The 234,345-nt window shown below is 41.2% G+C and overlaps 2 protein-coding genes and 2 long non-coding RNA genes across 8 annotated transcripts; 2 read left to right on the forward strand and 2 right to left on the reverse strand.

Annotated features, from left to right (window-relative positions):
- Positions 1 to 27,524: 27,524 nt before the first annotated feature.
- myt1lb (myelin transcription factor 1-like, b) lies at positions 27,525 to 171,269 on the forward strand. Of its 2 annotated transcripts, XM_044375586.1 has the most exons (25): positions 27,525 to 28,007; positions 29,545 to 29,679; positions 58,730 to 58,799; positions 90,837 to 90,950; positions 104,013 to 104,058; positions 106,551 to 106,584; positions 138,749 to 139,230; positions 142,214 to 143,401; positions 146,857 to 146,991; positions 149,765 to 149,855; positions 151,230 to 151,337; positions 152,423 to 152,649; positions 153,166 to 153,452; positions 157,361 to 157,591; positions 159,514 to 159,635; positions 160,179 to 160,241; positions 161,079 to 161,147; positions 162,281 to 162,343; positions 162,540 to 162,623; positions 164,867 to 165,088; positions 165,733 to 165,827; positions 166,402 to 166,505; positions 166,637 to 166,780; positions 167,854 to 167,916; positions 169,736 to 171,269. In XM_044375586.1, the coding sequence occupies exons 5-25, from the start codon at positions 104,013 to 104,015 to the stop codon at positions 169,874 to 169,876; spliced, it is 3,999 nt and encodes a 1,332-aa protein (XP_044231521.1). In that variant the 5' UTR covers positions 27,525 to 28,007; positions 29,545 to 29,679; positions 58,730 to 58,799; positions 90,837 to 90,950; the 3' UTR covers positions 169,877 to 171,269. The 2 variants fall into 2 exon arrangements, with proteins under 2 accessions (XP_044231521.1, XP_044231522.1); XM_044375587.1 differs by lacking the exons at positions 27,525 to 28,007; positions 29,545 to 29,679; positions 58,730 to 58,799 and adding an exon at positions 60,489 to 60,678.
- On the reverse strand, positions 106,461 to 121,685 carry LOC122998630. Its single transcript, XR_006407456.1, has 3 exons — positions 121,599 to 121,685; positions 120,548 to 120,551; positions 106,461 to 106,473 (listed from the first exon to the last, which is right to left on the reverse strand). It is a non-coding gene; the product is annotated as an uncharacterized LOC122998630 (long non-coding RNA).
- Positions 171,270 to 176,091: 4,822 nt separating the features above from the next.
- On the forward strand, positions 176,092 to 232,532 carry LOC122998001 (peroxidasin). 4 transcript variants are annotated; one of them, XM_044374463.1, is made up of 23 exons: positions 176,092 to 176,103; positions 189,259 to 189,330; positions 190,704 to 190,775; positions 193,639 to 193,710; positions 195,999 to 196,070; positions 197,910 to 197,981; positions 199,052 to 199,221; positions 201,605 to 201,722; positions 202,022 to 202,191; positions 203,504 to 203,776; positions 204,842 to 205,117; positions 207,129 to 207,241; positions 207,586 to 207,742; positions 210,216 to 210,324; positions 217,802 to 217,959; positions 221,511 to 222,517; positions 222,679 to 223,175; positions 223,316 to 223,450; positions 223,689 to 223,897; positions 227,060 to 227,171; positions 227,387 to 227,516; positions 228,487 to 228,600; positions 229,738 to 232,532. In XM_044374463.1, the coding sequence occupies exons 4-23, from the start codon at positions 193,685 to 193,687 to the stop codon at positions 229,879 to 229,881; spliced, it is 4,062 nt and encodes a 1,353-aa protein (XP_044230398.1). In that variant the 5' UTR covers positions 176,092 to 176,103; positions 189,259 to 189,330; positions 190,704 to 190,775; positions 193,639 to 193,684; the 3' UTR covers positions 229,882 to 232,532. The 4 variants fall into 4 exon arrangements, with proteins under 4 accessions (XP_044230398.1, XP_044230395.1, XP_044230396.1 ...); XM_044374460.1 differs by lacking the exon at positions 176,092 to 176,103 and adding an exon at positions 177,734 to 178,013; XM_044374461.1 differs by lacking the exons at positions 176,092 to 176,103; positions 193,639 to 193,710 and adding an exon at positions 177,735 to 178,013.
- LOC122998002 lies at positions 189,767 to 214,425 on the reverse strand. The gene is made up of 4 exons (XR_006407296.1): positions 214,310 to 214,425; positions 213,752 to 213,757; positions 206,524 to 206,535; positions 189,767 to 189,779 (listed from the first exon to the last, which is right to left on the reverse strand). It is a non-coding gene; the product is annotated as an uncharacterized LOC122998002 (long non-coding RNA).
- Positions 232,533 to 234,345: the final 1,813 nt, after the last annotated feature.

The raw sequence follows: 234,345 nt of genomic DNA on the forward strand, positions 1-234,345 counted from the left end.
AAAGCCTTATTGATTGCCCTTTCACACCCTTTAACAATCAATGGCGGACCTGGTTTCAGGAGGAGAGCCTCTGGGAGCAAGGAGGGAGGGTTCGAAAGGGAGTGAGCAGAGGAGAGAACGAGCATGGTTGGTGAGGAAAAACAACAGTGAGTCCTTTGTTTTTTCCTTGAGAGGTGGTAAAAGGACTGAGAAGGGGCTTACTTAAGGCCACAACCTCCAGGTCTCTGGATCTTGGGAGCAAGGCCAGTCTCTCTGTAAAAAGTGCCCAGAGGCAGTGCATGTTTTGTGGGGAGAAAGATAGGAAGAGATGGGGTGGGGGGGGATGCATGTTGTAGTGGGTTTGGAAATGCTCTGTATGTTCACTGACCCTGGCAGATAGCAGACGAAAGAAGGAGGGGGGTATTCAATCATACTAATGAGCAAGGGAGGAAGAGGAGAAGAGAGGGATGAAAGGGGAGGCAGCAAGGCAGAAAAGGGTGATGTTTTGTTGGGGAGGGGGGTGCTTTGGCAGTGCCAGGCAAACACTCTGCTTCCTCCCCACCCCCACCCTCACAGCATCCATACACACACGTTCTGCACACACACACACACACACACACACACACACACACACACACTCCCGAGAGCAGCCACACTCATTAGTGCCAGTGAGACCCGCTGTTGGATGGAGCTAAAACACCAGCTCAAAGCACCCCCTCCCTCTCTCTCTCTCTCTTTCTTTCATTTCTTCCCGGTGTCCCTCGCTCGGTCTCCCCCTCTCATCTGTCTCTGCTCTCTCTCTATTGCTGTCTTCCTTCCATCCTTCTCAGCCAATTTGGCCCTCTGTTGTTTTCCCTTCCCTCTCTTTATTCCTCTCGCGTTTGCTCCCCTTGCCTCTCCTTTATCATCTGTCCACTTGATTCTGTACACAGTGCTCAGCTCTCATCCATCCATCCTTTATCTCTCTTTCATTTCTTTACATCTTTTCTTCCTTATCTGTCAAATCCATCCATTTGTTCTTTCCACTTTTCACCCTTGTTTCCTTTCCTCCCCTCTCCCTTCCTCACCCGTCCATTTGATTCCTCGCACAATCCTCCCCTCCAGTCCTTGCTTGTCTCTGCTCCCGTGGTGGAGGGGTGATTTGGAGGATTAGGCTGGTGGCAGGGTGGTTGCTGTGTCAGTCTAACAGGCAGGGATCTGGACCAGAGCTCAGTCCAAATCCCTTCCTCCACGCCTGCCTGCCTGGCCACCGAATTAGCGGCTTCCCCTCTCTTCCATCTTTCATCTCGCTCATCCTTTTCTCTTTCGATGCCTGTCGTTCCCTCCTCGTGTATATTCTCTTTCAACGTGTTTCTTACTCCAGCACCTTCTGGTGTCCCCCGAAATATCACAATGCCACTTTTGTGAATCTTTTCCTCATTATTTATGTCTCTCTTCTGTCCTGCATACTCAGAAAAAAAAGTACAACAAGCTTTCTTGCTGAGAGAATTACATTCTGATGCCTCTACCAAGAAACATGATCACATCACCCCACAGTGTTAGGTTTTTTACACTGACTACCACTGGGATATTTTTTTTTTATTTTACTGATTTTTAGTCCATGTCTTTACTGCATTGTTGACCTTTTAACCCCAAATGAGCCAAAAGCACAACCTGAAATCCTTGAAAAATGTGTTTTTAATCCATTTTAAAGTTCAAGAGCTCACAGTCTTTGGAGTGAGATAATGGAAATATATGTGAGTTCAATACTCTTCCAAACCCTTCATTTGGTGATAGCCCTCTTTGTACGCCAAGAAAACACCTTTTCATATAAAAAAAATCCTTAGCTGGCTTAAAATTGTCACTCTTCCTCATAACCCAATCCTTCTTAAAATATCAGGGGGGCAAATGCTCTTTTTTAATTGCAGCTCTAGGCAAGTATACAGTCAATCCTCTTGGATAAGTGAGTTCTTCCTTTAGCAGCCTTAGGGGAGCTAAGGGAAGCAGGTTAGCGCCGCTTTAGTGAGGCTTTTTCAACATGCAATGGGTCACAAAATAGGGATGTTTGGCAGGCATCCATTTGGACATTTTTTTAAAAGGGTTATTTAGAATTCAAATGTTACCAACAAAATCAGCTGAGACCCTCTAAAAACAATGTGGTTAAAGGATCATTCCAGTCTATTACATCTTGGATCTTATTTCTATAGGTCTGGCAATTGTTTCTATTACAATGACAGTGTACTCACCAAAGTAATTGCTGAGATTTGGGAACATGGGGACATCACTACAACAAAGTCTGACAGGTCAAGAAACACTAGCAGTCACACGACAGGTTGTGAACATTTTAGCCAGATTTGGAGGTAAAACCAAAATGCACTCCAGAAATGTTGCGCACAATTACAATAAATAGCTAGTGGAATGTTCATTCATTCATCTTCATTCGTCTGTTTCAAGCTAATTTTAAAGCCATCATCAGGAGCAGGTAGAGGTGTCAGGAAACAACAGCTGATAACATTAAGTTGTACCAGCTGATTGCTCACTTGCATCACTGCAACCAATCTCTAGGCAAAGACATTAGATTAAGTTCAGTGCCAACATTTTTTTTTATTTATGTCTTGAGCAGTACTACCATGTATGTGAAAAGTTATATAAAGCCTTTTGTGACTCCAGAAGGAGCTGTGTGAAATCTGATAAATTCCCTCAAGTGATATCATTTGACTACAAGTTTGAAAATGCAAAACATCTGGGGATGTGGAGTTAGAAAGAAGTGAGGTCACCAGACCTCTGTAATCAGCTCCTCATCTCTGCTGGAGGCTAGCAGCTCAGGCTACATTAGCTGCTACTAGCATGGAAAGGAGAAGGGAAACAACAGGTTATGGAGAGTCCCTTGGGGGCACTTCACGTGTGTCAGTAGCTCAGCTTTATCTCTGGGGAACACCCCCAACTCCGGGAGTGATGTCCAAATAAAGAAATGTGCATTATGTAGCAGGTGGATGTGACTCCCCTCAACGAGACCTGCTGATAGACAACACAGTGGAGCAGAGGAGAGAGACTGAGATAGTGATGTAACTGACCTGCACGCTGGTATTTAACATCTTTTTTTTTCTTCCTGAAAACAAATGTTTTTTAAAATATTTGTACAAAATAAATGTTTGTAAAAAAAACCCCACTATGGATTTGGGTATACCCCTAGTAGGAAGAAGAATGTGTGGAAGTATTGGTTTTGTTGCATCAGTTTTGATCCTTAAAAAAAAACGCCAAAACTGTCCATAACAACAATGTTATAGAAGTGCAATGCTAAATGGGTTGAGTACTCTTTTAATGTTAGGGAAAGTTATGGCAAGTAAACCATAATTAAAGTATGGTTAAAGTTAGGTAATTAAACACTTCAAGATCATTGGATTGTGGTTACAGTTTACAGTAAAAGCCAACTTTAATAGCAGTTGCAAAGTCTGACAGGCTACATACCCACCTACCATCCTGACCTCCACACACTTCTGCTTGGCTACATAAGGTACACTTCCTTCTTTAGCACTGAAAGTTGGCAATGGACATAAACCATGAGGTTAACAATTGTCCAGTTTGTTTCTAGCTTTGCTCCAGACAGGTCAGGTCAGGACAGGTCCAATTCAATAGGATATTTCATAAGATGTTTGAATTCATTACATGACATTAAAAGTTCTTACACAGCACAGCTGGGACCTCTTAAGTGTTCACTGATATTATGAAACTTCCTGTTGGATTGGACATGACATCTGGAACAAAGCTGGAGACAAATAGTGAAAAACACATTACTTTATGGACAATACACAAAAACACAGACACAGTTGATCAAAGTAAATAATGACTAACCTGTCTGATTGTCTGGCTGCTAGTGTTTCTTGCCCTGGGGGATTTCTTTTTAGTGATGTCTGTGCATTCTGAGATCTCAGCAATTATTGTGGTGAGCACGTTATCATAACTGATGGACTCAATGGCCAAATTTATCCATTAATTTACTGTGCAGTTAAGATTTTGTTTTCATTTTCCATTTGATTAGACTGACCAGTAAAACTGCGCCAGAGGAAAACTGACAATTTTGAGAGCAAGTGGGTAGGACCATATGCATCATGAATCTAGTCAGTTAATGTCCAGTGTTAGTAGATTTTGCTGCTCTATGATTGAGCTGAGTGTCTAACTGTGGCCCAGCAGTGGAGGTAGTTACACAGTCATTTCATGGTGCTCTGTTACTGTCTCTGCCTTTCTGTGTGTACCAGCCTCACTGGGCCGGGCCCAGGGGAGGGAAGCAGGTTACACTGATGCTGTCTGAAGGACACTGGGACACTGTGGAAAAGTGTGTGTATGTGTGTGTGAAAGACACAGAGTGAGAGAAAGAGAAGGAGAATGAATTGTATAAGTTGCTTTTCTGTATGCATCCCTTCACGTGTATGTGCATGTGTGACACCCTGCCTGTATTGCTATGCGTACACTGCACACCTGCATACCGCATGCTACGTAGTACCCAGAGCTGAACAGACACCACAATAGCTTTAGGTTAAGAGTGACAATGGGTGAGACTAGAGACCACAGCCTCTGATTCCCTGGCACAGCAGAACAGTGGGATAAGTAGAAGACAGTAGCAGTCATGTGATCAAGGCCAGCACCACAACACAAAGAGACAAGTCTTGACAAGAATGTTAAACAGGTGTGTTCTCACTTACACAGCACCATGTGTGTGTGAAATTATATTTCAGATCATTTTTTTATGTTATATGTGCTTTCTGTGGCAGCGCACAAATGACAGAGAAGAACAGAGAGGAAAAAATGTGATGGCATAAGACATACTGTAGGTCATGTTTTATTCAAGCTTTTTTTTCATCATACCTTGTGTTCCAAGATATTTCATAAAATCTCATTTCGCTGAACTCTAAAAAATGGTTTTACACACTGCATAATGGTCATAATGCACCTTAAGTGCTAGATTTATAAATATGCATATAAACATACATTACATATAAAAAACATCAGTACAGAATCAGTGATTCTGAGCAGCATCTACATGTATTTTGAAAATGAACTTTGTTGAATACAGAATCGAGAGAGCAGGAACATGATTCTGTACTGCATTCTGTTGATGAAACCTTCGAGTATGTTGCACTTGATGTCACAACAGGTGTTTTGCCTTTGACTGATCTATTGGCATACACCTATATGAATATGATTGGATGTTACTGGTCAGCTGGTTGCCAAACAGCTGATGAATGAGCCATGATGAAGCATGAATGAAAGAGATGATGCCAATCAGCTAATGCGGGTGCAACTTCAGTGCTCTGAATTAACACTATGCTCCATTCAGTAGTTGTCAAGAAAACTAACTGGTTAGTTATATACATGTAGAAAAATGAACAAACCAACGTTTAAATATAGGCCTAATCAAAATGAAACTCAAGCAATTTATTATCAGAGACAGAAAATTGAATTAAAAGAATTGTGTTTATGGCTTTTGCTGCTGACATTGTCATTTCCATCACAATAAAAAAAGAGTTAAAAACCAAAAAGAAAAAAAGAAAAACCATAATATGTTGGCATGACATAGGGTTATCATTAACTAGGCTATACGTGAGCACACAGTATAAAATAATATTTTTAGCCACAACTGTGGCATGGCTCTAGAGATGGCAGTGTCAGTCTGGTGGTCGGTTCACCAATTTGGTCCAAACTGAAATATCCCAACAACTATCAGTCAGACCTGAATTTTTCCAGAGAATGAATCCTACTGACTTTTCCTATAGCGCCAGCATTAGGTTGAATTAGCAGTTTTCAGTGATACATTTCAACAACTACTGGATGGATTGACATTAAATTTGGAGGCAAAATTTATAGACATTCATGCCCCCCTCAGGATGAATTATAATATCTAGATGAAAATATATAACTTTTCATCTAGTGCCATCATCAGGTCATTTATCCAATACTTTGCTTTATGTCCAAATATCTGCAGACTAATTCCCATTCCCATCATCCTCAGCTGTACTTAATGTTCAGTAAACATTAACAAATGTTTGCATGCTAACACTAACTAAAATGTTTAACATTACACTGATGAACATCAGCATGTTAATCTTGTCATTATCAGCTTTTTAGCAAGCATGTAGCATGGGAATTGCGTCACACTCATGTTAGTGTTTAGCTCAAAGCACTGCTGTCCCTCAGTTGACTCTGATAGCATGGCTGATGACTGTTAGTCAAAATTAAACACGGTCAAATGTTCATAGACAGAGGTAATGTGGCATCATGCATGCCAAACATTTAATTCAATTGTTTATTATTGTTAATTCAATTTATTTTATTGTTATTGTTTAGTAAGTGTGACTACAATAAAAATAAGAATTGGGGTGTTTTTAATAGTCCAGCAACTAAAAAGTGATGCATATTGAAGAGTCACCCATATGTGTCACAGGCCTCCACACTGCAGCCCCAACAGGGGTTTGTTAAAGGGCATAGGCAATGTGAGCCTGGCATTTACTCACATGGCCAGCGGCCTTGCAAGATATACAGGAAGAGTCCGTAGATCAGAGAGAGAGAGAGAGCACGAAGCAGCGTCAAACAGACTTGAAAGATGATGTTGACTTTTCTCACACCACACATGCCAGTGCAGTGGGGGAACACACACACACACACAGGCCTGCACACAGTCAGAAAGCATGCATACAGATACAGACATGACATGCATACGCACTAGCGGAGGGAGCAGGTACACACACACACACACACATATACACTCACATGCACACTTCCCCACAGGCACAGGCTCGCTAGCAAACATACAAAACACACAGTCATCCACATGCATACACATATGTGATAGGAAACTAAGCTGCTAAACGGGGGGCAGGCACATGCACACACACACACACACAGAGTCCTTTCACCTGCGTGCTAACAGTTGTTTGATCAGAGCTGTTTCAGTGCTTGCCGGCGATGGAATGTGCTCTCCGTGCATGTGTGCTCCAGCGGAAAGCCCAAAGACGAACACAGGAACGTCTCAAAGCCCAGAGGCTGGAAGAAAGAGAGTGCTGACAGTGACAGAAAAACACCCAGATGGTAGCTTCAGTCTACCATGGGATCACATGTGCAGAATTAGATCTGGAAGTTGCTGGAGGTAACAAGAAATGATGTCACTATTGCTGATAATAAGACATGTGTATGAGAATGTGTGTGTGTGTGTTTCAGTATTTGCATGTGAGTATGTGAGTCTTTCCACATATATACAGTATGTGCTTAAGTGTGTGTGGCGCATAAGTCTAAATCCCAAAGTGGGGCAGAAATGGAAGAGAGCATCTTATCACGACTTATAGTGTCACGAAATAGGAAGAACTGCTGGTTCCGGAAATATTTTTCTCCAATGTAAATTTCCATTTCAAAGTTTTCCTCTTAAAGGATAAAACTGACGATTTTCTATATTTTCTTATCGTCAACAAATCTCATGTGCCGAGCCAAACCAACGATGAATTGATCTACTTACAATAATTGTGTGTGTATCCAAAGCCTGATATATCTTATTCTTCTGTGCCGTAGACCTCCATGCCAAAAACTATTAATACGATATATCAGAGTTTGGATACACACAATACTTGTAAGTAGGATGAGTTCATTGTTGGTTTGACTCTGCATGTGAGATTTGTTGACAATAAGAAAAAGAATTTCAGGGGCAGCAGAACAACATTATCATTTCATTTCAATTCATTTGGAGTTGTGTTTATGTCCACCAGATGAATATCAGTCCAATATTCACTGTCTTTTTAAGCTGTGTTTAGGTCTTTATGTCTGTTGTGTGGTGCTGGGCAGGTAGTGTACAGTGAATTTATCAGAGCGTTTTTGCTGATAATGGCTGCTGCTGAGAGTGAATCAAAAAAAGTTTCAAAACCAAAACAATGAGCTGAAAGAACCTAAAATGCTCTCTAGCCCTGAAGGGAACTGCAGACTCAGGTAATGATTCTCTGCAGGTTCATCATTAGAAGACATTACACACAGTCATTTGATCCATTTGTTAATATTAAAATATTGACTAGTGCAGCTTTAAAGCTTTTAAATTTTCCAGTAAGTTGCTAACTCTTGTACTGCTGATTCAACCAGGAGAGTTTCATGTTCATCCAAGCCTTAGAAGTGCTCCAGCTGCTGGTCACCACACATCCAGAGAATCAGTCAGTCATGTTACTATATCACTATCTCTCACTATCTGTACAGCAGCAACTGAGGCCTCCAACCAAAGAAAGCTGGATTCCTTTGCCTTGGCCCTTTCTTACTCTTGAGCCTATTGTAGCCGTTATTTACACTAGGATTTCTTGAATTGAAGCTTTTAATGACTTCCAACATACTGTTGCTCAGTGAAGGTCTACTGGGCAAACCACTTATTTTTACACTTAAATCACCTGTCAATCAGAACACTGAAAATAATACAATACAATACTGTTATGCACCACAGTGGAAATTTTGGGTCTATAAGGAGCATAATTACAGACAGAAAAAATGTAGCATTGATTTGTGCACATCAATTCACAACACAATAGGAAACAACATTTAAATAAAAAGATTTTAAAAGATGGTGAAATGTTTTTGTGAGGCAAGGACATACATACATACAAAAAAAGATTTTTCTTGGTAGCTTCTTTTTATATATCTATTAAAATGTTATTGCTTTACATAGTTTCTAGTCACTTCATCTGTGTTTTGAAGCATTTTGTCAGTAGCACCAGTAGATACAAGGCTTTGGCGATGGAACAAATGGAGCAGGCCTTGTGTTGTATTCACACAAGATGAATTGATGTTGCCATTTTGACCATGTGTGGTTCCCCAGTCCGGGCCTACTCTTGATCTATGGGTTAATGCTATCACTTATCTCTCCCCTCAGATCACAGGCATGGAGGGAAATAATCCCTGGTGGTGTTCAAACCCTGACAAGCACACACTCACACAGATGCACATGCACTTGCAGCAAACACATGGACACTCTCTGGCTTCCCCCAGACAGTCACACACACACACACACACACACACACACACACACACACACACACACACACACACACACACACCGATTGAGTAGATACACATAGAAAATGATAACAGCCACATAGACAGACAGTTGCATGTGTCAGGCACAGATGTTTACGTGCATTTCAGACACATTGAGAACAGATGTGTTGGCTGCTCATGTGCTCCATGGGCAAGCACATATAAATATTTTGGAAATTAATTACTTGCTATGTTTTAATGTGTTTAGGCTAAATGGCCCAATTTCATTATTTTTTTTCTAAAATATGACATTTATTCTTCAATGAACACTCTGTGTCTCCCAAGTTACACTGCCCATTTAGGGTATAAATTTAACATATTCCATTAAAAAAAAAACAGTTTATGTGTCAACTTTTAAAACATTTTATAGAGAATAAGTTAGCTACTTTCTATCATATTTTGCATACAAAATTTTAAAAAAGTGAAAAAACTGAACAATGCATAATTATTCAGATATGTTTTATATTTGGAGGAGTAGTCATTGGAGTGGAGAGCTTGTCTGGTGCAGTGAAGCAGCTTGGTGTAGCAGCAGACTGGTGCTCAAACTCTGAACTACTGAAAAGGGTAAAAATGTATGTAATATTACACAAACTCCTGTGTGTGTGTGTGAGAGAGAGTGAGAAAGAGAGAGAGAGACATCACCATCACCACACTACACATCATGTATTATCACAGACAGACACACACAATACAATATGTACAGCAAAACCACCACATCTTTTACACAACAATTCACAGTACTCCTCCAATTATTACCTAAACATCTTCCTTCATTTATCCTGGTTTGCTCCCTCCATCACTAGAGCTACCAGTCAAACTGTCACTTGCTGCTGTTGCCATCCTCACACTGACCCAGTCCCAGCATAATGGGCGGGCCCCGGGGGGCCAGGCCCGCCCATCTAGGAGTTTGGCCCTCCCAGGAGAAATTCCCATCAACGCCATTTTAATCCATTTTAATTACACACACACACACACACACACACACACACACACACACACACACACACACACACACACACAACTCCAGCATGATTCCTTTTTAATTTAACATTTTAATTTACTGTTGTGATCATTAACAGGTATTTTGGTTTAACTGGTGACCGTGTTAACTGGCGACTCTCAGCTGAATGCGTCCTGGTTTCTTATAGTGACGGCAGCTGGCTCCTAAAAGCATTATCAATTTTATGTTAATCAATACATACTCATCTGTGTTTATCATCTACAATAACCATTTACCTAAATTAAACTGTGCTCAGCAAGAAGCTTTCGCCTCGTAATGTTTCTTATAATGTGGAAAACAAAACGCAGCCTATAAGTTGGCAGTGCAGCTGTAGTCTATCTTGTGATTTTATACTGTTATCTTCAATATGAAAGTGGCTCAACCAGTTAACCTGCTTTGTCATTGTGTACGCACTAAATATTGTGTTAACTGTGTGGTCATCCGGTTTGACCAGCCTACCGTCTGTTTAACTTGTGACTATCAGTGTGATACTGCAATGAGATTCTGCATTTCCTCTTAAGCAAGCTATTTAAGAAGACTGATTTCAGAAAAATTAGTGAAAAAATGTGAAAGCTTCTTGTTGGCAACACCATTTAATTTACATAATGTAATACTAAGAGGACCAGCTGTATATATACTGTGTTGAATGTATGGTAATTTAAGACTTTTAGGAAGACACCTACATGTTCTGTTCGTGTTTTCAATAGCTGCCGTCACCACGACAACCACGACACATTCAGCTGACAGTTAACCCTTAAATGGTTTCTGTATCCTGAGATGAAGAGTTAACTCTTCATGAAAAATTTGATTCACACACAATGCACGTCATACCCTTCCCCTTACACACACACACACACACACACACACACACACACACACACACACACACACACACACACACACATACACACACACGCACAAGCACGCGTGCAACATAAATGTATGCATGCATATTTGGACACATGTTTCTGCATGGATGAACATAAGCCAACACACTTATACAACACAAAAGCCGTGTTTACATGTTGGTACATGTCGATGCACTTGAACTTCATTATACAGGAGGCTTTGGTTGATAACAGAACCATCGTTCCTGTCCATTGATCTTTAAAGGGCCTGTGCATTCAGCATACAAATCCTCCTGTACTGATTGAAAAGGTTGTTAAAGGACAACATCAGTAACTTTTTTAATTTGAAGAGAGGTTCAGTCTCCAGGTTTATTATAATTATATATTTAGAGGGTAGATTCATCCAAATGAGAGGACACGTATTTTCTCACTTACCTTTGTTTTTGCCAGATTTTGAGATATCTGTCTCTAATATTTCTACCTCCAGCACAAGAAAATGGAATTTGTGGTGCTCACAGCATTAAATCATAGACTGTATATAAAGATGTATGTAGTGAAGTGTGACATCACTCATTGGTTTGCATGTGAGGCAGTTTGAAGCCCAAAGTTGCAGCTTATGATCTTTTCCATTTTGAGCCAGGACCTTCCAAATAAGGAGTGCAGGGTTTTGCCTTTCATGCTCTGGAAACATGCTCTGCTACCTCGCACCAAAGCTAACGCTAGCTTACTGGGAACACTGAGTGCTGCACCCTTAGGCTGATGTTAGCTACTTTAGCTAAATTATGCTAACAAGGCAAGGTATCTCAATCAAGTAACATTAAAGTCCGTCTAAAGAAATAATAAATATGTGTTCTGAGTTTGTCACACAACAGAAATATGTGTAATTAACCAACCAGCAAAATTTAAATGATAAAAAAGTCGCCAAGTATATAAAATTAGGTTGCAAAATCATAGAAAAATAAGCAGTATTCTCTGCTCTGAAACACTGGGGGCCGCTGAAGACGCTGATAGCACGGCCCAACTGAACAGCCTCTGAGTTAACAACGCTCATACCAAGTTCCCATATAAGAATACACAATTTAAAATAGGCCTTGTTTATAGGTGTAAGGCAAATAACACGGATGATATTTTAAAAATAAAGTAACATTAGCAGCCACTAGTTAACAAGCAAACCATCACCAATCATCATTATGTTACATTGTCATTTTTTTCAATGGAGTTTGGTGCACTTAACACTACTTACTTCTTTACTGAAAAGCAGCTTCATTGCGGCTATCACCCTTGGAGCAAAAGCCTCTCGTGCTGTGCCTTCTGGTGAACTTCTGCCTGGTAAATGCTCTGCCTCTGGCCGAGGACCTCCCAGCCGCACAACCGGTACTGAAGCCAAAGCTGCTGGTGGCTCCACCCATCAACAGACACTTCAGCTGAGTTTAAAATAACTCCTTGAGCACTAACATTTACTGGAAATGGCCCATTCACCAGTAACAGTGGATTATCCGAAGTGAATCCCAGTTGTCTCCAATGAAAGTTTGTAAAACTACCCGCTGAAAAAAATATAATCATGAGTATGTGCACTCTAGAGTTTATATAGTGGAGGGGTCTTCATACTAGTCGCCGCTTTAAGTCCATAATTCAGTACCACATAGTACACAGTCTTTTCACGTTTTCAACAATTATTTTCTAACATTTATAATGTGTTTAAAAAGAAATATCTCATTTTCCCTTACACGGACTTTAAACTTAGTGAAATATTGTGACAATAGTCTGACTCAGTGTGAGACCCAGAGCCGGGGAGAGCAGCAGGTGAGCCAACTGTCAATCACAGCTGTCAATCAACACCCACTCAGCAGACATCAAAGCTACTATAAGTCTTCAAGTCTTATTAACGGAGCAATAATTTCCATTATGACCATAAGCACACTTATTAGAGGGCCTGAACTTAATGATTGAGACCAGAATGACTTGTTGAAAAAAAATGATTGAGATTTTTGAATGGGAGTCAGTTGGAGCATCTAGTGGTCATCGGTGCCACTTTAAGGTACTTCAGCATTAGCTTCAGCCTCAAGCCTCTTGGTTAAAACATCATGGCTCTATTCGCAATCACTCCCTTGTTCCCTCATTCACTATTCCCTATATAACAGAACCCAATAGTGAGCAGCAAATCGAGTTGTTGGACACTTACTAATCACCATCATTTTGAGTCATCACTATTACAGCTGTGGAGTCACAAAACGTCTCGTTTCAAGGGCACTGTATAGTGGAAACCTTTACACGCTCAGAAATCAGACACAAACAAAATGGTGAAGGGTAAATATAGTGCACTATGTAGTAAATAGGGAGTGATTTTAAAGAAGAAAAAAGAAAAAAAAGAAAACCACCAACAGCAACATCTTATTCCAGAGACATTGTACAAATTACTATGGATGATCCACAGACCTAGGATATAGAGACTATAGAGAACGACTTGAATTTTCAGGTCCTGTTCCAGAAGTAAGAAAACCTCTTTCAAAAATCACAGTCATTGTAATAAAACACATGAGTAAAAGTCCAGCCCTACAACGTACTGTAATCTCACCAAGTTGTTCAGTTCTGGCACAAAAACTGTGTATCATTGCTGTTTATTTTATATTTCTGTTGCAGCCTTTAATGAACATCATTTCCCACAAGCCCATTGCCATTGTGGGATAAATGTCACCAGCTTGACAGACTGAAGCCAGTCAAGTGGGTTATGTAGATGAACAGGTGGGGACTGAGGGTTTTTTTTTTACACAGTTTAGTTTACAGCTGAAATGTTGGTCATTAGAGGAGAGTGTGGCTGGATATCATGGATGTGGAAGAAAAAAGCTATGATATAAAAAATACATCTGTACTCAAGGTCCACTTACTAGCTTTCCTCTAGAGATTCTAACCACATCGTCTTCCTCAGCAAATTCAAGCAGAAATCTCAGTATTCTTGGGCCATTTTGAAAAGATCCCATGATCTGTCGAGAGCAGGTTTTCTTTCAACGTTGTTTATTTCAAGCTGTTGCCAATGACTTTTCGTGTTTCTGACGGCGAAACACAAAGCCTGCAACCAAAACGGTTTCAATTTTGCATCACACACAAATCAAGCAGCAGCATGTCTCTTCTAAGCAGCATGTTTGATTCTGGAGGAAGAACCTTGACCATCTGTAGCATTCTGTTTGATGCTCGGTGCTTCAAGTCCTGCAGCCTGCATGGCAGATCAAAACAGTGGACCACACAAGACTCACAAGTCTGGTATGCATGCGATCTCTCCCTCTCAGAGTGCTGGAGAGAACAGTAACCACTGTGCTGACTCCACACATCAAACCAACAGCACAAGACAAGAATACGGGTAATGTACAAAGTTGGATTGAAGATGAAATAATCTTCAGAACTTTTTGTTACGTACATTGTTGTTTTTTCCAGCACACTTTCTGCATTTCTCCTTCTCTTTGCCTTGGGTGGCTATTGACTGTTACTGCCTCTTTGTTTTCCCCATTGCCATGCATTTTAATAACAAAGCCAACTGAAAGAACTTCAAAGGTAACAAGCATCCCCGCGATTAACAATGTCTTTATGACTGGCCTTTAATGAAGTGCTGACATTAGTTTTATATTCAGACCAAAACAATTAGTTGCTTCTGGTCTATTTACAACTGTTACAAGTGATGAGATAAATTGGACTATTTTCGCTATGTGTGTGTGTGTTTGTGTGTTTGTGCAATTCACATTGTACTTGACCCAAGATGTACTCTTGTTTTCTTCTTCCACACACACTCACACAAACTTGTTTACATGCAAAGAAAAATATCACACATAGAAATACACAGAATTCATTCAGATACAGAAACACAAATGCACATAAACATACACACACACACTGAGCCACACACACACACACTGAGCGGGGCATACTGCAGGCTGCAGAGCTCTGCCAAATGATGGGGTCCTAAGAGGCAGTGGCTGTGACCTTGGCTGCCCTTGTGTGTGCCTGACTCCAGCTGGGCGTCCATTAGAGGGCTCCACAACAGACGCTGGCCTCTGCTGAGAGCCAAGGGTCGGATGCGATACACACACACACACACACACTTGCACATGTGCCACATGAACGCACACACAGAGACCCACAAAGCATTGCACACATACACCCACACGGTTAGGTATAGATAGCATGTGTGTATCTGAGCATGTGTACGTGAGGGCATTTCAAAAACACAATCCATTGTAGCGTGCATGCTGTGCACACACACACATACACGGCGTTACCACGTGTGTGTGTGTGTGTGTATTTACCAGTGCGTGTATGACAAAGAGTGACAGCTAGCAGGGAGCGAGGGACGGGATGTGTTACCAGTGATTTGGAACCTGAGTTTTTATCAGCGGAACAGGTGTTTGGATGTGATCTTAAAATGTGTCATTTATTTTACATTGCTCTCTTCCATTAAAGGAACATATGTTTCTTGTGAGATTTTGTTGGTCAGTTTACCAAATAATTTACTTAGTAATCTATCAGAACTGATTGCTCAGTGCCACGTTGTAACTCTTTAGCCTAAACTATGTCATAGTGTAGTAGGCTGCATGCTAGTGCACAGTATGAAAAAAAACAGTCTTAGTCATTTCAGTTGGACCACTGCAAAAAAAGGGCCATTCATGCTGCAACGCAATGCAGCACCATCTTGCTACTCACTGTATTAGCCAAGCATGTGCAAATCGTGTATCAGTGTATTTCTACTGTTTGAGACGGAGGCTGAGACAATCGTGTTGCCGTGATAACTTCCCAGAGTTGTAAAATCAATATGGAAATTGTAGTAACCAGATAATTTAGAGAAACCAGTTCCGCAGATAATCGAAGAACATTTACATGCACTGCAGTAACCTTATGTTGGAAGCATGGTGGACTGATTTTAACTGTCTTAGTGCTAGAAGATGCTGCTTTCTGACATTTTGTTTCTGTGTGTGTTGGAGCAGATGGTACAGAGAGGACAGACAGTCAGACAGATAAAGCAGAACTCCTCCTCACAGCATAAAGGTGGGTGAATTTAACAAATACTCAAATGTTCATGAGTCTAAAACTAACTTATTTAGACTTCTACGAGCTCATTTGTGTTAGTTTCAGTTTTTGTTTATTATAAAAACGAGGTGTAAGGATCTCTCCTAATGTCCACCTGCTCCCCTGTTAGTTTCCCCATCTGAAGTCTTTTGTCATTCACATGCATACTTGTTAAAAGCCGATTAGAAATCTGGTTACATGTATATGGAGAAAATGGATGAAATCTACCTGTGGAAACTATATTCCAGGGTACTCCTTACCCTGTTTACAGTAACTAGGTTTTCATGGCAGTGTTATCTGGTTACTGTAGTGCATGTAAATGCACTGTATGAATGAATCCACTTAGACTATCTTAAGGATTAAACACAGTGGCCATATGTGACAGAGTAATAAGTAATTTCTTATACATTTGCTCCTTGTATTTGACATATTTTGGCTGCTGTTCCTTGATTGCAATTTACTTGAAAAATGTCATCACTTACTTACAGCTCCTGTATCAACCTAACACATCACACTCAGGCATCAAACTGCTACCAACCATCAAACTCCTGTTGAGACAGCAAACAAAGCCACCCTCCAAAAAGTTGAAGTAACACAGTGTTTTTGGATTAATGCTCAATTTCAACTAATGATTCCCCATTACTCATTACTGCTGGCTATTGGCTTCAAATTCTATTATATGACTACTGCTATGCACTGTGGTTGGTTTTGAGCTTTATTGATGCCCATTACACATAGCACTGTTTGACATAATTTGTTGGTTTCAGATTGTGGATGTTTGGAATGAATGAACAGATAGACAGATAGATATACTGTTGTTAACTGGGCTAGCTTTGTACAGTGAACGTTCACTTACCTCAAGAGCAATAATAAAAGGAAGTCACCCAGAAACAGAGATCTTAGCTTTGAACGGTAACAATAGCCTTCAGGCAGCTCCAACAGCCAGCTGGCCTTTCCCTTCCTCCTGACAAAAGGAGAGGAAGGCTAATTTTACCCTGTCTGCTGTCTGCAGTGGAGCCACTGAGCCACAACACTGGTATGCTGCAGACACCACCTCACAGCATGCCATCCCTCTCTCCCTCCCTGTCTCTCTGTGTAAGCCGGTCAACTCCAGCACCACAACCATCATTAAAGCGTTCTGGCTGATCACACGCTTTAATTGGACCGTACCAGCGGCCCGGGCAAAATGGCGCCTTGTTAGCTCAGCTGCAGAGCAGAGAGAACGCACAAACAAACAAGCAAACAAATGAGGATATAAACAAACCTCATGGAAGCTCACTTGGAACATGTAGCAGGGTAAGAAGCAAGGCAAAGGCTGACCTGCAAACACACAAACTGATAAGGAGACATGTAGCAGTATAGTGGAGAAGGCTCAGGGGCTTATTTTTGACTGATTTATGATGGTTTTGTGAGAAAGCTACTTTTCTGAGGCAATTTAAATTTCACAGGCATACTAAAAACCTAATACATTACATTCGGTAGCCACTTAGAGGCAAATTAGAGTCAAATGAGTACCAAGCATTCATTAGTAGCATGGGTGGCCCCAGTGGGGCTTCTGATGTAAGCAGTAATGTCATGGTTTATCTGAGGAAATATATAGAATATTTTCTCACTTAGAGCATTTAAGCTTCAGTACGGATACACACCTCTCTAGCTAAGTGCAAGGCTTCCAAAAAATATCAAAACAATAGTTTGCTCTCCAACAATAGTGGTGTTTAATTTGGAGGCAGGAGTGTGTGCATTGTAATATTTTCCATGTGGTGCTGAGGGACTTGGAGAATTCAGTGGGTCGTTTCACTTTCACGCTTTGCTGAAGAAAAAGCGAGAACCATCTGACAATAGTCGCTACAAGTCACCTTGGCGCTGCTTTTATCCTAACAGGGTGGCAGATAATTCAAGGTTGTTAAAGCCACACAGTCACCACTAAATCAAGAGCTTTAGGTACAATGCAGCTCCTCTGATCCACTGACAGCGGTAGGCTGTTGTTTCTTCACTGATGAAAAAGATAACAGTTATGATACTGCACATTACTGCTGCTAGCTGGGGGAATTCTTTTTCTTCTCATCCCTGACAGGAACATGGTGCTCAAGGGCACTTCAGCAGGTGAATAATCATTGCAATTTGAGCAAAAGTCATCAGTGATGTGTTGATGGGTGATGTTTACTGCCCAAATCTCTCATTTGAAAATAAAAATATCAGAAACTGATTTGCTGAGTTGATGGTGTCAGTGCAAGTCATAAACGGGGAAACTATTAATGCCATTGCTCCACTGTAATTAAAATTGTCAGTCACAACAAAGTAAGACAATGCATTTTATGAGTAGATGAGCTGAGCTGAAGCAGTGGAAATCTGTTGTTGTGATTCCCCTAATAAGACATAAACGAATCAGAAGACTAGCAGCTAACAAAGTAAAAACAGGGAAATGTGTTAGCTGTGTAGCTATCAAAATGTCTGATAATTGTTCAGTCAAAGTTATTTAAAGATGTATAACTGCAGTGGTTGACATGTTTAATCCTTTCTTGGATTCAGCTGTTACAGACTGTATTGGAGTGTGCATTCACCAATAGCCCCACTTATGATCTGAAGCTATGAAAAGCTCTACAGCGAGGTAAGTGATGAAATTTTGAACACCATCGATTGTCATGTCGGCAACAACTAGGAAAGTAAGGCCTAGGTTAGAAATAACTGGAATCATCCTTTAAGCACACTCAGTGGTTGGGTGGTGTATTGTATGGTTGAGAAAGGTTGCGTTCAGGGATCTGCTGTAGTGCTCTCTGTGTAGTGCACTAAACAGGACACCTTATTCAGGACAAAGTAAGAGAGGAGAGGAGCGCTCCCTCCCTCTGTATCACTCACTGACCTTCTCAAAATGGGTATAGCAAGAGAGAGAAAGCAGAGGGAGAGGCCATTTATCTAGCTATCCCTCCACCCTCTCCCTCACCACCACCACCACCACCACCACCACCACCCAAGTGGGGCAGTGAAGCTGAAGGTGAGAGTGGCACAGCCCTGCAGCCGACAGGCACAGCTTCAGGTTCAAACCTGTCGCTTTTTAAAACAGTCATTCTCTCATTCTATCCAACAAGCCACCCCGCGTACACCTGAATGTACACTTACACACATCCAATGGTGCAACCACATTAACACAATATCAGATTAATCCTCGCATAGAAGCACATTTAACACATGCACCCATCCATCACAGCCACCATGAGCTGATCCTCCTACTTGCAGCTAAAAGTGTGTGTGTGTATGTGTGTGTATGTGTGTGTGTGTACGCTGAGAGGGGGGCGGTGCACGGAGCAGACATGCCTGGCTGATCGCACTGCGCCAGGGCCTCCCAGACGAACTGTCATCACCAATTAGCACAAATACGAGGGGTCGGCAACCTATGGCACGCGTGCTCAAAGTGGCACGTGAGGCCATCAACACAGGCACGTGGAGCAATTCAATAAAAAATATTGGTAACACTCTCTGTGACGCCCATGTCTATAATGCATTATAAACATACTTATGATGTGTTCTAATCTGCTTATAGCACTATAAGTATAATTATAGTTATTAACACTCATAAATATTCACAATGCATCATAACAATAATCATAACACATTATAAAGCATTTTATAATGACTTATAAGGTCAAGTATTATAAGTATCATAATTGCTGGTCACTCACTAACATTTTTTGCAAGAATCAAGGTGTATTATAATTCTCATAGTTGTAATAATTATAATAATTTTATAATGCATTATAATCACTGTTATAATGCATTGTTATAATGTGATTATACGTTACTCTAAGTGGTCATTGGATGCTTTAAGTGAAGTAATGAAATTCCTGAGATAGAGGAAGATATAATAAAATGAAAAAATATCATGAAATATATGCAAGATATGTTGAATGGGGTCATAACAGAAATTGTCTGCTACAATTTGACACAACTTTTTAATGATGAACAACTGAATGATGGACATTTATATTTCACTAATGTAATGTTTTCCCAAAAAAACTCTAAAGACTCGATTGACTGAAATTATAGATAATACCTGAAACAATTTCTGCTTTACCTGTAGCTGTATATTTTACTTTTATGAAAACGTTTGATCAATTAAAGCAACTCCTTGTTAACATTTGGTAAGTCTCAACCTTTAAAGGGATATTTCACTTTAGTAGAACTCGTGAAAAATCAGCTGTCTTACCTCTATCTAACATCAACTACAAATAAGCTAGTGACCACTACTGTCCCTGTCATCCACTGTCAACACCACTATTCCTCCCAGGTGTCAGGCTCCTCATTCACTTCCATTCATTTTGAGGACCAAGTCTATATATATATCACTTATGAATTATAAACAAACAATACAGCAATCTTATTCTTTGTAATATAGTTTTCTGAGTCAAAGGTACTTGCTTCTTTTAGCTAATGCAACAGGTAACCATGGTAACCACACCCCAATACACAGCACACTCAAACCCACAACAAATTGACGGGATCTGCTTTTATTTATCAAAGGTCATAAATCTGTAAAGAAAATATCAAATGCCAAAACAAACACATACGTTTGACTCAGAATTGTCTGCTTTATTAAAATCTTCACAGCAATAGTTTGAGACCAGTTGCCGCTCGTTGTTGTTCTGAATTCAAAGACCGCTCCAACAGCTTTTTTTTGGGTCAATGGAGGGCAGGGCATCAAAAACCTCCTTAACAGAGAAGTGTCTAAGCGAAAACCTTTCCCTAAAATGGTATTGCTATTACAACTGAGCCCGTCTTCGACTGAGGCAAGTGTAGATAGATTTGGATTTTCAAACAGGTGACCAGAAGAACTGAAATTAAAAATATCACAGATTTGTCCTTTTTTTTTTTTTTTTTTTTAGACTTTTTTTGTCTGGAATCTCCAATGCAGAAAATTGGACAATGATCACTTAAGTCTAGTGCAAACACACCACTGGCTGTGAGTTTCTGTGGCTTGTTTGTTAGGATTATATCCATCAGGGTCGACTTTTCTGGGTTTCTGGTGTCTGGCTGAGCAGGTGAAGAAATGAGCTGAGGTAAATCTAATTCAATACAGTGATTTTTTTAGCCCCTAAGAGATAGAAGATAACCAGTCAAGGTTAAGGTCACCCATGAGCAAAACTTCTGAACCCTCATACTCTGATATAAGATTTACCAATTTGTCTAAAGCACTTTGATGAGCAGACAGGGGCGATAGGCACCGATTACTACCATATTATTATTAGGATTTAAAGATCAGCAATTCAAATTCTTTTGGCAGAGACACAGAGGTAACACAGACAGCAAAAGAGTTTCTCACAAAAATAACAACCTCCTCCCTCCTTGTGGTTCGGTCCATCTGATATGTACTGTAACTGTCAAGTGCAATGACATCATCCTTAATTTTATCAGTCAACCAGGTTTCTGTTAGTATTAAAACATCTGGATTGCTTTCACTTATTGGTAATAAAGTGTGTGTGTGTGTGTGTGTGTGTGTAGAGCGCAGATCTTTTGGCAGAATCTAGAAAGGGAAACAAGCAGCAGTAAATAAATAGATAAATGTTCATTATTAAATGGCACTCAGGTGTGTGATTTTTTTTTTTTTAAATTGTGAAGTGGCACAGGACATCCAAAAGGTTGCCGACCGCTAACAGCTGACATCCCATAATGTAAACTGTGGCAGAAAAGATTTTACCAGATCATATGGTTAGTGGTACAGAAATACCAACTGACAGTATTACCTGTGGTGGAAAGTAATGAAGTACACTTACTCGTACTGTGCTACTGCACAATTATTAAGTATTTGTACTTTATTTGATATTTCCATTTTATTCTGCCTCATATTTCTATCATAGTAGTTTCTTTCTGCACTACATTTCAGATGGAAACATTTTTACTCCAGAATACAATGTCAGCCTATCAAATAAATATGCATACAGTATATATAGTAATTAAAATTAGCTCCATCCCAGCCAGCTGCAACATTAAAATGATACTTACATGTTAATGATTCAGTAATGATCTCTTATATATGTAACACATTGCAATTGTGTACTTTTACTTCAATGTAATTAAGAATGCAGGCCTGTACTTGTAATAGAGTATTTTTCAAATGTTGTATTGCTACTTTTTAGCCACGCTAGCGAATCTCTCAACAGCTATCGGATGGATCGACATGAAATTTTGTACGGACATTACTTGTCCCCGCAGCATGAATCCTTGTTGCTTTGCAATGGGAGATTTGGACTGGCATGTTAAAAGTTGATATATTTCATTTAACTACGTGTTCATGAACGCATCATGAGTACCATGTGTATCCTGCATTCCTTCAGAGTGGAATCATGCACAGAAATTAACGCCATGTGTCTGCAAGATGTGAAGTAAGGTCAGCAGCAGCAACGATGGCAGCATGTTATGAAATGAACAGAACTTGCTGCCGCTGACGTATTTTCTGTGGTGGTTTCATTAGCAATATATTAACTCCCCTTGGGCGTCGCTGCCAACAAGTTCTTCAAATTACATGACAAAATTCGTAATGTGTCATTGCCCTCCAGAATGAAACATATAAGCAATTTCTAATCTGACACCCACTGGTAGGGTTTGGGTCAAAATATCTACTTTGGTACAGTTAGAGAAGTATTGTCATTGTTGTAAAAAAAAAAAAAAAAAAAGGAAAAAAAAGCAATGAAACAGGAAGTGAACAATGGTCTAACATGTCAAAGTCTGACGTTTTGTTGCCCTGACCTCCTCCCTTTGCTTCCCACAGACATAAGTCCTATGGCCACTAGAGGGTTTTGTCACTTGAACATAAAAATAGGTTGTTTTTCTTGGAAGGGCAGTTATGTTGGTGAAGGAAGGACAATCTGGTGTTGGATGGCAATAATTCAGCCCATATGTTCCCCCAAGCAGATATACATTTTAATGCAAGTAGATGTTGCTTGTCTACGTGTATCTACTGTTAAGACCAGTTACATCACAAGCCTTAGACAGCACTCTCCACCACCATCATCAAAATCCCAAATGAGGGAACATCTTTAGAAAGAATGGTGTTCATCCCTGCAGTAGAGTTCACACACACATGGAGAATGTAAGCCAAGAAAAACTGAATCTGTCGTGAAGGCTAATGCTGGAACGACACCTTACTAACACATATTATGTTGATTTTCCCTTTAATTTGTCATCTGTATCTATCTCATTTCATTTCATCAAGCCATAAATAGAACTTTACCATCATCAGTGTAACTTCTTCTGTGTTGTTGACATCCAGAGGTGTTACTGAAAAAGGTGAAAGTGAAGCAAATAGGCGTAACTCATCATCCCCACCTGCCATCAGCTGCAGCACTCTCTGCACCAGAGCTATCAAACTGTGCAGCTTGCTTAATTAGCAAACAGTTAACTGTTACAATCCGCCTTGAGTGTACCTCGCCAGAAGCTCACATCTTTCCCATTTTAATGCTTGGACGTTGCCCAAACTTGCTGACGTGGAAAATGATAACAATACTGGCAGACTTGGATGTGAAATCCTCACGTGGTGCACTGATGACTGTGTGGTAAGGGGGGATCTTGTGTTGTTAATGTGTGGCAGCAGCGCAGTGTGTGTGTGTGTGTGTGTGAGGGGGCTTGAGGCCATCGGTGCTGGATAAGACTCCATCAGCACCACAATGTATAAATAGCTTTGCCCTGGTTTGGTTGCTGGCACCCTCCAAAAACCGCCCAACCACCAACCCATTCACCCACACCCACACACACACGCACACACACACACACACACACACACGCACACACACACACAGCGTAACCCTGATAAGTTGCCACAGTGCAGCCTTTCTGTGTGGTTTGGCTGCCCTTCAAGAAGTGTGTGTGTGTGCGTATTTGGGAAGGGGTGTTTGTCGAGCTGTCTCTATCTGACCCCCGTGTGTGTGTGTGTGTGTGTGTGTGTGTGTGTGTGTCAGTGAGGGTCCATGTGTACACTTTAATACCCTGTTTGGCTCACTCTGCAAACAGATGGAAAAAAATTTGGTTAACTGCTGTAAATTACGAGTATGCGTATGTTTACACCTGTATTTCTGCAGCAATGGGCTCGTAAACACGCGAATAACACACACACATACTGGTGCGCCTCCACAAAACACACACACACACACGCATGTGTGCAAATTCCAATAAAGAAAAGCACATCTCCCCAAATTTCAGAGGTAGAAATGTTCAAATTTTATTTCTTCGTCATCCAAACTTTTTCACCTGGTTTTGGAAGGGGATGTGAAATTCTCCAAAATCTCCTCTAATCCCTGACAGGTTTTCTGTTTTCGTCTGCATCTCATGCATATTGTCCTAATCTTAAAGCCTCTCACTGGATGGCCAGAGTCTCTGTTTCACGTGTTGAAGGGCCAGAAAACCACCGAGCGCTTGATAGGATGAAGGTTTGAGAGAGTTGGAGAGGAAATAAAATGTTATGAGATATCACTTCAGTGTCCTGAGAGACGGGAACTGTGCAGCTGTGAAGGGCGCAAACTAAACCAAGTCATAATCCTGACCTAACAGATGTGTTTTTGACTGCAGTCGAATGTGAGGGGGAGATGATGGAAGATTGGGTGATTGGGTAAATTTAGCTTTTGCTGCACACAGATAATAATGACAGACTTTTCAAAACCCAACTTAAAAAGTTCTTCACATAAGGCAGCAAATTAAAATCAACAGTTATAAATCAAATGAAATAGAGAATAAAATGTATAAAAACTATCCCTATTATGCTTCATCTTGTTTTCTCATGAAGGGACCAGGAAAGAAAATCAATGTAAATTTCCAATGTCATAATAATATTTTTATTTATCTTCTTTTCTGATATTTACCCTTTTATATGAATTAATTTAAATCAGTTCGGTCATGTAAGTCATAGGTGTTCATGCAAGTTTTATTAGTGTGAATGTAGAGGTGGGTCCAAAACCACTTCTTATCCAGTGTAATACTGTAATACCCATATTGTGATGTCTAACAGTGTTTTCCTTTTGTTTGTTTATTTGTAGAGCTGCAACGATTAATCGATCAATCAATTAGTCAATAAGTCAATCGACAGAAAATTACTCTGCAACTATTTCAGTAATCAAATAACAGGTTTTTTTTTTTTTTTTTTTTTTTTTACTGTTTTTATTTTTAAAGCAGTAATGTCAAATACTTGCTTGTTGTATCTTCTCATATATAAGGATTTAAAGCTTTTCTGTGTCATACATGATAGTAAACTGAAAACAGCCATTTTTCACAATTTTATACACAAAACAATTACTGAAGAATTAATCGATAATGAAAATAATCATTAGTCGCTGCCCTATCTGTTTGTTTGTTTTAGTCTTTTTATTCTTATTCTTATTATTTAGCACTTTTTCATCTTTTAATAGCCTTACAGTAAAGATACACACAGTTCCTGGCCAGAATTAAACTGAGGACACTGCTGACAGACACAGTTTTAGTAGTTGTTTTTTTTTTTAACAAGCCCCTGTTCACTTCCCCTCAAAGAATAATCCCATGTTAGATGATGTTCCAATCCTCTGAAAACTCAAATGGATTATTGTGTATTTACAAGAACCAGACTCAGTTGATTTACAAAATGTATTTTTATCATTATTGAAAACACTGATGAACTCACCTAAACCACTAGGCTGCCAGGACACTCAGCATGTGTTTTAATACACTTTGCTGCAGATGCTTACCTGTTCCTTTGTACCAGTTAAGAAGATGTTGGAAAATATGATTATAGGTTGTTTGTATAATAGGATTTAGTTCTTGCTCTATCTTTATCCTCATGCAACCCTCCTCACCCACCATCCCCCTATTCATAAATGTATACTGTACTCATTACACACACACACACACACACACACACACACACACATGCACTTCCTGGTGTGCGCTCTCTAACCCAAGTGAGTAGAGTAAGTGCCAATTGTGTGTGTGTTTACATGCGTGTGTGTGACTGACTCGTCTGTCCCTGCAGCCGTCTGGCACCCCTGCCAATGACCTGACCACTGCTGTTGCCAAGATACTGACTCTCGAGTGTGTGTGTGTGTATGTATATATGTGTGTGTGTGGGTGCATGTGTGTGCGTGGATGCATACATTTTTTTCCACACTCACATACAACCTATTTCTGCTCTACGTTCTGTATGTTTGTATGAACTTCCACACACACGTTGTCAATCAAAACTACACACCTACGCAGTCAATAAAGTGCTTAAACACTGCTGATAGACGGTATCGTCGTGATTCCCAGTGTGTCCTGGTGTAGTGAGTCATAGATTGTGGGGGTGGAACAATTACATAGGGAGTCCAATGGTCATCACCCAGAAAAAAAGAAGAGAGATTTAAAAACAGTTTCTTGCAGTTCTTTTCTCTCTGCCATGGCTGTTTTGCTGCTTAGACTAAACTGGAAAATAAATAATTCACACAAGTCAAAAGAAATGCAAAATGCCACCTGACCTGTGGGGGAGCAGCTTACTGTTCAAGGAGACAATGATCTAAAACTCACTGCATGCATAATATCATATCATACTGAAAATATTACAGGAGTTTATCACATTATATTTTTATAGGTTATTATGGGAATTCATTTTAAACAAAAGAGACGTATTGGAAACAAAAAGGACTGAAAGGGGCACTCCACCAATTTTACAAGCCAAATTCATTGTACTAGTCATGGAGAGCAGTACTCTGTGAAAACATTTGTAGAATGTCACTTTCTAAATGAGAAAATAAGCCTGATGATGTCATCATGGGCCTGTATTACAAACTGGGGCATGGGGTTTCAAAGACATTTACCAGGCAGGGAGAACCAAATGAAAGATGTAACTGAGTTGCATTATGGGAAGTGTAGGATCCCATGTTCTTGGAGCTTGACTCATAGTTATCTCTGCCTCAATTTTGGCTATTCCTTTTTGAATTTATCCCCCAACAAAATGCTGCCTACTGGATTGAAGTCCAATGTGAATCCTCAGTAATGTAAGTAAAGTTGTAAAAAAAAATTTATGAAATGCCCTTTAAACCTCTGAATGGTTATTTCATACAGTTGTTAAAGAAGACACCTGCACTGAATACTGACTGTGTTTTTCCCATTTTTACATTGAATCAATTGTTCTCGTGGTAATCTCACTTATGAAAGACACAATAATTAGTTCAGGGCTACAAGATGTGAAAAAAGTAACCTTCAAGACAAATTATTTTACTGTATTTTACTGTTATTTTGTTTATATATATATATATTAAATGAAAACCCCAAATTGACATTTTACTCAATATGGAGTCCACTGTTCTATTCTAAATGTGTGTACACTTAAATTAGAGCTCTTGTCCGGCTTGCTAGACTAGCTCATTGTCAAAGCTCCTGCACACACTCGGTGCAAAGCTTTGACTGGTTAGATGTCCTCTCAGGACTGTGTGGCTCTGTACAGACTGATGAGTCAAAGTTATGATTATAAAGATTTTCAAGAAAGGATATGTACTAACTGTTTTTACACCATATCAGAGGTGTGATAAGTTACTGCTAATGCAAACTGAACATCCTTGTCAGGGACCAAGCAGTAAAACTCAAGAACACAAGGTGTATAAAGCAAAAATTAGTAATTTATTTACAACTTAATTTCAACTTGACCAATTATTTTTTTTAATATACAAAAATAGAAAAAAACTAGAAGAAAGTAATCTCAGGGCCCTTTAACTCAACTAAACAAACAGCAACCTAAAGTGAACTCAACATAACAAACCTGACAAATGACACATAAGGGGGGTTTATATACACACAGGCTAGCCTACACAGACACACAAGGGGGGCAGGAATAAACAATTAACTCTATAACACAAATTACCCTTAATCTCACCAAAGATTTAAATAAAGAAACAATTTACAACCCAAATAACTATCAAAAGCAAGAAAAATAAACTTTAAGTCCTAAAGTAACTGAAGTTAACTGGATCCCGAAAGGCAGACTCCCCTCTGGCATGCCCGGTTGGCCTCTTCCACTTCCTGCCTGCCACAGTATAAGAGGCCATCTTTACCAGTGCAGACTCTTTTGGCCAGAGGGAGGACTCACCGGATCCATGAAACAAAAGACAAAGGTAAATCAGAATTTAACACAAGCAAGAGATATTGAAGACAGAATGTTAACCAAAATGCGTGCACTCAAATTAGCAAACAAACTGTCAATAATAAAGTGTGTGCTGTATGAAAACAAAAGACTGTGTACTGTGATTATTTGAAATGTTTGTATGTTAAGTGTTACAAAAGAAAACTACTAACACTTGCTCACATGTGGTGTGGCCACCACAATCCTACTGCTTCACATGAAAAGTATGAAGCACCCATATGAGGTGGCTTTTCTAGTGAAGGAGACACAGGAAACATTATATTTATCACTGTAGTTAATGCTGACCTCAATCAGTCATTAAAAATGTGTCATTTTTGTGTCAGCGAATCTGTTTAAATTTTTGCAAGGGAGTAATTGAACAAGAAGGAGCACTTGTTACAATGAAGAGCATCTCCAGCTCTTTAGCAGGAGAACCAGCTCCTTTTACTGTGGAAAACTACTCGTGTCATGTGCAACATGAAATGAGATTGTGGTTGTAATTATTTTTTTGCGGTTGTTTGTTTGGCTGCGCAGTAAACAGACACATCAGCTGCTCTTCTGCTGTATATCTGTCAAAGTAGCTGCTCGAGGAGTGTTTGTTCCTGTATTAAACTGCACTTGCTGTTCCCACAGTAACCACGGATGTTGCTAAATCAACCAGGACTGAAGTCTTAAGGATTACAACTTGTTAACAACCTGGTAGAACAGAAAAACATACAACTTTGGTCCTGTTGGATATATAATTAGGTTTGGTGAAAACTTCTCAGGTTCAGCTAGAGAAGAAGTCGGATGAAATCTGGTATCCAAAACTGGGGAGCATATGGAACAACTGATGTTATACTAAATGATCTGTATGGCTGAGTCAGTCTGACTCACACTGTCTGCAGCCAGTCTGAACGAAACACGAACACTAACACACACTGCATTCGTCGTTAGAGCAGGCACTGTCAGCTGCTGGCTTATCATCAGACTTTGGTCACCACACAGTTCCATACAATCGCTAGTTTTCTTCACATTGCACTATTTAATTCCAACAGAAGAGACATATAAACAACACGACCAATGCAAATTTTCAAAATGTGCGACAGGATTTTGAGCCTTACTTCCTGCTCTCGTTAAGATCGGCCCGTGGAAGATAATTTAACAGATATATCACTGTCATGATACTGTATGGGTATCAATAGATACAGTACTGCACATATTTGTAAGGTAAACAAAGAAAACATGGATTCATAGAAAATACTGGAAGAGACTTGGCAAGCATGGTGTGAATTACAGCTACAGCAGCATCAATGTATCAATCATGATCATCATGTATCAGTGCATTAACGTGGACAGATTTGCTTCCTGTTAACAATAAAACATTCACTGTCCCCGCTGGTATGCTGCTGTGTTATGTGTTCAAACTATTTCAATCAGGAGATACTGAATGAAAGATGAATAATGAGAATATTATCATGTTGACTGGCTGCATTGTACACATTAGTGCGGAGACATACAACTGTTATTTATCTTTTTATCTTTATTAGGTGGAAATGTTCATCGATGATGTTGGTGTTCATCTGAAGGGCTGGATGGATTTGACCTGCTGCAGGACATCCTGAAGAGTTCATTGAGCTGGACTTGGAGCTGTATTCCACTTTAAGGGCTGACTCATGATGGAGGTCAGTGAACAATAGTGGCACAGAAATGACAACTGTGAAAGGAATATTTTTAAAATATGTCAGCAACAGGGGGATTGGTTGACAGCAAGCATGGTGAGCCCTGATTGGTTGAAGACCAAGAGACAGGTGACAGATTTAAGTGGTAGTGTGGGATACTGGATGCATAAAAATAAAGTAAGCATGCACAAGACAAGCTGTCCTCTGTACTTAACTTTTGCCAAACCTCATATGTACACACAAATACACACACATGCAAGCATAGGTGCCTGCTCACAGAGATATACTGTTAGCTTCAGGGTTCATAACTGAAACTAGAAAGACAAAAAAACCCAAACTATAAAAACTAAAAGAGATTTTTTGCAAAAGATCTTTTTTGAGATGTGTGCACATACACACCTCAGTAATAACTCCAAAAAACAACACAAGCACTCTTGACATGTGTCTTCAACCACACATAATGTATTTTGCTGCCCCAACTTTCATAAACATGACAAAATCATTTCTGAGAAAAGATGTGAGTATATTCATCCTGAGACAAAGTGCAAATGTCTAGACTGTCAAGATTGTTCCAACAGAAAGCTTCATAACAGCTCTTCTTCTTTGATATACAATACATAGAAGCAGAACCAGGATGAAGCTCCCCCCACCAGCTTTCAATTGTCTTGAGCAGGAATGATTCTAGTTTCCCTAAATAATTCATGAGACACTTTCACTAAATCCTCACTTTTTCCACCATAGGAACCTTCCAAGGAACACAGGAAACTTTTTAGGAACTCATTAACTTAATCAGAAAAATAACCAGAAAACACTCAGTAGATCATCACTACTTTGAAGACATCTATTCTTCTATTCAAACATCACAGTTACACAGCAGAAAATTAGAAAGAACAACATGATGACGATTTATTGTTGTGTGCAAAAGGCTGCACTTCACATGAAGCTGTAGTTTTTGTCTAATTTACTTCATCTTCACAGTACTTTGGAAATGTAAAAAGAATTGCACAAAAAGGACTTCATTTTGTAGTTTTGGCCATATTTCTTACTAGTAATACCATCTGTGATAATTTTTATTTACTTTTATAGAACCTGTCTGATCATGTGACTGGACATGGTTTTTGCAATGTTGCTGCATTCCCAGATCTCAGCAATTGACTTGATTATAACTATGCTAATGTACCTGATAGAAATGATGGTCAAAGCAAAGAAAATATGACTCACATTGTACTTAACTGGAATTATCCTTTTAAAATACCTATTTGTTGTGCCAACCCAGGAGCTTCTGCAAAAAGCAGGTTGAGTCATTTTCTCATTTATTTGATGTCTGTACTCATTCAAGTAACTTTTGAACTTAAATATCCTCATTAATCTGGTAGACTCATAAGGTCTTGGTTCCTATTACAGAGAGTATGGTCTCTATTTGAATGTAGAGTCTAATAACATGGAAGTTGATAACTTGATAAAATTGCTGTGTCTTTTGGGCAAACATCACATTCACAAAGCCAGATTTCTTCCAAACAAAAATTTGTTTTATGTTGAACTTCAGATATTTTATGATTCTGTCTGCATGGTATCTGAAAACAAAAAAAAGCTTTAAAGACATCTCATCTCTTGAGAAATATTGTGGACAATATTGTTAGATGATTTAAGATGGTTTGCAATATTTCTTATTAATTTTTAAAGTTATATTTGTTTATTTTTCTCTCTTAATTTCTGTATTATGTATCTTTTTACATCGTACAATTTTATGTCTGCTTGTGTTTTTATGATTATTTATATTTTTTTCTCCACTATACTCCCTGAACAATTACAGCATTTTTATTGTAATAAAAATGCTTCCAATTCCTAGAATTGGAAGTTGTAAATACTGAATTGAGAGTACACTTGGGAGTTTAAGGTGATGGTAAACACATTTCTATTATCAAATTTGAATATCTAATTGTTAAATGGGTGAAAATTAATTTCAACCATGTATTACCCATGACAGCGCCACCAGTTGTTGACTATACTCACATGATAGCTGAGGTCAAGAGCTCTTTATAACAGTTGATCCCATGTCTGCAGCTCCTTTTGTTGATGAATTATAAACCTTCAAACATGTGCCCAAGTCAAGGTTCAAAGGTCAGTATTCAAAGTTAGAGCCATGTAGAATCTTCATACTGACATATGTTACTCTCCAGGTTGAGTCCTTTCCAATGATGTCTTTGGTTTAGCTCTATGACAAATTTTTAATTTTCTCAATTCATGTACACACAAGCCATCCCAGGCCTAGTTTCAGAGAGCACTTTGAAGGCCCAACATATAAAATGAAGCTTTTTGTTTGTTTGATTGTTTCTCTTTTCTTTTTTTAGTGGGAATAATGAGCAAAATGAGTCACTTTTAGAGATTACAATACTGCTGACAAGCTAAACATACTTCCCAGCAGCGGGTCCTCCGGTCCGCTCACCAGACTGAAGCTGACCATTGACTGTAGGCTACTGATAAAATTAAAATAAAGAAATAAAAACAAAATCTTGTGATTAAATGTTGAGTAATGTAGCAGTTATAGTTGAAAAAATGACAAAAAAGAAAAGAAAGAAAAAACAATACAGCTTCTGTGCTCCCAAGTCCTGACTGACAGAAAAAAAACATGCAGGCACGAAAGACATTCCAATTGAAATACATTAGTTTGTCGTGCTGAGTGTCATGAAAAAGTGGAAAATTCGTGTCCATGTACATGATTCTATAGATTAAATTTTGTGACTGTTTCACGAACTGCCTTCAGACTAGCCTGACTGTGCATAAGGTTGAGAGTTACTTTCCCTGCAGCTTAAGCAGGAGCTGCTGTGTTTGGTAGGGAAGTAGGACTGTTATACTTTGTTGCACAATGATATGCATTGTGGACATGTGTAGTGCATAAAATCAACTACTGTGCTCTGTGCTGATGTGAGTTGTATGAGGAGTTTTGCGAAGGGGGGCATACTTGTTAGTTGTAAATCTAACATCTGTTTTGTCTTTTTGCTTTTATTTTCTCAGTGTCTGTGGCCTTTATATGCTTTGGTAAACAGATGTACTCATAAGTTATTCCGCTGGAGCAAGTTGGATTGAACTGAAGTGAATTGAGGAAGAGGATAGTTTTTGCATGTGGATATTGTAAAATTGACGCAAATAAGTCAGCACTGAGCTTCTGAGTCTTGTTGGAAGGTAAACAAGCAGTGAAGTGTAAATAACAAGCTTTCGTTTGGTGTGCCATTTACTACTAAGAAACCAGCTGCTGAATAATGCTAACTCTGACAATGATTTATGTTTTCACTGTGTGTGTGTGTGTGTGTGTGTTTGTATTTGACCATTTGTGTGTCCTCCTTTTTGTGCGAGCGTGTGAATGTGTTGCTGCGTGTGTCGGAGGAAATGAGGTGACCTGCTGCGTGTGAACGCGCTCTGACAGAATGCCTCGTCAGATGTCTGGGGAGAGCCGGCCAATCAGCTCTCCTGTCTGTCTGCTAGCCGAGCTACATGCATGCACACACATACACACACACACATGCGTGCACACACATACAAGGACGAAACATGCATGTATGAACGCACATGTTAAAGATGAAATACAACATACAAGGAAAGACACACATCAAGGCTGTGGGAAAATGCAACATGAAACACACTGACTGATTAATATGCAGCTCATACATGTTACCACACATACACACATACACATACACACACACACACACACATACACACACATACACAGCAGTGACTCAGACACTCTTCCCTGACAGAAGCTCATGCTCTCTCTCTCTCTGTGTGAAATATGGCTTCCACTGACAGGGACGGATGGCTGTACTGGTGTCATTAACTACTCTCCTGTGTGTGTGCACGTATGTGTGTGTGTGTGTGTGTGTGTGTGTGTGCATACCATCTGCAGCTATACTGAAATTAAGCCACTATAGGGACAACTCTGTGAGAACACATAGAAGGAGAGGAAACAGAAAGGAGGACAAGGGGAGGGAGTTACAGAGGGATCAACGGAAGGAAGGAAAAAAAAATTAGAACAGACGGTAGCAAAGATAATCAGGATGAGGGAAGGAAACTATGCAGATGGAGAGATAAAAGGGAAGGATGAAGGTGCAGGAGGAAGGAGGCAGGAAGTTTGGAAACGAGGAAATGAAGGAAGGAGAGTGTGAACAGGTGAAAGCAATGAGGAAGAGATTAAAAAAAGAGGAAAGAATGGATGAAAGAAGGGTTGGATGAAAATGTTACTTAAAAGATAACACAAAACAAAATGCAACATGCTTTAAAATACTAAATTCTCCTCCTCATAAACCTCACATACACATTCACACACCCAAAAGCAGCACCCATGTAGCAATAATAGATCAGGAGCTCCCCCTGAGCAACCCCAGCAGACCAGCTCTGCAGACATAACAGCAGCAGCCTATCAACACACACAGCAGCTTAACAGTGTGAAACATTTACATACAAAAACATAACGTGCTCCTGCCTCAGCCTCATCTACGTCTGATTCTGTTCACCTATCCGAAATACCTGTAGCCTGGAACAAGTGTTCCTGCGACACAACAGGCAACTTATTTGAATTTAAACCATTACTCACAGTATTACTCGTTTTAAAGCTAATTACATTTTACAATTTACTTACATTTTATGTTACATTACTTTTCATTGCCTCAACTGACAGGCTATGCCTCCAACAGACACGGCACACTGGCTTCAGTGGCAGCAGATTGTCTTCAACAGCCGAACAGAGTCTGAATGTGACGCGGATGGGTCTGACGGATATTACTGAAAAAAGTAATAACTTAACAAATTACCGCCCAACACCAATGGCCACGCAGCACACTCTTCATATTGTGAGTTAGTACTATTGAGCTACGTTCTCAGAATATCAAAGCCTGAATATCAATTTTAAGCTGATCAGACTGGTCATTCTTGTAATAAAAAGTTGTTTGGCAGGCAGCTGTGAAATCTCAGATGAGTGATCTTGAACACACCAGCAGGCAGAGTTTTCAAAATAGTCCCCATTCACAACTGCATTATGCCATTTTATTGACATAGTTTTGACAAAAATAAAATAAAATAAGCAACAAGAAATGCTTACTGATAAATGAAACCAAATTGGATTTTCACACTATGGTGAAAATGTCAATGAATACAAAACCTGCATGGCCCTTTAATTCTTGGTTAACAAGCTCGCAGTCCTTGAGTTTTATGGTAAATGGACTGCATTTATATAGCGCTTTTCTAGTCTGCTGACCACTCAGAGTGCTTTACAACACATGCCAACATTCAATCATTCACGCATTCACATTCACAGGGGCTGCCATGCTCATCAGGCTCATCAATTTTCTAATGCTCACTCACCCATTCATACACCAAACTCGCACACAATTTGGGGTTCTGTATCTTGCCCAAGGACAGTGGACAGCCCGCTCTACCTCCTGAGCCACAGCTGCCCCATATTTACCTCGCCAAACACACATTAAGTTGTTCCCTGTGGAGTACACAGAGCCCAGGATATATCACTCCAAAGTCGTATAACAAACATTTAATTTCCTTATTCTCCAAAGAGTATATCTACCAAAACAGCAGATACACATTATGTTCAATAAAGTCATTAACAGTCTCAGGTGAATCACAGTTTGTCGCGAGGGCCCCGTGCTGCATGCTGTGCTGTAGATCCTCTGATCTGTCCTCTAAGAAATCCCTGCCGCTGATTCTGTCCGACGTCACACAGAGACCTGATGTTTCTAACCTCCACTGCAGCTGCATAAAGAAACTTGCCCTTCACTTTCTTAAAACTCTGCGGCAGAAAACACAGCAGCGTCCCACCCTCCTCCTGCCAGCCTTCTGTCTCAGCTCACACTCCCAGTAAGGGGCAAACAGGAGGCTCCTCTATTCATGAATAGTTGAATACCTCTAGTGTAAGGGCGGGCAGTGGATCCAGGATCCACTGCATGCCACTGGTGGCCTTGTCTTTATGATGCCTGTGTTCATAATGTGACCTTTCAGGGTGTCTGAGCTGTCAGACTCCACTGAAATAAATGAAGGGTCCATACCTCTTGCTTTCATCCCCCTCTATTTATGCAGGTAAGGGCCTTCAGTACTGAGGTCTAGATGTCCAGGATCATTAGGAAAAGTAAAGCTGATAACCCTGATTTAAGCCACTGGCCCTCCTCAGAAGAGCCAGCTCTAGATCCCCTAAGCAGATGTCCGCACAGCATGGCATTCTTTGAGATACGTGGATTCTAAAAACCAACATCCTGTTCTTGAGGGCCGCCTGTCCCTGCCCTCCTTTCAGCAGCAACACTAGCTCCCCTAAATGACATTTATATCATATACATTTGGCAAGTTGCAAAAATGTTCATACAGCACCGAATGAATCGGTAAAATGTTTGAGCCCTATAAATAGCATCCAATCAGAGATCCCTCCCAGGGAAGTCATAGTCGGGGTCTTGACACTGGTGGCGGTGGGGTGGAGGATGGGGTGAAGCAGTGATGCGGTATAGACTGCAATGACAGCAGAGAGAGAGACAAAGCAGGTAAGGTAGTTTAAATTCTCTTTAGCTAAGATGATCATTGGATGATAGAAAAGCCTGCACACAAAGCCCAGTGAAATAAATTAATAAATAATTGGATAATAGTTGAAAGGTGGAGCTCAGTGTGATGACGAAATAGGCTGACAGCTGTCTTCCTGCTTGAACTTGTGCTAAAAGTTTTATTATTATTCAACTTTTTACCGTTATGTTTCGTCACTGACAGCACTTTGTTGAGGTTACGGAAAGAAGATCATGGTCTTGGTTTGATACAGAAAGAAGTCTGCAACATTTAACTGAAACCACAATCTCTCACTAACCTTAACCAAAATGCTTCTGTTGTCTAAATCTAAACAAACGCGGGAGTCAGGATGCAAAACCTCAGTCTCCAATCACAACATCCTATGTTTTGCATGCCTGCCTTCCACCCCAACCACCTCCCTTCGACTTCAGTGCGATATATAAATATAGTGCTTCATTAGTTTAAAAAAACGTTGCCTGTGAACATAATCCAGGCAGTGATTATGTTTGACATCACAGTGTAATTAGGAAAACAATTCAGTAGAATATATTTGTAATTTCTAGGAGACAGGGTTGCCTGCAGGGGCTGAGATTGAACCACAGTTATAGGATGGTACTTTAGAGCACAATGGCTTTAAAGGATAGTACTTGCAGTGCAAAGGTCAAAATAAGTGTTCTCTTCTTGAAATTCTTCCAGACAAGAGTGTAGGTTTGGTTTTATTATTGGTAAGGACATTTTTTCATCAGTCAACCAATATGCACATTTGTGTGTGCACTTTAAAGGACCAGTGTGTAGGATTTAGTGGCATCTAGCGGTGAGGTTGCAGAGTGCAACCAACTTAATACCCCTCCCCCTCTCCTTTCAAACATGTAGGAGAACCTATGATGGCTGCGAAAAAATGTTGAAGGCCCTCTCTAGAGCCAATGTTTGGTTTGTCTGTTCTGGGCTACTGTAGAAATATGGCAATGCAACATGGCCTCCGTGGAAGAGGACCCGCTCCCTTATTTTCAGGTGATTTTACACTAATTAAAACATACTTATGAATGTTATATTCCATTTCTGCCAAGTCCATTCCGATAGATGCCACTAAATTCTGCACACTGCACCTTTAAATGCACACACACACACACACACACACATATATATATATATATATATACACACACACACAAACATACACAGAGCTTGATTCTGCTAAACGGATGCTATATGCAATACGTATTTCGACTCATAACTTACCTAAAATATTTTTTTAGATTTACAGATTCACATTCTATTTTTTTTTAATAAATTCTAATACCTAAGTTAATTTTGAGTTTCTACTCTATGCTGCTCTGTTTTAACAAACACTGCATTATAATTTTTATGGAAAGTTAACTACATGCACACATACATGGGTTGAAGTAAAAATGTAGCCTCTCCAGCAACTACGGTATTATGCCTTTCCCCCAACTCAGCCATAACAATGCCTTATGCAGGCCCAGTTAACATTAGCAGAGGAAGTCTACATACGCAGGGACAGTGATGGCTGTAATTATCCCCAGCTCTGCCACCCCACTCTCTGCAATTTTCTGTTCAGAAGAGTAAGTAGGTGCCTGATAGCTTCAGTGTATATCTACCTTGATAGCTGCCCAGCAGGCATCCTTGCCAAAAGTTGCACCCCACCTGCAAAGGCCTGCTCAGACCCCCCGCGAGAGCAACAGAGATAGAGCGGAAGAGATGTCGGAGGTCTGCAGGAGATGAGGATGGAGGGAGGAGCAAGGGAGGAAACACAAGTGAGGAGGAGAGAGGCTATGATTGCCAGCCAGCATGTAGCCGGTAATTACAATGTTGTGTTCTCCCCCTCTCTCACTCTCTCCATCTTTCTCTCACTTTCCCAGCCATTCACACCTTCCTGTCTTACATGCCTGTGAGCTCAAGGTTAATGGGAAGTTGGGGGCGATTGGCTAAATAAAGACACACATATACATGACACATGCAGATACCAGACTCTTTTGTGTGCTAGAAAAGTGCAACATTTGTCACAGTCACAAGGCCGGTTTCACAAAGATAGACTTTGACTATGGTTTACATCTAACTAATGGTCAGACTTCAGTTAGACATCTAAACTCATCACTTGCACAAAGCTAGTAGGACTCATTTGCCATCTGGGTAAATTAATTAATTTAAATTAATTATTTATCTGACCAAGAAACTGCATCAAACTGCTCAGCATGGTTGACCCCAGCAGACAATTTAGCAAAGAGTGTAGCAATATAACGACATAAAATCTGAGCACAGTGCAGACCTGTAGCAGAGCTGAGATTCTGTGGCTTCGCTTCTACTAATATGTCAGTCAGGCTCAGTTTCCTCAGGTAAATGAAAGCGAATGACAATGTCCTCACTGCTATGTATTCCCAACAGGTTACTGCAGTCTCTTAAAACTCTGCTTTATCCACAACTTTATTAGCAAACCACAAATTATGAGCCATGTTTTGGCCATTTTTGTCATTTGGTGCCACTGGTTAGGAGGTGTCACTGATGATGGAGATGATACTGTATGTTACAAAGATCACAAGAAAGCCAGAGTGTTACAAAGACATTTAGTGGGGTTTTTTTTAGTTAGTTTAAATCATTTATTAGGTGAGGCACTGCAAGTTTATTTCATACACAATTTAAAATGCTTTACAGAATGCATTTAAAAACCTTTTTCAAGAAGTATAAAAACATTAAAATTCAAATGACATGACTAGACACCCTTTTAAATAAAATGAAAAGGTTAAGAACAGAGACATAAATACAGGATAGATAAAGATGTAGGAGTACTTAAAGTTCAGTGAAAGACAGGTGGTCAAAGTCAGAGAAAGTTTCATATCCTCTGAAAGTTTGTTCCAGCTCTGCAGCACGCAGTAAGTAAACGCTGCCTCTCCATGTTTAGTTTGCACTCTGGGAACAGTTAACAGCCCTCTGATGACCAGGAGGATTCATATGGTAAAAGACAGTCACAGATGTATTTTGGTCCTAAGTCACTGAGAGATTTATAGACAAGCAGGAGCACTTTAAAATCCCTTCTCTGACATACTGGAAGCCAGCTCTGAGACCCGGAGAACTGCTGTTATGTGTTCAGTTTTCTTGGTCTGTGAAATTCAGTCCTTACATAATCCTAGTATTACTCTGTTACTCCGATAACTTGTTTGTTGTTTTACCGGTAGTTTGATGGAGGGTTGGTCAGTTGGTCAGTCAACCCAGTCTCTTCAATCTACGTACAAATAACATGACTTTACACTTTCAAGTTGCATGCTGTTCATACGCCAAAGTCCAATTATGTGTGCAGGTGATACACCAATCCTTCCCATTAACTTCTATCACAATGTGATCTCAAAGACCATGGTTTGGGTTAAAATTGTTAGGTTAGGCACAAAACCCACTTGGTTAGGGTTAGGGAAAGATCATGGTTTGGGTTAAAACAGTAAAATGTGGTAAAAAATGTCCCGTTTAACGGCATTAAAATGCCCGACATGACGGTTAAAATGTCCGGTAAAAATGTCCCAACGTCCCAGTTAAAGATGAACACTTGAACAGTGCTCTCCTGCTGCTTGTGCAACTTTTTGCCACCAAGCTATAGCCATCAACCCAACCCACCTACTCCTAATGAGGCAAAATCACCTTATAAAACTAAGAAAGCTTAGCACTCTGGGCTTGAGTACCACACTCTGAAGCTGGATATTGGACTTCCTCACAAACAGACTCAAGACAGTTCAGATTGGTGGTCCCCCCAGGGTCGTGTGCTCAGCCCCCTCCTATTCACACTGTACACCCATGACTGCAAACCCCGACATGGAGAGAACTCTGTTGTGAAGTTTGCGGACAACACCACCATCATCGGCCGGATTTCAAACAACGATGAGAGTTCATATCGGGAGGAAATCAACAATTTTGCAGAATGGTGCACAGAAAACAACCTACTGCTCAATGTCAACAAAACCAAGGAGCTGATTGTTGATTTTAGAAAAAAGGAGGCAAAGACACACACCCCTGTCTACATCAATGGAGCTGAGGTGGAGCAGCTGAATAGTTTTAAGTTCCTGGGAATCAGCATCACAGAGAACCTGTCACTGGCATCACACATCTCCACCCTAGTAGAAAAAAAGCTCAGAAACAACTGTATTTCTTGAGGAAACTTAAGAAGGCAAAATTCCCGTACCAAGTTCTTGTTTTAACTTTTACAAGGAGCCATAGAAAGCATCCTGACTGGAAACTAGGGGTGGGCCCGAATACAAATATGTTATTCGGCAAAGCACAAATAGTGTTTTTGTTTTTTTTTTTAAGAATATTGATTTCATACAAATATTTTTAAAATGATTTGTTTTCAGGAATTTAAAAAAACAAAAAAAAACATGTCTAATACCAGCACACAGGTTGGTGACATTGCGATCTCAGTCTCTGTCCTCTGCTCCGCTATTACGCTCCACTATCGCTATTGGAGTCACATCCAAAGCAATAATCGCCTTTGTAGTTCTTCCCTACATGTTACACACTGTGCTGTCTCTGTGTTATGGGTGTATAAATACCTACAGGTCTATCTTTATGGCAGCAATGTGCAAGGTTTTAGCTCAGTAGTCATCACAGTTGTCTATGATCTTGGAGACTCCAGTTTGAGACTCGGTATGGGAACCTCCTTCATAAGCTTGTTTATTCATGAACACTTATTGTAACACTTTAATTTTCTAAAATTAAAAGCGTAATAAAAACAAACCCAGGTTTTTTAAGCCTATTTCCACTTTTATGTGAATACAAATACAAATACAAATACTGGGCTCTCCGCACATCCCTACTGGAAACATCACAAATTGGCATGAGATGTGCACAGCCCAAGACAGGACGGCTCTGCAGCGGGTGATTAAAACTGCCCAGAGCATCATTGGTACCCATTTACCGAACATCAGTGATATTGGTGAGGTGAAGAGCCCGCACAGAGCCCAAAGGATACTAAAAGACAATACCCACCCCAGCCACAGCCTGTTCACCCTGCTGCCATCTGGCAAAAGATACAGAGGTATCCGCTGTCGTACCACCAGACTACAGAGCAGCTTCTTTCCTCAGGCTGTGAGACTCCTCAATTCATCCTCCACATTCCAATGTAAAAAATAATTTTATTTTTATGACTTATTATTTATTAATCCATTAATATAATTTCTGTTTTGTGAGTAGCATAAAGGGATTACAAACTACATTTTGTTATACAACCCTGTGTTGTAAAATGATAATACAAATGATTCTTGAATCTTGAATTATATTGACATCATATGAAATGCATCACTTCCCCTGTCACTCAAACATAATGGCGTGAAATGACACGTGAAAAGCTTAAAGTGCATAGTGATAACATGTGAGATGACAAGAAATTGGTGTTTTATTCATATACCATTTGGTGAGACCGGCCTGGGTCGGCACATGATAGCTTGGTGTGGGGGCTGGGGGGGCGCAGTTAACAGCCACCAAAAGGGGAAAAATGCAACTGCAGGTAACTCCAGTTGTCTTATTTACATGTTGTGCCTTCTTAGTTGGCTTGCTAATGTTAGCTGTTAAGCTTTATGTATCCAGGAAGTCTCACTGAGATCAAGATCTCTATTACCAGGGACACCTGGGTAGAAATTGCATAAATACAAGATCACAAAAAGACAAGTCAAGTTGCATTACCCATACATTCCAGTGGTAATGTGCATTGTACCAGAAACCTTGAAACGCTTGCAGTCGAGTTCAGAGTTGGTATGAGGAACTTTGGAAGAGTCATAGTTATTAGCTAAATAACTAATTCACAAGAATTCAGCAAAGGATGAGACATTATTTGAAGCTTGAAAATCAGGGCTTTATCAATGACAACATTGGTATGCAGGTGCCTTCTAAATATCAGTGAAGACATTCAGCTTTTCATATAACTCACAAAGGTGAGTGCGGCATCTATCCTGTGTGACGACTAGGGCTGTCATGATATCAGATTTTCACATCACGGTTATCGTGGCCAAAAGAATTCACAATAACAATATTATTGCAATATTTATAGAAAATTTGAAAAAAGAAAAATTGCTATCAGTCAAATCATCTTTAACTTTGTTTGTATTGTGTGTTTTGCCTTTTTTCTGGAAAATGAATTACACTCAAAATATGAGTGTAGGGAAGTGGAGAGAGAGTTGGTAAAAAGGTAAAAAGGCCACTTAGAGACACCAAATAACCTCTGCTTCAGAAACTGAAGTATAAACACATTATATTGCTTTGTTCCCTTCTTGACTCTAAACTTTGTGTATATAAAAGAGTCAATAAAGCACTAAGCAAAAAGCAATAAAGCAGCATATGGTCATTTCCGGAATTTCATTGGCTATTTGAAGCGCCAGTCATCAACAGAATCTGTTCCTATTGGCTTAGTCTTTACATGAAAGAAGAGGGACAGGCACCTCCTTTCAGCACGGACTCTTGTTGGCTATTTAAGCATGTGGACAGAACATGGAAGCTCTTATTGAGTCAAGTGAGGTATCAATCAAAAGGTCAGAGTGCAGCCGTCATTTTGATACTGAGATGTGGCTAATGTTGACATGCTAATGCGAGTTATGATGAAGAATACGTGGGAAGATGAGGATATCTGCCGGCTAATTTAAAATAATGCAACAGCCGTTTGTGGATATTTATTGATGTGATAATGTGTTTTGGACTAAATATTTTACTGGATTGGATCTGGATTTGCACCAATTGAATCACAAGAATCTTAGCTTTCCAAAGATGTGTCGCATGAGGACCCACTTAAAGACAGGAGTTGTGTACATAGTGTAGTTGTGTACTTAACAGTGTGATGGCCTGCGGACTGGCCATCGGAACATTAAAGGGTTTTAAGAGGCGCTGGATTATTTACACGATATTATCATATGTGGATTGTTAACATGATATCAATATTTCATTTTTTAAATATCACAGTTATTGTCAATACCGGTATATCATGACATCCCTAGTGACGACACCTCACTGTGCACTTTAGCCTTTAACATAGCAATGAAAGAATATTACACTCATCACAGTTCAGTGGTTGTATGACCTGTGCATTTTGTTTTTGTTTTTTTAAAACTAAAATCAAATAAAGTTTGATTTGAGTTTTTTGTTCATTATTGTTCTGTGCCGAAGCCTGTGAAACAAATCAGGTAATGTTTGAGAGGTGAGTACAAGGCAAAACGTGTGTGTGTGTGAGAGAATGTGCAGACCTCTCTCCTGCTGTCTTGCGTCATTTCTTGCGTTTTTTCCTCTCTTGTCTTTCTTTTCTCTCTCCCACCATCTTGTCCATTCCATTGCCTTATCTCTCTGCGTTGTCTGATTCATCTTTCTCTTATCGTTGCTCTCTCTATCAGACACACATATACACACACATACGCACTTTAGGCCTGCTCTACATGAGTGTGTCCTCTCCTCCCTCCTTCTCTCCTCCTACTCGTTCACCCCAATCTCCATCCCTCCCCTGCCCCTCACTCATTTTTATTACTGTCACAGGAGCCTTTCTCTCACTCTCTCACTGCCTCTTCCTCTCTCTCTGTCTCTGTGTTTATGAGCATGGCTATATTGAGAGCGTCTGGCTGGCAGACACAGAGGAGAAGAGGGGGCGAGAGTGCATGATGAGGCTAGAGGATAGAGAGAGAGAAAGGGAGAGTGATGGAGAAACAGTGGCCGGCAAGCAAGACAAAGATAGAAAAGGGTTAGATAATGCCATACATACATATATGGCACATATATGTACACAGCAAATTTATGCCATCACTACATGTAAGAGGACAAACCAGACCAGAACAGGACAAATGGGCAAATGGCAGGTTTCGGATTTGCAGAATTCTCAAAAAACAGAGAGTGGACACAAACACAACTCCATATTAAGCAACTGTTTGCTAACATGTTATCCATATTACTCTTAAAATGTGATAATATGTCCAAACTGTCCATTGTGAATATCATATCATAGGTTACAGACTGACTTCCTGGTTTAACTTCCTGGTTCACATGGTTGGCTTGTTTAACCAGTCTGATCATTGAACTACTCGTGTTTCTTGCTTGGTCTTTTTAGCAACGGCGAGGTGAATACAATGTTATCATAACCAATGGAAATAGTTTCCAAAAATACCAAAATAAAAGCAGAGATGTGATAATAAACATTACAAAAATCACAAAAATATGGCCCTTTAAGGGGTAAGGCTGGTAATGTTTTTCTTATTGCCAACAAATCCCTTGAGAAGACTAAAACCAACAGTTGTAATTAAATGGTATCCAGCCTAACCATTACGCCCCAAGACATACATTAAAAAAATATATAGTTACATTTTTCAATAAGTTATTTAGTTAATTTTAGCTGGGCACTGTAGTTTTTAGCAAATGTTATTCGAACAGGAATAAATACTGCATTTGTTGAGGACTATCTTCTGCCGAAGAATAATACACATTTGGTGCTCTAATGAATAGTTACTGCAGCAGGATGGTGTGTGTGAGACTGAGTCAAAATAAACTACAGTGTGTGTGTTCATGGCAATGGAGGATCACGTCCCCCAGTGCAACAGTGTGGTTCACTGTTGTGTTTTTTAAATAGTTTTTGGACTGAGCTCCATGGCACAGACAACACTAGTTGGATCAATTCCTTGTTGGTTTTGGTCTTTTCATTGGATTTGTTGACAATAAGAAAAATATAGAGTATCACCAGCCTTATCCTTTAAATTGCCTCTCCACCATGGTCTTCATTTGGTAGAAATTACAGAAGAGATCTCATGCAGAAATCTCTTGTATCTGACGCCACTGAACAAAGATGCATAACCGGTTGAAGGAGCACAAGACCTGGAGCTCCGAGCAATGGAAAATCATCTGATGAGTCATGCAGTCTTTTCCCCCTATCCAGATGGGTTTATATTTGGAGAAAGACAAAAAAGCCTCCAGCCTTTAGTATCTATTAATGTTGGAGGTGGGTGTGTAATGGCTGCAGCTACAGTGAATCATTAGGTTTGAAGTTTGTTGTGTATGATTACCATAGCCACTCCTCCGATAGACCTAGTGGACACAATGACAAGGGACTCACCTTTCTTCTTTTTTCCAAGACTTTGCGTGGCCCCATCTTCAAAGGGTGATTCAGGGAAAGCTGAACTCACTCAGTAGGAGTGTGGACTGCAAGGGGCAATCTTGGCAAGGAATATGAGGTCATATTCCAAGACCAAGTGCACCCCTGGGTCCACATCAATATGGATGCATTGCCACAAAGTCATAAGGATAAATTCTAATGACTTTTGTGATCCTCCAACTTGTCATCAAGTACAGGTTGACATTTTTGGTTCAGGGTGAAATGTCTTGACAACTATTGGATGACTTCATGAAATTTGGTACACGCATGTACTGTATGTCTCCCAAAGGATGAAATGTATTATTAAATGTATTATTAATGTATTTGGTAAACCCCTGGCTTTTCATTTAGTACCTTCATTGTCCAGCACTTTGGTCTATGACCAAATACCTGCAAATCTAATGACATTCCCATCAGTCTCAGCTGTACTTTGCATCTAGTGCTTAGCAACTGTTAGCAAAATGTAGGCTATGACTAAACATGATTCTGCTAACCTTGTCAGGCATGCATGTAGCTCAAAGCCTAGCCTAGTCTTGTTATTTTAACAAAGCTGGGGTTAATGTGTGTCTACATAATGTTAATATTCAGTTTGGTATGTTTTTAATTTATTTTAGTTAGATTGTTTAATAGTTATTTTATTAACTTCACATTGGTGTTTTTATTTAATACTTTAATTGTTCTGCAACAATATTCTTTGCCCTGGTATGAAATGTGCTCTATAAAGAAAGTTGCCTCGCCTGATAAGTCTGAGTTTACAGCCATGCTGCAGCTCTATGGTTTGTTAGAGATTAAAAAGATTTTAAAAAGATTTTTTTTAAAAATATAACAGATTAAAACCATAGACTGTATATAAAAATGGATGTAGCGAGGTGTCACTCATTGGTTTGCATTGGAGCCAGTCTGAAGCCCAGAGTTGCTGCTTATGGTCTGCACCATCTTTTCCATTTCCCAAAGCCTATGAGACAAATGTCAAAATTATATCTACCTATGAAAGAAATGCTCATTGAAATATATAAGAAAACCCCATCACCTGCTCTGTTTTCAATACAAGAATGAACACAATTGTAAATTTCAATGCTATACATATCAGCTATATCTATTAAAATTATATTTTCTGTCTAAAGCTTTGGAAAAAATTGTCTTCTCACAACTTATCCATTTTCTAGAGCACAACAACATTTTTGACAAATCGCACGTTTAAGGATGCACGACAGTCCTTGACCATCTCAAAAATGTAGTAGGCATTCAGGGTAAAACATTACAGTGGTTTAAATCGTACTTACAGCAAAGATCTGTATCAGTTATGATCGATTCTTATTCATCTTTTTCTGCCACTGTATCCTGTGGTGTGCCCCCAGGCTCCATCCAGGGGCCTATTTTATTTTCATTATAAATCCTTCCACTGAGGTCCATCTTTAGGAAATTCACCAGTACATCCATTATCACTGCTATGCTGACACACTCACAATCTTCAGTCTCTTTTAAGTTGAGGATGTTAAATGCTCTCCACTGCTGCAACTCTCTCTATGTGGGAATCAGTCAGTCTTCTCTCTCTTACCTGCAGTTGGTTTAAAATGCAGCAGCGAGACTCCTCACTTTTCCATTGCTACTCCCAGACTGTGGAACAGTTTGCCCCCTACCGTCAGATCTTCCCTATCTATTGCCACTTTTAAATCTTACCTAATGACCCACCTTAAAAGACTCACCTTTGATTCCCCTTAATTTATCATATCATGAGACAATTGTTTTAACTTTATCTGTTAGTTATTTATCTATTTATTTTTGTTTTGTTTTAATTACTTACCTGTATCTTAAATATCTCTGTAAAGCACTTTGCTCAACTCCTGTTATTTTTGTGCTATAAATAAATTTGACTTGACTTTTGACTTGACTTGATGTAACCATGCTTCAGTGATGTCACGTATGGAGAATTTATGCTGAATGTTTGACAAACCAACAGTAATACAGCCAGTACTTTGAAAGGTTCTGGGCGTTTACATGCAGGAAAGAACATTACTATCCCCTGGTAGTACAATTAGTAGCATTAAGGTCTTCATGAGTATAACATTTACAGCGTCAGAGCATGTTATTTTCTGGCCTTGTAAAATAGTTAAAATCAGGGTCAGTGTTTGACAAATAACCAGAAGCTAATGACTCTGACTCATTATCAGAACAAAGAGCCTGACCACAATTTGATAACTGATTCATGTGTATTGGAGGTGGTTTTGTTCATAATGTAAAACACCAGACTATAAAGTTAAAACAAAACAGATGGATTTTTCGATGCCCCCTCTTTTTTCTTTACAGTGAGTCTGTCATAACTGATTACAGCAAAGTCCCCACGAGCTCTTGCAGCTTTCATGGCTGGAACCAGTTTAGCTCTTTTCCTTCGTAGCTGTTCAGAATAGTCCTCATTGATGTACTGTAGATTGATGTATTCTGTAAGAGAGATCTTGCTTTGGATAAAATCAATTGCTTGTCTTCAAGAGCAGCTTGAAACAACTGCCCTTGGTTTTTATTGTCTGATATGTATTTCTCATTCCTGTGAGCTCTTTCAATTTCAGTGGCTTTGGATCCAACTTAAGTTTTGTTTGACGGAGCTCCTGGACTTTCCAAGGATCTCTTGGAGCCCTTGGAGCTCAGTCTGTGAGGCTGTATTTGGGCACTGCTGTGCTTTGAGCTAAATGTTAACTCCAAAAATGTTAGCATGCTCACACTGATAATGCTAACTTGCTGATTTTAAGCAGGTATAATATTTACCATGTTCATCATCTTAATTTAGCATGTTGGCATGCTAACGTGTACTAATTAGCACTAAGCATAACTCACCCCGATCCTGTGTGAATTGACCCTGAGAATGAAACATACTATGGGCCAAGAAGCTGCGTCCACTTAAAAGCCTGAATTTTGCCAAATTTTAAAGCTGCAACAGTACAGAGGAATCATGAAAAAAATCTAAGAGCTCCTCACTCTAAGTGTGAGTAATTTTAACCCAAGACTTGTACCTGCTGGGTTCATGATCAGAAGGGTGCAGACAAACTCCTTTATACCTTCTTATCCTTCAGAGAAGTGGAGGCTTTTTTTAAAAAATTGAATAAAGGTCCAAAATACATCACACTGCAGGTGCAGTGTGACAGCAGTACAGATAGACTGAAGGCAGACAACTATTGACTTGATCCTTCATATATTGTTAGGTGTTGACATTTTTATGTACAAGAATGAGCTTGGAGGGATTCAGTAACAGGAAAGCATTCCTGCAGCAACAGAAAAGGGACTGGGTCATTAACTAGGGTGTGTGTGTGTGCTTGTGAGTGTGTGTTTAAGCAGTAAAGAGAAAACAAAGGTACAATCCTGTTCAGTCCAGGTAATAGTGCATCCGTATGGTATTTCTGCTTTGAGCAGATGTTTGCTGAAGCAAGGGGTAAGCATGAGTACTAAGCCATATGTGATTGAGAAACTGGTCAATAAAGAGAAAGACGATTTAGAAAAGAGTCCCCAAGGTCAGTTTACAGAGAAAAAGAATTACCCCCGCCTCTGCAAGTCACTAAGTCTCCCTACATTTTTTGAACAATTCCTCTCTTTCCTAATTCTGAGCAATGGAACTTCAATTCTCCACCCTGGCCCATACTTGGGCGATAATCACTGTTTTCATCAGGACCAGTGTTGCTGGGGCTTGAGATTAAATAATGGAGTAAATAAATCAGCTCTGTAATTAGGCAAACTGTGGTGCAAAAAGGATTGGAGCTCCAGTGCTCTCTGTAACAAACAGTCTCATTCTCTGTTTGCCCTCAAATCGGCTGAATTTTACTGATTCAACTATTATTCTTAAAGAAGAACTAGTGCTGCCTAATGGCACACAAACTTTTGTCCACTACACATTAGATTGAATGTATGTATAAGCTACAGCTGTATAAATTTTATAATCTTGAAGTAAAATAGGAGTTTTAATGCCTCTGTCAAGCCATGCTTTTCAATTAAAAGTGGTGCACAAAGTGAAAGTAGCTGAATAACCAGCTTTCAAGAGTGGTGCATAGAAATGTAGAACACTAGACCAGGATCTGAACTGCATTAAAGGATAAAAGCTGATCTAGTTGCCGTATCTCTTGGATTTTTCAATTTTCCTTTAGAGTGTGTGGCTGTAAAGCTTAGTAATGAGAGGTGGGATCAATTCATATTTCAGTCATTTAATGTAGAAGTAGAAACTCCAAAACTATACACTGTAGTTTTAGTTGATAAATGTGACATATGGAGTGGCGTCATTTCATCCCAGTATCCCAGAATTCAACAGAAACCATGCATGAGTGACACCTTTCACCTGTCGTCTGAACAAAAACGATGCTCATAAACTTTTTGCTTCAAGAGAAGGGCCATCACTTTCTAATAAGGTTTCCTGTATAAAGCATTTTAAAGTTACAACTCATGGTTTTGTTAAGATCTCTAAAAACTTGGTTTTAAATCTTAAAGGAATAGTTCCACACTTGTAGAAATACACTTATTTTCATTCTTAGATGAGAAGATTGATACCACTCTCCTGTTTGTGCGGTAAATATGAAGCGAGAGCTCATCAGTTGTATATATTTATGAGAGTTTAACACTCAAAAACTCTGCTAATCTGCTTCATCGGGACTATGTGGCTGTGGTTTGATTATTTGAGTTTGAGTCTTGTTGCATATTGTTCCCCATCTCTCTTTCCACTCATTTCATGTCATCACTCTACTGTCATCTGTCTAATAAAGGCATAAAGTGCCCAAAAAATATATAATCAATGTCGCCAAATCCTGATTTGTGCGCAGAACTATAAATGTATGTGACATCAATTTTTTTTCCAACTGAGCCCTGCCCTCTCAAAATAAGTGAGAAACAAAACAGAAAACTCTCACTGGAAATAACCAAAACTGTTCTTACTTTGGCATAAATTTTTGTCGTTATGTAGGACATTTATAGTAAGAGTCAGAAGATTAGGTGTTCGGTCTGGGCTGGTTCCCTGACAACCTCATGGTGATGACAAGACTCCGGAAGGTCACTGAACCAGCCCAAATATCCCCGTCAAACCACAACATGTCTGTTTTACACTTTGATTTTTGTATGATTGAAACAAATTAGATATATCATGTTAATTAGTGAGCTTTAGAGGTGCTGGTTGTAAGATTTTCCTAGCTTTGCACACAGTCAGGCTAGCTGCTGTTCTAGTCTTTATGCTGAGCTAAGCTAAATGCCTGCTAGCTCTAACTTCATAATAGTGCACAGACATGAGAGTAGTATCGATCTTCTCAGCTAACTCTCAGCAACAGAACCAATAAGCATATTTCTCACAATGTAAAATGATCAAATTATTAATTCATTCATGAACAATTGTTATTACAACAATCTATCAAGTCTGCAGTTGTAAATGTCAATAAGTTCTTGATAAACAGATTCTTGTCTAGATCCAGTTTCTACTGGAGTTATCCTCCTCATGAAGCAAAGAGATAAAAGGACAAAGCAAGAGTCATTGTGGAGGAGGATATAAACCAGCCAATGAGATTGTGCACAATCGGGCAACCCAAAAGTTGTTCTAATGGCTCATAACTAATCTATAAAGCATTACTAAATGGTTTATTCGCTGTTCATAAAGCCATTCATTACAACTTATAAACCCTTATTACCCCTTATAAATGGTATGTTGTTAAAAAATGGTACCAGACAAACTAATTATTCAAATAAGAATTTAAAGTCAAGCCAAAAGTCATCATGTTGTGCTCGCTCAGTCAAGTGAAGCTCCTTTTTAAACGTCAAACAATACAACCTCACCAAACCTCCCACAGTGCCCTACAGAGTCAACCAAACTTTCCGAGAGACTTCACCCCCTCTTGCCCTATCCCATCATGGGAGGTTTTGATTCACAGGACTGACAACCTTATTATGCGGCGCACTTATTATTGATATTACGCCGCAGAGGCGCGGTTGCCATGGTCACAGAGCGAGAGACATTTAATTTTCTCTCCTCCATCATCATTATCTATGGGGCCATCTGTTGTGGAAAATGAATTCAGCCTCATTTGCATGACTGATAAGCACATTCTTTATCTGTCCCACAGAAGGTCATATGCCATGGATTTGGGGACTAGAGAGAGAGAGAGAAAGAGAGTGAGGGGGTGAAATGATGCGTGGTCTTACCTCTGTGAATGAGGTAAATGGGGTGTACGTGTGTGTTTGAGTGTCTATTGGAGCTTGGGTGTGTGCATGTGTCTGCATAATGCATAGACATGTAATGTTTATGTATGCCCTCTTGTTTATATCCATGCCATGCCTTTGTTCTCATGTGGATGCTTTTGAATTTACATAAGCACGTGTCTGTGTGTGTGTGTGTGTTTGTGTGTGTATCCAACATCATGACTGCATGCAGTGATTTTATGTGTGAATGCATCTATTTCCAAAACTGTGTGTGTGTGTGTGTGTGTGTGTGTGTTTGTGCATCTGTGTTTGTTGGAATGTCTGGTATTCGGGTTTTAGTACATGAGAACGAGGACAGTTTTCCAAAGTGAACGCATTTTGACACCTTCTTCTTTTTTGGGATTAAGTTTTTTGGTGCAGTGTTTAAATTAAAGCTGCATGGAAAGAGTTTTTGGCCACTTGGGGGCAAATTAACAAGCTGCAAACAAAGGACATGACAAATAGTCATCTCTCTATATAAATCAAGGAATCTCTGTCTGTCTGTCTGTCTGTATGTATGTATGTATGTAAGTTTGTCGGATCTACTTCATACCTGGCAGGTGGATTACTGGGCAAACAAGGAAAAATACCTCACAAGGTTGATTTGCTTCTTTGTCTGCCTGTGGAGTCAACAAATGGAAATACGGATAATGCCGCTCTGCCATTGCAACCCACATGCTGGTCAGAGGTGGGATTACATCCATAGTGTTAATGACTTGAGAAAGTTTAAGAGACTTGAGCTCTACTGTTGAACTGTATACTGTGAACAAAACTGTGTTCAAGACATAGTGCATGATGTCTCAGGCACATTTTGAACGGACACCATAGTTCATCCAGTCAACTTCAGCTCAGCCCAAAATTGTAGTCTCCAGATATTCTGCATGTGAGGCGTTTAGGGAGCATTGGTAAATTGTAGTGTCTACCGATAGCCTACATGTGAGGTTTTTAGGGAACATGGGTTTTGTGTACCTTTTATTTCTCAGCAAGAGGTCTACATGCAAAACCCTCTCCACACTGCCAGGAATAAAATTCTGGTGGAGACATACTGAATCATTTATTAATTTATTTGTTTGTTTTTGTTGGTTTGTTTAATATATTTATATATTTTTTAATTCTTCTGTTGGCCTAAAAGTTGTCAAATTCATCCTTACAAAAGTAGCTCATATGAAATTCACATTTTCATGTATGAAACAGTGTTGCACATGTGTATTTGTGTTAATTGATGTGCTTATATTATGTGAATTTATCACATGTGCAATGTCTGAATCCTGCATGTGCCTCATGTGGATTTTCCACATGTGAAATGGTGCTCTACATGTGATTAACATGACGATGATTAACATTAACATGAGATCAAGAGATGTGTCACATGTGATATGACAGATGACAAGTTGTGGTCTTCAGGGGAGATACATACTGTAACTATTTCTGCAGGTGCGGTGACTTCCTGAAGTCTGAAGTCATCAACAAATAATCGTTCTAGTATGTGACTCCCTGTAAAACCTCAACTTATTACTGTCACATTTTTGTACAGATTTTAAAAAGCAAGATACAGCCTGTTAGTGAGCTTTACAGGTGATTTTTTTTTAAACTTTGGAGTTTAACTTTGGCTAGGTGATTTGCCCTGCATCCAGCCTTAACCCTAAGCTAAGCTAATCAACTCCAGCTCTATAATTAGCATACAGGAGTGACAGTGGTTTCCTGTCAGAAGGAAATAGATAAGTGTGTTACCCAAAATGTTGAACTGTTCCTTTAAGTCTAAATATACTGAAATCAACCAATAAACTACCGACAGAATGTAAGGTTTTATTGTAGAATGTAACCCAGAAAGAATATGGGTCGGTGAATGGTAGATATTGCTGTGTTTTTCCTTTTTCAAAATCTGAAAACAGCTGCTGGCTTCTTCTGGAAACAGAGCTGATACAAGTGGAGTTTGCAGTGTGAAAAATCAAAACTATGAGTTTAAAGAGGCTAAAAAGCTCCTTAGGGGGGTATTTGCAGAGTCAGATGATAATTATCTGCTAGTTGGTCGACACTATTCACATTACACAGAGTCATTTGATCAATTTTTAATATAAAAAGTATTGATTACTGCAGCTTTAGTGAGTTAGGATTAGGGTATTGGCTATTATAGGGTTTGGGTTAGACATAGTTTTGATGGTTAAAGTTATTGTAGGTTTTGGGGCTAAAAACTGAATCTACTCAGTGAGGATCCTCACAAGTATAGTAATACAAACTTGTGTGTAGTACTGTGTTTATCCCCTGAAGCCACTGTTGTGTGTATGTGTCTGCTGCTGCTGCTGCTGCTGCTGCTGCTGCTATGTGTGTGTGTGTGTGTGTGTGTGTGTGTGTGTGTGTGTGTGTGTGTGTGTGTGTGTGTGTGTGTGTGTGTGTGTGTGTGTATGTGTGTGTGTGTATGTATGTGTGCAGGTGAAGTGGCTCCCCAAGGGTTTGTATGTGCTCTGGTCTTTCATGTCTGGCACATTTGTCATCCCATTCCAAAGACACAAGTCTGTCTCTCTCTCTCTCTCTCTCTCTCTCTCTCTCTCTCTCTCTCTCTCTCTCTCTCTCTCTCTCTCTCTCTCTCTCTCTCTCTCTCTCTCTCTTCCCCCAACACACACAGATGCAGAAACACACTATACTGTACATAAGTAGGCTGAAGCTTGTTATTCCTCTTCTCTCTTACTCCCAATACACCACCAATGCAACCTCTCCTCTCTTATACATCTCTCTCTGCTCCCTTAAGGTATCACTCTTTCTCTTTCTCTCTTTCTCACCCCTACCCGCCCTTCTCCCTCGGTCCCACTGAACAACAAGCCTTCACCTTCTCCCACGCTATCGTCTCGAGTCCCAAAACACACCGATTCTCTTTCTCCTCCTCCTTTGGCTCCCTGGCTTTCTCCTGTAGCTTGATTTCACTCTGCCGCATCAACACCTCTAACCTCAACAACATCCCTCTCCCGTGCTCCCTCCATGCCTCCTGCAGCTGCCGGTCTTCTCTTTCACCCGCTCTCTCTCTCTGTATCCAGTCATTTCATTCTCACTCTAAGCAAAGACAGAAAGTTGTATGGTTGTTTTAAAATCACAAGTGCATTTGTACGTGCAGTGTGTGTTCACACTTGCCATGTTGGACCTAATTCCTTAAAAAAAATTGTGCATATGAACACATTTCTCAAGTGAGAGAAGAGCGTGTTTGCATGTGTGTTGCAGATGTATGATTCAGCAGCTCATACCACATATGCAAGACCTGTGCAGGAAAAAAAAAATAAGGTGCGAATTCACAAATGGTCTGCGCGGCTTTTGCGTAAGCTCAACCGCAAATGAGACAAAAAGAAACCGTATAATTCACAAAGCACCCGCAAAGAGTGAAATTCAGCCCAAACTGTGCTGCCAAGCAAAAGCGGCTCGGTTCTCCTTTGCTATTTGCGCGTATGTAAATGAGATAATATGCATACGTTTGGCGCAAAATTGGCCCCTTTCTATGCAAATGAACCTCATTGCAAAAACAGTCCAATTCACAAAGAGCTGCGCTAATAGCTGCTCGCAGTTAGAATGAAATTATTAGCGTCTTCAGAGAGCTGGTGCTATCTGAAGCGCACTCACTCTCTCTCTCTCTCTCTCTTGAAATCTTCAAGCTTGTGAGACTTGAATGATATTGAATTGATATTGAATGATATCAAGGGTGAAATCTTCAGCCATACATTAGGGGGATCAGGTGGGTATGGGATGGGAGGTTTATCTCGGACTTTCAGCTACTTAAAAATAAAAATGTCCTGACAGCCCTGATGGAACTCAGGATTCATCCATACAGTAAAGGGCTACTTTATTACAAACAATTCCACAGTAATCTGTGTGGAATCTGTGTGTAACAGCTGACCTGTGTAAATGTGCAGCAGAACATTAATTACTGTCAGATCCTGACCGATCCACTGTTAATGAAGTTACTGCTGCTGTGCCGCGTGCGGAAATGCGCACAGCCCCTTTCTCAGTTTGGAGACGCACCTATAGTTTCAGCTGCTGTGTGATGCTGCAGCCAGCTGTGACACACAGCCAGCTGTGGGCACCAAACAGAACATCAGTACTGATGTTTCTGTGAAATCCCGGATACATTCAGTGACACCTGAACAACATTACTGTTGGATTCAGACATTAATCTAACACGTTTCAGACCTGCCTGAGTCACATTAATAGCTGTAGCCTATTTTGACGGACATTTCAGTAGATTATGTTATAGATGCGAAATACTAGAGAAGCAAAAGAAACAAAATACATGAAAGTTGGTTCATGATTGTGGAGAGCTCTGTGTGTGCACCTCTGCTAATTAAAGACACGCGATTTGAGGCTTTTGTGCTCTCTGCAGTTTGAAACACTGGAAACCGCTCTGCTCACTCAAACAGACGCAAAACAAGGGCAAATTGCTCTAGTTGCAAAACTTTATGGGCGTGTTTGCACCTTCATATTATTAGCGCAAAATCTTTTGTGAATAGGGCCTTGAGACGGGGCAGATTGCGGTTGCAGATGATGCGCAGTTCATGGTGCCATCAGCGGCCGCAATCCATTCTTAGTGAATTCACCTCATAGGCTGTTTTGATGGATTTTATAGTTTACGCCCATTACACACACTTTTTTGGATGAGTTACCGTCAGCAATGGGCTGTCTTTGCAAAAGCGTCGATAAAAAACCCTTTGGGTGTTGTCACTGACTGACCACACTACTGTATTGTATGTCCATGTTTATCTGATTTCTATTTTCATACCATTCTGGGTTGGACAGCTTAAGTGATTAGACTCATGTCAGTGTTTCGGTGGTTGTGCTAATTTTGTGTCTGTATGTCTGTTTGATTTGATGGCCTAATTTTCTTGCAAAATAAATAAATAAAAAAGGCTTATAATTAACTTTAATAACAAGTATCAGAGTGATATACTGTTTTAGCTACCTGTTTACAAACGTCATGTTGACATGCATGTTGACATTCATCTTGAATTAATGAAGAAATCTGATTATTATTATTGTAATATTAAAGACGGTCATTAAAGCTCTAAACCATTCCTTTTACCCCTGGTCTTCATTTTTGGGTGACGCAGCTCCGTCTCTCTCTGTGTGCCTGTTGGTCTTTGTGTGTTTAGCACGTGGATGTGGTTCAGCACCAGGAACTGTCCATCACTACAGCCCAGACACCCTCCTCTACCTCCCGGTCCCACCGCCCACAGGGCTGCCTGCAGCCAGCCGCTGCTCAGTCTGAACAGTCACTGTTAACTACTGTTAATTAGGTAATTATCATCTTTGAGTCGAGTTATAAAAAAAAATAAGTCTTTCTCCATCCGAAGAAGTTCGTACCCTCAACAATGGTAAGTCAACTTAGATAAAAATTAAATGAGAGTTTCACTGCGTAGTTTATTGTTCCCTTACCTTGCTAGCCGGCTAAAGGTGCTAGTGAGAAAAGCAACTTTTAAGAGCTCGGTTTGGTTTGTCTTTGAAATAAATAAATAAAGTTTGGTTTCTCGTTGTTAAAAAAGTTGTTTGTTGCTGTTTTAAAATCACTTAAAGTTAGCTACATGTTGACCTCTAGTAGGTCATGCTGACTTTGTGATAACTACTTTACTCTAGGTTTTAAGCTAGTGTTCACTCCGACTGAACGTAAATTAGGTACTTGTCGTGCACCTGAAAACAAAATTTTTCAAAGTTGTCTTCATAATTGGTTACATATGTCTTGCATCAGTAATGACGGGCTTTTTCACAGGCCTTCCGCAATGCGACATTTGTGACCCGTCATAGCCGTTCAAGTAAAAGCACAGGTGTAAGTAATGATGCTAATTAACGTCAATTAAGGCTCAGCCAAAAGGAATAATAGCAGGGCTGTGGCATTAGTACACGGGAATGAAATGTTGTCGGCATTAGACAGTCGAAGAAATATTCATAAATATTCAGACCTTATGAGTACAAAAACACTCCATTACAAGAAGAAATGCTGCATTCAGAACCTTACTTCAGCAGACGTACAGTAGTACTGATAGCAAATTGTTCCTAAATCTAAAAATGCAAAAAAAAAAGGTCCCAAAAAAAGGACTGATTATGTTATTAGCCTATACATGACATTATTACACTGTTAATAATGATGCACCAGTGCTGCATTTTACGGTTGTACTGGTCCAGTTGGAGCTAGTTTTATATAGCCTACAGGTGGAAGTTTAGTCCTTTAGACTAGAAAACCAAGTTGACACTACTTTGGAAACCACCTTGCAAAGCATTGTATTGTATAAGCCTATCATACATTTTCTAGGTAGAATCTCACAACCCAGTCACCAGAATAAAACGTTGGCATCGTACGTTTCTGGAATCTCTAAGTTTCAATGTTGATCGCATTTTAAGCTTCTCGTGTGTCATTTAACGCAGCATTAAACGGCTGTTATCAGTTGAATAATTATGTTTTATGGTGTGACAGCGCCGTGGTTAAGGTCTGATTCTGTTTAGGCACAAAAAACACTTGGTTAGGATTAGGAAAAGATCATTGTTTGGGTTAAAATATTCGATTTTGTCGCCAGAAAAACGGCTGCAAATGTCCCAACGTCGTCGGTTGAAACGGGACGCGAGCAGTGGTCTCTGCTGCTTTGATACTTTTGTAACTTTCTTCCATGTAACTATTTCATTCAGACTTGTGGTTCTGTGCTGGTACATGAGTGAGTATCATAACACAAGAAGTGCTTTTACATGGATTTCCAGATAGTATTCCTAATGTGTCATGATTCCTTAAATTACCAGCACTTCCCGTATTCGTGCACATATCTCCCTTTTGTTTATTTGTTTAAGAATGTGGGGTAAATTAATTGTGCTTGATTGGCATTAACATAGCCAAATAAGAATTTGAAATTGCTAATACTGAACGCCCTGAGGGCATCTGTGTCCCAACCCACCAGAGTACTTATCATGCCTTCCTCAACTGCCTGGCAGCATTGTTGGAGAGAGCAGTGCTTGTTGGTTCTGCAAAATACTGCTGTATGGCATTTGATTTGTTTACTGTTATGGGGAGGATCAAAACAATGTGCCTCATATACATGTATACTGAATTGGAAGAGCACAACATAGGCTCATGTCTTTGAATGTTGTTCTGAATATTTATGTGTAAACATGAATTTATTTGAATATGTTATTGGTTGTCATATAAGCGTATGAAAAGTCCCCAATATTCTCTTCTGCCTATAGGGTGGCTGCTGCATTTTCAGCTGAGTCTCCCCCACTGATGGAAAATGAATGAATTAGCACCTCTTGTCCGGTAAGAAATGAACCTAATTTATAATCTAATTATGATGATGTCTCAGGGATCAAATTAACATTCTCTGTGTTTGCATATCTGGGTAAATATGGAAATCATCACGTTGTTATTCCCCTTTTCATTCACACAAGAGTGCGCATGAATGTCACCCTCTTTATGGTTGAGCATGATTATATTGTAAATATTGTGTCCTGTTTGGGAGCAGTGCATTTCCAGCGCTCATCACCGAACACATGGCTACAACTAGCCTGTTTCAATACTCATTCATCTTCTGCGCTCTTAATTCTGGTGCTCAGCCAGCCTTGAAGCCTGGAATGGGGGAAAAAAAAGCTTTAATTAATAGCAAGCCAGCGATCAGCCAGAGACTTCCTTTAAGTTTGCATCTTGTATCTCTCTCAGCTCTCTGAATGATCCCAGGCCAAATAATGTGCACTGAACCACGAGTGGAGCTCATTTTGCCTTTTTAAAGGCACAAATTTGTGTCTCTCCCATTTGAAATAAATGCACTGCACATGTTCCACATGGCTCACTATCACCCCCCATCTCCTCTCTGTTCTCCCTCTCTCCCTCCCTCCATCTCTACCCGGGGCCCGTGGGAAGAACTGACTCTGGGAGCAGACAGTCTGCAGCCCTGAATAAATGTATAAGAGGGAGAAGGGGAAGGGAGGGCACATTAGCAGGCAGAGAGAGAGCAAGGGAGGGAGAGAGGACATATTGAGTGTTGGAGGACATACATGCACAGTGTACAGAGAGAGCGAGATACACAGATAGAGAGAGAAAGAGACAGAGAGAAGGAAACCAGTTCAGCTTATAGGACTGAGAGAGACGAGAGAGCGTTTTAGTTTCCTTCAACCATCTCTCCCTCTCCTCTCAGAACAAACACATGCTCATACACACTCCCACCCTCTCTCCCTAACACACACACACACACACACACACACACACACACACACATACAGACACACACACACACACACAGGCACGATTGCTTTAGGGTATACCAGTCGGCTTTGGCAGTCCTCTCCTTTGTTGTTTTTGCTATTGGTTAGTCTCAGCGGCAGCGCGGCGTGCGCCTCTATCGCTGGGGTGGGTGCATGTGTATGTGTGTGTGGAGTCTGCAAGGCGGTGTGTGAAGGATGCCACTAGCAGTACCCGGGTAAGTCAGCTCCTTCCTTCTTTCCCTGTCTTCCTTCCTCTTTCTCCTTTTTCTTTCAGCTTTTCTTTCTGTTCGTTCTCCTCTCTGATATGCAGTCTCTTCATCTCGCCTGGGATACTCGCCTCTCTCCACCTACCGTGCACATCCGCTACGTACAGCTCTCTCTTCTCTCTCTCTCTCTCTCTCTCTCTCTCTCTCTCTCTCTCTCTCTCTCTCTCTCTATTTCTCAGTGCTCTCTCTGTATGCTTTCTCTCTCCCTCAGTGTCTTTCTCGGTCTGCGTTACACCGTCTCCTCCCGACTGTGCTCTCGCCATCCCTGCTTCCCTCGCCCGTTCCTCCGCGCTCTCTCTTTCTCACTCTCTCTCTCTCTCTCTCTCTCTTTCTCACTCTCTCTCTCCAGGCTGCGCCTCATTGGTGTGTCCTGATTCCCTTTTTCCATTAGGCTCCAGGCCCATTGGTCGCCTGCCTTCCAACCATTATCTCTACTCCTCCACCCCTCTGTCATCCTTTCTCCCTTCGCTCTCCCTCCTTCCCTCATTCCCAGTCATCTCTCAAGTCGTAAAAATGATTTGCATGCAGGGGGAGAGCAGAACTTTTCAGTGAGCACAGTAAGTGAATTGGGGGAGAGAGTAAGGGAGAGAAGTAAAGGGAAGACTGTGAAAAAAGGAGAGGAAGCGCATTCTGGAGAGCAGGAGGAAAAGTTTAAAGAGAAGACTGCCGTTGGTAGGTCACTTGTACTCGTTTATGGCATCTTATGCTTTTGCTTGTCAATTGATTTAGGATATAAGGTACATACAAAATCTTGCAGAGAAAATATTGGAACATGAGATAGCTAAATCAATATTTCTAGATTCAATCACAGGCTGATCAACAAATTATGAGCCTTAATATTCCCAGTTGTCCCGTAGTGTTAGTTGCTGTGATGTGACTCATTGTTTAGATCGGTTTAGTAGTTTGATCTCGTGGCACTGGTGCAATGACTTGAGTGAGAAAAAGTAACAGATGGCTGAGATGATTTGGATGCTTTATTGTTGTTTCAGTCATGTTGCTTTGGGATGGTTGATATCATTTTTATGTGAAATTGCTTTTTACTCTCCAGCATTACTTTACCCACTAATTAATAGGCCGAATGTTTTCCCCGCTGACATCTTCAATCCAGAATGAAATCAAAGTAATTTTTATATTACAAAAAAAAATATTTAGAAGTCGAAGTCTAAAACGAGTGCCCATTTAAAAGTTTGTTCTCTTAAGTTTTGTGCTCCTGCTGTGGATAATGCTGTACTACAAACCTCAGCTGTGTTGGAAAATAGTTTTTGTTTAGACGTTTGTTATCACTATATATTTGTTTAGCTGTTACATATTATGTTGTTATTATTGAAAATGAATTTAAGTCACTGTATGCACAGTTTCATTTAGCTGTAAACTGAGTCTGAAGTTTTATTAAGCTTTTATGCTTTGCTAAAATCAGTCTATTACGTTGTGCGATGTGTTCTATTTGCTGTCACTCTGAGGTCTGAAAGGTAGCGAGGACACTGTTTGGCATCCAGGGAAGGAGGGGAGGTAGGCGCTGTGACTGCTAGAAAACAATTACAAGTTGTGGAAAAAGATCCAGAGAGGGGAAGGAGAAGATTTAAAGTTGGAAGAGAGCTTGAGTTCCCAACTTCAAATACAGTAAACTCTTTGGTTGAGTCACATGCATATACACAAACAATCATACACACACACACACGCACGCACGAACATAGTCCCTTCGGTCTATATTTCATCCGACACACATTATTTTTCTGGTTTGCGTGCAGGAAAAGACAATGCAGATGTTGTTGTGTGGCTCCCGTGGGTGGCATATACTGTACACACACAGCAGAAGGCAGATGCGCTGCAACATGTTTCATTCTGTCAAGACAAACAAAGCTGTGATACAAAGTGAGCTACTTGTGTCTACTCTCCCTTGCCCAAAGTGTGTCAGAAAGAATGTTTCTCATGTCAACAAATGATGGAGACAATGTTTGGTGCCATCTGGGGATGCTGTGAGGGAATGTAACAGTGCTTTCCCCATGCCAAGAATATTTTTATTGGAGGTCTTCTTATCACCATACTCACTTTGGTAACTGAAAGTCACTAGTTTTTTTGTAGATTCATTCCAATCTCAGTCTTGTACCATAAAATAGTTATCAGACAGAAGCCGATGAAGACCGCAGACAGTCCTTCTTCCTCTATCAAGTTCTGCTAGTAAGAATAATAAGGTCTTTGTATGCAACATATCGTATCTTACACAGGGTTGTGTCACTATATTGAAACGGCCAGTACAAGCCGCCTCGCCGACTTGGCACGAGGTGAAGTCATGTTCTTTGGGATGTTCCTTTAGTTGGAAGAGGAAGGAAATTTCTTGCTTGTTAGGAGGAGACTTTGGTGGTTGGTGTGCTGAGAGAATGTGTGTGACTGTGTGTATGTGTTAGTGCGCGTTTGTGCCACCGTGGTGCCTGATGTGCTTTGCTGAGCGAGCCGAGGACAGGGAGACAGCTGAATGTGATTAAATTATAGAGGGAAAGCACGCTACCCGGGTCTTACTGAGACCAACATTGTGGGAACCCCCCTCCCTCTCTCCTACCTTTTCTCTCTCACTCTCTCTCTCTCTCTCTCTATCCCCTGTCTCTCTCCGGTATGAAAGTCGAAGAGCCCAGCCCCTCATAATCCCAACAGTCTAGTCAGAGCTGGAGGGGAGAGGAAATTGGGTGCTGATGGGATTGCTGAATATGAACTGTAAGGTTATAAGAAATGTACTGATGTGCTGTACTTGGGTATTGTAATGTGTGACAACTAGTCCCTTCCTCCCTGCTCAGTATGTGATTTTGTTATTGTTCTAAATACTTATTTTATCCATGTCTAAATACAGTAATATAATGTAGCAAGAAAAAAAAAACCCTACAGATTTTTCCAGAAGATATATGACCACAGACTGAGTCCACTGTATGAATGGGTGAGGGTCTTTACTCCAGCCTTGCGTGGGAGATACTGTATGTCCCATATTCCTCAGCAGCCTAATGAATGAGCAGCAGAAACCCTCCGGGGGATCTCCTGTATGCAACCGGCAGGGGTGGGGGGCAGCCACGCGCTAATATTAGCCTCCATGTTGAGTGGCTGGATCACACATCCATCCACACACTATGCTTAGTATGTCTGAGCCATACAGACCATAGCATGACTCTGCATTAATGCTACACTGTCTGATCTGAGTAGTGGTCAGTTTTGCAAGTGCCTTTAAATATGTATTTACAAAACATAGAAATATATTAAAAACACATTTTGATATATTCCATTTAACATTATAAATGTATGTAAAATAGACCAATATGTACATTTACATATTTGTGTTGCTCAATTTGAAGTCTGAGGGAAACCATGTCCAGTATACTAGAAATGATGGTGAGGTTGTCTATTAGATTAAAAAAAATTAAACTTGAATTTATGCTTGGATTTCAACAAGCAGAATTAGTTTGTGGGTGGGAAGCCAGTGAGGGATCACAGCCTTGTTGCTGCACTGGCAACTCCAGTTGGGGTGCCTGCAATAAGAGGGATAAGCTCAGGGGAGAATGGTGAGAGCCTCATACGCGCCTCTTGTGAGGCTGCTTGCTGGCATGTGAAAAGGAAGCGGCTGCTGACAGCGTGTGTCAGAGGACACTGTACTACAGAGGAAATGCATTCCAAACCAGCGTGAAAGGATTGTCAGAATAAAATGGAAAACAAATATATACAATGCAACGCAATGCTAAATTAGTTTGATATTGCTATGACAAAAACTGGGGATTGTAAAATTGTATTCCATCAACATATTGGTGAAGATGATTTAACCTTGAATCACATCCCTGTATACACCTACAGTAGAACTTATGGCCAGACTCTCAAAATAGCTCCGGTCTGTAGCCTCTACTCTACTGGATGCAGCTCCCAGTAGATCGTGCTAACTCCAGCTCCCCACCAGGAGCGTATCTCCCTAACACAGAGCAGATCACCCTCTCTCCCTGTGGTGAAGGCTAAGACAGGCTTACAGACTGGCCTCCTAACATAACCTGCCCTTGACGTCAGGCTGTTGTGCACCCATAGAAATGCTGGCCTGCAGTATATTTGCCCTCACCATGGAGGCTGTCTGCTGCTGTCCCTAAGATGAATCATAGTATGACACAAATCGATCACGCAGCAACTGGGATTCATTTGAACATATCATCACAAATGTTAATTTTATTCATTTATTTTTGTCTCCCAAACATACAATGACCAGAACGAACAGGCTGTGGTTGTGTTGTGAACGTGTATCCTTGTGAACCTGTGTGAAGATACCATAGGGAATCAATGTGTTCTTCCAATCTTCTCAATGACGTGGTCAGGCTAGGGCGGAGAGGGGATTGATCTATTTGAGCAGACACAATGTCAATACTGACGTCTACTCAGTGTAAGATGTAGCTGCTTTCGTGTCCTTCACACATGCATCCTTGCTACTCTTGCTACTACAGGCTATTAATTATGGCACATTCATCACTCAAACCCAAATTCATGGTTTAGCAGCCATTGGAAAATGTAACTTTGGCCATGTTACATATTAGAATTACTGTGTTTAAATTATTAAAATACTACAAACTTGATAGGGACAATGTGAAACTAGTCAAAAATAATACATATTTAATGTGTTTTAAAGGTTAATACAATTACAGAATTACACCTTCAGAAACTGCAGTTGCGACTGCTCTTACCTTCAAAACCTGAGATAACCGAATGACTCTCTTGTGCATGACCATGTAAACAAAACATTGTTCGTCTATGTTTATCGTAAAATCAATGACATGGGAATGCTTCCATCCAGATAAAGCTAACTTTTCTACTATATATTTTAAATAAATCATTGTAATATGAAAGGGGGATGAGTCATTTTCATGAAAACATATCAGGGTTGAGGTTAGGATGTAGTTTTTGGATATGCCAATTTCAATATCACATGTAGAGGGATGTACTTGTATAATTAATTAATAATTGGTATCTGTCATGATACTGCTGAAATTAAAAAAAAAAGAAAGGTGACATTACTTGTTACTGGCAAAAGTAATAATAGTAGTAATAGGGCAAGTTTTCACCTAGATCTGGTTGTTCACCCTGCTTGTAACATAGGTACATAGAGAGAATTTTGATGTGGGTATTCCTCCCGAGATAGCACGGGTGCCCCCTGCCATACACACACACACACACACACACCTCCGTGCCTGTCCTCGGGGAAAACATGATCTATCTCCTGGCGGGCAGGCCAATTAAAAACCAATCAGGCTGCTTGGAGTGCGCTGGTAATGGGAAAGCCACGGCAGTGGTGGTAGTGGGGCTGATTAATGGACACTTTCACCTTGTGGCATAACAGCCTCCCACAGGCATCCATCACCCCAGGGGACAACGCTCACCTACACCCCAGGCCCCACACCCATCCAGCACTATCAGACATATTGTATAAGTTGCAAATGTCTAGGTATATGATGATGAGCATCAAGTGCCAGACTACGTAGCTTTATATTAGCCTGTCTGACCTGTGGGGCATTGAGATCATTTGTTGTAAGGTGACATCCTAACTAAATCTGGGCTGTGTTGCACTGCTTCTTTTATTGGTTAGACATTGGACGCCATTCCAGATAGAGGGTATGCTGCCCGACTATGCTGGAATGCTCCTAATAGTATTAATAGCTAAAACATTTGACCTCTGTACCACTGATATTTACAGGCTTTGGAGATAATGTTGCTGCCTATTTCTATTGTTTTGTCAGGTAAAAGCTGGACTATACACATGTGCAGACACATTTTTAACAGTAAAGTCAAGACACTCTTGCTAAGGAGGAGTGCAAACAGTGTGTTTGTGTCTTTCCCTTCGGTGCCATTGTAAGGCAGCAAGCATTCAAAATAAAAGTATTAAATGGTGTGAGTGAGGTTCGTTCCATTTCAGGAGCTGCCGTGACCTACTTCACACAGCCAGGCAGCTAGCTGTAAATAAGGATTTTCATAACCTGGTTTGGCCTTTTCCCATTAGAGGCACAACTGTGCCTTGAAGAATATTACAAAGAGCACAGGAGCAGCTGTTAGTGCTGCTACGATATCATCAAAGCACTGACCTTGAGACTGCTTGTGTTGTTGTCATGCAATTACAATTAGTTTTAGTATTACATTTAGTATGAACTGCAGGCTGGGTATGCAAACCATGATAGAAATGGAAGGTACTCAAGCAGACAATTCAATCTTTTGTGCCCCCTGCTATACCCTCTCTATGGTAATGTTTTCTATGTCCAGTACCCTGGTACCCTGCCTTCACATACAATCAGGGAGGAAGAAATATCAGAGATTCTAATCCTAGCTAGTTACGTGAGCTAAACTTCTCATCCATGAGGCTGTAGCTGATAATTGACATTAGAAACCTGAGATGAAGCTCAGTGATGTGCGCAACACTTGAATGTTCAGACTGAACTGCTGCCAGTTATGTATCATTAAATCCAAAACTAAAAAGCCTCCAGAATTCAGCCATTTCCAAACCACAGAGAACATGAGTGTCGATTTACATATTTTATAGAAATAAGACAAAATTTGTCTTTGACATGACTCATAAATATACAAATAAGTAAAAACCAGGTTTGTTTTTACCAGCGTTACTGTAAAAACAAGTTTACCTGTTGTGAGGTCAGATTTATTTTCATGTTCTGCCTGCTCACATAAACTCACATAAACCTTTGCAAATTGAATCAGCCGTAACATTAGTACCTGTTGACATTTTTTCTCTCTAAACAATGACACCATGTCAGTCAAAGAATCTGGCTACTTGGCATGGGACACCAGCATATCAAGGTATACAGGAGGGAAGGAAGGACAGAAGAAGAAGAAGAAGAAAGAAAGAATGACAAAAAGAAAGAAAGAGGAAAAAAAGAGAAAAGGAATCTTTGCTAGGCCAGTCTAGGGGAAAGTGGTGTGATATTGGAAAATGATTACCAAACAGGCATCCATTATTCAACAGGGCAATCAGGGAAGGCACAATCTCCTTATTTATGCTAGCTCTGTAAATCAGATTTGTCGGTTTTGATCACTCTAAAATCTCCCAGTCACACGCCGGCAATATTGGCCGAATATTACACTGTCTAATGGGTAATTGACGACGGCATGTGACACTGGTCGAAACGAATGGACGGCCTACAGGAGCAGTGAGTGGGGGGCTGTTGGAGGTGTGAGGGGAAGAGATGACTGTCGAGTGTAGTGTTGCATTCAGCAGGCATATTACACGTCTCTACATATACAGGCTTCAACCCAGTTCCCCTCTCCATAGAGACAGTGATGTGCAGGACAGAATGAATATAAATACAGAAATGTATGTGCCGCTGACTAAAGAGGGCATTGTATTAAGCAGTATTTATTTCAATCAGCACTCAGAGTAGTTATTGTTATAGACAATGAAACAGTCAATTCTCATGATCCTATTATTATTGTTATTTTTTTTCTTTTTCCATGAACTGAATAGCTTCAATGTGAAGCATGTTGGAGATGAAGTAGACTCAAAGGAAAATTCAGATAAATGCAGCTGGTGTGTGGAGTTCGGGTAAGCATGGGTCTGTGTGTGTGTGTGTGTGTGTGTATGGAAATAAATGTGTGCATGATTGAATGTGTGTATGATTCTGCAGGCAGGCAGACATGATGTGCTCTGAGTCGCAGCGTCTCTGTGAGGGTGGCCTGACCTCTGCCTTCAGCTCCGCTTCACAGGACAGCAGCAAATGAGAGGTGTCATCGCATGACAGCAGCACAGCCCCTCTTTAGGACTGACAGCTCGGCGTACGCACACACGCATACACATGCTCAGTAGGTTATTAGTTAATTTTCAACAGGGGGGGATGGCCCAATGGGAGATTTAGGGTTAGGGTTAGGACTGTAGGATTATCATATAGGCCTAGACTAATTCTTGATATTATAATTGCCATTATAATTTTGATTTAATAGAACTGCTATTAGGCTAAATACATATTTTGTGTAGGCCTATTGTTTTACCGGATGTGGACATTAAGCATTTTTATAATGCTTATTTTTCAAAACACACTGTAGTTTTGATGGTATAAACTTTACCTTGAATTATGTAACTGGAGTAGCTGAACGCGGTGGGTAATTTCTTCACATTACCTGCTCCACTCCCAGGTTACACCAAATATATACAGTAAAAACTATATCTGCTGTCATGTATCCCCTAAAATATTTTCATATATTTTCAGCAACACATTTGCTACTGAATGATCACAGACATATTATAGGAATAATACAGACAGCAGTGTGTCTCTCACTCTTCCGCCACTACAAGTTGCTACTTGTCACTTTGATCATAAAGGTGACAATACTCTATAGAGTATATAGGCTACAATATAGTATAGAATTGAGTATATATGGTATATAGTTTAGAGAATATTATAGAACCAAGATGTAACTGACAAAAGGGTGGGACTGAGAGAAAAAGGCGCAATTACAAATGTGTCTGCTACTTCAGCACCACGGACAGTGCCAGAGATTTTTCAATACACAGTACAATCAGGCTACTGATATTTCAGAGTCATGTTCAGGGCCATAGATTTATACTTGCACAAACCTCAGTCGGATAAAGGATCAATGAGTCAGGCAGACTAGACTGAACATACTCAACTAAACAACCCCTCTGCCCCTGCACTCTCTCTGCTACTAGGGGATGGAGAGGGGGGATGGCAGGTTAACAAGCGGGATGCATTTTGGTCATTTTGCTACATCCCCCCTCATAATGCCCACTGCACATGCTCACACATATGTGGAATCAAATGTGCGAATGTAGGCAGGCATATGTGTACACATGCATGCAAACATGCAAGTTGAGAGACACACTTGCAACAGTTGGAACATAAACAGACATAGATGCATAAATATTGACTCACACACACACACACACACACTTCACACAAACTCCCAGGAAAACAGCACAGATCGATAGCTTTGTTTCGTGAACATACAGCTTTTGTTTGGGGAACAATGATGTGGATTCAATTTTGACCACTTAGCGCTTATGGCTTGCTTTGACAAGCTCCTAAAATCAAACTCAGACACAGAAAGGATTGTGTCAGACAACAATCTAAGCACACTCATTTTTGATTTGGTTCCTTTTTGAGGAGTGTCAGAACAGTCTTTTGAATTGGAAAGGCCATTTTAGTTTAGATAATCTGTCTTTCTGTCGTGTGCATTTTAGTCGATCACTTTGTTTTGGAGTCCAATTTTTGGAGCCCAGTTGTAGTGTAACATTTTGTCAAAGAAGCTCAGTAATCGGTAAATCATCACACACGGGCAAGAAAATACAATCTTAGTGTGTCATCAAACATAAAAAAAATTGTTTGTGGCTACCTTCAGGGAACTGAAAGAGGCAGAATGATATTTCAAGTCATTAAGAAATAGTAGGCATCCTCTTTTTGAAAGAAGCAAAGTGCAAATGCTGATATTTACATAATAATAACAGCATGTTAAAAATAAGTAAATCAGTTAATATTTAACTAGGGCTGCAACAAACAGTTATTTTCATTATTGATTAATCTGCAGATTATTTTCTTGATTAATTATTTGGTCAATAAAGCATCATAATATATAGAAAAATTATGATCCTATTTTCTCAGAGTCATATTGCTTGTTTTGTCTAATCAACAGTCCAAAACACAGATTCAATATACTATAGAGAACTGAGAAAATCAGCAAATATTTACAATATTAGAAGCTGGAAAGCGTTTGCAAATTTTGCTTAAAAAAATGACCAATTGATTATCAAAATTATTGACAATTAATTTTCTGTTGATTGACTAATCAATGAATCTAAGATAAAGCATTTAACTTTTAACTACTCAGTATCTCTCAGTATACTCAATGTTGCAGTGCACTGTTATGTACTCTTGCTTTGGCTAAGTATGGTGGCACCTCAGGGACTACAGTGTTAATCACGCTGGGAGAAGGAGAGTGAGATAATGACAGAAGGTGCACATGTGTATCTCAAACCTCACATGTTTGTTTACATGTTTTATGCACATGCCTCCTGCGCATTTTTTTGTGTGAGTGTGTTAGAGGACAGAGACACCGCTCCTCAAACTAGGGCATATCCACCTGCCACCTGGAGGCCTCCTCAGACACGGCCCCCTGAAACTGCTGACAAGGCACCTCTGGGCCTTCCTGCTAACTCCCACCCCAACACACACACATTTCTAGTTGCTCCATCTCTCCTCATGTACCCTTTCCCTGTCTGTCCTTCCTCTGTTCCTCTGCTCCCTCTGTCATCTCCTTTATCTCAGCCTGTCTGTCTCCCAGAATCTTGTGTGTCTCTCTTCTCACTGTACCCTCCCATATCTATCCTTTTGCTCTGGCTCTGACTGCAGTGCATCTCTGTTTCATTGTTATCCTGCTCTCTCTGTAACAGGATTTCCCCTGTCCTAGTATATGATTATTTCAAATAACACTGAAGGGGAGGGGGGTTTGGTGCAAGTTTTCCCTTCACTTCTTCATCTCAGTTCAGTGGTTAACGAGGGGGATGGATCACATATTTACTGTTAACAAGGAGGATGCCATCGTTTCTCATTCCCCCTCACCAATTGCGCCCCACAGTCCCATGCATAATAAATCAGACCCTCTGTGTCAGCATCGGTCTCTGCATACAGACAAGAAAGTCAAAGTGTGTAGTGTGATCTGCTACAAAATGCAGGAGAAATTTGAAGCTATGCACTCAGAGCTGGATTCTCGCTTCCCTTCCATTGCTGCAATGTATTCAGGTCATTGCCAGGTCTCTGTTAAAACGCTTCTTTGCTTTGCCTGTGTTAAGCTCCCGCATCTTGTTCATTTTACTCAAATCTGTGTACCCCCTGCCCTGAATAAATAGCACTACACATTTTAGTTCTTTAGTCTTAGCCCTCGCCACCGCTCACTTCACGAAAGAAGGCACTGCCCTGCTCGTGTAAGTGACCTAATTTTCCTGCTCGGCCCAGCGTTTTCCGATGTGAGCCGTTCCAAAATAGCTTGGCTACAGCAAAGCGTGGCAAACTCATTTCCATCTTGCATAACAGAGACCAAACATCCCCCCCCCCCCCCCCTTCCTAAGCTCAATGGCAAGATGGCACATACTCTCACAGGCTGAATATCAGCTTCCCACCTCATTGTAAGAGAAAGATGGTGATATTATGAATTTCACTACTTCATTTTCACCCCAATTTGTACATTATATCTGTACTGTCTCTCTTATTTATTGTACATGTCATTTCTGAGGGTAACTCTGACTTGGTTGATCAAATTAATGGCAAATGAATAGAAAAGATACACAGTCACACTGCACAGGTAGCAGAAACAGGGCAAAATCAAAAGAAGAAGATGGATCGAGGGCAACATATTTCAGACACAGTTTATACTATGATCTATATTTTATACCATAACAACATCAAAATAACTATTCATATGCTATAAAAAACCCCATTACATTGTAAGCCCTGCATAATATCACAGTTAGACGTCATTACAGAACAGTATAAGGACCTACATGCAATTGGCCCATATCTACTCCCTGTCATTGAATTGGCTTTGGATTGAGATAATGAGGAGTAGGGGGTTGAGAGAGGAATCATTATTTTACCCATGGCTGCGGCGCTTCTTAACGGGGTCTGTAGGGCGCCTTCACAAAGCTAATGTAGAGAAATGGAAACAGATGGAAGGCATGATTATTTGATCTGCAAAGAGCTCTTGGTGGGCTTTGTAGTAACTGGACTAGACTGCTTAGAGGCAAGAGAGTGGGTTGTATATGTCTGTGGGTGTGTGTGTGTGTGTGTGTGTGTGTGTGTGTGTGTGTGTATGTGTTCTGAAGTGCGTTAATGTGCCCGGGTGTGGGTGGCTATTGTGTGTGGACGCCCGCATGCATGTGCAAGTGTGTCTGTCCATCTGTTCGCGTGTTTGAATGCATCACACGTGCCTGCGTGTGTGTTTGCGTACTCCTCTAATAACAATAAGATTATTTGTTTCACACTCCAAACATATGGCAGTCTAATTAGGATTGAGCAATGAGCGGTGATACAGGTAGAAAGCTCATTCACAGTATAGGCAGTGTACAGGTCTCTTGGTTTAATGCTGACTTCTGTCTGTGTGTGTGTGTGTGTGTGTGTGTTGATGCATGCGTGCGCTGCTTTGCTACACACTATCTTGCCATGTTTCCTGTTAATTTGGTAACTGTGCAGAGCTCTGTAACTGTAGGCAGCAGCAAGGCCGATTTTGTGTGAAGGGCACCCATTCTGAAATGTTCATTCACAGATGCACATTTGCACAAATGCACTCACCCTGTACAGGTCTCATCTGCCTCACTCCTACACACAAGCTGTATGTATACCGTAGATGTGTATCTGTGCATGTACAGATAAGACAACAGTGTCATTTCCTCTACTGCACCAGGTGTCCACCCAAAAAGACCATTCCCACTGTGAAAAATACATAAACACACAACATATAGAAGCATATGGTTCTATACTGTACAGCCCACACACAACAGAGAGAGAATTGGTCAGGCTCTATATTATTCTATTGATCTCACTGCACTGCTGGAGCTGTCTCCATGCCTCTCTACACAGTATTCACAGCTGCACTGCGTAGATTGGCCTTGACGTGACAGAGTGGCATACACACATACATCAAATTACTGTACACTTAAGCATGCAGATAAACCCAACACACACACACACACACACAGACAGTACAGGCACACACGCATGCACTCTGACAAAACATACAACCTTCTCATTTTATCCAGCACTCTTTGTCAAACACACACACACACACACACACACACACACACACACACACACACACACACAGTCACCGAATGGGGTACATTATCACATGCGGTTCCCTGTCAGGCGAGGGGTTGGAGGACGTGGCTGGCTGGTGTGTGTGTGCGTGACTGGCGGGCCACACCTGTCAACAGTACTCCATAGGCTGGGTGCTGATGCTATCTGACAGCCTGGCTGCCATGGCAGGATGTGTGTGTGAGTGTGTGTATGTGTGTGTTTGTGTGTTCCGTGACCGTTTGGATGAGTCACTGTTATGCCTCCGCTGCTGTGTTCCCTAGAGGACCCTCTAGTGTCTGACTGGTGGTTTCATTGTGTGTGTGTGTGTGTGTGTGTGTATGTCTGTGTGTGTGTGCGTCTTTGTGGTTTTTGTCTGGCTGTATGTTCAGGCCCTATTAACAGCTGGCCTCTTACTCACACAGTAAACAAACACGTTGAACCATCAAAATTTTTAGCGATCTAGTCTCTAGTAGTGTTTGCACCATGCCTCTGCAACAGATTCAAATATGCAATGTGCTGAAACACTCACACTCTTCATCTGCTGTGTGCTTGTAGCTGTAGCACAGCAATCTGCTTTAATTCATGGGAAGGATTTACATTGAAGAACAACACCTTTGCCACATTGGCTCATTGTAATGCAAATCACACGTTGCTTTAAACTTAATGTTTTAGGCCACTTCACATCACATGTAGGAAACGACTACTTTCTGGATGCTACTCTCAGACACCGTTCTTCAATCATGGCCGCCACAGACCCAGCATTATGAAGCAGCTGTACCCTCCAGTGCCTCTCAGCAGCACATGCATTTGGCTGAAATATTCAGCCCGGCTCCCAGCGTTACCTTGCATGTATAATTACCGGATATGCTGCCTGCCGCTGATAACTCTCCCAAACAATGTTTGAAGGGGGAAGGCGGCGATGAATTCCCAATGAAGTGTGAAAAAGACTGATTAAAATTGCCGTGGTCAAAAGCCAGCGCACCAGTGTGTTCTGCTCTCGCGGACCAGGGGAGACGGGGAGACAGGCTCTGCAGTCGAGATAGCTAGCTCTTTTCTATACTGTGCTTGGGATTGATTTTTGGTGGTTGGGTCTGTTTCTATTTTGGTCCACAATGGAAATTATGTTGGCATATATTTTTGTGTTTTGGCTGAACCATTTTCATAATGAAAACACACACATACACACACACATACACACACACACACACACACACACACACACACACAGATTTGGTGCAGTCCTTGAACATATAACATATCCATCCAGTAAATGGTTGATTGTACAGAATAAATGCTCCTAGTTTGAGAGGTTCATGCCATGAACATGTTTTCTTATTGAAAATCATAACAGAAATGTGACAGAATGATGCCTAGTGTTAAGCTCAGTCATTCATTGTTGTTTGAGGACAATATTCCATATTATTCCATAATTTCATGTGTGACTTTTTCACAATTCAATTCAATTCACTTCATTTCAATTCAATTCAATTGGGTTTAGTGGCATGGTTGCATACAAATACAATGTTGCCAAAGCATATTTACATTCATTTCTCCCTATGTGTATGCTTGATGATACAAAGCACATACACTGTATATATGTAAGTGTGTATGTGTACCTGTGTGTGTGGCTGTGTACCAGAGCCCAGGCGCCTGGGAGCCTATTTGCCGACAGGAGGGAGGGATGGATGGCGTCTCATTCGAGGCGTGTGGGCGTCAAGCTCAGGGCACCTAATTACAGCCCCGGCTCCCACAGCCTGCCTGCGTCTCCCTCAGCCCCCATGTTTGGGTGCATCTTCCCTGGCAGAGTCAGATGATACGCTCCCCTCGTCTCCGAAGCTTTGGTCTCAGGAGGGCTCCACCTTAGCACAAAGCACGGCTGTGTCTGATTAGCCAGCTTAAATGAGATCCCTAGCTAGCTGGCTATATTGTCATTCTCTTTGTTGACAGTTTTGAGATGGGCTGCCAGACAGCCACCCGGCACATTTAGCTTGTTAGCTTGATCAGTAGATTTCTATATCAAGCCTAACAAACATTGGCATTACAATTCTTTAGGGATCTCATTTGGGCTACTCTAGTTGAGTAACTAGTTAGCCAGCTAGCTAGCTATGTACCTCTGGGCTAACAAGCCCTGACTAGATTTGAAAGGGCATTTTTTTTTATTTTTCTTCCATTCTTTTCTTGTGCACTGATGTACAGTTCAATAATTGGTGGTTATTAGTGAGCTTGCTGGAAGAGGAGCTGGGTAGCTGGTTAACCCTTTCCTCCCTGAAAGGACAGCAGTTGTCTTTCATCTCATTTCAGAGGATTAAAAGGCAGAGAGATGGCAAGAGAGTGAGACAGAGATGGATGCCTTTAGTGGGGGTTGGTTATTATTTTTTTGCCAACAGCAGATGCCAGGCACAGTGGTTTCAACCGGGCACACTTTAAAACACAACACAGCTGCCTTCTCTGCATCTGGGCAATGGATAGAAAGAGGAGGGAGGAGAGGAGAGAGAAGCAGAGGAGAATAAGAAAAAAGACAGGGAATAAGAATGAAAGAGAGAGAGAGAGCTGGAGACAGACTGTGTGGGGAGAAACAGAGGAACACAAGGGAAGAAACAGGAGGAGAGAGAGGAAGAAACAAAGGCTGACACAGATAACATCTATCAGCACAGCAGAAACATGGGCCGGGTTTACCATTATAAATAGAGAGATACCCATATCCCCCTCCCACCTCATCCCCAGTTTAGCATTCCCTTCCAAAAGCTGGGAACCACTAACTGGGCCAATCCACAACAGGGATTAGCTATCTAGCTGTGGAGGCATTTAAATGTGCACATAGCAAGCTCTGCGCTTCATGTGGGAGTGACTGTAAACACAAACATACTGAGGTGTCAGAAAGAAGAAAGAAAGACAGAAAGAAAGACATGGTTTACTCTATTGTTTTTACTGCTTTTTAAGGGATGTCACATTGAATTGTGATACTATAGAGAAGACATGTAACATAGAGAATGCAATATTGTAGCATGACATTAAAAATATACATTTGAACATTTGATACAGCGCAATGTTCTCATGAAACAATTGATAACATCAGGAAAAGCAAAGAGAAAATGAAGAATATTAAATGCAGAAAATGTACCAAGATTCACCAAGGATGAGAAATAAACAAGATGAGATATGAATGAAAGATTATGAATATACCAAGAGATGAAGGCAATGTTAGAAAGATAGAAGACTGTGGAGACATGCATTGTTGAAAATGTTGACCCATATATTCTGTTTAATGAATATACTGTATATGTCTCTGTATGTGCACAATGCCCAGGGGAAAATGTGGCAAGTCGCTCTTTCAAAGCTGCCTATTGAGCTGTGTGATATGCAAAATAGAGGTAGATTGAAATTTTCTTTCTTTCTCGCTCCCCACCTGTGGACAGTGGTGCAGGGCAAAAGTCAGCACCACTGAAAAGGGAATTACACACTATTATTATTTCACAGTATGTATAATTTCAAAGACCCTTGCACCACAGCATGCTTGTTTCTCTCCATCGGTCTCTCTTTCCCCCCTCTCCCTCTCCCCTTTTCTTTTGTTCTACCTCTATTAGAGTTGTCCTTGACTGCCGAGCGAGCGCGCAGTGCAGCCTTTGGTTGAGAGGAGCCAGTCAAACGCTCTCTCGCTCTCCTGTTGAGACAAGAATAGGACATGGTGGAGAGAGAGACAGAGAGAGAGAGAGACAGAAAGGATAGTGAGAAAGAGAGGAGAGAGCCTTTTTCAATTCAGCAAACATCTTCCTAAAGCCACGAAAAAGCTGTGAATGAGACAGGAAGAGTGTTAGCAGGAAGTTGGCCTGATGACTAAGTGTCTGAAGACAGGGGAGAGCTCCAGGCATCTTGTTTGGAGAGACAGTGAATGAAAAGACATTGTCTGCCAAGAAAGAAAGCCTCAGAAATTGCAGTGCATTATTCCCTAAGAGAAGCAGGGAATGTTGAGCTTTGATCCTGGAAAACCTATGCCTCACTGTGGAATGGCAAGGTGGCTTTTTTTTTTATACCAATCATTAATAGAATATTAATACAGTAAAAGATCAAGCAAATACTGCAGAAGCTGTGGTGGCCTCTAATAATTTATTAGAACATGTAAATATGAGCATTAGTCATAATTCATTAATCCACTTGTGCCTTAGTGGATATAAGAAGATTTGGTGGTGTTGGTTGGGTGTGGAAAGGTTATGAAGTGTCAAACTGAGAAACCTCAAGAGATGAGATTTTAGGCTCCATTCACAACAACAATCCTCTTTCCCGTCATGTCAGTAAATCTTTCCGAGGTGAGTACCGGCTACTGTAGAACGGGGGTTAGGGGTTAATGTTTGCCATTTTGCAAAGCACTTCGATGTAGACAGACATACAGTAAAACAGGCAAATAAACAGATAACAAACAGATGGACACGCAGACAGGTAAACAGGCAGATAGACGAGCAGACAAACAAATAGAGACACAAACAGATGACGAATAGACAGGCAGATAGTCAGGCAGATTGGCAGAGCGTCTGACAGCCTGGCCGCTTTCCGGCAGCGAGGTACTGGCTAGAAAGAGTGGCTGGCAGGCAGACAGGCAGATGGACAGGCAGGCACGCATGCACACAGAGAAACAGACACAAAAGCGGACAGACAGGAGGACCGAAGGAATAATGGATAGAGAGACTGGCTGGAAGAAAGACAGGCATGCAGAGCAGCAGACAGAAAAGCAAGCAGAGAGGTTGCCAGACAGACATGCACTGTTGGTAGCAGGACAGGCAGTTGGCATAGGAAGGAGACATGGGGACAGCAAGTGCCTCTGGCAGCGGGGGAGAGCGAGATAGAGGGAAACAGAAATAAGGGGAGAGAGAGATAGAGAGAGAGAGAGAGGGATGAGGTCAGTGTACGGCTGGCTGGCTGACTGTTGATCTGTGGCACTGGGCTGGCAGAAGAGTCTCCTCAGGGAGAGAACAGCTCCACACAGCCTCCGTCTCCATCCCCCCAGCCCTCCACCCATCCCTTCATCCCTCCATCCCTCCATCCCTCCATCCCCCAACTGGGCTGGAAAGACAAGCCTTATGAGGAGAGAGACTTGTAGCAAACAGTGGCACAGAGAGGTGAAAGAAGGCAAACGTGTTTGAAATTAGGAGTCAGAGTGACAAATGCCAACCAGTAATGGTTTGAGGAATGAGGATGGGAATGAAAGCATCTTGCTCGGGGAATGAATGTGGGCAAGCTCTCCTCTCCCCTCCTCTCCTCTCCTCTCCTCTCCTCTCCTCTCCTCTCCTCTCCTCTCCTCTCCTCTCCTCTCCTCTCCTCTCCTCTCCTCTCCTCTCCTCTCCTCTCCTCTCCCCTCCCCTCCTCTCCTCTCCTCTCCTCTCCTCTCCTCTCCTCTCCTCTCTACACCTCTGATGATAATGTAGAAATATAAATTGTACATTGGATCATAGTTCCTTTAGAAATATTGTACCGATCTGTTTTAGTAGTATATATATATTTATAATATATTTAATGCATAATGCATTTCTGCATAACAAGCTCAGAAACATTCAACTTTTAAAATTAGCCACCCTCAGTACATCATATTTACATGTATGTATCATATTCACTGTTATTATACTGTACATTTAAAGCATTTTGTTGATGCACATATCCAGAGCAACTTACACTGACGCAACAGCAGCGTGAGCCTTCAAGACATTGGAAACAATCAGTCCAATGCAGCAGTGAAAGCCAGATGAAGCAAACATTTATATCTGGAATGATCATATACCACATATAAAAGTGTGGAGAAGGTTAAATAGACTAAAATGACTGTGTAGAAATGGTTTCATTTATTTTTTAAAAGAGAATTTGACTAAGCATAGCTGTTACTGGTATTTGTCATATAATATTTCAAGATCATATTTCCAAACCAGCCGAGGCAAAATGCATTGCAAATGTTGAAAATGCTTGAACGCCAGAAGAAAAAAGTCTCTGGCTTGCTAAAAAGCCTCCGGAGGTATTTTCAGGACACAGATGTAATATTAGAATATTATGGTTGTTTTGACTTACCTGTGTTTGGACAGTTGAAATATTGAATCAGTGTGTCGATATGTGATTTGAGATGCCGAGGATGTTTTATATGTTTTTTATGGCTTTCTCTTGGCTAGAGTTACACAAGGTTAATGTTACAGCCGTGTGTGTTTGTGTGTGTGTGTGTGTGTGTGTGTGTGTCTGTGTGTATGCGTGTGAGTGTTTTGCTGCAGGGTGCAAAGCTGCTCCAAATGTCCATCTGCTGAGTTCACAATCCACCTGAGCCCACTCATACATGCACATGTGCACCCCCCTCCACACACACACACACACACAAATTCACGCAGTTGCACCCATGCTCACGCACACACACAAACTCACACATTCACACAGTCACATGCAGTTCATCGTACCTCAGAACCTCCCAACACTCTGTTCATACCTGTACAGCCATGCTGAGCGTTCTCCTTGTTTCAGCTCTATTCAGACCTATCTTCATTCTCACAGCCATTTGCATAAAAAACATCCCACCTTTTCTCAAGCTGTCACCTTGATGTAGCTGCAATACTCAGTGTGATATCAACATAACAAGTTTTCTGACAAGAATCCAGAAATGCACATATACATATTTCACAACAGGTGTTAAAAGAAGTACAGGGGGAAAGAAAGGAATGCGGAGGAAGAACCCAAACACACACACACACACAAACAAAGCAGGCACATATGAACACATGTACACGCAAGAAATTCATACAGTGTATGTCTACGTGTACGTTTACATACACACAGTTCGCGTTTGCAGATGATTGTTTGTTCAGCTTTGTATTTCAGTGTGGGCATGTGTGCTCGGCGCACTGAGTGCCAAGCTGATAATTATTGAAACGAGGCTGTGACTTGCTGTTGGTAGATCTCTGCATCAAAATTCATTTACAAGTGCCACATTAAACACCTGTTTCTTTCCTGAGGATTTGGTCTATGTTTTTCAGTGACACTAGACATGGTTGAATCACTATACTCTTAACTGGGTTAAAGACAAGTGAGTGAGCTGTAACGTCCAAATAAATGCTGCTTTTATGGGCGCCGTGCTCACTTATTCATACACTGAGTACAGAGCCGGCCAACATCAGCTCTACAGTAGCCAAACAAGTGCCAGTGCAGCTGACATTTTAGAGGTGTCTGATAATGTGCAGGAAATTTGAATCCCTTTATTCCACTTGGATTTTAAGATTTTCTCTGAGAGCTGTGGGTTTGATTCTTGGTAGAAATATATTTACACATTATTGTGGGACACTTTTATTACACGAGTTGTGTTTTATTTGGAATATTTAAGATATTGTGATTTAAAGTAGGCCAAAAAAGAAGATAAAGACAGTTTATTTAGCCATAAACAGAGTACCACACTATGACAACAGAACATATTCCACAGAGCTCTTTTGGCTGTATTATAACAACATAACAGACGTTCAAATGGGAGTAGTCCTATTGGTAAGAACTTTCCTACTTACATTCCACACAGAAAGACTAAAACATAGAGGTAGGACTGGTATTTATCATACAGTTACTTGACCAAGACCATTCACTGTCTAAATATTGTAGATAGCAGTGCATTTTAGTCTTTTTGTGCATATTATTGTTAGCCAGCTCCTGCATAAATTCATGGATGTATGTGCCTCCTGATGATTGCCTACATTCATACTTTCCCCTTTTTACAAACTCATATCTAGTCTAGTCTGCTTTGCTTATTCTTTGTCTGAAATAATCACTTTGTCAGTTTTAGGCTGTATTTTGTTCAGATGAAGCTTTCATGCAGCTTCTTTTTTATATGAAAAATTATTTGTTTTTTGTTGTTGTTTTTTTTTTTTTTTTTTTTTAGAAAAAAAAGTATAGTTTTGGTAGCGGTAACCAAAACCCAGATATATTGGTGATATTATCAAAACATTTAAAATGATAGCATGCTTTAGACAGAAGACATGGAGAGTGAGAGAGGAATGATCCTGAGCTGGACTAAACAAGGCATATACAGTATGTGAACACAGTTATGCACTCTATTTAGGTTTTTCATAAGATTCAAATATATGATCCATAAATGACACAATGTTAAGCATACAATCAGTTTTACATCTCAGTGACAAACAGCCCTAGATGGTGAGTGTTAGCCTGCTGGGTTTATTATAAGAGTCTCTAATAACACTGCTTGCTGATAATGTGTAGTTTAATATATAAAAGCCTATAAGAAAAATAACATTATCGGTGGTGACTCAAAACCACTGCTGAATAAAAATGACAAAGCCAGAAGGAATAAATCTACTTTCATGGACAGTCTTTCTGTGTTTGTACTTATTTATGGAGTGACTTGTGAAGTGGCAGGCTGAACCTTGCAGACAGGGCAGTAGCTGCTCTGGTCATGTGTATACCTCTGAGAACGCTCTCTGGCTTTCAGGGAGCTATTTTGAATTACTGTGTGATTCATTCAAATCGAAACAAATCCTGCCTCATGTTGTCCAACATCTTTGACTCCTACACTGGAAATATAGGTCCTACTGGAGTAGAGAGTGAGGGGACATTTTCTATTCTGTTCTATTAGGCTGCTATTTTTGGTGCCACAGGATACCCAGTGACTGTGTAGAGCCTTGTCAGTGACGAATGTGTTTGTGTGAGAAACAGGGGTGGGGTGTCTTCCCACAGGAAGATATGCATGTGTGTCTGAGCGACTGTGTTTGAGATGGATGGAATTGGGGGGGATATTCAGTGTTTTTCTATCTCTCCTGTAAGACTCTGTGTGTGTGTGACAGAGGAAGAGAAAGAAAGAGAGACAGCATGTGTGTACAGTAGCAGGGTGTTCTCTCTCTCTCTCTCTCTCTCTCTTTCTGGCTCGCTCCCCCGGGGTGATTCAGTGTGTGTATGCCCATTAGCTTGCCCGAGTGTGTGTATACCTCTGAATGTGAATGCCAGCTATGCTGTGTGTTTGTGTGTGTCTGTATTTGCCTGCCTGCCTGCTTCAGTGCCTATGCTGAGATACAGCATGCCAAGCTGTGGGTACCTTTGTGTGAGTGTGTGTGTGTGTGTGTGTGTGTACATGTGTGCACTGCGCCTGCTGTCATCCCGGGGTAAAGCCTCAGGACATATAGGGTCATGTGACAGACACCCCTATCTATCTATCTGCAGACTGCATCATTTGTATTCTGGGTAGACACTGGCAGCTAAGCGGGGGGGTGGGGAGGGGGGGGTGGGGGGGGGGTCGGGTTATGAAGAGAGTGAGTGAGAAAGAAGGAGAGATAGGGAGAGAAAGAGACGGGTTTTGGGGAGGGAGAAATAGAGAAAAAAATAGAGAAGAGAACAATAGACCTCATCAGTGCATTGAGACCTGGGTGCAATCAGACACACACACACACACACACACACACACACACACACACACACACAAAGAGTCGTGCACATACAAGCATGCCTACACATGCTCACAAAACTGCCATGTAGTCATACATCCATTGATACATCAGTAACAGTATGTGTACACACACTGGTGTCTTTGCCAATTCATAAGGGAGGTCTGATATGAATGACGAGAAGGACAACGCCACAAGAACTAAATGTTGGAAAATGTCATCAACAGCAACACAAAAGGAGCTATTTCATTAACCGGGACAAAGCTCTACAACACAGCATCAGTTTGGCATAGCTTAGGGTTAAACTCCCATCTGATGTGATAAAAGACAGCTAACCTTCAAAGATGCTTGGCGTTCACTGCAATAATACCCCAAACTGCCTCTTTGGATTCATCCCGCCGTCTGTCTGGTGAGGAAAGATTGTATATGTCTTCTCTGTAAATAAGCATTCAGCCTTCATTGACAGACAGCCACATGCAGAGGTATCAGTTCACCAACCAAACTCTCAGGATCTAATATCATTCACCAGCAACATTCAAATCTGCTTACAATGAAATTTGTGAGGACAAGTGAAGCAATGACTGACAACTGCAGAGATGTTATTATTGGTCAGTCAATAATTTTTTTACATGTCAGGGCCTGATACTTGAACATTTAGGGGCATAAATACAGTCTGCAAAAGGGGTAAACTGATCTTACCAAGAGACTACTTAAGAATTCTGAAACACAGGATGTACTGGAGACCTGACAAAGGACAGGGGGTCCATTGTGCTTCACTAATGCAACTAGTGCTACAGCTAACGATCATTTGCACTATCGATTCATTTAGTGATCAATTAATTGTTTGTTCTGTGAGATGTTAAAAAATAGTGAAAAAATGGCATTTACAATTTGTCAGACGCCACGGCTTGTTTTGTCTGACTAATGGTCTAAGATATTCAATCTACTCTCATACAGGCTATGACAAGGAAAACAGCATTTGAGGAGCTGGAACCAGAAAATATTTGGCATTTGTACTTGAAAGATGATTAAATGATTTTTTAAATGGTTGACAGTTAATTTTCTGTTGTTCAACTAATCAACTAATCATTACAGCTCTAAATGCATCCCCTTATACTGTAAATGCAGATTTCTGCCCAAAATGTAATTTATGTTATGTGTTTACTGTATGTAGAAATGACCATCAGCCTTATCAAATTTTTAAACTCTTAAATATAAATATCAGCCGCAAAAATCCATTATAATCTGAATTCAGTATTGAATCTGCTTCATACAAATCCCTTATGAAATCTATTTGGATTTATCTTTAGATTATCTTTCAGCAAAAAGTTTCATTTTGGTGTTTTGTCAAGCTAAAGATTACATCAACACCAAGCTAAAAAAAAAAATAGTGTTTTACAGCCCTCTCTGGTTGAAAGTTTGAAGTCCACACCCACCATCATTGAGGCTGTGATGTTAGTCTTCAGTGACAAAGTTAGTGCTAAGTAGCTACAGCTGATATAATCTGCTATCAGTAAATATCTGACACTTTCAGCTGGTGAAAGTGACAGTCAGGGGCTAGCTAAAAATGAGAAGCCTGTCACCTGAATGTTTGTACATCGCTCTTAGACGAGACGAAACCGAAAGCAGCCAGTTGTAGAGTGAAATGTCACCCCTGTGCCATGTCAGCTGTGGGAGTTGTAGTTTTTGTTTTGTGTGAATCTTGATCAGGTGTCAGAATCAGAGTCACTCATTTAATCATTTTTTTGTGTTCTCACACTCTAATTTTCACTTGAATATGCTAACAATGTAGAGCCCTGGACATACTGCAGGTCGCCACACTAGCAGCTCAATGCTCCCTCATGGCATCATGTACAACAGTGGGCATGAATAGTGTAGTTTTCTATAGGCAGAGGTGCTGTACAGCTCTGTGTTTTCCTGTGGCTATTTCAAGTCTTGGCTGTCTCACTCCTCGACCTTGGTGTTCTATAGCTGCTGGGGATGAGAGATGGTGTTAACACTTCTAAAGGCGTAAATCACCTCCCTCTCTCTCTCTCTCTCTCTCTCTCTCTCTCTCTCTCTTTCTCTCTCTCTCTCTCTGTCTGCCCCCCCCCTCCCACCACCACCACCACCACCACACACTTTCTCTCTGTCTCTCTCCCTCACTGCAGTGTTGTTCTCTTCACTCGGTATCTGTGTGCTGAGAGGTGATTGGAGTCTTCCTAGTCTGATAATGGGCCACATGTACACACTGTAATACACACACACATACACACACACACACCTTTTTACAGCCACAGAGCAGAGAGAAAGAGAGAGAGAGAGAAAGAGAGAGTAGACTCATCAAGTAATTAAGGCCCTGGCTCTCCCTTGGAAATTAAAGGAATGGCCCTTTGCTCTCCTCTCTCTGTCTTTCCCTCGCTCTCTCTCTCTCTTCCTCTTCCTGCTGGGCTGATTGCTGTCTGGCTTCCCTCCTCACCTGAGTATTTCACTCTCTCTCCCAGGCAGTCAACCCATAGTGCATTGTGCTGGTGATTACCCCACTGTGGGTAATTGCGGCGGCGGTTCGCTCGATGTTATTTCCCCCTCTCTCTGCCCTTACAGAGGAGGAGGCACCTCCCTCGAGGAAGAAGAGGGGTGGGGGGGGGGTGCATTTTTAGCTATGTGTGTGTACGTGTATCTTATCGGGAGGGGGCAAGCTAATAATGAGTGCACTGCATGTGTTCCTCTGTGCATTGTAGCCATTTATTCCTTTATTTTTAGTTTGTTGGAGTAGGAGACTCAGACTGCTTGCGTGGTCACTGTGTATCTTTGTGTGTTTGTGCTTGTGAGTACAGTGAAGCCCAGCAGGTCATGCATGCGCGGTCAGTTCCATCTCTCACGTCCTTGAAGAGAAAAGCGGGTCAGAAAACTGCTTTTACCTTGGCTCACTCTTTCTCTTTGATAAGAGCAGGGAAGTCATAAAGAGCCAGTACACTTCACTACCTGACAGCTTCTTTCACCCTTGAACTTCAGTGTCTCAGACAACACTGCTGTGTGTGATATTTTGTGGGAGAGATTCAGACCGACAGGCAGATTCTTTTTCTTTTTTTAAAATTTTTTTTTTAACTGTGATAACAAAACATCACCCCGCAGTTAAAACATGATATGTGTTGATTTCATACAGGTGGCTCTGTGGTTAGCATTGTCTTTGTCTGTGTATGTATCCTGCAACAAGCCCTCCAGATCCAACAAACAAATATATCATTGGCTGTAGGTTGCCATGGTTACAATAATGACACAATAGTTACAACTATTGTGTTAACTACTGTGTTAAAATCTGCCGTTTTGTTGACCCATCCATCCACCCACCTCCTTCCTCTGCGGACTTTGTTGCTTTAGAATAAGGTCACACTGTTTCCTCCATAATTCCTGTGGCTGCTTGAGGGCTTCATCACTTGAACATAAACTCATTTAGTTTTTGGGGCATTCTGGGTGTAACCATCTCTTGCCCAGTGTGTGGATTGGATGGTTAGTTGACAGTAGATGTAGTAGTGTGACAGAATAAAAAGAATCAAGTCAGCCCCACCGCCTGCATTTTCAGGAGATTTTTTGTTTTGGGGTTTTTTTCCCCCAAATTTTTCCCCATTTTTACAAATTTAATTAAGTTTATTTATTTATTTATTTTTTAACCAAATTTGAATTTGGAGCACTTGGAATATTGATTCTTATGATCCACTCATTACCCAGAATTGTCTGTTTTATCAAGGAATGTACTTTCTTGTAGCGTAATTATTTTGTGAGGTGATACTATTTACTGGTGGAGGATAAAGTGGACTGGACAGTTTACTATGGAACCCAAAGTGTTCAGTATTAAATAAATAAATAAATAAAACACTGTGAAATAAATAATCAGATTAATACATAGAGTGAAATATAGTTAGAATTAATTTCTAATATTTTATTAAAACTTGAGTGGCTCTCTCAACTTCATTTTGTTCATTTTTATTTTATTTTGATTTATTTTCCAAAGTCTGTTTCTTTTCAGAATGACCTTTTACAATTTTTTTCCCATTGAAAAAGTAAACTAAATCAACCAACTGGCTGTTGCTGCAAATGCATTAAATGCAAAGACAGAAAAACTAACCTCTGCTTTTATTTAGTTTAACAAAGCTACTATGCTACCTACCTAGCCAGCTAACTAGCTAGGTTAATTTGTAAACCTGTTACTTAGACATGACACTAAATAGCCAGTGTTAACAGCAGCAGATGGTTAATGCAGAGTTACCTCTGCAGTGCTTCGATTTTAAAGATGTACAGAGAAAGACACAACTCTGTGAACAACTAAAGGACAGTCTTTCCCATTGGTTAGAGAGGTTGGGGGCATGTGCTTGGCTTAAAACTTAGAGGGCAGGCCCTGGTGACAATCCCACTGTCATGAAAAGTGACATTATTAACACATTATTAGCATCTATTATTCTACACCTTCACAAGTTGATGTAAACATGTTTTCCTACCTTTTGGGGTTAAGTCTATTGCAGCAAACAGTACCTAAACAAAGAGGTTCACCTTTGGTTCCCAGTTACATAGAGTGCTTGGACCCCATCATACTTGCTTTGCAAATTAATTTAAAATATTTATGTATTTATTTATAACTTATTTATTTATTTATTTAAAACTGAACACTTCAGGGCTCCATGTATCACCTCCTATAGGCCAGTGTTACAAAAACACTGAAACTGTATTTCACATGCTTTTGTTGTGCTGCCTGCCCACAAGAGGATTTGTTAGAAAATTTCAGTAATATTAAAGTTGTCTAGATGCAGGGTCATGGGATTTTTTCAGTTGGTTTCTGCTGTATCATTGTTTTGACATTGTGGTCAGTGTAATGCCTCTCTGGGATTAAAGGGTTGGGGTGGTTTAGTTTAGGGATATAGTGGATCAGTTTTTTTTTAAACTGAAAAGCTTTTGAATTACTAACCTCTGGTGCTGTCTGGTCATTGACTGGACTCCTGAATAGACACTCTGAGCACACTGCCACCTGAAACAACCAAAAATAGCCAAGATGTGGCTATGAATCATGGCAGTGGATCTGCCCTCTGTACAACTCTGTGCTCCCACTGTATTAGGAGGCAGAGGGGTTTGGGTTGAAATGATCCCCTTAAGTCAGAAATGATATGTGTACTGTTTCCTGTCATCTTACTTTGTGTTTGCAGTCCAGTCCAGTGGAAGCACTGATTCCCACAGAACAGTGTGAGGAGAAACAGATAAAGGTGCCAGCTGGCTTTATTATCAGACCAATCTAATCTCCTGCTCTCTAGCTAACACACCAGACCAATAAACATACATTTGCACACACACACACATTCATTTTTGTTCTCTTCGTCAAGTTATCTTGTTTTTAACCAGCACTCTATCACCCACCTTTCTCATCTCACAATTTGTTTCACAAAGAAGCTGGCTTTTGGACTTGTGCTTGACTTGCAGTACTGTTAGGGCTGTAAATATTTTATTTATGTTTACAAGAGACACTGCAGTTCGACTCTCAACATGGTCAGAAACTCCTCAAACACATGAAGCTATACCGTGACAATGCCAGTTTCATCTGCAGCATGAGGACATTCAGATTCAGACCAAGAAATCTTCATAGCTTCTTCACCTACATTGTGTGTACATGTGTGTATGTGTGTGTCCAAGAGGCAATGAACAGGCAGTGAAAAGAACACAGGATATGGAACAGAGAGAGGGAGAGAAATAGAGAGAGAGATTTCATCTCCTCTCTGCCTGTATACATATCTGGTAGAATGTAGGTCAGGCAGCCCCAGTCACTCTCAGAGCCTGGGAGAAGGAGATTGCTGTGTGTGTGTGTGTATGTGTGTGTATGTGTGTGTGTGTGTGCATCCACATCACATGAATAAAGCATTCGTCTCTCTTGTAATATGTGCTTATTTGTGTGTGCCCCCTTGTCCTCAAGTGCCATATGTGTGTTTCTGTATATGATGGGTGATTTTTCTGTGTGTGTATCTGTGTGTATTTTAAATGCCTGTCATGTCCAGTACCTGTATGTGTCATAGAAAATGCCACAGCGGACATCACAGCCCACTTTTCATACCGCAGTGTACATAACCACACAATAGGGTTTTCATTACAGTGTGTGTGTGTGTGTGTGTGTGCGTGCGTGCGTGTGTGTGCGTGTGTGTGTGTGTGCCAGAGCAGCCAGTCTTCCAAGGATATTTACAGTGTGTACAATAGCTTTGATAGATACTGTATGGGGGCCCAGTAAAGGGCAGGCATGGTCCCCTCTTATTCTCTAAGGAATATACTGCGAGAAAATCTCACACACACATACACACACACACACACACACACACACACACACATTCACACACACACACTTGTAGGATCCTGGGCTGAGAAGAAGTCTACCAGTCCTTGGTCTATATGTGTGTGCATATTTGTGTGTGTTTGCCTTCCTGTGTGTGTGCTCCCATTGCAGTTGAAGGCCTATTCTTCTTCCCTTGCTGTGCTGTCTGTCACTGTCCTTGGTGCTGAAACTGGCAGACTAGCACCTCGACTGCATGACTGGAATACCATACACAAACACACACACCTATTGTACACAGCCACAGTATGCTGTATTGTTGTATTGTATCTTTTTCTGTTGTCCATAGTACTCACACTTTGCCAATTTCCATTTGTCTTTCTCTCTTTCACTCTTTTTTGTCACCCCTCCCCCCCACCCCTCTGTCTTTGACTGTTACACACACACACATGCATGAGCGTGTGCGCACACACACACACACACACACACACCAGGGGAATGTGGGATGTGTCCTGATGAAGAGTCAGAGAGCTGTGATTTGTCATCAGCCTCCACATGAAGACCTTCATCAGAGGACAGACCCATCACTTACACTCTGATTATAATGACCAAGAGGCCAGGGATGAGTGTGTGTGTGTGTGTTTGGGAGTTGCCTGTTTTTTATGGGGTAGAAACAGGTGGAATTGTGTAACAAATTTTGCTTAAATCATTCACATAACCTACTTTGGATTTTGTCAAATACAGTACATAGTCTGTGCTGACATGGAGGGTGGCTGTGGCTCAGAGGTAGAGCGGGTCATCCAGTAATCAGAAGGTCAGTGGTTCCTCAATTCCGCATGTTGAAGTGTCCTTGGGCAAGATGAATGTGTGAATGATTAGAAACTCCTCCTGATTAGCAAGCCCCTTACATGGCAGCCTCTGCCATCAGCAAATGAACATGTGTGTAAATGGGTGAATATGGTATGTCGTGTAAAAGTGCTTTGAATGGTTAGAAGACTAGAAAGGTGCTATATAACTGCAATCCATTTACCATAGCCACAAGAGTGTTCCTTTAACCAGCTGAGCCACTATTTAATCTGAATTTCTACATTTTCACGTAGCGCCACCCATGCCCAAAAGCACTTTGACTTTGCTTTACAGCCATGTTGTTTTTTGTGAATGAAAATGTTTTAGAGGTGCACCAGTGGCTGTAATCAAGTACGAACCAGCCTTTGATGCTGTTTTCAAAAACATAAAAGACAGCAGGACCATAATCGTAATATGAAAATGTAGTTTGAGTGGCCCATTGTTTCACATTAGGGTTTCACATTAATAGCCATTTTCAGAGTTGTTTGCGCTATCCCCTTACAACTCGCTCACACTGTTTCCAGCTCGGCCATGCTTATTATTCACACTACAAAGGGAGTGGACAAAAAAAGGTGGAAAACAGAGGTATGTGTGTGCGTGCTTGTATGTGATGAAGGGCAGAAAAAGACCCCCTGTTGTTTCAAAGTAAAGTCCGCTTATGCATGTAACCACTGCCGCTCCTTTTACATAACACACAACAGGCACTCTGAGCACTCACTCTATGCCTATGGTTGTGTTTGTCCTAAGGGACCGGCTATTGTTTTGATTTAAGCTGCTTTGAGATAAGTTGTGAATGACTGTGGTGTGTGTATGTGTGTGTATATGTGTTATGGGCCGTCTGGTAGGCTCCCTATGGGGGCCTTCATTCTTTGTGATGGTCCCTATACACCATCAACACCTCATCTGTTCTCTACCATACATTCTCTCAATTAGCAGCAGCGGATGGAAAGGAGAAAGGAAGAGAGAGAGAGACGGGTGGGCAGTGTTTGAGTGCACATGTTCACTCACACCTCCATCTCTTTTCCTTTCTCCTTCTTCATCTCTCTCTGTGTCTCAGGTTATTTCACCTTTTTTTTTTGACAGAGTGGGAAATCGACCCCTTTACCCGATCTTCTCCCACATTCCACCCCTAACCACCCCCCCCCACCCCCATTTCCTCTCCCCCTCTAACTCAGCGAAGGATGGAGAGCTGAGGAGAGAAATCATGGAGGCAGGCACGGATCATTAGCTATATTTGTCCCCACTTCCTGCAGAAGATGATAGATCTAGCTAATTACCCCATGTTGCCAAGCCTATCGCACACGACAAGCGGCCGTCGTTATGGCAGAAATCAACGTTCGCTTCGGCATGTGCCGCATAGCTGATGCTATATGACTATTCATGAGCTTGGAATTAAAGGAGAGGAGGAAATTTCAGATCCTGTCATGGATGTGTGTGAATGTGATTGTTCTGGAAATGATTTAAATGATGCATGTTCTCCATCTTCTTCCCTCTGTGTAGAAAATGAGTTTGGAGGAGACGTGGTGAGCCTTTCCTCTCCAGCTGAACGTCAGTAGGTCACGGTGGAAGCAGAGGTCTGGACCAAAGAGCTGTCTCAACCCCAAACCATTTCAGGTTAGAGTTTGGTACATCTTGTTTTTACACCCAAACATGTTTGTTTTTATTTCATCGTGTTCACACCTCTACTGATGCAGAGTTGTGTGATAAATCTGAATTATTTTAGTTTGTATTGGCATTTTTGTAGACTAATTTTAGGAAACCATGTTTGAACGTTACATACAAGGCAATAAAGTTGACTAGAATGGAGATTGTATGAAGGAAAAAACATGCAACCTCAGATCCACTTACATAGTAAACAGCTCCATTCAAACCTGCACAGTAACAGCTCTCTGTCATCACTGGACCAGCTGATAAGTTGTTGTATTGTATTCAGATCACAGTTTTTCACACTCTAACCATTTTAGAGTCCTGCACTGCTGCCGTCACCCACCAAGGCCATTTTCCATACTAGTTAGGAATCGCTCACCAGATTTCTGTCTCCATCACCCTCGCTCTTTTTCTCATTCTGACTTTCTCTCTCTCTCTCTCTCTCTCTCTCTCTCTCTCTCTCTCAGCACCCACTCAGATGCTATCTGCACAGCCCTTCACACTAATTCAGATGCACTTACCATAGCATCAGTTTGGCACACATGTTTACTGTCACTAGATGATGCATGGTGTAAATACCTATTTGCAGTGAAATTCGATAATGCCAGCACAGTTTTGGTGGTTCCCTACTGCTACACTGTACAGAATATCAATGTGATGTGAGAGTACGTGTTGGTGCTTGGTGTTGGTGTGTGTGTGTGTGTGTGTGTGTGTGTGTGTGTGCGTGTGTGGCAGAGGGTGGGGTTGGCGCCATATGCCTGAAACGCATTCTCCCAAAACTTCAAGGTGAAAACAAAGGGAAACTGATAACGATGTGAATTGTTGTGACAGATGTCTGAGCACCCCCATCCCCCATCACCACCACCACCAAAATGATAAGCACACACACACATACAGAATGCTTTTTTGTGTGTTGATTCATATTACAGTAATCGCTGAATTTTCTATCATGTTTGATTCCCAGTAATGTCCTGATTCTTCTCTGTCAAACAGGGTATTTTTTTCTGTGCCATTAGTTTGTGTCCGATGACATTCCTGTGTTCTTTATTGTTATGAAGACACACAAATAATAAACGCAGTCGCTTAAATTTTCAAGGCAAAGAATTTACACGTTGTGGTTGTATTGATGCCGACTATACAGTCAATACAAACACAAACACAGTTGGCATTTGAATGGCTGCTTTTTTCCAATATGTGAGCTGAATAAAAAGTTTAGTTGCATTCCACATTCCATTCACAACATATGTGCATTTTCAAAGGAAATCAGTCTTCAGCACTGTTTTGAATTAACACTTGTGTTTATAGGCTTGGATGGTGTGAATTTGAAAAAGGGTGTAGCCTTCACTTAGTGTCTCTTGCAGTCATTTTATTGAGGACCCTGTATATTCTGAAAATCCATAAAATCCCTACATAATATATGCTGCATAATGTGCCACACAGATTAAAATTCATGGATGCAAATTGCAAACCACGGGAAGAACTTTTGTCATACACACTAAGAGGCATTGAATGGTAAATAGGAATATGAAGTATAGCAGGATTTTTACCTAATTACCTACTGGCTTGTACATGTTTTTAATATACCAACAGTGGAGATCATGTGTGAAATAAAGTGGTGAATTACTCAAACATAAGTTAAACACTTCCACCTCGCCGGAACATTATGTCTGGGCTACAAAACAACCCATGAAAATGTGCCAGGTCTGTTTGGCATAATCCTTGAAAATGCATAAATGTAATGTGCCAATTTAAGCCCAAGTTGTGTCTGTTCATTGAGAGTGTCCAGAATTATTATTTCAGTTTTTCCATTTTTTATTTAAGTGGCAAATTAAAATAATAACCACTGTTTTATACTGTTGATTAAAGTATAAATTATAATGTTAAAGCATTAAAAATGAAAGAACAAGAACATTACAAATCATAAAACATACATATATTTGCATCAAAACGCTAACTTCAATGCCCTGTTAAGTCAATCTATCTCCAAAATGTGAACTATTCACAGACTAGGAAACATCTCTGGTTTCAGCTTTTTGACAATATATTTTTCAGGCAATCCAATGGATTTTTTTTATGGTTTATTTTTCTTAAGAAATAGGACATTTTTTCAAGGCATAAAGGAACGCTTAATCCTTCACTTTATCTTTAAGACTCATTATCACCAAATGTGGAGATACATGTATATGGTTTCCATTGAACAGCGATTCTATGAATTTTATAGCAGAATTAGTCATTTGAATTCTTTTTGAAATAATATAAGTTACTGGTTGTGTAGAAACACAAAAAGTGCAGTATTTTCTCCAGAGTTTGCATCATTCTATTTGTTTGCTTAACTGGTCAGCCTAAACTTTTGGCACTGGGATCAACGTGACTCTGTGGTTATTCATCTGGGCCTATAATGCCATTGATCCGAGGTCTAATTGAGACACAGACAGAGAAGGAGTGGGCCTCCGCCTAATCCTCAATAAGCAGGCTAACCTTCATTACAGCCGTGACATTTTCCCATGGGGTGCTAAGAGAGAGAAAAAGCCAGACAGAATATGAAGGGCTCTCCAACATATGGTGAGCCGCAGAGGCGTGTATGCTTCCTGGGTCCAACTCTCATGAGGAGCCTTGAGAGAGGCAAGCGGAGATGACAAGACTTACGCTGCCGCTGCCGTTATTGTTGCTGCTGTCTTTTTCTGCTGCTGGATTTGCTCGTTGTTGACGCTGTGTTCAGTGCTGATGCAGACCTCGCTTAAAACTGTGGCCCTCAGAGAGAGTCTGACAGCTTCAGATAGGCACTGTTAGTATGCAGGTGTGTGCACGTGCTTCAGCTAAATATGTATTTAAACAAGCCATTCTCTTTTTTTGTAATTCAAATTTTTATTGCTTTTATCTTTGCTACATAACAATACAGTGTTTCACATTGTTAGACATTCCTTGTTGCTTATAATGCATGTAATGTCAGTGGCATAAAAAACAAAAAATACAAAATAAATAAAATCAGTAGTATAAGGGACATACTAATAATAACATAATTAGGAGGAATATCCATGCAGCAGATTATATTATTTACTATCTGGAGACAAGGTTCATACTACAGGCTTATCAGTCATGTGCTATGAGTCCAGAAAAGATCCCAAACTGGTGCCTTACTTTTGTTTCTGTTATTCATCCTGTTATATGTAGCATATGCTCATATGAGGCTGTTTTTATCATGTTGTTTGCCCATTCTTCTAATTCTGGAGATTTGGGTGTGTTCCAGTGATAATAATGGTAATCTTGGAGATAGTGGTAATTTCCTTCCCAACCAATTGCTCAAATATTCCAAAGTTGTTCTCCAGAAGGGTTGAATGATTGGGCATTCACAAATGCAGTGTCTTTCTGACACTTCCAAAACAAACTGCTATTTATTAAACCCATTCTACTGAGTCTTATTGGTGTCCAATAATATCTGTGTATATTTAATATTAGGTGAATTTCCCTTCAGCTTCCCTTATGTATTTCCCATTATTGGATATAATTTTCAGCCATTCCTCTTCCTCTATTACACATCCCAAATCTTTTTCCCACAATAGTTTTAAGCTCTTACAGTCATCGCTGAGCAGTTGGTTGGTTGTTCTATAAAATACAGAAGCTTGATGGCGCTCCTCAGGTAGTGTGAAATAGTCCATGATGTTGTTTGCATCATTGTACTGGATTCTGGATGTAATACAGTGCCTGATTTATAGATACCAAAAATGTTCTCTTCCCCTAAGATTATATTTTCTTATTATGTCAGAGTATGACATAAACACACCCTCTTCATATAAATCAGCAATATTACATAACCCATTGAGGTGCCACTTCCTCCAATATACTGGTGTCTTTCTGATGCTAATCATATGCCATACGGAGGAATATAATTGTTTACAACATGATAATTAATACATTTATGTATTTTGATCCAGATCTCTTTGGAGTGAGACATGATGGGATTCAATACATTATGTTAACACTGGGATTATCTATCAATAGGGGTAAATGAGAATGACAGCTTACTTTTAACACCCACCCACTCTAACTGGTTATCTTTATTCCGGTGTTTGGCTATTTTGGCCATTTCAAAGGAAATATAGTATAATCTTGAATCTGTTAACCCTAGGCCTCCTCTGTTCCTAATATTTGCATGTACTGAGGTGAGATTACACAATTGGTTATCACCGCTGCCTTTGGGTTTTTGTATAATGTTTTAATCCATTTAATAAAATTTGGTCCAAATCCAAAATATGACAAGGCTGCAAATAAAAATTCCCATTGAACACTGTTCTCCCATTGAATTCCCACTGAATTCTGTCTGCTTCAACCAACTCAAATGTAATAATCTTCTCATGTTGTCCATTGATGACCTATTTTTCATAAATCCTACTTGATCAGGTTGTATAATGCTTGGTAATGCCTTTTCCAGGCATAAGGCCAAGATCTTCGTTAAAATCTTGCAATCCAGTTTAATCAGACTTAAAGGTTCTATGTGTAGGAATCAGAAATTCCTTCTCATTAGTGACACCGGTGGCGGTTAAGTGAGCTGCAGTCAGCATCCTGCTCCTCATGTGCATGCTCACTCACAGAGCTAGCAGCAGTGTGAGACTATTGCAGGTGATGTCTTTTTCCTCGCTTACACTTCTCATAATAACATAAAAAATCTCTAACGTTGTGTTTTGCACATTGATTGTATATAAATATGGACTTACTTTTAACACCCACCCACTTGTCTTCCTACTGCTATGCAAAAGTGAAGCCAAAATATCTCCTTTCCAGGAGGTTCCATCTTGCTTGTGTGATGTCATTTGGAGCCAGAGTCTGTGCAGTAGAGTCGGACGGCCTGCGGGACACCCCCCCTCAGCCACCCCGCTGCCTGACGAAGGTTTGAGAGCGGCTGTCACTGCTGTCAATTATGATGTCACACCCCCTTTTTATATAATCAAATAACTAATTAAAAACAACCTATCAGAAAAATGAGTACTTGGACAAACATCAGTGTGATGAGAACTACCTAAAATGACAGAAACCATCTTTGGGAAGAATTTATTTGTCGTGTACTTTGATTTTTCAGTTTGGCTCATGTCCCATCCTCTAACATGGAGGGGGTGTGATTTATGACCTATACTACAGCCAGCCACCAGGGGGTGATCCAGATGTTTTGGCTTCACTTTCGCAAGCTGTCATGACGTCCATATTTATATACAGTTAATGGTTTTGCACTGTGTTTCTCCAAAGCATCTCACACTCCCCCCTGGCCAGTGAGAGCCAATCCGCACCACCCAACCCACAAAAAAATTTGTTAATCAACCACCCAAACCTGACCCGACCTGCAAACCGCCAACATTTTTTTTTACCAATCCTGTTTACTAAACACCGGTAGGTTCAGCAAACTGTGGCCGGGGATCAACGTGTTTTGTTGTGAAATGTTTAGTGGTTGGCGGAGGCAGATAGCCACCTCATTAACTGGAGAGCTAATATCTACAGGGTGTTTCTATTCGGATAGCACCATTTTTTTTTTGTGGCAGATGCCGGTCGTTTGTTGATGTTAGTGGAAGAGAGGCAAGGTATTCTGGAGGGCACAAAAATCTGTTGGATGTTTGCAGAAAATCCAGCCCGGTTCCACAGGCTGATATACCCAACAGACAAAGTCGGGGATGGTCTCATTTTTTAAGTTCCGTTGCAACCCGTTCAGTCATTAGCAATAAAAAACGATTAATACATGTAAATTCTTATGTATGGAACCTTTAAAGGTCAAAAATTAGAAAGGTTTGTTGTGTCTGTCTTTTTTAGGTATTACTGATATTAAGGCCTTGTTGAATGTCAGGGGGAGAGATCCTAATATAAAAGCATGATTATATATCTTTTGTATGTACGACACAACATTCCTGATCTCATTCTGTTATTGGGCTGTGTAATAATTCCATCTGTTGATGAAAATCCAGGCAGATCAATGTCCAATGTGTATAGTTCTTTATAAAACTGCTGTTGGACCTTTTTTATTTCCTTTGTTGAAGAAACTATTGTACCATCTTGCCAATTGCTGCTATTACATTATAGGCATTTTGTTGCTTTAGTTGTCTAGCAAATAGCTTGCCTGTTTTCTCTCCCCCTTCATAGAAAGTTGTCCCAAGCCTAAATAAAGCATATTGAACTTTTTAATGATAAATTTCCTGCAATTAAAACTTAAGCTTACATATATCTTGACATAACTTATGTGTAAAATGTTTTGATAGTTCTATTTCCTGATTTCTAATTTCAGTTTCCAATTCTTTTATTCTCTTCATGTCCTCTTTTTTTCTCTTTAGATGCATGTGCTATCATTTTCCCCATAACGTAAGCTTTTGATACTTCCCATTCCATTGCTTTTGTATCTGTGCTGCCAGCATTCATTTAAGATTGATTGATTTAAGATTTAAGATCCTCCTTCAACAATAAGTTAAAGGTCTCATCTCGTAATAACGATGTATCCATTCTCCATTTACCTTTTTTCTCTGTGTCAGTATTTATATCAATACCGAACTCTAATGCTGCATGATCTGAAAGAGCCATTGCATTTATTTTACAGTTTGCAACTTGTTTTATAATAGTGTTTGAAATCAAAAACATATCCATTATAGAATAAGATTTGTGGCGGTGTGAGCAGAAAGTATGTTCCCTTTTACTGGGATTTATCAATCGCCAGATATCCACCAAGCCCATATCCTCACTGATCATATGTATTGCAGCTCTATCCTTAGGCATTACTGTGCCACTAAATGTACTCCTATCTAAAAAAGCCTCTGGAACGTGACTGAAGTCTTCTGCCAAAATGATCTGACCCTGCCTTCTCTTCTGTCGAGGGAGGGGTTTCTCTGGTAGCCATGCGGCTCATTATCGTTTCTTTGAAATACTTAAGTGTGGTTGCAATTGGGGTTCAGAGAACTTCTCCAGACTACTCAAGTATGTGTTGTAAATGCCAAGGAAAATGATTTTACCAATAGGTGTGGATTATCATCTACTAAACTGATATAAATATTGGTGAGCAGAGCTCGTATACTGTGCTGCCATCTTGCTCGGTGTACCCACATGACTCCATCAAATCAGTCTCATATTTAAGTCCACAGTTCATATTTCTCTTTTAAGAAGAGAAACATTCTTGACATTGAGATTTTTTCTCTTGTTTTTAATATGTAATTAATTTAATTTTCAAACCACCAGTTAATATTTTCAAACCAGACAGCTCACACTTCAAAGTGATTATTTCCACTTATTTTAATGTAATTATCAGCGGCATTGTCATATAAATTAATCTTTTGTTGTGTTTTTTTCTATCAGCAAGTAATGATTCCCAGCACAGTACACATTAAAGCATTTGTGCATTTCTGTAAACTGAGTGTGATGCATGTGCCGTTGGAAAATATTTCTAACAGCAGGAAAATCCATTTGTTTAAAGAAGAAGTGGGAGTTTACGATAATATCTTCCATCGCTGAACAGGCAATGAAAACAGCGCCACATGCAGAAATTCAAATTTTAAAAATGATGAAAAAAGACATTGCAGTGCCACCCACACAATGTGACCAACAAGTGGTCTCTGGACATTTGAGCAGTGGAGAAACACCACAGCAACAAGTACATGACAAATGTAGAAAAAATAAGAAATAGAAACATTTCAAAGTCATCAGAAATATAATTAACTGATGACTGATTTTTAATGTATTTTTGAATGAGTAACTGAAATGAATCCTCATCAGGAGCATCTAACACAGACAAGCCGGGCTGGTTTCTATATCTGTGCTTTATTGTTTAGACATTAAAGAGCCCATGTGCTGTAAGAAAATATATGTATACAACATGATTTCTCTTCCACTTTGAAGTGGATTACACATTTATATCTTTCTTGCTCATACTGCAGGTTGTTCCAGAGTAGCTTTGATAAAACACAACAATGTTGAGACTGACGAGAGACTTGCAGCGAGAGACTAACTCCACTTTGCTCACATGACTACTTCAGAAACATTCAGGGACATTCACACACATAGATATACATGCATATTTACTTACACACACAGTACTCTGCTGTGCTCAGTTTCTGTCTGTGTGAGTGCCTGAAAAAGGAGAGCAGAGAACTGGATTGATAAGTTCTTATTTTACTTTTTCTTTTCTTTTTTTCCCCAAGGAAAGGGATCTTTTCCATTGCCATGGAAACCACAGTCACGCTTCATGTAAATATACATATATATTTATACATAGATATTTTATGATTTTCCTCTTATCCACAGATACATACCTACACACTCATGCAATACCTTCGCCCTCCCCAAAATACTCCAGGTCATTCCCTCCCTGCTACGCTAATAAGATTTACAAGGTATCCTTGCCTTTTATCATTTTATTTTTCTCCTGTTGAAACATTTATGGGCATTCATAAAGAAACACACCATTAGGGCTGAGGGGCTCTACAGTACAGTAAGTGTGGCGTTAATAAATCATGTTTAATAAAAAGAGACATCCAAACAGGGCCACAGCCCCCGTCATAGTCCAAACCCAGCCAGCATGAATATTTAGGGACATCTGGAAATAACAGAGCGACGTTCAGAGGCGTTCAGGCTTCTGAAGAATTTATGATGTGTTGGTGAGGGGATAGACCTACCTTTACAGGGATATGTAGGTCTGACATACATGAAGAAGAAGTGGAAGGGAGGATAATGCTTACTCTGGCATATGAAGAGCTTGAAAGGCCTGAATACAGGATACATGTTGGGTGGTGTTACAGTATGTCTGCAGTGCATCTGTAAAATTACTGAATGGAGGGTCACGCAGTGCATGAATGGTTGGACAGATGGATAGGATAGATAGGTGGATGGATGCAGAGACTGATAATTGAATATTTCAGAAATTATGTTGTATCATTTCAAAATGTGAGGAGTAAGTCTATAAGGAATTGAATATATGATTATTCATCAAACATTTGGGGAAGGAATTAACGAAGGCCATCTCTTATTCAATCCACAAACTAATTAATTTGTTAATCTGTCTTGGACAAATATGAGTCTTTGCATAATTTGTATTGGTTTTTTGTTTGTGATTTATTTATTTGAATTTTTCTTATACACAAAATTGTTAACCTTTATTTCTGCAGGAAGGGGCCATTAGGAGCATGTTCTCTTTTCCAAGGCCACCCTGAATACAGAACATACAGAAAATAAAAACAAAAACAACAAAAACAAATTTACAGTGTACAAATTCAAAGTAACAAACAGCAAGATTTACAGCAAACATACAAACAGAGATGACATTCAAAGACATTCAACCAAAGACATCAACATCATTCATAGAAAACACGTATATTCACACTGTGTTAAATCTGCCCGAAGCCTTTGAAAGACCATTGAAATGAATGTAAAGGATCAACTCTTCCATTTTAGCAAGCTTTTGCAATTTGTTCCACTTGTGTGGCGCATAGGGATGTGCAGAGAGCCCAGTATTTGTATCTATATTTGTTGAGGCAGCAAAATTAATTGTATTTGGGTTTGTATTTGAATAAAAGTGGAAAGAGGCTTAAAAATCCTGTTTTTGTTTTTATTATGCTTTTAATTTTGGAAAACTAAAGTGTTACAATAAGTGTTCATGAATAAACTACCTTATGACGGAGGTCCCCACAACGGGTCTCAAAATGGAGTCTCCCAGATCGTAGACAATTGCAATGACTACTGAGCTAAAACTTTACTCGTTGCCTCATTACAGACAGACCTTTACCTATTTATACAACCATAACACAGAGACAGCACACCGTGTAATGTGTAGGGAGGAACTTCAACAGCGATTATTGCCAACAGCATTTATAGCCTATTTTTTACAACCTAACTTTGTGGAAAGGAGAAGGGGAACAACAGGTTATGGAGAGTCCCTTGTAAGCACTTCAAATGTGTCAGTAGCTCAGCTTCATCTCTGGGGAACCCCCCAACTCCAGGAGTGATGTCCAAATAAGGAAATGTGCGTCATGTAGCAGGTGGATGTGACTCCCCTCGTTGAGACCTGCTGATAGATGTAACAGCAGAGCAGAGGACAGAGACTGAGATAACAATATAACTGACCTGCATGCTGGTATTTGACATGTTTATTGTTTTTTTTCCCCCGAAAACAAATAATTTTAAAAATATTTGTATGAAACAAATATTTGTAAAAAAAAACAACAAAAAAACACTATTTGTGCTTTGCTAAGTAATGTATTTGTAATCGGGCACACCCCTAATGGAGCAAAATCCAATAGATTTAAGGCATTTCAGAAGAATTTAATGATCAACTGTATTAAATGCCATAGATAAATCAATGAAAAGAGCGTCATAATTCTGCTTTTGATCTAATGCACTAGCAATGTCATTCAAAACTTTCGATGTAGCCGTTACAGTACTATGCCCAGGTCTAAATCCAGAGTGATAAGATTTTAAAATGAAGTGTTGACATAAAAATGCTCTCACCTGATCATTCAATAATATCTCTAACACTTTAGCTAGTCATGAAAGAAATAGGTTGAAAGTTATTAACTCATTATGCTGACCCCCTTTATGCAGAGGTAATACATAAGGTAGTTTCCAAGAGTCTGGGATGCTTTCTACTTCGGCTGTCAAAATAAAAATACAAGATAAGCATTCAACTAATAACGGAGTTGCTAATAATAGAAGCCTTGTTGGTCAGCCCCAGTGGCCTTTTTACGATCGATAGAACAAAGGGCATTCATCACTTCAATATTAGTAAATGGCCTAAATGAAAAGGTCTGAGTGCCCAAATTGCCTTCCCAACAAGAGGAACTATGATCAGAGACTGTTTACAGAAATCTGGTATTTTCAAATATATAACTTGATGAAACAAAGGATTTGTTGAACGCATATTCTTTCCATCAGAGATAATAGAAGAACCTTGCACAATTTCATTAGGTAAGGATGAAATAGAATGATTGAACCTTTTTCCAGAAATTTGCTGGGTTTCCCTTACTTTCAGATAGTGCAATGACATAAATCATGATTTGGCTTTTTGAATAACAGTGAGATACCGATTATGCTGTTGATGGAAATAATGCCAATCAGAGGTTGATTTAGTTGTTCATGCTTTGCAACACAAAAGTCAAAATGAATATTTTGAACTGCTTGAGCAACAGAGGGCACTGTTGTATAGAGGGCGCTCTTCATCCATTTCATGTAAAATTTGACAACTAAGGGTTGTTCCTGTTTTTAGCTCTTAAATTTCTTCAAAGGTGCATGCTTGTCTGTACTGGAAATTATTTTTTTTCCTAAAATAATTTAATGCCAAATATGAATCAGGAATTGCCATGGGAAATCCAATATCACTGTAGTACAAATCACATAACATTGGACAGTGAGATATGAAACAAAAATTGAAGTAGCTTGAAAAAAGCAAATCATAATATATGCATCCTAACAAAATATAAGAGTATCAGGAAGCTGCAAAGTCTCAATATATCTATTATCTATGGAAGGGCAGCTAAACCCGTTCAAATTTCAAGGTGGAGCCATGTAGTGTATGTCTGACTTTCTCTAGATTCATAAAATGAAGTATATAAGCTTGTATGTGTAGGGAGGAGGGCACTTTTCCAATTGATTGATATGAGTCACCTGGGCAAAAGTGTTAAAAAGGTCAAGCTGGTAGGCAGGAAGTGAAGTGCCAGGTGGGAGAATACCAAATAGACCATCAATAGGAGAGGGCGGCTCTGAAAGGCTTGCAATAGCTTGAAAGAGTGCTGCAAATACTGATTTCCAGAAAGGTGGAAGAGAAGGACAAGACCAGAAACTATGTAAGAGAGTGACCGCAAATACATGTTGAGTCTATGTTTGGGTCAAATCTACCCAGTCTACATCTGGTCCAGTGAGTCCAATGAACAATTTTGTATTGAATGATCCAATTTCTTCTTTGAAAGTGACAGACATAGGGGATTGTAGTGCAAAAAAGATGGTTATAAAGCATCCAATATAGTATTGAGCAGAGAAAAAAAACTAAAACTGAAAATTGGGCAAGGACATACCACCTAAGCTTTTGTGTTGCTGTAATGTCTCCTTCTGCATCTTAAGGTTCTTATTGTTCCAAATAAACTGGGAGATAATACTGTCAAGTTTATGAAAAAAGATTTGGGAATGAAAATGGGAATGCACTGACAGAGATAAAGAAACCTAGGCAGAATATTCATTTTGACACAGTTTAGGAGGAGAGCCCAGCACTGAAAATCTTGCTTCAAGCGGTTAAGCAAGGGGGTGAAATTGAAGTCAAATAGGTCATTAAATTTCTTTGTAACATGGACCCCCAGGAAAGTGAACTTCTCCCGGGAGATCTTGAATAGAAAACTAGTGAGGGGGAAAACCTTGACTGCTGCATTCACGGGCATGAGTTCGCTTTTTACAGAGTTCAATTTATAACCTGATATATTACCAAATGCATCCAATATATTCAATACTTGAGGATGGATGGATTTATCTGGGTCTGCCAAGAACAGAAGTAAGTCGTCCGCATACAGAGCTAACTTATGCTAGACTCCTCTAGTAATACCCACCACATTCCTATTTGTCCGCAGTGCAATGGCAAGTAGCTCTATCACAATAGCAAATAACAGTGGAGAAAGTGGACATTGGACAATGTATTTTTTTGAGTTATTTCCTGAGATACTGAGTACACTTCTAACTTCTGATTATAACCAATGATACTGTAAATATAGATATTTGATTGAGGAGATTTTGTATAAATGCATCCACTCGCAGCAGAACAGATGCATTGGCAGAGGTTTTATAAATCAAATTTACTATGATATGATTTGCTATGATTGAAGATGACAAGAATCTAAATGTTTCTGTAATTATTTACACAAATGTTGTCAGTCAGTCATCTACATGAAATGCTACATTTGAGTAGTGAAAACATCAGGTGTGGATTGCATGTTTGACAAGGGGGAAAAGAAAACTCTGAACCTGAAAGAACATTTAAGATAATTTTGTGATGCTGTCTGTTGTGTGTTTAACAGCTTGTTTGTACCTTCCCTGCAGATGGAGGTGGATGCAGACGATAAGCGCCATCGCACACGCTCCAAAGGTATCTGCACGGATACACACGCGTACACACAGCCACTCAGGGTGACCTTCACTCCCCCAACACAAACACACACATGCACAGACACAAGCACACACATATATACTGTACACACACCACTGCACAAATCCCAGACTGTCACACTGTATCTTGCAGAAACAGAATCAGAAGGTCCACATTTTAAAAGCTTTGTTCCAAAATGAAATGTCCAACAGGGTGACATCTAATCCTACAAACAGTACATAGTGCCAAATATAAACAAATTATGGAACTTTTAAAAAGAGAACAGGTAACTCATGACTTGAGCTGACAAACCGATGACTCACTTTTAAAAATGTTTTTATAAGATTTGAAAAATTTCCTACTTAGAAATGTGTTAATAATATTACAACATTGAAATTCTCACCAAGTTCTGTCCTCATTTCACCCCCTGCCAGCTCCCCTGTCCACTCTTACAGGTTTAAAGCAACTAAAAAGAAATGACCATGTTTTAATCAGAGAACCTTGATAAATATTTTATTTCTTCTACCATTAAAAAGTATCTGTCACCTTTGACCGAACAAGTAATAAGGTGGTAACCATTGTTTCTACATCATGTGGATCAAGCACTTTGTAAGCTGTGTATTGAAGTTAAGTGATTGAGTTACAAGTATCCTCTAACCTGATGCGCCAGATGGTTTGTTATAGAGAGCCATCTGAGAAGTTGTCCTTGGACACTGTTTAGAAAAGGGCAGGCACTTTCAAAATATACTTGGCAGGTGATTGGATGAACCATCTGTCTATCACTGTCTTACCTTGTGAGGCAGCTGGATTCGTGAGATCATGCAAGAATCCTCATTGGAAGTTGATTGGTCCAAACCACTGGCGGTTTGGACACAAGCTCATAACTTGAAGCCTGACAAGATGGATTCTCGTGTGATCTTGTGATGTCGTGTTCTCGCAAATCCAGCTCCCTCACAAGGTAAGGTATCTGCCCATCAGCCAAAGAGAGAACATATGTATGACTGGAGGATTGGCACTGAAATCATCTCTCTGGCTGCATCCAAAATTACTTCATCATTCACTACTATCCTGTACACTATACACACTTTACTATATAGAGAAGAGTACATTTACATTTTGGATGCTTATAAATTATCATCATCATCGTCATTTTGCGTCGTCACTGGCAGGTGTAGTGTGGCATACCTGCTCATTTTTGTATCTACAAAATATGATACATTGCATCGCAGAATTGTAAGTGGAGAATAGTGTGTATGCAATGGACACTACCTTTTTTGTTCTATTGTTTGACTTTCTGAGGGCACTATATAGAGTGTAAATTTCACGCTCAGAATCCAGTTTACTGGTGCACAGTAAAAACAGTGAGTGTATAGTGCGCTACATAGTAAATGGGGGGTGATTTCAGATATAGGCCATGTTTCTGTTAGCACTGATGTATATGCTCACACTTTAGAATACAGTGCATTAATTTGTGGCAATTAGCATGTTGAAAACATAAGAGCACATGCCAATATGCCAATATAACAAAATAAGTCTTAACATTCCCAGAAACATGGCGGGCAGGTTTACTGTACTTGGGGTCTACTCAAAGTGAACTATCCAGCCTTAGACCTCAACATCAACAGGTCATCATTTATTCACTTATAGGACAAGGTTAGTCTGCAATGATTCCTGCACACACTGAATATTTAAGACACTTCATTTTCTTTTTGTACGATATTTGGTAGTGCATTTTAAACTGACATCTACTTTCTTCTTTCTTCCACTGCAAATATTTTGCTTTAAAATTGTGTTATCTGATTCTACCACCATTTCTGCATTATTTATTTTAATCTGATTTATAACAGTTCTTAATATTCAAACCAGTTTTCAAATGAATACTGATAATTTCCTGATTTTCTGAAAAATATTGAGCTGTCAGAGCATAACGTGCACAGCAGACATATTTTTTGTCAATCTTCTAATCACATATTTCTTATGGTGAAAAATAAATTTACTGACTAAAGCTGATGAAATGTGCATTTGCTCTTAACATACACTGAAACTGCTGTATATGTAATTGTAATTGTTCTAAATGTTCACTTAAAGCTGCTCACATCATTAAGTCTTTCAGCTGGATGTTACACACTACATAGAGATATTGTTCTTTTAAGGAAATTGATGTTTCAGCGTGGGTTTAGAAGTACTAAATGGTAAACTTAAGACAATATGTTTTTCCAAAATGAATATATATTGTTTTTGAGTTGAGTTGCACCCACAAACACAACTACATTTCTAAGTTCTACTGGTAATTTATTTTATGGTAAACCTACGCAGATCATAAGTCACAATGATCAACTATTAAGCAGGTTCCTTTTTATGTTTTATACAAAGAGCACAAGTCAGTTCTGTTTCATAATCATCCTCTCTCTTTCTCTTTCTCTCTCTCTCTCTCTCTCTCTCTCTCTCTCTCTCTCTCTCTCTCTCTCTCTCTCTCTCTCTCTCTCTCTCAGTGCCTGTGGATCCAGCATTAACAGAGCTTTTCAGGTCAGTGGGATTGAAAAAGTGCACTGCACTGATACACATGCACGCACGCCTGCACACACACACACACACACACACACACACACACACACACACACACACACACACACACACACAAACATACAAAACAAAACACAAACACAAATGCACAGACAGAAAGAAAATACACAGAGCAGTACAAACACATACTCATCCACACCCACACACAAACACACACATTCAAAATTGCCCTGCTGTTTTCACAGTGCCGAGGACAGTCAAACTGTGCCTGGATTAACTGTCACCTTATAACCAAGCAGAGACATTTTCTGCCTTTCCTGTGCCAATGATAGCTGTCTTCACATCAACAACCATTCACCTAACTCTGCTCTTCTTTCGCTTTCTTCCTCTTCTTTCTGTTCCTCTTGATTTTTTTCTCTATTTCTCACTTTTTTCAGCCATGAGGAGAGACTTATGTATAGTTTGCTTACTCTTTCCCCCATTCCTCCCTCTGAGTGTGAATTTATCACTCTATCTCCCTCTCTCTCTTTGGACATCTTCATTGTCACAAAATATGTTAACAGAAGAACAGAAACAACACCCGCCAATTTTTTCTTCCCTCTAGTTAATATAATTCCCCCATATGAAATATTAAATAAGAGGGTTTTCTCCTCTTTTAATGTTCCAACTAGATGAGCTAAATAATTCTGTCTTTGTCTCATTTACTTGATGATATTTAGCATGATAGCCAATTATCAATTCATTACCCATGCAGCACAACTCTTTCTCTCTCTCTACGCCTACAGCCTTAAAGTTCTTGTTGGGTGAGTTGAGTGGGTGGAAGGTAGAACACAACTTCATTTCAAATTTGAAGCTTTTCTTTGTCACTGTAAAAGTTTCTCTCCAGTATAGTTTTTGAAAGCTATTGTCATTTTTAAAAATGCAGCATAAAGTTATTTAAAATGCATATTACAGTTTTTCCTCCATTGCTAAGACACATTTCTTGAAATTATGCTCCATTTCCCAAAACTCTAAAAACAAATGTAACACAAACACAAACTGCACGCTCATCTTTACAAACTTCAAAATTCCATGTCAAAACCAAACCGTCCACTCAAAACCATGTAATCTCACATCTAAACCAAGCTTTGCCTTCAAACATCACGCAAAAGCCATCAAATATACACACACTACAAAATAACCATTACACACTGGTGAGATCCATTCAAAACACTACCGTAAAAACCTGATACCGCAATGAATAATGGTTTCCCCCAGAACAACCTCTTTACATGATTAACACAATATAAAGACACAACACTTGTATACATTTTCAAAAAAATGTAATTCCTCAATGTACTGTAATAAAATTAACTGGCATTGAGTAAAAAAGTAAATGTACTGTAAAAATATGCAACTGCTAGAGAATGTAGAACACAGTAAAATAATATCCATGTATTTACCAACATAAACCAATAAAAAACAGTTTGTACATAAAGAAAGAAGTCACATTCATTCTGCCTCAGGTCTTTGTAGATCCATTTTTCCACAACAAGTGAACTGACCCATCGCCCTGTTATCTATCTATCCTGAGGTTCTGATTGCTGTGTGAACAATTTTGACTCTTAGTTCCACCAAGAGAATTGTGTGTTAATTGGGTTCCAGCTGTGATGACTTGTGTTAATGATATTGAATGCCAGTGCTTTCTAAATGAGCACATGAGTGAAAACAGGGGAATAGTGTTTATAGTTTTGGGAAATGGGTCTGTCTTTTGGTAGATGGCGTTGTGGTTTGAAGTGTTTAGTTAATAGGCTTAGCTGTAGTGTGTAAGTGAGAAAAACTGTAAAACATAGTAGGTATGTCAATTTACATGTTGTCAATAAGATTTTGACTTTACTGTGATCTTAGAGACAAATAAAGTTAAAGACAAAGAAAATACAAAAGTGTCATACCGTGTGTTGGTACACATTAGGGCTGTACCTGAATCCCAGATTTCCAAGTTGACTCTGAGACTCCAGTTGCGGCTGAAAATGTGTCTTTTCGGCCGCTGGGTGTCTGTATAATATTTTGCCATTTCTTCTGCTTGTTGTTCCTGCTCACTTATCTGTAGATTTTTTGGGATTTTTAACATGCTAGTGGTGTTTCATATCAAAACACCTTACCTACAATTACAAGAAACACTACTCAAAGCTGCTGCCCAGTTACACTGCTACAGAAAAGGATTAGGGCCACATGTGAAAATTTTATTTGAGTTCTGAGTTTAAAGTCAGAATTCTGACTTCTTGAAAATTTTATTTGAGTCAAATAAATTTTTCACGTGTGGCCCTAATCCTCTTCCATACACTGCAGTCCAGTAGGCTATACATACAGAACAGCAGCCACACACTAAACTACCTGATGTCAAGATTTGTTCAAGAGTCACGTTTTAGTGTCTTTGTTTGCCATACTTTCACATCACAGATTCTGTGATGTGAAAGTATCAGATTTCCACACAGTAAAAGAAATAAAAAGTGTGTGTCCAGGTAATGAAAGTGATGACACTCTAGTGTGCTGAGGAGCGTCTCTCCAGCACAATCAACACATGGGCTGACAGCGCTGTCAGCCCATGTGTTGATGGCGCTGGACTGCAGTAGGGGAAGCACTATTTTGGTTCAAAAGTAGTTTAGCTGATCTGCTATCACTGAGCACTCAAGTAGAGTACATCAGAGCAGCACTCCCACTATTGGTATCAGAGGGAGTTGTGCTGCCCTGTGTCACCATTCTCTATCATTACAGTTAGTTTTGTAGTAAGGTGATTATGAGACAAGACAAGGTTTGTAAAAGTCTGCCATGTTGTTGTCTTGGTTTTCTTTGTGTACAGTAATGCAGCTAAAACGTTTTTTTTAATGCAATGAGTCGACTGACAAAATGAGGTTGGACTCAGGGGCTTCTTGACTGATGATTCAAATCATTGATGTTTGGGGGGCAGCCTGAAATGCTACACAATACCCATTTCAACAAAAATAGCTTTGTTACTCACCATTCAAATGTACCAGCCACAGAAACAGCTGGGCCTGAACAGAGCCCTTACACTGGCGTTGTAACAGCGTATTGACTTGTGTTACACACAGTTCAGCACAGTCTCTTGGGATCAGACGTGTAGCCCAAAGGATTTAGCTGGAGTTCATTAATGTTAGCCACTCAGCCTGTTTGCCCGCACTACTGCAGTTGTGACAGTTATGTTAGCCATACACGCAGAGGCTAGAATTAATGTGCAGAATGTTGGATTTTTTTGGCATAATATACAGAATATATTTTTTTCTTATTATTTCCACTATTATTTACAGAGTGCAGAGTATAACCTGTTTGGGAATTCAAGGGTGGGTATTTCAGTGCCCTCTACTTGTCTTTGCAAGTTGTTTCCACCCTAGCAATGTGTGAATTTCATTTGTCCTTGGCTGTGTGTTAGGGGGTGGTTGCAGCTAAGATAAGGGTTCCTGCCTACCTATATATCAATAAATAATATTCCACCTGGAAGATTACTGTGTAGCCTTTAGCTGATATTCATAGATAGTACAAGGTGTACTTTCCCTCCTCTCTCGCCCCAATCCTTCATCCCCCCTTACTTTCCCTCCTTTACCCATTTTCTATCATTCTCACCTCACTCGCTTCTCTCTCTCTCTCTCTCTCTCTCTCTCTGTCTCTTTCTCTCTCTCTCTCTTTCCCCCTCACTCTGCTGCTGCCTGCAGATAGTAATTAATCAGGGGATCGATGTGAAGCCTATCTCCAGGCTGAGGCGTCTATAATGTCGATAATGCTGCTCGATGGCCTCTCTCCCCGGAGAGTTGATAGTCTTCAGGACGAACACACTTGACTTTACATAGAACAGCCTGGGATGGGTCAGGCAGTTGCTGCTATGCTGCGTGTGTGTGCATGTATGCGTGTGTGTGTGTGTGTGTGTGTGTGTGTGTGTGTGTCTGTTTATATGTGTATACCCTTCTTGTAACCATGCACTCACATACAGTAAACACACACACACACACTGGAATGGGTCAACAATTATATATGATGACAAGTGTCAGGTGAATTGTGGAACACGAACTAACTGTAATGTTTTTCTATATTCATACCCAGTAAAACCAGTAGAATATAAATGTCTCTTGAGCCTTTTACTGAGAGTATTTGTACGTTAGCTGTTAACACATTAGGATAAAAACATATGTGTGAATATTTTGTGTTGAACTGGTCCTGAAACACCTTCAGAAGTCTCCACAGGAAGTTCAGGGCCCTATGGCTTCTTCTAACCTGATGTGCCAGATGGTTTGTTACACAGAACCATCTGAGAAGTCGTCCTTGGAAACAGTTTGGAAAAGGGCAAGCACTTTCAAAAATACTAGGCAGGTGATTGGATGAACCATATGTCTGTCACCATCTATCACAGTTTTACCTTGCAAGGCAGCTGGAGATCACAAGATCACACGAGGATCCTAATAAGATGCTGATTGGTCTGGACCACCGGTGGTTCAGACACAAGTGCATAACTTGAAGCCTAACAAGATGGATTCTCGCGTGATCTTGTGATGTTGTGACCTCGCGAATCCAGCTGCCTTGCAAAGTAAGCTTTCTTCATTGTACAAGTAAAATTGAATTGCAGATTTTTTTCTCCTCCAGCATACAGATCTGCTCTATAAATCACATGTCACATGCTCCCCTTTGGGAAAAAAAGTCAGTGCCCAAGAGAGAAATGTATATTTTATATTTTTTGGATTTAGGATTATGCCCTCTTTCCATGCATTAACCAGTCAGAATAGCATCTTCTTATGTAGATGGAGAACTTGTTTTCATACAACCAACCAAATTCTTTCATTTTCAAAGAGCTACACACTTTGAACAATCTATATTGACTTTCTTGCTAATGTCTCCCTATCTTATTATGTCTTGTCCTGCATCTTTAGCCAGTCAGCTCTATCATGTTGAACAGTTTAAAAACTCACCTGAAAATGCTCTTAGCTGCAGTTACCGGCAAAGTGTGTTTACTTTGTCTCTCCGTGCCCCTCCCGACACAACTTCCTGTCAAGCATGAACATTGACATGCCCACTCACAAGCTTGAAAGAAAAGGAACATTTTCTGATATTTCCTCAAAGACCTTTTTCTTTTGTTTAATAACAAAAAGTATATTTGAAAATCACTTTGCCATCATTTATGACTTTAGAAAGGGATGATTTCATTTGGACTTTTTCAGTTTTTACAACCAGGCTGAGAATGTATCTGAAACTGTTGCCAGAGCTCATTGCTTTCTTTAGCTGAAACCTGCAAAAGTGCAGATTTGGTCGCAGTTAGCTGGATCATGACTCATAAAGGCTCAAACATAAAGTTAAATAAATTACATTCATCTTATTAAAATGTATATATAAATGAGTATTCCTTTCCTTAAAGGCACCAACAGAATAGTGTTGTTAAGTTTGGTTATGGTGAGAACATTACTGAGAAGCCATTAACATCTGTGAAAATGACGACTTAATTTTCGCACCACAGAGTTGAGAACCTATGCATGCAAAAAATACAGGAAATACTACTAAGATAAAATTGCTACACTTGAAATAAACATAACTTCAAGTTTTTGATGTGATTATTGATGTTTCCAAGGAGATACGTCTTTTAGACACAAACATGTTTTAAAAGTACCTGCATTTTAAGTACATATTTTATACACCTGGATTTATTCTATTTATCATTAATTTAATTTGAGCCATTTTCATAAATGCTATTAAAATTCAGTCAACCAGATCTCAGGTGCCAACAACAATATGCCAGTTAGATGTTAGACTCTCCTGGCTTCGGACATCAGTGAAATCTATATACGCTGAGGCAGAAGTGTATGATGAGCAATGAGCTTTTGTGGGTGTGACTGAAGCGTTGTTACAGTACAGTGGCACATGGTGCAGGAGTGAGGACATGGATTCCACACAGAGTAAAACTCAGGTTGAGGTCAGGTTTGAAGACACGTGGGAAGAAGCAGGTTAGAGGTCGTTTTCAGCGGGAGTCTGTGTGTCATTTCATTTGCCCCACATCTGTGCACAATGACAGCAGCAGGAGATATGAAAGACATGGAAGGTAAAGGCATCACTTCCCATTCAAAGCTCCAATTACATGGTTGAATTTCTTTTATGAAAGAAAAAAATAAAGATAGCTTTAACAGAGACCCCATCTCAATAAACCTCATCATGGTTTTCATATGCAGGGTGGGGGTGGTGCTAGACAGAGAGCTCACAGCATAAACATTCCCCTCCACATCTCTTTTGTCATTTGCATATTTACAGTCTGCCATGCTAATCAGGTTTATTGGGGTGTATAAGTACTGTGCATGAGCTCAATAGGGAAGGATAGCTTTATGGCAGAGACTGTATGGTGGAGGCACTGGGATGAAAATTGCCCATAACCCCCATTTCTGGAAATAAATGGTCTCTCCTGTGGTAATCCAATTTCAAAAGACAAAAAGAGACGTCTTACGTAACTAGGACAGCACGGGCTTTTGCTAATTATGGTGTTAATGCACAGAGAAGAATTCCCCTGATTTTAAACAAAGACCAAGATTTGTGAAGATATTTTTGTGTTTTGGGGTGTTTTTGGGTGTATTTTAGCGAGTGCGGTTCTTGCAGTATCACATCTTAAAACAGAGAAGAATCAAAAAACAGAAACAAAGAACTGTGCAAGGTGATGGATGTCTGGTAAAAAGAATTTGTTAATTTGATTGCATGTAAAAAAAAAAAAAAAAATGAAAGGACATTACACATCACTTAAAAGCTATCAATATGTAAAGATTTTCAAGGTGGACATCTCAGTGCCTAAGGCTGGCTTGCAGAGGTAAACTATTCACTCTTATTTGCATTAATCAAAAAAAGAGAAAAAAAAATCCAAGGAAACTAAATCCAGATTTGCACGATTTCACCTTGAGCACGTAGATTTCATTGTCAGTCCCGGTGTGCTTTGCACTGAAGTGTTGAGAACAGTTAAGTAAGGTGGATAACAGCTAAAGCCCCTCATTTTTCCCCTGTCACATTTCTGCTTCCATACAAAAGACATAAGGTTGTCCTCTGTCGCCAACTGGCCGAATGAGAGAGGCGTACAGTCCTGGCCCCAGCTTTAATTGCCGGTGTCAGAGCTGAAACATGGCCGAACAGGAAATGATCAAGTTAATGAAACGTTTTAATTATTCAACATAATTGTAGAACGTGATGAGCATGTCGGTGAATCCCTGGTCTGGCTGTTCATACAAGGTGTCTCCAACATGCACACACACACACACACACACACACACACACACACACACACACACAGATTCACGTACTGGCTTTCTCTTCCTCTCTCTCTCTGTCATTCCCTTTGTCTCACACACATGTGAACACTTGCTTTCCCATGGTGCTCTCCCTCATCCTTATTACTCGCCATTCTCTTCAATGATAGAACGAGAGAGATCAGTCTGTGTTATAATTACTTGCTCTTGTCTGCTCGGGGTCGTTACTCCGAGCCGCCCACCTCAGCCCCCTCCACCCAGCCTGTATGCCCACTGGCCTGAGCCCCTGCAGCCATTCTGCACATCACTGCAGGGCTGACAGGCACTGCCATATCGATCTGAGAGCAGGAGAGCACAAGAATGAAAGTCTTTTCTCTCATTCTTTATCGCTGTTTCTCTGTTTAATACTACACACATACCCACACGCACACATTTACTCACTGTGCACACCAGATAATTAAAGACAACTAAAACAAACATGAGGATATCAGTTCATCAGCATGCCTCCCTATCTCACTCTCTGTCTTTGGTCTCTCCTTTCTTCCTTCCTCCTGTTTCCTCATCTTGAAAGTCCTCTTCTTCTTCTTTTCTCCTTCCTGGCTCTTTTCTGTTCCTTTTCCCCACCTAACATCCTAACTGTCCCTTCCTTGCTCCTGTCCTTCCTTCCTTTTTCTCTCTACCCCTCCCATCTCTCTCGGCTGTCTCTGGCAGAGCTAATTCCCTCTTCAGATGGTGCGGCTCTCATTTGCATACTTATCAAAGTGTTTGGACTATCCGACAGAAGCTGTAGGAAGGTGGGGTCATTAATATGTTAATTAGCCTCCCCCTTCTTCCTTTTTCTCCCCCTCGCCTTTAGACGCCGGCGCACCATCCGTATCCTCCACCTCTCTCTCTCCGCTTCACACGCAGCCTTTGAATGTTTGAATACCCTCAGAGGCCCTGCAAATGCCATAAGACTCTGTAGACATCCACACATGGGGGTTAGGGTAGGTTCACAGCTATCTATAGTGGGTGTGTGTTTGCGTGTGTGTGTGTGCGTGTGTGTATGTGTGCACTCTGTAAGCTACCATCATTTACATGTCTAAGGTCATGGATTAGCAGCAGTTGTACGTATGTTCATAGGAAATTTTAGAGCCATAAGATGATCTGGTTGTACAATTTGTATCCCACCTCTGAGTTTAAAAAGGGTATATTTTCATAGAACAGTTCCAGAAATCTACATATTGCACTATTTATAGATTAAGTCTAATCCTGGCCTTCAACAAAGCACAGTTAATGAAGAATCTCTCCATTCATGTTTCAAGGCCAGGTTTAATCTGCATACAGGATGCTGTTCCCGTGTCAGCAGCAGTAACATGACTACAATAACTGTCCTGCATGAGGGTTGCAGGGTCAATAGTTAAGTCACTCAGCTGAAGGAAGGGGACATCTTGTTAATTCTGACTTATCTGCTCATGTGCAAAGGTTAAGAGGTCATTCATGGCATCTGCTCTGCTGCTTGGTTGGCAGCACATTGCAGATGAGTCAACGTTGATATAAATGATTGACTGAGGTACTTACAACAAGCAACAGTGTCTGACATTAATTAAAAATGGCAAGGGAAGTTATGAGCAAATGTTGGCGCAAGGCACCTTGGGAATTGATGTCCTTGATCAAGCTTGTTTTGTGGTTGGCTATTTAAACTTTGGTGTGTGAGACATGAAATTTCATTCCAGTCTTCCACTGTACGGGAAAGCCAAAATAAACAGAATTCTAACATTTACTCAGTAATATGCCAGCAAACACAGGTAAGTGGCTCCTGGAATGAAAAGGAAACATGAAAATAAATCAACATTTTTCTATGGAACAGAAAGGTAACCAGGAACTCAAGTGTTTTCTAAAGTAGGTTTCAATAATTTAACCAGGAGAGTGAAGGCAAAGGAACTGTTACAATATTTCTGTTAGCTCACCAGTTTTGATTTTAGCTTTTCAAGGACTTCAACAAATATGAATTCTAACAGCTGCCTCGATGAACATGCTTATGTTATGTAGACTTTCTTTCAATCTCCTGTCTACTGTCATCTCCTCTGTATGTTGTTGTGCCAGTGCACCAAGGGGTGGCTTGCTGGGCTCATATTATATGTATGTAGTGGCGGAAATGAATGTAGAAGGGACTATATTAGCACACACCCATCTACAGTAAAGATGTAAACAGCAAAAGGCAGCACAGACCATCAACGCTTGTTTTGTACCCCTCTTTCTGTGGGTGGTTTTCCTCCGTCTGTCCTTCCCTGTTGGTAAGATAGGACCTAGCAGGGATAGAACAGATTGGGGTGGTAGCAGGGTTTGATAATGATAGAAAAGGAGAATAGAAAGGGTTGTGTAAGAGTGTCTGTATAACTTGATTAACAACTTCTCTTAAATCAATAAAAATCCTGTGGTCCATCAGAGCGGAGTCAGGCATTTGTAATTTATGCAAAACTACAAACAGTTTCCCCAGGTTAATTGAAATATTTTGTTCTGTTGTGTCAATGGAAACTATGAAGGAGAGTTTTCAGTTTTGCTGTTAACATACAATCATCATTATAGTCTGGTAGCATTATTGTGTACATTGAAACTAACCTAGATATGACAGTCTGAATGAGACTATTCTAATTACTTAAGTAAATAATAAATGCATGTGACAGTCATAATGAAGACACATGTAACTGTACTATCAGCTACTGTAGTTGTTTCCTCATTGCACAGGTATATGTCCAAAAGCACCAACAGAGGTGTTTCAGTATTTTCTAAAGCTTAAACTCAGCAAACCAAAACAAAATCATCTGCCACTGACAAAATATTATGCATATTTATATTTTGGCTATTTGGAGTTACAAGTGCTGATTATTTAATATTATCATATACATATCACAGCATGTACATGGATGAGATTTGCCCTTAGATGCTGAAGGCTCTGGACATTGTTGGGCTGTCATGGTTGTCATGCCCCCTCAGTGTCGCATGGCTATCGGGGACAGTGCCTGTTGACTGGCAGACCAGGGTGGTGGTTCCCATTTTCAAAAAAGGAGACTAGAGGGTATACTTCAACTATCGGGGGATCACATTGCTCAGTCTACCAGGGAAAGCCTATGCCAGGGTGCTAGAGAGGAGGCTTTAAAGGAGGCTCCAATTGTTGAACCTCAGATTCAGGAGGAACAACGTGGATTCCAACCTGGCCATGGAACAGTCGACCAGCTCTTCACCCTTACAAGGATACTTGAGGGGTCATGGGAGTTTGCACCTCCAATCTACATGTGCTTTGTGGACTTGGAGAAGGCTTACGACTGTGTTCCTCAGGGCACCTTGTAGGCGGTTCTGCAGGAGTATGGGGTACTGGGGCCATTGCTGCAAGCCACTCAGTCCTTATATAACCGCAGTGAGAACGGTGTCCTCATTTTCAGCAGTAAGTCAGATTCATTCTCAGTGGGTGTTGGGCTCTGGTGGTCCCTTGTCACTGATTCTGTTTGTGATTTTCATGGACAGAATCTAAAGGTGAGGCTGAAGGGAGGAGAATGTCCAGTTTGGTGACCTCAGGATTGCTTCTCTGCTTTTTGCAGATGATGTGGTTCTGTTGGCTTCAACACAGCATGACCTCGCTAGCATGAGGCTATGGTGCTCTGCTGGGGTTTGGAGTGAGTTGCTGCCCCAAGTATAGGAGTTCAAGTATCTCAGGCTCTTGTTTACAAGTGAGGGTAAGATGGAGCATGGAGTTGACAGGTGGATCAGTGCAGCATCAGCAGTAATGTGGGCGTTGTACCCAAACGTTGTGGTGAAGAAAGAGCTGAGCCAGAGGGCAAAGCTCTCAATTTACCAGCCTGCTCCTTCGCATTGAAAGGAGCCAGCTGAAGTGGTTTGGGCACCTGGTTAGGATGCCTCCTGGACCCCTCCCTCTGGAGGTGTTCCAGGCACATCCAACTGGTAGAAGACCCTGTGACAGACCCAGAACACGCTGGAGGGATCACATATCTCTCCTGACTTGGGATCCCCCAGGAGGAGCTGGAGGGCGTTGCCAGGGTGAAGGATGTCTGGGTTTTGAGGAAACAATTAAACTATTAATAATTTACAGGTATTTACCTTACCTGGAAGCAGGGCTTTTTTGAGTGTACACTACCTTTTACTTGTTTTGTAAATTTGCCCCCATTCTTTGAGTGTGTGAAATTTTCTATACCCACCCCTGGAGAAAGGGTGTAGGAATGAGGAAAGAAGTGAAGGAAAGGCAAAGAGATTAGAGGAGACAAAATGTGACATGAGGAGAGTCCTCACCTTGTTCTTTACAACAATAAAATCCTCACAAATCCACTTGGCCTTGCCTCTGAATACATATTTCTCTCTGCGCCAAACGAAGAGGGCGTTCAATTCAACCCACGCAGGGCAGACTTAATAATTACTCTCGCTTTGGATACAATTTCCTGGCTGGGGGAAATGATTGACAGATTGTATCCATGGTGTCAGGGGGCCAGCCACACCCCTCCTGACTAAGGCAGAAATTAGAGAATAGCAGGAGCTAAATCACACCTTAGCAAAGACCTCTGGCAAGAGGACAGCAAGGGAAGCATGATGAATGAGAAAAGGATCAGAACAGAAAGGTAGAGGGTGAGCCGCGTGGGAGCATGGAGATGATTGGAGGAATGGTTCGGAAATACATTTGTAGCCACACACAAGCACACACACACACACACACACACACACACACACATGCTGGTAGACACACACTCACGTGCACGCATGCACCAAGGTAATGGGTCTGCAGTACTATTGGAGTGCAGAGGGAGAGACACTTAAATGCCATCTCTACAGTTGGGATGCTATTTACTCCCTCTCTCACACACACACATGCACACAGGCATCTCCGCTCGCTCTACTATGTCATGCTCTCAAAGCACTCAGACTGATATGAGAGCAGCAAGCAACCAGCAGAGTGGCACAATGAGTCTCAGGGTATCTACAGTGAAGGAGCTCAACAGCAGTAGGAAGTGGGCAAGAAGGGTGACAGATTGTTGGTGTGTATACATTGTAAGGCCTTTTATCAGTCTGCATTTGGTCTTGAGGGATAAGTTTTGTGATATAGTCAAAGCCTGATATATCTCATTTCTCAGTACTATAAAACTCCATCGTCGTCCAAAAACTATTATAAAAAGGCATCAATCAGCTACACTATTGTACAGGGTGACATGTTCCTTCATTACCATGAACACGCACAATGTAGTTTATTTTGACTCAATCCCACACACAGTCCTGCTGCTGTAATACTCAGAAGCAAGGTGTAGTAATCCGAATGAAAATAGTACTCAACAAGCCATGAACTACTAATTATTTTCTTCTTTAGTAATGTATGCTAAAAACTACAGTGCTCAGCTGTTTTTAGGGAAATTCTAAAAATGAAGCTATATATTCTGAGCCTTGTTTGAAAAATGATGTCTTCAGAAGGGAACAATGGGTTTGGGGCAGAGAGAAGTCTGAAAGTGTTGAAAAACAGACTAACATATTGTTGGTTTTGGTCTTTTATGGGATTTGTTGACAAAAATATAGAACCCCAACCTTATCCTTCTTAACATCTTTCAAAAATTATTTTGTCAAAAGAGTAAATGTTGTAAACCAAAGCAAAACTAAAACCAAGAATGTGTTAAATTTGGTAAACAGAAGGTCCATAGTATCCAAATCTGACCCCAGTTGGGTACAGGTGAAGGACAAAAAGCACAACACAAAGGACAAGGAGAGTTTTCCACACAATGAAATGTTCAAGCTCCCAAAACATTAATTAACATTTCAACCTACAAAGTCTACTTCAGGTTAACGTCCATCTAACTATAAAACAAGGAATCTCTGTCTGTCTGTCTGTCTGTATGTATGTATGTATGTATGTATGTATGTGTGTCCTTCGCATATCTCAAGAATCGTTCATCCAATCTACTTCATGCCTGGCGGATGTATTGCTGGTTACCCAGGGAAGTGCAATGTCAAATTTGGTGCAATTTGGACTCGCGATACATTCAATATTAATAAACTTTGAATAAACAAGTGATCAGTGAGCTGCTCTGCTCTGCAGCAGCGAGGTGGGACTTCTGGGCTCTGTGACTGTGTGAGCAAGTGACAGAGAGACAGTGCTGGTGAGGAGAGACAGCTGTGGAAAGCTTTCTCTTAGAGAGAAAGCCTGTGACTGACAGAAAAACATTATTTTCTGGTTGTTTCATGGCAGTTACGTTCTAAAGCACAAATAAACTACCATCAAACACTCAATAGGTGATTTACTGTGGATACAGACACTCTTAGTTTCATTTTCTTCCTCTGCATTTCTCCTTTTCATTCATTCATTACATCCAACTCATGCAGTGGTAAATACAAAGAACAGGAAAAATCCGTGTTGTTTTTTCCTCATGTGAATGCTGTGTTTCAAGTACGGCAGCTGAGCTGAGGAGCGAGTGCATGAGAGAGAGACAGAGAAGGAGAGAGAGAGCGGCGGAAAGCTTTCTCTGAAACAGAAAGCCTGTGAATGAGATAAATGACTGACCAATCAGTTGTCTGCAGTGTTTTCATGTCACCTTTTAGTATCAAGTTCAAGAAAATTAATTTCACATAGCATGCTCTAAAAAATGTAAAGTAGACAGCGAAAACACAGCTTTTAATCAAGAAAGGACAGACTCTTAGGGTACTTCCCACGGGAGGTTCAAAACCAGTATGTCTCATATAAAGACAAATCTTTTGAGCAAACATACCCACTCAAATGATCCGAACTAAAGCAATAGAAAATAAATGATCTAAGAGCCCAATATGATCGATCCATTTTATTTTAGGATGCACACTTTTTCAAAACCTCTTAGTTATGTGTTTTATTTTTCAATATAGCCCTCGTTATACTTGAAATGAGAAAATATTCACTTACAGTACTTTTTTGTGTATAATAGAATATTAGTTTCTTTCATGTTGTTGGTCATTCACACCTCACATCAACAGTATTAATTTTTCTATGCATTGAAGCAGCAATACTGGAGGTCAAGCAATCGGCCTGTTCCAAACAGGCATGTTTTGAAAGGGCACTGCACTAGTGTGAACAAAAAACATCACCTTTAGACCGCTATATATTAGGTATCTCCCAACCAAGTTTTTCTGGCCTTGATCCCAAGTCCTTTAATACTGAATATCTGCACTCACACTACAACATGAAAGTGAAAGATAGATGGGTGTGCGTATGTGTGTGTGTGTGTATTTAGTTAATAATTTGAATTGAATTTATATTACCCTGTGCTTAATGGAAACCTAAAGAAAAAAATCCTTGGTAGACAAAAAAAAGAAAAAAGATAGCACTTCATTCATCCAAAAATATTTTTTGTGCCAAAGACACTCATAATATGTAATGTTTATTAAATATCTGGTGCGTGAAGCCTACTAAATCTGACACACCATATTTTTCACAATCTACTTGACTGGTCCTGGTTCAAAACTATTAAATTGATCAGCTTAAATTATTGATATGATATGAATGAAAGTAACTGGTAGAATACTGATGTGGAGTGATCAGCTTGATGGTTTTACTACAGAAGACGTATCACTCTGTTGGAGTTGTTGAAATTACTGTACAAATACACTCAGTCTGGTCACGATCTTTGGCTGAGTACAGACACTGGCTTTTAGAGAACACACATTTGGCCATTCATCAAGTTACTCACGGAATTAAAGTCCATGTAAAGGAAAATCAGAGATTTCTTTATAAACACATTATACATGTTAAAAAAAATTGCTGAAAACATTTGAAAATACTGTGAACTGTGTAGTACTGAATTGTGAAGTCAGACCGTTAAACTGTTTTTCACCATTTCTGTGTTCAGGATTTTTTGGGTGGACCTGAAATGATGGCTCAATGATGTAATGGAGTCATACTAGAATGACTCCTCCCCCAACACTATATAAGAACTAGAGCGTCTTAGCATCAGCTGTGTTGTTTGCTAGTGGCAGCATGTGATTCTGTCATTGCAAGCTTAGCATTAGCATCGGGGGGATGTATGCTGCAGTCACAACAGTAGATGTAAACTCTATGGGCAGATAGAAAGGTCTACACTTAACTATGAGATATTCTAGGTTAGCAGAGCAGTGCCTCTCAATAATGTCATTGTCCGTGCACCAAGTTTTGTTAACACAAATGCACGCCCAAGTCCCTCTTCTGGTCTTACCAGAGTCACTAGCTGTTGTACCCATCCTGAGGATGTAGCACGCTGGTAGCTCAATGGCACTATTGGGGACGCTGCTGTTAAGCCATGTTTCTGTAAAAACCATTAAGTTGCAGTCCGTAATCCTTTTATGAGTGGTGATCCACAGTTGTAGTTCATCCATTTTGTATGCCAGAAACCATACACTGGTGAGGAAAATGCTGTATAGGGATAACCAATGAGGAGTTATTAACCTGGCTGGTGGAGCCAGGTTAATAGCCGCCCTTGTCATGGTATTAGCTGTTACTGATGAATGGGGCCATTTTCAGTCAACAGTAGCACTCAAGGAGTTATTTCAAATGGTTATAATGGCTGCTACATTCAGCCCCCCATCGGCGCTTTTCAGCAGAGAAGTGAGTAACATTAACATAGAACTTCATTGAAAAAAACAACAATTTAACATAACTATAATTAGTGATTGGTCTCTTGTTAACTAGTCATTTAAGTTACATTTTTACTGAACTAAGTCCACATTACCTACAAAATAGGTGTTGAATTAAACAGTGGCTCCTAGCATTTCTTTATTTTTGAAATATCGTCATGGTGCTTGTCTTACACCTACAAACAAGACCTATTTTAAATTGCATATTTTTAAGGGAGTTCAGCATGAGCGTTGTTAAGTTCAGAGGCTCAGAGGCTGTTAAGTTGGGGCGTGGTTTCAGCACCTTCAGTGGACACACCATCGTGTGTCCACTGATATGATATATATCATATCATGGTTTGGGTCCACTTGTCCCCTCAGAGGGAAGGGTCACTGCAAATCAATACAAAGTTGTTCTGAGTCATCACCTTTATCCTATGATGAAACATTTCTATCCTGATGGGAGTGGTCTCTTCCAGGATGACCATGCCCCAATTCACAGGACATTAGGAGTCACTGAATGGTTTGATGAGTATGAAAATGATGTGAATCATATGCTATGGCCTTCACAGTCACCAGATCTCAACCCAATTGTACACCTGTGGGAGATTTTGGACTGACGTGTTAGACAGCGCTCTCCACTACCATCATCAAAACACCAAATGAGGGAATATCTTTTTGAAGAATGGTGTTCCTCAGCCTTGGCATTTCTACAACTCAACAACAAGACGACAAGAGTCTACAACTCTTCTGGAGAGATGAACACCATTCTTCAAATAGATATTCCCTCATTTAGTGTTTTGATGATAATGATGATACAACCTCTCCTTTTCACGTGTTGAAATTGGTCCTCCTGACATTTTCTCATTTGACCAGCAGATTTTAGCAGATTTAATAGAGAAAAACTTTGTTTTATTAGTCGAGAGAATAATACAGTAAATGACTTATTAATGTGAATATGGATATCCTTTGCAGCATAGGGCGTTGCTATCTGCTGGTGCCAAACCACTTGTGGCTGCTGTCTGATGGTCCACTAAGTGTTTGCTGCTAAGACAGATGGTGTACTGTAGGCTTACCTCTCTCTGGCTAAAGTGCTGCCAGCCTGGCTTCAAGTACCCTCGACTGGAGCAGAGCCTTCAGAACAGGCTCTCCACCTGGAGGGAGAGAGGGTTAGTGAGGCAAAGGGCAGCTCATCCACATCCACATTTCACACACACACACACACACACACACCTACGTAGGCTCTCTTAATGTGCGCTAACACAAATGTAGACATACAAGCCACACACACACATCTCCTAAGCCCTCACACACACACAACCTACTTCACATGTAGAGCAGCATTCCCAGCTGAGTGCCTCTCCTCAACCTGGCAATTTCAGCGGAAAGAGAATTCAGCTAAAGTACATAGGGCGTCATGCTGATTTCACAACAGGGGGGTTGAATGGCAGAATGGCCTCACTACAGCCCTCGTTACTGATCCGGCAAGATCCGACTCATCTATTTCAATAGCACTCTCATTCGCACTTGTGTGTGCATATACAGATGGAGTCAGATTGCAGAAGTCCCCGATTTTTATAATCTTGCTACGGCAGTGTTGGATTGTTGCTGTAAATACTGTTTATCTAATGCAGGGCAGATTTCAGGTGGTCTCTATACTTACTTCCAGTGAGCTATGCACAGATACAACTCATACCCAGAAACACTATGTACATGCTCAGACACACAGCACCATCTGATAGTGTTGTTTTGGGTGACATTTAGTTTCTAGGTTGCACAAGATGCTCCTATAAATGAATCATGAGTAAATCTGTGAAGTGTGAATAATAGATGGGAGGAGAGGTAAAAAACAAAGGAGTGCTGTTATTATTTGTTAATAAGACACTCTGGAGCATCACTAACTAGAGCTCATTACCACAATACACGCAGGCATGCATACGCACACACCCACAGCCACACACACACATACACACACACATACACCTTGTGCACACATCCCACATGCCAAACACATGCAGAAGTCTCTCATCCTGTATGACTATTTTTACCTGTGAAGCCTGTCGTTGCCTAGCACTCTGTAATTACATCCCACACTCCACCAACGAATGATTAGTAGCAATGATGGATGGGTTAACAGTCACCAAAGGATGCCTCGGTGCAAAGCTAATTACGCAACCATACATGTGTCATATGCCTGATACATGTGATAGCCCTCTCAGCCTTCTGCCATAACCGTGGAACAAGTGTGATAAAGGTGGACAACGTGTCTCCTGTTAATCAACAGATAAGAGATGATGAAGTAACTCCACTGTTGATTAATAGATCATTGTAACTCAGTGGTGTCTTAAATACTGCCAGACTACCAGAATGACAGAAAGAGTGCCTTCAGTGTCAGTTTGCATTACTAAACATTTAACTTACGTTTACCATTCTCTTTCTTTATTTAAACTACAGTGGCGAAAGATTATGAGTTATGTTGGGAACAAACAGGTGCAACTTTTCCTCTCAGCAATAAAATATCTCTTTCTCATAATTTGTTTACTTAGCAGGGTTATATATCTTGTAGATGGACTAGTATTCCACCTACAATCAATGCTCTGATTTTATCATTTTCCTCTATCCTCTGTTAAAAAATATGTTGAGCTATTCATTTATTCTCTGCTCTTCTGAATGTAAACACTTTTATCTTTTCTCTGCCAGACAAGATAGCGTACTATGGATTTTTCTGTCATGTATGGCAAAAATGTTGTATAGACTTTGTGTTTTTGCACATTGACAATTTTGGTGTTATTTGGACCAGGAGATGGGGTATGCGTGTCTGCTTGTACAAGTATGTGTGTGTGTGTGTGTGTGTGTGTGTGTGTGTGTGTGTGTGTGTGTGTGTGTGTGTGTGTGTGTGTGTGTGTGTGTGTGTGCGCGTGTGTGTGCGCGTGTGTGTGTGTGTGTGTGTGTTTTCAGGCAGAGATGTGAGGGGTTGCGTTTATGATTGCCACGACTGCAGCTGGGGCTGTGGGCTGAGTAATTGCCTGTCTTGGTAGGGACAGCGTGGTAGCAAGCTAAAAGTCAAGTGCTCTCTTCCTGCTGTAGACCTCATTTGGATTCCACATAGCTAGCTAGCAAGCTAACGCCAGCCTTGGGCCTGTATTATTCATAGCTTGACAGATAGCTCTCACTAAAAGCATTGGAACTGGGCCAGGTGGTGATGGAGAGACAGGGGGAGAGGCACCGCTGCACCTCACTCTCTGCCTGGCAGGAGAAGAGAGGAGAGGAGAGGAGAGAAGAGGAGAGGAGAGGAGAGGAGAGGAGAGGAGAGGAGAGGAGAGGAGAGGAGAGGAGAGGAGAGGAGAGGAGAGGAGAGGAGAGGGGAAGGGAGGGGAGGAGGAGAAGAGAGGAGAGGAGAGCGGTTTGGTTTTCAAAGTCCCTTTATTGAACCATTGCAAGGAGAAACCAGATCACTGTCACATCCTCACTTAAGGGAAAAAAGGAAAACAATCGTAAAATACGACAAAACCTGTCAACCAAACACAGAAACACGTTATAAGCAAGTTCCACCCTCAGTTGGGCCTCAGCAGTCCCTCCAGAACCAGTACTAGCTCCACACTGCTGGCATTTTAAGCCTGGTTCCTGTGTGTCAGCCAGATGGCCAACTTGGCAGAACCAGATAAAAAGTTCACCAATGTACAATCGTCTTCTTAGCACAGTATTTCAGGCCAAAAATAAACAAACCAAAAGAAAAATCCTCCTGAGACCCTGAAACCACCTTCTTAAAAGCTCAAACAGTGCTGACAGTCAAGGACAGTGAACAAATAAATGTACCAGGGTCCCAATCTTAGAGCAGAAAATACACTTCTCCCCCAGTTCTGGATTCAGGTGCACTCTGAATCTGTTTGTAGCTATTGTCCCATGTACAACCCTCCACTGGAGATCTGCTGTCTGCTTTTCAATGGGCAACTTCTACAAGGACTGCCAGCTGCCTTTCAGGGGAACGTCTGGACCAAAAAACTCAGTCCACCTCAACTCCTTCATCCCTGCCAAAGAGTGCAGGTTCAGAACCTTAACACAGATTTGGACTGCTTTTTTCCCTGCAGCCTGAAACTTGTCCAAGTGGGGGGGTTGTGAAAGTCAGCAGCTGACCTCGTCCTCACTGCCACTCCCCCACAGCTGGGGCAATAGACAGAGAGGAAAACACTCCCTTGGTCACACAGAGTATGGTTTTCTGCAAATGCTCTCAGGGATTGTGGCAGGGCAGCACAGACTTTCTCCACCACTCTGTTGATCAGCCTGATAGAGGTGATGTTGCTGTTCTCTCTCAGGGTGTCCACAGATGTTGCCATCACCTTCATCAGATGGCCCAGTTTGGTGCAGCCCGCCTCTCTGAGATTGGCTCACAGGCTGGCAGACTGCAGTGTTTGAATCTTAATGAGGTTGTTAACAAACAAAGGTTCCTCAAACAAGTGCATGCCTGGAATCTCATTGCTGCCATGCCTGCAGTACAGAGCTGTACAAAGGTATCAGTCCAGTAAGGTCCATGCCCTTGGGTTGTAAGAGGAAAAGCTGTTTATTATAGCCCAAGTGACCAGTTCTCCTCAGCAGCAGTTTGGCTGTATTGAACCATCTCGGACTACAGTTGTAGAGCAGTCTTTGTGCAGTCTGGAGTCTAAATAAGGTGATTTTGGACTGGATGTTGATCAGTCCCTGCCCCCCTTCAGCCACAGACAGGTAGAGGGCTGCTGCCCGCACCCAGTGCTGGCCAGAACAGAAAAAGTCCAGAATTGTTCTCTGACTGTCCTCTGTTAGGCCTCTTGTCAGAGCAATGAGTCTGTGCCACAGAGTTGAGGTGACTAAGTTATTGGCAACCAGAACTCCCCTATATGACAACTGGGCATGGGTAACCATTTCCATTTAGACAGCCAAGCACACACTTTCTCCTTTAGCCCCTCCCGGTTCTGTATATGAAAGCCTTCGGTGCCCTAAAATACTTCCAGCCCCGAAGGAGGGGCTGGTGACAGAAATATTAACATCAGAAACAGTAGGTCAAGATAGGAAGGAAATTTTACGATCAAGATTGGAGGACCCGGACAGTGAGAGACCATTGAGCCAACCACTCAACCTGCACAGCAAGGGCTCAATAGCTAAGCTACTGTATATAGTTGACCTGAGATAAATAAACCCTGTCTTATCCCTCACTGTACAGGGATTGGCTGACTCAACCCTGCCCCCATCTTCACCACACATTGAGCACAACTATACAATAAACCAACCCAAGCCAGAAAAGCCATCACCAATACCAAAAGCCCTAAGTTCAGAAAACAAATACACCTGTCAAAAGGTTTCTCCTGGTCCAAAGAGACAATACCAAAATTAACGTCACAAGACCTACACACATCAATAACATCTCAAATAAGGAAAATGTTGTCCGTTATTGTCCTTTCAGTTACACAATAGGTTTGATCTGTATGTACAGTACAATTATTTCCAGGATGTCCTTAAGTCTATTTGACAAGGCTCTGGAAATTATCTTATAGTCTGTACAGAGGAGGGCAACTGGCCTCCAGTTCTTAACTAAGGCCAGGTCCTTTCTTGTGCAGCAGAGAAAGCACTGCTCACTGACAACAAAACACCATGTAAATCAAGTCCAAGGGTATTTCAGAAATGCTTATAAAAGTAAGTATTGAGACTATCAATCCCTGGTGCCCGTCCTGATGCCATCTGGTTGACAGCAACTGTCAATTCCTTCAGATTCAGCTCACAGCCCAGAGCATCTTTCTCTTCTGGGCTGACCTGAGGAAGCCTTTCCAGGAGCTCCTCACGGAACTCCATGCTGCATTGTTCTGCCTCAAAGAGATCAACATATAAGTCCATCGCATGGCTCCTCATCTCGACCAGGCTTGTGGTCACTCTGCCTCTTGGAAGCTTAAGGCAAGTCATCTGCTTCCTCTGTGCCACCGATCTCTCCAGATTGAAATAGAAAGCACTCAGGCCATCCATGTCCTTTAGCTGGAGGAAGTGAGACCTGACAAGAGCTTCCCTCACTTTCTCCACAGGAAGAAGTTCAATACCAACCTCTTCTCCTGCAGCAGATAACCCGTAGTGGGATCCAAATCTCTATATAACCCCTCTTAAATATTCCTAGTCTTGGCTTCAAGTTCCTTGATCTTAGCGGTGGAATGGGAGGTGTACTGCGGGTAAAATTCAAATGAGTGCCTTACCAACCTCCCACCATGGCTTCAATAACTAAAATCAACTAAAAGCACTCAGAGCTCTGGCAGAAGGTATTGTTTCTCAGGAGTTTGTAGGACTTAACCCTTTCACCTGGCGAAATGATCAAGCCTATGCTGACAAAGTGGTGGTCAGTGAAGCCAACTGGACAAATGTTACTGTGAACTAATCTGGAGCTGAGACTTTGGGAAATGTTGATCCTGTCCAGTCTGGCTGCACTTAGCCTGTTATTGCTGCCCCTCACCCATGTGTATTGTCTGGACTGCATATGCTTGACCCTCCATGTGTCTTACAGACCCAGGTGTGCGATGATACTGTTAAGGCTCTGAGATGATTGTGGATGGGGTTCCTCACTTGTACTGTCCAAAGTAAAGTCTAGAGTGTTGACAGTTGAAATCCCCACCAATGATGAATTGATCCTGACGGTAATTCCTTAGCTCATTTTTTAGCAGGGTGAAAAAAACCTAATCTCTGTTCCTTGATTTGGGGCGTATATGTTAATAAAGCAGAATACTGAGCTCTCTATTTCTGCCCTGACAATCAACAGCTGACCCTTCACCACTTCAGTGGAAAATAAAACAGTTGCATTTGCAGTTGCTCTAAACAGAACAGCTACCCCTGCCTGCACTAAGGTTAGTGCCATGGCTAAGGGCACACAAACCCTCCCACCATAAGCCCCAATCTATCTTGTCTGTTGGATTAGTATATGTCTCTTGCAAAAACAACACATCAATCCTTTTTTGAGTAAAGACTTAAGGGATTAATGCCCTTTTGTGCCTGTCTCTCCCACCATTAATGTTCGAAGACCCTATTTTGAGGCTCTGCATAGAGAGGTCAGAAAAGAGAAACAGACAAGATAAAACAAGTAGAGAACAGTAAAAAGAGGAAAACACTGTGTGATACACGATCATGTTACTTCCTAGTCTGCTTTTTGCAGAGTTGTGATATGCTATTTGAGGCGGGAGCGTTTCTTTTCATCCAAGAGGTGAAAACCGACCATTCAACAAATATGATTAACTTGCCAGTGTCGCTGAAGTAATCATTCACTGTAACAGACTTTTTGAATGTTTCATCCAGAAATTGATCTATTTCCTCTAAAGAATAGAGATCTGTTTTCCTTCTGTGTTAAAAGTTTCACCAATAGACACCGTATCTGACTCAGAGTCATACTTCACGTCTTCTCCTTCACATGATACCTGGTTATTGAACACACCCTGTCCTTCATTGGTGATCACCGTGTGACCTCTGCCTGCAGAAATTGTGGAAGCTGCTTCCTCAACATTTTCTGCTGACTGTGATTGTACTTCAGTGCCTGCAGACTAAGAGCTGCTCAGGTTCTCTGCAGCCACAGAAACCTGTTGCTTCTCAGGCTGGCTCTGTTCCTCCCTACCTAAGTCATTATTCTCAGAATGGCAACGGCTTCTGTGCCTGCAACACCATGATCCACCGCCACACTCCCAGAAGCGACGCCAGCTGCTGCCTTGTGGTGAGCAGAGCCACCCATTGTATTGGTGGAGTGAGCAGCCGCGTGCTGTTTATGGGGACAGGCAAAGCGTTTGTGTCCCACATCTCTACACTTGAAACGTTTCAACTGTTTGAGCTGGCATACACCATATAAGAGCCATCAACATGCTTTACTATGAAAGACATCTCCAGTGTTTGTATAGGCGGGTTCAGGAATATGAACACCTGCTGCCTCAGAGACTGCACGTGCTTCAGTTTGGGATCCTTACATCCCAAACTCACTGTTTTAAATCCACTGGTAAATTTACCTACGGAGCTCGTTCTCTAACAACTCATTAGGTATAAATGGCAGACTACTGGATACTGTAATCCGTGTGGAGGGAACTGACAACGGGGAGACCTGCACAAATATGTCCCTGATAAACATGCCACTCTCTATCAGATGATAAACATGAGGCTTATCTTTCAAGGCCATAACCACTGCTTTCTTCATTCTTGATGCAAAAGATAGTTTATTGTGTTCTACCTGCTCACAGACAGCCAACAGAACCTCCTCCACGGTAACGTTACTATCCGGTGGGACTATCCTTACTCCGTGCTGGATAGACGGAGGTGGAGGACACTATTCCTCCCGAAAACCACCTGACAAAACCACCGATCACTTGGCCAACACTGAGTAAAAGTGTTAAGAAAGCTTACCAGATCATGCACAACGGACTGATGGAGAACACAGGGGAAAAGGCAGTGATAGAAAAAAAAAACGGAAACAGAAAGGAGAGGAGAGGAGAGGAGAGGAGAGGAGAGGAGAGGAGAGGAGAGGAGAGGGGAAGATATATGTATAAGTTAAGGATATGGAAATTGAAGATAAGTTGGAGCAGTAGTGTGATGAGCAGTTTTAACAGAAGTGGGGAAATGTCTAAGTGGGATAGGAAAAGGAAGTGGGGATATAGAGATGAAGAGACTGAGGAGGTGAAGAGGGGGCAGGGGGTGAAGAAGAAAATCAGACAGAATTATCAGAAGGCCATATGAAGTTAAAGAATAGTGTGACTACAAGATGTTAAAGCAAAGCTTACATTATAACAGAGATAAAGGATGAGTGCACTAACCACAAAAGGGTGAAAATGGAGAGAAGGCAGAAGCAGAAACAGCAAGTGAGTGAAACCATTTCAAATAGAGGAGAGAAATAGGACTGGAAAAAGAAGAAGAGAACAGGCAGCCATCCACCCCCGCCAAGCTCAGCAACCCCTCTGCCTCCATGTGCAGAACCAGATAAGGTCGCATTAATCAAAATCTGCCACTTCCCCTTCCAAAAAAACACCGTCTCTGCCATCAACCCCCCCCTGTGAAGTATCTGTCACCGAAACGGAAATTTCCATATTTAATGGGAAAGCTTTATATCACCAAAAAGGCAGTGTGGGCTGAGGGTGAAAAGAACAGAGTTGGTTGGATCTGTCAGCTCTGTCATTAGCTTATACACTTTAGACAGCATGTGGAGCATTGGGGTTCATTTCAGTGTGGTTGTGATTCCATTGTTATCATTTCAACAGTATGATGAAGCTGGACAGAGATCGGTCCTTGTCTTGTACCCCTGCAATCAATGTAATGTAATAATAGTATATTGTAACAATACTGTATTGTCTACATCACAGTCCTTAGCACATTAAAGATTAATAGAGTTTTTTTTTCTTTCTGCACATTCTGTCCTCACATAAACCTCTAATGCAATTTAAAACACACTTTGAAAGCATTTCAAAACCAGGGCCACCAAATTTACAGTGGCATGCTCATGCGGCTTCCCTCGTCATGCCTTCCTCTCTGATGCCATTTGTTTATTTTTTCCCTTTGTAATTTTTCCCCTTTATTTGCCTCCTGTGCATATTATGACAAGCCTGCAAACTACCTTTCCGACATTACCCAGCGTCAGATAAACAGGTGGTGTTTACGCTTTTTTTTTTTTCATCCTCTTCTTTTTTTTCTTTTTCTTTTTTTATAACCACCTCCCCGAGGAAAGACATCAAAGGGAATAACAGATCATGTGCTGTGAGTGCGGAGCGTGCCAGGGGGACGTGGGCATAAAGGGGGGAGGTGGGGGTGGGTGAGGGGGCGGGCAGCTGCTTAGGGCCAGCTCCAGGCCCAGCACATTCTGACCTCTAACCCCTGAACCCCCACAAGCCCTCCCTGATCCCATACCCCCCTCCCACCCACCGACCCCAGGCCAGCCCTCCCCTCAGAGCAGCTGCCAACTAAATTACATCAATGTCAAAATGCCGTCCTCCTCTGCTAGGGAGATGGAGCCTGGTAAACATGACACAGAGTGGGAATCACAATGCAACACAGTAAGAGCAGGCGCTTCATTCTATATGCTAGAATTACGGTAAAGGAGAAGGCTGGTCATATTCAGCTTTTTCGTTTTTGTCAACAAATTACATGAAAATACCAAAACCAACAATGCATTAGTTCATTTCTCAGTATGTTCCCACTTCCCCAGCTGGTCTGTGGCTCTCAGCCCCAAGCCCATTTATTCCCAGTGCAACCCTGTAGGAACTATGAGAATAAGACATATAGTGTCTGGCTTTGTCTACAGAGGAAACACTTGTCAGTAGAATCAGGTTAGTTGCTGGTTTTCATCTTTTCATAGGATTTGTTAACAATAAGAAAAATGTAGAATATTTCCAGACTTTTCCTTTAGATGTTTACATTTTTATTTTGTTTGTTTTCAGGGCTGAAACAATTAGTCGATTAACTGATTAGTCAGTGGACAGAGAATTCATCTGCAAATATTCATTCATCATCTATCATTTGTCATTTTTCAAGCACAAATTACAAATGTTTCCTAATCATAGCTCCTGAAATTTAAGGATTTTTGCTGCTTTTCTTGATTCTATGTGATCACAATTTGAGTATCTTTGGGTTTCGGACTGTTGGACGACAACAGCAACATGAAGATATCACCTTGGACTTTAGAAAATTGTGATATTCTAGAACAAATGATTATTCATTGAGGAAATAATAAGCAGAACAATTAATAATGAAAATATTCATTGCAACCTTTATTCAGTAGTACATTTCAACTATATACATGATTCTCAGAATCATGACTAAATAAACTGGTGATGAGTTTTTCAGTAGGAGAAGCAAAAACTAACGTGAAGGGAGAAAGTATCATCTGCACTCACAATCTAATTTACCTCATTCTTTTCATTTACCCACAGCTCATTCAAATAAGCAACTATTGTGACAGTCTCCACTGTAGCTTACACAGACAAATGAACAAGCTAGAGGAAGGAAATCCTTTTCCAAAATGGCTGCTGGGCTAGCAGCTAACTAGCTGGCTTCTCTGTGTGTGTCTCTGGGTTTGTGTGATTGATTGAAGTCATTACGCTGGTGGAGAGACTCCTTACCTGGCTAATCCAGGAGTGAATTTAGCTGCAGGATGACAGATAGCCGCATTACGCCCCCAGAATCTGCTGCCCGATGAGCTTTGCTGCTCAGGACTTCCTCTACCAAATTATGCAAAATGCCTTGTATAATACACATATCAATATTCTACCAGATCCATCTTCTACCAGATCAGATCCCCAATTTCTGTATTACAGTCAGTTCAAGGAGTTGGTAAACACAAATGTTACATACTAAATCCTTGTATTGTGTGTTCAATATACATCATAAATACTGATCATGAGGTACAATTTTAGATTCAAGCTCTGAATTTCTTTCATCCTTCATATCATATCACAAAAGCTACAGAGGTATTTTGGCATCTCATCTGGTGCTGCAACAAAAACAAAACGACCCTCTATCTGAGCAGCCCTGACCTGTCTCAATCCATCTTTAATGCACTCAGCTCCATCCCACTTCCCCCACCAACTACACTACTACACTGCTTGATGGGGACAGTATCAGCAAGGTGCACAAACAGCACGTGAGGAGGTGTTTTCCTCCAAGCATGAGGCTTGGTAGTTGGCAGATATGGACAAAAGGAGGTAAAGGGGAGCAGCTGAGGTCTTAGAAAGGTTCAGTGAGAGAGGATAAAAGGTAGAAAGATGTTGTTCAGATCATGTGAGCTGCCCACTAGAGTCGTTGCTAGCCACTGTACTGTAACTCAGTCATGTTTAGACTTAGAGGCTTAGCGCAGACTCCAAGGCTCTTCCTGGGCTCGGGATAAAGAAGAGACGAGACAGACAGTAGGGTATCAGGATACTGACAGTGGCATGGATAAGAACAAGTGCAAGAGTTAACAGCAAGAGTCAAAGCAACGCAAGGGGGAGAGTATTTGACTAAAGTTGAGACTTGGTTCATTAGCTGCAGGCTACAAATGTTAGGGCTGGAGCAGTGAATAGGCAACAACAGGCTTATTGAACCAGTGAGCTGAATAGCTTGCTGTTGGGTATTGATGCCTCGTAGCATCTTCACTACTGCACTCACTGTCTAAAACATATAAACCATTGTATTGCCAAGGAATCCGTGTTGTTACTGCTTTGTTATCTTTGCAAACATGGACATGTTGGAATATGTAGCCAAACATGAGAAGATTATACTTACATGTGGCTTGTATTATGAAGACTCAAGTGGACATGTAATTTCAGAACAGAAACACTCACTTACACACAAACATCATATAAGTTTCACTGACACTGAGGATTATTTCAACACCACAGCTATGAAGTAATATTTCATGAGTTTCAGGACAAACTGACAGTCATTCTGCCTTTTGTGTGTGTGCGCACGTGCGCGTGCGTGTGTGTGTGTGTGTGTGTGTCAGCTATAGCAGCTGATATGCGAGCTGGAGCCTGAGCCGCCAGAAAACGCCCCAAATTGCAGCGTCTGCCATGCGCTGAGCCTCCTGCACCAAGACACTGTCTTTTGTTCTCCCCTGCTAGCGGGAGAAGCCTGACAGCTCTGAAATGATCCTCTCTCCTCTTTCACACACACACACACCACACACACACACACACACACACACACACACACACACACACTTCACCTTTTCTTTTCAACTCCTCTACTATATATCTCCCAATTTTGCGCACACACAAAAGAGGTATATACACACATGCAAACATGCACAAAAACATACATTCTCCTGTCTGTCTCACTCCTATAGCCTCTATTTTCCTCCCCACCTCTCATTTTCTCTCCCTGCCTGTCTTTCTCTCTCATTTTTCCTCACTGGCTGGCTGTGAGGATGGCAAATCCCTCATGGATTTCTGGAGGGTATCACCATGGAGACGGGCTCTGCCACACGTGTCTATAGATCCTCCTGCTGGATAGGGGGCACAGCCAGAGGTGGTGCATTCCCTCCATCTCTAGTCTGCTCTGCAGAGAGACAACAATGAGCTGAGGTGGTGGGAGAGATAGCAGAAAATGAAAAAAAAGGTGGAAAGAGTAAGTGGAAGAAATATAGGGAGAAATTGGTGTTAGAGAAGGATTCAGGTAATATATACTCTAAGATACTGTATATACAGAGGAGGTGGAGAAAGTGGATGCATGGGAGGAAAAGGAGCAGGTGAGGTTATGATGGGTGAGAACAGGGAGTGAGGAATATGATGTGAGAATATTAGGTGACAGGAGTAGATGACGAGAGGGAGAGGGAGGTAAAAGCAGCAGTGAGAGGAGGAAGAGGCAACAGCAGCCTCATCCCTGTGTCAGGGAGACAAATAGCGTGTGATGCTAATGACTGGCTAAAGCTTTTGCCCCTGCTGAGAACAGCCGCTAATATGACTGCTAATAAAGGCGCCGTGGAACGCTGTCGCATTCCAGCAGTCGCTCAACTGTCGCCCAAAATTAGCCAAATGGGAGCTCTCCTTCTCCTGCCTCTCCACTCTTCTGCCTCACATTAATGCTCCAGAAATGGGGCCCTCACTGTAACGCTTCCAGATGGTTTTTTTCTGCATTAAAGGGCCACTTGTTCACACTGTAATAGAATTTGTTCCATCTTATAATGCTGAGGATGCCCACTCCATAAAATATGAAGTGGTCTTTTTGTGATCTGAAGCTCTTTTCTTCTTTGATTGCTACCTCTCATACACACACTCCTCTTGGAGGATTTTGTGATTCTGCCAGGGGACAAAGCAAAGGGAAACGTAGAATACTACAGTATTTTCTCTTCTCCTTCTTCTCTCAGCACAATGCCTGTGGAATTTATTTTCTTTTTTAATTTAAATGCCACCTAATTATTTCTGGAATTTTAATTGCCAAGCGCAGTGAGTGGGATGCGGCGCCTGTGATGACGAATGTTGTAGCCAAGGTCACACAGTGACAGAGCCAGGGAATGTGGGATGGTGGAGCTGTGGGTTCTTCCTGGGGCTTAGTCATCATGAGGCTTAGGAGAGTCGGGGCAAACACACCTCTCACAGTGTCACAACAACCTGACAGCTCAGGGACGGGAGGACACCTGAGACCCAAGTTGTTCTGTATGCAACGCCTCTTAACACGAATGTGATTAAAAGTCATTTACATAAGATGCTCTGCAGTAGCCTTAAATGAGCATGAGCTTTTAAAGTAGAGACAAATATGTGAGGGCTGGTGAGCCACTGTAGGTGGAACGTTTAGCGTCGTCAGGTTTTAAAGCATGTTCGCTCTCCGCTATCAAAAGGCCTATTTGTTTGTACAATCCTGACCCAAAACAATGAAGTGCACTTGACTCCTTTTAAATATACAATGAAAAACTACACAACCCAGCATTTATTATTTGGTATCCATTAGCTGATGTTGCAAAGCAATTATAGCAATTCAATGACTTTTTTTTTTTTTTTAGAGTGATTCAGGTGTAGTCGCATTAATACCTGTCAGCCGCTGAGCTCTGCTTGGGCTCAGTGCTTGACAGCAGTGCTGCCTTAAGACTGCTATATTGTTAAGATAAAGGAAGGCAGGACCAGGAGACAGAGAAGGAGAGAGAGATGGTATAGCCCTGTTTCTATCTGCCATTCCCACACCACTTCATCCTCTCCCTCTCCATCCCTGCTCCCCCTCCTTCCTCCCACTCACCTATCCTCCTCTCCTGCCAGCCCGCCTGCCTTGGCAGCCGCTAACCTGCTGGGACCGGCCCTTGATTTATTTGGAGAGGGCCCTGGAACGGAGGGGCCAGGATGAGTGGCATTTTAATGTGCTTTTGAGATGTTTGGTCACAAGCACTATTGATCACAGTGCCGCAGCACACACACCCCTCCCTCACTGTCCCGCAGACCCTCACACTGCCCTGGGGGAGAGGTCTGGCTGTCAGGCAGGGAATGAGTTTCCATGTGGGCTCAGATTAATGAAATGAGGCCCCTGGTTGCGGGGGGTGCAGGGGGTCAGACCATTAAGGAATCCCTGGGCTGGGTGAGATTGAGCCTGCCAGCTGACTGGACCCTGACTGACTGATGGACGCCCGGGACTTAGCAGAGAGGGAGAGCGAGAGAGAGAGAGAGAGCAGGATGGATAGGATATTGGACTGTGGGACACACAGACATGAAAAACAGAGAAGAAGAAAGGAGAGAAATCGGTTTCTAAGACTGCAATCCACCATCCTACAATAGACCATTAGCACCTAACTACTGCGATGAGCCTTTCTCATAGCCGCTCCTCCACAAAAGCAGCACACACTGACTAACAACTACCATTTCTTTACTCTCGCGCACATTCTTGTGCCATTCATTCACATCAGGTCTTACTCTAAGTAGTGCGGAGCCGGGGAAACATCCAGAGGTTGTAAAAATAGGAGCCAGGGATATTTCACAGCCGAGTGAACATGCCCAAAGCGTGTTTAGCTCCCTTACACTCCAGCCTGGAAAGGGGGTTTATTTGATGGCCAAAACACTCAGCAGAGCTCATCATAGTTCTGACTGTATGGGCACTTTTGTTCAACTGTATCAAATTGTGTGCACACAGCCACACACACATACACACACTCATATGTGAATGTACAAACAGCAAGACTCATTCTAAAGTCACACACATGCATCTTACATTGAGGGGCCAGGTAGCAGCTTGGGGCTCTCAGAGGTTTGATGAGTGAAAGGGATTAAGCCCCTGTGATCAATAGCCTGAGCGAATACACAGATTATCAGATTATCAGATTAGGATCTGTCCCCCTGCTGCCGAGGGGAGCCAGAGAATACATTAAAACCTGAGGTGCTTTGGCAAGATTCAATTAATCAGGCTACAGGTTGTCTTTTCCCTCTTATAGTCAATTCCAGATGAGCAGTTGTGTTTTCCTACACTCAGTTCACGTCAGAACAAGGGCATATCAGTCTGGTACAAAGTGTTTGCAGAGCATGCACCGTGATTTTCTTTTGCCTGAAGAACAAATTGATGTTACCTGAATATAAATGAATGTGAAAATAAACTAAATCTTCTGCTTTGTTTGTTTCAAAGATAGCGATTTTATCCCCTTGTAACTGTTTTCTAGAAGAAATGGAGCATTTTATTATAATTGCTCAATAGTTAATGAGTACATGTCTAATTAAGGTTGGTAAAGAAACTTTGATATTTTTCCCAGCAGAAGAATTTGAGAAGCATTGAGTCTCTTGTTACAGTGCTGCTGTGTGCACTGTATTGCTTGCAAATTTAGTTTGTAAACCACAGCACCTTGACACAGAGGCCCAAATGAACATTATGGCCAGGTGAGGCTAACGGCTAACGACTGCCCTCTTATCTCTCCTCTGCAGTGTGTACGGCTGCCCTCTGGCCAAGAAGAGAAAGAGTCTAGACAGACAAACCCTGGAAACCTCCCCCAAGAGGAGCACCTACCTAGATGACATGGACAACTCCACAATGGAGGAGTGCTACGAGACAGACGGGACGGAGGAGATGGACGACAGGGAGGAAGAGGAGGAGGAAGGCGCCGTAGAGGAGGAGGAAGAGGGAGAGGTGGAGGAGGAAGAGGAGGAGGAGGAGGAAGTGGAGGGCTACATGGACTACAACGAGGAGCAAATGGAGCACGAAGAAGGCGAGGTGGAGAGAGGGGACGCGGACGGTGAGGAAGAGGAGGAGGAAGAAGAAGAGGAGGTAGAGGTGGAGCAAGAAGAGGAGGAGGAGGGCGATGAGGAGAGGGTGGAGGAGGCAGAGGAGGAGGAGGAGGAGGAAGCGGTAGAGGAGGTGCACTATGAAGAGGGGGAGGAGGAAGAAGGGGAGCAGAGTCAAGGACAAGGTGAGAACACTTTCTCATCTTGTTGTAATTACATGACATTCACACCAGGAAACTACAACTATTTAGAATTTCAAATATTTCCCAGTCTTTAAAAAAACACTATTTTTCAAGTGCAACATTTGCATATCTGTGGTTTATATTTCCATATTTGATGGGCTGAATGCAGTAGTTTGGGGCAGTTGGACATGATGCTCAAACACTGATTGTGTTTTGCATTGGAATGAGATGAAAGCTCTGTAACAACATACTGAAACTTCAGCATGGCTGTGATCGGTTATTCCTTTGATATTTTTTGTTTATGTTATTCATTAATTCATTCATTTACACATTTTACTTTTATACTGCATGTACTCATTTTCAAAGCCTTTACTGTACTGCTACTGTAGTTTAAACCCACTAGCAGTGGAGGAGAGGTGCGCTGGCACCAAATTATTTGTGAACATCAGCTTGTTCCTTACTTTCTTGATTTTTCATAGAGCTCCTTTTAAATATATTTAGGATTTTTTAATTACAGGGAAATTAGTGAAGTTGATGGCTAAAATCAGCTGGGCCATCCTTTTCAGTTATTTCCCACTGAAATATTTTAACCCTCTCTAAGACCTTTTGTCAGAAGTATCAGAGCCTAAATTGAAGATGAATCATGCTAAACTGCTAAAACTGGAGCCACGATTTTTTTTGTAAACTACAGAGAGACTACAAACAAATTAATCTTTTTTTAATCACAAAAGAACACTTAGTTGCCTTTCCCTTCACTAGTATTAAATCTTATGAATATTAGAGCTGTTGACAATCAAAGCATTGCTTTAATTATGTCTTTCCTAAAGACATGATACAAAAATACCACCTAATTTTGGGACTGGGATTTGAGAAACTCCTGCCCCATATGTTATCTCCTCTTCCCACCCCTGACGTGCCCAACACCAGATTTGGCAGGTTTCTCTCCAGCAGATTCTGTTTTGCACCCCCACATCACAATTGGACCTGACAGTGCCTTCAAGTCCAATTAAGAGTGAAGCTCTGAGAGAGGAGTGTGTTAACCCTGTTTGGTGCACAGCTCTACCCACCCAAAGTGTTGATGTGGCATCTCAGCAGCCGTGCTCTTATTGTCTTGCAGACATGTGAAAACATCTCTACTGACTGGTGTTCATTAGAGCCCACAGCCGATGCCTCAACACTGAGACAGTGGACGGTTGCCACTGTCTGTTCAGCCTGTCAACAGCCTCTCTTTCTATGGGTAGTAGCTGATTACCATGTACTGTTAATAAGTCTTATACACAAGCCACAGTACATGTTGTTATCACTGGCAGGTATTCCTGATGTGTTCTCCAAATTCTTCTCATCATTTAGCTCTATTAATGTAAGAGAAGGATTTCACAGCATTTTTAATCTGAAGCATTTTTCCTAAGACAGGCAGAAAAATTTTTCCATACGCGTCATTTCCATGTTCCCCGTTCGCCCCAAGACAGCAGTACTGGATGGCCGCTGGGTAGATTCCAATCTCCTAAATGTAATAGAGGTGACACTCTGGAGCTTCCCTGTGTTTGTCAGTGGCATGCACATCTCTGTAGCTAATCCAAAGCCAATTCAGGGCAGGACAGTCTCTCTGTTCCCTCCTTAATCTGTTTCGCTTCCATATCCCTTTTGTGTACCTTGATTGCTCTTCAAATTGCTTCCCTGTGCCATGTTTCATACCATCAAAAATTAAACCCCTGGTGCAAGAGGTTGCTGTTAGAAGCCTTCCACTGTCAAAATATGTGCCTGGTCATTCGTGACTGTTCCCTCTTCTCGCTCTAAAGCCCCCAACCCCCAAGCACCAATATTGTGTTGCTCTCATTAGATTGGAGTGTGAGTATGTGTGTATGTACAATATTTGAGTGAAGGAAAGTCAGTATGGCTGTTTATACAGTACATGTACTGTAAGTGCTTAAATATTTGTATAGTCTATGTAGAATAGATGTAATTGTATAATATTCATGTTTGTTTGTGAATGTATATTCAAATGTTTTTGCATTCTTCATATTTGTGACTTTGATCTGCAGTCAGGTTCAGATCAATGTGTATATTGTGATTGCAGATAAGTCTTTGAACCTAGTGATAATTAACTTTTCATCACTGTCAATTACACTTCACTGTTTTTTCTATTATTATTTTTTTTTTGTCTTGTGATTCACTCGTTCCCACCAAATGAAACTCTCATTTATTATTTCTGTGCATGTGTGTGGGGGCCTTTGGGTTCATTTTCTCTGCAGGAATGTAAGTGGCAAATGTGACGCCAATGTGAGCGATGTGCTCTTGGCGGTTCAGGGCGGAAATATGAAAGGAGAGATTGGAAGTGCTCCAGGAGTGAGTGCTTGAAATTACTGACAGAAGAGGTTCAGTAACCTTTTGCAGCCTGTCAGAATCAATTAGGCAGTGAAAGGAATTCTAAAGATACTGATGACTGAATGAAAAAAGAACTTTACTAGCAAACGATGAATAGCAACCGACTGGGGTTCGTCTTGTTGCAGATGGAACATCATATTATTCTCAGATTTTAGACTTGTAAAAAAAATCTCTCCAATTCATTTTCTCACAGTGTTTTGATTTACACTGCTGAAATAACTGATATGTTATTTCATTTGCAACTATTTACAGAATTCTTTAGTAATATTATTAATCAAATGACCTTGAAATATCGCTTTCTAAAGAAATCAAGGGAATTACGGCAAGAATAAAACTTGCCCAAGATATAGTCCCTAGTTTCATAGTTTCTCATTTACAAGAGCATCTTTCTCTGGAACATTCCCAAACCGCTATATTTAACTTCCTGTGCTGATTCACAATTCAGAACACAAGCTGCTGTTAAGACTCTCAAAGTAAATTATTAGGGGAAGCAAAGAGTTCCTTATCCAATTTAGATGGACCAAGCCCAGAAATCTGATTTGCCAGTAAAATAGAATGACGGAAATGAAATTACTAGACGTTTGTTCTTTCTTTCCAACAGAGGACGATCAGATGAGCAGTGTTGAGGGGGGCGAGGGCGATGGTGGAGGTGGTGGCGGCAATGCCAAATCTGGCCCCATGACGGAAAAGGACGACAACAACAACGACGAGTACGAGAACTATGATGAACTCGTGGCCAAGTCACTGCTCAACCTGGGAAAGATCGCAGAAGACGCTGCCAACCGTGCTATGACGGAGTCTGAGATGAACAGCAACTCTTCTAACAGTGCAGAGGAGGAAGAGGAGGAGGAGGAGGAAGAAGAGGAGGAAGAAGAGGAGGAGGAAGATGAAGAGGAGGAAGAGGAGGAGGAGGAGGATGAAGAGGAGGAGGAGGAAGAGGAGGAAGAGGAAGAGGGGGAAGGGGATGAAACACAAAGAGCCGATCTGAGTTTGGACGTTGACAGCGATGTGGTCAGGGAGACAGTGGACTCCCTTAAACTTCTGGCGCAAGGTCACGGTGCAGTATTGTCTGACAATTTAGATGGACAGGAGTACGAGGACGGTACAGCTGAGAATGGGGGCGAGAATGACTGTTCCCATGGAGGAAATGCACACAACGGTGGTAATGGACAAGTTAAGACCACCAGTAATGGACAAATAGAAAACAGTGATGAGGAAGTGTGTTTAAGCAGTCTGGAATGCCTACGGAACCAATGCTTCGACCTGGCTCGGAAACTAAGTGAAACAAAGTCTGCTGACCGAAATGGACCACCCCAGCTAAATCTTTTTACATGCGGGGATGCCAATCAACAGCCCCAGCATCACGGCTATGGGGATTTCCAACATAGCCAGGAGGACAGGCGGACACTTGATAGGAACTATTCCGACATGGACAATCTCATGAAGCTGGAGGAGCAGCTGAGCCCACGCTCCAAGGCCTTCTCCAGTTGCGTGCAGGACGGCCGATATCACCACAACCACCGAGACTTTGATGAGGACACGGCCTCAGTGACGTCGGACCGATCAGAAGAAGTGTTTGACATGACAAAGGGTAACCTGTCCCTTTTGGAAAAGGCCATTGCACTAGAGTCAGAACGGGCCAAGGCAATGCGTGATAAAATGGCGGCTGAAGCTGCCAGGAGAGACGGGGTGAGGTATAACCATGAAGACCATGGCCCAAGGCATGGCTACGGTGTTGAGCGTAAAGCCCGGCTTCCTGATGGTATGAAGAAGCTTTTCTACCATAAAGGTGAGTGGTTCTTTCAAACACGGCTCAGATGCGCACCATGCTTCCATTGGAAACCATATCTCCACAAGTGTAGACATGTTTACCTCATTTAACAAGCTCAGGTAAAATGTTTGTCTGCCAGTGTTTGGCTCTGTATTCTATCTATCCTGTACTGGAGACTAGACAGCCCACATGCATTCTGGGAACCTTACTATAACCCCAGGACAAGCTTTTTCAGCCAATTTGGAAATTCGCATCTCGGTAGCAGCGGGAGCGGCAGCAGCAGCTTATGTTGTTAAAATAGGCCAGCATGGAAACATCAGAGGGTAGGCTTGTCAGGCATAAGTAATGGCAATCTGCATGGCCTGTTAGGACCGCAAATCTCATCCGTGCGATGCAGCTTGGGGTAAAGCTGCCTATTTTTAAACCTGTGCAAGTACTTGGGAGAGGAAGCTACAAAAAAGAGGCCTGTTGCCTTTAGAAAGGGTTCATTCTGTAGGAAACAAGAAGGCTTTATATATGTTTTTATCATGCTTATATCTTCAGTTATTGATATTTATTGATTCTACAGAAAGGCAAATACACATAAAGTATATGGCTAATAATATATTGCAAAGACTGCAGTACTGTATTCCAGTGTACTGCATGTGCTGGATGTCTGCTTGTATACTTACAGAGTAGAGCTGCAGTCACAGAAATATTGCAGTGGCATTTAGAGCGGTCTGACTGCAGCTCCCTTATTTAACTCCTAATTATTATCCTAATTATTCCTCTCATCATATCCTTTACTGCAACAATATTCAGACTTAGTTAGGTTAAATCATTTCCTCCCATAAGGAAGATATCAGATGAGAGCAACAAATAAGCATGCTAATTCACAGCAGGGTGATATTACACCTTAAATGCCACACAACTCACAGCAGGTATATATTGCGACTTAAATGCCACACAAATGTTAATTTCAAGAGCCTTCCATGGCCTCTGTGTCTGGCTAATGTTGGAATAATGAGAGGACGCGAGACAGTTGCGTCACGATAACATCTTTCCTCGGGCAAGATAGTAGCAGACACTCGTTGACCAGGGTTCCTGTGTGTGATTTATAAAACAGAGCATGGCGAGGGAGGGAGGGAGGGTGCGGGGCTTCAGAGTATAGCCCAGCACCCTAAGAGAAGCATGAGGCTGAGATGAAAATTGAACAGTATCAGAATGACCGATAACGAACGACAGGCCCACTGACTGCACATTAATTATCCAGAGATGGTATGGTAATGGGGGCCATTTGCTATGCAAAGCGCAGACCGTCCCCAGCCACAATCAATATCCCCTGCTTTCTAATATGCCTTCCACTTGGCTGCCTCCACTCTCTGCAATGGAAGCGTGGCAGGCAGAACGCACAGGCATCACGTACGTGTATGTATGTGCATTCGTGCGTGTGCAGATTGAGAATTATTTCCAACATACTGTTCAAACACAAACAGTCAATGTATTAATGTGCCCCAAAAGAAGCCATTATTAAGAAGCCACATTTTACATGCAGACCAAGTTCTTTATCAACATGAAATTTCCCTGTCTTTATTGCACTGGTGCCAGACAGAAGGGCCAGACATGACATAGCAATATTGTACCAAACTCATATGCCCTTAACGCGACATAGATAGATGACAGCCACAGAGGATAATGAGGTGCTTTTTTTCTGATGAATGAGACATGGGATTTCATTCGGTGACTCACTTGTAAATGTATGAGTAGGTGTGCTCCATGCCACCTCTCAATTTTGTCCTTTCCTAACCCTCTTCTTCGCTTTATTCTTCTCCTTGTTCTTACTCCACAACCTCTGGGTTTATTTTGGTTTGTCAGTAAGAGCTTTAGGTGGAGCTGCAGAGTTATAAAAGCCTGTGAAACTAATCAGTGGTACAGTCTTTCTGTAGTATCCCCTCTCTACTCTCTTAATACTGATCCTGATAAAGGTCTCTGTCATTCAAATGGCTCCAATTGATTGTACAATCTGATTTGTCAATCACGTCCTGTAACTATGCCACAGAAAGGTATTATAAGCTTTTATTGCTTATAATACCTTGTTACTATGTTAATGTAATGTAAACTGAATCATTCGACAAGAGCCATTGCATTTTGACTGTAAGAAGAATCCTTGACCTTGTGTGAGAGTCGAAGTGTTTTAAAAGGTGGAAGCTTGCATTGGAGAAACAAAGCCAATTGGCACGGCTTGGCATCACTGCTTTTTGGTGGTAACCATATCTGATCTGGGTTTGGAAGAAACAGGAGAGGCAGGTTTGGGGAAGGGAAAGACAATCTCATCCGGTGTTTGTGTGTGTGTGTGTGTGTGAGTGTGCTTTTTGGACGCTCCTTGCAGCACTCAGCTCAACAAACTGTCATGTGAAGGAATGAGTGGTTCTAATGAAGAGAAGAATGATAAATTCCTAATTGAATCTAAACTGGAAGATGAAAGGCTTTTTGTCGAGGGTCACTAACACGAGAGTTGTTATATTTCATAAACGTTCACAATTTCATTACAGTAAACAAACTTCATGATTAAAAGATCTGTCAACAAGCCAATTATTGCATCTTTGTCCTTGTCTGTCTTCACTCCGTTCCAATAAATAATGGCCTATAAATACAAAAGAATCCACTTCAAAATGTTTGTGGTTGCAGTAGTCAAGGGTGTAGATTTGGTTTCATATTTGAGGGGGCGGGGGGCACATGAAGTCAGAGCTTCTTCAATGCATTTTACATTTTAATATCAATCTGGAAAATAACACATTATCATGACATTGGTTATCATGCTCTCCAAATGAACACATTTAAGAAGCAGAAATGCTATGTAAATCGCTGTATTATTCATATACTAGCCCTACTTTAAATCACATTTAGGTTTTATTGATAGAGATCTTATACTTTATTTTAGAATTATATTGTATGTGCATGTACATCCTTAAAAAGAGCACTGTCCTGTACTGCCTCATCTAATAATTAATATGATGTTCTATTCTAGCATCTTGTCAGGAGAATATTGACTGTGAATAATAATACAGATTACATGATTTTTTAAAGCCCCCCATCCCCAGTGGTAATTATGACCTTGGCAGCAGCTATTGAAAAGTCTGGGAAATCCAGAATAGACTGACCTATATATAACCTGAATAGCAAAAGTTCTCCTCTTGTGTTCTTCAACATCTGTTCCTTCCTGACGCAGCTGTTCACAGCTCTCAACATAATACAGTATCTGCCTATCTTTACCATATACTTTCTGTCATCCACCTATGGCATTTTAACTCCCTTGTAACTCACATAACATCTGGGAGACACTGTTTCTTAGTCGCAACTTATAGCTCTGACGTTATGTGGCTGTCATAGTAACTGCCTTCATCAACATCACATTAGTTTTTCAGGTTTGTGCTAGTCCCACATCTGGCAGCATGCGAGTGTGTGATCAACTCAATATGACTTCCTTCCCACAGATGCTTCACGTGCAGACAAGAAAGAAAGTCGGTGTCCGACACCGGGCTGTGATGGCACAGGTCATGTGACGGGCTTGTACCCCCACCATCGGAGCCTGTCCGGCTGTCCGCACAAAGACAGGGTGCCACCAGAAAGTAAGCATTTTAGTCGCACACCAGCCAAACATTATTTACCCAACCTGCGGCCTTCATGTTCTTTGATGTTCAGCAATCCGCATGTTTCCCGTGATCGCTGCTGTGTCTGGCTCGTCCTGTGCGCTGTGTACTTGCTGTTGTGGTTGGACTGTGTTTGATATTTCAGCAGGGGGTACAGTGAGGGGTCAGACGGGTTGCAGCTGCACTTCTCTTGTGACCTTTTGCATGGGGCCATGGTTTTGCTCGCTGATTGCCTGCCTAGTGTGCCGTGGTGATGAAGTGGGAAATGAGGCCTTAGTGATGTGCAAACAGTGGCAACGCAGCGATTGGTGGGATGGTCAAGAGCTGTCAATCAGTGATTTACTTGACTGCATGAGACTTTCTCCTCCACTAGATTGATTGACCATGTTTAGCGTATGATTATCCCATCCAATGCTGTTGGTTTCATTCATACTTCCTTATTCACAGCGTGGTTTATACACTGCATGTATGACTGATGAGAAAAGGTTAAATGTCATGCTTTTGTATTTCATTAATTTGTGTAGCTTTTTAATGTTAATTGAGTCTTAACATTCCATTTTTCACAAAACTTGAAAACGCTCACAGACCTTGATAACACTGCGCCTGCTTCAGTCATCCATGCCATAAACCTGATTCATTTATTTGTATTCTTCGCTCAATTAAGTTTTGTTGAATAGAAAGGCAGTATCATATCTCTAAGCCACAGATCAAATGAAGTGGCAATAAACATTAGCCTTGAATGAATAGTGAGTTTTCCTTTTAGAGATTTCACCCCGACTATTTAGTCTCATTCACCTTGTGCAAACTTCTCAATAAAAGCCCCTTTACACGTTTCATTAACCTCAGCGTGAAAATCAAGTTATGATCTGCCATGACCCAGACAATCAAAATAAAAGAGGGTTTTAATAATGGCAAAGAAATTAGTTACCATTACAGCCAGGCTTGTAAAGACCAGCAGTGTCACAGATGACTCTTGTTCTGTGAAGCGCAACTCACACAAAGGTCCCTAACCTTAGATGTACTTGTCTCCCAGAAATGTGAAATGACTCAGAGCACTTGACCTTGACCAGGATCAAGAGCCCCAAAATGGAATTTGGAATGAGCTTGAATTGATTGTCACTGGAGATTTTGGAATATGATGTCTGTGTTTCTCCTCCTGTTCCTCACTTGTGTTGATCAGGCTGACTTTTTGTGGAAATGATACCACTAATACTGCACAGGATGCTTTGGATCACAAAAAGTTCTCTTCTTGATCTTTATGGCATCATCTTCAGTCTTTATTCCCTGACTTGAAAAGGGCACTTTAGAGTGAAACACACACACACACACACACACAGACACAGTACAGTCTTGTCACTGTTAAAAAGTGACCTGCTATAGGTGGCATGAGGTATTAGTGGGTCTAGGAGCCATGGAGCAGCCAGTCACAGGGTTTCCGTCAATATGTGGTCAATAGTCTCATGCAGACAGACTCCTTGCTTCACCACTTTAAAGGTAAAGATGACTACATGTCACACATGTGACTGCCTGCAGGGCAGACTCAGCTATGGGCAAATCTCTCTCCCCTATTAACACATTTGCTGTACTGGATGGACTATGTTTTATTAATGCAGTGGCTTCATTTAATTGGGAAATCACACAGTGCAGCCAGGCTGTTCCTTGGGAAATGTGAAAAATGACGATTAAATTATATCTCGAATTCATTAATTCCAATTCCTGTTTGCTCATTGTAGCTCTTTTTTCTGTCAAATATTACAATATTTAATCACCTCACACAGGAGTCTTTGTTTTTGTCTTTAAAAGTATTTTACCTTTGTAACATACAAGACATTCGGAACCACATCCTATTTGCTGCCATGTATTCCTTTTCCAGCCGTATAGTTTGATACGTTCCCACCGAATCAGCCTGGTTCTTTAATTTCTAGTCATTCTACCTATCTGTCTCTTTGCAGAGGGCAGGACAAAACTGGGATATGCATAATGTATTGGCTTGTGGCATGTTGAGGTGGCAGGCTTTGTCCAATTACCTGCACTGAACACCAATTAGTATGTAAGGGAAGGAGGATGATGAGGGGTTAAAGTTTAAGGGGGTGATAATGATGAAGCTGATGCCGGTGGGGTTTGGCCCTGCATGCCACTGGTGCTGAGACGACCCTTCCCCGCGCCCCCGCCTGCGGTGCTCCAACAGTTCCTCTTGGACATCCATAGATCATTAATCTAATTGGCTGGTTGCCGAGGGGATGTGAGACAGTTATGGACTGTTTTAATGGTAAATGGTATTGAAGACTGCGCTCTCTACCCTAACAACGTACCGATGATAACAAAGCGTACTCTATCAAGGAGCTGTATTCCATCTGTCTGCTTCTTCCATTGATTCCAAGACTTCTGTTTTGCTTGATTGAGCTGTTGGTTGCTCCACTCTCTGCATGCTCAAAACTTCCTTCCATTTCTGTGTCTTGCTGGCTTTGTCCTGTTAAACTTAAATGACATCTTTTTATTCATGACTGTCCCTATTCCATGAATACTAATTTGAAAGGGCTGGATAAGTGGAAGCAATATGGTGGGAAACCTTGCCTGCCCTTTCAAACTAGTGTTCATTAAAATGAAGAAGAGGTCATTTAGGTTCACACAGGCTCATTTCTTAATGATGTTTATAATGCCAAGCTCCTCACACACTAATAGAGCTCATGCGTGATTGTAAGGGGCTCCTAACCTTCCCTGTCTTTCACTCCTATCTCCTGTCTGTGTGAAGTTGTGGCTATGTATGAGAATGTTCTTAAGTGTCCTACGCCTGGCTGCACGGGACGCGGCCATGTCAATAGCAACAGAAACTCCCACAGAAGGTAAGTGACAGCCTGCCTGTATGAAACCGGCACTGTCCATGTTCAGTCCTCCTTTTTTCACTGTGGGACTTTTTTTTCAGTTCATACATTTATGAGGTGTTGTTCTTGGAATTATTTTTTTCATCTTCAATTTCTTTTTAAAGTCATATTTTGTTAAGTTATTGTTAAATCCATTTTTTTTGTCTTTCCAACACATTATTTTTTGTGTGTGGATAAGCACTGTCTTATAATGTTGGCTAGATGGAAATAATTCAAGTAGTTCAGCTGCTTAACAATCCCATAGTTTGACTGAGACTGATTAGAATGCAGCAATTCACACCTTCCACAGCATAAATCATTTATCAGCTCCTGGCGAAAAATGGTATCTATCAGGTGCAGGTTTGGAGGGAGAAACTGAAATAGCAGGGCGCTCTTGCCAGTGCTGTCAGACGGGGCGAGGTGACAGTGAAAGAGGAGTGTCACCCGCAGCAGATGCTCAGGGAGTCGGGCATAGCAGCAGCCATTAGCACCTTTCTGCCACTCAGCCAGGGTGAAAGGAGAGGTGCAGACCTGGGAGGACCAGAATGCCTCCATGCTGTGCTCAGTGACACGGCTGCAGTGCAAAATAGGCACACACATGGACACGCACCATAAACTTTCACTTTTACTAGAAAGAGTTGTTATAAACCTCCATACTACACACTTCCCAAACTGATACATACATACATCCCCGCGCAAGCATGCACACATTTATGCACGTCCGATGGCAGGTGTTCATGAACACAACTCTATATTGGCTTCAGGCTATTGTCAAAGATCGTTTTTCAGCGAGGCCCGACACACTTCAGTTGACAGACTGGATGGAGAATAATATGGGTTAAGGATAACAACATGAACTTTTGTCACATTTGGTCAGTTAGTTGTCAGGAGGATGTTTTACAGCACTAAATTCTGTTTGAACACACTGCAGGCATAGATCCCAAGTGTATGTGCGTGAGGTGCGTCTTGTTTGAAGGAAACAAGACGCTGCAGAATGCACATAAAAATGCACGTGTCCATATGGGAATATCTATTCTGAGGATTATTTTCCACTCAACCATGAACATTCAAGCTGTTGCCAACTGTGTTGTTATTTAAATTGTTAAACGTGATGAAAATGAATGATTTTGCATTTTAAAGCGAGACTTTCTGATCAGGTATTTTCAAACTGGTAGACGCAGGGATTGATTAGCTGACAGACAGATGTGCACTAGCTGTTTTCAGCCTGCCAGACTAGCTGACAAGCAGTCTTAACAAGCCAACCATTTTACAGCATGTGCTTTCAATGTAACATTTTCACCTATCAAAATGTTTCTCACATGCACATGTGCCACTTACACCGCCTTCTCATTTCAGTCTGTCAGGTTGTCCCATCGCTGCAGCCGAGAAGCTGGCCAAAGCCCAGGAGAAGCACCAGAGCTGCGACGGCCCCAAGTCCAACCAGGCCTCTGACAGAGTCTTAAGGTAGTATTCACTCTTCACTTTCATTCACATCACATGTAATAACTTCTCTACAGGAGGCAGCCAAACCATGGCAAAGCATAAAACTTACAGTAGATTCTTGTAGTTCCCCAACCTTTGTCAACTTCTATTGTCCATTATCACAAGAATATGTTGGATGTAAAGACGGGAGCTTGATCGTCCATTCACCGAATTCACTGTAAATGTGATTTTTGTGCTGAGATGTACAGTACCAGTCAAAGGTTTGGATACATTTTCTCATTCAAAGGAATGGGAAGGTGTGTCCAAACTTTTGACTGGTACTGTACGTAGTATGATATGGAAGGAGCTGAGTGTTTACTTTACATGTCAAGAACTATTATTCAGTCATGCTTGAATGTTTTGTTCATTTTTTCCTCTACATTTCATAAAGCTGTTGAGATTTTAAGCCTCCCCTTTTTGTTTTATGTTTATGTTCTCTTGTCCCCTGAGAATACTTACAAGAGACTGCATGTTCATTCCTGTGTTCACTGTTGAAGGCAAATCACTTTATTAGATTTTAACAAAATTGGCCTCATTTATCATAGTGAAGGCTAGAGGTTTTTGAATGAGAGTTTGTTTGATAGTCATGAAAATGCCGTGATGAAAAGTCATAAGTAATAGTACATTTTCTATTTATATCTAACTGAACATCAACAGTGTGAGATTTTACATTTCATCTCTTCCTGGTTTTCGATTGGGGTTATAAATGCATAGCATATGATAAAAGCATATCAATAGTATGCAAGTGTAATAAAAGATAGGCAGAAATTCAATTTTGTCTGTTTTTATTGACTAGGAATGAAAAACATTTGTAGCAGGGTTATGTCTTTTAAAGCAAGAGGAAGAAAATATCTATGCTATATAAAAGGGATGCCCTGCACCCTAAAACACCCCTCCATCCGCCAGCTTCATCCTCCACATTCTAATCCTGGAGTGTTGCCATTCACAGTCTGCCCCTTCCCCTGCATCTGCCCATTTTTTAACCGAACCCCAAGTTCCCTCTCCTTCCCCTGGGCAATGTTGAGTGCCTCGGTCCAACTTCCACCCCCTCGTCATTTATTTTCCAGGCCTATGTGCTTTGTCAAACAACTGGACTATCCACAGTATGGTTACAAGAACAATGTTTCCACCAGCACGCCCCGCTCCAACCTGGCCAAGGAGCTGGAGAAGTACTCCAAGACCAGCTTCGACTACAGCGCCTTTGACGGTAGTAACAACCACCAAGTGTACGGGAAACGGGCCATCGCACCCAAAGTTCATGGACAAAGAGACACCTCCCCCAAAGGATATGACGGTACTATTTTTCAGCAAGATAAAATTAATCATGTTTCTTTTGATCAGACATTCCAATAACATCTTTTTTCATTTCTCCCATTCTGAATTTACTGTTTTAATGTTACTCATCAGTGCACACACAAGAAAAGATTCTTTTAAGCGGCATCAAGCATAAACAGAGTCACAAGAATGTTTGTGGAATTTTCTAGCGTGGTGAATCATTTTAAATTTGGATAAGAGTTAAAATAATAATTAAATTAAAATACCAATTAAAATTCCAAATTTAATAGATCTATAACGTGTTATAATGTTAAGCTATGTTTTTATGCATGAAAAGTTTGGCCATCTTGTTCTTAAATGATGTCTTTCAGAAATCCTGCTTGTGACAAGTTTGCAGGGTCTCAGTTTAAAGAAACATAAAAACACACACACTTCATCAGGGATATACTGATGAGTAAACCCACATCAACATAATTTATTCACCTTTAATGTTGAGTGAATTTTTCATTCTGATTTTTTTCAATGCGTCCCACAGCCAAACGCTACTGCAAGAACTCCAGCTCGGCCAGCAGCACTACCAGCACCTACGCTCCCAGCAGTAGCAGCAGCAGCCTGAGCTGTGGAGGTGGAGGAGGGGGCGCCGGAGGAGGCGGTGGGGGCGGAGGTAGCAGCGCTAGCAGCACTTGCAGCAAGAGCAGCTTTGACTACAGTCACGATATGGAAGCTGCCCACATGGCGGCCACGGCCATCCTCAACCTGTCCACGCGCTGCCGGGAAATGCCCCATGGCATGGGGGGGAAGCCCCAGGACCTGTGCTCGCAGGTAGGAAGGGAGAGGACGCACACTGGAATGACTGCCACGTCTTATCATACATTTAGATTGTCACCTGAATGTCCAAAGTATAAAATGAAATCTACAGGCGTTACCAAATTCTACAGATTTTGGTTAGTTTTTGGTTTGGTTCAGGAGGAGATCAGCTCCTGCTTTATCAAATGGGAGGAAGTTACTAACACACCCTGATTTGACACTGCAGTATCACATGACTCTATATTCACTGCACCTTTGGCCTCCTACTGCAGTCACAGAAAGATTATCACTGTGCTTCCTTCATTATAATAATGCTGGCAGTGAAAACTGACAAAGATAGTGAGATTTCAGTCGTACACTCCACATGTACACATATACACACTCGCACACACACATTCCATCAAAGATCTGGGGCTGTGTCTTACACTCAGGGCTCAGCAGGGCAGTTTTTTATTTTCCGTCTGGGGATCAGATAGGAGCAGGACGAAGCGCCGTTTGACACGGCGTGAGCCCAGTGTGTCATTTCTGAGAAGATAAGGTGACGGTGTTCCTGCATTATCTGCGCCGAGATGCTGAGCTGGAAAATGGGGGCCAGAAAGAGAGCGCACAGCAGAGGGCTAATGCTGGCTTAATGCTAATGTTGACAGCGGAGTCTGCCAGAGAATGAGAGCAGGGGTGATAGAAATGAAAATAAAGAGAGCAAAGAAAAGCCTTTTTGGTGGGAGGTTTCTAAACGTTACAGTGCAGGAGAGGAAGATACAGGAAAGGAGAAAGCTACTGAGGGAAGAGTTGAAGAAAATGAGGGGAAAGCAGACGAAAGGAGGAGGAAAGGGAAAAAAAAAAAAGCCAAAAGCAACGTACTCCCAAAGAAAAGTGGAACGGAATAAACTTGGCGGGAACAAACGCCTGAAGCAGTCAGGACTTCCTCTGGTCCTACCTCATTTCATTGTCTGTCCTTCTCCTGCTCCGGGGCGAGACGGGCAGGATGCTCTCAAGGCAGGATGGGAAGACAGGAGACTTCAGAGGGCTTTTTTTCCCCTCTTCTTCCTCTTTCATCTCTACACCTCACCTCGTGGCACACGGTTCCTTTCTGTGTCTGAATGAAACACACACGCACACACACATCTGTTCTCACCTCCTTGTTTTTTCAGTCTGTCTATTGGTAGCTTGGTTGACTGAACGAGTGAAACACACTGTCTGTGTGAGATTATTCTGCTTTGATAGGCAGAGTTAAGGTGAAAAGCTGACATGAATGAGAAATACATTTTTTTTTAAAGAATTGTACTATTTTCCTACTTACCAAAGTTATGTCTGAGTGCAAGGTATGTTGAACAGTTCGATTAGTTTAGATAAGCTCAGTTACTGGATGTCTATAGATGTTAAGTAGCTCCACTCAAATGGAGGTGAACACACCCTTAAAGGACTATACCTGTGTTTTCACATAAATTAAACCCTTTCACTGCAAACCATGCGTACTATAGTACTTCACATAAATGCAAACCACTTCAAACATATCACACCATACAGGTCTGAAGATCTCCCCTCAAGGTAAATGTAGTACTGTAGGTGTTCTGGAGCTTTCAACCGAATCACACGGTCCTCATCAGCAGATCGGAGTGTGTTTTTTAAGACTTGTTTCTGGGGGCATTTTGCCTTTATAGACAGAGATAAGGCAGAACAAGAGATGTTTTGATCACAAAACCCAGATGTTTGTGTGTACAGTACTTTAAAAATGCTGAGGAACATTTTTGACAGTAAGCTAACAAGCACAGTTTAAAACCTCAGCTATAGAAAGGGTGTATTTTCATGAGCAGAGCAGCTACAGATCCCATATGTGTTATAATAAAATAATCTCATTGGTCAGCATATCATCAAACTGCACACAGAGACATAAACAAGCACCCATGAAATATTTGTTTAGTTGGAAAAATTGCACAAGCTGCCCTTTTATAGAATACATGAAGAGAAGGGAGGAAGCGGCGAGCAGGAGGAGAAGAAAGACACGACAGAGTGAGACATGAGATAGAAAAGGCCACAGAGGAGGGCAGGAGATGATGCTGGTTTTATTTTAAGACCTGGAATAGGTAGGCAGAAGTAATGTGGCGAGAATTAGCAAGTGACCTCTCACGCTCTGGCCCTCTTCCTCGCAGCATTGCCATGGCAACTGAGGTCAGGGGTTACCGGCAGGTCAGAGCGAGAAGGGGGTGGTCTGTAGTGAAGGAGGTGGGGCACATCCTCACATATCATCCCCATTAATTTGATATGATGGGGTGGGTCACATTAATTGGTCGGTGACATGCAATACAACGGCTGACAAGGAGGGGGGGGGGGGCGGTCCGCTGAGCATATTCATGAAGACAAAACAAGTCATAGCAACACATGGTTAGACCTATGGAATTCTGTAACTTGACCTTTATCTTATATATACTGTTTCCATTCCTTTACTCTCTTTCTCCTCCTTCTCCTTCTTTCAAGCATCCAGTCAAACTACAAATTAATTTTTATAGTAGAGTTTTAATAGTGAGTGTGTGTTTGACGGAGGCAGACACCTACATCATGGAATAATGTCAGTCTTTGTGTTTAGCACCCCATCATCTCCATGTTTGTCTGTCTTGCATCACGCCCAACTCTTTTATAGTGTGTTTTATTATTCATAGTGAGATATTTTTCCCCACAGACTAATGACATAGCAGCGGTACTATTTTATCCCACACACTTTTTTCTGCTGTTTTCAAGTCCTTGGTTCAGTCACAGTTCTTGCAGTATTCATGCCCAGTCCCAAATCCATCACCCCATGCATTTGAGTCAGTGTGCGTCACAGAGGTTTTGGCTTCAGACACCAGGAGAATCCACCCCTAGGGACACTGTCGGCTGGAATCAGCATTAGGGCGGGCTTTCCTGCTCATGAAGGGAGCAAAGGGAGTGTCGAGGAGGATGAGGAGGAGATGAGAAGAGGGAGTCAGAGAGAGAGAGGGATATTAATGAGAACAAGGACAAAAACACATGCCTCTTAAAGCATAATCCTTTAGGGAGCAGTATATGTGTACCAGATGTAGATTAAACTGCTTATAGATATATAGTGAATGCTTGTATCAGCTGTTGGATGTGGCCCACTTAGTTTCAGAACACAGTATAGTTGTGCCGCTATTTTTGGGTTTGCAGCGGTCTAGTTCCAGCCACTGCTGCTCATCACTGCTCTCAACCCCACCCCTAACCCTCAGCCCCTGCCCCCTGTGATGTCCACTCACATTAGGCTCACACACACACACACACACACACACAACACAAAGTCATGCACACACACCCTTCTGACTGCACAGAACGCAGGACACACCATAGTGGGATGGAAGGAAAGAGAGAGACAGAGAAAAGGAGGGGTTCACAGAGGGATGCACTCGTCCTTGAGCACTGATGACCTCTTCTTTTTTTGACCCTCTTATAAGTGTAACACTACATTGTTACTGTACACTGCAAGTGTCTACTGTGTCATCCTAGACAGACCTGGGCAAAAAATAAATTGGAATATTGTTGCAGATATTTGAACTGCAGGTGTTCTTGATCCATCTTTCCAGACATCTAAAAAGTTCAAAAGTGAGCACATCACTGGAGGAACAGAAAAACTCAAGCGCTTTTCATGTACTTCTTTAGTATTCACGATGTATTCAGCTACTGTTTTGCCCAGCTCTGATCCTAGAATATGAATATGTTTGACTGCTATTTAATCAGAAACTCTCTCTCTTTTATCCCTTTCTCTCCATCCCTGCATCCTTATGTTCTGTGCTTCCTTTTGCTCCCCATAATCATCTGACTGAAAACTCACAACTCAACACGCTCACACTCATCTCCATCCACACACACTGACCTGACTTTAACCCCACACACGAACACACGCACAAAAAAACACATCCACATACATTTTCCAGAGTCCCAGCCTAGATGTGGATGAGAACGGTACATTGGACCTGAGTATGAGCAAGCGTCTGTGCAGCGGCGGTGGAGGGGACTCGGTGCTCACACCTCTAGAGCCCATGTCCCCCCAGAGGCAAGCCGCCCTGCTGGGCTCCCGCTGCTACGGCATGGGGGATGCCGCCGACTGCTGGGACCTGCCTGTAGACTACACCAAGATCAAACACATAGATGAGGACGAGAAAGAGGTAAAAAGGGGAAAACAAGAACAGTGTTTGGTAGTTAAGTAATGTAGATGCGGAAATTCACTTGACCATTACTGGCTGGTTGTGGCCAGTTAATTATCTACCATTTTTTTTTGGGAAGAAGGGTTAGATCACTTCCTTAATTAAAACATTCAGTATCTTTGAAATATAGAAGAAGCAGCCTGTAAAAGTAGAGACACCTCAGAAAGGTGGGTAAAATCGTGCTATTAATGAAGCAGACTGCTTCATTTTGTCTACTTCTTTTGTTTCTCCTTACTGATACTGACAAATATTTCATTTTTAATTTGCTAAACCTATAAAGCTACCCTCCTCCTTTTCCTTCACTTGTTCTATATCAACTGTAAGGTGGACCCAACAATATGAGGCTCAAGATATAAATAATTAGAATTGTAAAGCATAAAGTTTATGGGTTTGGAGATTAGAGACCATACAGTTGGCATACTTCACTTTGACCGTCTGTTTCATGTGTCTCCCCCCCCCATGCCCCCACCCCCACTGATTGATTCAGCTCAGCCATTGATTCAACTCAGTGTCTCCTAGTCAAACATTTGCATTGCTGTCTGACTGTCTTCTAGGTTTCTTACCTCCTGTCTGACTCACTGTTATATTTGGAATCATTAGAAAGTCATATTAGGAATTTTTGAGGGAAACCTAATGAATCTGCATGTTAATTGATGTCAGCATTGCCACGCACAGAGGTTTCTGCTCTGTTTGTATCATGCTCCCCGCATGCTGGCTTTCTGTTTTTACATTTTGCTCTTCTCCAAAATGAATTATGCAAAGTAGCACCTTGGGAGGGAATCGGAATAGCTCATCTCATCAAAGAACTGCTGGAAATCAATGCACCACTGCTGGGTGCGCCTGTCGGTGTGCACAGGCGCATGCATGAGCAGTACATGCGCCTCTGTTGGTGTGTGGGTGAGAGCTTGTGCATATTCATATCAGTGTGTGTGCCCATGTCTCATTGGGAGTGTGTCTGCGCGTATTTGCGAGTTCCATCCCTAGCCTACTTTTTGCTCTGCGTCTCTGTATGTATGTGTCGTTCTCCTTCCTGTCTGCCTCTCAGCCTGCGCTCTCTTTAATTGGAGAAGCTTGCTGGCTGACCCAGCATCACACACTAAGAGACAGCTTGAGCGCTGGATAATTTGGGCCGTATCTGGACCTGTCTCTTTATGGGCATTACTGTACATACACTGCGGGCACGGAAGAGAGGAAAGAGGATTTGCATCAACAGCCGTCGTGCCCTGGCTGCATGCACTGCAGACAAAGCACAGCCCCACTACACAGCCAGCAGCGGCCCGACGCTACACCGCAGTGCCATCTAATGGCTGACTGGTGAATTATAAGTACCAACCAGCCAACTCCCTCAATTGTTCTGCACTGTGTTGAATTTACAGCGAGAGATATGCAATACACATGAAATGAGGCACAAGAATGAACATGTACATACCCATGAGTGAGCCCACAAACAAACACTCACAGGCACACACACTGTTCATTTGGCACTGAGTCATTATTTCCTCCCTGGGATGCCATTCTCTAGCTCTCTTAGACTGACAGGTGAGGCTCAGTAGTCACACAGGCTCAACCATTAGCATTCAAATTGACAAGACTCTGTGGTGTGACAGGTGCGCATGTGGTGTGTGTACCTGTGTGTGTGTGTGGAAAAGACAGAGAAAGAAGAAGGCAGAGGAAAATGAGCGTTCATTACAAACTCTCTATGATAAGAGTTTCCATGATGTACTGATAAATAAGATGCTCCTATGTGTTGTATAGCATGTGTGATCACTATGCTTTAATATGTGTAATAATAGCGTGAGAAACCAAAACCTCTCTTCATCTGACTCTCTCTCTCTTCCCCTGTCCCTCCTCTCCTCTTCCTCTCTATTCCTGCCTGATCTCAGCCGGATGACCTGGATCCCTTCCATGACTTGCTGGAGGACCGCTCCTACTCCACCGATGTTAACATGTCCAGTCCCAAGCCCAAGTATGTCCAGTGCAAGGAGAGTAAGAAGGACCTGATAACGTAAGACAACCCCCCCTCCCCACCCCCCCACTCTCCTCCAATGTCCCAGTGTTCCTTCTATCCACTTGACCCCACCTGCTTCTCCCCACTCAAGCTCTGCTCCCCCCCTCCTCATCAGACTTCTTTCTTTTGATTAACATCTTCCTTGTTTGCTCCAGTAAACCTCAGAGAAGCACCTCTCTCTCTCTCTCTCCCTCACCCATCCTGTGCTGTTGGCAGTGGCTTGCTATATGATTTTATTTAATAGCTTTCTATTCATTTGTCCGCACTGATCTTAGAGCTAGCAATGTAGCTTCTACTTCACTGTAGTTTCCCTCTTTTGATGCTTTATCTATATAAGACACAGCACAAGTATCATGTCATATCAAGAGAAGCTGATCTCAAGAACCAAGTTCACAACCACAATATTAATCACAGACAGTGAAGCTAAACTGGAAACAATGAAAACCAACAAAAATCAGAAACAACCCCCTTTTCTGTAATTTTCACATTCTCTTCTCCTTCCCTTTGGGCTTATAAATCTGTCTATTTTTCCGGTGGCAGATGTCCCACACCGGGGTGTGATGGAAGTGGTCACTTGACGAGCAATTTCGCCTCACATCGAAGGTGTGACTTCCTTTTCTCCTGGTGGATTCTAAGTCTATTTCTCTTTATTGTTTTCAGCTTACCTCAACTATACTGTCAAACATCTGTAGGCAGAATGTCTCTCTCTCTTATTTGTTAGCCCTTTGACTATTGGCGAATTGACATCCTGAAACAAGGGTATCATCGAATTTTAAGAAAGGTTCAATTCATTGAAGATTGAATAGATGCTAAACCCTGGGATTAAATTATTTCTCAATGGGCTGTGTATGAAACCTTCTTAGCTGATGTTATTCAGTCCTGCAGGCTCTTCCCACAGTGCAATGCAGACTAAGCATTTACCATTCAGAGCAAAAAGACTTAAACAGAACGGCTGAGCGTTGCGGTGTGAGCTGAGTCTGCGAGGACTAAATGACACCAGTCTGGGAGGCTGACATGGCCTCATGTACATCAGATTTCTACTTGAACAAGTTCATGATTCCCACTCAGTTCAGCCATGTCTTTGAAAACAACGCCATATGTTAATTTACTATTTTTTATTCACTCGGTGCATTCTGAATCGAGTGCAGAGCAGACCGTGCATGAAAACAAGTCTTCCTTGCAGTTACATATGAATACAAATACTCAGAGGGTTAACTTTTTTTAATCAACTCCCTGCACTTGCATCATGGCTTTTTGCATTTCTTAGTTGATGTTTTTTGTATGCATGTGTGTGTATGTGTGTGTGTCTGTGTGTGCGTGTTTGCGTGTGTGTTGTAGATATGACTGCAGGCTGAGAATCTGCTTTGTGTTATTGTGTTACAGTGGTTGGGGTGTCTTACCATTTTGGTGTTACTAATGTTCTACTGGTGTATTTTTCAGTCTCTCAGGTTGTCCTTTAGCTGATAAAAGCATTCGAAGTATGCTGGCCAACAACGCGCAAGAGCTCAAGTAAGGCATGAGATGACTCACTGATATATGTCTGATTTGTATGTCTTGTTCATTCTGCAGAGGGTTAGGTCAGTGTTAATAGTGTTAGTACAAACAAGTACACAGTGGTAATCTAAGTCTTATTTCACCACTTTTTGAGGAAAACAATTTAATTATAACCACTTTGCAAAATAAAAGGGGGTCAGGGAGTCTTAGACCCCTTAAAGCAGCTACAATCAACAGCAATTTACTACTTGTATGAGAAAGGGGTTCCTAATGGTGGCAAAGAATTATCTCTGTGGTATCTCTCAGCTCTACGGAGCATTTCAACAGATTTGAACTTATTGTTTTGGTTTGCTGGCTCGCAACTTTACTGCTTTGGTTCACTCTCAGCACTATCAAAAGTGGCATTTCCAGACGCAGGAAGTATAAAAGCTTTAAAAACTGTGCACTACCTGCCCAGCACCAAACAGCTGATAGAGAAAATTATCGACTTGCTGGTAAAAATAGTGGACCAGGAGTTGGTGGAGATAAAAACAGAGCTACAAGGAGAGTGAATACTAGACTGATTGGGTGGTCAGAAACAACTGACCAGAAGAAACAATTCAAGTGCTAATGTTGTTCCGTATCTGCTGGATGTATAATTAGCAACAGCAAATGTATTCTAATTCCTTCCCCATTAAAAGTTAAAAGGTGCTAATATGTCAGCGTTGTATTCAGAGATTGTTTACCCCATGTGGCAAAACAATCAGTTATTGCAGGTTGAAACCAACACTCAAGATCTCCTGGAAATCTCAAAATCTAACTTTGAGGGTGTCTTTAAAGCTTCAGCCAACTTTTTTGTATTCATCTGACAGTGAACAGGCAGCTAATGTACAGCACATCTTCCTGGTGGCAACGCTGCTAGCTAACAGAGTTGCCTGTTATAGTTGTGCAAATATAATTTATAAATATATAAATAAATTAGCATTTTCAATTAATAGATTTACTCAACCTCAGCGAAGAGCCTCATCTAAAGTCTTAGAAGTGAAGAAATAAATAAAAATGAATTGGACAATTAAAATGAATGTGGTCTACTCAGATACTTTATATTGGCAATTGGATACTGCACTTTTGCTACAGGCCCTGAGCCCTTTTTGTGTTTTCTGCCCCAGGTGCCCGACACCAGGGTGCGATGGTTCGGGACATATCACTGGCAACTACGCCTCTCACAGAAGGTACAACACACATTCTTCACCAAACTTTTGACTGGTACTGTCCTGAGGTTCTTTCCTTGCTTCTACTTTTCTTCCTCTGTCTCTCTCTCTCTCTCTCTCCCTCACACACACACACACACACACACACACACACACACACACAGGCACACACACGTACTGTATGCTTCAACTTTGTAACACTGTCATTTATCTGCAGTCTCTCAGGGTGTCCGCGGGCCAGGAAAAGTGGGATAAAGATCATCCACAGTAAAGAGAACAAGGAGGACCAGGAGCCTATCAGGTACAGTACAGACACTGATCATCAGTCTTCTGTGTCACTTTAAAACTCACCTCCCGCTACTAACGTTGCTCTCTGCTCACTCCTTACTTTACATTTGCTGTGTGAATTATAAAACATGACATACAGCACCAGTCAAAAGTTTGGACACACTTTCTCATTCAAGTGAATGGGAAGGTGTGTCCAAACTTTTGACTAGTGCTGTGTGATATAACATTTCCTGGTGAATGTTTTAAAATGACATAAAGAAGCTGTGTGAATGAGAACAAACATTGTCTATCAGTATATTGCTTTTTGATGTGCACTGATGCAGGCAGGGATAAATCAGAATTATCTCTGACAAGACAAATGTGCTATGAGTGTAAAGTTTCAACCCAAATCTAAAAGTGCAGGAGAAACTTCAGAAGTGCAAGGTTGTAGCAGTTTAGTGAGGGAAGATTCTGCAGTCTCTGGTGAACTCCTGCAGACACACAGGTAAGAGAAGACATAGAGGCAAGCAGAGAGGGAGAGAGAGAGATTGATTGGACTCCACTTAAATCCCACAATGGGCTTCTCTGGCCTCAGCCCTGCAGCTGCATTGATTTCTCTGGTGGTGCAGAGCACAAACAACACACTCTGGCCATTCTCGATCTTGTCACTGTTGGATTCTGAGGATAGTTTGCCACAGGAATCCCTGTCAGTATGACTAGCTGATGTTGAAATATATCTGACACTAATTTTATTCAACATTTGAGCTTTGGAAGGAACTTTAAGAGATCACTCTGAGAAAATAGACAGTATCATGACTTTACAGCAAGACATGTGACTATAATTAAAAATTAAATCCAAAGAATTCATCAGAAAGAAGCACATTCATCTGATTTAAAGAGTAACTTCTGATTTTATACATCAAAGTGTGTTTTCAGATGTTGGTTGCTGGACTCGTTTGCTGCCAGGCTTTACCAGTCTGGCTCCCAGGTCACTGATGAGGTGTCGTGAGCAGATATCTGATACAAGCAGATAAACATTTATGGCTTTAACTGGCATTCGAAGTTCCCTTCAGAGGATAAGGAAAGGTGCAGTCATGGGAGGCTAGACAGAATTTAAAGACATTCGTAGAGCAGTGTTTCTTACACCTAAATGAGTCATGAGCCAAAGTATTCACAGATCTGTAGAGAATAAAAGAGTGCAGGCATGCTTTCATTAGTTTAAATCCCATGCTGAGAAAAGTGGAAGCCTTTGTTCTAAATAGTCCAGTGGATAGAGAGATTGAAAAAATGTAGACTGTGAGGTTGAGAGAACTTCATTACAACCAGTTTACTGTGTCAACTGATAATCAGTTGTAATGCAACATTGGCAACATTAGAAGGTCTAAAGGTACTGGGGAAAGGCTGTAAAGGGATGTCAGCCTTGACAAGGAAGCAAACTATTACTTTGATTAACTTTAAATTGAATTTGGTGTTCCTCAGCGGTAATATCAAAAGTGGCCCCAACTAAGGGACTCAGATATCTACACATAGTGGCTTTATTTAGATGGACATGTAGAATTTAAGAGAACAGAAGAAATTCAATATGTATTAGATCCCAGATCATAAAAGAAAATTTTATACTCAAAACACCTGTTTTTACCGTCAGCTTTATCTTAGTTTTACTGCAAAAATAATTTAAAAGCATGTGTGACAAACAACATAATACTCAGACATATGTCCAAACATCGCCGTATCTTTTTGCAGTCAAAAGGCGTGACGTTGAACTAAACCCAGGTAGCTGCTATTTGCAGACAGAACTGATACTTTCACGGGTGAAACTAGCTTTAGCCATAATCCATTTTGCAAGGTGTGACATTTGGAATAATTTACTGCCTCATTGCATCTGATTAGCACTGGTGTTGATGCACTGTCAGCATTCCAAAACAGTGATAAGCCTGCCACTGGGACAGTGAATAAATAAGATGATCGTATCTTTGTTTATATCAAAGCAGAAGAGATAGCGGGAAACAGAAAAATGAAGTTTGCACGTACAGTATATAGTGTTTTGGTACTCAAGAGGCAAACAGACTGTAGTATACGCCAGAGAGCCAGGAGATGAGACTCAGCAGGTCACTGTGATGTAAAAAATGATGACAAAGATGATCACCTTTGAATACTGTATGTAAGCAAATGAAGGTAGCAGTTGAATGAATGAATGAGTATGTGAGTGAAACACTGAAAATCAATCTAACTGTTAAATGAGTCTCCTCTGAGCATATTTAACTCCTTCCCCTCCAGGTGTCCAGTCCCAGGTTGTGATGGTCAGGGACACGTGACAGGGAAGTATGCGTCGCACAGAAGTGCATCAGGATGCCCCATAGCTGCCAAGAGACAAAAGGACGGCTACCTAAATGGCATCCAGTTCACGTGGAAGTCTGGCAAGACGGAGGGCATGTCCTGCCCCACACCGGGCTGCGACGGCTCGGGTCACGTCAGCGGCAGCTTCCTCACACATCGGAGGTGGGTCTCCAGAACCTGGCTGTAGTACTAAATAACTACTCTAACAGCCAGAAGAAGCATGCAGGTTTTATATGTTCTTCTTCTACCTTCTTATTCTATCTTTCAATAACAAGGATAGATAAATTCAAAAATACAGATTTATTGATCCTATTTTGGAACTTACAAGAGAAGATGGAGAGCAGTGGTTCATGATGCATTTTAGCTTATAAGTGGTATTCCATCAATTTTATACATTGCAGAAGAGTATGAGTAAACATGGGGGTACATATGGGACATGGAGTACTGTATATGGTATTTTACCAGTCTGGGAAGGTCCAGCAAAATTGTGCTATTGGTTGTTTTATGGGATCAGTAGGATCCAGTGTTTTTGAACCATACTGGGGACTAAAAGTCAGGATATCTCGACCTCTGCTGCATCAATGTTTTAATCTCTCTCTTGTGTGTCCGCCAACTTCATTTAAGCATAGTGTTAAATCCAGGAGTACCCCTTTACCCCTGACAATGATGGAATGTTTCTTAACATTGCTTTAAATGAAACACTGCATGTTTGTGGACCATGTTGGCTCCTTGTGTGTGTGTGTGTGCGTGCGTGCGTGCGTGTAAACCAGAATATACTGAGACATACTTCTCGTTGCTTTCTCCAGTCTGTCGGGGTGTCCACGCGCCACCTCGGCCATGAGGAAAGCCAGGCTCTCCGGAGTGGAAATGCTAACAATAAAGCAGCAACGTGCCAGCAACGGTAACTACAACCACCACTCACCCACACAATACAGCCAATCAGTAACATGGATGTGGAATGATTTACTGAACAGAGTTCCAATTTCAGATAATAAGCCAATCAGGAGGGTGTGTGTGTAGCGATCAGCGTCTGAGTAAAGGCCTAAATTGGAAATAAACTGCCTTTCAGGGGTATGGTGTAAATAATGAGAAGAGTGGCTCCAATCTAGAGGAACAGGGCTGGGTGTAGTCGGCAGTAATCAAACGTGGAATATTTGAGCTAGTTTGTGGTTGTGCGCTCCATCTGTTTTACTAACACTTCACCCTGGACTGCAGTGAATTTCTGCGGTTCATAAAGGGACGTGACAGGATCATAATGTAATTTGTCTGTGGGATTGTTGAGTCTTAATCAGCTAAAATGACCTGCCTCAGTTCTATTGTAGAGGTGAAGACAGTGACTCACAATGTCCACCGAAATTCTTAGTTAGCTACGGATTTTTATTATGTCATTTTTAATTACTCCAGTCGAACATAAAGGCTGTTAATCTAATTTATAACTGAGGCCTTGCAGTAACGTGTTAGTTCTTCCTCTGTAGGACTGGAGCATGAAGAGGAGATCAAACAGCTGGATGAAGAAATCAAAGATTTAAGTGAATCAAATTCACAAGTGGAAGCAGACATGATCAAACTCAGAACACAGGTAAGCTGCTTCTTGTCTGCTACATTCATTGGTCTGTGTTTATGCATGTCTGACTCAGCAGTGGTATGTACCTGCCTGTAAGTACAAAGCTGTACTGTAAATACCCTGTCCTCCTCGCCTGCTCTCCTCAGATCACAACAATGGAGTCCAACCTGAAGTCCATAGAGGAGGAAAACAAGGTGATTGAACAGCAAAATGAATCTCTCCTGCATGAGCTGGCCAACCTCAGCCAGTCACTGATTAACAGTTTAGCTAATGTCCAGCTCCCTCATATGGTAAGGGCCTCCAGGAACGGCAAGCCGGCAAGTTGTAGAATATAGCTAACCATAGCATTCTAGCAGCTTAGTGATTTATTTGTGTATTTAGCCACAGCATATTGTGCATGCTTAGTCTACAGTGTGGAGCATTGCTTGTCTTTCCAAACATTGAGGGGGAGTTGTGAGACGAGGCTTGATTGGACATATAGTTTTTACAGTGGTAGCAACTCCAAGAAGTGAAATTATTGCTACATTCAACTGATCTCCATTAGATGAACAAAAAGTATACACAGTACACAGTACAGTATATATTGAGGTTTTGTCTGTGCTTTAAAGAGGTATGATGGTTAAACACTTTCTTGTAATTGTAATGGCTGTAAAGATTACAAAGTGGTTGAATTATCAAAACAGACTGATGTCTCATTGTCATTGTGAGTCTGAATGTTCGTGTTTTTTTTATCAACGAGAAGTGTTTTTAGTAAAATAATCACTGACAAATTATCCATGTGCTTCACACACCTTAATCTTTTCATTCTTCCTTTTTTGCTATTGAAGATAAAGCATAAAGTATTACTTTACATAGCTAAGAGTTTTATATCAATGATACACTATTTAGTCTTGTTTCACATTTATTCTTGTTTCATTTAGTCTTTCCTTCACAGTGTCATTCCTTGTAGTCTTGCATAATGGATCATTTAACATTCATTGACAAAGGAATGAATTAAAACTCAGTTAAGCATCTGTATCTAAGATCTAAGTGGCAAACCATTTTATAATCATATCCTCCTTTTATATTACAGCAGTTTTCCAGATATTTAAAAAAACAAACAAAAAAAAAAACATCAGTGACACTGGAGTAAAATGAGTTGAGGCAGTTATGAGTTTTACAGTAATGAGTGGGCCTGGCTCTGTGTCTGTCTTAATGTCTTGTATGTCTTTTCATGTCCACTTTCTACTTCTACAGTTAATTTAAGAGCATCTGTATGTGACTGTATTTGAAATACAGCCGCCTAGTGTTTAAACTTGAGAATAACAATGTATGTTTCTCAAAGTAAGCTAACAGAAATGTGTTGGCTCCTTTTCTTCTATAGAAACCACTGGCACACAAAGAGCCTCCTTTAAGGAATAACAGCTGCTTACAGTTGCACCAGCAAGTAAGACAATGACTTTTGCTCAAGCTTTACTCAGTTTCACTATTGCATTTCACTATTTAAATCTTGTACTCCTCTATGATGTTGTCACTCTTATGGAGGCAAATAAAGGCCAAAAGGATTTTAATCTTATAAGAAATGAATCACCTAATAGTGAAACTTAACTACTACTGAATACTTGATGTTTCAAATTGAAATACTGCTGAATTTATAACACTGAAATATTTCATGTCTTTGATGTTATGTGGTTTGAATTCCCTCTTTGATAATTCTGAAAGTCTAGTCAGCAATGTCAAATTATACTAAATTTTGATATTAAGTATTGTTTTTTATTTGTTTGTTTGCTCTTCAGATAAAAGATAAGTGCCCAATATTCAAAATATAGTTTAAAGTTGATCAGACTCAACTTTTCATTTTCAGATCTAAAAATTAGTTAAAAAGTCAAAATATGAATTTGTTCAAATTTTACTGGTGAAATTCAGATGCTAAAATTAAAGATATAAAATTCAAACTTTACACACGGGTTAGCTAGGATAATCATTTGTGTGTGATGGAATCAATCAGACTTCTGTCCTGTTTAGGGACGAGATTCATCTGCATTTTATCAAATTCAAATCCAGAATCAACTGTATTTACCAAATCCCTTATCCAATCTTATCAGGTTTACCTTCCACATTTGCTAGTAAAAAGGCTAAAATACTCAAAGATGTGTAACCACCTCTTGTTGGCTTAGAAGCAGAAACACAACAGGTTTATTAGCAGCCTAATTAATATTCACAACCTGAAAATGAGATGATTATTATATGAATCTGACAGATTTGATGATCAGAACTATGAAGCTGATCAGATTAAAATGCTGATATGATATGAATCCAAGTTTAACTTGAATATTTTTAAATTGACATGAGGTCATCAGCTGATCATTTCTCTAGAGAAGAGTCTCCACTTTGTGAAACAAAAAAAACCACACAGTCCACCAGTGGTCACACACTGGTGTTAACAGAGTGATGTGTCTTTTCACTCACAATCTTTGTCTTCAGTATATGTTTTCCATTGATCTTTGCTATTTAAAAAGCACAAGGAGACATAAAAGGCGCAATAAGAGATGTGTTATCGTCGGAGCTAAACAAATCCTCATCCTACATGGAACCAGCTGTCAGAACCCATCAGGTTACATTCTGTCAGTCTCCTGATCCAAGAAAGAGAAGTTCATATGAGTGATTGGAAACCCTGCGTGCTTGAATTGTCTGAATTTGTGAACAAAAAAAAAAAATCAAGGTTTTGGAAATTGCAAAACTTGAAATTACCTTCTGGGAATTTCAAAGAGGGAGATTGAAACCACAAATATCTCAGAACTATATTTCAGTGATATCAGGATTTCAATACTCAGTAATGGTTACACTTCACAATTCAGCATTAAGAAACATATGCGATTCAGATTGTAATGGCCTTTCTTTGCTTCCATACATTTTCCTTTACTCATGTCTTTCTCCTTTGCCATTAACCACATACACTATGCATGTGCTCCTGTTGTTTGTTCTCATTGTGTTTTATAATAGTAGAGATCAGTGAGCATGAAATGGAGTAGAATGAGTAACAGTGTAGCATCATTGTGAAAGTAGTTTTGTTTATTTGTAACTTTGAATTGATACACTGGCTTGTAGACAAAGCTGCATTTTTAACAGCAAATCATGTTTTGGTGAGACACCTAACCCAGAAAAATTAACTGAATTGGATGTAATTTCAGATGAGAAGATGTTATGTTTTTATGTTACCTCTGTTTTCCTCTGATCGCCTACATGTTGTGTCTTTGGTCCTGCAGGAGCCAATAAGCGAGCAGAACTTTGACGCCTACGTGACCACTCTAACGGATATGTACACAAACCAAGACCAGTACCAGAGCCCAGAAAACAAAGCCCTGTTGGAAAATATCAAGCAAGCTGTTCAAGGGATCCAAGTGTAACCATTCAGCAAAGGGAGATTTTTGTTCCCCCATCAGGTGTGGGTGGTGTATCAAAATCCACAGACAAAAAGGCAGTGATGGTTTGGTCTCCTCGGTTCGGTGCAGTAACTTATATAGTGTTATATATTCTAAATTCCGTTCTTTCAAAAAAAGAGGTATTATGCTTAGAGAGACCTTGAGATAATTTCTTTCTTTCCTTTCTTTTTGGGTCTTGCTTTGAGGAAGAACATAAAAGAGTAAACCGCAAAATAGTTTTTGAGGACATTCACATTTTGTACGTTTTCATATGAGCTGACATAGTGTCATGTAATGTTTCTAGCTGCTCATGTATGCACATTTTTAGTGTATATTTCTGAACAGTAAGCTAATGATAACGGAACGAGAGTTCTTTTTATTGCTTGACAACAAAGCATTTTAGATGAAAAAAGCTGAACTGGACAGTGAAATAAAAATGAAAAAACCACAAGCAAGGAGGAAGCTACTTATTTTTCTCCTCACTGGGTGATTTTGGACTCAATGATTTTAGATGTTTTTTTCTCCTTCTTCTTCTTCTTCTTCTTGCGTGTAGATTGTTCAAGAGCAAGAACTGGTTTGCGAATCGCTTTATTTTCTGACAATGCTTGAGAAACGTTTGTGTTTTGTTTTGACGAAAAAAAAATGATGTGTAGCTGTATGTGGGGGCATTTTTAATTGGTGCTGTAAATGAACCTGGAGAGGAAACTGACCTGACGTATGTATGAATGTATGTATGAACAGTTATATTGTAAACATCATTACACGGAAACCCGATGGTGGAAGTCCCATTATCTAGGAGAGCCAATTAATTCCTAGAGGAACACATCTGTGCGGTGCATGCATTCACATGCTCATCCTTAAATAATCTCAAATAGAAATGATGTGTAAAGACAATGACCTATAGAGACCACATTCTAGCCTTTCTAGTATCAAATCTGCTCAATTTCGAGACTTGTGTTGCTAGGATCAAGAAACGTCTCAGCAATATAATAACTAAATCATTTGTTTATAATAGGTACGGGATGCAATCTGCAAAGGAAAAAAAAAAGGTTGGGTATATGCAATTTCTTGTTTATAAGCATAGCGGGGTAACATGAATCTTTTTAATATAGCCTATGTAAAATATTGATTTTTATACAAATCTTTTAATACAAAAAGTCTTTTTAAAAAAGAGGAGGGAACCTGGACATTGAGTTTTAGAAGTGAAAGTATATGAGTTCCACTTTTTTTCTGTACGATTTTGCACAGGGACACCTTCGTTTCCATGTTTTGATGTTCTTACAGAAAATAAAAGCAGTACCCGAGAGCCTGAGAGGAGGGTTTCAGAGGGTTTTGTAAAGAGTATTTATAGAGTATGACAGCGGGACTTACAGGGTCACTGTCCCCACTTATGTGCCAGTAGACTATTTGCACTTGTCCTTGAAGATATTATCCTTACGTACGGCGGCGTGCAATTTTCCAGGTGACCTCTTTGGCACACGATTGGAGCAACCAACTGCTTGGAGCCACTGTAGGTGTGGATTTAGTACCACTGAAAGAGGAAGAACAGGGACTTGAAATCAGAGAAGAGGATGATTATAACCATAGCAGTTATATTGTAGGCTATTATCAAGTGTAAAAACATTAACAATGTTCTTTCATTTTTGCTATGTTTTAGGAAGATGAAGTTATCCCCCAGCAGCACTTTATATCTAATCACTGTACAAAGGATTAAGTAGTCAATCAATTCAAGGTTTTAAAAAAAGCAGAAGAAAACGAAGGCCTGGTGAAACGAGACCTTCGAGGGGTGATACAATCCAGCATCACGCCCAATATGCCTGACTGTATGCACCCCTCCATTCTGTTGTTCTAGTTGTTAGCGGTCATGTTCAGAATTTGCCTTTTTGAGAGCTAATGCAAAAGGTGCTTGTCATTCACCTGATTGAATCTCATCTATTGTACTTTACTGTCCTCTTTCAGGACTCTACTACCCATCATCCATGACTGCATACGCCTTTTTCCACAGCATCGTGTCTGCAGCTTTTTGCCAATATAGTAATGCTTCAGTAGAGTAATAGCTAGTACCAGTTTTTGAATTAATTCTCATTATCAGTAAAAATGGAAAAGGGATTATAAAGCACAAACCAGCTGCTCATCTGATGTTGGTACATAAATAACAAATCTGAAAAGAGTTATCTGTGACTATCTATAGGGAACACAAAAGGGTTGTCACATATTTAGAATGCTGACTTTTCATATAAATTATTGTGAATTCATCAGAGTTTATTATTTTATTTGAGCCATTTAATTTTGAGATTGATTTCAGTGACCATTAACAAAGACAGGATTTTGTATAAACTATTGTGCTCTCTGTGAAACTGAAGTTTGATTTATTTTTGTACTACACAGCATGGATTTGTTGACATTTTAATTTTGCTATAAATGTGTGAGATCACAAGTTGCTGTGATATTTCATTTATAAATTGTGAACTTTGTACAATTTTTGTCATGCTGGATGTTGACACATCTTACTCTGAATAAAGAAAAAAATGTGTTGCCAGAGGCCTGTAAAATGACTTCTTTGGACTTGTTTTGTATAATGATTCTCCAGAATCTACAGTATGTTCATAATTTTAAAATTGTTGCAGTGAACTCTCCACCAGCAGATGTCAGCAAACCCAAACTATGCAGTACACAAATCCACCACATGTATGCTGTGTGTTCTCCAAACTTAACTGATTTGTATCTTAATGCGGCCTCCTACTTGGTTCACAAATGATCCTTTTGTCGCTGATAATCTCAATAGGAAAAGTGAAAAACGATTTAAGTAAACTACTACTTTACACACTTTTTACTGAATAATTTTGTGTGACCAGCTCTTTAATTAAGATGAAGATGCAGCCATTTCAATTTGTGATTTAGTCAAGATGCTCCTCTTCACAATAGAGCAATTAAAGAAGGCTACAAGGCCCTGTTCCATATTGATCTTTCCTTCCCATCTCTTCATCCTTCCAATTCCAGTACATTTTAAAAGAGTTCTGTTAGCGGTACTAACAGTTACGCAGCATCCTACACTACCCATAATGCAAACTCAATAGCTCACCTCAATAGTCTTTTGTTAGACACGGTGACCCATGTCTTTCAAACTGCACACCCCTGTTTTCTGCCTCAGACTTTAAGAAGTTGTAAATATTCTTTAAGCTGAGTTTACTCTAGTAATGTCAGTTGCTCACAAAGCCACAGAAGACTGTTTTCACAGGCTGAACAGTCTTCCCCATAACTCCCCTTATAAAACCAGTGAAGTGCTCATTTACCACAGCAGTCTGTAAGTATTAGTGCAGTGATGCATTTTTTATTGTTTTGATTCTACACTGGATTGAGACTGAAACATTGACTTTGAGGTTAATGAGCTGACTCTCAGCTTTAACAGTTTTTGCAGGTGTTCGGATCCGCTAAGGGTAGACAGTGTAGTACTTGTATCAATTTTTACACTTGGGTTGCATGAATAAAACCTGTTAAATTACAGTACACAGACAAAGTTTAATTTAAAATAGTCTGTATTGTCACAGTACCAGCCTGTGCCCTCTAGAGAGCAGGCTGCACACTGGCCAAACACACACTACATTGTCAAATTCTTTATTTTATTCCTTTGAGCTGGCACTGTAGAGTTTGCTCTGAGCGTGTAGTCAGGCTAATTTACCATCGCACCATTCTCATTTGCATTGTAGTCAGGTGTTAGTCAAGGTGTTTGTGGGGCTCTGTGTGCTCCACTTCACATTACCTGCAGGAACCTGAACTGCCAAACAGGAAGTGGGAGGCTCCACAGGGCTTTATAGTGGGGGGAACCCAGACTGTACCAGGTGGGTTGGAGTACACAGGGGGATTATTAATTGTTTTGGGGATTAGTCTTTTAATGTACCCCAAACAATATGTTTGTCAATGTTTCCTATAGTAAGACTCTTACAATAACATGTAGACCTTGTCCATGTTGTTTTAAATAGAAAGGTTATTTAGATTACTCAAATGATTGTAATCTAACTTTGGTTTGTCTGGGGAGGAGGGGTTTCCTACATAAAAAAGCAAGGATACAAGCTCCTCAGAGTCATTTTGAAGTTAGTCCAGTTCAGGTGCAGACCTACTGCAAGTAGCATGTGCTAGCTGCTCCTAGACACGGGCCTAGTTTAGGTTTTCTTTTAGTTTACTGATGATGGTTGTGCCTATGAGCATTTGTGACATCATGACTACTTTGCAAGCCAATCATGGTCCAATATTCAACTTACACAAGTGTGATGTGGACACTTGAAGCCTCCAGTGCACAAACACTGAGAATGGACTTTAAAGTGAAGTAGGAGACATCTTATGTCCAGCAGTTAATTTTATGACAAACAATATTTGCATATTCATAGATTCTGGGATTCTTAATGAATAAAGTGGTAATTAATTAGTGTGGAAAAACCATATCTCACACACATTATTGTTCCAAGTATTTTATATGTCTTAATGCATGTCTGGAGGGGATCTTTAATTATTATAGGTCAACCTCTTGTTAAGCACTCTCTCTATATCTTTGAAAGGTCTACAGGGCCTTGGGTCTTGTATTATTTAATATTTTGGCAATTTTGTCTTTATTGGACACTTGACAGTGTAGGGGCAGACAGGGGACGAGGGGAAACAGAGGGGTATGACATGCATCAAAGGTCTCCAACTGGGGACGACAATCAAAGATTCCATGTATTTAATCAGGAAGAGTCTTCAGACTGACTTTTCTAAGGTAAAATCTAGTTCATTATTCTCTCTGTGCATACAGTACAGATCACTAGAGAGTGCACTCACATTTGGATTCCTTTACTTTACCAGGGTCCAGAACATCTTGTACATATTCCTTATCTTCTCCCAGCGTCTGGACTGGCATTGTTCCACTTTTAAAGAGGTTTTAAAAAGTTTGAAGTGTAGCCAGTGTCTCCAACCACTAGCTAAAAGATCTATCTCACTGCATACAGCACAGCATTAAGATCCATATCTAAATGTCAACAGGTGGGTGCCATCTGTTATTGGCCTTGCCCTTTTGGCCCTTTTCATGTCTCATTTTTTTATTTTGCTGAGGTGAACATGCGTTGGTGTCATCAGTCTGTCACCTGCACTTTGGCTTGCCCTGACAAATAGCCACAGCTCTGACATCCACAGACTGACACAATAACAAAATTAGAGGGAACATTTTTTACAGTGGCATGAAGGTGTCATGTTTCAGTTCCTCATCATGAACAGCTAGTTAGCTAGTCAACATCAAAACTGTCCCTGTCAGGGAGAAGTTAAGGAATGAATCTGAAGTGTGAACACACTGGAAAGATGGTGTTTCACAATACACTGAGAACAGAAAGAAATTCTTCATCTGAGCTGTCAACGTTTAAAAATTCCTTTTGTAATATATGAATGTGATCTGGGATTGTCATGTTTCCTGTCCTCCTCTCAGGCTACAGCTCACAAAGCAGCATGAACTAGCAAGGCACATACATTGTTTCACATGAACCTCTGGGGCTACATCTGATAACTCTGCCTGGAGTAGACAAGTATTGTACTCCATCCAGAGTTTGACACTAGAAGACTATTTTTACATTCATCTGCTGAATGGAGAAAGTTTCTCTGTGCTCATCAAAAAACTGAGTTTAAGGTGTGTACCTACAAGCAGGATTATGACATCATAACTAGTTTGGAGCCAATCACGGTCCAGCATTCAATTTAAATAAGTATGATGTGGAAACTTCCTTTATATTAGTCAAACTGAAGGTTCCAGGTATAAACATGTTTATCTGATATTGGTATTTAAATAACACATTTTTAAAAGCACAAAATGTGACTTTTTCTAATAGTGGCATTATGTTTTGTGATTCTGAAAAATAAATCTTTGTTGTGTCAGGCCTGTAAAGTTTACATTGTATTTTACATACTGATACTGAGTGTTATTCCTACATTTACCAGCAGATGTCAGCAAATCCAAAGTAATAATAAAGGAAGGCTGCGGCGTGTAATAATAATGTTGCAGGTAAATGACTCCATGACTTCATGTAAACGTTACTGCTTATTAAAATAGGTAGTTCTTGTTGTCGTTTCTGATTGGTGCACCAGTTGGACAACATGCTGAAGGCACAGTAATTATACACACCTGTGATGAATCAAAATGCTAATTAGCCCGCCAGTTAGAATGAGCATAACCTACATTGCTCGTGGAGAGAACGGTAGGGTTATCTTATTTTTACAGTCATACCATAAAAACCTAAATATTTATGAAACAGTTATATAATACAGTGAAGCCAAGCTAAAATAATACTAATACTAATCATAATAATATGTGCTTTTGGCCCTCCAAACTAACTGAATATGTGAGCTTTCTTTGCATTCCTTAGTTCATTTTCGTCATATTGAGCTATTTTAAGATCCACCTCCTGAAGGCTGTTTTCAAGGCCAACATTTCAACATGTCAGGACAAGCGCAGGTCTAATAAAAAACATTAACAATGATTGCATTCCATGTATGCCAGTTGGTGGACTTTGGTATTGTGTATGCCAGCTCACCAGCACAGCCTACCTTTACTGGTGAATTGTAACAGAACTCGAGTAGGCCTACATGTGGGACTACTTTACTTTAATATTTTCATTTCATGCTCGCCTACGTACCTCTACTTCACTACATTCCAAAGGTTAATACTTTTTACTCCACTTTTACAGAACTACTGATTTGCGTTCATAACATAAGATTATCTTAATGCGTCACATTGTAAAGGCTAACAATTTTAAACTGCGCAACAGTATAGTGCAGGCTAGTTAAAGTTAGCTCCACCTCGACCATCTCCAACATTAGTGCTGTTTACACATTAAAAAACAATATTCACATAAAACTCACAGGTACAAATATATGATAGCATAAGGAAATTGAAGTTGAAATTTTACTTGAAATTTTGCTGGTGATACTTTTGTACTTTGACTTAAGTAAGCTTATTAATGCTTTTCCTTGTGATGGGATAGGCTTTCTTACATTGTGGTGTTTTACATAAATGAGGGAATATAATTCTTTCACCATTGTATGGACCCTAAATGCTGTTTAGCCACTGTTACCTGTGATTGCTACAAGTCAAAATATCTGCTGTTAAAAAGGTTCATATCGACTCAAATGTCAAACTAAGGAGGACATTTTGGGATTTAACGTCTCCCAGCAGCGCTTGTGTAACACTGTGACACATTTTGGGATTATAACAAAATTGCTAATAAACTACCAAATTATGGGCTCTGGGGACGTTATACAATATATTTATTTTTAAATTAGCTACAGTGAGTGTTATAAATGACATTTAGGAACAGCTGAGGTCAAATAAATTGCTAATTGCGGTCTGACTAAATGCTTAAGTTTAATAATAATGATACAGTTCTTCTACCAGCTTCAATCCCTTCTCTGTAACGCTCTCTCTCTCTCTCTCTCTCTCTCTCTCTCTCTCTCTCTCTCTCTCTCTCTCTCTGTCTCTCTCTCTCTCTCTCTCTCGCTGTGTGTGTGTGTGTGTGTGTGTGTTTGTCTCACTTCAATTCAATTCAAAGAGGCTTTATTGGCATGAGAAACACATCTTTACATTGCCACAGCGTGTCTGAAATAAAAAACAACAAAATACTGTAGCCTACATAAACAGAAGAATTGTGGTTTTCTTGTTAGAAATGCATAAACCGATAATTAAAAAGTAATAGAAAATAGAGCTGACTTGCAGTTAAAAAAATGTAAAATAAGTGAGAACTCTTCAAACACTATAACATGTATTTAAACCAGTGTATTTAAAGATAATTGTCCTGAATGTACAGTAAGTCTCTCTGTGTGCGTGCGTGCGTGCGTGCGCGCGCGCCTCTGTCCCAGTCGCGCTGCCTCTCAGTCAGTGTGAGGAGCAGCTGGCGGTCTGTGCTCTGCTCGGCTCACTGCTAGCAATGGCGCTGCGGGCTGGCCACCTCTTTCCTCCGTGTCTACTCGCGGTGGCTTTGTTATTACTTGCTAGCGGACCACAGTTTGTACTTTGTTGTCCGAGTCGCTGTTTATGCTTCCGAACCACCGTGAGATGTATGCATCTAAACCTGGAAACCGTACCAGCAGTCTCTCCTCAGACTACCATTCTGTAAGTAGCTTTTTCCTTAAATCTAACGGGAACTCACCCTGTGGGCACACCAGACGGGAATGCAATGAATGCTCAAAGCACTGTGCCTCTCTCCACGTTTCAAGCCTCTGCTAAACTTATATTTGTTGATATTATTGGCGTTAATAAATCACTCTGTTAAAACCAACTTTTTTGGACTTTCAGCCACTGGCTGAAGTTGGAATGAAAACAAAGGCTAGTTGATAAAATAGGTCTTGTGGTAGTGAAGAGGTTGTTACAGTGTCTCAGGACGTTTTCACCAAGTTAAGACACCTGCCGAAGAGTTCAGCTGTTGGCTGTAGAGGTTAATGAACAGGGTTTTTAGGGTCACACAGCTGGTGAAGTGAGCCGCAAGCAATGTGGAGGAGGGTTAGGCTCTTCAATAGGTCCCTGCATGAGAGAGTTTGTATGAGCAACACAGCACACATCTCCCTAATGAAGACACGCTTTAATGACTTTAAACAAAATGCAAAGTTATAGTCCAAATAGATCTGATCTTAAGCACACTCTTCACTCTTCACTGGGTGTGTTATCATGTTTTTCCAGAGAAGATTCTTGCTCGAGGTCAGTCTCAACCAGCAGGCTTGCTTTTTTACAATGGATCTTTAGTGTGATAGAGTCATGATGTGGAGCAGTTTCTTGAGTTGCTTCCTTCACTTACGTCAGAAAAGGTATCGTTGTGTTTGGACTGTTTTTGTGTCTCCATGTTTGACTTTCCTTCTGAGATGAAAGGAAGGAAATACTTCTTACTTGACACACACTTGTGAGTGAGTCCTGGATGTCAGGAGCACTCTGCTATGGTCACCCAGCTAAACAGTTTCCTTTTTTGATGTAGCTGGCGACAGTCTCTCAGAGCCACAATGAAGGAACAAAAAGCTCCAGATCAGTCCAATCTCCCAAATATGTGGCACCCTTTGTCTGTAATTGGCGGCTGCAATCTTGTTGTGCATTTCAGTCTATAATGCATGGACCTATAAATAGCTTCATTCAGCCTGTAAGCAGGGGGGACAAAGGGGCAACTCAGCCAGCCTGAACCACACCAGCCACTGCAGCATACTCACAATTAGCCTTGTCCTCCTCAACATCTGGGGTCAGCCCACAGCCTTGAAGGGAGCCCAGGGTGCAGCCCTGCCCAGATACCCCCAAAGGAAAGATGAAAGTCCATCTTTCACCACAGCAATGAAAGGATTGTTTAGGTCGTCTGTAGGATGTGTCTAAATCTGTTAGAGGGTTGATCAGAGCAGGAGGGCATGCTGCGGTTTTCCCCACAAGCTTTCATGCTGGTGAGCTTTGAAGCGGCAGCCACTTGTCGCCTTTCCTCCCCGCTCCGCTGTCATGTCAGGACATGAACACAGCAGCTCCTACTCAAGCCTTCCCTCTTTTCCATTGTATAAAATGTTCAGCAAATCACCGGTCCTCTGCGGTGACAAAACACCGCTATACCAAACTTGAGTTGACCCAGGCACTGTTGTGAAGAATGTCTTACAGTGAGGTTGCAGTTTGAGGTCTGCATGCAGCGGCTGATCAAATTAAGCCTCATAACACGGCAGTCAGAGTGGATTCAGTATGTCCCCTTACAGAGAGGTTGTATGTTAAAGTGTCCACAAATTCTAAATCCTAAGAATATTTGTCTTTTGGACTTTTTCTTGCTGTAGAGACACTTCACATGGAGCTAAGCAATGTGTCAGTATAGACACTGCATTCCTCCTATCACCTGGCAGGATGCCATACTCCTAAATAGGGATTTCTTAGGAATGTAAAACAATCATATTATAGGAGTGTCAGATGATCAGAAAGGTTATCTGTTAGAAAAGTGATCTGATTTCGTTATATTTTTATTTATTGGTATATTTTTTACAGATATATTCTTGCTGGCATGATTGATATCTTTAATGTAGTTGTGTAAAACCCTCTGAGATCTATTTATAATACCGTAGCATTAGGGACAACCATTAGGGTTTAACAGGAGTGGAACTACAAAACACGCAGAGGTGTCACTTATCTTTATTGTGTCTGTTGGATTTTTGAGGTTGACATGAACAGCAACAAAGACCTTTTCCCTCCTTTAGCCCAGGTGATCAAAAAGCATGTGGGTGACTCACCTTGGACTCCCGCAGGCTGGGAAACCTCTGAGTGTTGTGTGTTTGTAACCATAACAATTCAGTCAGTGTGTAGACGTCTATATGCATGTGTAGGATTAACACACACTGTTCAGATAACTTTGGAACAATGAATGTGTCTTCAACTTCTTGAAAACATCTCTTTCTCATTGCTCTGAGCCACACTGCAGTAGAGAATCAAAAGTCTTGGCTCAGAGGTACTACTGCACATGGGCTCTGTGCCAAGAGCTTTTCTACATGACACTTGGAGCAAGGAACATTGACTTTTTTTCCCCAGATTTTTTTTTTTTTTTGGTTCTTTCTGGCCTACATTTGTTTTTCAGCTGTTTTCTCAAAGGACTTTCTGTTTGAGGCATGATAGTAAATTACATTTCCTCTCTGTAATGACACTGCTGCATATCTTCTCAGGGATTTGGTGGCGTTGGAGAAATGATTACTTTAACATTAGCGCTATTCTTCCAACATCATATATATATGGGTTGTTTTACTTTTTGTGCTGGATTATGGGTGATATTACCTCAGCAGCTCTTTGTATGACACACAGTGTCAGAATCTGCCAGTGTAACTTCATTTCACAGATCAGTGTACCAGTGGTTTGGACATTTTAGCTGTTTGCTTGTCATTATTTTTGAATATATTATTGCCTCAATGATTAGTCAATTCATTGGTTGCCAGGCAACTATTTTGATAATCAGTAATTCATTGAAGTCATTTTTTGAAACAGAAATGCCAACTCTTGTAGTACTCTTCTAGTTTCAGCCCCTCCAATGTGAGCATTTGCTACTTTTGATATCATTGTAAAGTGAATGTTGTTGGGTTTGTACTGGTGGACAGACAAAACAAGATATTTGATAATGTCACCAAGGACTTGTGGAAAATATCATGGACATTTTCTGATGTTTTATAGTTGACATGATTAATTGAGAAAACAATCTGCACAATAATCAATCATGAAAATGATGATTAGTTGCAGCTCTAGTCTTGTTTTTATGCTGCTTGAGTGTGGAATTATGTCATGTTTCAACACTGGAGCCTTAATGTACACATGTATGTACAGCATGTGTCTGCACAGCTGCTAATAGTGTCAGTCTGTTAATGCACTACTCTATGAAGTGGTTTGTGTCTGTCTTTTGGTGTTCATCATGTTTATTTAATCTCTATGCAGTAATTCAGTTGGCTTCTAATATATTGTGATACTCGACGTTCTTAAGCACAGTTATTGTAAACAACAATTTGAAACTGTGCAGCTAGATGTCAGTTCAGTAGCTGTGTGTGCTGAGTGAACGGCAGCATTGAATGGAGTGAATGTCCAGATCATGAGTGGACACTGGTGTTTGTGGGTGCAGGACGGCCGGTGAGTCTGTTCACTGGGGGTTGTCGTCACGCTGTCACCAGGCTGTAGACCTGATAACGGCTGTGAAAAGCAGACACATTTCTGTGGCCCCCCCTACTTGAGCTCTGAATGGTGGTCAGCAGCCAGCCACCTCCCACTGTCTACATGTCTTAAGGTTGTTTACCCCTCACCTCGTGCACTGCCCCACAACAGTGGCCTGGTCTGACTGAGTGACAGTGTTAGTGAGTCAGGGAGGGAAAGTGGAGTTCCATTGTGTGGAATTTGCTGCAGTCAGGCTTTGTGAGGCGCTCAGTCTCTGCAGCATTATGGAATGCAAAGCCAGAAATCCCCAAAGCTTTGCTCATTTGCACAGGGAGATTGGGCCCAAGATAGTTGTTGAAAGGAACTCTACTGGCCCCTTCCTGTGCCCATCCAGTTCAGGACAGCTGGTGAATTTGGGGAGCACTGTTTCACATTTCTTTTAAATTAGTTCCTGAAAATGTATCTTGAATAAACGCTGAACGCTGGTTATTTTAAACCTGGGCCTTATTTTACTTGTCATATTGGCTAAAGGCTTGCGATGAAAGTTCAAAGCTTACTGTACTGCAATGACATGGGTGTACAGGGATACTGTTCTTCATGCAGGGCCAAGACAACTTCTAACAAATGAACACAAAAAACACATGAAGAGCATGAAGCACATATTGTGAGCACAATTTTTCTGTTTGTCATAAGATTTTATTGCTGCTCTTTTATTGTCTGATTTTATTAGTTCTATATGTCCATAAAGCACTTTGTACAGTGTTTTATAAAGTTTTTTGTTACATCCATAGAAATCATACAAACCATCAGCAAAAAAAAAAACTGTAGTAGTAGTTACACATTTAATATTAGAGATGTTTTCGGCAGCTTCACTATCTCTCACCTTGTGTCCTGAATTGTGGAATTCAGTACAAGAAGTAACAAGCGCCACGCTAGCAGCTCTGTGAGGCTGCATGGAGGCACAGTGGTACTTTGAGTTAAAATCATGGCTGTAGTAAAGAGCTTGATACGGCACAGCCTCTCTGCCTCGCTGCCAATTTGTCCCACAATTTGTGGCCATCAGCGGTTTTGCCTCCCCTGTGGTCCAAAAACCATTTTCCTCATAGTCCTCCACCTTGGTATTATGAAGTTTTAATTCATAAAGGTTTTATGTTTGTAAAATGTGTCCAGAGCCCAGAAAAGTTGTTTTTTTTTATGTGCATGACATCATCTATCTACCCATCTAAGTGCATGGGCCTAGCAGGAACATGCGGGCGAGGCATGTGCAGTCAGTGGGCCACACAATGCTGAAACTAACCCTCACGCTAGAAAACTTCATGCTTTACTTCCTCAGTGAGCAACTTTAATTCAATTTAATAGGCACAATGGTGACAATCGTAACATGCTGATGTTGAGTAGATGTTATGTTTACCATCTTAGTTTAAGGTGTTAGCATGCTAACATTTGCTAATTAGCAAATTGGGATTAATCCTCTGGGCAACATGGATGTCATGGTTATTCAAGTGTATAGTTGTTGATGTATTTTTATTGCAGTCTGGATCTAAGTGGTGGACTGACATTGCCATCCTTAGAACTATGCTGCTAGCATGGCAAATAAATGTGAGTCCAGTCCACTGATGCCGGCAGTCCAGTGCATTTAAGTTCACAATGATAGTGATAGTCTGTGATATGGCCTAAAGGAGAGAGAAGACCAATGGCTAGTAAGCAAGCTAAAGAAGGGACTGTTGTATCTATATGACTTTGTAATTAATGACAAAAGGATATTTAAGTCATGTGACTGTTACTGTGTTAAAATGGATGATGTCAGTGACAAAACTACGAACTATGAAAAGACTCAGGATGACAATAACTGGAGTTGTTCATGTTTGATGGTGTCTGACATATGGAGCTATATGCTGAGAAAAGATGATATTAACCTGCTTAAGAAGAATCTTTGATGCATCAACATAAATCTGCGTGAGATGCCCAGACACTGATCATTTACAGCTGTCTCTGAGCAAACCTAGATGAGACAGTGGTTAAGGAAATCTTACAAGACAGTTTATGTTCAGTAGTTCCGGTGATTGTTACCCTAGTTGTGTGTACTGTATGTGCACTACTCCTTCCAGCTGTCTTTGGTCAGGTTTCTGTTCTAGTAGTGACTTCTCTCTCATGACTTCTAATTTACTTGCCATCTAAAAAAATGTGCTCGAAAATGAGTTCCCCTTGTATTCATTTAATTTGTATGACTCTTAGCCGTATGTAGTTGTCTAAATACTTCTGGCACTGTGGGGTTCGATAGGCTCTCGCTGTGCACTAGCGCTCCCTTGACAAGAAACAAATCCTTGTCATTTTTACACAGGATGTGTTTAGTAGAGAACCATCGCAGCCATGTTTGGAGATCCTGGTTCACTGTTCTTCCAACCAAGCAAGAAGCCAGCCATGTTCTTGTTTAACTAAGAATGACTCACGCGCATTCGAGAGTCCTTGGCAAGCCCACTTGGGCATGTGTCACAAAGCCAAACGACTCCTCTGACTAGAGAGAGGGAGAGAGAGAGAGAGAGGGGGAGAGAGAGAGAGAGAGAGAGAGGAGAGGTCCACACATGGCACTCAGATGCGAGTAGAATTGGGCAGCAGCCAGCTTCACTCGTCGTTCTGGCTCAGACAAGAATTTACAGAAACCTCTTCTGAAATTTTCCTTGCAGCTATAGTCCACATTTGCACAGCTCAGCATCATATGATCTTTGTTTTCTCTTTGAATACACAGAACCGTTCAAACTCAACACATGCTAAATGCCACGGTCGAAGATATGCACACCAGCGGCAGTGGCAGATATGTTTTCTCATTAGTGCCGCGAGGGCGGTTAATTATTTAGCAAGTACACTCCAGTTTGCATGTCACTTATTTTCACACAGTCATTTCTGAGCAGTAACACAACTTGTACATCAGAGCAACAGTCTGACAGCACAGCTACACACTCTCATAACACACTGATTCAGCACAACAGTCAGCATCTACAGACATGCGCCAGCTACAGTGTACACACTCAGCACTTTCAAACACAAGATTTGTTTGTGATTTTTGTCTTTATCAATGAATTCAAGAACTTTGCACACACTGAATGTCGCATGTGTACCGGCGCTGCCTTCTCTTTTTGATTATATTATTATTCAGCCATTATGTGCAGGATTTGGCGGACACATGTTGTTGTCGAAAGCATGTTTTGCATCTGACCGGTTCACTGTGCTACAGCAGAGCAACTAGCCACAGATTCACTGGTTTCTGCTGCAGCTTTTCCATCAGCTCTCTCCTCAGTACCATCACAGTTTTGTTTGCTAAATGGTCAGAGGGAGTTCACATCACTTGTGCTTTGTGTCCATATAGTTGAGCAGCATCATTAACCCGTGTGGCACAGATAAGTAACAAAATACAAAAATGAAAACATGTAGAGCAGTGAATGATTAAATAGACCAGACATAGGCTAAATATGGCCAGCCTTTACAATCACAGATCATTAACCAGAGAAGAAGATGACAGGAGCTTGGCAGTGCCACACAGAGTTAAAGCTCTTGACTTAAGAGCAACATTGAACTATTTTACAGGCTTTACTGGCCTGCCAAGAATAGGATCCTGATAAAACAGTGAATCTTTTCAATTATTTTAAAATTCAATTTACATCAATGATTAAATGACAAAATGTTACAATACAAAGTACTGACTATTAGTACAGCTTAAATACAGACATGCTAGTATTTATTTTGGCCTCTAAAATTATGAATTGATTAACCTGTTGTCCAACATTCAAACTCTCATGTCTGTTGGGATAAAGTCTCAGTGGGGAAGTTTGTTATGGAAACCAGTAGACATATGAGGGATGGAGTTCTTATCACGCAGGCTATTTGCTCAGATTGGAATGGTAACATACTGGACCCAGTAACAGACCAGCATCAGGTCCCCTAGTGTTGTGATTGACATCACTGTATCAGCATCAGTGTGTGTCAGACCTGCCTGCTCAGGAGACACATGGTTGACAGAAGACTTTTACAAGGATTATCATTTAAAACATTCAACTTTAAGTTCAAAATACCATTAGCAGCATTAAATGCAGGCCTCCCAGAGCTTTTGGGAGGTGAACTTGCTCTGTGTTCATGTTGTTTTGTGTTGACTTCAGTCTGTACTGAGCTCAACTGCTGTGGAAGTAGAGCTGAGTAGACTAGAGGCATGTTAAATGTAATTCTCCTGTATGGAGCAGAGTAAGTCTGTCCCTGAATCACCTCTGTGCACTCACTGGACCTGTACTTTCATCTCAGACACAGTGTGCCCAAAACACTGCAGGCAGATTGTTAGCATTGTCTACTCTAAATAGGTCATTCTAATTATCTTTTGAGAAATGTAAGTCTTGAGTTTAGTTTATGCCAAAGAGCTGCAGTGCAATCAAAGGAGCTTAATGGTAAAATCATGCATTCAGTCTCCTAAAAAGTACAGTACAAAAGTCTCTAGAAGTAGATCCCTGGGCTAGTTTTTCATTAAAAAATCATTTTCTCTTTGTCTGTGGGCTTTGTTCTTATCAGCATGGCATGTTAAATTGTGGGCCTGCCATCCTGTGTGGATAGATGACAAATTTCTTTGTTTTCAAAAAGAAATTAAATGATCTTTTGTTCTGCCCTCACAGTATCAGTGCTATTGTTGTCAAATTCCCATGGCTCCCTCATTAGTGAGCCAGGGAAGCTGTTCACTTTCAGGCTTTTTGTTTAGACAAACTCAGAATAGTCTGTCAGCCCCTCTGCAGGGTTGTTAGCCTTGCTGTTTTATAACTCCCTCTGGCGCGGTGCCATCAAAACACATTAATGGGAGCTAACAGACTCATTTAATAAGTCCCGGAACAAATATCATAAAACATTCAAGCAGACTGTGCTCATTTTTGATGACAACATCCCAGCATTCTCCGGTCCCTCAATGAACTATTTGCTGAAGAATGTCTCACAGACGTCTTGTTTACTAGATGTCCTCTGTGCTTCTTCCTGTATTTTTTCCCTTTGTGGACTGACCCCTCCCCTGCTTTTTTTTCGTTCTCTGACAACAAACCATCACAAAGCAGCTTTACAGAGCATCTCGCCCCTCTGACAAATTGTAATCACTTCCTGTTTAATTGTTGTGAAGTTGTTGTTGATGTTTGCTCTCATGATTGCAGAAGGAGCACTACTGCTAGTGTAGATCTTGTGAATTAGTATAGTGAAACAGGTGAAGTGGGGTCAGTGCAGATGCGTCACAGAAACAAATGACATTGTCAGGGTATTGATGGATAGGCAGGGTCAGGTTCTGGCCCACACACACACACACACACAAAGTTTTTATTAACTGATCTGACAGACAACACAATCACTCAGAAAAACACACAGTACTGCTCAGAGTGCCGTTCAGTCTCACTCACTGCAAGCCTGAGAGCACACAGGATACAGTATATCAGTACTGATGTCATCAGCTCCAGTACTTCCAGTACTCGCTGGTCATCTGAGCCGCACCTCCCCTTCATCAAGAGCTGATGCTTTAAACACACCCAGCTGCTACAGACAACACTGTGCTTGACCTTATTTAGCCTTCTTTTCAAAAAACACCATGAAAGTGCATGTACACATACACACACACACACACACACACACACACACACACACACAAACACAGCAAAAATAACATATCCACCAGCAAGGGCAAATAGTTCAGTGAACTACTCACATTCACCCACACAGCTCAGGGTAAATACTGTATCTTAAGAGGGTTTGAATAAGAGACATTTACTTTAAAGCTGTATTTGCTCATCCATTAACCTATAGAGAGTATATTACGTCCAAGTTCAAGATAAAGCTTTGTATGAATCCCGAGAACGAGCACGCAGCTTCATCTTTCCTCCAGACGTCCCTCAGCAGGAATCAGAAGCACTGAACCATTGCCTTTCATGCCTGCATATCAGATGGGTGCTGCTTGAACCAGCACGTAGCCCTGCGCTAATGCTCCCCTCATGCCTTCATCCCTCAGAGCTGGAGGCAGGTATGCAGGACAGCCCCTGCCTCAGCATGCCTGCGTAGTGCACTCTGCACCCTGGGCCCGTTGCCTGGAGAGAGATGTTTTCCTAAGGGTGCAGCACCTCTTCACCTAGCAGTGATCCCTACTCTTCCCACAGAAGACCCTCACCTCTATTTAGTGACAGTTCATTTAACGAGCGCTCCACATGCATCAAACCTAATGAGCTTTTTGTTGTTTGGTTAGTATTTCAGAAGCTGTTGAGTCATTTAAATGTAAAGTCTTATCTTGACATTAAGACGTTTTCTCACCTACTTAAGGCGGTGCCAGAAACAACAATATCACCCTAGCTGGAGGACGTTCCACACAAAGCATGTCAGTTACAAAAAAGCTCTTTGACTGGATTCTTGCACTAGCTTACAGTCTATATGAAAGGAAGTCAGCATATGAAAAAGTTGGACTCACTCTGATTGGATCCATATGCGAGGGATTTTATAGAGCGAGTGACCCATAAACATTTCACTGGCTATGAAATCAGTTGATTTTGTTATTTGGCCCACATTTTTTTTTTTACAGAAATATAAGAACACAAAAAGTCAAGAATGTATAGCTTTATGGCTCTTTGCCTGTTGTACATAAAGGGAAACGGACAACATGAATAGCTCAGCTAGTGCAGCAGCTAAATTAAATGTGGCTGCTCGGGACGGACTTCAAAGCATGAAAGTTTGTGTTAGATATCATGGAAGAGAAAAGGATGCTAACGCTAACATCCTCATCACCCTGGCGCCTTGACAGTTTTGCATAATCAGTGAAGTGTGTTATGTCTGTGTCACCCAGTCTCACAGTATTTACTTTTTAAGGTCATTGGCTAAGAAGAATTCTGGTAGAGAGTGTAAACTGTTATTGGGAGGGTTGAGCCTTCTAGAGGGGAAAGGTTGATGTAGTTCTTCCTTTCCTCAGTGCTGTGGTAAATCTGCTTTGTGGTTCCACCCTAATGCTCTCTTCATCTCTTTGTCTGGAGGTGTTTTCAACAGGCTTTTCTCCCAGAACACCATGCTGGGTCAAATAATACTCAGCTGTCTAGTATGGTTGTTGTTGGTTAAAGCAACCACTAAAGACCATAAATGAGTGTAGATGTGAATGATTTCAGGAATAGTGGGGGACTAATACAGTGTTCCTCAAACATAACATAATTGTTCAGATGAGATGTTCAAATTTCACATAACTCGCCTCTCTGTGGCTGGTAATGCCACATGTGGTTAAGAATGATTTCACCTTCACAGGGCTAATTGCAGCATTACAGTCTTTAAGCTTGTCACTTTCATGGCACTCTAAGTCATTGGCTGTAAGGCCCAGGAGTGATTAGTGTCATGTGAAGCTATACTGTTATCATCACACAGCCTCTTTAAATTAGAAAGTAAAAGGAGAGAGATAGTGAACCTGCTGACTAGCCTTGTGATTGTTATCTTTGGGGCAAGTGTTATATAAATCTACCCTCATGATTAAAGCTTGACAAAGGCATTCTTGTGAGATGAGTAATGTGTTCAATTATCCTTGGGGATTATTACATGAAGGCTCTGCTGTGTGCTGTGAGTTCATACAGATGTGTGTTGCCTGCTTTCTACACTTTAAGATATCTTCCAGTTAATGTATATATGCAGCTAGTGTACATGTCATTGATGTACTTAATCATATCTTTTCCTGAATATAAATGTCTTTCTTTCTGCTCTACAGTGACCTGAGGTTCAACAAAATCAAGGATTTACAACCCGGCTCCTTTAGACGATTAAAGAACCTCAACACACTGTAAGTCTTTGTCTCCACTCAGCATGCATAATAGTGAACCTTTTATACTACATCATATCCTGTTTTTGTTATGAGATTGTTCCAAAATAAAATCCAGCTTGTGAAAGAGTATCACCATGTAGGTAAGAACTTTCAAGGTTACAGCAAGGCTTCAACAAGACTGCTATTCACAAATTAATCAGGCCCATTTCCTTAACACAGCATTCTACTGAATGATTGTCACTTCCCTAGAAAGTCCTGTTGTATTACACATACACGGGCAAACGCTTGCTCTGTTCTGCTGTGGTTTCACACATGTAGGTCAGCTCGTAATCTGTGAGGAATTTATTTTTCCACTTCCACCCACAGGGCTATTTATCATATGTCCAGTCTGCTAGATGGCACATTGCTAAGCTAATAAAGTGTTCTTCATGGGTAAAATATTAGTTTAGCAACCTTCTTTACTTTTTCTTGATATGTATGCATTCTTCAACGTGGAATATCTTGATATACCCACACTTTAGACTGTTCAGCTGACTGCCATCTTAAATCAAACATACCTGACCTCTCTCAAATATTTGCAAACATTACTGAGATGCCTGCTCTTCATGCTGAGGAGTAAGGTAGAGATATGCAAAGAAGGGAGTTAGCATGACGCTAGAAGTGAAGCTGTCTAGATTCTGATCCAGTCATATATCCATGATAGTTAATAAACATGAGAATATGTGCAGGGCACAGACACAGTGGCTTAGATTGCATTTCAAAGTGAAGAAAAGTCCCGTAAGGCAGAAGAAAATCCCAGCTTTTCCTATCAGCCAGCCAGCCATGAGGCCTGTTGAGGCTTTATATCCTGAACAGCTCTTTATGGTTTCAGGCTCCAGTTCCTGAACAGTTCCTCCAGACTGAACAATAACACATCCTAAAGTATATCAGTCTTTGAACTACAGAGACATGTCCAATATTACTGTTGTACAGACAAAAATATTTCTGTAATGTCCGTTGGAAAGGAGAGCCATTTGTCTTCTCTTGAGTTAGCCACAGATAAACTTTCACTTTCTAACATATGTACAATCAAAATCAAAAGTTCTTATTGTTTTGCATTTGTGTTGGGTTCAATGAGGCAGTACTCCAAAAGAGGAAACAAGTGATCACACACCAAATGACATTTTAAATCACAGTCCTTGTGATTTCAAAATGCAGAACTTGTGTGAACAAGGTGAGCAGATGATGTTAAGAACTGCTCTCTATTTTTAAAGGGGGGTCAACTGATGAAAACAACTCTGAATGACACTATACTGCATCCTGTCTTAATATACATGGCATAATCCACTCAGAAATAACCAAGAACAAGTGTACTGTTTATAACCTCAAAATAACCTATGTTTCCTTCACAGCCTCCTAAACAACAATCATATACGAAGGATCCCCAGGGGGGCATTTGAAGACCTGGAAAACCTCAAATATCTGTAAGTTGCCCTCGTGTCAATCTCCCATTGCCTGTGAGGTCAAGTGATAGATTTTGAGACAGCGAGGGACTATTTTTGTCCTGTCAGGAAAAACAGGCAAAATGCCACTGTTGAAGTGATTTAGTCAACAGAAGAGGAGGCGTGATAACATATATATCTTTTCTTTTCACAAAAACAACATATTGACTGTAAAAGCGGAAGACAGCTGACGTCGCTAGACTGCTTAGTCAGTAAAAAACATCAATGCAGTTTACGGAAAATGCGTCAATGACTCCCTTTGTCTGATCCTTTGTACTTACGTGTCTGGAAGTCTTGACCTGGAGGCAGTGTGCAGAGGTGGTTTTAAGGCGTGTGTAGCTTCAGGCTTTCTGTGGGATTGCTAGTTTGCTCCCTTTGTTAGTCACTGACCTCAGTTGTGGTGAGAGCACTGTCTGTGTTTCCAGATAGACAGCGTCTCATCTCCCCGCTCAGTAAGTACAGTACTCTAACACTGGAGCAAAACCTGAAGTTAATGAAGGGCACACTTAATCTGCTTTTTATTTTTTTTTGTTTGTGTTTGGTGCACATTTTGAGACTAAATATGACGTCATGTTTTATGCTGTCTCAAGTTGTCTGCATCAGGCTGATAACAGCAAAATATATCAGCAAGAACTACTGATAAAGACCTGTGTGTCCAGGGAAGAATATCACTGGCCAGATAGTATGTTGTACGAGCTCTGCACACTTGATACAAGATCATACACATCAGCTCCACTCAGCAAGGCAGAGGGAAGGGAGGATAAAGGGATGTACCCGTTTTTTCTTTTTCTTTCTTTTCAGCTCACTGACCCTTAAACACAAACGTAAACATTCTGTCCCGGCATACGTCCCCGCTCTTCACACTGTAATTAAACGCTGTAGCCATTTACGGACTGTTTTAATTATAGAGCCCCTCTCTCTTTAAAGCAGAGTCAATCTAAAGCCTGTACCATAGCCCCGACCTTTGTGATTAGGGTAAAGTGTCCCCCCCCCCCCAAACTTCCCCCTTCCTGCTGATTCAGTCTTCTATAGCTGGGGGCTAGATTGTATCTCCCGCCTCACCTCTTCACTTCCTTTGGACCCCAGTTAAGTCGACTCCCTGTCATCTTTCATGTCCTCCTAACTTAATAGCCACACGGCTGTCTATACAACGGCCCCCCCCCCCCCCCCCCTCTCCCACGACCAACTCCATAAACAAGTCAAACAGAGGTCACAGAGCCTGTTTGTGGGAAACTTTTACTGTTTATTTGATCCCTTTTCAATTTGTCAATCCATCTAATCGAGCGTCAGTGTATTTCTTATAGAAGCACAGATCCACTTGCATCAAAATACATTAATGCAAGTTTTTTTCTGTAGTACATAATGTGCCTTTCCCTAGTGCATGTATGTATAGCTTTGGGGTTTTTTTAAGGGTTTAATATAGATAATTTGGTAGTGCAGCAGTCAGGGAAAAGCCTCCTGTGTCCTAAACCACAGTAACAGGAACTGTTTTCTAATGTGTAGTTCTGACAAAACATTTGTCTTCTTAATGGCAGGTTATTTAATCACTGCTGAAGGATATTTGGTCAGTGAAGTAAAGCCCCTTGAGATTTGAGTACGAAACATCCGAATCCAGTTTCCCATGTAAACCTCCACACAAAGCATGTGCGCACACACACACACACACACCCACACCCACACACAAGGCTGCAGTCACTTGTGTTTCACATTCAGCCTGAGGGGGAGTTCTTGAAAGTGAAGCCAAACTTTAAGTCAGTTACCCATTGACAAGTGTTACAGCAATGCCTCTGGTTGCTGCATTGTCACTAAATTATCATCATGTTTTTTTTGCAGAATTGCTCTGTATGGAAATGTAAAAACAATGGATTTGGTCATTTCTTAGTAGAAAGTCATCTGACACATGTATGAAGGCTCTATCATTTCTCAATGAATGTCACTATCTCAGGTTTGGCTTTTAGCTCAGTCTGACTATCACACGACATACGATACAGTTGTTTATTTTTTTTTGCATGCACCTTTCATCTTCACTGGTAAGAAACTTGATAGCATTGACACAGACAAGCTCAAGTGATGAAAAGGGCACGCAGTGATAAAAAGAAGATGTTTATTTTTCCATGAATTGCGTCACATGGGCTGTGGGGAGATCTGTATCTCTCATCATGTTTCATTATGAGTGCGATGGTGGAAAGTGTAACACATAGATAGATAGGAGATGAAAGGACAGCCAGCTGTAAGCCATCGCTTCTTCTAGTATTATATTTCTGTGACATGTATAATGTAGGGAGAACATGCACACATCCAGGGTGTTTGTCTTTCAGTGTGCTAAAATACCATGTTGAACTTGTACCGGCTGCACATTAGTTCAGTCTGTTTCAAGTTCAAATGTGGAAATCACTGAGAAAAGCAAAGACATATGGAGAAAAGATCTGACACACAAGGAAACATATTTACTGGTTGCCTATTGATTGAAAGCTTTTTATCTGATGCACACACCATCTTAACAGCTGTGCTTTTCTTTTTTTCCTGAGGTGTGCAAGTATCAAATCTTTGAGTGTTTAATTTGAGTCTTAACGAGTTGTGTTAACTACATAACTATAATTAGATGATGTCCATGAAGCAGGGTAGTGTACTTTATACATTTCAACATTTCTGTCAATAATAAACATATAGTACAAGAAGTAGCATGACAACATGAATATCACTTTAAAATGACAATACTGGAAAAAAAAACTGACTTATTTGGTCAGATCCTCTTTGTTTTCTTTCATAATAACCAGGCAGAATTCAGATGATCCTGTGTGAGTGTGTGTGTGTTACTAATGTAACTGATTATCTCTCCTTTCAGCTATTTGTACAAGAATGAAATCCAATCAATTGACAGACAAGCATTTATGGGGCTTGTCTCTCTTGAACAACTGTAAGTGACCAACCTCCTCCCTCGTCCACCTTTTCCTTCTGCTCGCCCCGCTGCTTCTCCTCCACCTACTGTCTCTCCGTCTGTAAAATACCTCCACCTCCCTTTCCCAAAGAGCTGCTATTCATGAAACCTGGTAAGGTCTACATGCTCATGATTTATAAGCTAAGTCATATGATGTAATAGTGCCAGGCATGCTGTTATGAAAGCCATATGACAGGGCTATGTAGGCCTTACACAGGTATCATGATAGCTCTGTTAGTAAGTTATTTTTCATTACAGTGACACTCTCCCCCTCCACACCCCTTTGTGCGCCCCTCTATCCACTTTTCCACCGCCACCATGCATGCCGTGTGTGCACCCACCCTTGTATGCCGCGCTGACCCCCTCTGACCCCTTTGCATGAGTCGCATGTCTTGTCGTCACGACGACAGATATGCACCGCCCTCATGCGAAGCTTAAAGCATGGTATCTAGCTCTGTGCTGATAATAGTGCCGGCTGTGTCGTGCTGTAGACACAACTTCTGCTCCAGAGCAAAGCTTGACTTGCATTGTGTTTATCCTGCTACTGAAGAGGCAACTCTCCTGCTCCAATTTACTGTAATCTGCACTAAGTGTTTATTTGTCAGAAACCTGCGGTGCATTATGAATGTTTAGTCTGTGTGATAAAATTCTACTGCTTCCTGTAAGTCATGACACTCAGAAACATATTAGTTCCTTGCTGCTTTTATAAAACACTCTGCCTCTACTTTTGCATGTTTGACAAGAAAAACACATTACAAATTGTTGATCAATGTTATAAATATGAATTGTTTTTTCAGACAAGTGATTGAATTTCCTTGTCTACTATTAGCAGAAATGATCCCTGTGGTGTCTCAATAAGCCAGTTCTTATTGTATTATATCATTACCAATATGGCTGACATGCACCTTTTCCTTAGAAAATGAGGCTGTCTGTACTCGGTGACTTACTGGACCTCACTTGAACTGTATTAACAGAGAACAAATGACTAATTCACCAAGTAAAACCAGCTCCAACATCAGGCTCCATGCCTGACAGCTGTTTTGAATGTTGTTACATTAATGAAGGGTTTTATAAGTTGGTGACAAGTTCTGAGCCAGATTGCATACACTTTACTAGTTCTTCTACATCTCCACTGGGCAACAGATGCCAAAGCCTGAACTCAAACACTTCTTAGGGGGAGATAAACTGCTCCAAACCTTGCACCTACATTCATCCCCATATGACCCACCGCCATTCATCTGTTGGTGTTTTATCATCAGTCAGTGGGTTTGTCAGTGAGCATAGATTGATCACACATCACAGCTTTATGGTAAAACAATGGTGCGAAACATGAATGCAAGGCCGACTGTCTTCTAGCCATCTTTACGTAGTTAACACCGTTCATCTTGGTGCTATCTAATCTTGTGACAGCTATAAAGGATCACAAATAGTTTGAAAGTGTAATGATATGAATGGTGTGGGATCATCCTAGAGGGGGGATTAAGTGGCTCTGAGATGAGTTTACTGTTGGCACCATGAAACCTTTCTGTCTTTTGCTGGTCTGGACTGTGTTGTGTTTTTCTGTTCTGGCCCCTCTACAACACATAGTTTAGGCAACACCCAAAGACATAATGTTGGATGTCCAGTACAGCTTGTAAAACAGCAAAGCACATGAGATACAATAACGGACAAAAGTGAAACGGATTTTCGTGTGTGGAAGACATCTAAAGCAATACTGCATTTGATTTGTATTCTGCATAATTCAGTGTCTTTTGTGTCTGTCTGTTTTACTGCTGCAGCTGCTTTGGCTGTTGCTTTCCCCCTTTTAAATAAGCAGATACCCAATTGAATCCTTACAGTTGTTACCATACAGCCATCAGGTGGATTTCATTTGCCTAACCTTTTATTTGTTTGCATATGGTTTGATTTATGTGTTCTCGGCTCAAAGGCTTCTGGGGGGCATAAATTCTGTTTGCATTCCATGAGATAATGGTTGTACTTGCTCTTCACCTGTGGGCAACCTCATTTCAAACTCAGCCTTCAGCCATAGATGTTCAGGCCCTGTATATCAACTGTCTAATATGAATGTTTGATCTGCAAATTCCTCCAGTCTGTCTACATTCATCTTATCACATTTTCTAAAAGTGTTACTTCAGTAATATGAAGTGCCAGGGATGGACATGTGAACAGGGAGGACAGGGGAACACCTACTAGGACACTGAAATGACATGTACTCAGACAGAGAGCCCTAATCTACTAAGCTTTGTGTGCAAATTGTTCTTCTCCAGATATCTGCACTTCAACAACATCGAGTCTTTGGAACCAGAATCCTTCACTCACCTACCAAAGTTGGAACGACTGTAAGTTCATCCTGTCTGGCCTTTCGCCCAAGATTGCTTAAATGTACACAGCTCACACACAATCTGAAAAAAATCTTTCTCAGTAGGAAGAATAATTTCCCAACTTGAATTTTCTCACATAGATCAGATCCACCGGTTGAACTGGACTGAGCAGGACACTTGATAGAAACCAGAAAACAGTAACTAGCATGATGTACTTGGCATGGAATGAAGTGTCAACCCAGGCAGGTCCAGACCTTCGCTTAGCATGATGTTGGATTGACCTGCAGAATGCAGCTATAATTCAATACAGCCACTGAGGCTTAGTTGGTTTGTCCTTGCTTCAAAATACAGTAATGAAAGCAGATTGTAGGAGTTGATCCCTGACTAATATTTAGTCCCCATGAGGTTAATTTTGTTGATCTTGTTAGAGCTGTGAGATTATATAAGTGTTCTTTCACTCTGTAGTTTATTTGTTAAACATACCACTGGAGTTCAGTTGTTTAATGGACCTACAATATGTCAGGAAATGTATTGGGATGCATTTTTGTCCATTTTTTTTTTCTTTACACTGCTTCCAAAAATACTCACTTTGGGACAATCAGTCAGAGAAAAAGAAACCGGGGGAACTGGATGAGATCACAACGGATTGGACCGAGGATTGAGAACACATCTTGGTCTCATTAAACACAGAGCTGAGCTAATTGCAACCACAGATAGGAGTGTCACTCTTAACAGACTGTTCATCAAAGATTACTGGTGACATACCATAGAAATATCCATCAATAACATTGTAATGGATTCCACCAATTATCCTAACTGTAACGGTTCCCCTGCATTATCTGCATACGGTTATCTTAATGTGACAACTTTATATCACATTCAGTTCCAATGTTCCCATAATATCAAAGTGAAAACATCTTTATCTCTTTTAAGTACTCAACTTTTTGCTTCACTAAACATCTAAATGTACAGTATGTTTGTAAATTTAAAACTGTGGTTGTCTTGCACACAGATGACTATGATGTTTTTTTTTATGTAGCCTGTTAGTCCCTAGCATTGCCTGTGAACTCTCTGGATCTGAACTTTGCTGTCAGCATGCAGATGTGATGTCGCCTCTGCCTCTCAACCTCTCAACCAGATGTCGAAATCCTGTTAAATTCCTGTTTCATTGTCCCTGTTTATGGGTCAGTGGCTGCCCAGTTTATCCATACTCCCCAGTCTCTGGAGAGGGTGAGGAAAAGGAGGGACACCTGCAAAAAAATGAGGAACAAGGCGGGAAGGAATTCCCAGGTGCACACTCTGAGTGGCTTGTTGGGGAATATCTCCATGGTCACGGTCAAAGCAATCACTTTGGCAAAGTGGCTACAGAACATATCTGTACTACTGTTTCCTACAGGCAAGGATGGAAGATAAAGAGCTGCATATCAGATGATCCTGAGTTATGTTTTTTAAGTTATTTAAAATTAGTGGATACTTTTGGAGATATGTTTTTGGTTGGAAGCTTCTATAAACAGGAAAATGTTTTGGATATCTGCTTTAAGCCAAGGAACACAAGTCTCAGAGGTCCCATTGCAGAACTGTCATGTCTGGGAAGATGATCATATTTCTCTCCCCATTTGGAATATGGAATTTGATATTAACAAGGGCCACATATATCTGCTATTATTAGTATGGAAAATTAACTTCAAAAAGGTTATTTCTGAAAAATGTTTATTCATTCAAATAAACACATACACACCCCTCATGTTCAGCCATTACTGGGCTTAAATGAAGTGAGTCTTTGGACATATTTTTGATTGTGTCACTTATTTATAAACACTGATAAATCATCTCATCGAAGTTTTCTCTCTCACTCAGGTTTTTGCACAACAACAGAATCACCCAGCTAGTCCCAGGAACCTTCTCTCATCTTCAGGCCATGAAGCGATTGTAAGTGGAAAAGTTTCCTAACAACCACTGAAACAGCTGTGTGAGAATGCATGTCGGTATCAATTTCTGTAGTTTACCCCCATGACACCCAGCATCAACTGGGGCCTGTTTGTCAGTTAAACGCCATGTTAACCACACTACACTGTTCTCACGCTTCTTTGGCTGCAAGATGATTTCTATTTCAAAGCTCACAGCCCAGTCCTTCTCATAGTTTTGCTATTCTCTCTTTGAGTCATCTGCAGTTGAGATTGGAAGGGACTGCGCAGGGTGGGGTATGAAGAGAAAAGCAGAGAAGATAAAAAATTATGCTCTCTATTTTGTATAAGAGATGCTATACTGAAATGTGAATATTTGGGGTCTTACAACACAAAGCCACTATCTTTTAATACAGCTTCGACCTCTGTCTTCCTCAAGCCAGCACACGGTGAAGAATAATCAAAGGTTTGGCCTTGTACCATTATTCTCTCCCATCTTGTCTCAGCCGTGAATTACCTTTTAGTATTTGTTAGATCCTGGGCCAGCGTGCTTAAAAAGCGATTCCAAGAGAAATTGCAGTAGACCGACATTGACTTCACCATGGCATTCAGTGTTGGAGGATACGTAAGTGTATAAATGATCAGTTTAGCCTTAAAAGGTTGAGTGTGACTGAGAATCTAATTTGTTCATAAAGCACTTTTCTTCTAAACTATTAACAAAGAGAGCTTCACAAATAGCCTCACCAATGTTAAACATTGCCAGTTACATTTTTTTCTGAAAGGCATGTCACAGATAATGGACATGTTGTGGTAGAGCTGAAAGCTGGATCAGTTACCAGAAGACGAAGCCAAGCGGAGAGATAGTTTCCCACGGCAGGAAAACAGTTTCTTCCAATATGGCCCTGCTTAGCCCCACTGTTTGGATTGAGCTGGGCTCGGCCTGCCCATGCCAGACCAGTTTTAGTTCATAAACCACCAGAGAGGACTTACACAACACTGCTGCATACACAACCCCACAGTTACACGTACTCTTTGACCAGCGTAGAACTAAATGCCCCTTCTTTGTCTCTCTGTCTGTGCATGTTGTGTGTTAAGGCGACTGGATTCCAATTCATTAAACTGTGACTGTGAGCTGCTGTGGCTGGCTGACCTGCTGAAGCAGTACGCTGAATCGGGCAATGCCCAGGCTGCTGCCACCTGCGACTACCCCAGCCGTCTGCAGGGAAGATCGGTGGCAACACTCACTGCTGAGGAGCTCAACTGTGGTACGGAGAGAAAAACCAGACTTCGCAAGGCGCATGAAACGTCTGGAACATCATGGAATGTTTCTTGGCACATTTCAACACAGCAACAGTCATGTACTTAGATTATAGACTTAGAGTTCTTTATTTGTAAGTTCTGTCTTGTCCTGCCAAGTTGATACCGTTAATGTTGTAGCAGCACATTAAAGTTCCACAGAGATTATCAGTCTAATTTCCACTACAGCTGGGCTTAATGTGGAGAAGGGACAATACAACGGAACAGCTGAAAAAAGTCTTAAAATACATTGTTCAGTATAACAAAAGCTGATCAGTTTATATAAAAAAACCCTTATATTCTCCAGCTCTGCACACTAATCTTATTACATCTGACTTAGTTCTTGAAAGCCACATTATTGAAACCTTATTGAGTTTTTCAGTAGGTCTACTTTTGAAACTGAGAGGAACACACACGTGGGCAAGCATACATTAAGCCTTATACATGCAGTATGGTTGTAGAGCAACATGCATGTGATTTCCATGTGCCTATTTGTTTATACACTCTCCTAACTTAAACCAAAACTCAGTCCTCCAGCCTTCCTGCCTGCAAATAGCAGGTATGCTCGGTCACCCTGTCTCACACATACACCCACACACACACACACACACAGGTGTATCCTCCCTTTGTGTCTGGAGTCTGCAGGCACCCAGCTGTTTCACTCTTCATACGCCACCCACTGTGTCTCTGGTCTTAGTAAAACGTCAGTCAGGACCCCTCAGTTTGGCCTGTGATCTCTTCAGTATCGACCACCAGCAGCTGTTTAGTTCTTCTAGAACTGACGCTGCTGTTTTTGTTTGTGTGCGCATGTATGAATGGGAGATATGGTGTGATGGAGGGACCGACAGAATTTGTCATTAATGTGAAGAAAGTATTTTTTATGTAATTGTTGGGTGCTAAAATTTTCTTTTGATGGGCTGATACAGTTCTGGACCAAAATGAATTTTGATTGACTGCAGCTTTGATGTGTATAAAACAGGAAAGTACTAACTTTTTCAAGCATTGAGAGAGTGATGGTTTTATATTCAAAAGACACATTTTGGGTCAGGTATCACTTGCAATCTTTGCAAGCCAAAGGGAAATATGCTTAAGCATAGTGTGTATTGATCATTTTTAACACTGCAAGTAGAAAAGAAAGTCCACATTTTACTGTAAGTCTATGTGGCTGATTTCCAGTTGGTTTCAATAACAGCTCCTGTAGCAGTAAATCCAAGTGTCTCAGCTCTGTGTTTCCTCCAGCTCCCACTGAATACTGAAGTCTGAGCCAGGCAGGCAGGCTAGTTGGCAGCTGACTGTAACCCAACCACATCTAAATCTGAGCAGCTAATTTGATGGCCCCAACTTGCCCATTCTTGCTCAATGTAAACCCCCCACTCCCCCACTCCATCTGTCTACATAGCAAGGCACCAGGGGAAGAATGTCTGCTTAAAAACATGGTGGAAGTCATTCCACACCTCCCTCCCTCCCTCCCTCCTTATTCCCCCTCTTTTCCCCTGTAAACGGGGCGGAACAATTCACGGCGGGTTGAACAGCTGTCAAAACAGCAGCCCTCCTTGAGATGAAGTGCCACCTCCCTGCACATCTGGTATCTGATGAGCCACACTTGCCTCCTCATCGGGCCACGATAAAGGCTGGGTTACCACAAACAGGATCTCCAACCCACTGAAATTAGCAGCCCCAGTGTTAATATAGACTAATTGTGGGGTGAGATTTTCAGTCTGAATTTCAGAGGCCTCTTATGAGTTTGGGTTTAGCTTACCTGCTGGTGCTGCACAGATTTATCCCTATCCCATGGATGTTAGCAGAGTGCAGAGCACCATTTGAAAGAGCACGTCTGAAATGTGTTTATCACTTATCACACTGAGAGTGTGGGGCAGAGGCCACAGGGAGAGTGTGTGCTGCCTGTTGGCAGGTGAGTGTGAGAGCTTGTCTTTTCTGCTGGGCCAGAGGTTAAATTAATGTGCACGGTGCTTTGGGAGCTGGCATAGTCATGTTCTTGCCTCCATATCTGTGTGTGTCAATACAATACACACACACTTATGAGTGTAAGAACAATAAGTAGACACCACTTACCACACTTAGCAAAGTCAGTTCCTTGTACTGGAGGCAGTTTGAATGATTATTTCTAGAAGGACTTGTGTTTGCACACTCGGTGAGTATCTGCCTGGACATTATGACTGGCTCGGCCTTGTCACTCAGCCAGCAGCCTTGGAAAAAATAGACATTTTGACTAGAGGCTTGGTTCAACAGACAGTGATTGGTGCAGGATGTAGGCATATACTGTACATATAGACATGCATTTACACCTGTATATAATTGTCCTCCAATCCTCCTATCTGGCTTTCTCTCCAGAGGTACCCAGGATCACCTCTGAGCCTCAGGATGTTGATGTCACGTCAGGGAACACTGTCTACTTCACCTGCAGGGCTGAAGGCAATCCTAAACCACAGATCATCTGGCTCAGGAACAAGTAAGACACTCACTGTTAGGACCATGTTACCCTAGTAACCAAAGACTTGAGTGACTGTTTTTAACTTGTTCCAGTTGATTTAATCAACATGGTTATATCCCATAGTTTATATCCCAAAGGAATAAACATAAGTCACCGAGTTCTGACATTGCCGTTCCCATTACAACACTGTTGAGGTTATGCCAATAATTACACGATGATCACAAAGATTTTTATAATGATAATGCAGAATTGTAGACAAGTACAGAATGTGAATACACGCTGCATACACAATGTTTATGTCTGTGTTACCCTGGCAGCAACGCTCTAAACATGCGGGATGACAGTCGTCTGAACCTGTTGGAGGACGGGACGCTGATGATTCAGGACACCAGAGAGACAGACCAGGGAGTCTACCAGTGCATGGCCAGGAACGTGGCTGGGGAGGTCAAGACCTCACAGGTCACACTGCGATATTTCGGAGCTCCCTGTAAGTGGCTGCTTTTATTCTCTGAAGATCATAGACAGCCTATTAACTACTAAAGCTGCATTATGTAGGAATTTGAGCTATGGCCAGCAATAGAAAGACTACCAGAATATCTTACTGAAGTGCTATTACTTAAAATAAAGTTCACTGAAGTAAAAGTAAAATTACTTTTGTAAAAATATATTTGTATGAAAATAAAAGTAAATCATAGGTCAGTTAAACAGTATAGTCAGTTAAACAGTACTTTGTAAAACACTTATTTTGCAGTCACCACTCTTACCAATCTAATCTACTGCACTCGTCAACTTCATATGTTTTAACATGGAACATTGGAAAATACTGCTGACACATTCAGTTTGACAGGAGTAAATAAGAGCAGGATAAGGCGTCCTGTGTACGTGTGTTCTCCTTTTGTCATTGTGTGTAATATTATGCACATTGGATAGTAGGGGGTTATCATCACTATCCGACTACGTACGTGACCAGACACATGATGTAATCTCTGTCTGTTATGAAGGGAAACTGTAGAGCAAGGTGTCTGCACTGTGAGTAGCGCTGAGGTTACCTCCAGAGTTCAGCAGGTCAAATAACTGGGATGTCCCACTGAGCTGTGAGCAAAGCCTGCTGGCTTTCATGGGAAAATTTCCCTGCCCACACACACTCACACACACACACACACACACACACACACACACACACACAAAAGTACATTCAGTCCTGTCTGTTGCTCTTCCTTTGTATCTTCTGTTCTGTCTGATAACATACAGACACACTTAAACAGCACTCACACATCAGTCAGTCATAGTACCAATAACTGTTGCTGTGGTACATTAACATGACCGTCTCTAGATGACCCGAGGGGGTCATCACAGGGGTGATGGGTGGCCCTGGTGACGACCTCATGTTAAGTAACTGTTTCTAAGAGCAGATGTTGTGCATTTCCTGTCTCTGTGTGATTGTAAACACTAGGCCCCCTCGCTGTGTACATATTTCCTCTGACTCATCTGTAATCACTGGCCAAATATGGACAGGACTCGACCACGTTCTGTGATCCACATAGGAAGTTATTTTAGCAGTAGTCATAGTTGCATTATAGACAGAAATATACAAAGATGATCTTTGTGAATGAAGTGATGTTCCACATGCACGTCTCTCAACAGCTGATCATTTTGCCAACCTTTATTTAGGTCATGACTAGTCTCCCAATACCCTGAAGTTACTCAAACCAGACAGCCAGATGAAAAATGTTATCACCTCTCACCTTATTAATCTAACCCCATTCCCATGTTCTCCCCTCTCCCTCCTACTCCTCCAGCACGGCCAAGTTTTGTGATCCAGCCCCAGAACACAGAGGTGCTGGTAGGAGAGAGTGTGACCCTGGAGTGCAGTGCCACAGGTCAACCACAGCCCCGGGTCTCCTGGACTAAGGGAGACCGGACACCCCTACCCAGCGATGCTCGCATCAACATCACCCCCTCCGGAGGCCTTTATATCCAGAATGTGGTCCAGGCTGATGGGGGACAGTATACCTGTTTCGCTTCCAATAATGTCGATACCATACACGCTACAGCTTATATCATCGTACAAGGTAGAATCCATCTGAATCTATTTCTCTCTGTTTTGTGAATGATTATAAATGGATTTTCCAGGGCTGTAGTCGATTATTCTCATCAAGCGAATAATTGCCGTGTTACTTTCATAAGGAGAAAAGTGCTACATCGACAGCCTTCCAGGATTAATCCATTATTTCCTGCAGTGGGAGGGACAGACTCACCAATTCCCTGTGAAAACTGTGTTTTCAGAACTTTTAACTCGCCCAACCTAATGGAGACAGCTAGGTCTAACTGTACTCAACGTTTACTGAATCAGTGTTTCTCCTAAAATTATAACAACAAGAACTCCCACCAGCCAAGGAAATATTTTTTAATGTGAAAAATAACGCCAAATATCCATTCATTTGGAAATCAATAGCGTTTGGGAGCCTCTGTGCAGCGCTGCTCTGATACGTGAGTCTATTTCTGTGTCGTTGCCTGGGAAACTATTGGTAGCGTAACTCCGTTAAGGAATACGGCATTGCATAGTATGTTTGCGTAACGAGTGTAAAAGAGTGAGTGGCAGGAAAGTGGCAGTGAACGCGAGCAGAGCAGAGGAAAAGGTTAGTAGTAAGTTGTCAGTCTAGCAGTAAATGTACAGTACAGACTACAGTGTAACAGTTAATAAATGCTAAAAAGTCAATTCTGTTGTTTCCCCAAGTGCTGGAAAAGTGAAGGGTTTTAGCTCCAAAGTTAGCAACTCAACTTGAAGAAGCAAAACAGAGAAATAGAGAACGGAGAAATGTGTGACTGCTGCGTTCACTGTGCACTCTGTCCCGTTACATCTAAACCCCCCCCCCCCCCCCCCCCTTTCTTAGGTTGACTACAGCCCTAGGATTTTCTCAGTCTACTTTATGTTTCAGCGTTACTTGAGTGTACTGCATATCTCACACACTCAGGCATCAAATGATTTTTCTCAGTCTTCAACTCACCCAATACAAAGTGAATACAAATTTTAGCTTTGTGTCCTCAGCCTGCAATGGAAAGTAAAGGCTCCTATACATTGAGGTTTCATTTTCATACACAATATAACTACTCTTTTTTTTCCATCTGTCCCCCAGCTATCCCCCAGTTTACCGTCACGCCACAGGACCAGTCAGTCCTGGAAGGTCACACAGTGGACTTCCTCTGTGAGGCAACCGGTTACCCACAGCCAGTCATCGCCTGGACCCGCGGGGGCAGCCCATTACCCCTGGACCGCCGTCACGTGGTCCTGTCTTCTGGTACTCTCCGCATCACTCGGGTCGCAGCCCACGACGAGGGCCAGTATGAGTGCCAGGCGGTCAGCCCTGTGGGGACTGTGCGCACCGCTGTGCAGCTCAGCATCCAGCAGAGAGGTGAGGGTACAGGGTGAAGCTTCAAAGTGAACTTAGATGATTGGACATAATACTCTTGTTCGTTGTAAATTGACTTGATGGATAGTTTGCTCCAGGTTTTACTCCCAACTTCTATATATTTGCTTTCAAGATGAATGAAAAGGAGTTGACAGGACCACCATGTCAGACTCTTATCTAATATACGGTGAAGACATGCATGACGTTCTGCATTTGTTAACATGGAAGCCTGTCTGCTCTGTAAGACAGATGACTGAAAGACATGGCTGTCATATACAGGCTGTTAGTGTGGCTGCTGTAAGGCTCTCTCCAAACACTGCATGTCTGTGTAAGAGGAGGAGTGGTGCAGTACCTACCATTCACAGCTAATTTGTCACTTACACATGCAGATCTGCTATTAAACTGTTACAGTGCATGTATACACTGAAAGACTTATAGCTGTGTGTGTGTGTGAGTGTGTGTGTGTGTTTGTGTGGGCAAAAGCTTAATCTTTATGCGTGTATACAGTATGTGCAGTGTAAATGTACTGTACTCTATTATACTATACTGAGCTGTAATTCATTCTGCGTGTCCATATGTGTTTGCATGTGTTTTGTTGGGAAGAAGGCATGCATAAGTTGGTGTGCCACACTGCTTCCTTCTTGTGTGCGGATGGTTGTATTTTGTGTGTGTGTGTGTGTGTGTGTGTGTGTGTGTGTGTGCGCAGCTGAAATTACAGGCTTGGCGTAGCACAGGAAAGCATGGCAGTCTGTAATCCTGAGATGACACCATGTTTTTCCATGTAGTAATGGCTGTTAACATGGCTCAAAGTACACGTTACATAATGGCCCCACACTGTTAAAGTACTGCACAAGCCCACAACCATGATGGCAGTGTGTGATAGCTGCGTTATGCTTTATACTAAGAGGGCTGTGCAGAGGAATAGACCAGGCATTAGAAGAAAGTGAAAGGGATGAACAGGATGTAAATTTTCTTGTGTGGATGTTTAACATGACTCCATTCCACTCAGATTTTAATATTCCTGTAATATTATTTATTTATTTATTATGGCGCCGTGTTCACATCCCTGAATCTTCTGTGGCACAGAGTGGGACTGGCAACACATTGAATGCAGCTTTGATGCTGTGTACTGTACACTGCAGTGAACCCTGTGTTTTAGAAAGTGCAACTCTGATTTAAAGACGGTTAATTAGTGTCAGACTATGAAACTGCATCCTCCTCCGCTTTTTGTTTTAAAACTTGTGAGATTTTCCCATGGCCAGGTGGCTCACTGTTGGCAGCTACATGGGAACCATGCAGGAATTTGAACATGGTGTGTGGGGGGCCAGACATCCACCCTCTCCCACCAAACACCTCAGCTGCAGGAGGGTTGTATCATGAATCTTAGACAATATAACACAGTGACTCACTCTATAACAATGCTCAACATAGACTGTTTGTGTGTGTGTGTGTGTGTGCGTGCGTGGATGGAGTGATGGTGCAGTCAGTGATTGTTGACCTACTCAATCGCTGTACACAAATGGAAAACAGCTGTTTTCCCTTAATTGAAAAACCACAGTGTACATGTGTATGTGTGTGTATCACATTTGTGAGTCAAAGTTTATAGTTTGAAAACAAAAAATACAGACACCGTTCACACGACAGGTTGAAAGGGAAAAAAACCGAAAAGCAGTTTATGAATCGCAGCACAAATTTTCTCCACTAAAAGTTTCTCTACCACATGCAGCACTGCATTATTTCCTTTTTAAAATACAGTATGCTTTCATCTCCCTTTGAACTGCACACTCACTTTAAGCTGTTTAATGTTTTGCAGCCCTGTAATAGAGGAAAGAAAAATAGCAACTGCAGTGTAACACAAACACTGTGAGTGTGTGTATGTTATGTGAGCATATGCAGGAGTCTTTGAGTTTCAATTTCTGCCGTGATTGATTGTTAAATTCACTTTACATGTACAGTACTGGTGCACAATCATTAACACATGCGTGTGTGTGTGTGTATGTTTTAACTCATTCAGTAACGCCTGTTTTCACAAATGCTCCAAGGGACCTGACGGTGGAGTCTGGCCAGGACGTCCAGATTCCCTGCAGTGCTCACGGCCAGCCACAACCTGTCCTCACCTGGAACAAGGTTAGATGCTTAAACTCTTGTTGGCTGAGTGAGGTCACCTCATCACCACAGAGGTCAGGGGTTAAACAAGTGGTTGAAAGAGAATAGTAAAGAAGAAAGGGACTGCGGCCAGGAAATGGTGTGTGTTCACATTAATTGTAATTATATGAATTAATGAAAATAATGACTCAGTCATTAATATGTTTAAGCTTAGTCAAGTTTCTGTCAGTGGTCTGACACAACAGGCCCAATCTGTGAGGCTCTTAATCACTGTCTGGTAATATGATCCCCACCTCCAACATGCCAGCCCCCAGGATCATGACCTTTGCCTTTGTCACCCCCCTCCACACCTTTTTCTCTCCCAGGACGGTGTACAGGTGACAGAGAGTGGCAAGTTCCACATCAGCCCTGAGGGTTATCTAGAGGTGAAGGATGTGGGGACTGCTGATGCCGGACGCTACGAGTGTTTCGCCCGCAATCCCATCGGCTATCAAGCTGCTAGCATGGTGCTCACTGTCACAGGTAAGATGCAACTGATGTCAGCATCACATAACCTGATATTTTTGGTTATGCTTATTAATGCTGTAGCATATATGGTCACATGGCTGATAAAACCATAGGTGAACTAAAGTGTTTTGTCATTTGTAAATCTGCTGTCAAATTAAATGAAAATGATCTGTTCATTAATGCATATTAATTAAAACAAATCATTGACCATCTCAATAATAGCTCTTTCCCACTGCACCCATTGCTATTTGGATTGAAGGTTAATTACTCAACAGAAACAGTTACATGCCACTTCATAAAAAGGTGTAAAAATAAAAAGTTATGGCATTAATGGACAAAGGTGGGGTGGGGGCTTTGTTCCTTAATTTACATAAAGCATAAGACACTGTTAATCATAACATCCTACTGCATAAACTACTCAACTTCAATTTTTCCACACAGTTTTTCAACCTTATCAAATCCTACCACTCATTCAGCTCCCAACTAGTCAGAATTGATTAGAATTAAGAATTAGAAATCTAACCCCCTATGTCTATCAACTGGTATCCTGCAGGACTGTATACTGGGCCCAATACTGTTCAGCGTGTACGTTAATGATCTACCTTCTGTGTGGACAATGTGATATCTTAATGTATGTTGATGATACAGTTATTTTTACTCACAACAAAAACTGCAGAAGAGGTTGCAAACAAGCTGACAGATGTTATATTGAAGGTCACATCCTGGCTTAACCAGTGTTGTTCGCAATTGAATGTGTTGAAAACAGTTTGTATGTTTTTCTCCAAAGGCCACAGAGTAGATGGAGAGCATGATATTCTTATCTCAGAAGAGATACTACAAGTTGTCTCAGAAAATAAATATTTAGGAGTACACATAACACACACACAAACAGTACACACAAACCATGGCTTCATAGAAACATAGAAAGGGTCTGTAGTAAAGTCAAGTGAGGCAGATAAGATACACTGTATTAACACTCAATGGTTCTGTCTCACATCACCTATCATCTAATAAGTTTGTCTTATACACACTCTACAGCCTTAAAACAACTGCAATCATTACACAAACAAGCACTTATAATGTTAGACAAGAAGCCATTCAGTTCAAATCTTTGCCATATTCTAAAGAAGTATCATCCACTTAGCTGGGAAAACCTCATCAAATACAAAAAAGTCTGCCCAGTTTATAAGATTATGCATGGTTTGGCTCCTCCTCCTCTGTCTGGCTTCATCAACTTCAAATCTACTGCAAACAGAGCTACTGGAGGTGCAGCTAGGGGGGACTGCACAATCACACTCAGAAAGACTGCACTTAGCCACACCATCTCTCCTTTAGAGCATCACATCAGTGGAATTCAGTACCACAGTCAATTCAAGAGTCCCCATCCTATTATTCATTTAAGTGTGATGGTAAGAAATGGCTTATTGAGAACCAACAATGTCAACACTGATGCTGTTTTTATCCACCTTTGACATGACTGTACTCAGACTGTACTTGTATCATCTGCCAATGGATTTTGTCCGCTCATGTTGTTAACTGTATTGTATATGCTTTTTATGACACTGTAGTATTTTTAGCTATTGTACATATTGTATTATTTTTATTATTCTAGGATGCCTAACAACATTAGGTAAAGGGACTGCCGATGAAATCTAGCCTTTTGGCTAAATCGGGTACATTTATGACTAATGTACATCATCCCTTTTCAAATGAAAATGAATTAAATTAAATTAATAAGACATCAACTTGCTGCAGAACATATATATAGCAGTGGACTTTACACTGAATGTACAAAATACAAGAGACACTCCCTCTCTTCCTGTAGCACTGATGAGGTGAATCCATGACAAAGCAATTATTCTCTGATTTCTCAAAAGAAGATGAAGTGAAAGTGAAGCATCTCACAGAGTGAGAGCCCCTCTGTTGATCTTCTTTGTCCAACTCAGTCAGTAATTTAGTCAAACTCTGTTGCAATGCTATCATATTCCTGTCAGCTCCTCCCTGTGTGAGTTGGTGTTTCCTGCTGAGATTTCTCAGGTCAGACCACAGCACTCTGCTGGTGAACCGTAAACTCTATCAATGTGCGCAGTTGTTGTTGGACTCTCTTAGCCCTCACGTCACTATCTCACTGTTTTCAATGGCACACTAAGATGAAGGAGCGTGCCAGAAATGTGTTCACGCCAGCTTCAGGAGGGAAGCTGAAGTGCAGCACCTACAAGGTTCAGTCACTTACAGTTCTCATCTGGAAATAGTGAACCCAAGCTCTCTTTACCAACCTATATTTTAGCATAATTTAGTTTTGACCATGGCCAAGCTCATATATGTGTTGAAGCATAGAACGTTGTGTAAATAGCATAAATACTGTTGTGTTATTAATTGTATTAATTGCATACAAAGTAAACTATTAAGTTGCAGGTCCAAACATTGTACCAGTTTTAACTTGGTTCAACTGGGCTCTAATAGCCTGTCTGTCTGTGTCTAACAACAGTTCCTGCAGTGAGCAGAGAGGGGGACACCTTTGTTAGCACGTCCATAGAGCAGGCCATCCGTAATGTGGACAGTGCTATTGAGTCTACAAGGAGACGTCTGTTTGATGGGTAAGCTGTGAGAAACTCACACAACAAAATAACTCACACATTTAGGTCTTGACACTCAAGTGATTGAATCAGAAAGCTACAGTGTTCATTATGTGTTTGCAATGAAATGAAGCCTCTACATATTATGTCTATTCAGCATATGTAATATATATACTAAATCTTGTTATTTTCCTCTTGTACTGTAGTGCATATATGATTGTGCTATATATTGTACTAACACTAACATTTTACTGCAAATATTCACATTCCCCCATGTTAGTGTTGTGTAGAACGGTTTTGTGAAAGACAAAGAAAAAAAGACTTGCAGTCAGAGTTCACTAGAAAAAACCATTTGGGGGTTAAATCACAAATGCATACAGGAAAACATCATTTCATGTCCATGGAGCAAATATGCATGCTGTGCATTGTTTACACAAAAATGATGTCAGTGTTTTCCTAGGTTGACCGCTTTGGGGTGGTGGTGGGCTGCAGGGGGAGGAGAAGCACTAACCCAATGAATTATAATATCAGAGAACATTTGGACGTGATCAAACAAACAGTTAGAGGAGTTCTGTTTTACAAGTCTTCCCATATTTCATTTTACTTCCCAGTAATCCACTCAGAACAATTCTTTTTACAGTCATGCTAGCTTTTAGCATCCTCGCCAAAGTCACCAGATTCAGGTTGGATACGTTTAAAAAAAAAACAGATATTTTGGCCTGAATTTCAGACATTTAGGGTTGATGTCTGTCCATCTTTTGATGTGATTACATCAATAAATTACTCTTTTATTGAGCTTACAGTAACATAATGAGTGTAGTTGTCATCAACTTGAGTAATCTTATCTTCACTTCACCTGTCTCTCCTCTGCTCCGCTCAGTGTGTGTGTGGAGGGGTTGAGCCCCACCAGAGAACAGAGGAGAGGAGAGAAGCTAGCATGACCATAAATGACAGCAAATCACAGTAGACACTCTCACACTGAGCTGAAATGAAATGAGTGCATATAAATTAGGTAAATAAAATATTTTGTTTCTTTCAGAAGGGCGGGGGGGTCAATGTCAAGAGTTTTCCACGCAACGACACAGGTTGACTCATGCCCAGGGCACAATGCCTGCCTGAGCAGTGCGTGTGCATCACGGAACCTCTTGCTTTTCATTTCAGCGCTCATGTTAACAGGTTAGACAGCCACACAGCCCGCGCGTGTGAGCTGCGTGTCTCAAGCATGTTGTCTAGAAATTCCGCATCTCGCGCACGCAGTTCTCAGTAAAAATAGACGGTGAAAATGATGGTCATATTGACATTGTACCAGCAACATTACACCTTTCACTATAGTTTCAATTAGGGATGCATGATATTATCGGCAAGTCATCAATATCAGCCGATAAAAGCTCTAAAATGAAATATTGGCATCGGCCATTTCTGCCGATTATGAGAGGCCAATTTGTTGCCATCTCCTCCACCTCCCTCTACAGACTGTGTCACCCTGACAGTCCCAGTGCTTCCTCCACAGGCTCCACTTCACTCAAACTGCCCGTCAGACCCGCTGCTTCTTCCCATTTTAACTTGAATAACAAACCGGGGCTCAGTGCTCTGGTTGGATCCACATGCAGAGCCAGGGCTAACGTTAGCTGGGAGGCTAGCAGAGGCTAGCTGGCTGTGCTTCCCCCCAGCCATGCTGTGGCTAACGCTACGCTGGTTACCTTCCTTATTTGTTGTCAGTTTCCCTCCTGACAGTTAGATTTGGGGTTTGTTTGTTGGAGTGTGTTTGGCTTGTTTGGGGAACTTGGTGTCATATGGAGGGCTTTTCTTCACTTGGAGTGGTGACAGCAGGGGTTTAACTTGTCCTGTGTGAGGAGTGTATGAAGCCAACACAGAAGTAGCTCCAACCAGACCCCACCATGCCCGTCAGAAAGAAAGTAGCTTTCACCTCACATATTTTTCACAATTGAGCACACGCTTCTTAACCTTTTTCTGTCTAAACTAAATATAAATTAAATGTATAATGAAATGAAAGGAAACATTCTATTATTAATGGCTATTATCAAAGTTAAACTCTATATAGAAAGACAGGGCTGGCAGTATCAGCACTGCAACAGCAACGCTGTCTGTGTGGACACCACATGCATGCGAGCCACAGCACACAACACACACATGCTGCTCAGGTAGAAGTAGGCCATGTGGCCCAGGTGTCATGTTTCAGAACAGCGCTGCACAGAGGCTCCCAAATGCAGTGATTATTGATTTCCGAATGAATGGATATTTGATGTTATATTTGGCATTAAAAAATTGTTTTTTTTTTGGCCCTGAAAGTAGTACTAGAATGTAACTAAGCCTGACAAGAGCACCAATCTGCGACATTATGTCATTAGTCCTTTTATATTGGGACTAATTGAAATATTCTGCCCTGCACACACTCAGTCCAGACCTACAAGCTCATGTGGCCTGAGTTAGAACAAATAATTTGTCTCACATCATCTTGGCACCTGACTTGCATGTTCTAAGTCTGAGTCAGAGCCTTCAGGGAAAGACTTTGGCCATTCAGATGGGTTGTTAATATTGCTGCAAATGTCAGGACCAGGACCAGTACCTTGCCGTTTAAGTGCAGAAGGTTTGTAAATTTAAATATTTAGATCAGAATGCTCCAATTAGAAATGCTGCCTTAGTGCCTTAGACATTATTCTGACAGCTACAGTCAATATATATTAAGAGCTTTTCATATTTTAACTATGCATCAACGTAATCTTTGTGGAGATGATAAAGGAAATAATTGTCTTGAAGTTTTCATTTATTCAGTGAAGTTCTCATCACACTCTATGTCACTGTAACAGATATAGTTGGTTTCAGTGTAGTTCATAAGTGTTTCCATCCTGTTTAATGATGTGGTAAGCAGTTGGGTTTTTCTTGGCGTGCACACACATACACTCTACCCACACTTGCATGCACTAATACAGTGAACGAATACATATGCACATAGACACACATGAAGTAGAGAACTGCACACACAACACACAGTGGTAACCTAAATTGAGAGGAGGGGATTTCCAGCTCTCTTTAATTACAATCACAGAATAAGAAGCAGTCTGCTTTTTGGTTGATGGCATCAGGTCTTTGAACATTGTTAGGAGATGAAAAGCCAGAATGACAATGGAGAAAGATAACATATCAGTAGAAATGCTAGTAGCACAAGTACTCTGATCATAAAGCACAGTGACTGTGTTGCTGCTAAGTACAAGACAATTAGATCCTAGCTGTGTCTCAATTCAGGGGCCGCATCCGTCATAGGCTGCATTTGAAAACTGAATACATCACAGTGCCGCTACCAATTCTGTCTCATACATGAGAGCAGGCATACATCACTTCCCTCTCGTCAGAGCGACCATGCCCCCCTTTTGGGTGAAAACAACTGCTGTGAAAGTGCCGGCGCCAAATTGGAAAAACTGGTGGCAACATGCCGCTGTGTCGCATTTTGCACATCAAACAATAAAAAAAACAGTTTATGATTAGCTTTGCTTCTCCAAAGAGCAAACAACAGTAAAAGAAGAGATCTGTGGCTTCAGGCCATCCGCAGAGATTATGAAAATGGTTAACTGTGGGATACGTCTGCGGCAAACACTTCATCACAGGTTAGTTAATGAGGTTAAAGTCAACAGTTATAATGTTAAAAGTCAAAGTAGTGAATGTTGATGCATTGAAAGGACAGTACATAGAACAGCCAAGGAAATCCCTATTTAATGTTAGCCTGTAACAGCTAGCCCTCTATCACTGGCTGCAGGAAGCTGGCTTTTCCAATAGTTTGTTGAAACATAGCTACTACCTGCCTGTTCCCAGAAGTCATTTTATGTCATGATTGATTATCGTCATAATAATCCAAATCTAAATTGTGTCTAAATGCTGCATTAACCTCTGCCCAGATGAAGTTGTGACCTGAAGTGAATTGTCTCATTTCCGGTTGCTGATGTTTCTGTGTAACTGGAAGTGTTTTTGCTGCTCTCAACCCAGTTAATACAGTATTCTTATTTTATGCTATTAAATTGGCAAAGACCTTGGAATTTGCATTTACCACCACTCAAATTAGAGGGACCGTTGTCATCCAAAAAGGGGCGTGGGCATGACACAAGGGCAAAGTACCCGGACGTGCTGCTCTCATCTCTTTCGAAGGCTCCTTCACATGCCGCCGAGAAATGTGGCCTTCTTTTCCTGAATTTGGAGTATCCAATGGATGCATCCTTTGCAGCCCAATTTATCTGGGAATGCATTTCACGCCAACTGGCAGCAATATGACGGAGATTTTGAGCCAGGCTAACGGTCTTTTCAGACAGGGAGCGATTGACATGTCTTAGTAATTCATTTTCAATGAGAGGCGAGCAGGCAGGTAAGGAGGCGTGGGCAGTCTGACAAGTGGAGCAACAAGCAGGTGCAATCCCATGAAACTGTCACAGTCGTGGTTGTCTCATGTACATGCCCACTCGCTGCCAGAGTTGAACTGTCTTGAAATTTTTTCTACATGATGCACTGTGCAGATCAATGGACGAGAGACTGATCCTTGCTGTTTGTGAGTTCCCTGAGATTTATAACTGTCTTCTAAACAGTTATCAGGACATAAACAGGAGAACTTTGTCATGGCAAGACTGGGTGTATCAGGTAACGTTAGCTATAGTTTTATAGCCTATAAAGAAAATAGAGATGTACCGACAGGGATACAGTAGTGCACAGAAGCTGTTTCCATGGTTACTACATATAGAATACCTGGCGTTTACTCACAGAGCATTTGTCTGCCTGTCTATTCACATGAGGAGCGTGGTGAGACCCTGCAGATCTAAAGGGGTATACAGGCGGAGTGTCACCTACCATCTGAAGAGACCTTCAAGCTGTTTTAATTTTCACCGTAGGACTTTTAATATGTCACTTTACTAAGTTTTAATATTTATTTCAAGGGAGAAAGTAATATGTGGTCAGTGTATAGACGTGAGGAGGAGCGGCTGGTCGGGTGAGACCAGCCAACCATCTCCGCTGCTAGCAGCCCGACTCCTGAAATGATCGGCTGGTCAACATATGTTGTCATCCCAAAGAACATGAACTGATCTGTGCAGCTCTTTGGTGATTTACCGCTGGCTCTAATGTCTCCATAGAATTTTGATATATGATATAATTCCTCTTGGAAGATAAATGTTGGTCTCACAGATGAAATCTAACAATTGTAGCTGCCACATTAGTTTGTCTTAATGTAAAGTGAAGCTTCATGTTTTTACTGGACAGAACAACAGAGCTGCCTCAGGGGCTCTATATGTACAGATATCACCACATTTACATAAATACAAATGTATTAAAATGAACAGATCAGTCTATCTTAAATTTTGTTTTATTTTATTAAGCTACATAACCGTTTGGATTTTTATTATGCTACATTACAGATAATAACATCATTTACTGCATCTCTCTGTCAATGAGGTTAGTTTTTGTGAGAATAAAAGTGATAGTGGAGCTTTGAGTTGAGATTATTTTGTCACAGTACAGTCAGGTAGGCGTGTTAAAGGTGAGCTGCTGCTGTCAGCAACTACGCTGCTGTTCCAGTTACAGAATGATTGTACTTTGTCCTCTCATCCTCCTGAGAACAGGAAGACTCTTCTCTCTACTCAAGAGATTAGTTGAAAAATAAAAAATATTGAAGTAATTGTTGAATACATTGTTTATTTGATTTACATCAGTCTTAACAACAATTTACAACATAAATACAGTACATAAGAAGTGGAATAACAGGGTGTCTGCAGGTCATTAAAAAGTCTTAAAATCCATTTTATAAATATTAGGTCTTAGAAAATGTGTTTATGTATATTTTGGTTCAGCTGAGCAGAGATTCTCTGGTGCTGCTGCTGGACCTGTGTGGGCTGCTACAATGGTAGAATTAGAAGTTCTGGCTCTATTTCTATTAGCTGTGTCCAAATTGTCAACTGCAGCTGTCAAGGTTGCTAGGCGACAGGAGCGGCGCTTAGTGACACAAAGCTAAGGGTGGAAACAGCCGGTGACGCAAATAGGAAATCCTCTGTAGACCAGACCGTCTCATGTAAAGGAATAGTTTGGATTTTTTAAGCAAAGTCGTATCAGGCAGTTTTCCATAGTCAGTGTATTACCTGCAGTAGATTTGGCTCGGCACTCTTCCAGTCTGGAGAAGCAAACAGGAGTATCGGCATGGAAGCTAAGCACTGTACTGCTGTGGACGGGGCCAGCAGCGAAACGTATTTTAGCCACCTACATAAAGGCCCACCTAAAAAAAAAAATCAATATCAGTTCAAGTGTACACTGTATTTATTAAGTTTTCAACGCTTTACCTTGCCGACAGACAGCACTATACCTTGGCACTACATTTTCTCAACTGTAGAACTTCAGTCTTCCTGTGTGTGCTGCGTATTGTATTATGCTGAAGCCGCAGTTTCTGATCCAAACAGCTGATATGCAGTGTAATACAGCGAAAGTTGTACACCCACCTACAGTATGTTAATGTTGTCAGCTGTAGGAGTAAGAAAAATCTGATTAACCACAGAAAGTATATATGAACAACATCTCAGTCTCGTTCTGTAAAGTCCCTGTGTGTGCTAATTCACTACAGAAGGATATTACATTATTCTACATTAAGGTTTTCATTATAGAAAATATATTTATATCACTATATATTTTATATGTTAATAATATGTTTCATGTATGTTACATGTGTGGTATAGAATGTGTACATTTGGGGTGTATTGTTGCCTGTACCAGAAATCAAATAAAAAAACTATGTAACTTAACTGATTTTTGCCAAAATTTCTGTTTTAAGCACATTAAGATGTCAAATGAAGTGCTCTTGTTTCAGTAACCACTTGGCTTGCATGTGCATTATGTAATCACCTGAATGTGCTTCCAAAATGAGAGAATTTTAGCTTTTTGTTTTTCATCTTGGGAAGGATACCTGTGGATCTGGCACGTGGCTTAATGGTTTGACACACCCTAAAGGCCAACTCTGGCAGAGCTTTAAAGGCTGGACTTGAAATGAGAGCTTGTTTAAAAAAAGTAGTTTGAGGTGATAGTAAAACAGTCCAGTGGTCTTCAAGAGAGAGTGAAAGCAGGAACAACACACAAACTCAGTGGTAGACTTATGATGGAAGAGGTCCAACTTATGAGTGGAATGATGTGTGTGCATGTTTGGAGCTTCTCGGGATTCTTGTTTGAACTCTCTGACCTGCTCTAGCTGCAGCAATGAAAATTTCTGGAAAATGTCAGCAAAGGCTCTGCCTGCTTTTCCTGCCCATGAGCAAAAACAAAGTAACGCAAAAGAATGTAGCTTGAACATGCAATTAAAAATTGTTCTTTTCTTACTTTCTTTTCATTTGTCTTTCTTTCATCCCCTCATTACTCCCACACATTTTTCAATTTTTTCTCACTCACTTCTTCTCTACACAAACCATTATCTCTCCCTCTCTCCCACCTCCCTCATACCCCATCTCTCTATCCCTCATCCCTCCAGTCAGCCTCGTACCCCAGGAGAGTTGCTTGCTCTTTTCCGGTACCCACGTGACCCCTACACAGTGGAGCAGGCGCGTGCTGGGGAGATCTTTGAGCAGACTCTTCTGCTCATCCAGAACCACGTCAACCAGGGTCTCACGGTCGACACCAACGGCACCGGTGAGGCTGATAACCACATATATTGTGCTGATACTAAAGGGTCCAACCAAGTGTCTGCAAACGTACAAGGGGCACACTATCTGATTTATATAAGACATCAGAACTGCTGTGTAGTAGAGGCTGGACACGCTGGCACATAAAGGACTGATGAAATTAAGGGGATTGTTAAAGATTCACAATGTAGTAAAAGTGCATCTTCTTTTCCACAAAAGTGAGTGAGAGATAATCATTCCCTTTAAATAACACACTATAGATTAACCCCTTTATTGCCTATAAGAAATTCGGGTTGACATTCAAGTTGGTCAACCTGTAGTTTGTTTCAGTTGCATAGTTCTTTAGATTTTGAATTCTTGTAATAATGAAAATGTCTTACACACTTAATGAGTGACACCAGTGAGTTTGCTTCACACAAACCAAACATTGAAAACTAAAAACAGAAAGTTGTTGTGTAGGACTAAACTTTTAAAATTCACAAATAGTTTTGACCTGCTTCCTGTACTGCATCACTAGCTAGATGCTAATATTGACATTGCATCAGCTCTTAGAGGAACGGGCAGTACTGTGAAGAGGCTGAGGAGAGAGGAGAGCCAAGTCCTGCTGCTTTCTGTCAGGGTGTGAACAGCCTCCCAGCACTCATGGCAGTCTGTATTTTGGTTTACTAGTGTTCCAGGGTGGGGCCTTTGGCACACCATTACTGTCGATTATGCTATATTCATAGCATGGGGAAGAAATACTGGAGCAACTTAATGCTTGCAGGAAATGACTTGGAGGTGTCCATGCACTTGAACAAGTACAGTATGATGCCATCTAGACAAAATTATTTCCATCTTTTTTTTTTTTGTTGACTCCTGAAAAGCGTTTACACAGGTTAAGACATACATGTAGTGATCAATACATATGGAGAGATTGTAATTTCAACTACTCATGAAATATCTAAAGTTGTGTCCTGCTGCCATGGGGTCATAATCACAAAATGACTTCGATGATGAATTTAGTTTTACTTTTAGGGACGAAACTTAACTTGAGATGAGCTTTTATATACTGCATACACAGGCATAAAGAGAATAAAATGGTAAAGAAGCTTAATAACTTTTACAACAAAAAGTCATATTCAGATCATTTACAGCAGCTGGCCAGTGTACACATCTGCACTGCTGTTGTCGGGTAAGATTTAAAGAAGCTATAGTCTAGGAAAACTACAGTAATACAAGTAAGACAAGTATGTAATCCAATTAAGTCTCTAGGTTGCACTACATACAGATCAGTGGACACATACACACAACCCAGTACACATTCAGATGCATATACATCCTGTGTACAGTATATTTGTTGGTTGTCTTAGTAATAAAGGTTCTGACAAATGTCATTTTTTGTGGAATATACGTAATGTCCTACTAAAGTTTCACTGTGGGCTCAGTTAGAAGCTCATCCAGTTTCTTAAACAAATTCTCATACAGCCAATAATTGGATTCTCAACCACTCTTACCATGTAATTGTGAGCAACATTTGGCTTTGTATAAGCCCTGCATCTGTGTGCCATTTTCCCTTAAGCATGACCCAAGGCGTAGAGACGTAATCATGGAGCAGTTGACGTGGAGCCCGTAAACAGTTTTATTAGCCCTATGTCACACTACTCAACTTAACCTACAGTCACTGTTGAGCACAGGACAAACTTAAAGATGGTTTGTGTTGGTGTACAGATTGTCTCAATTATGCATGCGTGTGGGGAGAGCATGGGTTGATTTAGATGTTTATATGCATAAGCATCTGTCTTTGTTTGCATTCACGTATGCATGGAAAACTGTCCAGTGGTCCAAGGAAGAAAAGCGAAGCACAGTGTATTTTGACTCTATGGTGCATGAAAGAAGTCATTGTGATGGGGGGTTAAATTTAACAGTACAAGGGTCGAATGGATGTGTTGTGTACAGAGTCTATGTTTTGGGTAATGATGTCTGATATTCTGCTTGAATCAAGAACAGATTTATGAAGAAAAAGTGTTTGAGGAAAAAGAGAGATAGGGAAAGAGAAACAGAGCAGTGTGAAATATGAACAAAGAGAGAGAGTGAGACTGTGTTTTCATTACTTATGCCAACAACCAAGTGTTCATTGTTGCACTGGCCCCAAACCAAGCTAACAGAGAGATTTCTGCCCGTCAGCAGAAACAAACGTGCTGTTTTTATTGTATCACTACTTCATCTGAGAGGGGAACACCACAGTTCCCCCTTTCTCCTCTGACCCCACACACATACACACACCTACACTGGAGTTGGTAGCAGTTGATGCCATTTACCTAACCCTCGTTGAGGTTGGCTGCACACACTTGAAGGGAAAATTCTTAAAACGAAGTCACCTATGTAGTTGAAATTTGCAATTGTTTTTTAAATTGGTGCCCTATGACTAGAGAAAACCTACAACAACCAGGATACATTGCACATGTCTCGCCCAATCAGACTGACCGACTTTACTGACGGTTACGTTTACAGCCAGCAGAGCAGCAAAGACAAAGTTGGCAGAAACAAAATTAGCGAGCAGCTGCATTATATCTCTTTACTGAGGCTTATTTTCATTTCATCAAGTCTGGATATATCGTACCGGTGTGCAAGGATCATCGTTGCACTGGAGTCAGTTACGTTATGTGGATCAATGCAAGCTGCAGGCGCCTCTCTCTCAGCTGCCACTGTTACAGCTCCTGTGGTCGCTTCCTCCTCTATACTCTGTTTTGTCTGATTCAACAGCACTATATTCAGAATCATAAGTTGTAATAGTAGCGTCACATCTCTGCTCTGATATTATATAGTGAATCTAGTTGTGTGTTTGTGTTAGTGTTTGTTAGGAATCATAGAGAAACTCAGCAGCTTAAGTCAGGCTGCAGCTGTAATGTAGCTCTGGTAGTTGCTTCCTCTTCCAGACTCTGTTGATTCAACTGTACGATATTCAGCCTTGTATCATGAAACTAGTTTCTTCCAAATATGTTAATATTTTAAAGTATTTAGTAGTATGATATTTTAGTGTCTGCTTTTCCCTATCGCTGAAGTAACATGGTAGACGGAGTGTTTTGGGAGACCCACATTTCACCGTCCTTGAGGGCACCACTACAGAAAATGCGGAAACATAGTTTGTAGCCTCATGCAGATCTCCAATGTCTGCAGGATGACGTGTTCCGCATCACCCGGCGGATTTTTGCTGGCAAATGAGTTCCCCTTTAATACCTCTCATGCATAACCATAACACCACATTGCTAACACATCACAGACACACACATAGACATTGATATGCCGCACATTGGAGCTTCCACAGAGGAGCTCTCACATATTAAAGCGAGTCAGGGCAGGTTAGAAAAATACTGAAACCTGTGCCCTGAGAACAGGAGGTTCTTTCCACACTGAGAGCCAGCAGCCGTGCATGGTTGTGTCCACTCTGAAAATATTAGATACATATGTGTGAACATTATAAATAGACAAGGTGTCTTGTATCCTAATTGATAGCGCAGGTCTGTTGCTTTTCCAGTCTAATCTTTTAACACTTGATGTGTTGCATTTGTGTTCCCACAGCATTTCGCTACAATGACCTGGTGTCCCCCCACTTTCTGGATGTGATTGCCAACCTGTCTGGCTGCACAGCTCACCGCCGCTTCAACAATTGCTCTGACATTTGCTTCCACCAGAAGTACCGCAGTCACGACGGCACCTGCAACAACCTGCAGCACCCTATGTGGGGCGCTTCACTCACTGCCTTTGAACGACTCCTGAAATCAGTCTATGATAATGGCTTTAACCTTCCAAGAGGTGCCACGGACAGGCAGCATAATGGATACAGGTTGCCTCTGCCGCGGTTGGTGTCCACCACCATGATTGGAACAGAGACCATCACTCCTGATGACCGCTACACTCACATGCTAATGCAGTGGGGTCAGTTCTTAGACCACGACTTGGACTCAACCGTGGCAGCCCTCAGCCAGTCACGGTTCTCTGACGGCCAGCTGTGTTCACAGGTCTGCACCAATGATCCGCCATGCTTCCCAATCCAGTTCCCTCCTAATGACCCACGGCAGCTGCGAAGCGGTGCCCGCTGTATGTTCTTTGTGCGGTCCAGCCCTGTGTGTGGCAGTGGGATGACATCTCTCCTCATGAACAGCGTGTATCCAAGAGAGCAAATAAACCAGTTGACCTCTTACATCGACGCTTCAAATGTCTACGGCAGTTCACGACATGAATCTGAGGAAATCCGTGATTTAGCCAGTCAAAGGGGTCTGCTCCGGCAAGGTATTATCCAGCGAACAGGGAAGCCACTTCTGCCGTTCGCCACTGGACCACCCACTGAGTGTATGAGGGATGAGAATGAGAGTCCGATCCCATGTTTCTTGGCTGGTGACCACCGTGCCAATGAACAGCTTGGTCTGACAGCCATGCACACGGTGTGGTTCAGGGAACACAACCGCATTGCTACAGAGCTGCTGAGACTGAACCCACACTGGGACGGGGACACCATCTACCATGAGGCCAGGAAGATAGTGGGCGCTCAGATGCAGCACATCACCTACAATCACTGGTTGCCAAAGGTAATAGTTGTCAGCTTTAGCTTAATGTTCGTTTGTTATGCTGCTATTTCTAGTGTTTTAACGTCTGTTGCTCTGCTCATTTCAGTGTTAAAATCATGCAAAAGACAATAATTGACACTGATAAGAATAATGATTGTTACATTCCTTTTTCCATCTCTTAGATCCTGGGGGAGGCAGGCATGAAGATGATGGGGTCATACGACGGTTACAACCCCAACATTAACGCCGGCATCTTCAATGCTTTCGCCACCGCTGCCTTCCGCTTCGGGCACACCCTCATCAACCCCATACTCTACAGGTTAGATGAGGACTTCCAGCCTATTCCCCAGGGACACATCTCTCTGCACCGGGCCTTCTTCTCCCCGTTCCGCATCGTGAATGAGGGTGGCATTGACCCGCTCCTTCGAGGGCTCTTTGGCGTGGCTGGTAAAATGCGAGTTTCCACACAGCTGCTGAATACAGAGCTTACAGAGAGGTTGTTCTCTATGGCCCACGCTGTGGCCCTGGACCTGGCCGCCATGAATATACAGAGAGGAAGGGATCATGGCATACCGCCATATAATGATTACAGGACTTTCTGTAACCTGACCTCAGCTAATACGTTTGAGGACTTGAGGAACGAGATAAGGAATCCTAATGTTAGGGAGAAACTGCAGAGGTAATCATACACTCCACATTATTATATCATATCATTTTTCAGCAGTTAATGAAAAATAATGGAACCAGATTTGAGACTAGTAAACGGAACCCTGGCCCATTCACAGTTTCCTGTAGCTGAGTGTTTTTCCTGTGTGGCAGGCTGTATGGCACTCCTCTGAACATCGACCTGTTCCCTGCCCTGATGGCTGAAGACCTGGTCCCTGGCAGTAGACTGGGGCCCACCCTCATGTGTCTGCTGGCATCTCAGTTCAAACGTCTGCGGGACGGAGACAGGTACAGTAAGATCACAACACCTTTCACCTTTTTTTCCCAAAATGCAATGCACTGATGATTGTGACTAAAACTTTCTAGCAGTATTTTTTCTTTGATGAAAGAATATGTTGAGGATGTAAAATTAAAGCCGTACAACATCTCCACCCACTGTTCCTGTGTCCCTATGAAGTGCAAACAAGACAGGTGAAAAGAACTCACTATAGATTTCACTTCCCTATCCTCTCCCCGTCTTGTTCAGGTTCTGGTATGAAAACCCAGGCGTGTTCACTCCTGCCCAGCTGACCCAGTTAAAGCAGGCCTCTCTGACACAGGTGCTGTGTAACAACGGAGACAACATCACACGTATCCAGCACGATGTCTTCTCAGTGGCCGAGCTGCCCCACGGCTACGGCAGCTGCGACGACGTCCCTCAGATCGACCTGCGCATGTGGCAGGACTGCTGCGAAGGTGAGTGCAAGCGGAGAGACAGACTTGCTACAATCACTTGCTTTGTAGCTTAAAGTTTTGATTTTTTTATCATGTGGTTTTGATCTTTTGTTCACTCTCATTTACATACGTAAGGACAGATTACTAGAGACACATGACCATTACAAACCTCGTAAAGACAGGACTGGATTAGATTGTAGAGGTGTACATATGGTAACAACGCCACTATGAATGTATCATTTTACAAAGGCTTCAGTTTCAGTTTCAACAAATACTTTTATTTAGTAATTTAAACAAATTAGCTGCTAAATATCAAGTCATAAAATGCTATACAAAGATCAGCAGGCGCAGTCTTCCATGTCTAAAGTTAATGTGATGTATTCTGAAAACACAACTACATACAGTGACTCTCTTACAGTCTTATCTCTCTACATATGCCTTTTTCATGACGAAAGAGCATATTTAACAGCACAGGAAGTTGCCTAGACGTCTCAGTCACTTTGGTTCAGTATCAGGGCTGCTTTGTAAAATTAAAGCCATACAATATCCTCACCCTTTGTTTCCCTTTGATAACATCTTCCTCAAGGCAGCCTTGCTTCACAATAATAACTGGTTACAGTATTCGCTGCAGTTAACAACACCCCCTTTGAAAGTCCCAAGGTTGTTCTTTGACTGCAATTTACTTGACAGCACTCCCGTCTGTACGGCTGATGTCAAATGGATGTCACTCAGCATGAATGTTGCTCAACTGTGTGTGAAACTTGGAGGAACAGATGAAATGGGAAAGAATGGAAGAATAAACATTTTTTCAGGCTTTCAACACTCATAATGAAATGAGGTTTGACTGTAGGGAAACAGAGTTTGAGATCATTTTCTGCCGCTTCCAGAAAGGCAAAACGCCCTTCTGTCAGATGTTGATTTTGTCTTGTTGTGAAATCAGCATTAAATATAGTTTGAAGTCAAATGCCATGAAATGTCATGCCATTGCTACTCTGCTGGATCTCCACTGCAGTGAAACAGCAGACCACCCTCCCCCTTCCTGAACTCTCATGACATAACCAGTGTTGTGCTTTTCACAGACAGCTCCCGCTAATTGTAGGGGTAAGAGATGGGATTTGGAGTTAACTCCCGGATTTTTAAACATTCCATCTGTGGGCGCAGCTGACAAAGCGAAAAGAAGATGAATGAAGAGGCACCCCTCTGCTGTTATAATATACCAGCATGAGGGTTTATAGTGATTGTTTGCCTTGTATCATTTGTTTGGAGACACGGTCAGTTGTGAAATGAGCAAATGGCTTAGATTACAAGAGATAATCTAAGGAATTAGATACAGCTGCAGGGACTGTGAGCTATGCAATGAATGTTTTAATAGAACATTGAGCAATCTCAATGATGAGCTCTGTTGAATGAGCCAGAGGTATAAAGAAATCTGTTATTTGTAGCATCACACTCGGAATCAGTTTACTCAGCTGTTGCAAAGGGCTTGCAAGTGGATAGGCCTTCGAAGAAGATTTTTTTAGTATTTTTTATTATTATTAAACTCAACATGTAAGTAATTTCTTTCATGATTTCAAAACAGCTCCAATATCTTCTGGGTGGTTGATAAGGAATACGCTGGTTTTCTAATGATGCAAAGCAGCCACAGTCTCCCTAGCCATTTCCATTTTATTACTAAACAAGTCATGCATGAAGTTTGGAGTGATGCTGTGAACACTCTCCAGATTGTATTCACAAATGGCTATAATTTCATGCGTGTGGGCTTTTGCCTGCCGATGTAACCAGAGTCAATAAAATTCCACTCCATCAACACTTGATGTGACAACTGAATGTAGCACCAGTTCATTTTGAGAACTTGCATTCTCTAATGTACAGAGCCAGAATACATTCTTATATGACTCAATGATATGTTGCTGCTGTCAGTGAAAAGATATAGACCATCAGTTTCAGTGTATTTGATGAATTTTATGAAATGCATTTTATCATTAATTAAAGAGGTCAATTTATAAAAACACACTGTTTGGAGATATATTGGTTATTGTCTGGGTGAATGATTTCATCTGATCTCTGTACATATGGAGGCTGTTTTACTTAAAGTTTGTGTCCATTCAGAAGACAACTGTGCTGCTTTTGAATGAATGAATTGGCCCTGGCATTGAATGAATTAGTCTCTTTCTCCCCAACTCCGCAAAGGTAATCCAACACTTTACAGAATTAACAATCAAACTTCCGAAAGACCGAGCTAGACTGAATGACGCCTTCACATCAATTCATTGTCTTCTCACAGTGAGCTGAAGTATACTGGGATTAAAAAAAAAAAATAGTTTGACAAGCAACACATGGTGCCTCTTAATTATTCTCCTTCCATCCCAGATTCTGACCCCAGCATTCACTCTTCCTTGACAAAATGTACAAGGGAAGAGCTAAGCTAATAAACAGAGAATATCCTGCCAGAAAGAAGAGGGAGGGAGGACCAGTTAAGGCGCTTGTTTCTGTCGGTCTGTGAGGCAAGCTGTAGCCAGATTCACAGTTGTGTTTGGCTCAATTAAGAGAGAGGACACCGCTGGGAACTTATATGTGCCTGTGTGTGTGTGTCTAAGCATGCAGCACAGCAGGGTTGGAGCATGCATCTGTGTGCTCATGCGTATCTGTCAGCATGAGATAGGAAGTCTTGTTGTTATTAGACAGTCTTTGTCTTTTACAGACTGTTGTCGGGTAAATCAAAGACATTCTGAGGCTGAGCAGCTGCTTTAAACTTTTGAACAGATAAAGATGCAGCCTGCTTAACGACAGGGCCTGATCACATTGATCTGTCCTTCCTCAGGTTTATTATCAACTGTCTCTTGATGATCTTTGCTGATGCTCAGCATGCCCCTGATGTTTACTGGAGCGTGAGCAGTGTGTGTGTGTCTCTCTCTTTTATTCTCTTTGATCTGGGTACAGTGATGGCAGTGTGAGAGTGAGGCATGGTAATACAATAAGCCTCAGAGTCTTGGATTAGCACTGTGAAGCAGATAGAAAGTGGCATCAGCAGTCATGGTTTCCTGTTTCATGTATGTACTGTATGTGTGTACACCTTTTTTTGTTGTGTGTCATACTTTGCAACCACATTTTCTCATCAACCTCTGTGACAGTTTTAGCATCTGTTAGTGAACTGCAGCGTTTTGTTGTTTTTAACACCACCAGACTGCAGAACTAAGGGTCAGTTCAACGCCCTGTCATACCACTTCAGAGGACGCAGATCAACAGAGCACAGCTACAAAGATGGTAGACCTGCCTACAGCATCCAGGAGAACAGGTAACACAGCAAGGCAAACTATGTGCAACAAGAACATCAAAAGCTTGATGATTAATAGGCAAATGACATTTTTACTGCTCGCTTGTTCTGTCAGTGAAATGCAGACAGACATTCTGGTATAACAGTGTGATATTATATATAGTCTCATAAAGGCTGTAGAGAGGGTAGTTAGATAGAAATCTAACCTCATTTTATCTTTCTTCATGTCTTTGCAGCCCAGTGGAGGAAGCCAGAGAAAGAGTAAATGTTACTGTGACCTCCAAAAAAAGCACTGAACTCCCAGTCAACGACTTCCAGGACTTTGTCTCTGACATGCAGAAGACAATCACAAGTTTACGAAAGCAGGTATGTGTCTGTGTCTACACACGCGCACGCACGCACACACACACACATTCACACTCACTGATGAATTTCTGTACATTTGTTCCCCTGGTTTACGTTTACTGCCAATGCTTCGCTGGTAATCTCAATGTCTTTGAACATGTTTGTGTCATTGTGCATTAGGTGGCAGAATGCAGAGAGACAGTCTCTGATGGTAATTTAAACATCCTACTGCACTGCCAAGCTGGTACCTGCACAACTCATGCAGTCACTGTTACACTCTCTGTGTTTATGTGTCTGTTACAGTTCATACATGACTGCTTTATGCTAGCGTGTGATCATAGAAATAAAGTTCTGTGTCAGTGTATTGATTTGTAGGTGTAATCCTTATCTAGAAAGCAGAGATTTGACTTTTTTTACATGTAAAAAGGAGTTAATTGAAAATGTTCTTGATGTTGAGGAGGATAAGCAATTCTTTGTCTAAAAAAATGTCAAAACATTGATAGATTGAACATTCCTCTCTGCTTCCTAGTAAATTTAAATCAGTTCTATGAGTCTCAACATGTTTTGCTCTCGCAGGTTGCCTCTCGAACATGCTGCATGCCATGTCTGTTTAGAGAAACTAGGCTGAGGGCTAACACATTGACACTCTAAGCCTCATACATACATTTCTCATTAACATGTCAGAGGTACAGTTAATTCCTCAGGATGGGGCCCAGCATCCTGACTGTGTCCTCTGGTCAGCTGCAGAGCGGATGATAGACACAAAAGTTTACAGTAAACGTCTAGATGAGGAGTGGATGTGGAGGATTCAGTGTGGCAGTATCCCTCACTTAATAGTTCATATTGTACTGAAGTACACACATTCTCGTGTATATGTGGCTCATGTTTTGTCAAATCTGTTGCAAGGGTAAGAGAGTCATGTTGCAGTGTTGATGTCACCAGACAATGACTGCTTCTCTGACTCAGATGTTCTGTCCTTGTATCTTTGCAGATTAAAAGACTTGAAGCCCGCCTGAGCAAGACTGACTGCACTGATAGTGAGGGACACGAGCGAACAGATGGAGAACGATGGAAAAAGGATCCCTGCACCATATGTGAATGCAGAGTATGTTCAACATATATGTCTTTATGCATGAAACAGTTTGTTTACCAGACAATTAGCCACGTACACACTCCTACCCTGTCATGCATACACAGTAATGAATCATTGAATTTCTCCCACTCGGAGAAGCTGATCTCATGTGAGTATGTCCATGTTTCTCATTAGGAACAGGTTGTCCATCTGTACCACTTGTATGTGAGCAGTCTTCCCAGTTTTAAATGCCCCAGTTTCTCTGTCTGGCACTCCTGCCAGTGTTTCACCTCTTGGCATCACCGTCCTCTTGGCACCAGTGTCTTCCCACAGTGTGTTTGTGTGCACCAGCCGCGTTTCTGCCTTTCATTCTTTATCTTTCCACTTTTTCCAATGCCAACTGCTGGCAGAGGTGATGGCACCCACATGCTAAATGCTGTCTCTGTTCTTCAGTCTTCTCTTTCCCGCCCTCTTACCTTTCGTTGCCATCTTTCCCACTCAAGTTTATTTTGCCCAACACGTCTGATAAAACACCTGTCAGTTTCTCTTTTGCGTTTCTCTTTCTCTCCCCGTTTTCTCCTAAACTACCTCTTTCCACCTTCCACGCCTCTCTGTAATTGGAAGATTTTTGCAATAATTAAATTTGGCAGGCTGAAGCAGAATGAGAAGGACTGTCTGGGAAAGAGCAGTTTAGTTCAACACATCATGTTGTTGCTCTAAAACAAAGCACTTCATTGTTCATTTCAGCTGTCATCAAGCACCTTAGCAAAGGCTGGTCAGGGTCAAAACTTCTCAGCTTCTGTTCTGTGCCAAACAAAAGCAGAAGACAGTCAAAAAAATAACTGACCAGCTCATAATATACATATTGAAATCATTCACTCCTGTATTTTCTATTCAGGTTATCCACATCTGCAAAGTTTTTTTTTCTTAAGACACTTTTTATGGACATATTGATAAGTTAGATGTAGATTCTTTAGTTCAGGGTGGTACAGCGTAGTTTTCAGCTGTGCTGTATATAATAGTTTCCAGTTCTCTACTGTTGTTTCTTGTTTCTTTTTTCTTCGCTCTATCTCGAGTTCCCTGCTGCAGCTGTTCAGTTCCCCACGGTGATTTCATCCAGTCCAATCTAATAAGTTAACTGACCTGTTGCCCCTTCTTTGCCCCCGGCAGGACACCCAGGTGACCTGCTTTGTGGAGTCTTGTCCACCAGCCGAGTGCAAACGACCCGTCAAGCTAAAAGGCGCCTGCTGCCCGGTGTGCCTCGAACAGGCAGATGTCGAGAACCGGCAAAAAGCAGACACCCGCCACGAATAATCCTCAGGACTCCCCGACAAACACACTCTAGTGTCTGAAACTCACACGCTCACACTCAAGACATCCAGACCAGAGAGAGGATGAGACTCCTAAAGGTGCGCTAATCTGAAGCCACCAATAGCCTCGATAGACCCAATAGCCTCATTTTTTGTTTTGTTTAATTTTGTATTCTTTTCTTTGATCAGGGGAGGGGGGTGATTTTTTTTTTTTTTTCTTTTTGGATTGTTGCCCCCTCCAGGGCCAGCAGCCTGAGGCTCGGTTGAAATTCACTGGCAACAAGCCAGCGATTACTAAATGGATTTATTTCTGAACCGATGGGTGGATGGATGGATGAATGGGTGGATTGTAAACAAGACGGACAACCTCTCCTCTTTGCTCAGAGTCCACTGAGGCTTCTGAAGTGTAACAAACAGCCACTGTGTTTGCTCTCCTGCGACTAACACTTGGTGATGAAGCGCAGGGCCAGTTGCCGTCAACAAGCAGGAAAGGGAAGTAGATTGAAAGGCGGCAGCCATTTTGTTTTCTCACAAAGTTTTCTCAGGTTAGAGATGCCGAAAACTGGTGCTATTTTCCCCCTTTTTTATTCATGATTTAATCACTAAATAAGATCCTTCAAAGTATTGTCTTTTGTATGCAAAGCAACCTATATACACTCAGTATATGCCTCTTTATGCTAAATCACAATTGAGAGGATCGTTTTATTCAATTTAAAAGACATTTTATGAATAGAGTTACTTCATCTTTAATCTAAGGTGCTTTATATCATGTTATTAAAATATATTTTTTCTTCCCTTTTTGTATAAAAATGCTTACAAATGAAGATAATGTGAAGCCCTTCAAAAATGTTTGTAATGCAAAAGAAATGTCTACTGATTACTGCTCCTCTATCCATGGACAGCTTGTTGGTTAACTTACTTAATGTCTCTGCTGGCCTGTCCTGAACTTGAGTGAGGTGGAGCTGTGTGGTTGCTCCCCATTGCAGGACGCTCCAAGCAGCTCTTGCACTGTTGTGCTCCTTTCAGAGTTTCATTTTGCTTTCAGAAAGCAGTGAAAGAATATCATTTTTACCACTGTAATATTGTGAACGTTGTCCCAGTATTTTTCCTCAGTCATCTAAAGCCAAATGTATTTAGTATTTAGTAACTTCTAAAATTACATAAACAGCACATGTCTATCTATGAAACTATGTATGAATGTTGTAATGAGGTCAGGATTTAGCCTTTGGTACTGCTAACTCTACCACAGCAGTATTCTTCTTCTGACCTGCTCACAGATGTTTTTTTTATTCTTGTATAGTCTTTAGTCCACAGACTAACAAACAATTGAAGGACTGCTATCACAACTGTTGACTGTTCTCTGCTGTTGTGGACCTGCAGCTCTCTAGCTCCAGTTTACACAAGGACACGCTTGCATGCATTCCTTTGTCAAGCACCCACTTTGACTCCTCCTTTTTCCCTCTTTAAATTTTTGCTCATGTGTGTTCAATTTTTGGATATTTTGCCCTGTGAGGGCCGTCTTCAGTGTTGATATAGTTTAGGAATGCTCGCCCTGCTCATGTTTCTTTGCCATGTTGAAGTTTTTCAGACCGGGGTGACGTCATTCAGTCGAGCATGTGTGGAGCGCAGGATTCTCTGGCCCTCTGACCCTCATTCCGCTGTAATGGAAGCCATATGAGAGGGGAGCAAGGGTAATGTTGGGGGAGGGCGGCGATGATTGGGATACAGTGTCAATCAAAACAAGCCTCCACCATCTCGCTATTGTATGCACCCAGACAGACTCCAGTCAGCTGGCCTTACACACGTACTGTACATAGACAACTGCCACTCACTGAACCCCATGCACTGGCTCACATAGTGTAACACAAGTCACGATTTTGTTTTCCTGTTTTGCTTTGCTCCTAATTGTGGTGAAGCGGCTGCAGCTGCAGTGTTCCTCTCCATTGTTTTCTTTTCATGGTAACGTCCTGAGCAAGCATCTGTCACTAAACAGAAATAATACTCTCCGGAATGTTCCATTCTGGATTCCAGATGGATTACGGGGATGGCAGTCGCACTGGCAAATTAGTATCATATCATATGTTTAAATATACTGGACAGGTTTGTACATCAAACTGTGTGTTTACAGTCGTGCATTTTTCTCTCTTTCATTACTTTCTGATTGTGACTCCACCAACTAAACCAGTATGTAGTCATCCTATTTCCAACATGTCTTCATGTTGTATGTATGTTTTACTGAATTTAGTATTTTGATATATTTTCATAAACTTTGTGTATGGATGAGTGTGTGTCAGTAACAGGCTAAAAGTATTTTGGCAAGTGTCCCAAGGTGTGGCTGCCAAAAGCACTGTGAGCTCTCTTCATTACCAGTCGTCATGTTCATATATCTGTTGTATTAGTTTTTTTTTTTCTCTTTTCATCCTCTTTTTATTCTTTTTATTCCCCCCTAAAAAAAAAAAACCCCAGTGTCAATGGAATGCACTGCTCTGCAAGACTGAACATGCTTTACCTACACTGTCCCTTAACAAGTGGTCAATGTGGATATACTAGTACCTATCATGACATTTGTATTGTACGTTTGCCAAAGAATGGTTTGCACTGTAATGTATGCCTCTCGACAGTAATAATTAATAAATAAGCCACATTTGAATTACAGTCGTTCATGTTCGCGCTGCTTCTTTTTTCAGCTCCTGTGTTTGGCAAAGACTTATCAGCAGATAAGATCAGTCTAAAAGATGTAACCTGTCATCAGCTCATCACTGCTCAGACATTTGGGGATTATTGTTTTGCATATGACACAGAAGCTTAAACAAGTGAGGGCTGTGATGATCATGATCAGTGAAGCTCTAACTTTAAAACTATTCTAGTACTTTGCACCTATCGAGTACACTTTCTTAGTAGTTCCTTTTCTTCCATGGGAATCTAAAGTGCTTTTTGATATTTGCATCTGCAGACTTGACCGTACTTGGCTCTCTCTTGTTTTTCTTCTTTGTGTGGTAATTTGCTGTTTAGGCAGGTTTTAACATTAGAGGCAACACCATAAAAACAAGTGTAGACAATCAGAAAGCAGCTGCAAAGTGTTTAGGGAATTGCTTTTGCAAGTTGAGTAATATTAGCTGTTGGAGAGGTCTGAGAACATTAAACCTGTGAAGTTAGTGGTCATATGTTTAGTCTGGCACACAAACCCACAAACTGCATCTAGACCTGCGGTTTGTGACAAATGACCTCTGCTCTGGAATTAGTCTCTTTCAGGTCAAAACACAAGTGCATTAGCATTGACTTAAAAACTTGACATAACAGGAACTATCTCCAGCTACATCCCCCTGCTTTTCCCCTCCATCCACGGCCCTCTATACTTCTCCCTGTAGACCCAGCGCTGGCAGTCGGGGCAGTGAGTGGATGGAGGCTCTGGAAAGAAAACTGGACCAGGAAATGAGGTTTCCAGTGGCTGCACAGATAAAAGCCTTCATCTTCTAGCCAGGCAGGAAAAGACATTATCACCCTGACAACAAGGGACCTACCTTACTTACAGTAATAGGTCTATTCCTGGGAGATCCAAACATGAATGCGCACACACACATGTACTTCCTTTAGGTTTTTTGTCCCCCCATATCTCTCAGAGTCAGGGCTTGCTGCTGAATTTCAACAACAGCCAAAGATACAGGCTGTTGTTTGAATGAAATTTTGTTTGTTTTGGAGAGATATACACAACCTGATTATGTAATAAAGGAAAGGATGTAGGTGTCTAGAGCTAGAAGTAGGCAGACAATATGACACAATCAGAGACTGGTCAACAAAACACCTATCAGCACACAAAATCTTCTTTATTTAACTGAGACTACTGTATCTCAGATCTGAATCCTCATCCAGTGCTTTTCAGATCTTGAAGCAGACTACAGGAAAGAGGCAGAGGATTGTGGCTTTCAGAGTTTGGACAGGACACAAGCCTGCAGCTGCACAAGCCTGGCTACCCAGCAAGCCTCTCACTTCCCACTCATCACATACTGGAATTTCATTTAGGCAATTGGCTCTCCGCGTTGCACCTCTCACTCGCCAAAGGTGGGGAATTCTTTCCCCTCGCTAATGGAACGTCACTCTCATTTCCAGAGCGAGGCGGATGAAAGAGAGAGAAGTGGTGTCCTGCTGGGGGAAAATAGGTTTTGCATCCCGGGACTCAAAAGGACTGCAGCGATGGCTTGTCACCCCCAGTGGGTGGGAAATGTCATGAGATGGCTTCCCGCTAATGTTTTTGGCTCTGCTACACAAGCCTACTGAGTTTATAGTGCAGGTGTTTGCACGGGCAGTTCCAGTATGTGTAAAACATCTCAGGAAGGTCTTACCTGCTTGAAATCACAAAGGATGCAGTCCACTGGCATAAGCTGAGGACTCAAAATACTGACTTATTTTGAATTTTGCATTAGAGTTCAAAAAAGAGTGGAATATGTCCTGATGGTGGCACATGAGAGAG

This window comes from Thunnus albacares, chromosome 15 (genome assembly GCF_914725855.1).
Source record: "Thunnus albacares chromosome 15, fThuAlb1.1, whole genome shotgun sequence".
Lineage (NCBI taxonomy): Eukaryota > Metazoa > Chordata > Actinopteri > Scombriformes > Scombridae > Thunnus > Thunnus albacares.

Coding starts and splice junctions, on each gene's coding strand:
- myt1lb (XM_044375586.1), top strand. CDS start 104,013: ATGGAGGTGGATGCAGACGATAAGCGCCATCGCACACGCTCCAAAG. Junction 151,338..152,422: donor GCCTCTGACAGAGTCTTAAG/GTAGTATTCACT, acceptor TTTATTTTCCAG/GCCTATGTGCTTTGTCAAAC. Junction 166,781..167,853: donor ATGTCCAGCTCCCTCATATG/GTAAGGGCCTCC, acceptor TTTCTTCTATAG/AAACCACTGGCACACAAAGA.
- LOC122998001 (XM_044374460.1), top strand. CDS start 177,829: ATGGCGCTGCGGGCTGGCCACCTCTTTCCTCCGTGTCTACTCGCGGTG. Junction 189,331..190,703: donor TTAAAGAACCTCAACACACT/GTAAGTCTTTGT, acceptor TTTCCTTCACAG/CCTCCTAAACAACAATCATA. Junction 210,325..217,801: donor AGGAGACGTCTGTTTGATGG/GTAAGCTGTGAG, acceptor TCATCCCTCCAG/TCAGCCTCGTACCCCAGGAG.